The sequence below is a fragment of the Pristiophorus japonicus genome, chromosome 12, assembly GCF_044704955.1.
Source record: "Pristiophorus japonicus isolate sPriJap1 chromosome 12, sPriJap1.hap1, whole genome shotgun sequence".
NCBI classification, from domain to species: Eukaryota; Metazoa; Chordata; class Chondrichthyes; family Pristiophoridae; genus Pristiophorus; species Pristiophorus japonicus.
This window is the reverse complement of record NC_091988.1, coordinates 70,196,877-70,468,740: the sequence shown is the minus strand read 5'-3', so window position 1 is coordinate 70,468,740 and position 271,864 is coordinate 70,196,877. Positions and strand designations below refer to the sequence as shown.

The 271,864-nt window shown below is 49.8% G+C and overlaps 4 protein-coding genes across 7 annotated transcripts; 3 read left to right on the top strand and 1 right to left on the bottom strand.

Moving 5' to 3' along the window:
- Positions 1–26,710: 26,710 nt before the first annotated feature.
- On the top strand, positions 26,711–52,974 carry LOC139277324 (zinc finger protein ZXDC). Its single transcript, XM_070895641.1, has 10 exons — positions 26,711–27,898; positions 28,987–29,139; positions 30,433–30,511; positions 32,103–32,233; positions 33,964–34,134; positions 36,983–37,653; positions 39,083–39,167; positions 40,086–40,255; positions 44,263–44,364; positions 51,660–52,974. Exons 1-10 carry the CDS (start codon positions 26,875–26,877, stop codon positions 51,741–51,743), a joined length of 2,670 nt encoding a protein of 889 aa, XP_070751742.1. The 5' UTR covers positions 26,711–26,874; the 3' UTR covers positions 51,744–52,974.
- Positions 52,975–63,631: 10,657 nt separating this feature from the next.
- On the bottom strand, positions 63,632–107,632 carry cfap100 (cilia and flagella associated protein 100). The gene is made up of 16 exons (XM_070895639.1): positions 107,362–107,632; positions 102,545–102,639; positions 101,785–101,850; positions 98,769–98,869; positions 95,915–96,107; positions 90,687–90,754; positions 89,213–89,376; positions 87,352–87,432; positions 86,588–86,775; positions 83,426–83,510; positions 69,945–70,005; positions 68,601–68,752; positions 68,214–68,349; positions 67,038–67,240; positions 65,046–65,139; positions 63,632–64,499 (listed from the first exon to the last, which is right to left on the bottom strand). The coding sequence occupies exons 2-16, from the start codon at positions 102,609–102,611 to the stop codon at positions 64,383–64,385; spliced, it is 1,776 nt and encodes a 591-aa protein (XP_070751740.1). The 5' UTR covers positions 102,612–102,639; positions 107,362–107,632; the 3' UTR covers positions 63,632–64,382.
- A 41-nt stretch (positions 107,633–107,673) lies between these two features.
- Positions 107,674–205,672, top strand: LOC139277322 (uncharacterized). 4 transcript variants are annotated; one of them, XM_070895637.1, is made up of 14 exons: positions 107,685–107,833; positions 108,762–108,925; positions 113,871–114,109; positions 118,651–118,718; positions 155,211–155,337; positions 176,362–176,463; positions 178,443–179,218; positions 183,449–183,525; positions 188,359–188,466; positions 191,095–191,312; positions 191,400–191,468; positions 200,761–200,856; positions 201,260–201,484; positions 203,722–205,671. In XM_070895637.1, exons 3-13 carry the CDS (start codon positions 113,892–113,894, stop codon positions 201,450–201,452), a joined length of 2,052 nt encoding a protein of 683 aa, XP_070751738.1. In that variant the 5' UTR covers positions 107,685–107,833; positions 108,762–108,925; positions 113,871–113,891; the 3' UTR covers positions 201,453–201,484; positions 203,722–205,671. The 4 variants fall into 4 exon arrangements, with proteins under 4 accessions (XP_070751737.1, XP_070751738.1, XP_070751736.1 ...); XM_070895636.1 differs by having other exon boundaries at positions 107,674–107,719; positions 201,260–205,672; XM_070895635.1 differs by having other exon boundaries at positions 201,260–205,672.
- Positions 205,673–241,147: 35,475 nt separating this feature from the next.
- Positions 241,148–269,599, top strand: klf15 (Kruppel like factor 15). The gene is made up of 3 exons (XM_070895634.1): positions 241,148–241,216; positions 247,419–248,556; positions 265,073–269,599. The coding sequence occupies exons 2-3, from the start codon at positions 247,529–247,531 to the stop codon at positions 265,239–265,241; spliced, it is 1,197 nt and encodes a 398-aa protein (XP_070751735.1). The 5' UTR covers positions 241,148–241,216; positions 247,419–247,528; the 3' UTR covers positions 265,242–269,599.
- Positions 269,600–271,864: the final 2,265 nt, after the last annotated feature.

Sequence of the window (271,864 nt, the reverse complement as noted above, 5' to 3'; positions counted from 1 at the left end):
GTTGAGTTTATTCAAGGCTGAGATCAATAGATTTTTGGATATTAAGGGAATCAAGGGATATGGGGATCAGGCGGGAAAGTGGAGTTGAGGTAGAAGATCAGCCATGATCTCATTGAATGGTGGAGCAGGCTCGAGGGGCCGAATGGCCGACGCCTGCTCCTAATTCTTGTGTTCTTAAATGCTGTTGAATGGTCGCTGCACAGTGCGGGGCAGCATTATTATTGTTCTAGCATAGATTTAAAGTAATTGGGAGAAGGATTAGCGATGAGATGGGGAAACATTTCTTTACCCAGAGGGTGGTGGGGGTCTGGAACTCGCTGCCTGAAAGGGTGGTAGAGACAGAAACCCTCGTTATGTATTAAAAGTACTTGGATGTGCATTTGAAGTGTTGTAATCTACAGGGCTACGGACCAAGAGCTGGAAGGTGGGATTAGCCTGGGTAGCTCTTTTTCAACCGGCACGGACACGATGGGCTGAACGGCCTCCTTCTGTGCTGTAAATTTCTATGCTTCCATGAACTGTACGAGTCTGCCTTGTTTCAATGCTTTGCACCGCGCACACCTCAAGCCGACTGTTTCCCATCAGTGAGATGGATGTCTTAGTGATGGGGTGTTTAAATGTGCATAACACACACACTGAGTCCCCCGAGGGGAATCAGACACAGCTCCGGCTCGAAAGGTAACTAATGGTTTTGTCTGTTAACAAATTGCTCGGCGATATTTTCCACATCTGTTTTGACCCAGGAAGCATTTGTTTTGAGTTAGGATGTGACTCGGGCTGATCGTATGTTTCGTGTGCCTCCATCAGGGTAACAGACGCGTGAAAGAGCTTGCGCCCTTCGCAGTGTTCACCTTTAACCCGCACTGCCCAACGGGGGGAGGGGGGGGGGGGTCCAGGAAGCCTGCCCATAAACGCCAGTGTCCTTTAAATTGGCAGATTAGGGGTCCGTTGGAACATCAGGCTCAAATCCAACTTTCACCAACGGGACTAAGTGAGAAAATGTGGTTTTACCGCCAGGGACAGAAGAAAGAAAGTGAAAGAATATAGGAACATCAGAATTAGGAGTCGGCCATTTGGCCCCTCGAGCCTGCTCCGCCATTCAATAAGACCATAGATAATCTGATCATGGACTCAGCTCCACTTCCCTTCCCTTTACTCCCTTATCGCTCAAAACTCTGTCTATCACCGCCTTGAATATATTCGAAGACTTGCATTTCTACAGTTCCTTTCACAACCTCAGAACCTCCCAAAGCTCTTTTACAGCCAATGCAGTACTTTTGATGTGTCATCGCTGTGGTAATGTAGGAAACAATTTGTTCGCATTCATTGTCGGGATGCGGGCATCGCTGGCAAGGCTGGCATTTATTGCCCATCCCTAGTTGCCCTGAAAAGGTGTGATGGTGGGGCGTCTGTAGTGGATTTGATACGACTGCGTATCTCGCTCGTCCACTTCAGAGGGCAGTTAAGAGCCACCTACTTTGGTGTGGGACTGGAGTCACCTATAGGCCCAGACCGGGTAAGGGCGGCAGGTTTCCTTCCCTAAAGGGACATCGGTGAACCCATTGGGTTTTGAGGACATTCCGACAGGGTGTCCCTGGATTGTGTTGCGGACAATAAATCAGCTGGGGTTCCCACTCCTGGGGCTAGAGTTTCCTCGTTTTTTGCATGTTTAATGCCCACTTAACCGCTGAAATGACAAATAACACCCATTTAGCCACAAAATGGAAACTGACGGGCATTTTTCGGAAACTTATCGCCACGCGTTACTTTCCCCATGTGCGTAACGCCGGAGAAAAATAATATCGCCCGTCCACTTTTTTGGGGCAGAATCATCAGAATGGACGAAATCAATGCCCATTATATCGCCCAGCGTTACTTCCCGCACGGAATTAACGTCGAGATTCAATAATACAGCCCGTCCACTTTTTTTTGTCGTAAAGATCACATTTGCTGAACTAGCGGCCATGAGATCGCTCAGCGTCACTTTCACAACCTTGCACACATATCGCCCAGAATATCGCTCGCCCAAAAAAACGCCCAGAAAAAGTGGAACTAATCAGAACTAATCACAGCATTATGGACGCCATGTTCTACATCACATGTCACATCCTTTAAAAGGCTGCTGTGCTTCAACCTCGGGAGGTCGTTGGAGTTGATGTGAACATCTGTACAAACATCTTGACCATACTGTGACCGATTTAATAGGTGTCTTCATCAGGACTTTCATTGTTTGTGATCAATCAGTGGAAAACAGAGACCTATTGCAATGGGACCTGTCCTTTCTCACCCTCTCTTGATGACCAATTACATGTTGCAGACTCGAGATTGCTGAAGGTACGCTCCACAGCAGTATGTGCCCAATGTAAGACGTGCCAGACTGATGAGGAGGTCCAGATGTTACACCGCCCGCAAGTACAGGGAGAAGAAGTCTTACCTCGACTTGCCCGACACCATCTGCCTTCGGAGACTGCACTTCCACAAAGAGGCTATCACTGAGGTATGCCAGCTCATAAGGGCAGATCTGCAGCCTGCCAGCACCATCAGTACCGCACTGTCCGTCGAGGTCAAAGTCACCACGGCCGTGTTGTTCTACATGTCAGGTTCCTTTCAGGCCTCAGCTGGCGACATTGGTGGTCTGTTTCAGAATGCCACACATTGCTGCATTAGACAGGTCACTGAAGCCCTGTACACACGCAGGAGGGACTTGATCAGCTTCCCTTTGACCAGGGAGGTACAGAGTGAGAGGGCTCTAGGATTCTCCAGAATTGCAAACTTCCCCAAGGTGCAGAGAGCAATAGACTGTACACACATCGCGATGCGGGCAACTTTTCAGAATGCAGTGGTTTTCAGGAACCGCAGGGGGTTCCATTCCCTGAATGTGCAACTCGTTGTCGACCATCAGCAAATTATATGGCAGTGAATGCTCAATTTCTTGGCATCATCCATGATGCTCACATTCTGCGTGAGAGCACTGTATCTGACTAGTTTAACAGTCAGCCACAAGGGCAGTGCTGGATGTTTGGTGACAAAGGATATGGCCTCGCCACATGGCTGATGACCCACCTGCGTGACACCCACAACGAAGCCGAGAGGCGATACAACGAGAGCCACAGAGCCACTTGCAAAATCATGGAGAAAACCATTGGAGTGCTTAAGCAGCGTTTTAGATGCCTGGACCACTCAGGAGGCGAGCTCCAATACCACCTTGAGCAGGTAGCTCAATTTGTGGTGGTGTGCTCCATGCTGCACAACTTGGCTATCAGGAGGGGACAAGAATTGCCTGATGAGTCTGACAGTCCACCTCACCAGAGAGAGGAAGAGGAGGACGAGGAGGCGGACGCTGACATCGGCCCACACGATAAGGCTGATGCTGAAGCCATGCCCCCGGCCCCCTGTAGACTGCATGAAAGGGCCCGTGGTGGCATGATAGCTGCAAGAGCCTTACATCAGGAGCTCATCAATGAGCGCTTTGCCCGAAAGAACGTTGGTGTTATTTACAAGGCTGACACACTGCTGGGTGTGCAGGTCATACATCAATGGTGGGCATCACCTTGGTGACAGTAAAAGTTTAAGTTGATTGAAGTTAAGTGAAATTATACCCTTTGATGTTAAGGAATCACCAGCGTGTAACGGTGCAGCTATCTGAGCCAATGCACAACAAGGCTTTCTTAAATAAAAAACATTTAAACTGAACAGTTGTCTGAAATCATAAGTATTTCTGTAAAAAGCAACCCTTTGCCCCCCTGCTTCTCCTCCCCACCTCTAACCCTTACCCTCCTGACTCCAAGCCACCTGGCCGAGGAGCTCCTCAGGCGATGTTTCATGGGGGGGGGGGGGATGATGGCTGACCCGCTGCTTGGACGGATACGGGAGAGGACAGTCCCGAGGTGGGAACATGCTCCGAGCCAGAAGCAAGATGTTGCTGCTGGCTCTCATGTGTGGTTGGCAATGGGGCTGCGGCACCTTGGGGTACAGTGCCACACTCCGGGACCACTGGGAGCCCTCTGCCACCAGTGTTCCTGCCTTCCAGCTCCAGGGCCTCCACCATCCCTTCCATGTTATATATTATTTGTTGGACAAAAACTCAGTGCCAACTATGTTCTTGGTGCTTAATAGGCTTTTTGCTGCTGGTGAATCTCCCTCATGCCTCCGACAACAGCCAAACAAGCACACACCACAGCCACACATGCCTTCAGTCCCTCTCAGCTCCCTCTCTCTCTGTCCCCTCTTCTGCGCATGTTATGATGACCCTTGACCTCCTGAATCATGGGAATCGAGCGTTGCCATGCCGTTGCTAAAGATGGCAGCACTTTACGACAGAAGGTCAGTGAGATTTAACATTACCGCCCATTTCACATCGCTCGTGGTAACACCCAATTTCAAAAATGGGCGAGAAGCCGGCGATCTGAAAACCCATTTTTACTGCCCACGTCGGAAATAACGCCCATTTTTGGGTGATAAGCTCAAAAGTGTAAAATCTAGCCCCTGATCACTATATGGGGTGGCCCAGCCCCCCCACTCTTCCCCCCCTTCCCCCCACCCCTGCAGCCCCCCGCCTCCGGGCCCCTCCCCGAGGGAAGTGTGAGCATTGTCTGGGATAAAGGTCAGCTGTGATGCCTTCCGCAGTGGAGTAGCCACTTGTGGACGAGGTGCTGTGAGGGAGGGGGGATCTACTGTGAACCAGACTGATTCCTGGGATGAGGGGATTGTCCTATGAGAAGACATTGAGTCGATCAGGCCTATATTCTCTAGAGCTTAGAAGAATGAGAGGTGATCTCATTGAAACATACAAAATTCTTATGGGGCTTGACAGGGTAGATGCAGGGAGGATGTTTTCTCTGGCTGGGAGTCTAGAACCAGGGGTCACAGCTTCAGGATAAGGGGTCAGCCATTTAGGACTGAGATGAGGAGGAATTTCCTCACTCAGAGGGTGGTGAATCTTTGGAATTCTCTGCCCCAGGGGGCTGTGGATGCTCAGGGCCCGAAATTCAGTGCTGTTAGAAAGCTGGTGCTCACCCCACCTTTTTGTGGCCATTAACGCCAACATTTTTTCATGGCCGGGCCACCCCATATTCAGCTCCAGAAGTGAACAAATGGGTTCCAGCGCTTAGGAACCCTTCCAAAGTGGATTTTTCAGCAGTGTGGCTGTCTTAAGTTGAACATTATCACCACTGAGAAATTCAACATGCAGGTAAGGGTTTCTAATGAGCCAGCTGCTCCCTGGCCTTTTTAAAGTCCAGTGTTTGCAGCAAGGCCCTGAGGGGGGAATGTTGGCTGGTGTAAGAGGTGCAAGGAGAGCCAACAGGTTCACTGATAGGGAGCTGGAGACACTGATGGACGGTGTGGAGGACAGAAGAAGAATACTGTTTCCTGACGTGGGGAGACCTGGCAGACAGACAGTACATAATGCATGGAGGGAGATTGCAGAGGAGGTGTCAGACACCTCCATATATGTGAGGACGCAGCCTCCCAGGAGGGTACTGGCCAGTCTGCACCCAGCCCTTCCAGGCCCAGAGGTGTTCCAGGGCATCCTCGAAGGACAGCTGTCGGTCCCAGACAACCACAGCAGCCTTCCTGGACCCACGATGCAGCCTCAGGGATGAGAGTTAGGTGTGGTGTTAGGGTAGTCACGCGTAACAGGTGTTATAGTGAGATGCACAGGGGTAAAAAATGATTCGAGTATTATTATATTATTCTTTATGTTCTGTTTTTGCAGTGATTCGGATAATTGGATAAATTTATTTCTGGAAGAGGGCAATTCTGTGTGAAGGCACTCGTTGCCATGGCCATTGAAAGTGGGAGCTGAAGGGTCATGTGAGGATGGGATTATCTGAAGCGAGCAGCTATGAGACACAGCTGCACCTCCCTTCCAGGGTGGCGATGGGACGCCACCTCCTCGCTCTGGGGCGACGGGGATCCTCCTCCTCCTGCGCCTCCTCTTCCTCCTCCTCCTCAGGTGGGACTGCTGGCTCGACCTCCAGCAGCTGGCCCCTCATGAGAGCCAGATTGTGCAGCATGCAGCATACCGTGACGATTATGGAGACCCATTGAGGAGAGTACTGCATGGTGCCACCAGAGCGGTTCAGGCATCGGAACCTCTGTGTAAGGATGCCTATGCACTGCTCGATGATGCACCTGGTGGCACAATGAGTGTCATTGTGTGCATGCTCTGGCGCTGAACTGGGGTTCCCCAGTGGAGTGAGCAGCCACGTGGACAGGAGATATCCCGTGTCCCCAAGCAGCCAACCGCAATCCTGATTTGGGCCGGTGAAGACGGCGGGCACACTGGTCTGGCGCAGAATGAACGAATCATGGCTGCTGCCTGGATACCTCGCATCAACGGCCAGTATCCGATGCTGGTGGTCACACACGGGCTGCACATTCAGAGAGTGGAAGCCTTTGCGGTTCACAAAGAGCTCGGGGTTATGAGGTGGTACCCTCAGCCCAACGTGTGTGCAGTCAATGGCACCCTGCACCCTCGGGAAGCCTGCCATCCAGACAAATCCGGCCTGCCGCTCCACCTGTTTGTCATCGGGAAGGAGATGTACTGGACCCTTCTCCTGTACCGTGCATCTGTGACCTGCCGGATGCTCCGATGTGCCGAGAATTGGGAGATGTTGCTAATGTCTGCAGTGGCAGGCTGGAAAGACCCCGTGGTGTAAAAGTTCAAGGCGATGGTGACCTTGGTCTCCACGGTGAGGGCGGTCCTGAGGCGTGTTTGAAGCTGCAGATCTTCTCGCAGGACAGTGCAGAGCTTCCTGAGTACTTCCGCCCGAAATCGTAGCCTTTGCAGGCATTGCTCATCAGTGAGCTGGAGGAAGAACTGAGGTCTGTAGACCCTTTGAGGGTATGGCCTCCTCCCCCCATGTCTGCACTGGCCACCTCCCCTGGCAGCTGCCTGCTGGCCATTTCCCTGGTCCTCCTCATTCTTGGGCTCCTGTGGAGGCTCTTGCTGGAAAGGCTCCTCTCCCAGTATTGGCGGGGAGGGGGGGGTCAGCATCTCTCACCCTCCTCCAGATGCCATCTCCCTTCTAGCCGCCCTCTCTAGCTGCACATCTGCACGTCCTTCTCTCAGTTGTGTAGCCATGGCTGCTGCCTCCCCCGCCCGCTGCCTCCCTCGCCCGCTGCCTCCCTCGCCCGCTGCCTCCCTCGCCCGCTGCCTCCCCCGCCCGCTGCCTCCCTCGCCCGCTGCCTCCCTCGCCCGCTGCCTCCCCTGCCCGCTGCCTCCCTCGCTCGCTGCCTCCCTCGCTCGCTGCCTCCCTCGTCCGCTGCCTCCCCCGCTCGCTGCCTCCCTCGCCCGCTGCCTCCCCCGCCCGCTGCCTCCCCCGCCCGCTGCCTCCCCCGCCCGCTGCCTCCCCCGCTCGCTGCCTCCCCCGCCCGCTGCCTCCCCCGCCCGCTGCCTCCCTCGCCCGCTGCCTCCCTCGCCCGCTGCCTCCCCCGCTCGCTGCCTCCCCTGCCCGCTGCCTCCCCCGCCCGCTGCCTCCCCCGCCCGCTGCCTCCCCCGCCCGCTGCCTCCTTCGCCCGCTGCCTCCCCCGCCCGCTGCCTCCTTCGCCCGCTGCCTCCCCTGCCCGCTGCCTCCCCCGCCCGCTGCCTCCCCTGCCCGCTGCCTCCCCCGCCCGCTGCCTCCCCTGCCCGCTGCCTCCCCCGCCCGCTGCCTCCCCCGCCCGCTGCCTCCCCCGCCCGCTGCCTCCTTCGCCCGCTGCCTCCCCTGCCCGCTGCCTCTCTGCACGGTGCCGACGGCGATGCCTTCTCCTGCGTGCCACCCTGCGTCTGACCGGGTGAACCAGGTGTTGCCCTCCCAGCACTCCTCCCATCCTCAGGGTGAACCCTGCCAAGCAGGTCTCTGCAGCCCACACTGAAACAGTTAGAACTGAAAGTCCTGCGAACGTCTGTGACAACCTCTGAGCAGCACTCAGCAGCCAAAACAATAACAAACTATTTACCACGCGAAACGGACCCGATCGCAGCAAAACTCCAGCGGTGTCGCATTCATGCACCGACTGGAAAACCTCGCTGGGGCACTGCCTGAAAAAATCCTCGATTTTTGTCCCTGAATATCATGGGCGTGGCCGTTTTTCAGTGGCCCGACTGCTGATGAGGTCACCGCGCCAATAATTCCTTTACCGCGGCTTCACCCCGCCGATTCCAGCGGAGGTACACACACCGCTGAAATCCCTGCCGAGCTGAATATGGGAACAACACCCGATCGCTTTCGATCGGCTGCCCCTTCAGGGACGCTGAATTTCAGCCCCTCAGTCTTTGAGTATATTCAACACCGAGATCGATAGATTTTTGGATATTAAGGGAATCCAGAGGATACGGGGAGCGTGCGGGAAAGTGTTGAGATAGAAGATCAGCCATGATCTTATTGAATGGCGGAGCGGGCTCGAGGGGCCGAATGGCCTACTCTTCATCACTCTCTCCGAACAACTGAAAGGCTTGTTGAATCTATTTTGATTTTCAAAAACTGCCCTGTCCTGCTCCAGCTGCATCTGCCCTGTGCCAGATTGTCAGGCTTGTGTCTGTCTGGGCTGTGTGTCTTGACCAGTGTCTGGAGACTTCCAGATATTGTTCTCAATTTATTACATTAGGAATGTGTTCATTCTGTTCTCGACAGATTGCGAAAAAACGTCAGCACTTTGGATCGCTGGTACTGTCTTTCAGAAGGGTGTCCTCGGGGAGTGTGTCTGTATTTACAGGGGGTCCCCGGGCCCCGGGAGTGTGTCAGTATTTACAGGGGGTCCCCGGGAGTGTGTCAGTATTTACAGGGGGTCCCCGGGAGTGTGTCAGTATTTACAGGGGGTCCTCAGGAGCGTGTCTGCATTTACAGGGGGTCCCCGATAGTGTGTCAGTATTTACAGGGGGTCCCCAGGAGTGTGTCAGTATTTACAGGGGGTCCTCAGGAGGGTGTCTGCATTTACAGGGGGTCCCCGATAGTGTGTCAGTATTTACAGGGAATGCCTGGCAGTGTTAGTATTCACAGGGGATCCCCGGGAATGTGTCAGTATTTTCAGGGAGACCCCGGGAGTGTGTCAATATTTACAGGGGGTCCATGGGATTGTGTCAATATTTACAGGGGGTCTCCGGGAGTGTGTCAATACTTACAGGGGGTCCTCACGTGTCCGTCAGTATTTACAGTGGGTTCCTGGGAGTGTGTCAGTGTTTACAGGGGTCCCCGGGAGTGTGTCAGTATTTACAGGGTGTGTCCAGGCGTGTGTCAATATTTACAGGGGGTCCCCGGGTGTGTGTCAATATTTACAGGGGGTCCCCAGGAGTGTGTCAGTATTTACAGGGGGTCCCCGGGAGTGTGTCAGTATTTACAGGGTGTGTCCAGATGTGTGTCAGTATTTACAGGGGGTCCCCGGGAGTGTGTCAATATTTACAGGGGTCCCTGGGAGTGTGTCAGTATTTACAGGGGGTCCCCGGGAGTGTGTCAGTATTTACAAGGAGACCCCGGGAGTGTGTCAGTATATACAGGGGGTCCATGGGAGTTTGTCAGTATTTACAGGGGGTCCCCAGGAGTGTTTCAGTATTTACAGGGGGTCCCTGGGAGTGTGTCAGTATTTACAGGGGGTCCCCGGGAGTGTGTCAGTATTTACAGGGGGTCCCCGGGAGTGTGTCAGTATTTACAGGGGGTCCCCGGGAGTGTGTCAGTATTTACAGGGGTCCCCGGGAGTGTGTCAGTATATACAGGGGGTCCCTGGGAGTTTGTCGGTATTTACAGGGGGTCCCCAGGAGTGTGTCATTATTTACAGAGGGTGCCCGGGAGTGTGTCAGTATTTACAGGGGGTCCCCGGGAGTGTGTCAGTATTACAGGGGGTCCCCAGGAATGTCTAACTATTTACAGAGGGTGCCTGGGAGTGTGTCAGTATTTACAGAGGATGCCCGGGAGTGTGTCAGTATTTACAGAGGGTGCCCGGGAGTGCGTCAGTATTTATGGGTCTCCGCTCTCCGTGTCAGTCTGCAATCGGGCTCGAACCCCTCACATTCTGACTCCGAGGGGGGAATAGAGCTACCAAGAAAATAGAAAGAACCTGCATTTACATAGCGTCGAAACATCAGCCTGGATTATGTCTTCAAATCTTTGGAGTGGGACTTGATCCCACAACCTTCTGACCCAGAGGTGAGTGCAATACACAGTGAGCCATGGCTGACACTTCAGGGACTGAACGTTTTTAAATTGCAGTTTATTGATTGTACAGAGTTGTCGAATTGCTCTGAAACCGATGCTCTAAAACGGGACCGTTCCATCAGTACCCGATACAGCTGCGACACAAGGTGGCAACAAAGGAAATCACCTCCGCTCGGCTTTTGCATCGCTGCAAAGATGAAGAGAGGTGGGAGGAGGCTCGTGTGGGGCATAATCACCGGCACGGACCTGTTGGGCCAAATGGCCCGTCTCTGCCATAAAATTCTGTGTAAACACGGCGGAAGGAATAGGCAACATGGAGTCTGGCAAAAATCTGACCAGTGTTTTAAAAGGTGACCTTCCCTTGCATTAGCACTGACAGGCAGATTTTCCAAAGATGTGTTCCTGGGGCAGACTCTCACCCGACAGGAGCACACCACAGTGAGAATGACAGTCGCACTACTCCCAATTTCCCACATTCGTGAATTTGGACTTTTGTTGTGCAAAGTGAATGCTCTGCTGCCACCTGTTGGTATAAAACGAGAAGTGATTCCACAACCCTCGTCCCTCCCTATCTCTGTAACTTCCTCCAGCCTTTCCTATCTCTGTAACCTCCTCCAGCTCTACTTCTCCCTATCTCTGTAACATCTTCCAGGTCCTACACCCCTCCCTATCTCTGTAACCTCCTCCAGCCCCGACACTCCTCCCTATCTCGGTAATCTCCTCCAGCTCTACTTCTCCCTATCTCTGTAACCTCCTCCAGCCCTGACACTCCTCCCTATCTCAGTAATCTCCTCCAGCCCCGACACTCCTCCTTATCTCAGTAACCTCCTCCAGCCCCGACACTCCTCCCTAGCTCTGTAATCTCCTCCAGTCCCTACACCCCTCCCTATCTCTGTAACCTTCTCCTGCCCTACACCCCTCCCTATCTCTGTAACCTTCTCCTCCCCTACACCCCTCCCTATCTCTGTAATCTCCTCTAGTCCCTACACCCCTCCCTATCTCTGTAACCATCTCCTGCCCTACACCCCTCCCTATCTCTGTAATCTCCTCCTGCCCTGCAACTCTCCAGGATCTCCGAGCTCCTCCAATTCTGACCTCTGGAACAGTCCCGATTTCCATCGTTCCACCATTGGTGTCCGTGCCTTCAGCTGCCTGGGCCCCAAGCTCTGGAACTCCCTCCCTAAACCTCTCTCCCTCTCTCTCCTCCTTTAAGACACTCCTTAAAATCCACCTCTTTGACCAAGCTTTTAGTCGCCTGCCCTAATAGTTTGTTATGTGTCTCGGTGTCACATTTTGTCTGATAATCGCTCCTGTGAAGCGCCTTGGAACGCTTTACTGTGTTAAATGCGCTATATAAATGCAAGTTGTTGTTGCTATAACCCACTCTGGAGACTTGGGCACAATATTTCGAGGCTGAAACTCCCAGTGCAGTACTGAGGGAATGCAGCACTGTCAGAGGTAGAAGGAAAGAACTTATCTTTCACAGCCTCAGGACATCCCAAAGCACTTTGCAATCATTGAAGCAATTTTATAAAGTTTAGTCACTGTTGGCGTACCATCTTGCTGTCCGGAGGAGGCGGGGATCCCCGATGGAGTGCACTCTACGCGGGAGTCCTCCCACTATTTATCGGGGACTTGGCCTGGAGGGTGGTGCACGGAGCAGTGCCTTACAATAAATTTTTAAGCCAGTTCATCGGCTCCCAGACCGCCTGCAATTTCTGCGGTCTGGAGGAGTCCGTGTTCCATGTTTTTATGGAGTGTGTGAGGTTGCAGCCCCTGTTCCATTATTTAAAGGGGCTGCTCCTCAATTTCTGGTTGCACTTCAGTCCCACACTCCTGATCTTTGGGCACCCTGTGCGGAGGGGAGCGGGTAGGTCCGAGGGCCTCCTCGTAGGACTGCTCCTGGGCACGGCCAAGGGAGCCATCAACCGGTCCAGGCAGCGGGCGGTCGAGGGGGTCGTTCAGCCTGACTGCCTGCCTCTCTTCCGCGATTACATCCGAGCCAGGGTGTTCTTGGAGATGGAGCACACGGTGTCCACCGGTACGCTCGCGGCCTTCCGCGAGAGGTGGGCGCCGGAGGGACTGGAGTGCATCATCACCCCCAGCAACCAAATTTTAATTTGATTTTATGTTTTAAAGTTTAATTTGTTTTATTGCCGGGTTTTAGTGTCCCCCTCCCCTTTTATAGGGGGCACTTGTATAATGTAGGGTTTTAGTGCCCAAAAAACCCCCAAAAAACACAAAAAAAAGGGCCTTGATAAGTGTTTGGAATGTCCCCCAGATCAGGGGGCACTTGAGTTAATGATTATTTTGTTTTGCAACAGAAAAGTTGTAGAGCTGTTGTTTGTACACAACAAAAGAGTTGTAAGGTAAGGAAACGCGGCAGCCAAGTTCTGCACAGCAAGCTCCCACGAACAGCGGTGTGATAATGACCAGATCCTGACCTACAGATCCAGTGCAAGTTTTCCTCACTGCCCTGTGTTAACCCCACCTACCATCCCAATCTGCAGCTCGGAAAATCCAACTCATATACTTCACTAGTTGAGTTTCCCCACTCTCCCAGTGATTCTGCACCCATTCCTCAGATAGCAAGATCCAGCCCCACGGTTTTGTCAATGCCATGTGGCTTTCCAGTATCCCCAGCTCTCTTTCCCCACACCCCGCCCGCCACCTTCCAGTAGTTCTGCTCCTGATCTGCAGAGACTATAATCCAGTCCAGACGTTCTCCTTTGTGTCTTAATGGCCAATTAGGATGGCACCTGTCCACAATAAAGTCTTGGACAAATGGCCAACTGCTGTGGGCCGAAGGTAGATCAGAGTATTGTCTAAATGGTGAGGAAGCTGGGACTGGTGGAGCAGTACCAATAGCAGAAGAGAAGGATTTAGGGTTCTGGCACAACAACAACAAAACAACAACAACAACAACAACTTGTATTTATATAGTGCCTTTAATGTAGTGAAACATCCGAAGGTGCCTCACAGAAGTATTATCCGATAACAATTTGACACCGAGCTGCAGAAGTAGAAATTAGGGCAGGTCAAAGAGGTAGGTTTTAAGGAGTGTCTTGAAGGAGGAAAGAGAGATAGAGAGGTTTAGGCAGGGAGTTCCAGAGCTTGGGGCCTTGGCAACAGGAGGTACAGCCACCAATAGTGGAGCGATTTATAATCAGGGATATTTGAGGGCAGAATTAGAGGAGACTAGAGATAGGGAGGGGTGAGGGCCATGGAGGGATTTGAAAATAAGGATGAGAATTTTGAAATAGCAATCACTCAAACCTAGTGGTCAGGTGCAACAAAATAATGGAATGTTAGCCTTTAACTCTGGGGGACTGGAGTATGAAGGGATAGATATTGTATTTCTGTTTTATAAAGCTCTAGTCAGACCCCTCATGAGCGACCCCTCATGAGCAACCCCTCAGGGAGGATATATTGGTCTTGGAGGGGGAGCAGTGCAAATTCACCAGAATGATACCGGGGCTAAAAGGACAGGTTGTACAGACTGGGCTTGTAGTCCATTGAGTTTAGATGATTAAGTGGTGATCTGATTGAGGTGTTTAAGATGATTAAAGGATTTGATTGTTTCTCTCTATCTCCTCTGGTGGGGAGGGTCCAGAACAAGGGGACAGAACCTTAAAATTAGAGCCAGGCCAGGAAGCACTTCACACAAAAGGATGCTGGGAGTCTGGGATCTCTGCTGATGCTGGGGGTCAATTGGAGCTTTCAAGGTTTGAGATTGATGGGTTTTTTATTGGGCAAGAGTATCAAGGGATGTGGAACAAAGGTGGGAAAATGCAATCAGGAATTTGGGAGAAACTTCTTTACCCAGAGAGTGGTGAGAATGTGGAGCTCGCTGCCACAGGGAGTGGTTGAGGTGAATAGTATAGATACATTTAAAGGGAAGTTGGATAAACACATGAGGGAGAAGGGCATAAAGTTAGATGAGGCTCGAGTGGAGCATTGACTAGTTGGGCCAAATGGCATGTTTCTGTAATATATTCTATGCAAAATGGACTTGAAATACAGATCATTGAATGGTGGAACAGGCTTGAGGGGCTGAATGGCCTCCTGTTGTTATGTTGGTGGAAAAAGATTCAATAAGTTTCAAAAGGAGGTGGAGGGGGGAACTGTGTAGGGTTACAGGTAAAGGCAGGGGGTTTAGGACTAATTGGATAGCTCTTTCTTTCAAAGATGTACATTGAAGTTTCCGATCGATAGATTCTGGGGCACTAGAGGAATCCAGGGATATGGGGATCGGGCGAGAAGGTGGAGTTGAGGTCGAAGATCAGCCATGATCTTATTGATTTAAGGGTGGACATGCTGCCCAAGCGCATGCAGCTTCCCGCCGGGGAAAGCTGTCGAGGGCACCAAGCGGCGGCCAATTACCCGCGGGCAATTTCCCACACTGGGTGGAAAGGGGGTTGCTGCCGTTCATTGGGGGTTCAGTGCCGGTGGAGGTCTCTGCCTGTTTGTGGGGGAGGGGGTTGCTGCCAGTTGGTTGGGGGGTTGGGGGGGTGGTGGTCAGCACGTATCCAACGGGGCAGTGTGATGAGGAGCACTGCTGGGGGGAAAAAAAAGGAGGCCAATCTATGAAATGTCGGTGACTTTGTGCCGACTAGGCCGTGAGTCCTTGGCTCTTTGAGGCGGATACGGCTCTTTGTGTCCTGACCCAAATTTCTCCCTCAGCCAACATCACTTTTTAAAAACCGATGACCTGGGTCGTTATCTCATTGCTGCCTGTGGGATCTTGCTGTGTGCAAATTAACTGCTGCATTTCCTACATTACAACAATGATCGCACTTCAAAAAAAAAGTACTTTATTGGCTGTAAAGCGCTTTGGGGCGTCTCATAAAAGTCGCTATAGAAATGCAACGCGGGGGAGTGGGACTGGCTGAGGTGCTCTTGCAGAGATCCGGCAGGGGCTCAACGGGCCGAATGGCCACCTTCTGTGCTGTAACCATTCTATAGCACCTTCCACAACTTCAGGACATCCCAAAATGCTATACAGCCAATTAAGTACTGTTGGCGTGTAGTCACTGCTGTAATGTAGTAAACACGGCAACCAATTTGCGCACAGCAAGCTCCCACAAACAGCAATTTGATAATGACCAGATAATCTGTTTGTGATGTTAGGTGAGGGATAAATATTGGCCCCAGCTGAAGTATTGTGTCCAATTCTGGGTGCCTCACTTAAGGGAGGATGGCAAGGCCTTGGAGAGGGTGCAGAGGAGATTTACAAGAATGGTTCCAGGGATGGAAAAACTGGGATTGTTCTCCTCGGAGCAGAAAAGGTTAAGGGGTGGTTTAATAGACCAGGTACAGTCCTTCCAGAAGGTCCAAACCCGGACGAGAGCAGGCCTGGGAGCAGACCTGGGCGAGAGCGGACCTGTGAACAACTCAACACAGGCAGAATTTGAAAGAGTGACGTCGCAGTAAAATACCTAAAGTGCCGTCAGCACAAGGGAAGGAGCTGATTGGTGAGTGTTTTTTTTTTTAAGTGTTAAGTTTATTTCTGTTAAGTTAATTAATAGTCTATTAACTGGAGGCCTGAAGAGCACCTCAGTCCTGCGGAATGCACATCTTGTGCCATGTGGAAAATCCAGGACATAGGTCGTTTCCCGTGTCCTGGACGTGTGCAGGAAGTGTTGTCAGCTGGAGGAGCTCGAGTTCTGGGTTTCGGAGCTCGAGCAGTGGCTGGTGTTTCTGCAGTGTATCCCTGAGGCTGAGAACTATGTGGATCGCACGTTGCAGGAGGTGATCACCCCACAGCTTAAGAGTGTGCAGGCAGAGAGGGAATGGGTGACTGCCAAATGGAAAAGGAGGACCAGGCAGGTAGTGCAGGAGTCCCCTGAGTGCATCTCGCTCTCTAACCAGTAATACTGGTGAGGGGGATGGTTCCTCTGGGGAGTACAGCCTGAGCCAAGTCCACAGCACCACGGGTGTCTCAACTGTACAGGGGGAGAGGAAGAAGAGTGGAAGAGCAATAATGATCGGGGATTCGATAGTCAGGGGAACAGTCAGGCGTTTCTGCGGCCGCAGATGTGACCCCAGGATGGTATGTTGCCTCCATGGTGCCAGGGTCAAAGAGATGTCACCGAGCAGCTGCAGGGCATTCTGGGGGGAGAGGGTGAACAGCCAGAGGTCGTGGTCCATATCTGGACCAATGACATAGGTAGGAAGAGGGATGAGGTCCTGCAGGAAAGTTTAGGGAGCTTGGAGAGAGATTAAAAAGCAGGACCTCGAAGGTAGTAATCTCTGGGTTACTGCTGGTGCCACGAGCTAGTGAGTACAGAAATAGGAGGATAGAACGGATGAATGCGTGGCTGGAGAGATGGTGCAGGAGGGAGGGCTTCAGATTCCTGGGGCATTGGGACCAGTTCTGGGGGAGGTGGGACCTGTACAGTGTGGACGGGTTGCACCTCAACAGAGCCAGAACCAATATCCTTGCGGGGGAGTTTGCTAGTGCTATTGGGGAGGGTTAAACTAATTTGGCAGGAGGATGGGCACCAGGATGTAGCACTAGAAAGGGGAAACGTGGTGCACAAAGGATTGGGAGAGACAGATAGCACTAGAGTAAGAGAGAGTCTGACCCCACCAAACACTGTACTAAGAGAATACAAGAAGGTCTACAGTAAGCTTACAGTGTATGTATGTTAACGCATGAAGCCTAGTAAACCAGCTGCAGGCTCAAGTAGCCATTTGGGAATATGATGTTGTGGTGATAACGCAGACCTGGTTCAAAAATGGGCAGGATTGGGTATTAAATATTCCTGGATATAAGATGGTTTTTACCGCAGCTGTGGTTCAGGTCGACTCTTTATCGAAATTCTGCTCTTTGTATCTTTTTGTTTTGATCCGGAAGTTGGTGTAAATGGGGGCAATGACTACACCGGAGGGGCAAAAATGCAGCGGTGACAGGAACTGAGGGGCGGAAGTTGGTGGCGGTGCGGAGTGACCACCACGATGACCCCATCATGGCGTCACGTCACTACAGCTCCCCCTTCACTTAAAGGGGAGAATCTCCGCGATTTTAAAACTTCGGCCCACTGAGCCACCAGGGAGGGTTTCGGCCGGGCCAACAAGAGGGGGGTTGGCGGCCCGGCCGAATCCGGGGGCATAATTGTCGGACCGACATGGCAGTTGGCCGACATCAAAAAACATGGCAGCAGCGGCAGTGCGCCCTCCCCTTTAAGGGAAGCCGCACCATCGCTGCAGAAGGCCAAGCCTCACTGGACCACCGGGGAAAAGCAGGTTTCCGAGGGGTGTTGCCATCGGGGAGTAGATCGGTGGTGCGCACAGCGATGACGCACTTACCACGAATCGGCAACAGCGGAGCGGTAAGGGGGAGGATCAGGGCACTGTGGTTAAAAACTCGGGGGACCATTCCACCAAAAGTCAGCGGCCACTCCACTCCGCAGCGCGGCCGTCGATTTGCGGTGGTAACAGGCCTTGAGGGGAGGGGCAATTTCGGCTCCAAGATGTTCAGGAAAGATAGGAGGTGGTGTGGCAGTATTGGTTAAGGAGAATGTTAGTGTTGGAGAGCAAGGATATCCTGGAGGGGGCAAGGACAGAATCTGTTTGGCTAGTGTTAAACAATAGAGGTGCCATGACACTACTAGGTGTATTGTATAGGCCACCGAGCAGTGGGAAGGATATAGAGGAGCAAACTTGCAAGGAAATTAGAGAGGTGCAAGAACTATATAGAAGAGATAATGGGGGATTTCAACTATCCTAATATAGACTGGGATAGTAATAAAAGGCAGAGAGAGGGAAGAATTTCTGAAGTGTGTTCAGGAAAATGTTCTTGATCAGTACATTTCCGGCCCAATGAGGAAGGAGGCATTGCTGGATCTGGCTCTGGGGAATGAGGTAGGTCAAGTGGAGCAAGTGTCAGTAGGGGAACATTTAGGGAATAGCGATCATAGTATCATAAGGTTTAGACTAGCTATGGAAAAAAACAAGGAGCAATCTAGAGTAAAAATACTTAATTGGAGGAAGGACAATTTCAGTGGGATGAGAACGGATCTGACACTGGAAAAGTGGAATGAAAGATTGATGGGTAAAACTGTAGTGGAACAATGGGCTGCCTTTAATGAGGAAATAGTGCAGGTACAGTCGATGTACATTCCCACTAGGGGGAAAGGTAGGGCAACTAAAGTCAGAGCTCCCTGGATGACGGAACAGATAGAGAATAAAATGAAGCAGAAAGATCGTGTATGACGGATGTCAGGTTGAGAATACTAGTGAGAACCAGGCTGAATATAGAAAGTTCAGAGGGGAAATGAAATAGGAAATAAGAGGGGCAATGAGAATAGAATGGCAGCTAACACAAAAGGGAATCTAAAAGTCTTTAGGCATATAAATAGTAAACGGGTAGTAAGAGGAGGGTGGTGACCAAAATGGAGACCTGCGCATGGAGGCAGAGGGCATGGCTGAGGTACTAAATGAGTACTTTGTATCTGTCTTCACCAAGGAAGAAGATGCTGCCAAAGTTCTAGTGAAAGAGATAGAGGAGATACTGGTGGGATAAGAGGAGGTACTAGAGAGGCTGACTGTACTTAAAGGAGATAAATCACCAGGACCGGATGGGCTGCCTCCTAGGATGCTGAGGGAAGTGAAGGTGGAAATTGCAGAGGTACTGGCCTTAATCTTCCAATCCTCCTCAGAGATACGGGGTGGTGCCAGAGGACTGGAGAATTGCAAATGTTATACCTTTGTTCAAGAAAGGGTGTTAAGGATAAACCCAGCAACTACAGGCCAGTCAGTTTAACCTCGATAGTGGGGAAGCTTTTAGAAACAATAATCAGGGACAAAAAATGAACGGTCACTTGGATAGGTGTGGATTAATTAAGGAAAGGCAGCACGGATTTGTTCAAGGCAAATCGTGTTTAACCAACTAGATCGAGATTTTTGCTGAGGTAACAGAGAGGGTTGATGAGTGTAATGCGGTTGCTGTGGTGTACATGGATTTCCGAAAGGCGTTTGACAAAGAGCCACATAATAGGCTTGCCAGCAAAGTTGAAGCCCATGGAATAAAAGGGACAGTGGCAGCCTTGATACGAAATTGGCTGAGTGACAGGAAAGAGAGAGGAGTGGCAGACCGGACCGTCACCCGTGAGGCTGGCACGGACATCGCTCGTGGTGGCCTCATGCAGCTCTGCCCAATTTCTGCTGCGGGGCGGAGAGGTGTCGTCGCGCATGCCAATGGCGTCATCGTTGCCAGTGCAGTGGCCCGGGATGCTATCTGTGGGGCGAGGAAAAATTACAAAGTGCTGCAGTACAGAGGGGCCTGGGGGTCCTTGCGCATGAAACACACAAAGTTAGTATGCAGGTACAGCCAGTGATCAGGAAGGCAAATGGAATGTTGGCCTTTATTGCAAGGGGGATAGAGTATAAAAGCAGGGAAGTCCTGCTACAACTGTACAGGGTATTGGTGAGGCCACACCGGGAGTACTGCGTGCAGATTTGGTCTCCGTATTTAAGGAAGGATATACTTGCATTGGAGGTTGTTCAGAGAAGGTTCACTCGGTTGATTCTGGAGATGAGGATTGACTTGTGAAGAAAGGTTAAGTAGGTTGGGCCTATACACATTGGAGTTTAGAAGAATGAGAGGTGATCTTATCGAAACATATAAGATAATGAGGAGGCTCGACAAAGTGGATGCAGAGAGGATATCTCCATTCATGGGGGGGAAAACTAAAACTAGGGGATGTAGTCTCAGAATAAGGGGCTGCCCATTTAAAACTGAGATGAGAAGGAATTTTTTCTCTCGGAGGGTTGTAAATCTATGGAATTCTCTGACTCAGAGCTGTGGAGGCTGGGTCATTGAATATATTTAAGGCGGAGATAAACAGATTTTTGAGCGATTTTTTTTTTTAAGAGACTAAAGGGTTATGGGGAGCGGGCAGGGAAGTGGAGCTGAGGCCAGGATATTTTTGAATGGCAGAGCAGGTGACCTACTCCTCCTATTTCTTATGAGACACTAATGGATTTGCTCTTCCGCTATCTGCCGCGTAATTCTGCGGGAGCCATTAGCGACCCCCTCCACCCCCCCTGGAAACTCTAACGGGAAGCATACAACAGGGGAATTTTGGCCACTATATCTTTATGTAAGTGGCTTCTTTTATAAAAAAGCCACTTTTGTAAAAAAAGTATTCACTGGATGTGGACGTCGCTGGCAAGGCCAGCATTTATTGCCCTCGAAGGTGGTGGTGAGCCGCCGGCTTGAGCCGCTGCAGATTTTCCGAGTGCTTTAATACATTGCGTGTCTCATTCGGCCATATCGGAGGGTAGTTAAGAGTCAACCACATTGCTGTGGGTCTGGAGTCACATAGGCCAGACCAGGTAAGGACAGCAGATTTTCTTTCCTAAGTCATGGCAGGAGAGCTCTGACATGTGTTATGCTCCTCCTGTACTATGTGGGAAATCAGGGATGCCTCCGGTGTCCCTGACGACTACGTGTGCGGGAAGCGTATCCGCCTCCAGCTCCTGACGGACCGCGTTGCAGAATTGGAGCTGAGGGTGGATTCACTCTGGAGCATCCACAATGCTGAGAATGATGTGAGTAGCACGTTTAGTGAGTTGGTCTTACCGCAAGTAAACGGTCCACAGCCAGATAGGGAATGGAAGACCAGCAGGAAGAGCAGTGCAAGGAAGGTAATGCAAGGGTCCCTTGCGGTCATCCCCCTGAAAAACAGATACATCGCTTTGGGTACTGTTGAGGGGGATGACTCATCAGGGGAGGGCAGCAGCAGCCAGGTTCATGGCACCGTGGCTGGCTCTGCTGCACAGGAGGGCAGGAAAAAGAGTGGGAGAGTGATAGGGGATTCAATTGTAAGGGAAAAGATAGGCATTTCTGCAGTCGCAACCGAGACTCCAGGATGGTATGTTGCCTCCCTGGTGCAAGGGTCAAGGATGTCTCGGAGCGGGTGCAGGACATTCTGAGAAGGAAGGGTGAACAGCCAGTTGTCATGGTGCACATTGGTACCAACGATATAGGTAAAAAACGGGATGAGGTCTTACGAGACGAATTTTAGGAGCTAAATTTAAAAAGTAGGACCTCAAAAGTAGTAATCTCGGGATTGCTACCAGTGCCACGTGCTAGTCAGAGTAGGAATCGCAGGATAGCTCAGATGAATACGTGGCTTGAGCAGTGGTGCAGCAGGGAGGGATTCAAATTCCTGGGGCATTGGAACTAGTTCTGGGGGAGGTGGGACCAGTACAAACCGGACGTCTACACCTGGGCAGGACTGGAACCAATGTCCTAGGGGGAGTGTTTGCTAGTGCTGTTGGGGAGGAGTTAAACTAATATGGCAGGGGGATGGGAACCAATGCAGGGAGACAGGGAAACAAAATGGAGACAGAAGCAAAAGACAGAAAGGAGATGAGTAAAAGTGGAGGGCAGAGAAACCCAAGGCAAAAAACAAAAAGAGCCACTTTGCAGCAAAATTCTAAAGGGTCAAAAGTGTGTTTAAAAAGGCAAGCCTGAAGGCTCTGTGCCTCAATGCAAGGAGTATTCGGAATAAGATGGAAGAATTAACTTTGCAGATTGCAGTTAACGGATACGATGTGGTTGGCATCACGGAGACATGGCTCCAGGGTGACCAAGGCTGGGAACTCAACATTCAAGGGTATTCAGCATTTAGGAAGGATAGACAGAAAGGAAAAGGAGGCAGGGTGGCGTTGCTGATTAAAGAGGTAATTAATGCAATTGTAAGGAAAGACATTAGCTTGGATGATGTGGAATTGGTATGGGTGGAGCTACAGAATACCAAAGGGCAGAAAACGTTAGTGGGAGTTTTGTACAGACCTCCAAACAGTAGTAGTGATGTTGGGAAAGGCATCAAACAGGAAATTAGGGGTGCATGCAATAACAGTGCAGCAGTTATCATGGGTGACTTTAATATGCATATAGATTGGGCTAACCAAACTGTAAGCAATACAGTGGAGGAGGATTTCCTGGAGTGCATAAGGGGTGGTTTTCTAGACCACTATGTCGAGGAACCAACTAGGGGGGAGGCCATCTTAGACTGGGTGTTGTGTAATGAGAGAGGATTAATTAGCAATCTCATTGTGAGAGGAACCTTGGGGAAGAGTGACCATAATATGGTGGAATTCTACATTAGGATTCAGAATGAAACAGTTAAGTCAGAGACCATGGTCCAGAACTTAAAGAAGGGTAACGTTGAAGGTCTGAGGTGTGAATTGGCGAATGATACTTAAGGGGTTGATACTGGATGGGCAATGGCAGACATTTAGAGACCGCATGGATGATTGGCCTTCATTGCGAGAGGGATGGAGTACAAAAGCAGGGAGGTCCTGCTGCAACTGTACAGGGTATTGGTGAGGCCGCACCTGGAGTACTGCGTGCAGTTTTGGTCACCTTACTTAAGGAAGGATATACTAGCTTTCAAAGGGATACAGAGACGATTCACTAGGCTGATTCCGGAGATGAGGGGGTTACCTTTATGATAGATTGAGTAGACTGGGTCTTTACTCGTTGGAGTTCAGAAGGATGAGGGGTGATCTTATAGAAACATTTAAAATAATGAAGGGGATAGACAGGATAGAGGCAGAGAGGTTGTTTCCACTGGTCGGGGAGACTAGAACTAGGGGGCACAGCCTCAAAATACGGGGGAGCCAATTTAAAACCGAGTTGAGAAGGAATTTCTTCTCCCAGAGGGTTGTGAATCTGTGGAATTCTCTGCCCAAGGAAGCAGTTGAGGCTAGCTCATTGAATATATTCAAATCACAGATAGATTTTTAACCAATAAGGGAATTAAGGGTTATGGGGAGCGGGCGGGTAAGTGGAGCTGAGTCCACGGCTAAATCAGCCGTGATCTTGGGTGACGGAGCAGGCTCGAGGGGCTAGATGGCCTACTCCTGTTCCCCAACATTCATAAGAACATAAGAATTAAGAAGTCCAGAACCAGGGGTCACAGTCTAAGGATAAGGGGTAAGCCATTTAGGACCGAGATGAGGAGAAACTTCTTCACCCAGAGAGTGGTGAACCTGTGGAATTCTCTACCACAGAAAGTTGTTGAGGCCAATTCAATAAATATATTCAAATAAAGGAATTGGATGTAGTCCTCACTACTAGGGGGATCAAGGGGTATGGCGAGAAAGCAGGAATGGGGTACTGAAGTTTCATGTTCAGCCATGAACTCATTGAATGGCGGTGCAGGCTCGAAGGGCCGATTGGCCTACTCCTGCATCTATTTTCTATGTTTCTATGAAATACAACAATTGTACATTCCTGTCTGGCGTAAAAATAAAAAAGGGAAGGTGGCTCAACCGTGGCTATCAAGGGAAATCGGGGATAGTATTAAAGCCAAGGAAGTGGCATACAAATTGGCCAGAAATAGCAGCGAACCCAGGGACAAGGAGAAATTTAGACCTCAGCAGAGGAGGACAAAGGGGTTGATTAGGGCAGGGAAAATAGAGTACAAGAGGAAGCTTGCAGGGAACATTAAAATGGACTGCAAAAGTTTCCATAGATATGTAAAGAGAAAAATGTTAGCAAAGACAAATGTACGTCCCCTGCAGTCAGAATCAGGGGAAGTCATAACTGGGAACAAAGAAATGGCAATTGAACAAGTACTTTGGTTCGGTATTCACTAAGGAGGACACAAACAACCTTCCAGATATAAAAGGGGTCAGAGGGTCTAGTAAGGAGGAGGAACTGAGGGAAATCCTTTAGTCGGGAAATTGTGTTGGGGAAATTGATGGGATTGAAGGCTGATAAATCCCCAGGGCTTGATGGTCTGCATCCCAGAGTACTTAAGGAGGTGGCCTTGGAAATAGCGGATGTATTGACTGTCATTTTCCAACAATCCATAGACTCTGGATCAGTTCCTATGGAGTGGAGGGTAGCCAATGTAACCCCACTTTTTAAAAAAAGGAGGGAGAGAGAAAACAGGGAATTATAGACCGGTCAGCCTGACATCGGTAGTGGGTAAAATGATTGAATCAATTATTAAGGATGTCATAGCAGCGCATTTGGAAAGAGGTGACATGATAGGTCCAAGTCAGCATGGATTTGTGAAAGGGAAATCATGCTTGACAAATCTTCTGGAATTTTTTGAGGATGTTTCCAGTAGCGGGGACAAGGGAGAACCAGTTGATGTGGTGTGTTTGGACTTTCAGAGGCTTTCGACAAGGTCCCACACAAGAGATTAATGTGCAAAGTTAAAGCACGTGGGATTGGGGGTAGTGTGCTGACGTGGATTGAGAACTGGTTGGCAGACAGGAAGCAAAGAGTAGGAGTAAATGGGTACTTTTCAGAATGGCAGGCAATGACTAGTGGGGTACCACAAGGTTCTGTGCTGGGGCCCCAGCTGTTTACATTGTACATTAATGATTTAGACGAGGGGATTAAATGTAATATCTCCAAATTTGCAGATGACACTAAGTTGGGTGGCAGTGTGAGCTGGGAGGAGGATGCTTTGAGGCTGCAGAGTGACTTGGATAGGTTAGGTGAGTGGGCAAATGCATGGCAGATGAAGTATAATGTGGATAAATGTGAGGTTATCCACTTTGGTGGTAAAAACAGAGAGAGAGAGAGAGAGAGACTTTTATCTGAATGGTGACAGTTTAGGAAAAGGGGAGATGCAACGAGACCTGGGTGTCATGGTACATCAGTCATTGAAGGTTGGCATGCAGGTACAGCAGTCGGTTAAGAAAGCAAATGGCGCATTGGCCTTCATAGTGAGGGGATTTGAGTACAGGGGCAGGGAGGTGTTACTACAGTTGTACAGGGCCTTGGTGAGGCCACACCTGGAATATTGTGTACAGTTTTGGTCTCCTAACTTGAGGAAGGACATTCTTGCTATTGAGGGAGTGCAGCGAAGGTTCACCAGACTGATTCCAGAGATGGCGGGATTGACATATCAAGAAAGACTGGACCAACTGGGCTTGTATTCACTGGAGTTCAGAAGAATGAGAGAGGATCTCATAAAAACGTTTAAAATTCTGACGTGTTTAGACACGTTAGATGCAGGAAGAATGTTCCCAATGTTGGGGAAGTCCAGAACCAGGGGTCACAATCTAAGGATAAGGGGAAAGCCAATTAGGACCGAGATGAGGAGAAACTTCTTCACCCAGAGAGTGGTGAACCTGTGGAATTTTCTCCCACAGAAGGTTGTTGAGGCCAATTCACTAAATATATTCAAAAAGGAGTTGAATGTAGTCCTTACTACTATGGGGATCAAGGGGTATAGCGAGAAAGCAGTAATGGGGTACTGAAGTTGCATGTTCAGCCATGAACTCATTGAATGGTGGTGCAGGCTCGAAGGGCCGAATGGTCTACTCCTGCAGCTATTTTCTATGTTTCTAAGGCCATTGGCAAACCAGATGGGTTTTTACAGCAATCTGTTAGTTTCATGGTCACCATTACTGATGCTAGCTTTTTTACTCCAGATTGAATTTAAATTCCCCAGCTGCTGTGATGTGATTTGAACTCATATCTCCAGATCATGCGTTCGGGCCTCTGGATTACTACTCCAGTAACATAACCACTACGCTGCTGTTCTTGTCTGGGTTTTATCCTCCAGCAGTGTGCTCCGCGGTATCCGCTCCAGACTTTGTTTTCCTCAGCACTCCTGCTCTGAGCCATGGATTCATCCCAGGTTTACTCCCCTACCACTTCTCTGCTCCAGTCTGGGTTTTCTCGCTCCTCTCTGGCTCCACTGGCCGTGGCACCAGTCCGGATTTTCTCCCGCACCGGGCCGTGGATCCAGTCCGGGTTTTCTACCGCAGCAGTCCTGCTCCGTGTCCGTAATCCAGTCCGGGTTTTGCCACCCCAGTTCTGCTGGCCGCTAATCCAGTCCGCGTTTTCTCTCCCAGCACTCTCGCTCTGGGCCCGGAATCCAGTCCGGGTGTTGTCGCACCCGCTCTATGCCCTGAATCAAAATCCGGGTTTTGCTGCTTCGTTTCCGCGGTATCCACTCTGGGCGTTGTTTTCCCAGTACTGCTGCTCCGGGCCCTAAATCCAATCCGGGTTTTCTCTCCCAGCAATCCCGCTCCTGCCGCGGATCCAGTCTGGGTTTTGCCGACCTGTAAATCCAGTCCCGGTGTTCTTCCCCCAACACTCCTGCTCCATGCACGGAATCCTGACTGGGTGTTTCCGATCCGGCTCCGGGCCGCTAATCCAGTCCAGGTTTTCTCTCCCAGCACACTCATTCCATGCCCATAATTTATCCGTGTTTTGCCATTCCGCGCTTTGTTTTTCCCCAGCACACTCGCTCCGAGCCCTGAATCCAGTCAGGGTATTGTCGCTCCCGCTCTGTGCCCGTAAACCAGTCCAGGTGTTACCGATCCCGCTCTGTGCCCGAAATCCAGTCCGGGTGTTGCCGCTTTGGCTCTGTGGTATCCACTCCTGGCTTTGTTTTCTCCAACATTCCCGCTCCGGGACTTGAATCCAGTCCAGGTTTTCTCCCCCAGCACTCCCGCTCCATGTGCTGAAACCAGTCCAGATGTTGCCGCTCCAGCTCCGTGCTTTGGATCCAGTCCAGGTATTCTCCCGCAGTACTCCCGCTCCGGACCCTGAATCCAGTCCGGGTGTTGTCACTCCCGCGCTGTGACCGGACTCCAGTTTGGGTGTTGCTGCTCCGGCTCCGCGGTATCCGCTCCGGGCTTTGTTTTCCCCAGCGCTCTCGCCCCGGAATCCAGTCCGGGTGCTGCCACTCCTACTCCGGGGTTCCGGGCCGGGTTTTGTGGCGGGCTGGGAGTGGCGGCGATCCCGGGGATGGAAAGCCAGGGTCCGCGGCCTAGCCCGGCCCGGAGCCTGAGCCTGGGGCAGCGGCCGAAGCCGGAGCCCAGCCCCGAGCAGCAGCGCCTCCCCCACTCCCCGTCCGCCGGCGGCGAGCCGCCCGCCCAATATTCGCTGGTGCTGGGCGCTGCCGCCGCCGAGCCGCCGGCCGACATTTTCGTCCTTTTCAACCTGACGGCGGCGGAGGCCGGGCCGGGGCTGGAGTTGGAGCCGGAGCCGGGCCCGGGGCGCCGGCCCTCGGCCTCTCCTCCCCCGCCAGCCCCCGAGGCCGCCGCCAAGATCTTTTACCTGAGCCCGGGCCCGGCGCGGCCTGGGTTTGGCGAGGCGGCGGGAGGAGAGGCCGACTACCCGGGCCTGCTGCTCGACCACCAGCCGCCCGGGGCCGTGTCCTCTGCCGCCGGGGGGCCCGGCAACCTGATCGTCCACATCGAGAACGGCCTGCTGATCGTGGCCGAGGAGGAAGCGCCGAGCCCGGCCTCGCAAACCCAGACGCAACCCGGCCCCGGCCTAACTTGCCCGGGAAGCCTGGGCCTCGAGTGCGGATCTGGGCCGCCTTCTGGCGCTCCTTCGTCGGCCGCTGCGCTACTCGAGGCCGGGGATGTGGGGGTCGCGCTAGGCCCGGCCCCTTTCCCCTGCCCCGAGCTGGGCTGCCGCCAGGCCTTCGACAAGAAGCAGCGGCTGCGGCTCCACCTGCTGTCCCACGGCCAGCGGCCCTTCCGCTGCACGGCGGCCGGCTGCGAGTGGGCCTTCGCCACGGCCTACAAGCTCAAGCGGCACCTGCTGTCGCACGGCAAGCTGCGGCCCTTCGGCTGCCCGGCCGAGCGCTGCGGCAAGCGCTTCACCACCGTCTACAACCTGCGGGCCCACATCAAGGCACACGCCCGCCAGCCTGCCTTCGCCTGCGACCTGTGCTCGCAGCCCTTCGCCACCGCCCTCAAGCTCAGCGGCCACCGCCGGGCCCACTGCCAACCCCAGCGGCCCTTCCACTGCGACTTCCCCGGTGAGAGAGTGGGGGGATAGGACGGGCCGAGCGGCCTCCTGCACTGAGGGGGAAAAGGCTGGGGGGGCTAAAATTGGGCTAGCACAGGCATGGCGGGCCAACAGGCCTCCTGGGATAAGAGACTGGGAGCTGTCCTAGAGGTTACCGGGACAGAGACTAAATTGGGACAGCGGAGAGGTAGCACGGCCACGATGGGCCGAGCAGTCTCCTGTGCTGAGGATGGTTAGAGGGAGTGGGAGTAGAATAGGGACAGGACGGGCCCAGTGGCTTCCTCCTGTGCTGTGGGGGAAAAGGCTGTGGGGCTAAATTTGGGCTAGCACAGGCAACTGGCCTCCTCCTCTGCTGAGGAGGGTTTAAAGGGAGTGGATCTAGAATTGTGACAGCAAAAGTGCTAGCAGGGTCAGGACGGGTCGAGTGGTCTCCTGTGCTGAGGAGGGGGGTGGGGGGTGTGGGGGGGGGGGGAAGAAGGCTGGAGCTGTGGGACATCAAGGAAAAGACTACACAAATTGGGGTTGTATTCCCTGTAATTTAAAAGATTAAGAGGTAATCTGATCGAAGTTTTCAAGATATTAAGGTGAACAGATAGAACAGGGTTGGGTGAAGTGGGACTAAATGGGACAGGAAAGGTTTAGCATGGGCACAATGGGCCGAGCGGTCTCCTCCTGTGCTGAGGATGGTTAGAAGGGCGGTGGAAGCAGATTCAATAGTAAATTACAGAAAGAAATTGATACATTTACAGGGCTGTAGGGAAAGAGCAGAGGAGTGGGACTAGTTGGATAGCTCTTTTGAAAAAGCCGGTCAAAGCTTGGTCAAAGAGGTAGGGTTTAAGGGAGCACCTTAAAGGAGAGAGAGAGACTAACATCAGTGGCGTGCTCCAGACACGAGTCGGCCCACAGATGGTGCTAAGGGAGTTCCCACACAGATGCATGCGTGTGGGATTTTATTGCAATTTGGAGATCACACTTTGACAACTTCAAATGGGCACGGCTCTCGGATGTATTTATAAATGTAGAGCTGCAGATCACGGGGTGGGAATGGTGGCTCGTGTGCTTTGTTCTGCAGGTGGTGAAACTTCTTCTCTGTTGCAGGGTGCGAGAAGACGTTCATTACCATCAGTGCCCTCGGGTCTCACAACCGTTCCCATTTCCGGGATCAGGAGCTCTTCACCTGCTCTTTCCCGGGCTGCGACAAGCGTTACGACAAAGCCTGCCGCTTGAAGATCCACCTGAGAAGCCACACCGGTATGGTTATAACTAACGGAGCTGTCTCCTTCAGCTCTGGCTTGTAATTTCCAAGCTTCACCAAAGCTCTCGCTGGGTAACGCTGCCGGGATTGGAGAATTTTAGCTATGAGGAAAGATTGGATAAGCTGTGGTTGTTTTCTTTGGAATAGATGAGGCTGAGGGGAAACCTTGAGGTGTATAAAATTATGAGGGCCCTGGATAGAATGGATAGCCAGAGGGGTCAACAACCAGGGGACGTAGATTTAAAGTAATTGGCTTAGAGGGGATTTGAGGAGAACTTTTTTCACCCAGAGGGTGGTGGGGCTCTGGAACTCATTGCCTGAAAGGGTGGTAGAGGCAGAAACCCTCAGCACATTTAAAAATTACTTGGATATGCACTTCAAGTGCTGTAACCTACAGGACTACAGACCAAGAGGTGGAAAGTGGGATTAGGCTGGATAGCTCTTGTTCGGCCGGTGCGGACACGATGGGCCGAAATAGTTTCCTGCTGTGCCGTAAATGTCAGATTCTATAATTGTTGGTGGTAGGAATGTTTAAAATTGGCTATTAAACTATAACTATACTGGAATCACTGTCTCCTGTCAAAATAACTTGCTTTCAGAAGCACAAAGCCCTTGTGTGGACACTAACATCACTTTTTAGAAAAGCCAAACACTGCAGATGCTGGGAATCTGAAATAAAAGCAGAAAATGCTGGAAACACTCAGCGGGTCAGGCAGCATCTGTAGAAAGAGAAACAGAGTTAATGTTTCAGGTCGATTACCTTTTGTCAGAACGGGGAAAAGTTAGAGATGTAACAAGTAGGGGCAGAGAAAGGAGGGGAAGAAAGAACAAAAGGGAAGGTCTCTGACTGGGTGGAAGGTAGGAGAGATTAAATGACACCAGGGATGATGGTGCGAAGTGAAAGGAGATGGTAATGGGACAAGTGAAGAAACAAAAGATGGGTCTAGAGGTGTAAATGGCAACAGCAGAATTGTCAGCAACAGTTACGGTCTTGAGAAATGCGGGCAGTGATTATGATCTGAATTTGTTGAATGTAACTTTTAGACCTTTGTTAGATTTGAACGTACTTGTCCTGTTCCTCTACTACAGGCTCCGTGCAATAGTCATTGACAGACACAATGCATACAGTTCCCAAATATCAGGCATTTAGCACTTTGCGACTGTTTGTCAGTGTCACATCGAATCCACCACACGCAGCCTGTTGTGTTTTAGTTTGGCCGTAAGATTTCTTAGTTCAACTGTAGTAAATGTCAGTACAGATTTTTAAAAGGTCAATCTATCTTGTGCAGGTGAAAGGCCCTTTATCTGTGACTTCGATGGCTGTGGCTGGTCGTTCACCTGCATGTCAAAGTTACTACGACACAAAAGGTAAAAACCAAAAAGCCCAAAATCGATCTTTGTTTTCGTAGGGTTCTGTACGTAGTTACATCAGGGCGGGCGTGGATTGAGAGGGAGTGGGGAAAAAAGTCAGACATGGTTCCTTCTCTCAGCCCAGCGACTCCCGAGAAATGTCAATGTCTGGACATAGGGTTGGGGGCAGGATTAGGCTGGGCTGTGCTGCCCTTCTTTGCCAAATAGCAAGTATTCTCCGTCTAGGCTCACAAAGGAAAGAAAAACTTGCAATTTCATCGCGCCTTTCACTACCTCAGGACGTCCCAAACGCTTACCAGCCAATGAAGTACTTTTTGAAGTGTAGTCACTTGTAATTAAGAAATGCGGTAGCCAATTTGCACACAGCAAGCTTCCACAAACAGCAGTGTATAATGAATGACCTGATAATCTGTTTTGGTGATGATTCAAGGGATAAATATTGGCCAGGACAGCGGGGAGAACTCCCCTGCTCTTCTTTGAAATAGTGGCCGTGGGATCTTTTACATCCACCTGAGAGGGCAGATGGGGCCTCGGTACAACGTCTCGTGCGAAAGACTGCCCCTCCGACAGTGCAGCGCACTCCCTCAGTACTGCCCCTCCGACAGTGCAGCGCACTCCCTCAGTACTGCCCCTCCGACAGTGCAGCGCACTCCCTCAGTACTGCCCCTCCGACAGTGCAGCGCACTCCCTCAGTACTGCCCCTCCGACAGTGCAGCGCACTCCCTCAGTACTGCCCCTCCGACAGTGCAGCGCACTCCCTCAGTACTGCCCCTCCGACAGTGCAGCGCACTCCCTCAGTACTGCTCCGGGACTGTTGGCCTGGATTTTTATGGTCAGGTCTCTGGGTGTCGCTGGCAAGACCAGCCTTTATTGCTCACCACTAATTGCCCTTGAGAAGGTGGTGGTGAGCTGTCGCCTTGACAACTGAGTGGGCAGTTAAGAGTGAACCACATTTCTGAGAGTCTGGTGTCACGTGTAGACCAGACCAGTGAACCAGATGGGTTTTTGTGACAATCCGATAGTTTCATTACTGACACTAGGTTTTTATTCCAGATTTATTTAATGAATGAATTTAAATTCCGCAGCTGCCATGGTGAGATTTGAACTTGTGTCTCTGGATCATTAGTCTGGGCCTCTGGATTACTGGTCCCATAACATAACCACTGTGCTACCGTACCTGCAACCCACAACCTTCTGACTCAAATGGGCCGAATGGCTGCCTGTGCTGTAACCCTCCCATTTCATTCTCAGCATCAAAACCATGAACTCCACAACTCCCTCAGTATTTCCTTCTCTCAATCTACAGGCTTTTCAAACGTTGCACCGATCAGCCATGATCCAATGGGATGGCAGGACAGGTTCGAGGGGCTGAATGGCCTCCTCTTGTTCCTGATAATAGAGCCTGACGTTGACTAGTCGCCATCTCCCATCTTCTCTCGTAACCTTTACACCCTTAGTGCTTTCCTCCTGCCCGGCCCTCAGTCCTTCACCTAGCTCTTAAAATAAATAGGACAAAGTTTCTAGTGCAATCATTTCACAGCCTGAAGCTGCAACACATCAGATTCTGAAGTTTCTTTTCTCTCCATAGGACCCATGAGGATGACCGAAGGTTCGTCTGTCCTGTGGACGGCTGTGGAAAATCGTTCACCAGGGCGGAGCACCTGAAAGGCCACAGCATCACTCACCTTGGCACCAGGCCATTTGTGTGTCCTGTCGAAGGTATGCCCGAGCTCGCAGTGTGGACACGGGAGCCGTACTTGGTCAGAGCTGCTTGAAGTTGGAAGAGCACCGAGTGCTCAATAGACCCAAGGGAAAGTCCCACCAGTCACACTGGTATAGGTGACAGACTTTAAGCATTTCCTCCACTTGCCTAGATGGGTGCAACTGTTGAGGGATAAATGCTGACCAGGACCCCGGGGAGAACTCTCCTGCAGGTGCTATTACATCCGCCTGAGAAGGCTTAATGTCACATCCGAAAGACCGCCCCTCTGACAGTGCGGCGCTCCCTCGGTGCCGCCCCTCTGACAGTGCGGCGCTCCCTCGGTGCCGCCCCTCTGACAGTGCGGCGCTCCCTCGGTGCCGCCCCTCTGACAGTGCGGCGCTCCCTCGGTGCCGCCCCTCTGACAGTGCGGCGCTCCCTCGGTGCCGCCCCTCTGACAGTGCGGCGCTCCCTCGGTACTGCACCGAGACGTTGGCCTGGATTATGTGCTCAAGTCTCTGGAGTGGGGCTTGGACCCATAACCTTCTGACTGGTGTGAGAAGGGCCACGACTGGCACCCAATGCCTGACATGTTTGCCTGAGTACCAGTCACTCGACTGTTTGTATGTGAAACACTGGCACTTGTTAAGCTAATCTATAAATACAGCTTTCCCACTATTCCCTACTTTATTTGTTTTTTGAGGTTCAAGTTCTAGCTGTGTCCAATTGATTGGGGTATTGTAGTGCAACACATTGGGGGTACAGTAATGTCCCCATCTGTCTCCCCACCACCACCATAATATGTTAGAAATAATATTGTCAATTCTAATCACTTGAGTCAGATTACAAAAATGATACAGAAGCACGGGAGAAAAGATTTGTAAGGATGATACCAGTTCTGTGAGGGTATAAGGAAAGACTGAACTGGCTGGGGCTCTTTACTCTAGAAAAGAGAAAGCTGAGGGGTGACCCGAGAGAGGGATATGATATGGAAGATGTTTCCACTTGTGAGACAGACCATTTAGGGCTGAGATAAGGAAAAATTTCTTCAGAGGGTGGTGAATCTTTGGAATTCACTGCCCCAGAGGGCTGTGGATGCTCAAGTCGTTGAGTATATTCAAAGCTGAGATCGATTAGATTTTTGGGCACAAAGGGAATCGAGGGATATAGGCATAGGGTGGAGTTGAGGTCGAAGATCAGCCTGCTCCTGATTGTTGTGTTAAAATTAGCAACCATAAATATAAGATACTCAATGTTCCCTGTAATTTTGTTTGGTGCGGGGGACCATTTACTGGCTGAGTGGCCCATTCAGCTTTTTGCGCGTGCACGGTTATTGGCATTGAATTGCCCATGAGCGGACTGAGCGGGAACTCCAGACTGCTCCGTGGCTTAGTGGGATCGTTGAAAGTAGTCACTAATAAATCAATTCAGGAGAAACTTCTTTACCCAGAGAGCGGTGAGAATGTGGAACTTGCTGCCACAGGGAGTGGTTGAGGCGAATAGCAGAGATGCATTTAAAAGGAAGCTGGATAAACACATGAGGGAGAAAGGAATAGAAGGATATGCTGAGCTGTGGGAGGAGGCTGGTGGGGGGCATAAACACCGGCACAGAGCAGTTGGGCTGAATGGCCTGTTTCTGTGCTGTACATTCTGTGTATTTTCATTTGTTCAGATTAAGGTATTGGGGTCTGGGGGAGGGCGTTTATAAGTAAATTTCTTTACATAATGCAAGATTTCCCCGTGTACACAGATTGCGAAGCTCGATTCTCGGCACGTAGCAGCCTGTACATCCATTCCAAGAAGCACCTGGAAGATGCGGACAAGGTGAAATCACGCTGCCCCCTCCCCAATTGCAGCAAACTCTTCAACTCGAAGCACAGCATCAAGACTCACATGATGAAGCAGCACAATATCAGCCCTGGTACGCTCACCCCCGCTCGGCAAACCTCTACTGAGAAAGACTTGCATTTCTACAGCGCCTTTTATGACCACCGGATGTCTCGGAGCGCTTTACAGCCAATGAAGTACTTTTTGGGGTGTAGTCACTGTTGTAATGTGACAGTCAATTTGCGCACAGCAAGATCCCATAAACAGCAATGTGATAATGACCAGATAATCTGTTGTGGTAATGTTGATTGAGGGATAAAATATAGGCCAGGACACCGGGGATAACTCCCCTGCTCATCTTCGAAATAGTGCCGTGGGATCTTTTATGTCCACTTGAGAGAGCAGACGGGGCCTGGTTTTAACATCTCATCTGAAAGACGGTACCTCTGACAGTGCAGCGCTCCCTCAGTCCTAACCCTCTGACAGTGCGGCACTCCCTCAGTACTTCCCCTCTGACAGTGCGGCACTCACTCGGTACTGCACTGGGAGTGTCAGTCTAGATTTTTGTGCTCAAGTCTCTGGAGTGGGACTTGAACCCACAACTTCTGACTCCGAGGCAAGGGTGCTGCCCACTGAGCCACAGCTGTCCACAGTGATATTCCCTGGCATTGGCGGGGTAGTGCGGGGCTCCAGGGGCTGTACCTCTTCTAACGTGTATCCTAACGCTAAACGGTGATCAGCTGATTTTCAGGTGCTGCAGAGGATTGGACCCCCACACCTCTCGTTCCCTGGCGAGCTATGTCAGCAATGCCGTCTGCCCTGAGAACAGGGTCCACAAGCAACGTTTCTGTGGTCGCTGGAGAGTTCGCGTCCCCTGCGCTCGTTGACCTACATCGGCTCCTGGTCCACCAACTCCTCCTCGGTTTTAAAATTCTCATCTTTGTTTTCCAATCTCTCCATGGCCTTTGCCCTTCCCTATCTCTAACCTCCTCCAGCCCGACAACCCTCAAATCTCTGCATTCTTCTAATTCTGGCCTCTTGAGTATCTCTGTTCTTAATTGCCCCACCATTGGTAGCTGTGCCTTCAGCTGCCTCGACCCCAAGCTCTGGAATTCTCTCCCTAAACCCCTCCACCTCCCTCTCCTCCTTTTATGTCGCCCCTTCAAACCTACCTCTTTGACCAAGTTTTTGGACACCTGACTATTAACGCTGCTGTGAAGCGCCTTGAGACGTTTTTACTACGTTAAAGGTGCTATATAAATGCAAATTGTTTAAGACACATCATTAGCTGGACTTGATTAAGCCACACAAGCCTGATACCTGGAAATGTCCTTGTGCAATCTTCATTCCTTTAAAGACCTGTAACATGCTGTACTTGCTACATACACCAGTAGGTAACCTTTAGCACTGGAATTACCACAAGGTGGCTAGAGTCTGAACCAAGATTGAGACTAGGGGGGAAAGTAGGTTAAACATGAGTGTTTTATTATTGCATGGAACCTCCCGGTATGTTTTGAATTTGGGGTTTGATATTTTAATTTGAGGGTGGGGATGCTTCGTATGGCCATGGCTTTTCTCTCTCGTCGCCTTGGAGAGGGTGCGGAGGCGATTTACTAGAATGGCACCAGGGATGAGGGACTTCAGTGAAGTGGAGAGACTGGAGAAGTTGGGAAATGTTCTTAGAGCAGAGATGGTTAAGAGGAGATTTGATAGAGGTGTTCAAAACCATGAGGGATTTCGATAGAGTAAATAAGGAGACACTCTTTCCCGTGGCAGGAGGGTCGGTAACCAGAGGACACCGATTTAAGGTAATTGGCAAAAGAACCAGAGGAGGAGAATGTTTTTATGCAGCGAGTTGTTGTGATCTGGAACGCGCTGCCTGAAAGGGCAGTGGGAGCAGATTCAATAGTAACTTTCAAACGGGAATTGGATATATACTTGCAAAGGAGAAATTTGCAGGGCTGTGGGGAAAGAGCAGGGGGAGTGAGATTAATTGAATAGCTCACTCAAACATTTTACGAACTTTCAACTGAGATTATATTAGACCCTTTGTGGACATCAGCTGTTTCTGAGCCATGGTTTTGCCACTGTCTACTAACCAGCATTAGTGGCCTTACATAATGCAATTCACATTCACTGTCTTGTAACATTGCCGGGCAGGTGAGTGATTTTTTTAAATAGAATTTTCAAGGAGGGTGGGCCGAAAAGCTTCTTTGCCTGCTGTGATTTGAAGTAGCATTGGCAGGGAGTGCTGTGAATTGATTGGTTTTTTGACTCCGTAACGTTGCCCACCTCCCCTGCCTCAGCTCTTCTGCTGCTGAAACCCTCATCCATGCCTTTGTTACCTCTAGACTGCACTACTCCAATGCACACCTGGCTGGCCTCCCACATTCTACACTATGTAAACTTGAGGTCATCCAAAACTTGGCAACCCTTGTCCTAACTTACACCAAGTCCCCAAGTCCCGCTCACCCATCACCCCCTGTGGTCACTGACCTACATTGGCTTCCGGTTAAGCAACATCTCGATTTATAAAAAAAAAAAATTCTCCTCCGTGTTTACAAATCCCTCCATGGTCTCGCCCCTCCCTATCTCTAATCTCCTTCAGCCTCGCAACCCCACGAGATGTCTGCGTTCCTCAAATTCTGCCCTCCCTGAGCATCTGATTATAATCGCTCAACCATCGGCGGCCGTGCCTTCAGCTGCCTGGGCCCTAAGCTCCGGAGCTCCCTCCCTAAACCTCTCTGCCGCTCTTTCCTCCTTTAAGACGCTCCTTAAAACCTACCTCTTTGACCAAGTTTTGGTCAGCCGCCGTAATTTTGTCTTCTGTGGCTCGGTGTCCGATCTATCTGTTTTGTCTTGTAACACTGCTGTGAAGCGCCTTGGGATGTTTTACTACGTTAAAGACGCGATATAAATAAAAGTTGTTGTTGTTGTTTCAGATCTGTTCTCCCAGTTGGAGATGACGGGCTCCTTGACCCCGAGCAGCGAGCTGACCAGTCCGAGCCAGGGCGACCTCAGCAGCGTGGACATCGCCTCGCTTTTCACCGCCGTTCCCGTCCATCCGGCCGGCATCTCGCCGGACATGTCGCTCGTAAGCTCGGGAATCCTGACCATCGACGCCGCCTCCGTGGGCTCCACGCTGGGCGGGGCGGTCTCCGTCAGCAGCGCCGCCATGGCGCAGCCGGCCGACCCTCTGGTCGTGGCCGCGGTGGACATGTCTCATGCCATGGACGGCGCACTGGGCCTCGCTGCCGGCGTCCTGCAGCCGAGCGCTCTGAGCCTGGAGGGCGTGCAGGCGGTGAGCGCGGAGGCGCTGGGTGCCCTGAGCTCCCTGTCCATGCGGGCCGCTGGCGGCTGCCAGGAGCTGCCGTGCCTGGCCTCCAGTGGAGCCCTGACCCCTTCCAGCAGCCTGGGTGGCAGCCACGTGCCCGAACTGCTGACCCCAACCAAGATGGAGCAGCATGTGCTGAGCGTGTCCGACGTGATGAGCCAGCAGGAGGGCGGCAAGGTGGTCACTCAGTTTGTCTTCTCCAGTTTGAACTCCCCGACTGCCACCTTCAGCACACAGAAAGAGCTGGAGTTAAACATGGTGTCCGGCTGCACCTTTCTGGTAGGTATCGGAGGCATTGCAGACTCCCGGTCATTTACAAAGTTGTTACATTTTTAAAAATTATTGTTCTTGGGATGTGGGCGTCGCTGGCAAGGCCCAACATTTATTGCTCATCCCTAATTGCCCTTGAGAAAGTAGTGGTGAGCCACCGCCTTGAACCGCTGCAGTCCGTGTGGTGAAGGTGCTCCCATAATGCTGTTGGGAAGGGAGTTCCAGAATTTTGACCCAGCGACAATAAAGGAACAGCGATATATTTCCAAGTCCGGATGGTGTGTGACTTGGAGAGGAACGTGGAGGTGGTGGTATTCCCATGCGCCTGCTGCCCTTGTCCTTCTAGGTGGTAGAGGTCGCGGGTTTGGGAGGTGCTGTCGAAGAAGCCTTGGCGAGTTGCTGCAGTGCATCTTGTAGATGGTGCACACTGCAGCCACGGTGCGCCGGTGGTGGAGGGAGTGAATGTTTAAGGTTGTTCTTAAAGCAGAGGAGATTTAACAGAGATGGTCAAAATCGTGAAGGGTTTTGATGGAGTAAATAAGGAGAAACTGTTTCCAGTGGCAGGAGGGTCGGTAACCAGAGGGCACGGATTTACGATAATTGGCAAAAGAACCAGATTTGGGGGGGAATTACGCAGCGAGTTGTTGTGATCTGGAACGCACTGCCTGAAAGGGCGGTGGAAGCAGATTCAATAGTAACTTTCAAAAGGGAATTGGATAACTACTGGGTGAGGAGAATTTTGCAGGGCTATTGGGGGGGGGGGGACTAATTGGATAGCTCTTTCAAGGAGCCAGCACAGGCACGATGGGTCAGAATAAACTCCCGTGCTGTAAGATTCTGTGGGCTAAAAATTCAGTTGGGTAGCGCCCCAGCAGGACACTAAGCATCTCCTGTCAGTGCCTGCCGCAAACTTCCGTGAAGGTTTACAGGCGGTGCTGACCGATTGCGCTGCAGTCGCTAGCACCCCTAATTGCCCTTGAGAAGGTGGTGGTGAGCCGGTGTCTTGAACCGCTGCAGTCCGTGTGGTGAAGGTGCTGTTAGGGAGGGAGTTCCAGGATTGTGACCACTGTTCCCCATAATTCTCTTTGGTGCGTGGCCCATCTACAGACTTTAACGTTGCATAAGCCGGTCCTGGGCTGTGCGGAAATGGCAGGGAGGTGCACTGCTTGTGGGGAACATTGATTTAGATCCAGCGACGGTGAAGGAATGGCGGAAAGGCGATATATTTTCAAATTTGGAGGTGGATCTTGGAGGTGGTGGTGTTCCCGTGCGCCTGCTGCCCTTGTCCTTCTAGGAGGTGGAGGTCGCGGGTTCGGGAGGGGCTGTTATTCAGCGTGACATTTGCCTTTGCTGGATTTGAGCATTTTGTTTTGACACCATCCTGTGTGTTGCACTGTTTGTTTTATACGGCGTTACTAATGGATAAAATGTTCTGTAGGAAAGCGGGGGATCGGCAAGGACGGATTACAGGGCGATACAGCTTGCTAAGAAGAGGAAACAAAAAGGAGTTGGGGGAAACCCAGGTAGGGGCTGTTCCTTCCCAGCTGACAGGGAGGGGGGGGAGGCGATGCTGTCTCTCCACTCTAGATTTATATCCCGCTATCTGCTGAGATTGTATCCCAGCTCGGTGAAGCTGCAGCTTTTTATTTTTAAAATTTCTCCTTTCCATTTGACATATCCTCGTGTCGCACCCATCACCGGGTGGGAAGGTAGTCTGCTGTTCAGATCCTTACCCGCATCACCCAGCTGCGTGGGGTGAGCCGAGTATCACCATTGGAAAGAAAGACTTGCATTTCCACAGCGCCTTTCACAGCCTCGGGACATCCCAAAATCTTTCACAGCCATTGAAGTACCCTATACTTTTGAAGTGTAGTCACTGTTGTAGGAATCGCAGCAGCCAATTTGTGCACAGCAAACAGCAATGAGACAATGACATTTAGTGATGTTGGTTGAGGGTTAAATATTGGCCCAGGACACCGGGGATAACTCCCCTGCTCTTCAAAATAGTGCTGAGAGATCTATCACATCCACCGGAGAGAGCAGACGTTTCATTCAAACGACTGCCCCTTCGACAGTGCGGCGCTCCCTCGGCGCTGCCCCTTTGACAGTGCGGCGCTCCCTCGGCGCTGGGAATGTCGGCCTGGATTATGTGCTCAAGTCTCTGCAGTGGGAATTGAATCCATGACCTTCTGACTCGAGAGAGAGAGTGCTACCCATTGATCCACGGCTGACCTGTTGTGGAAGTGCGCTGGCCATCAGAGGCCCGCTGGGTGGGGAGTCGTGAGTGAGCGAACGGCCGACGGTTCTGTGACCAGTGTGCAAGGTCTCCAACACACAGTACATTTTCCTTTCTCTTTTCCCCGTGCCCCCCTCAGCTTTCACTTCTCCACTCCCTAGGTGCTAACCCGTGATGGATAATTATTTTTCCCCCTTGCCTTAAGAGAGTTCCAATTGTGCTGGCCAACGGAAGAAAGCCAGCAGAAGTCAGTCCACGACATCGGCCTCTGTGAGCCAGAACAGTCGGTTCGGAAATGTTGGAATGCCTGCTGGTGGCCTGTCTATCCGCGACCCAACTACAGGGGCTCACTACGTCCAGACACAGCTGTTGCAGGTAGGTTTCCCTGTCGCTGAAAGCTGGAGTTTGTACTGAAAAGTACAACAGACACCTGGTGCCTTGCCGTGATCCAAAGGTGTATTCTCAGCGATGTCCACAAAAGGCTATTGTGTGACCCCAAACATGACTGTTGTATGTTACTTTAAAATAACATTTCCCTCTGACTGTAGCTATCCAACAATAGGAAGAATGGGAGGCTGTTCTGTTCCGCCATTCTATTGGATTAGGGCTGATCTGTATCTCAACAACAGCAAGAACAACTACTTGGATTTATATAGCGCCTGTATTTATATAGCGCAAGAGTGTTTTAAGACAAAACCAATAAATTTGACACCGAGCCGCATAAGAAGAAATTTCATCAGATTACCAATAGCTTGCTCAGAAGTAGATTTTAAGGAGCGTCTTAAAGGAGGAAAGAGAGGTAGAGAGGCGGAGATGTTTAGGGAGGGAGTTTCAGACTTTAAGGCCCGGGTAGCTGAAGGCACGGCCACCGATGGTTGAGCGATTATAATCGGATGCTCAAGAGAGCAGAATTAGTGGAGTGCAGACCTCTCTGGGTGGGGGAGGGGGTTAGAGATGGGGAGGGGTGAGGCCATGGGGGGGATTTGTAAACAAAGCTGAGAATTTTGAAATTGAGGCGTTGCTTAACTGGGAGCCAACCCCATTTACCCACTTTTGCTCCATATCCCATGATACCCAACAAAAGTCTATTGGTCTCAGTTAGCACCCTGTCTTTTGGGGAAGAGAATTCCAGATTTCCACTACCTTTATGTGTGAAGAAGCGTTTCTTGATTTCACTCCTGAACGGCCTGGGTCTAATTTTCAGATTGTGCTCTCTTGTTCTTGATTCCCCCGACCAGAGGAAATAATGTTATCTGCCCTATCAAACCCCTTTATCATTTTAAAAAAAACCTCAATCTGCTGAACTTGAGGGAACACAAGCCCAGTCTGTGCAACCTGTCCTCGTAATTTAACCCTTTTATCCATGGTATCATTCTGGTGAATCTGTGCTGCTCCCCCTCCGAGGCCGATATATCCTCCCTGAGGGGCGGGGCCCAGAACTGAACCCAGGGGGGTCTGACCAGAGCTTTGTACAGCTGAAGCATCACTTCCTCACTTAATATTCTAGCCTCCTCGAGATAAAAGCCAGCATTCCATTAGCCTTTTTGATTTTTTTTTGTATCTGCACTAGCTTGTGGTGATTTGTGTATCTGGACACCTAACTCCCTTTGCTGCTCCACATACCCTAGCTTCTCATTCAGACAATATTTCGATTTGTCTTTCTCTGATTCAGAGTGGGCGATACCCGCTGCCCCCTCCCGCCACATACAACTCCCACCGTTCTGCCCACTCGCTAATCCTGTCCATCGGTACCTGCCTGTAGGGACTTTTTTTAATATGCGACCTTGGATAGTAAGCGTGAAAGGTTATTCATTTGCAGGGCGGGAAGAATTGTAGCTATGCCGAACCGTTCCCGAACACAACATCCACCTGCAGGCACATCCAGGCGGGACTGCTGGCTGGCAGACTGGAGTGAGAACTCTGCCTGCTCCACCTCCCTGGAGGCTGAGGACAATTGCACTCTAGTAAGGAGGAGGAACTGAGGGAAATCCTTATTTAGTCGGGAAATTGTGTTGAGGAAATTGATGGGATTGAAGGCCGATAAATCCCCAGGTCCTGTTGGTCTGCATCCCAGAGTACTTAAGGAGGTGGCCTTGGAAATAGCGGATGCATTGACAGTCATTTTCCAACATTCCATAGACTCTGGATCAGTTCCTATGGCTACCCTCCACTCCAATGTAACCCCACTTTTTAAAAAAGGAGGGAGAGAAAACGGGGAATTATAGACCGGTCAGCCTGACATCGGTAGTGGGTAAAATGATGGAATCAATTATTAAGGATGTCATAGCGCATTTGGAAAGAGGTGACATGATAGGTCCAAGTCAGCATGGATTTGTGAAAGGGAAATCATGCTTGACAAATCTTCTGGAATTTTTTGAGGATGTTTCCAGTAGAGTGGACAAGGGAGAACCAGTTGATGAGGTGTATTTGGACTTTCAGAAGGCTTTTGACAAGGCCCCACACAAGAGATTAATATGCAAAGTTAAAGCATATGGGATTGGGGTAGTGTGCTGACGTGGATTGAGAACTGGTTGGCAGACAGGAAGCAAAGAGTAGGAGTAAATGGGTACTTTTCAGAGTGGCAGGCGGTGACTAGTGGGGTACCGCAAGGTTCTGTGCTGGGGCCCCAGCTGTTTACATTGTACATTAATGATTTAAACGAGGGGATTAAATGTAGTATCTCCAAATTTGCGGATGACACTAAGTTGGGCGGCAGTGTGAGCTGCGAGGAGGATGCTATGAGGCTGCAGAGTGACTTGGATAGGTTAGGTGAGTGGGCAAATGCATGGCAGATGAAGTATAATGTGGATAAATGTGAGGTTATCCACTTTGGTGGTAAAAACAGAGAGACAGACTATTATCTGAATGGTGACAGATTAGGAAAAGGGGAGGTGCAAAGAGACCTGGGTGTCATGGTACATCAGTCATTGAAGGTTGGCATGCAGGTACAGCAGGCAGTTAAGAAAGCAAATGGCATGTTGGCCTTCATAGCGAGGGGATTTGAGTACAGGGGCAGGAAGATGTTACTACAGTTGTACAGGGCCTTGGTGAGGCCACACCTGGAGTATTGTGTACAGTTTTGGTCTCCTAACTTGAGGAAGGACATTCTTGCTATTGAAGGGAGTGCAGCGAAGGTTCACCAGACTGATTCCCGGGATGGCGGGACTGACATATCAAGAAAGACTGGACCAACTGGGCTTTTATTCACTGGAGTTCAGAAGAATGAGAGGGGATCTCATCGAAACATTTAAAATTCTGACGGGTTTAGACAGGTTAGATGCAGGAAGAATGTTCCCGATGTTGGGGAAGTCCAGAACCAGGGGTCACAGTCTAAGGATAAGGAGTAAACCATTTAGGACTGAGATGAGAGAAACTTCTTCACCCAGAGAGTGGTGAACCTGTGGCATTCTCTACCACAGAAAGTTGTTGAGGCCAATTCACTAAATATATTCAAAAAGGAGTTAGATGTAGTCCTTACTACTAGGGGGATCAAGGGGTATGGCGAGAAAGCAGGAATGGGGTACTGAAGTTGCATGTTCAGCCATGAACTCATTGAATGGCGGTGCAGGCTAGAAGGGCCGAATGGCCTACTCCTGCACCTATTTTCTATGTTTCTATGTTACGACCTTCCTGAGGACGGTTAACTCGACATAGATTAGGATCTGTCTCTCCGATTATTTTTCTTTCCCTGAAGGTCCAGCAGTTGCATCACTCCTGATTTTGGCAGGTGCTTTAGTGCTTGGTCCCCGCACCTTCCAGTTAAGGGTTGCACCTCATTCTTGACCATCATGGGCTTCCTGTGACTTCCCCATGTTACGGCAGAGACCTGACCCCTGCTGCTGTGTGTCTGATGACTGTCCGTGGATGCTCTGTTCTGCACTGTGGCTGCGTCGCGCTGAACAGCTTGTGGTTGGGTGGCTAATTCACAGATTGGCTGACCAGCCCTTCGAAGCGTCTCGTCCACAGAGGGTCCTGCTCCCCTCTGGGGGGTTCATCTGCCCCGAGCCGTTGGGATGTTCCAGAGACGGGCTGGTTACTCAAAAAAAAAAAAAAACCCTGCCTCCCTGCCCAGTACTCTGGGTGACCAGTCATGGGCAGCCCCGTCTACTCTCCTCACCGTTTGTGTTTTAACACCGGACTAGACGCATTCTTCACCATGAAAAAGATCTAATTGTAAGGATTGGCTGTCCTCCTGCACATCTCTGGCCGGTGTCTGGGAAGTTCGACCGTCCATGGTGTGGCCATGTCGGGTTGTGGAGGCAGGAAGCCTGTGATCATTTCCGAAGTGGTTGGCTACTGTGATGGGGACTGCAGGGGTTGTTTTTGATTGGGCCCAATGGTTTCCACCTTCTGATTGACTTTATTGAAACGTTTGCTTTCAGGATGAACCATCGGGGGATGGGGAACTGGCCTTCCAGCTCACGGCGCAATCTTCAACGTCCCATTCTCAGCTCACTGTTGATCTTCCCGTCAACATCCTGCAGGTACTGTCCCGAGATATTGGCTTCATACGACATCCTCTGGGATTTCTTTCATTGTTCGATCTGGGATGCGCGCGTCACTGGCAAGGCCAGCATTTATTGCCCATCCCTAATTGCCCTTGAGAAGGTGGTGGTGAGCTGCCTTCTTGAACTGCTGCAGTCCGTGTGGTGAAGGTGCTTCCACAGTGCTGTTAGGGAGGGAGTTCCAGAATTTTGACCCGCTGACGATGAAGGAATGGCCGATATATTCCCAAGTCCGATGGTGTGTGACTTGGAGGGGAACGTGGAGGTGGTGGTAGTCCCATGCGCCTGCTGCCCTTGTCCTTCGAGGTAAAGGTCGCAGGTTTGGGAGGTGCTGCCGAAGAAGCCTTGGCGAGTTGCTGCAGTGCATCTTGTAGATGGTGCACACTGCAGCCACAGTGTGCTGGTGGTGGAGGGAGTGGGCGTTTAAGGTTGTTCTCCTTGGAGCAGAGAAGGTTATGGGGAGATTTAATAGAGGTGTTCAAGATCATGGGGAGTTTTGACAAAGTAAATAAGGAGACACTGCTTCCAGTGGCAGGAGGGTCGGTAACCAGATTTAAGATAATTAGCCAAAGAACGAAAGGGGAAATGTGGAGGAATTTTTTCACAAGGCGAGTTGTTGTGATCGGGAAGGCGCTGCCTGAAAGGGCAGTGGAAGCAGATTCAAGAGTAACTTTCAAAAGGGAATTGGATATATACTGGAAGGGGAAAATTTACAGAACTGTGGGGAAAGAGCAGAGGCTTTCATAACATAAGAAATAGGACCAGGAGTAGGCCATACGGCCCCTTGAGCCTGCTCCGCCATTCAATAAGATCTTGGCTGATCTGATCATGGACTCAGCTCCACTTCCCTGCCTGCTCCCCTTATACCCTTATCATTTAAGAAATTGTGTCTCTTTATTAAATTTATTCAATGTCCCAGCTTCCACAGCTTGCTGAGGCAGTGAATTCCACAGATTTACAACCCTCAGAAGAAATTTCTCCTCATCTGTTTTAAATGGGCAGCCCCTTATTCTAAGATCATGCCCTCTAGTTCTAGTCTCCCCCATCAGTGGAAACATCCTCTCTGCATCCACCTTGTCAAGCCCCCTCATAATCTTATACGTTTCAATAAGATCATCTCTCATTCTTCTGAATTCCAATGAGTAGAGGCCCAACCTATTCAACCTCTCCTCATAAGTCAATCCCTGGAATCAACCTAGTGAACCTTCTCTGAACAGCCTCCAAAGCAAGTATATCCTTTCGTAAATATGCAAACCAAAACTGCACACAGTGTTCCAGCCGTGGCCTCACCAAGACCTTAGATAGCTGTATGAGAACATCACCGCAGGTCGGGGCTATAAATAGAGCTGGAGCGCCGGGCCTTGGAACATCGTGGCCGAGAGCACGGGCCAGCCCACACTGTGATGTATGCGTGCACTAGGTCCATGTAGCAGAGCAGATCTCCAGTCGTCCTGCTTAATCCTTGCCACTGGATAAAGGCCTTGCTCTGTGCAACGGTCACCACATGTTTTTTTTAAATCCACGCAAAGGGATCTTCCACACCCTCAACTGGAGTTCAGGACTGGAATATCGGGTCCATTATTGAAACATTTGTGAACTCTTGTGGAAGCAAGTTATCCTTGTTCGAGGGACCACCTAATGATATAGCTGTAGTAAGACTTCCCTGCTTTTATATGCCATCCCCTTTGCAATAAAGGCCAAGATACCATTGGCCTTCCTGATCACTTGCTGTACCTGCATACTATCCTTTTGTGTACCCCCAGGTCCTGCTGTACTGCGACACTTTGCAACCTTTCTCCATTTAAATAATAACTCGCTCTTTGATTTTTTTTCGGCCAAAGTGCATGACGTCACACTTTCCAACATTATAGTCCATCTGCCAAATTTTTGCCCACTCACTTAGCCTTTCTATGTCCTTTTGCAGATTTTTTGTGTCCTCCTCTCACATTGCTTTTCCTCCCAGCTTTGTATTGTCAGCAAACTTGGCTACGTTACACTCAGTCCCTTCTTCCAAGTCGTTAATATAGATTGTAAATAGTTGGGGTCCCAGCACTGATCCCTGTGGCACCCCACTAGTTACTGGTTGCCAACCAGAGAATGAACCATTTATCCCGACTCTGTTAGTTAGCCAATCCTCTATCATGCTAATGTATTACCCCCAACCCCGTGAACTTTTATCTTGTGCGGTAACCTTTTATGTGGCACCTTGTCAAATGCCTTCTGGAAGTCCAAATATACACATCCACTGGTTCCCCTTTATCCACCGGTTCCCCTTTATCCACCCTGTTCGTTACATCCTTAAAGAACTCCAGCAAATTTGTCAAACATGACTTCCCCTTCAGAAATCCGTGCCAACTCTGCCTGACCGAATAGGGGCGTTACATTTGCAATTTTCCAATCTGCTGGGACCTCCCCAGAATCCAGGGGATTTTGGTAAATTACAATCCCTGCCACTACTTCTCTTAAGACCCTAGGATGCAAGTCATCAGGTCCAGGGGATTTATTTGCCTTTAGTCCCATTATCTTACTGAGTACCATCTCCTTAGTGATTGTGTTAAGTTCCTCCCACCCCCCCCCCCCCCCCCCCCATAGCCCCAAGACTATCCACTGTCGGAATATCTAAAGACCGATACAAAATATTTGTTCAGAGTTTCTGCCATCTCCATGTTCCCCATTATTAATTCACTGGTCTTGTCCTCTAAGGGACCAACATTTACTTTAGCCACCCTTTTCCTTTTTATATACCTGTAGAAACTCTTGCTATCTTTTTATATTTTGTGCTAGTTTACTTTCATAGTCTATCTTCCCTTTCTTAATCATTTTTTTAATTCGTTCTTTGCTGGCTTTTAAAAGCTTCCCAGTCTTCTGTCCTCCCACTAGTTTTGGCCACTTTGTATGCCCTTGTTTTTAATCCTTTATTTCTTTAGTTAGCCACAGATGGCTATCTTTTCTCTTACACGCTTTCCTCCTCACTAGAATATATTTTTCTTGAGAGTTGTGAAATATCTCCTTAGATATACACCACTGTTCATCAACCATCCTACATTTTAATCTATTTTCCCAGTCCATTTTACCCAACTCTGCCCTCATACCTTCATACTCTCCTTTATTTAAGCTTAGTACACTGGTTAGAGATCCAACTTTCTCACCCTCCCTCTGAATTTCAAATTCAATCAAACTATGATCACTCATTCCGAGGGGATCCTTTACTAGGAGATTGTTTATTAATCCTGTCTCATTACACAGGACCAGATCTAAGATAGACTGCCCCCTGGTTGGTTCTGTTATGTACTGCTCAAGGAACCCGTCCCTTACGCACTCTATGAACTCCTCCTCAAGGCTACCCTGACCAATTTGATTTGTCCAATCAATATGGAGGTTAAAATCACCCATGATTATTGCTGTTCCCTTTTTACAAGCCCCCACTGTTTCCTGGTTTATGCTGCGACCAACTGTTAGGGGGCCTATAGACTACACCCACCAGTGACCTTTTCCTCTTATTGTTCCTTATCTCCACCCAAACTGTTTCAACACCCTTATTATTTGAGCCAATATCATTTCTTACTATTGCAGTGATTCCATCCTTTATCAGTAGAGCTACCTCACCTTTTCCTTTCTGTCTGTCCTTCCGGATTGTCAAGTACCCCTGAATATTTAATTCCCAGTCCTGGTTGTTGTAAATGGCTGTATTGCTCTTTTCGCTTCGTTGCTTTAAACGTCGAATTACACACACACTCAGTTGTAGTAAAGGCAGGATCGGGTCTTTTATTTAAACATTCATACGAAACAAACCCAGTATGAAAGATACTTAGTTACTTCACAAAGGCAGCTTGCTTCGATTTCCGTGGCTGCTTGTGACACATCTTCCGAGATTCCAGTGTGTAGTGTGTAGTGTCTAATGTCAAACTCAGCTTTATACTGAAAAAGCCTTTGAACTCTTATTTCTTTGCATAGTACATTTAGACAATTAACATGCAGACAATGTGAATTACTGTACACAAACCAGGTGATCGGCATGTATAGATAGTATCGATGATGCATACAAATAATTAACATACAGATGTCATCAAATCTTAACATTGTTTAGTCATGAATTACTATTATTCCCACTGTAACAAGGTACTCAAATACTTAACATCGCTTAGTTCCAAGGTACTTGAATATTTAACATCCAGACCATGACCAGTTACTCATTTCAATGGCTGAAAGGCACCACATTGTCGAACGGTCCCTTTTCGATCCAAACTTCAAACTTCAATCTTCCTGTTTTCTTAATCCAAACTTCAGACCGCGTGCTGAAGTAGAGTTCAAAAATGCGGGACTGTGCTCCCACACCGGTCACCTTGCAACCACGTCTCTGTAATGGCTATCAGATCATACCCATTTGTCTCAATTTGTGCTGTCAACTCATCTATCTTGTTACAAATGCTACGTGCATTTAAACAAAGTGCCTTTAAGTTTGTTTTTTACCCTTTTTTCCTGCTTGTTTCCCCTCTCCTTCAAACTCACTTTCTTTATTTTTACTTTCTAATTCTAGCTTTACTCCCCTCCCTACTGAATCTAGTTTCAGGTTCCCATCCCCCTGCCAAGCTAGTTTAACAGCACAAGCAAATGCTTCGCCCCCCCCACCCCTGCCGTGAGCATATTGGTCCCGGCTCTTTTGGGGTGCAACCGACTGGCTTCTACAGGTCCCACCTCCCCCAGAAGTGGTCCCAATGCCTCAGGAAACTAAAGCCCTCCCGCCTGCACCATCTCTCCAGCCACGTATCCATCTGCTCTATCCTCTGCACTCAGTAGCTTGTGGCACTGGGAGTAATTCAGAGATACTACCTTTTGAGGTCCTGCTTTTTAATCTCCTAGCTCCCTAAACTCTGCCTACAGGACCTCATTCCTCTTCCTACCTATGTCATTGGTACTGATGTGGACCACAACCTTTGGCTGTTCACCCTCTTTCCCCACCCACCCCCCCCAGAATGCCCTGCAGCTGTTAAGTGACATCCTTGACCCTGGCACCAGGGAGGCAACATACCATCCTGGAGTCATGTCTGCAGCCACAGAAACGCCTGCCTGCTCCCCAGACTATTGAATCCTCTACCACTATAGCTCTTCTGTGCAGCTGAACCACCCATGGTGCCATGGACTTGGCTCTGGTTGCACTCCTCAGAGCCACCATCGTCCCCACCGGTACTCCGAACAGAGTATTGGTTGGAGAGCGAGGTGGACTCGGAAGACTGCTGCACTACCTGCCTAGTCCTCCTCTTCGGTCAGGCGGTCACCCACTCCCTCTCTGCCTGCACACTCTAACTGTGGGGTGACCGCCTCTAGAAACATGCTATCCACGTTGCTCTGTCTCGGCGGATGCACCGCAGTGACCCCAGCTGCCGCTCAAGCTCCAAAACACGGAGATCGAGTTGGTGCAGCCGGAGACACATCCCGCACACGTGGTCGCCCCGGCTGCGCGAAGCACCCGGGACTTCCCACATGCCACAGGATGTGTAATCCACGGGACTGAGCTGCCCTGCCATCCCTCTAGTTACACTCGCAACTATCGAGTAGAACTAATTTCTAAACCTTAGCACAACACACCCAGTCACTACTCAGCAAACAGCCGATTTAATTAACTGGCTCTCCTTAGATAATAAAGATCACATATATTTACTGGCAGATGCTACTTACAACAATGCCAAAGGTTTCCTACCGAAAGGAAAAAGAAAAATACTCACCAATCCACCAGCCAGTCACTTACCCGCTTGGCTGTGATGTCACACTTCGATTTTGATTTTTTTAAAAAACTTTGTCCCTGCACCAACTGGCTCCTCCGACTCTCGGGCCCCTTTTATGGGCCTCTCGATCCTCAAAGCGCTTTACAGCCAATGAAGTACTTTTTGAAGTGTAGTCACTGTTGTAATGTAGGAAACGTGGCAGCCAATTTGTGCACAGCAAGCTCCCACAAACAGCAGTGTGATAATGGCCAGATATTCTGTTTGTGATGTTGGTTTGAGGGATAAATATTGGCCCCAGGATACCAGAGAAAACTAACCTGCTCCTCTTCGATATAGTGACCGTGGGATCTTTTATGTCCCATCCCACAGAGGTGTCAGGTGGGGCCTCGCTTTAAAATCTCAACCAAATGAGGGCCCCTCCGGCGGTGCAGGGCTGCCCCTCCGGCAGTCGCTCCATAGGGCTGCACTTGCGTGTCGGCCTGGGTTATGGGCTCAAGTCTCTGGAGTGGGACTATGTTGTCCAATTTAGACTGCTGTTAATGAGTAACCTCGTTGCCTATTAACCAGTCAGTTTATTGTCCAAATTACAACTTTGCCCTTCCTCTCCAGAGCCGAGATTGGCCATTTGAAGCTATCAGTTGGTGATGATTTTATGGTTCCTGCTGATTAAAGGTTCCAGATTCACCAGGGCTTGGTACAGAGCACACTCACCTCTAGGGCAGAAGGTTGTGGATTTGAATTCCACTGCAAGGGTTTAGCTGGCAATCTCGGCTAACGCTGTTTGAGTCTCCATGCTTTGGCTGAGATTTGAAAGCCGCTGATTGCTAATGTGATCTTCACGGAGCCCTTGGCATATGGTTCAAAGAAGACAAGGAAGTTCTTGCAATTGTGTGTCCAGCATTCGTCCTTCAACCAACAGCCCCCAAAATGCAGATTAACTTTTAATTTCTCGTAATAGGATGTTGTTTCCCTCTATAAGTGACTGCATTTGATTGTGGGGAACAATTTGAAATGTTTGGATGGTAGAATTACATCGAGTGTACCGCACAGAAACAGTTGATTCAGCCAAACTGGTCCGTGCCGGTGTTTATGCTGCACACCAGCCTCCTCCCACCCCTCTTCATCTCCCTCCCCCCCCCCCCCCCCACCCCCACCATATCCTTCTATTCCTTTCCCCCTCATGTGTTTATCCAGCTTCACCTTAAATGCATCTCTCTTTGCCTCAACCCCTCCCTGTGGCAGCGAGTTCCACATTCTCACCGCTCTCTGGGTAAAGATGTTTCTCCTGAATTCCCTGTTGCATTTATTGGTGACTGTTTGTTTTATATTGATGGCCCCTAGTTCTGGTCTACCCCACAAGTGGAAACATCTTCTCTACATCTATCCTATTGAACCTCTTCATAATTTTAAAGGCTTCTATCAGGTCACCTCTCGACCTTCTCTTTTCTAGAGAAAAGCCCCCCAGCCCGTTCAGTATGGGATGTTGTAGAAATGTGCGTCTTTAGATGTGGGGTTAGTGTGAGTAACTGATGCTGCATTTGATCGTTCCAGGAGCCTCACCCGTCGGCAGATGATGACAGCACGAGCAATTCCCAGTTTACAGGGAGCACTATAAATCTGCAGGACTTGGAGTAGCATGGACAACGGGATTGGGCACCCACCAATGAAACTTGCACTTTCCAGGGAGCCAGGCGCAGTGCAGGAACCGGGAGGTTTGGCCTGTGGATCTGGAGTGGGTTGGGCGGTCTGATGTTGGGAATGACTGAATTGGACCTGATGCGTTTAACTGCGACTGAGGTACAATTTCCTCACGGGCTGCGATTCCGCCCCCAGAATTGCGGGCGGTTGGACTGAACCGTGAGCCGAGGCGTTTTAGGCTGCTGGGATTGGCAGCACGAGCAACGGCTGGAGGGACGGGAGAAACCTGGCACGCGGTGTGACTCGAGGTTTAAGCCTCTGGTTTTGCTGTGGCATCTTCGGAGAAAAGACTGCCGTTTTAAGGTTAGTACGAGGGAGAGAGGGTACTTCTGTAAATCGTTACTGCCTATCACCTACAATTGTTTCCTCTCCCTTTTTCAAACACGGGCAGTTTTTTCTCAACGTACGCAACTATCGAGACAACAAGGAATCTGTTGAGCCTCCTCCGATTTACGTTGAGCCCAGTGTGGAATTCTAGAAATGGGGCAGAAAGTTGCTGAAGCTCGTGTGTCTGCGTCTCGAGCTCTCGGAAGGTCAGCACTGCACCTTAACTGGCCTCCCAGAGTCGGTGAGCGTGGGATTGTACCAACCACTGCGGCGTCGTTCACTTGGCCTTTCTCGGGGGCGGCGGGGGGGAAGCAAACCTTTTGCTGTGCTGCCTCAGTCATCCTCCTTAATGGAGATTTAAATATGTATATTTAAAAAAAAAAGTTTTATATTGTACAGTATGTATATTTATTTATTCTTTTGTACATTTCTAATGTTGGGATTTTGAGTGAGCAGAAATGGTTGAATTTGCACACATTCCTACTGCCTTTGCGTAAATTACACAACGGGGGGGTGGGGGGGCGGTGACATTTTGGGGAGTGTTTTTTAAACGTATTGTACATTTACTGACCATTAAATCTCGGTGAGAATAGAAATGGCCTCGAGAGATTTTAATTTTCACAATTTAAACTGTTGAGGGAGGGGAAAAGACGCAGCCACCTCTCGCTGCGTCTGGTCTGAGTGCTGCACCTGTGCATTGTGTGCAACTGCCTACTGGAACTTTTCAAATCAATGGCCTGCTGAATGCTCGAGATTCTGAAACTGGTTTGTGTGTGTGTTAAGGGTTGAATCCGCGAGTCCTGACCTCGTGCAAGGCGGCGGATTTATATTAAAATATAAATGGAGATTTGGTATTTGTCTCCAGTTATTGACTTTTCCTTGGCAGTTTGAGCGTTTGAATTCAGTGTTTAGGGGTTGGCCCTTTTAACACGAGATGGGGGAGATTTTTCTTCACTGCGGGTTGTGAATCTTTGGAATTCTCTACCCCAGAGAGCTGTGGATGCTCAGTCGTTGAACATATTCAAGGCTGAGATCGATAGATTTTTCAGTATTAAGGAAATCGAGCGGGATGGTAGAGTTGAGGTATATCAGGCATGATCTTATTGAATGGCAGAGTAGACTCCTGGGGCCTAATCAAATAGTTACAGTACAGAAGGAGGCTATTCTGCCTGTCGAGCCTGTGCTGGCTCTCTGCAAGAGTACTTCAGCTCGTCCCACCCCCAGCTCTCCATAGCACTACAATTTCTGTTTCTTCAGGTATTTATCCAACTCCCCTTTTGAAAGCCACGATTGAATCTGCCCTTTCAGGCAGTGAATTCCAGATCATAATCACTCGCTGCATAAAAATGTTTTCTCTGTCTAGACCTCATGATTTTGAATACCTCCTGCTCCTATTTATGATATGACAATTTAAAAAGCTGGTGTCAGTAAAAGTGAGAAACTGCCAGATTTTCATAAAAACCTGACTGGGTCACTAATGTTTTTAGTAATGAGCCAGACTTTGTTAATCATTTATCTAACAGGATCATATGATCAAATTCAATGTTAGGTTTGAAAAGACAAAGTTGGAGAAGTACTGGAAATCCACTTTTTTTTGCAGGGCTACAGGGAAAGGGCCTAGCTGAAGTGCTGTTGCAGAGCACCAGCAAGGCCCGAATGGCCGCCTATGCTGTAATCATTATATGATTGTCATCAATGTTCCCGTTAAGCTTTGCGGCAGCGGTCTCTACCCCAGAGGGCTGTGGATGCCCAGTCGGTGAGCATATTCAAGGCTGAGATCGATAGATTTTTCGATATTAAGGGAATTGAGAAAGATGAGGATTGGGCTGTGCAGCCTGTTAAAGGGGCCATGGACCCCCCCGTTACTAAGATTCTAGATTGTGGTGTGGCTAACTTTTTAGTGGGATGAGACAGAGACTGACAGCAGAAAACTGGGTAAAACTATAGATGAACAGTGGGAGGAGTTTGAAAAATAATTCAGCTTAATACAAGACCAATGTGTAGCTCCATGGGGAAAGTGTTCTACACTCCAATAAAACAGCTACGGTCGACAAAAGAGGTGAGCGATAAACTTAAAAAGTGCAAAGAATAGTAGATCCAGGGGACTGGGAGCGAGAAAGAACTGCAAAGGAAGACAAAAAAAATAAGAGTTGTAAAAGGGGAATATGAAAAGGAACTTGAGGGATATCAAGATTACCCTTTTGTCTTTGAATATAATTGTTAAAGGCAGATAGGGTAATATTGCAAGTGAAAATAAGGAAATGGCAGACATTTCTGGGTGTCAGTCTTCACAATAGAGGAAGAGGATAATATACCTGACATTCAGGGGAAACTAATAATGAATCAAGGACTAGAACTCACTATCTTATCGTAAACAAGAAAAGAGCATCAGACAGCAAAATAATGTCACTGAAGACTGACAAATTCCCAGGACCTGATGGTTAGCAAACTACTGTCTGGGAGGAAAGGAGTGTGTGAATATTAATATATTCTAAAGGCGAGGACACTACTGAGCCTCTCCACCGCTCTCTGCTCCTTAAGACACTCACCTGTTCTAATATTTCATGTGGTTGTGTCAAATTTTGTTTGATTTACACTCTTGTGAAGCGCCTCAGGATGTTCCACTACGTTAAAGGTGCTATATAAATGCAAGTTACTGTATCACTGGTAATTTGTTCGAACAGAAGAAATAGCAGGAGTAGGCCATTTGGCCCCCTTGAGCCTGCTCCACCATTCAACAAGATCATGGCTCAGCTCCACTTACCCGTCCGTTCCCCATAACCCTTAATTCCCTTATTGGTTAAAAATCTATCTATCTGTGATTTGAATTCATTCAATGAGCTAGCCTCAACTGCTTCCTTGGGCAGAGAATTCCACATATTCACAACCCTCTGGGAGAAGAAATTCCTTCTCGACTCTCTTTTAAATTGGCTCCTCCGTATTTTGAGACAGTGCCCCCTAGTTCTAGTCTCCCTGACCAGTGGAAACAACCTCTCTGCCTCTATCTTGTCTATCCCGTTCATTATTTTAAATGTTTCTATAAGATCACCCCTCATTCTTCTGAACTCCAACGAGTAAAGACCCAGTCTACTCAATCTATCATAAGGTAACCCCCTCATCTCTGGAATCAGCCTAGTGAATCGTCTCTGTACCCCCTCCAAAGCTAGTATATCCTTCCTTAAGTAAGGTGACCAAAACTGCACGCAGTACTCCAGGTGCGGCCTCACCAATACCCTGTACAGTTGCTGCAGGACCTCCCTGCTTTTGTACTCCATCCCTCTCGCAATGAAGGCCAACATTCCATTTGCCTTTCTGATTACCTGCTACACCTGCAAACTAACTTTTTGGGATTCCATGCACAAGGAAGTCTACCTTAGCCCCGACGAGGGAGCCTGGCCGGCGAACTGGCAGGAGCTGGAGGCCAAGGTCGCCGCTCGCCTAGGGCGCTGGACAGGACTGCTCCGAGTGCTGTCCTACAGGGGTCGAGCGCTCTTCATAAACCAGCTGGTGGCCGCAATGTTGTGGTACCGGCTGGTCACTTTGACCCCTCCCCCTGCGTTTGTCGCCAAGATACAGAAGAAGCTGGTGGACTTCTTCTGGAACAACAGGAAGCACTGGGTCTCTGCCGCGGTCTTGAGTCTCCCGCTTGAGGAGGGCGGTCAGTCGTTGGTGTGCGTCAGCGCCCAGCTCGCGACTTTCCGTCTTCAGACCCTGCAGAGATACCTTTACGTCGAGCCCCCTCCTAGGTGGTGTGCTCTGGCGACGTATTTCTTCCGCCAGCAGTGCGACCTCAATTACGACACGCAGCTCCTGTTTGTGAACTTGGGGGGTGTCAGGACCGCCCTCCGGGAGCTGCCTGTCTTTTACAAGGAACTCATCAGGGTCTGGAACAAAGTCTCCACCAAGCGCAGCTCTCCGCCGGCTGGAGTGGCGGCCGTCCTGCAGGAGCCGCTGCTCGGGAATCCGTACCTCCACGACCGAGGTTTTATGTGGCGGTCTGAAGAGGGCTGTGGCTGGTGAGGTGACCGGGGTCAGGGACCTGCTCGATGGCGGAGGAGCGGGCTGGATGGCGCCAGACACGCTGGCGCGGCGCCTAAATTCAGCCGACGTCCGCCGCGCGGCCGAAGCCATAGAGTCACTAAAAACAGCTTTGGGCCCTGACTCCGTTAGGTGCATCGAGGAGGCTCAAGCACGTGGGGAGATCCCGTCCGAACTGACCCCCGTCCGGACGGAATTCCTCATCGGCGCCAAACCCCGGAACCTCCCTCGGGGGCCGGCGTCTCACAACTTGAGCCGCCTCGGGGAAATCCCCTCCGTGCCTTTCAGTTCCGCGCGGAGGGGTTTCCTGTATGGGCTGCTCCTGCACACTCTCAACTTTGCCATCCTTGCCTGCCGTCCGGACACGCCATGGCGTACCATCCTGCCGTCCGGAGGAGGCGGGGGTCCCCGATGGAGGGCACTCTACGCAGGGGTCCTCCCACTATTCATCGGGGACTTGGCCTGGAGGGTGGTGCACGGAGCAGTGCCGTGCAACAAATTTTTAAGCCGGTTCACGGACTCCCAGGCCGCCTGCAATTTCTGCGGTCTGGAAGAGTCCGTGTTCCGTGTTTTTATGGAATGCACGAGGTTGCAGCCCCTGTTCCATTATTTGAAGGGGCTGCTCCTGAAATTCTGGCTGCACTTCAGTCCCACTCTCCTGATCTTTGGGCACCCTGTGCGGAGGGGAGCGGGTAGGTCCGAAGGCCTCCTCGTAGGACTGCTCCTGGGCACGGCCAAGGGTGCCATCAGCCGGTCCAGGCAGCGGGCGGTCGAGGGGGTCGTTCAACCTGACTGCCTGCCTCTCTTCCGCTCTTACATCCGGTCCAGGGTGTCCTTCGAGATGGAGCACGCGGTGTCCACCGGTACGCTCGCGGCCTTCCACGAGAGGTGGGCACCGGAGGGACTGGAGTGCATCATCACGCCCGGCAACCAAATTTTAATTTGATTTTACGTTTTAAAGTTTAATTTGTTTTAATTGCTGGTGCTTTTAGTGTCCCCCTCTCCTTTTATAGGGGGCACTGGAGGAGAAAAAAAAAATTGATTTTAGTGCCCAAAAAAAAAGAAAAACACAAAAAAGAAAAAATGGGCCTTGTAAATATCTGGTGTGTCATCCAGGTTGGGTGGCACCATTTAATGTTTGTGTTACAGGTAAACTCTAAAAGAGTTTCCATGCACAAGGACCAATGGTGGAGCTTTGGAGGCGTGGCCTATTCAGTTGGAGCCTTTCTGCTGAGAGAGAAGGAACTCCCTGCTTTAGCTCCTGTCTGGGAGGCCTGGAGTGAGCCCTGAGACCAGCTCAGGAAGAGGAGGAGAGGGCATTCTACAATCCTAATCCATCTAGAGGGAGAGGAGGAGGAGGAGGAGGAGGAGGAGAGCTGCAAATTCAACCACTTTATTACTGCTACAGAGAATTGGAGAGAGGGAAAAGAACACCATCCAGTAAGGAAAAAAACACCATCCAGTGTGGAAGGAGGGAAACTTCAACAACCAAAGGTGGGTGTGTTTTGGTGCATTCCCCCTAAAAGACTTTGTTGTATTGGTGGGGGGAGGAAAGAAGACCACTCGAGGGCCGAAACATCGCGGGGGGGTCTTGCTTACAGCTAGGCCCCACACACCACTGAAGCACCCCTCCCCCATTGCCTAGCCTGGGATAGCTGGAGCTACCTGGCTGAAGAGTATTTAAGTACCCTATTTAACATCGTTGGGAGTGTGTGCCTGGGTGGCTCCAGCTACCCCAGGTGAAGACATCTTCTCCCCCCACCCGAAGACCATCCGCAAAGACTGTTTGTTTGTTTTCTGTTTTCCATCATCTGGGGAGTGCGCCCCAGAAAAACACCCACCCATCGCTGTGAGGGGAGACCTGCCCTCACAGCTTCCCTCTTTCCCACCCCCTCTCGCTCTCTCTCTCTGTCACTCGCTCTGTCTCTCCCCTCTCTGAGCCCCTTTCCTCCTTAAAATTAAAATTACATTAAGACAACTGAGCAGAGGGAGCAAGGCCCCTCCCCATTCGTTAATTAGGGGAGAGGTGTGCCCCATTAAGAGCTCCGCCCCATTAAGAGCTCCCTCTGCTCAAAACACAAATGAGGCCATTTAAAGACCATTAAGGCCTGTGACTTTGGGGTGGGTGTAGCCCTTAAAGGGACCCCGTGATGGCGACTCCATCCACGCCGGTGGCAGGGTCAGCAAAGACATATGCGCAGGCGGCGTCAACATCCATGGCGCGTCCTGCGCCTCCTGCTGTCCTGCCACCTTTCAGATTGATTACTAAAAAACACGGTCAAGAGCTACACTCACCCCACAATGAGCATCGAGGAGTGCGTGCGGGCGATGGCTGGGGTAGTCGGCCCCTTGGCCATTGTCGCGGCCTCCAAGATGTCTGGGAAGGCTGTGTTCTTCCTGGGGTCGGAGCGGGCGGTGTCCCTGGCCCTTGAAAGGGTGGGCGATGTCACGGTGGGCGGGATGTTCCTGCCGGTGGACCCTCTCGAGGCCACCGCGCAGAGGGTCATCATATCTAACGTCCCGCCCTTTGTTCCCGCTGAGCTCCTCCTCCCTCACCTACACCAAGTGGGGAAGGTAAGGTCGGGGATTAACCCCATACCACTTGGCCTCAGGAAGAGCAGCCTGCGCCATGTGTTCTCCTTCCGCCGCCAGCTTTTTGTCCGGCTGGCGTGGGAGGAGACAACAGAGGGATCATTTAATGTGGTGCACGAGGGGACTGCCTACCGCGTCTTCTGGACGTCGGACGGTGCCATGCCTGTAGGGAGGTGGGGCATGTTCGTAAGAACTGCCCCGCCTCCAAGGCCGCCAAACCACCGAGGGCGGCCAAGGTTGGCGCCGCCGCCACCCCTCCCCCTAGTAGCGTCCGCGTGCCGACCCCTTCCGCTGTCGCTTCCTGACCCAGCACCACTTTTAAAAGAGCCCAGTGGGGACTCCTCTGCCGACGATCCTGGGGGTGGGATCAGGGCAGAGCCAGGGCCGGATGGAGCGGCCGGGCCGTTTGCCGTACCTCGTGCGGTCGATGGGCCAGCTGCTGGCGGCGACCTCCCGGGGGAGGACGGGGACTCGGTGGGGGACGCGGGAGAAGATCTAGAGTCCACCGCCAGTGAGGCGGTGGATCTGCTCGCGTCCGCCGCTGAGGCCCTCCTCATTCCTGCAAAGGAACTCCGGGACTTTTTGGTCCAGAGCCAGGGTTGCTGTGACCGAGCCCGTCTGGCCCTGGAAAGATGGTCTGAGCCAGTGTTGCTCATCGCTTCCATCCGCGCCGCCGCTAAAACCATGGCCGCGGGCGGGCCCTTATCAAAGGCGCAAGGCCTTGAGTTGCGCCGGCTCAAAAAGTTCCTCGCTGGGCTGCTGAAGGAGTGGAGGTCAACAAACGACTCCACTCCCACCACTCCCCCCATAGGTTAGGTAGAGGTTGCACTATGCTCTAGTCATGAAGATAACCATAGCCAGCCTCAACATCAACGGCGGCAGAGAGGCACGCCGTAGATTTAACAATTTTTCGCTCCTGCGGGAGGGGAAATATGCGGCGTGCTTCCTGCAAGAAACCCACACCGTTCCGGGAGACGAAGCCACGTGGCTCCTGGAATGGCAAGGAGAGGTCCGCATGAGCCACCTCACCGCCACTTCTAGTGGGGTGGCCATCTTGTTGGCCCCGCATTTTCAGCCGGAGATCTTGGGGGTCGAGGAGCCCGTGCCAGGCCGCTTGCTGCACGTAACGGTTCGCCTGGGGGACGTGCCGCTCCATCTCGTGAACGTGTACGCCCCTCAGCCCGGCCCGCAGCAAACGCGCTTCTTCGAAGAGGTGTCCGCTCTTCTTGGCTCCGTCGACGTCGGTGACTGCATTGTCCTCGGAGGGGGGATTTTAATTGCACCCTTGAGGCGAGGGACCGCTCCGGTGCACCGCAGAGCATGACGGCGATGGAGAAGTTGAGGGACCTGGTCAGGTCCTTCGACTTGGTGGACGTCTGGCGAAATCTCCATCCCGACTCCAGCGCCTTTACTTGGGTGAGGCCTGGAGTAGGATGGTCCAGAGTTGACTGCCTTTACGTGTCTCGGGCGTACGTTTCCTGCGTCCCGGCGGCCTCCATGCGGCCGGTGCCGTGTTCGGACCACCACCCGGTGTGGGCGGAGCTCGCTTCGCTCCGCGCGAGGACGGTGTCCGCGTACTGGCATTTTAACAACCAGCTGCTGGAGGACGTGCGGTTCCAGGACTCGTTCCGTCGTTTCTGGGCCGACTGGAGAAGGAAGCAGGGGAGCTTCCCCTCCTTGAGGCTATGGTGGGATGTGGGCAAGGCTCACGTCCGCGTCTTCTGTCAAGAGTACGCGAGGGGGTCGACCAAGAGGCGGGCGGCCAGGGTCGGGCTCCTAGAAAAAGAGGTGCTCGACCTGGAGTCCCGTCTCGGTCAAGTCGTCGGGGACCCGGCCCTGCGGACGGTATACGAAGCGAAGAAGGCGGCGCTGAAGGACCTGCAGCTCGTCGGGTCCCGAGGCGCGTTCGTGAGGTCGCGGATCCGGTTCCTGCGGGATCTGGACCGCGGCTCCCCCTTCTTCTACTCGCTGAAAAAAAGACAGGGTGTCCGTAAGCAGCGCTTGGCGCTGCTGGCCGACGACTGCTCTCGTCTCAGATGCGGAGGGCGTCAACAACAGGGCCCGTGAATATTACGGGGCTCTGTTCTCTCCGGAGCCGTCCAGCGAGGAAGCGCGTAGAGTTTTGTGGGAGGACCTGTCGAAGGTCAGCCCGGAGGGCGCCGAAAATCTGGAAGCTCCGCCAAGCCTGGCGGAGCTGACCGGCTCTCGAGGGGAAAAGCCCCGGGGTTGGACGGGCTGACTGTGGAGTTCGACAGGGCGTTCTGGGACGTCCTGGGGGGCGACTACGCGCGGGTCCTGGGGGAAAGTCTGGCGACCGGGGAGATGCCCTTCTCTTGGCGCAGGGCAGTCATCGTCCTGCTGCTGAAGAAGGGCGATCTCCGCCTCAAGAACTGGCGCCCGGTCTCCCTCCTCAGCACGGACTACAAAATCTTCGCCAGGGCGATGTCTGCTCGCCTTGGCGCCGTGCTGGACCACATGATCCACCCCGACCAGTCCTACACGGTTCTGGGCCGGACAATCCACGATAACATCCATGTGGTCCGGGACCTCATCCATTACTCCCAGGAGGCTGGTCTGTCGGTCGCCTTTCTATCCCTTGACCAAGAGAAGGCGTTTGACAGAGTGGATCACGACTATCTGCTCGGAACTCTGCGCGCTTTCGTGTTCGGGACGCATTTCGTCACCCGGATCCGACTTTTGTACGCCGCCGCGGAGTGTCTGATTAAGGTTAACGGGTCCTTGACAGCGCCCCTTCGCTTTGGGAGAGGGGTGCGCCAGGGATGCTCCATGTCCGGCCAGTTATATGCCGTCTGCGTGGAGCCTTTCCTGCGCCTCCTGCGGTCGAGGTTGATGGGACTGGCTCTGCAAGGGCCGGGCGTGGAGGTCGTCCTCTCGGCTTACGCCGATGACGTGCTCCTCGCGGTAGAGGATCCCGCTGACCTGCGGAGTATGCGTGAGTGCCAGGAGATTTACTCGGCCGCGTCCTCCGCCAGGATCAACTGGAAGAAATGTTCCGGACTCCTGGTGGGTCAGTGGCGGGTGGACTCCCTGCCGGAGGAGCTCAGGCCTTTTGCCTGGAGCACGACCCATCTTCTCTATCTGGGAGTCTACCTTGGCCCCGACGAGGAAGCCTGGCCGGTGAACTGGCAGGAGCTGGAGGCCAAGGTCGCCGCTCGCCTAGGGCGCTGGACAGGACTGCTCTGAGTGATGTCCTACAGGGGTCGAGTGCTAGTCATAAACCAGCTGGTGGCCGCCATGTTGTGGTACCGGCTGGTCACTTTGACCCCTCCCCCTGCGTTTGTCGCCAAGATACAGAAGAAGCTGGTGGACTTCTTCTGGAACAACAGGAAGCACTGGATCTCTGCCGCGGTCTTGAGTCTCCCGCTTGAGGAGGGCGGTCAGTCGTTGGTGTGCGTCAGCGCCCAGCTCGCGACTTTCCGTCTTCAGACCCTGCAGAGATACCTTTACGTTGAGCCCCCTCCTAGGTGGCGTGCTCTGGCGACGTATTTCTTCCGCCAGCAGCACGGCTTCAACTACGCAGCTCCTGTTTGTGAGTGTGGGGGGCGTCAGGACCGCCCTCCGGGAGCTGCCTGTCTTTTACAAGGAACTCATCAGGGTCTGGAACAAAGTCTCCACCAAGCGCAGCTCTCCACGGGCTGGAGTGGCGGCCGTCCTGCAGGAGCCGCTGCTCGGGAATCCGTACCTCCACGACCGAGGTTTTTGGTGGCGGTCGGACGAGAGGGCTGTGGCTGTTGAGGTGACCAGGGTCAGGGACCTGCTCGATGGTGGAGGAGCGGACTGGATGGCGCCAGACACGCTGGCGCGGCGCCTAAATTCTGCCAACGTCCGCCACGTGGCCAATGCCATCGAGTCGCTAAAAAGAGCTTTGGGCCCCGACTCCGTTAGGTGCATCGAGGAGGCTCAAGCACGTGGGGAGATCCCGTCCGAACTGACCCCCGGACGGAATTCCTCATCGGTGCCAAACCCTGGAATCTCCCTTGGGGGCCGGCGCCTCACGGAAATCCCCTCCGTGCCTTTCAGTTACGCGCGGAGTGGTTTCCTGTACGGGCTGCTCCTGCACACTCTCAACTTTGCCATCCTCGCCTGCCGTCTGGACACGCCATGGCGTACCATCCTGCCGTCCGGAGGAGGCGGGGGTCCCCGATGGAGGGCATTCTACGCAGGGGTCCTCCCAGTATTTGTCGGGGACTTGGCCTGGAGGGTGGTGCACGGAGCAGTGCCGTGCAATAAATTTTTAAGCCGGTTCACGGGCTCCCAGGCCGCCTGCAATTTCTGCGGTCTGGAAGAGTCCGTGTTCCATGTTTTTATTGAGTGCACAAGGTTGCAGCCCGTTTTGTTATTTAAAGGGGTTGCTCCTGAAATTCTGTGTGCACTTCAGTCCCACACTCCTGATCTTCGGGAACCCTGTGCGGAGGGGAGCGGGTAGGTCTGAGGGCCTCCTCGTAGGACTGCTCCTGGGCACGGCCAAGGGGGCCATCAGCCGGTCAGACTGCCTGCCTCTCTTCCGCGCATACATCCGGTCCAGGGTGTCCTTGGAGATGGAGCACGCGGTGTCCACCGGTACGCTCGCGGCCTTCCGCGAGAGGTGGGCACCAGAGGGACTGGAGTGCATCATCACGCCCGGCAACCAAATTTTAATTTGATTTTATGTTTAAGTTAATTTGTTTTAATTGCCGGTGCTTTGTGTCCCCCTCCCCTTTTATAGGGGGCACTTGGAGGAGGAAAAAAAAAGCCTTGTAAATGGTTGGTGTTTCCCCCAGATCGGGCGGGGGGGGGGGGCGGGGGGGGGGGGGGGGTGGCACGGTTTAATGTTTTTTGTTTACTCCCAAAAAGAGTTTCATGCACAAGGACCCCAGGTCCCGCTGCACCGCAGCATGTTGTAATTTCTCCCCATTCAAATAATAATCCCTTTTACTGTTTTTTTTTTTCCCCCCCCCCCAAGGTGGATGACCTCACATTTTCAGACATTGTATTCCATCTGCCAAACCTTAGCCCATTCGCTTAACCTATCTAAATCTCTTTGCAGCCTCTCTCTGTCCTCTACACAACCCGCTTTCCCACTAATCTTTGTGTCATCTGCAAATTTTGTTACACTTCAGCTCCCCATAACCCTTGACTCCCTTATCGTTCAGAAATCTGTCTATCTCCACCTTAAATATAGTCAATGATCCAGCCTCCACAGCTCTCTGGGGCAGAGAATGCCACAATCCTCAAGAAATTCCTCTGCATTTCTGTTATAAATGGGCGACCCCTTATTCTGAAGCTATGCCCCCTAGTGAAGTGAAGGTTGTTTGCCCGTTGCTACAAAACCCACCCACATCACTTCATGAAAAAGGAGGACAACTAGTCACATTTATTTCAATAATTCATGCCATTTCTGTGAATACAAACTTGCACTTACATATAGGGGACAATTAAAGCTACTGAGACTCTGACGCTTACAGCAGCATATTGTGTCGAAAGGGTTGGTGTAGTTTGAAAGGCAGCGGCTGCTTGAAATAAAACGTCGTCTGTTTGCAGACTGCGGAGATCGAAGCGGGACATTTCAACATAATTACACGTGTGCAGACCGCAATCATTCCTTCATAGGCTATACATTTAAAAACTAAAGTAATACTCGTTCTCCTCCTTCTCCTTGTCGGTGGTGACTTGGTCCTTCGGCACCATCTCCTTCATCAAAGGTGGGTTCGATCGAAATACGAGCCTCCTCCCGGTCTGAAGGCAAGTACAAATTAGTGTTCGACTTGACCCAGCCCCAAAATACCATGCAATGCATGACTCGCACCTGAGGTCTGCAGCAATACCTGCACCTCTGAATCAGCAGGTCGTGGGGTCAAGTCCCACTCGAGAGATGTGAGCACCAAATCCAGGCTGCCACTCCCAGTGCAGTACTGAGGGAGCGCCGCACTGTCGGAGGGGCAGTACTGAGGGAGTGCCGCACTGTCGGAGGGGCAGTACTGAGGGAGCGCCGCACTGTCGAAGGGGCCGCACTGTCGGAGGGGCAGTACTGAGGGAGTGCCGCACTGTCGAAGGGGCCGCACTGTCGGAGGGGCAGTACTGAGGGAGTGCCGCACTGTCGAAGGGGCCGCACCGTCGGAGGGGCAGTACTGAGGGAGCACCGCACTGTCGGAGGGGCAGTACTGAGGGAGCGCCGCACTGTCGGAGGGGGCCGTCTTTCGGATTAGACGTTAAACGGGCAGCAGGGTTTCGGGTGAGCTCAGTACAGTGAGCAGGGAGAGGAGATTGGTGACTGAGCCGTACCTTTTTCTGGTGCTCAGCCTGAGATCTGATCATTGCTCTTTGGATTCGCTCCTCCTGATGAAGCTTCTCCTCCCTCAGTCTCTCCTCTCGCACCCTGTGGAATAAAGTGTAGAACAGCGTCACAGTGAGATATGCACGCGCTTCGACGATAGCGGTTCCTGTTGAGCAAAGGACTGTTCCACCCGTCCGTGCCCGTATGGCTGGTGACAACAGTCCCAGCTTCACGTCCTGGCCGATCGTCTCCTGGAGAGGCGAGTGCTGCTATGGCCCAACCTGGCAGAGATCGGTCAAGACAATGATTGACCAGAGGATCCTCACTGTGCCAGCTCTGGATTCCACATGCAGAGCAGTCACACATTGGCCTGCCTCCTCATCTATCCATAGCTGCCTTTGCTTTGTGGCCCTTGTGTCTCCTGGTTGAAATCCCTGTAGGAAGAATTGGCAGCACGAGCACGAACCTCATAAGAACATTAGAATTAGGAGCAGGCTTATCGAGCCTGCTCCGCCATTCAATAAGTTCATGGCTGATCTTCGACCTCTACTCCACTTTCCCGCTCGATCCCCATATTCCTTGATCCCCCTCGAGCCCAAAAATCTAACGATCTCAGCCTTGAACATAATCAACGACTGAGCCTCCACACCCCTCTGGATTAGAGATTTCCAGATTCTCCTCATCAGTCCTAAAAGGCTGACCCCTTATCCTGAGACTGTGTCCCCTGGTTCTAGACTCCCCAGCCAGGGGAAACAACCTCTCAGCATCTACCCTGTCAATCCCCCTCAGAATTTAATATTTTTTAATGAGATCACACCTCATTCTTCTAAACTCCAGAGATTATAAGGCCCAATCCACTCAATTTCTCATCCCAGGGATCAGTCTGGTGAATCTTTGTTGCACTCCCTCTGTGGCAAGTATATCCTTCCTTAGGTAAGGAGAGCAAAACTGCACAGTGCTCCAGGTGTGGTCTCACCAAGGCCCTGTACAATTGTAGCAAGACTTCTTTACTCTTTTATTCCAACCCCCTTGCAATAAAGGCCAACATACCATCTACCTTCCTAATTGTTTGCTGTACCTGCATGTTAACGTTGTGATTAGTGCATACGGACACCCAAATCCCTCTGCAAACCAACATTTCCGAGGGGGAGAAATTGGCCTCCTTTGTGCCTCCTGGGGGCGATAACGGGACACTACTGGCTCTGCGACTGGGAGATCCGACGCCCGCGAGCATGCCGTGGAGATTTGCGGCAGCGGTAAACCCCTAGCGCCACTATCTCCTGCGCCCCAGAGATGGTGGTGTCAACCGGTGCGTAACCCCCGGATGCGAACTTCGGTACCGCCCCCCCTGCAGCATCGCCAGGCGTCAACACCAGCAGCTGCAGGAGGCGTTGTAAGGTCGATCGGCTGCGTGGGGAGCGGTATTTAAAGGTATTGCTGCTTGGGGAAAGCGTAAAATCTATATTGCTCCCTTGGGTCAATGTTTCACTATTTTGTTGTGCGGCGATTGATCAGCCCTTTTTAAGGAAGGGTGGGAGGGAGCCTCCGATCCCGGCAGCGCGTCACTGGACATAGCGGTACAACGTTGCACTACCACCCCTCCTGCCTGTTTAATGCTCCAAGGGAAGTGGTTGCGTTTGATTTAGCGATCCACTTCCCTCCTGGAGTGCTAAACCGGAAGTTTGCATTTGCTGGAATTAGGTAGCGCCCGGTGATATTTTTGCACTCCCCCTATGCAATTTCTAGCCCCTAGTCTCTCACCTTTTAAAAAATATTCTGCTTTTCCATTCTTCCTACCAAAGTGGATAATTACACAATTCTCCAACATTAGACTCCATCTACCACCTTCTTGCCCACTCGCTTAACCAGTCTATACCATTTTGCGTCCTCCTCACAGCTTACTCTCCCACCGGGCTTTGTAAGGTTAGTGCTAAATGTCAGGTGTTTCAGCATGCAGCATGCAGAGGGCAATCTCAGCCACCTTGCGGCACCATCTCTACCTCATCCTCCTCTCCTTCTCTTTGTTCCTCTCGGCCAATTCCACTTTATCCCGAGGCAGCTTCTCCAGGCCCTCGAACAGGTCCTCCAGGTAGTTCTCGATACTGGTCAGCATCTGCAGCGTGCTCATGTTGGCCTCGTTCTCCCCGATACAGGCTCGGTAAACCTCTCCCACCTTCTGATCCAGGGCCTCCAGCATCTTATCCTGGGAAAGAAAGAAAAAGACTTGCATTTATATAGCGCCTTTCACGACCACCAGGCGTCTCAAAGCGATTTACAGCCAATGAAGTACTTTTGGAGTGCAGTCACTGTTGTAATGTGGGAAATGCGGCAGCCAATTTGCGCACAGCAAGCTTCCACAAACAGCAATGTGATAATGACCAGATCATCTGTTTTTTTTTGTTATGTTGATTGAGGGATAAATATTGGTCCCAGGACACCAGGGAGAATGCCCCTGCTCTTGTTCGAAATAATGCCATGGGATATTTTATATCCACCTGCGAGGGCAGACGAGGCCTCGGTTTAACGTTGCATCTGAAAGACGGCACTTCCAACAGTGCAGCGCTCCCTCTGGCGTGTCAGCCTAGATTTATGTGCACAAGTCCCTGGAGTGGGATTGGGGGGGGGGGAAATAAACAGCAAGAGTTGCTTTCTGTTCCGGTGAGTGGTATCCATCAGCGTGCGAGAGACACCGGAGCAGCGTCCACAACAACCCAGCTTCTCCAGTCTCTCCACCCAACTGAAGTCCCTAGTCCCTGGAACCATCTCCTCTCAAGGCCTTGACATCCTTGCAAACTGCCAATTTCCTCTGACCCCCCCAGAGAAGTTGGGATTGTTCTCCTTAGAGCAGAGAAGGTTAAGAGGAGATTTAACAGAGGCGTTCAAAACCATGAGGGGTTTTGATAGAATGGATAGGGAGAAACTGTTTCCAGTGGCAGGAGAGTCGGTAACCAGAGGACACAGATTTAAGATAATTGGCAAATGAACCAGAGGGAGATGAGAATTGTATTTGTGCAACAAGCTGTTATGATCTGGAATGCGCTGCCTGGAAGTAGATTCAGCAACAACATTCGGAAGGGAATTGGAAGGGGAAGAATTTGCAGGGCGGAGGGGTTGCGGACCACCCCACCGCCCCCCCCGAATGTGACAGGACCTGACCTCGGGGAAGCTGCCAGTACCTGATCCTCGATTGTGCTCTGGCTGAAGGAGAACATCTTGGCTTTGAGTTCCAGCTCCGCGGCCCGGCTCTCCTCCTTGGCCACGGCCTCGTTCAGCAAGTTCAGCTGCTGCTTCAGGAAGTCCATCTCACAGACCCTGCCAAACACACCGGCAAAATTATCCGCTTACAATTGCAAAAAGAAATGTGGAATTCTTTACCATTCAGTCCCTCGAGCCTGTTACACAGGAACAGGAGGAGGCCATGCAGCCCCTTGAGCCTGTTACACAGGAGTGAGCCATTCAGGGGCCGGCGAGGGGCGCGTGGCGGCGAAGGGCCAGGGAGCAGGCAGTGAGGGGTGGTGGGGGCATCAAGCGATTGGTACCTGCCGACCACATGCTCTGCCTACATTTTATGGTGTGCGTTGGACATGGCCTGTTTGATTTCCTCCACGGCCTCCTCGGTCTCCTGCGAGTTGAGGATGAGCGACAGGTTCTGTTCCTCCAGCTCAGTGTAGAGGTCCAGGAGCTCCTTGGGATCCTTGAAGTAAAGTTCAGGCTCCTGCAGAACATCAAACATTTAGGAAACTCACTGAGTCAAATCCAGCTCAGGCTAACACAGGACAGCACATCGCTCTGCTCTCTAACCCTTCTCTCTCTCTCTCCCCCCGTGTGCCCCTCCCTCCCTCTCTCTCTCTCTCCCCCCCCCCCCCCCTCCCTCTCTGCCCCTCCCTCTCCCCCTGTCTGCCCTTCCTCCATCCCTCCCCGTCTGCCCCTCTCTCCCTCCTCCCTCCCTCCCTCCTCCCTCTCTCCCTCCTCCCTCCTCCCTCCCCCCTCCTCCTCCCTCTCTGCCCCTCCCTCTCCCCCCCTTCACTGTCTGCCCCGCCTCTTCCTCTCTCTCCCTCCCTGTCTGCCCCTCCCTTTGCCTCTCACCCTCCCTTCCTCCCCTCCCTCTGCCTCTCTCCCTCCCCTCCCTTTCTCTCTTTACCACTCTCTTCTCATCCCTCTGCCCCTCCCTCCCTGCTGCTTTCTCTCTGCCCCTCTCATGCTCTCTTTCTAACCCCTCCTCTTTCTGTCTCGCTGAAACCCGTACCCCAATGAGAGTCAGTGTCTGTGGAACAGTAATTATGAGAGTTTATGATAGAGTTAATAAGGAGACACTGTTTCCAGTGGCAGGAGGGTGGATAACCAGAGGACACAGATTGAAGATAATTGGCAAAAGAACCAGAGGGGGAGAGGAGGAGAATGTTTTTACGCAGTGAGTTGTTGTGATCGGGAACGCGCTGCCTGAAAGGGCACTGGAAGCAGATTCAAGAGTAACTTTCAAAAGGTAATTGGGTAAATACTTGAAGGGAAAAAATTGCAGGGCTGTGGGGAAAGAGCGGGGAGTGGGACTAATTGGATCGCTCTTTCACAGAGCCGGCACAGGCTCGATGGGCCGAATGGCCTCCTGTGCTGTGTAATTCTATGAATTGGCCTCAGAGACTTGGGTTGGAGAGCAGGGTTTCTGCCGCCAATTGCAAATCGTGTGACCCCACTGGGAAGAGTAGAGGTCGAGCGAGAGCAGGAATGGGCTTGGCCGCGAGGCCCCCAGGGTAGAGCAGCCCATCGACTCTTTCAGCACAAGGAGCCAAAGGAGCGAGGCAACAGAGGGGCAGCCAGATTGCGGCAGTGGGTGGGTGGAAGAACATACGCCGCGTGGGTAAAAGAGCCTCTCAAAGGCAGCCGGAACCCCCCCCACAAGTGTGACAAACCTCATCGCTATCGGAAGATTCCTGATCCGTGTCTGTTGATGAGATGCTATAAGCGGTACTCCTTCTCAGCAAGGAGAAAACAAAGAATTAATAGAGAAACTAATAGCAGGGGCAGAACCTGCTCACTGTTTGCATTCCCCACTCCTCCCTCCAAACACCCTACCTTACGTTACCCTGGGCAAATATTAGCAAAGTGCACTTCACAACTCAAAGTTAAACGCCTTGAACTTTGATGTCAGCCGTGGCTCAGTGGATAGCACTCTCTCACCTTCGAGTCTGAAGATTCTGGGTTCCAGTTACTTAAATAAATGTGGAATAAAAAGGCTAGTATCAGTAATGGTGACCATCAAACTACAAGAATGTTGTAAAAACCCATCTGGTTCACTAATGCCCTTTAGAGAAGGAAATCTGCCGTCCTTACCCGATCTGGCCTATATGTGACTCCAGACCCACAATAATGTGGTTGACTCTTAAACTGAAATGACCCAACAATCCATTCAAGTGCAATAAGGCAAGAATTGGTGGCCTTGCCAGCGACAATCATATACCGTGAATGAATTTTGAAAAAGATCCAGAGACTGGAGCACATAATCCAGGCTGACTGCAATGATGAGGGAGTCAGACTTTCAGATGAGACATGAACCGACACCCAGTCTGCTCTCTCAGTTCGATGTAAAAGATCCCATGGTACTCTTCGAAGAAGAGCAGGGATCAGATCCAAAGTAAAGCTTCTTCTACACTGTCCCATCAAACATTCCCAGGGCAGGTACAGCACGGGTTAAATACAGAGTAAAGCTCCCTCTACACTGTCCCATCAAACACTCCCAGGGCAGGTACAGCACGGGTTAGATACAGAGTAAAGCTCCCTCTACACTGTCCCATCAAACACTCCCAGGGCAGGTACAGCACGGGTTAGATACAGAGTAAAGCTCCCTCTACACTGTCCCATCAAACACTCCCAGGGCAGGTACAGCACGGGTTAGATACAGAGTAAAGCTCCCTCTACACTGTCGCAACAATGTGCCACCTATTGCATTTCCTCACCAGTGATAACTTTATGGGCATCATAAGGTTTCTTCTGGGTGAAAGGCTAGTTTCAGACAGACAGTCACACATTGACTGACCTACTGCACATTGACCAGTGAGCAAGTGCTCTGCACAGAATGCCTGAACTGGAGTGGGCTTAACCAGAGTGTTTTATTTGGGAATTTGAAAAGAGTGGGAATTGGAGAAGCTATCAGCGGCGGCAGAACCTTCGTCGATTTCCAACAAAATCAAGGACAGCAGGTAGGCGACTGGTTGGTGAGTATCAAGGGTTTTTTCTCACTAACCTAGGACTGCGGTTTAAAGGGTGCGAGAAACTATAAAGTACTGTAGCAAACCTACAGATTAACTAGTTAAACTAATTAATGTAACTATAAATAATCATTGAATAAAGGCTTTAACTAATTAAATAAATAAGGCTAGACTAAGATATGGCAGGACAGGTTGTAACCGATAAGGGATTAAGGGGTTATGGGGAGCGGGCAGGGAAGTGGACCTGAGTCCATGATCAGATCAGCCATGATCGTCTTAAATGACAGAGCAGGCTCGAGGGGCCGTATGGCCTACTCCTCCTATTTCTTATGTTCTTATGTTGTGTGAGTGGAATGATTTAGACGAGGGGATTAAATGCAGTATCTCCAAATTTGCGGATGATACTAAGTTGGGTGGCAGTGTGAGCTGCGAGGAGGATGCTATTAGGCTGCAGAGTGACTTGGATAGGTTAGGTGAGTGGGCAAATGCATGGCAGATGAAGTATAATGTGGATAAATGTGAGGTTATCCACTTTGGTGGTAAAAACAGAGAGACAGACTATTATCTGAATGGTGACAGATTAGGAAAAGGGAAGGTGCAACGAGACCTGGGTGTCATGGTACATCAGTCATTGAAGGTTGGCATGCAGGTACAGCAGGCGGTTAAGAAAGCAAATGGCATGTTGGCCTTCATAGCGAGGGGATTTGAATACAGGGGCAGGGAGGTGTTGCTACAGTTGTACAGGGCCTTGGTGAGGCCACACCTGGAGTATTGTGTACAGTTTTGGTCTCCTAACTTGAGGAAGGACATTCTTGCTATTGAGGGAGTGCAGCGAAGGTTCACCAGACTGATTCCCGGGATGGCGGGACTGACCTATCAAGAAAGATTGGATCAATTGGGCTTGTATTCACTGGAGTTCAGAAGAATGAGAGGGGACCTCATAGAAACGTTTAAAATTCTGACGGGTTTAGACAGGTTAGATGCAGAAAGAATGTTCCCAATGTTGGGGAGGTCCAGAACCAGGGGTCACAGTCTGAGGATAAGGGGTAAGCCATTTAGGACCGAGATGAGGAGAAACTTCTTCACCCAGAGAGTGGTGAACCTGTGGAATTCTCTACCACAGAAAGTAGTTGAGGCCAATTCACTAAATATATTCAAAAGGGAGTTAGATGAAGTCCTTACTACTCGGGGGATCAAGGGTTATGGCGAGAAAGCAGGAAGGGGGTACTGAAGTTTCATGTTCAGCCATGAACTCATTGAATGGCGGTGCAGGCTAGAAGGGCTGAATGGCCTGCTCCTGCACCTATTTTCTATGTTTCTATGTTTCTATGCAGTATGTGGGAGTTTGTGGACAGCGAAACTGTCCCGAGCAAACACATCTGCAGGAGATGTCTCCATCCTGAATCTCTCCGGCTCAGAGTGATTGAGCTGGAGTGAGAGTTGGAGACACCCCGACATATAAGGGAGGGGGAGGCATTTCTAGACAGTGTAATCCAGAGTACAGTCACACGCCAGAGGAAAGCACAGGTTCAGGAAGGGGAGGGTGTGATTGTTAGGGAGCTGGGTAGTGGGGATTTAGGAGAGGTGGAGAAGGAGGTCCTGTAGACACTGGTCCTGTCCAACAGGTACGATGTATTCGCTACCTGTGAGGACAAGGAGAAGGACTGCGAGGAAGACAGTCACAATACAGGCCAGGCAGCGTGGCTCAGGAGGCTGTTGGGGATGGGGAGAGAGCAGAATAGAAATGTGGGGGTGATAGGAGACTCTATAATTAGGGAGATAGATAGCATCCTCTGCAGCCAAGAACGAGAATCCTGAAGGGTGTGTTGCCTATCCGGTGCCAGGATAAGGGAATCTCACGGTGGCTGGAGAGGAACTTGGAAAGGGAGCGGGTAAATCCAGTTGTTGTGGTCCACGTTGGAACAAATGACATAGGTAGGAACAGGGAGGAGGTCCTGCTGAAAGAGTATCAAGAGTTAGGCTCAATTAAAAAGCAGGACCTAGAGGGTAATAATCTCTAGATTATTGCCCGAGCCATGGCAAATTGGTATAGAAGCAGACAGATCAGGAGAATTAACACGCGGATAAAGGGTTGGTGTGGGAAGGAGGTTCCTTTTCATGGGACACTGGCACCAGTTCTGGGACAGGTAGGAGCTGTAGCGATGGGACGGGCTCCACCTGAACCGGGATGGGACCCATGTCCTAGCAGAAAGGGTAAATTGGGAGCTGGCAAAGGCTTTAAACTAGTAAGAGGGGGGGGGGATGGGGGGGGATCTACAAGAAACGTAACCAGCCTAAATATAAACAAAACAGGAAATGAGAACATAGGAAAGAATAAAGTAAGGGGGGGACATTGATGGCAAGGGAATAAATAGAGTTACAGAACAAGAGTCTTAAAAGATGGTTAAACATGAAGTAAGAGGAAATGCTATTAACAATGAGTTACACTGTCTGTATAGCAATGCACACAGTGTCAGTAATAAAACAGGGGAGCTGGAGGCACTCGTGCGTTGTGAGGAACTAGACATAGTAAGGATTACTGAAACATGGTCAAACAAAAATCAGGACTGGGAATTAAACATTGCAGGGTATAACATATTTAGAAAAGATAGAGGGGAGGAAAAAGGGAGGTGGAGTAGCTGTACTTATTAGGGATAACATAATGGCAGTAGAAAAAAGTGACACAGCTATCAGCAAGACAAAAATAAAATCCATACAGATAGAGATAAAAAATAATAAAGGATCAATCACACAGACTGCAGACCATCTAATAGTGGAGGGGGGGGGGGGGGAGGGTGGTGGAAGAAGAAATATGCAGGCAAATTAGGGAAATGAGTAAAAAAACATAAAATAATAATCATGGGGGATTTCAACTACCCCGATATTAATTGGACAGAAGAGGATAAGGGAGTGGAGTTCCTACAATATGTACAGGACTCCTTTCTAAGCCACTATGTAAAAAGCCCACAAGGGAGAATTCACTATTGGATCTAGTAATGGGGAATGAACCAAGAGCAGCAAAAGTAGGGGAACATCTAGGCAATAGTGACCATAATATAATACGCTTTAAGATCATAACTGAGGACACAAATATGACAAAAACCAGGGTAATAGATTGGAGAAAAGATGATTTTGAAGGACTGAGAATAGAACTTGGGAAAATAAAATGGGCAACAATATTGGCAAAAACATGTAGGTGTAGAACAGCAATGGGAAACATTTAACGCAGTGTTGAACAGGGTGCAGGAACAATATATTCCACAAAAGGAAAGAACAAACTAAACACTAATGAGACTCCATGGATTAATAAAGCCATTAGGGAAGAATTGAGGGTAAGGAAAGAGGCATACATTAAGTACAGAGACAGCAGGGGAGTGCATGATAAGGGAGAACACGAAAAGATTAGGAGAGAAGTTTAAAAAAAAACAACTGGGAAGGCAAAGAAGAATTATGAAACTAAATGATCAAGGAACATAAAACAAAATAGTTAAATATTTTACAGGCACATCAATTTAAAAAAATGAAGGTTAGGATGGGTATAGGGCCATTAAGGGATAGACAAGATAATACTACAGGCAACGATAGAGAGATGGCAGAAATATTAAATAATTATTTTGCTTCAGTATTTACCAGGGAGATAGAACAGGTGGACATGACATTGGATGATGAGATTAGTAATGAAATGAGTACATTTAAAATAAAAAGAGGGGATATATTAAATTAAATAAACTAATCAAACTCAAAGAGGATAAAACCCCTGGTCCGGATTGCACCCACGCATTTTAAAAGAATCCAGGGAAGAGATAGCAGAGGCCTTACTACACACATTTAATAATTCATTAGAAAAAGGTGTAGTGCCAGAGGACTGACTGAGCTAACAGAATACCTATATTTAAGAAGGGGGATAGAACATGTCCAGGGAATTTATAGACCAGTCAGCTTCACATCGGTGATGGGAAAAATAATGGAATCCCTACTAAAGGAGAAAATAGAAGAATACCTAGAAACTAAAAATATAATATCAAATAGTCAGCATGGATTTCAAAAGAGAAAGTCTTGCTTGACCAATCTCATTAAATATTTTGAAGAGTTAATCGCGAGAGTAGACAATGGTAATGCAGTAGAAGTAATTTATCTAGATTTTCAGAAGGTCTGCGATAAGGTACCCCATAATGGACTGTTGAACAAGGTCAGAGAATGCGGAGTCAGGGAACAAGTAACAAGAATGGATAGCTAGCTGGCTTCAAGACAGAAAGCAGAGAGTAGGGGTAAAAGGTAGCTATTCACAGTGGCAGAAGGTGGGTAGTGGTGTTCCAAAAGGATTAGTGCTGGGACCACTGTTGTTCACAATTTATATTAACAATTTAGACTTTGGAATCAAAAACACAATTTCTAAATTTGTGGATGACACTATATTGGGGGGGTATAGTCAATACTGAGGAGGACTGCAACAAATTGCGAGAAGAATGGGCATATAATTGGCAAATGAAGTTAAACACAGATAAACATGAGGTATTACATAAGAACGTAAGAAATAGGAGCAGGAGTAGGCCATTTGGTCCCTCAAGCCTGTTCCGCCATTCAATAAGATCAAGGACTCAGCTCCACATCCCTGCCCGCTCCCCATAACCCTTTAATCCCTTATCGCTCAAAAATCTGTCTATCTCCTCATTAAATATATTCAATGACCCAGCCTCCACAGCTCTCTGGGCAGAGAATGCCATAGAATTACAACCCTCAGAAGAAATTTCTCCTCATCTCAGTTTAAAATGGGCGGCCTCTTATTCTAAGATTATGTCCCCTAGTTTTAGTCTCCCCCATCAGTGGAAATATCCACTCTACATCCACCTTGGGTCGAGCCCCCTCATTATCTTATATGTTTCAATAAGATCACCTCTCATTCTTCTGAATTCCAATGTGTATAGGCCCAACCTATCCTCATAAGTCAACCCCCTCATCTCTGGAATCAACCTAGTGAACCTTCTCTGAACAGCCTCCAATGCAAGTATATCCTTCCTTAAATAGAGACCAAAACTGTGCGCAGTACTGCAGGTGTGGCCTCACTAACACCCTGTACAACTATAGCAGGACTTCTCTGCTTTTATACCCTATCCCCCTTGCAATAAAAGCCAACATTCCATTTGCCTTCCTGATTATTTGCTGCACCTTTTGTGTTTCATGCACAAGGACCCCCAGGTCCCTCTGTACTGCAGCACTTTGCAATTTTTCTCCATTTAAATTATAATTTGCTTTTCTATTTTTACTGCCAAAGTGGATAATCTCACATTTTCCCACATTATACTCCATCTGCCAAATTTTTGCCCACTCACTTAGCCTGTCTATATCCCTTTGCAGAATCTTTGTGTCCTCACAATTTGTTTTCCCACCCATCTTTGTATCATTAGCAAACTTGGCTACATTACACTCGGTCCCTTCATCCAAGTCATTAATATAGATTGTAAATAGTTGAGGACCCAGCACCGATCCCTGCGGCACCCCACTAGTCACTATTTGCAACCGGAAAATGACCCATTTATCCCGACTCTGTTTTCTGTTAGTTAACCAATCCTCTATCCATGCTAATATATTACCCCCAACCGCATGAGCTTTTAACTTGTGCAGTAATCTCTTATGTGGCACCTTATCAAATGCCTTCTGGAAATCCAAATACACCATATCCACTGGTTCCCCCTTATCCACCCTGCTCATTACATCCTTAAAGAACTCCAGCAAACTTGTCAAACATAATTTCCCTTTCATAAAACCATGCTGACTCTGCTTGATTGAATTATGCTTTTCTAAATGTCCCGTTACTGCTTCTTTAATAACAGACTCCAGCATTTTTCCAATGACAGGAACAAGTTACATCTTGGTAGGAAGAATAGGGAGGTCACTTATTATTTGGAGGGTGAGAGTCTGGGTGGGATAGAGGAACAAAGGAGTACAAATACATAAATCGCTAAAAGTTGCGGCACAGATTAGCAAGGCCATAAAAAAAGCAAATCAAAGGGTTTATTTCCAGGGGTCTAGAACTGAAAAATAGGGACGTTATGCTAAACTTTGATTAGACCACACTTGGAGCACTGCGTACAGTTCTGGTCGCCATATTATAAAAAGGATAGAGGCACTGGAGAGGGTGCAGAGCAGATTTATAAGGTGATACCAGAAATACGAGGGCATACATATCAAGAAAGGATGAACAGACTGGGTCTCTTTTCTCTTGAAAAAAGGCTGAGGGGTGACCTAATAGAGGTCTTTAAAATTATGAAAGGTTTTGACAGAGTGGATAGAGGGAGAATGTTTCCACTTGTGGGGAAGAGCATAACTAGAGGCCATCAATATAAGATGTTTACCAAGAAATCCAATAGGGAATTCACAAGAAAATTCTTTACCTAAAACGAGTGGTGAGAATGTGGAACTCGCTGCCACAGTGAGTGGTTGAAGCGAATAGTACCGATACATTTACGGGAAGGCTAGACAAGCATATGAGGGAGAAGGGAATAGAGGGTTATGTTGATAGATTTAGATGAGGAAAGATAGGTGGTGGCTTGAGTGGAGCATAAACGCCGGCATGGACTGGTTGGGCCTGTATCTGTGCCATATATCCTATATAATCCTTGGGACCCACATTTCAGGATCTTCAGGAGAGAGAAGGGAGTAATTGCTAAATTTGAATCATTGCCGCCTGACTGTCTGGCTCAGGCTGACTGCCAATCCCTCGAACTTTGCCCCATCGTCAAATTTTAAGATTTCTATATACCGGTGGACGCAGCACTGGGCACCCCTCTGCCAATCTCAGCAACGCCCATTATCCTTTGTTACCCTTGTGTCAGCTGTGGCTCAGTGAGTAGTGCACTTGCCTCTAAGTCAGAAGGTTGTGGGTTCAAGTCCCACTCCAGAAACTTGAGCACAATAATCTAGGCTGACAATTCAGTGCATTACTGATAAGATGTTAAACCGAGGCCCCGTCTTCTCTGTCAAGTGGACGTAAAAGATCCCATGACACTATTTCAAAGAAGGGCAAGGGAATTATCCCCGGTGTCCTGGTTAATATTTATCCCTCAATCAACATAACAAAAAAAAAACAGATTGTTATTTGTGTGAACTTGCTTGTGCGCAAATTGGCTGCCGAGCTTCCTATATTACAAGAGGAACTACACTCCAAAAAGTACTTCATTGGCTGTAAAGCGCTTTGAGACGTCAGGTGGTCGTGAAAGGCGCTGGATTTTCCGGTCCTTTGCGTTCCCAGTTTCGCCCCAGAGTGGCGGAAAAGGCAATGATCCTCAGGTTGGGATTTGCAGCACCGCCGGGCGGAGCTACGCCAGCTGTGCAAGGCCTCTCGTTGCGACACTGGCAATAATTTAGACTTTTGCCGGAAGTGCGCCCGCAACAACCGCCTGGGAAACCAGAGTGGTCCAGCTATGCCATCAGCGGTGAGGAACGTAAAGTACTCCGAAGGTAAGTGCGAGTGTTTGTTCTTTTAATTTTTTTAGCGATTTGTGTTGTGGCATGGGCAATGTTTTGGGAATTTATTTTTTTTTTTAAATAAAAAGGTCTCTACTCCCCCCCACCCCCCCCACCCCAACCCCCGGCCTCTCTCGGAGCGCACTCGGCTCGGCTCTTTAGTTCACAAGTTTCCCATCCTTGTGCCACGAAAAGTGTACAACGCCTCCCTTCGCGCTGTGCCCCCTGACGCAGGGCCCAGATGCCCAAACTTTCTTACCAAAGCGCAAACTATTCCCGGGCAGTAACTTTACCGCCTCGCCTCAGTTTTCGCTCCGAAAACAGAAAACCATAAAATCCAGCCCCAAGTCTTTCTTTCCTGCTTCATAGAAACATAGAAAATAGGTGCAGGAGTAGGCCATTGGGCCCTTCGAGCCTGCACTACCATTCAATAGGATCATGGCTGATCATTCCCTCAGCACCCTTTTTCTGTTTTCTCTCCATACCCCTTGATCCCTTTAGCCATAAGGGCCATATCTAACACTCTCTTGACTATATCCAATGAACTGGCATCAACAACTCTCTGCGGTAGAGAATTCCACAGGTTAAAAACTCTGAGTGAAGAAGTTTTTCCTCATCTCAGTCCTAAATGGCTTACCCATTTATAGAATTCATAGAATGCATACGGGATTGTTTCTTAGAACAGTATGTAACAGAGCCTACAAGGGAGCAAGCTATCTTAGATCTGGTCTTGTGTAACGAGACAGGAAAAATAAACGATCTCCTCGTAAAAGATCCTCTCGGAATGAGTGATCACAAGATGGTTGAATTTGTAATACAGACTGAGGATGAGGAAGTTGTGTCAGAAACGAGCGTACTATGCTTAAACAAAGGGGACTACAGTGGGATGAGGGCAGAGTTGGCTAAAGTAGACTGGAAACAAGGACTAAACGGTGGCACAATTGAGGAACAGTGGAGGACTTTTAAGGACTTTCATAATGCTCAACAAAAATATATTCCAGTGAAAAAGAAGGGCGGCAAGAGAAGAGATAACCAGCCGTGGATAACCAAGGAAATAAAGGAAAGTATCAAATCAAAGACCAATGCGTATAAGGTGGCCAAGGTTAGTGGGAAACTAGAGAATTGGGAAGATTTTAAGCAACAGCAAAGAATGACTAAAAAAGCAATAAAGAAAGGGAAGATAGATTACGAAGGTAAACTTGCGCAAAACATAAAAACAGATAGTAAAAGCTTTTACAGATATATAAAACGGAAAAGAGTGACTAAAGTAAATGTTGGTCCCTTAGAAGATGAAAAGGGGGATTTAATAATGGGAAATGTGGAAATGGCTGAGACCTTAAACAATTATTTTGCTTCCGTCTTCACAGTGGAAGACACAAAAATCATGCCAAAAATTGCTGGTCATAGGAATGTGGGAAGGGAGGACCTTGAGATGATCACTATCACTAGGGAGGTAGTGCTGGACAGACTAATGGGACTGAAGGTAGACAAGTCCCCTGGTCCTGATGAAATGCATCCCAGGGTATTAAAAGAGATGGTGGAAGTTATAGCAGATGCATTTGTTATAATCTACCAAAATTCTCTGGACTCTGGGGAGGTACCAGCGGATTGGAGAGCAGCTAATGTAACGCCTCTGTTTAAAAAAGGGGGCAGACAAAAGACAGGTAACTATAGGCCGGTTAGCTTAACATCTGTAGTGGGGAAAATGCTTGAAACTATTAAGGAAGAAATAGCGGGACATCTGGATAGGAATAGTGCAATCAAGCAGACGCAGCATGGATTCATGAAAGGGAAATCATGTTTAACTAACTTACTGGAATTCTTTGAGGATATAACGAGCATGGTGGATAGAGGTGTACCGATGGATGCGGTGTATTTAGATTTCCAAAAGGCATTCGATAAGGTGCCACACAAAAGGTTACTGCAGAAGATAAAGGTACGCAGAGTCAGAGGAAATGCATTAGCATGGATAGAGAATTGGCTGGCGAACAGAAAGCAGAGAGTCGGGATAAATGGGTCCTTTTCCGGTTGGAAATCAGTGGTTAGTGGTCTGCCACAGGGATCAGTGCTGGGACCACAACTGTTTACAATATACATAGATGACCTAGAGGAGGGGACAGAGTGTAGTGCAACAAAATTTGCAGATGACACCAAGATTAGTGGGAAAGCGGGTTGTGTAGAGGACTCAGAGAGGCTGCAAGGAGATTTGGATAGGTTAAGCGAATGGGCTAAGGTTTGGCAGATGGAATACAATGTCGGAAAGTGTGAGGTCATCCACCTTGGGGAAAAAAAAAAACAGTAAAAGGGAATATTATTTGAATGGGGAGAAATTACAACATGCTGTGGTGCAGAGGGACCTGGGGGTCCTTGTGCATGAATCCCAAAAAGTTAGTTTGCAGGTAATCAGGAAGGCAAATGGAATGTTGGTCTTCATTGCGAAAGGGATGGAGTACAAAAGCAGGGAGGTCTTGCTGCAACTGTATAAGGTATTGGTAAGGCCGCACCTGGAGTACTGCGTGCAGTTTTGGTCACCTTACTTAAGGAAGGATATACTAGCTTTGGAAGGGGTACAGAGACGATTCACTAGGCTGATTCGAGAAATGAGGGGGTTACCTTATGATGATAGATTGAGTAGACTGGGTCTTTACTCCTTGGAGTTCAGAAGGATGAGGGGTGATCTTATAGAAACATTTAAAATCATGAAAGGGATAGACAAGATAGAGGCAAAGAGGCTGTTTCCATTGGTGGGGGAGACTAGAACTAGGGGGCACAGCCTCAAAATACGGAGGAGCCAATTTAAAACCAAGTTGAGAAAGAATTTCTTCTCCCAGAGGGTTGTGAATCTGTGGAATTCTCTGCCCAAGGAAGCAGTTGAGGCTGGCTCATTGAATGTTTTCAAGTCAAAGATAGATAGATTTTTAAGCAATAAGGGAATTAAGGGTTACGGGGAGAGGGCGGGTAAGTGGAGCTGAGTCCACGACCAGATCAGCCATGATCTTATTGAATGGCGGAGCAGGCTCGAGGGGCTAGATGGCCTACTCCTGTTCCTAATTCTTATGTTCTTATGTTCTTACCCCTTATCCTTAGACTGTGTCCCCTGGTTCTGGACTTCCCCAACATCAGAAACATTCTTCCCGCATCTAACCTGTCCAGTCCCGTCAGAATTTTATATGTTTCTATGAGATCCCCTCTCATCCTTCTAAACTCCAGTGAATAAAGGCCCAGTCAATCCAGTCTCTCCTCATATGTCAGTCCAGCCACCCCGGGAATCAGTCTGGTGAACCTTCGCTGCACTCCCTCAATAGCAAGAACGTCCTTCCTCAGATTAGGAGACCAAAACTGAACACAATATTCCAGGTGAGGCTTCACCAAGGCTCTGTACAACTGCAGCAAGACCTCCCTGCTCCGATACTCAAATCCCCTAGCTATGAAGGCCAACATACTATTTGCCTTCTTCACCGCCTGCTGTACCTGCATGCCAACTTTCAATGACTGATGCACCAATGACACCCATGTCTCGTTGCACCTCCCCTTTTCCTAATCTGCCGCCATTCAGATAATATTCTGCCTTCGTGTTTTTGCCCCCAAAGTGGATAACCTCACATTTATTCACATTATACTGCATCTGCCATGCAGTTGCCCACTCACCTAACCTGTCCAAGTCACCCTGCAGCCTCTTAGCGTCCTCCTCACAGCTCACACCACCACCCAGTTTAGTGTCATCTGCAAACTTGGAGATATTACACTCAATTCCTTCATCTAAATCATTAATGTATATTGTAACTAGCTGAGGCCCTGTGGCACCCCACTAGTCACTGCCTGCCATTCTGAAAAGGACCCATTTATCCCGACTCTCTGCTTCCTGTCTGCCAACCAGTTCTCTATCCACGTCAGTACATTATCCACAATACCGTGTGCTTTAATTTTGCACACCAATCTCTTGTGTGGGACCTTGTCAAAAGCCTTTTGAAAGTCCAAATACACCACATCCACTAGCTCCCCCTTATCCACTCTACTAGTTACATCCTCAAAAAATTCCAGAAGATTTGGCAAGCATGATCTCCCTTTCATAAATCCATGCTGACTTGGACTGATCCTGTCACTGCTTTCCAAATGCGCTGCTATTTCATCTTTAATAACTGATTGCAACATTTTCCCCGCTACTGATGTCAGGCTAACCGGTCTATAATTACCTGTTTTCTCTCCCTCCTTTTTTAAAAAGTGGTGTTACATTAGCTACCCTCCAGTCCATAGGAACTGATCCAGAGTCGATAGACTGTTGGAAAATGATCACCAATGCATCCACTATTTCTAAGGCCACTTCCTTAAGTACTCAGGGATTCAGACTATCAGGCCCCGGGGACTTATCGGCCTTCAATCTCATCAATTTCCCTAACACAATTTCCCGCCTAATAAGGATTTCCTTCAGTTCCTCCTTCTCACTAGACCCTCGGTCCCCAAGTATTTCCCGAAGGTTATTTGTGTCTTCCTTAATGAAGGGTATTTGTGTTTTCCTTAGTGAAGACAGAACCAAAGTATTTGTTCAATTGGTCTGCCATTTCTTTGTTCCCCATTATAAATTCACCTGTCCATTAACGAACATGCTATGCCTGCAGTTACATTTCCTCTGGTAATACACGGTTAAGTTCCTGCAATCTTCCCTCCGAGCCTCCCTCTCTGCGTCACGGGCATCGGTGCTGTGGACTCGATGCGTCACCTACCTTTTTCTGTCAACCGCGGTCTTTGTGGCCGTCTTTACCACTCGGATGTCTGCGAGAGGTTGGACACCAGCCTTGCTGACGTTTCCTAGATGGGAGGAGAAGAACGTCTTAAATGCGTTGGAAACTTTCTATACGGCACAAGAGGAGGCCATTCGGTCCATCGTACATATCCACACACACAACTAAAAAATTTGCCCTCTCTCACTTGCTAGGGTATGGTGTCCCAGGTAGCCTGAGCCAAGTGACCATTCCCCGCAGGTCATGGTAGGCTATTTGACTGTAGAGACCAGTGCAACGGGCTCCGAATGATGAACAGAGGCAGGACAGCTGGCTAAATGTTTTTTCTCCTTTCCTTGCTCAGGGGAACCAACTATCTGTTCATTTCATCAGCCTCCCCTGAAGCGTCGGGATAAACGGGTCATTTTCAGGTTGGCAAACAGTAACTAGTGGGGTGCCGTAGGGATCGGTGCTGGGGCCTCAACTATTTACAATCTATATTAATGACTTGGATGAAGGGACCAAGTGTAATGTTGCAAAGTTTGCTGATGATACAAAGATGGGTGGGAAAGCAAATTGTGAGGACACAAAAAATCTGTAAAGGAATATAGACAGGCTAAGTGAATGGGCAAAAATTTGGCAGATAGAGTATAATAATGCAGAAAAATGTGAGGTTATTCACTTTTGCAGAAAAAATAGAAAAGCAAATTATAATTTAAAGAGAGAAAAATTACAAAGTTTTGCAGTACAGAGGGACTTGAGGTCCTTGTGCATGAAACACAACAAGTTAGTATGCAGATACAGCAAGTAATCAGGAAGGCAAATGGAATGTTGGCCTTTATTGCAAGGGGGATAGAGTATAAAAGTAGAGAAGTCCTGCTACAACTGTACAGGTTATTGGTGAGGCCATACCTGGAGACTGCGTACAGTTTGGTCTCCATATTTAAGGAAGGATATACTTGCATTGGAGGCTGTTCAGAGAAGGTTCACTAGGTTGATTCCGGAGATGTGGGGGTTGACTTATGAAGATAGATTGAGTAGGTTGGGCCTGTACACATTGGAGTTCAGAAGAATGAGCGATGATCTTATTGAAACATATAAGATAATGAGAGGGCTCGACAAGTTGGATACAGAGAGGATATTTCCACTCATAGGGGAAACTAAAACTAGGGGAAATTGTCTCAGAATAAGGGATGCCCATTTAAAACTGAGATGAGGAGGAATTTTTTCTCTGAGGATTGTAAATCTATGGAATTCTCTGCCCCTGAGAGCTGTGGAGGCTGGGCCATTGAACATATTTAAGAGACAGATTATTGAGCGATAAGGGAAAAAAGGGTAATGGGGAGCAGGCAGGGAAGTGGATCTGAGTGGATCAGATCAGCCATGATCTTACTGAATACTGAATACCGAAAAAGGCTCGACGGGCCAGGTGACCTAACCCTGCTCCTATTTCTTATGCTCTTATGTAAGCCTTTTACTAGTCCAGTAACGCAAGGATACGGCGCTGTAACTGGACTAATAATCCGGAGAACGCGAGTTCAAATCCCATCCTGGGCAGATTAAGAATTTGAATTCAGTTTAAAATAAATCTGGAAATAAAAGACTGGTGTCAGTAAAAGTGACCATGCTGTCGGATTGTCATAAAAACCCAACAGGTTCACTGATGTCCCTTTCGGGAAAGAAACCTGCCTGGGCCAGTCTGGGCCTATAGGTGACTCCAGACGCGCACACCCACCGTGGTTGTCTGTTAACTGCCCCCTGAAACTGGCCTAGTAAGACTCAGTTGTATTAAACAGAAGAATTCTCAGCACCATCTTCTCAGGGCAACTAGGGATGGGCAATAAATGCCAGCCTTGCCAACGACGCCCACATCCTGAGAATGAATGATTAAAAAAAACATGATCGCTCATTCTTTACTGAATCACCGACTTTTGTGTTCATTGCAATATTGTGTCCTAATCATCTACATAAATCCCTAGATTAAAAGCACTAACCCCTGGGACACCCCACTTCCAAAACCTTCTCCAATCTCAACAGCACCAATTGACCCTTTCTTTCCTGTCCATTAACCCAACATTCTTATATATCTTCTTCATACCATAGCAAACCTCCTGCAAGATATCTTATCGACTTCCTTATGAGAAATTATATAGCCCACCATCTACATTCCCCATGACTCAGTGGATAACACTCTCATCTCTGAGTCAGCAGGTTGTGGATTCAAGCCTCACTCCAGGGACTTGAGCACAAAAGTCTAGGCTGACACTCCCAGTGCAGTACTGAGGGAATGTTGCGCTGTTGGAGGTGCTGTCTTTTGGATGAAATGTTGAACTGAGGATCCATCTGCCCTCAGGTGGATATAAAAGATCCCACGGAAATATTTCAAAGAAGAGCTGAGGAATTGTCCTTGGTGCCCTGGACTAATATTTATCCCTCAATCAACATCATTAAAAAACAGATTATCTGGTCATTATCTCATTGCTGCTTGGGAGAGCCTGTTGAGCGCAAATTGGTCGCCATGTTTCCTACATTACAACAGTGACTACACTCCAAAAGTAATTGAGTTTTGGGATATCCTGAGGTGGTGAAGGATGCTATATAAATGCAAGTTATAGAATTTTTTTTAATTATTGGTTCCTGTGATGTGTCACTGGCGAGGCCAGCATTTATTGCCCATCCCTAATTGCCCTAGAGAAGGTGGTGGTGAGCCGCCTTCTTGAACCGCTGCAGTCCGTGTGGTGAAGGTACTCCCACAGTGCTGTTACGGAGAGAGTTGCAGGATTTTGACCCAGTGATGATGAAGGAACAGTGATATATTTCCAAGAATCATGGAATGATGCAGCACAGGAGGCAGCCATTTGGTCCATCGTGCCTGTGCCGGCTCTTTGAAACAGCGATGCAATTAGTCCCACTCCCAGAGCCCTGCAAATTTTTCCCCTTCAGATATTTTTGAAAGTTCCAATTAAATCTGCTTCCACCACCCTTTTCAAGCAGCGCATTCCAGATCTCAGCAACTCGCTGTTCTCCTCATCTCGCCCTCTGGTTCTTTTGCCAATTATCTTTCTTTTACCTTATCGATCCCATCAGCCAACTTCTCAATGAAAAAAAAACTCTGGCAAATAAAGACCCGCTGCTATGCTTGGCAGTTCTGGTGCTGATACCCACGTTTTAAGGCAGATAGAGGTGGTTTGGTGTCTATTTCTCCGGCTCTCTCCCTCGACGAGTCTTTTGACAGTTTTGTTAACAGTTTCTTCTTCTCCCTCATTTCTCTCCATTCCTTGGGAGACAGTTTGAGCAGAAAGTCCCTGTACAGCTGATAATCCTTCAATGTCTCTTCAAACTTGACAATATCACTGTCAGGTTAAGCAAGGGCAAAACAAAAACAAAGTTAATGCTTTTATAGCGAGGGCCACTCCCTCCCTCTCAGAAGGGGAAAGTCGGAGATGCTGTCGTTCGGATTAGACGTTAAACCGAGGCCCCGTCCGCCCTCTCAGGTGGTCGTAAAAGATCCCATGGCACTATTTTGAAGAACAGCAGGGGAGTTATCCCCGGTGACCTGGCCAATATTTATCCCTCAATCAACATAACAAAAACAGATTATCCAGTCATTATCACATTGCTGTTTGTGGGATCTTGCTGTGCACAACTTGGCTGCCCCATTTCCTACATTACAACAGTGACTACACTTCAAAAAGTACTCCATTGGCTGTGAAGTGCTTTGGGATGTCCTGAGGTTGTGAAAAGCACTGCTGAAATGCAAGTCTTTCATTCCAAGGAGAATAACTTGCGGAAACTAAATTCTCCTCATCTCCCTCTAAGTTTTGTTGCCAATTATCTAAAATCTGTTCCCTCTGGTTACCGACTGCCCACCCCTGCCAGTGGAAACACTTTCTCCTGATAATTTCCATCAACACCCCTCAAAATCTCACTTTTTCACTGTCATCATTTGAGTTGTCACTTTCTTCATTTCTGCAACTTTCTCCAGTTTTAGTTTAGTCTCATGCTCCGCTCTGTAAACACAAACACAATCAGCTTAAAACTTCGGCGGCAGAAACTTAGCGGGCAGCAGAGAGCGATCTGTCACATTTCTAGGTATACAGCAATCCAGAGAACATGAATTCAAATCCCACCCAGGCAGTTTAGGAATAATTAATTTAAAAAAATAAATTAGTGTGAGTAAAAGTGACCATGAAGCTGTCGGATTGTCGTAAAACCCAACGGGTTCACTGATGATCCTTTAGGGAAGGAAACCTGCCGTCCTTACCCGGTCTGGGCCTATAGGTGACTCCAGTCCAACACCAACCTGATTGACTCTTAACTGCCCTCCGAAGTGGCCGAGTGAGGCACTCAGTTTGTATCAAACCCGCTCCCAGCCGTTCAAGAAGGTCCATCACCTTCTCAAGGTAACTAGGGATGGGCAATAAATATCGGCCTTGCCAGAGACACCCACATCCCAAGAATAAATTTAAAAAAAATATTCTGACATGGAGAATAATGGGACTCAGTCCTGAGTAAAACCACCCCACGAGTTAGAATGTAGATTAAAAAGGATAGGACTCAGATCACCAGCAACAACATGCATTTATATAGTACCTTTAATGTATTAATACGTCCCAAGGCACCTCACAGGAGCGATTATCAAACAAAATGTGACACCGAGCCACATAAGGAGATATTAGGACAGGTGACCAAGCGCTTGGTCAAAGAGATCGGTTTTAAGGAAGGTCTTAAAGACGGAGAGAGGTTTAGTGAGGGAGTTCCAGAGTTTGGGGCCCAGGCAGCTGAAGGCACGGCCGCCAATGGTGGAACAATTAAAATCAGCAATGCTCAAGAGTCCAGAATTGGAGGAGCACAGAGATCATGGCAGCGGGGGCTGGCGGCGGGGGGTGGGGCGGGAGAGGAGGATTACAAGGCTGGAAGAGGTTACAGAGATAGGGAGGGGCAAGGCTATGGAGGGACTTGAAAAAAAGATGAGAATTTTTAAAACGAGGCATTGCCGGACCGGGAACCAATGTAGGTCAGCGAGCACAGGGGGTGATGGGTGGGCAGGACTTGGTGTAAGTTAAGACATGGGTCACAGCATGATGGCCAGAGCACCAGGATTTTAGTCACTCCACCATTGGCGGCCGTGCCTCCAACTGCCTGGGCCCCAGGCTCTGGAATTCCCTCCCTAAACCTCTCCGGCTCTCTCTCCTCCTTTAAGATGTTCCTTAAAACCTACCTCATCTGTTCCAATATCTCCTTATGTGGCTCGGTGTCAAATTTTGTTTTATAACGCTCCTGTGAAGCGACTTGGGACGTTTTACTGCATTAAAGGCGCTATATAAATATATGTTGTTGTTGTTGTTGTTCCTACTCTCCTCTGAATCGTTTCCAAGGCCTCTAGATCACCGACCATGTGAGGGGATCAAAACTGGGCACCGTACTCAGGGTGCGGTCTGACCAGCGGCCTGGATAGTGATGGAATGGTGCTCTGCTGATTTACACTGAATGGTAGAGGCAGAAACCCTCATCACATTTAAAAAGTATTTGGATGTGCTCTTAAAAGAGCCTTAACCTACAGGGTTACGGACCTAGTGCTGGAAAGTGGGATTAGGCTGGGTAACACTTTTTCGACCGGCACGGACACGATGGACCAAATGACCTCTTTCCGTGTCATAATATTTCTATGATTCTACGGTTCCGTTACTACAACCTAATACCCTTTCGCTTTTGCTACAATTTCTCTGCATTAATTATGAACCTTCAGTCTCTGGTCAGGTAATAAAAAAAAAAGAGTTCTGTTTTTACATTTGCATCGCTTCCACGGAATTCTTGTCGTTCTCTTTCAGGAATTCGTCGAACATGGCGGCATCCTCCTCCAGGTACTGCTCGGCCTTCTCCAGCTTCATCTCCTCCGCAGCAGCCACTTCATCCAGCTTCCGCATCTCGTCCTTCTTCATGGTCAGCGAGTACTGAACACAAACAGCCGCCCCAGAGGCATTATGAAAGCAGTATGACATTTTCTCTGTCTCCCGCTCTCTCCCCGCACCCCTCTCCCAGCTTTTCTTTGATCTATTCCACTTTTTCCATGCGTGGCTCAATAGGTGTCACTCTATCTCTCTCTCTTAGTCAGAAGGTCATGGGTTCGAGCCTCAACTCGAGACCAGAGCCCTGTAATCCAGGCTGACACTCCCCAGTGCAGTACTGAGGGAGTGCTGCACTGTCGGAGGGGCAGTACTGAGGGAGCGCTACACTGTCGGAGGGGCAGTACTGAGGGAGTGCTGCACTGTCGGAGGGGCAGTACTGAGGGAGCGCTGCACTGTCAGAGGGGCAGTACTGAGGGAGCGCTGCACTGTCAGAGGGGCCGTCTTTTGAATGAGATGATAAACCGAGGTCCCGTCTGGGTTCCTGGATTTATAAGTGACTGGATTCCCTTTTGACTAACTATATAGAGCCTTTCACGGACACCAGATGTCTCAAAGCATTTTATAGCCAATGAAGTACACATTGAAGTGTAGTCACTGTTGTAATGTGGGAAACTCGGTAGCCAATTTGCGCTCAGCAAGCTCCCACACACAGCAATGTGATAATGACCAGATTATCTGTTTTTGTTATGTTGATTGAGGAATAAATATTGGCCCCAGGACACCGGAGAGAACTGCCCTACTCGTCTTCGAAATAGTGCCATGATATCTTTTACGTCCACTTGAGCAAGCCAACGGGACTTCGGTTTAACGTCACATCGGAAAGATGGCACCTCTGACAGTGTAGCGCTCCCTCAGTATTGCCCCTCCGACAGCGCGGCGCTCCCTCATTACTGCCCCTCCGACAGTGCGGCGCTCCCTCAGTACTGCCCCTCCAACAGCGCGGCGCTCCCTCAGTACTGCCCCTCCGACAGCGCGGCGCTCCCTCAGTACTGCCCCTCCGACAGTGCGGCACTCCCTCAGTACTGCTCCCTCAGTACTGCACGGCAGTCAGCCTAGATTTATGTGATCAAGTCCCTGGAGTGGGATTTGAACCCACAACATTCTGACAGAGGTGAGGGTGCTGCCTACTGGGCTGCGGCTGACAGCAAAGAGCAAAGGAGGATGGATTAAATAGACTGCAACGAGGGAAAGTGAGGTCAGAAGCAAGAGATGGGAGCGGAGAAACTGTCACAACTGGTAGACGAAGGCAAGGGAGCCAAGGGTGAGAGTGGGAATCGAAATAAACGCAAAATGGAGACAGAACAGGAATCCTTTAACCAAGATAAATATTATTTCTATAATAATTAGAACGTTACCTGCAGGATAAACATCTCTCTTTTCTTGTTGATGTATTCATTCAATGTTTCCTTTTCAATATGGCGATCTGAAATGATGCAAAATTATATACTGATCTACAGAGAGAACGCGAGAGGGAGTGGCCAATTTATAATCGCACTCCTATTTTGATTGACCTCACATTTCTCGCTGCCTCTCCTGAATACATAACATTAACTACACTTAGAATACCAGAATTTTTCAGCACTGTGCCGGCTCTTTGATAGAGCTATCCAATTAGTCCCACACACTCCTGCTCCTTCCCCCATTGCCTGCAAAAACCAATTCATTGGATGAAAAGCCCGTTGTGATGACGAAAGGACATGTTAAGGTGCTGTGTACATGCAAGCTCTCTCATTGAATAAACGGACTTCCTCACGTGGTCAACAGACACCTTTCATGTCTGTTGGGAGAATCTAGAACTAGGGGACATAGTTTCAGAATAAGGGGTCGCCCATTTAAAACTGAGGGGAGGAGGAATTTCTCTCTGAGGGTCGTGAATCTGTTGAATTCTCTGCCCCAGAGCTGTGGAGGCTGGGTCACTGAATAGGTTTAAGGTGGAGATAGACAGACTTTTCAGCGATAAAGGAGTAAAGGGTTATGGGGAGATGGCAGGGAAGTGGAGTTCAGGCCAAGATCAGATCAGCCATGATCTTATTATATGGTGGAGCAGGCTCGAGGGGCCAAATGGCCTACTCCTGCTCCTATTTCTTATGTTCTTTCATAACTTGCACAAGTAGCCTCTACTCATTAAGATCATCTTCAAATCCATTCATGCCTACCGCAGTGATCGCCACCAACGCCACTCCTCCAGTATTGGATTGTTCCTTCGCCCCATTCTCTCCGTTTCACCATCAGCGTCCTCTGAACCCAAGCCCCATCTAATTCCCTCCACCATCCCACCTGAGAGTGTCTGATGGGCGGTGTATCTAACCCGCACTGTACCTGCCCTGGGAGTGTTGGATGGGACAGTGTAGAGGGAGCTTTACTCTGTATCTAACCCGTGCTGTACCTGTCCTGGGAGTGTTTGATGGGACAGTGTAGAGGGAGCTTTACTCTGTATCTAACCCGTGCTGTACCTGTCCTGGGAGTGTTTGATGGGATAGTGTAGAGGGAGCTTTACTCTGTATCTAACCCGTGCTGTACCTGTCCTGGGAGTGTTTGATGGGACAGTGTAGAGGGAGCTTTACTCTGTATCTAACCCACACTGTACCTGCCCTGGGAGTGTTGGATGGGACAGTGTATAGGGAGCTTTACTCTGTGTATCTAACCCGTGCTGTACCTGCCCTGGGAATGTTTGATGGGACAGTGTAGAGGGAGCTTTACTCTGTATCTAACCCGTGCTGTACCTGTCCTGGGAGTGTTTGATGGGACAGTGTAGAGGGAGCTTTACTCTGTATCTAACCCGTGCTGTACCTGTCCTGGGAGTGTTTGATGGGACAGTGTAGAGGGAGCTTTACTCTGTATCTAACCCATATTGTACCAGCCGTGGGAGTGTTTGATGGGACAGTGTAGCGGGAGCTTTGCTCTGTCACAACCAGGAAAGGAGCTGATTGTGGGAGCAGTGGGGGTATAAGGAGCTGGGGAGCCCCGAGAATGAGCAAAAAAACCACAAAAAATAATAAAGGAGGGACGTCCCAGGACAGCAGGTAGGTGGTTGGTTGGTTGGTTAGTATCACTGTTGTCTTTTCTTCTCTCTAAGTTAGGGTAGAGGGGTATACTAAAAACTTTAGTTAATAATCTAATAAATAGAGGCATGGCAGGGCAGCTCAGTCCCACAGAATGCACATCCTATGCCATTTGGGAAGTCCTGGATGACCACGTGTGCGGGGAGTGTTGCCAGCTACAGCAACTTGAGCTCCGGGTTTCGGAGCTTGAGTGGCAGCTGATGTCACTGCAGTGCATCCGTGAGGCTGAGAACTTCTGCAGATTAAGAGTGTGCAGGCAGAGAGAGAATTGGTGACCATCAGACAGTCAAGGAGTACCAGGCAGGTAGGGCAGGAGTTCCCCGAGTCCATCTCGCTCACTCACTGATTTTACTCTGGGGAGTGCAGCCAGAGCCAAGTTCACAGCACCACGGGTGGTTCAGCTGTACAGGGCGGGGGGGGGGAGGGGGGAAAAGAGTGGAAGAGCAATAGTGGAATTCGATAGTTAGGGGAACAGACAGGCGTTTCTGCGGCCACAGATGTGATTCGAGGATGGGATGTTGCCTCCCTGGTGCCAGGGTCAAGGATGTCACTGAACGGCTGCAGGACATTCTGAGGGGGAAGGGTGAACAGCCAGAGGTCGTGGTCAATATCGGTACCAATGATGTACGTAGAAAGAGGGATGAACTCCTACAGGCAGATTTTAGAGCACTAGGAAAGAGATTAAAAAGCAGGTAATAATTTCCGGATTATTCTCGGTGTCACGTGCTAGTGAGTACAGAAATAGGAGGATAGAGCAGATGAATGCATGGCTGGAGAGATGGTGCAGGAGGGAGGGATTTAGATTCCTGTGCCATTGGGACCATTTCTGGGGGAGGTGGGACCTGTACAAGGCGGACAGGTTGCACCTCAACAGGGTCGAGACCAATATCCTTGCGGGGAGGGGAAATTTGCTAGTGCTGTTAGAGAGAGTTTAAATTAGCTTGGAGGGGGATGGGAACCTGGGAGTAGATTCAGGAGAGAGAAAAAAAAAGCTGGAAATGGAAGGCAGAAAATTAGTAAGTGAGTTTGGAAGGCAGAGGAAACAAAGGCTAGAAAATAGACAAGGGAGTGTGGCAGTGCGAAAGGGTATATACTTCAATGCAAGGAATCTAGGGAATAATAGACATGTGGGAGTAATATATTGTAGCTATTACTGAAAGGGCAGGAAAGGCAGCTCAACATTCCTGGTTACAGATGTTTTCACACGCGATGGAGAGGGGGATTAAAAAAATGATTGGGGGGGGGTCGCAGTATTGATTAAAGAAAATATTACAGCTGTGAGGAGGGTAAAGATGATATGTTAAAAGGATCATAAATGAGGGCATATGGGTTAAACCGAACAACAAAAAAGGGGCAATCACACTGCTGGGAGTGTACTACAATCCCCCAATCTTACCGTCAGAGGAGGATAGAACAGCAAGTATGTAGACTAATTTCTGAGAAGTGCAGAAACTATAGGGCAGTAATAGTCGGGGATTTCAACTACCCTACTATTAACTGGGATAGAATTAATGTGAAAGGTATAGAAGGAGCAGAATTCTTAATATGCATTCAAGAGAACTTTTTTAGCCAATACGTAGCAAGCCCAACAAGAGAGGGGGTGGTTCTGGACTTAGTTTTAGGGAATGAAGCTGGGCAGGTGGAAGGGGTATCAGTGGGAGAGCATTTTGGTGCTAGTGATCATAATTCAGTTAGATTTAGGGTAGTTATGGAAAAGGACAAAGACAGACCAGGAAAAAAAGTTCTCAATTGGGGAAAAGATAATTTTACTGAGCTGAGATGTGATTTAGCCAAAGTGGACTGGAAACAGCTACTTAAAGATAAATCAATGTCAGAGCAACGGGAGGCATTCAATGAGGAGATAGTGAGGGTTCAGACCAAGTATGTTTCCTTAAAGAAAAAGGGTGGGACTTTCAAATCGAGAGCTCCCTGGATGTCAAGGGACATACAGGGTAGGATAAAGAAAAAAAGGGAAGCTTATGACAGATACCAAGGGCTCAATACTGCAGAATCTCTAGAGGTGTGCAGAAAATGCAGGAGTGAAATTAAAAAGGAAATTAGGAAAGCAAAGAGAGGGCATGAGAAAATATTAACAAGTAAAATCAAGGGAAACCCAAAGATGTTTATAAATACATTAAGAGCAAGAGGATAACGAAAGAAAGAGTAGAGACTATTAGGGGCCATAAAGGTTACGTGTGTGTGAAGGTAGAAAACGTGGGTATGGTTCTTAATGAATACTTTGCGTCTGTTTTCACAAAAGAGAGGGACAATGCAGACATTGCAATCAGGGAGGAGTGTGAAATATTAGATGAAATAAACAGTGAGGGAGAAAGTATTAACGGGTTTAGCAGCTTTGACAGTGGATAAATCACCAGATGAAATGTATCCCAGGCTGTTAAGAGAACTAAGAGAGGAAATAGCAGAGGCTCTGAACATCATTTTCCAGTCCTCTCTGGCTACAGGAGTGATGCCGGAGGACTGCTAACGTTGTGCCGTTGTTTAAAAAGGGAGAAAGGGGTAGACTGAGTAATTACAGGCCAGTCAGCCTAACCTCAGTGGTGGGATAATTGTTGGAAAAAATTCTGAGGGACAGGATAAATCTTCATTTAGGATGACATGGATTAATCAAGGACAGTCAGCATGGATTTGTTAAGGGAAAGTCATGTCTGACTAATTTTTTGAGGAGGTAACGAGGAGGGTAGTGCATTTGATGTCATCAACCTAGATTTTAGCAAGGCTTTGGATAAGATCTCACATGGCAGACTGGTCACGAAAGTAAAAAATCCATGGGATCCAAGGCAAAGTAGCAGGCTGGATCCAAAATTTCCTCAAAGGCAGGAAGCAAATGGTAATGGTCGATGGGTATTTTTGTGACTGGAAGACTTTATCCATTGGAGTTCTGCAGGGCTCAGTACTAGGTCCCTTGCTTTTCGTGGTATATATATCAATGATTTAGACTTGAATGTAGGGGGTATGATTAAAGAAGTTTGCAGATGATACAAAAATCGGCTGTGTGGTTGATAATAAAGAGGAAGCTGCAGAAGACTGCAGGAAGATATCAATGTACTGGTCAGGTGGGCAGAACAGTGACAAATGGAATTCAATCCGGAGAAGTGTTAGGTAATGCATTTGGGGAGGGCTAACAAGGCAAGGGAATTCACATTAAATGGTAGGACACTGAAAATTGTAGAGGAACATTGGAGTGCATATCCACAGATCCTTGACGATAACAGGACAGGTAGATAAGGTGGTTAAAATGGCATATGGGATACTTGGTTGAGGCATAGAATACAAGAGCAGGGAGGTTATGTTTGAACTGTATAAAACATTAGTTAGGCCACAGCTAGAATACTGCGTGCAGTTCTGGTCACCACATTACAGGAAGGATGTGATAGCACTAGAGAGGGTAGAGAGGAAATTTATGAGGATGTTGCCTGGACTGGAGAATTTTAGCTATGAGGAAAGATTGGATAGGCTAGGGTTGGAACATAATTCATACAATTGGAAAGAAACGGTAGCACCTCTGGTGACTTTGACCTTCCACGACGGGTCACTTTTGAGCGCGGAGAGTTTTTTAACGTTGGCATGGTGCTCTGCCTCCCTGTCCTCCTCTGGTTCTTCCACCATGTTTTGCGGGCTGGCGTACCTGGCGGTCACACGCGCCGTGTAAGTGCCCTTCTCGTGAATCTTGAGTTTCTTTTGTTCTTCTTGTTCCTGGATGCCCGAAGAAAGGAAGGAAAAGGCGGGGAGGGGAGTTAATGACTTAATTCATGACTATTGTACAACAACTTGTACTTATATAGCGCCTTTAACGTAGTGAAACATACCAAGATGCTTCACAGGAGTGATATGCGATAATAATGTGACACCGAGCCGCATAAGTAGAAATTAGCGCAGGTGACCAAAAGCTTGGCCAAAGAGGTAGGTTTTAAGGAGGAAAGATAGGCGAAGAGGTTTAGGCAGGGAGTTCCAGAACTTGGGGCCTAGGCAACAGAAGGCACGGCCACCAATGGTTGAGCGATTATAATCAGGAGATGCTCAAGAGGGCAGAATTAGAGGATCACAAACATCTCGGGGAGGTGGGGGGGTTGGGGAGTTGTGGGGCTGAAGGAGATTACAGAGATATGGAGGGGCGAAGCCATGGAGGGATTTGAAAATAAGGATGAGAATTTTGAAATTGAGGCATTGCTTAACCAGAAGCCAATGTCGGTCAGTGAGCACAGGGGTGATGGGTGAACGAGACTTGGTGCGAGTTAGGACACGGGCCGTCGAGTTTTATATCACCTCTAGATTACGTAGGGTAGAATGTGGGAGGCCAGCCAGAAGTGCGTTGGAATAATCAAGTCCAGAGGTAACAAAGGCATGGATGAGGGCCCCACAAGCCAAGTCATTTGATGTGCATAGAATTATAGAATGATACTGCACAGTAGTAGATTCGGCCTATAATCTCTGGGGTTTAGAAGAATGAGAGGGGATCTCATTGATACGCATAAAATTCTGAGGGGGATTGACAGGGTAGATTCTGAAGTTGTTTTCCCCTGGCTGGAGAGTCAAAATCTAGGGGTCACATTCTCAGGATAAGGGTCGGCCATTTAGCACTGAAATGAGTGGAAATTTCTTCACTCAGAGGGTTGGGAATCTTAGGAATTCTCTACCCCAGAGGGCTGTGGATGCTGAATTGTTGAGTATATTCAAGACTGAGATCGATAGATTTTTGTACTCTCGGTGAATGAAGGGATATGGGGAACGGGTGGGAAAGTGGATTGAGGTCTATGATCAGCCATGATCTCAGTGAATGGAGGAGCAGGCTTGAGGAGCCATATGGCCTACTCCTGCTTCTAATTCTTATGTTCTTATGAGACCATTCGATCCATCGTGCCTGTGCCGGCCCTTTGGTAGAGCTATCCAATTAGTCACTGGTGAACATCCACATAAGAGCCTGGTCTTGCCAGGTATCTGGCTCTGTGGTAGAGTCACTGATCGAGATTGATTGCTATGGTTGGTCAACAATTCCATTATCGTTGCATCATTGCCGATGAGGGGGTGCGGGGGATGAGGAAGGGAGGAAAGTTGGGGGGAGTTAGAGGGTGGAGGGTTAGAAGGGAACAATAGATCTTACTGGCACCCCCTCCCCCCATCACCATCACTATTTCCTCTGATTGAGAGATCAGGAGCAAGGGATCATTTATTTAAAATTGTCATGGAAAGCGAGGAGGGGGATTTGGAGAAATTTCTTTACACAACGGGTCATTGGGAGCATGGGATGATTTATCACTTGGAATGGTTGAGACACAGACCAGTGCATCCTTTAAGGGAAAATTGGATCAATATTTGAAGCAGAGGAAGATACTCAGGAGTAGGCCATTCGGACTTTCTCCACCTCGCGAGGTCTGCAGCCAGGATCTCCCAGGTGTCAGTGGTGATGTCGCACTTTACCAGGGAGGCTTTGAGGATGTCTTTATAACGTTTCCGCTGTCCTCCTTTGGCTCGTTTACCATGAAGAAGCTCCGCATAAAGCATTTGCTTCGGGAGTCTGGTATCTAGCATGCGTACTATGTGGCCTGCCCAGCGAAGCTGATCAACTGTGGTCAGTGCTTCAATACTGGGGATGTTATCCTGGTCAAGGACACCGATGTTGGTGCGCCTGTCCTCCCAGATTTGCAGGATCTTGCGAAGACATCGTTGTGATATATCTCCAGCGACTTGAAGTGCCTTCTATACATCGTCCATGCCTCAGACTCATACAGGAGGGCGGGTATTACTACAGCCCTGTAGACCATGAGTTTGGTGGTAGATTTGAGGGCCTGGTCTTCAAACACTCTTTTCCGCAGGTGGCCAAAGGCTGCGATGGCGCACTGGAGGCGATGCTGAATCTCCGCATCAATGTCTGCCTTTGTTGATAAGAGGCTCCCGAGATATGGGAAATGGTCCACGTTGTCCAGGGCCGCACCGTGGATATTGATGATTAGAGGGCAGTGCTGTGTGGCGGTGACAGGGCTATGGAGAGAGAGCAGGGTAGTGGGATTAGTTTGGGATTTATACAGGGCTATGGGGAGAGCACGGGGCAGTGGAATTAGTTTGGGGATTGATATAGGGCTATGGGGAGAGAGCGGGGCAGTGGGATTAGTTGGGGATTGATACAGGGCTATGGGGAGAGAGCGGGGCCGTGGAATTAGTTTGGGGATTGATTGATCCAATAAAGAGCCAGCACAGACATGATGGGCCGAATGGCCTACTTCTGCACTTTGGTACTGAAGCCTACACTTGTCTGTTCGAGTGTTGAGTGATCCGCCGTGTATCTCCAGCATTACTGGATTTTAACCTTTCCGAAATTGTTTAGCAAAAGTTGTCTTGCAGAAGGGACTAAAATATTACCTTTTTCTTCTGCTCCCTCTCAATATCTCGAAGAACGAAGATATCACAATCACGAGGCACTTTGAAAGGGTTGCGTCTCATGTTCTGCAATTGACTGCATGCTGTGGAGCAGAACAGAAAGAGTTTTGTTTTCTGCAGTACTTTATTCACGTTCCTTTCTTTTCTATCCCTTGCTCTAGCCCACGAAAGAAATAACTTGCGCCTTTGAAGTACTTTTTGAAGTCCAGTTAATTTAGGAAACGTGGCAGCCAATGGCGCACAGCAAGCTCCCACCAGACAGCAATGAGATGATGACCAGATAATCTGTTTTCGTGATATTGCTTGAGGGATAAATATTGGGCAGGACACGAGGGAGAACTCCGCTGCTCTTCTCCGAAATAGTGGCCATGGGAATCTTTTACGTTCGCCTGAGAGCAGACGGGACCTCGATTTTACTTCTCATGCAAGAGACAGCACCTCAGACGGTGCAGCAATCTCTCAGCACTGCAGCGCTCCCTCAGTACTGCCCCTCCGACAGTGTGGCGCTCCCTCAGTACTGCCCCTCCGACAGTGCAGCGCTCCCTCAGTACTGCCCCTCCGACAGTGCGGCGCTCCCTCAGTACTGCCCCTCCGACAGTGCGGCGCTCCCTCAGTACTGCCCCTCCGACAGTGCAGCACTCCCTCAGTACTGCCCCTCCGACAGTGCAGCGCTCCCTCAGTACTGCCCCTCCGACAGTGCAGCGCTCCCTCAGTACTGCCCCTCCGACAGTGCAGCGCTCCCTCAGTACTGCCCCTCCGACAGTGCAGCGCTCCCTCAGTACTGCCCCTCCGACACTGTCAGTACCTCCCACATTCTACCCTACGTAAACGAGGGGTGATCCAAACCTCGGCTGCCCGTGTCCTAACTCACACCAAGTCCCGCTCACTCATCACCCCCTGTGCTCGCTGACCTACATTGGCTCCCAGTTAAGCAACGCCTCGATTTCTAAATTGTCCTCCTTGTTTTCAAATTCCTCCATGGCCTCGCCCCTCCCTAATCTCCTCCAGCCCTACAACGCCACCACCCCACCCCCCCCCCCCCCCCCCGGAGATGTCTGCGCTCCTCTAATTCTGTCATCTTGAGCATCCTTAATTAGAATTGCTCAACCATTGGTGGCCGTGCCTTTTGTTGTCTTGGCCCCAAGCTCTGGAACTCCCTGCCAAAACCTCCCTGCCTCTCTTTCCTCCGATAAGACGCTCCTTAAAACCTACCTCTTTGACCAAGCTTTAGCCACCTGCCCTAATTTCCCCTTATGTGGCTCAATGTTAATTTATTTGTATCATAATACTCCTGTGATGTGCCTTGGGACATTACACTACGTTAAAGGCGCTATATAAATACACGTTGTTGTTGTTTACTGTGGGGTTTAGGGTAGACAACGCACAGCATTTAGGACCCCTTCTGGGACCAGAGTTCAATCTAGCTAATTGATGTGATGAAAGGGTGTGCTATCTGCTTGGAATGAAGGCCTATATGAGGATGGCAGTCTCAGTCTAGTTTCTTGGTCCCAGATCAGATCAGATAGACCCCAGAATGGGTTTTCTGGGAATTGGAAAAGTGTAGTAAGGGTACTTTTCAGAGGCTGGGATAATGTAGAGGGAGCTCACCTGTCTCTAACAGTGATGAGAGTTTGATGGAACAGTGTATAACCTAACATAAGAAATAGGAGCAGTAGTCATCCATACGGCCTCTCGAGCCGGCTCCGCCATTCAATAAGATCATGGCTGATCTGATCGTGGACTCAGCTCCACTTCCCCGCCCGTTCCCCATAACCCATTATCGTTTAAGAAACTGTCTATTTCTGTCTTAAATTTATTCAGTGTCCCAGCTTCCTCAGCTCTCTGAGGCAGCGAATTCCACAGATTTACAACCCTCAGAGGAATTTTCTCCTCATCTCAGTTTTAAGTGGACGGCCCCTTATTCTAAGATTGTGCCCTCTAGTTCTAGTCTCCCCCATCAGTAGAAACATCCTCTCTGCATCCACCTTGTCAAGCCCCCTCAATCTTATACGTTTCAATAAGATCACCTCTCATTCTTCTGAATTCCAATGAGTCGAGGCCCAACCTACTCAACCTCTCCTCATAAGTCAACCCCCTCATCCCCGAAATCAACCTAGTGCACCTTCTCTGAACTGCCTCCAAAACAAGTATATCCTTTCGTAAATATGGAAACAAAACTGCACTCAGTATTCCAGATGTGGCCTCACCAATACTTTATATGGCTGTAGTAAGACTTCCCTGCTTTTATACTCCATCCCCTTTGCAATAAAGGCCAAGATACCATTGGCCTTCCTGATCACTTGCTGTACCTGCATACTATCCTTTTGTGTTTCATGCACAAGTACCCCCTGGTCATGCTGTACTGCAGCACTTTGCAATCTTTCTCCATTTAAATAATAATTTGCTCTTTGATTTTTTTTTTGCCAAAGTGCATGACCTCACACTTTCCAACATTATACTCCATCTGCCAAATTTTGGGAGGAAGCTTTACTCTGTATCTAACCCGTGCTGTACCTGCCCTAGGGGTGTTTGATGGGACAGTGTAGAGGGAGCTTTACTCTCTCTATATCCACTCTATCAAAATCTTTCATAATTTAAAAAACCTCAGCCTGCTTTCCCCCCCGCCAAGAGAAGAGAGATCCAGCCTGTTCATCTTTTCCCGATATGTATACCCTCATATTTCTGGTATCATCCTTTGCAAATTTCCTCTGCAGCCTCTCCAGTGCCTCTATATCCTTTTACTAATATGGCGACTAGAACCGCACGCAGTACTCCAAGTGTGGTCTAACTATGGTTCGATGCAGGTTTAACATAACCTCCCGACTTTTCAATTCTATACCTAGAAATAAACCCTAGTGCTTAGTTTGCTTTTTTATACTAACCTGTGCCGCAACTTTTAGTCCCACTCCCCTGCTCTTTCTCCATTGCTCTGCAAATTTTTCATTTCTGATGAAATCACAGGTATCAAACATAACTTCTTCATAACACTTTTAATTACCTGAGATTAGAGACTTTTCTGCTTCGCCAGATGGTTTCTCCGAATGCGCTGAGCTCATCTGTGACGCTGAATAAGTGGGAAAGGAAAAGACTAAGATAAAAAGTGCTGGAAATACAGACCAGATTCATCAGCATCTCAAAGAAAAAATCGTACCTTTAAAAAAAAAAAGCCAGAGGGAAAAAGAGTTTACGCAGACACAGCCCAGATCTTGGTGAGAAAATTGGCAGAGACCACACAAGACCAGTGATCTAATAGCCCGGGTACAATGGGACAGTGCAATTGGAGCTTTACTCTGTATCTAACCCGTGCTCTACGTGCCCTGGGAGTGTTTGATGGGACAGTGTAGAGAGAGCTTTACACTGTATCTAAACCCGTGCTGTACCGCCCTGGGAGTGTTTTATGGGACAGTGTTGCGGGAGCTTTACTCTATATTGAACCCCGTGCTGTACCGCCCTGGGAGTTGTTGATGGGACAGTGTAGAGAGAGCTTTACACTGTATCTAACCCCGTGCTGTACTGCCCTGGGAGTGTTTTATGGGACAGTGTTGCAGAAGCTTTACTCTGTATCTAACCCCGTGCTGTACCTGCCCTGGGAGTGTTTGATGGGACAGTGTAGAGGGAGCTTTACTCTGTATCTAACCCGTGCTGTACCGCCCTGGGAGTGTTTAATGGGGACAGATGGGATGTCCACTAATCACATTGATTAGCACGAAAAAGCAAAAAAGTTTAAATAAGAATTAAAAATATATTCATATTCTTACCCGAGACTTTTGGTGTGGTTGCTGCCTCAGGAGAATGCAAAGATGGAGCCTGTGTTTCAGATGCCATGTTTTGTGAAGTTTCCACCAGAATTTATCTGAATAAAACCAACAGAAAATTAATCCTACGACAATATTAGAAGAACAATGCAGGCAGCGGAATGATATTAAAGATGTTGCTCAGCTTGTTAATAGCAGTTCTGCCTCCTTATGGGCCCAAATTTCCCCAGCCGCCTAGAGCGGCATAGTTAGCTGTGGTACGCCGACTTCGTGGGGCAAAAAACACGCCAAAAATTTACCTTTTAATTTGGCCACTCCTTCATCAGTCTGGTCCCGTGGCATGGTGCTGCAGAGACTGCGGGGGGGGGGGGGGGGGGGGGCGGAGCTTCGGCCGTGCTTGCTCAGCGCATCCGGCAGGGGGACGGGGCTTGGGCCCAGCGTCCCCTTGAGTGATAGCAGGGGGATGCAGATCCGTTTCAGCATGCGCAATGCGTGTTTCAGCGCATGCGCACTGGAGCAGAAAGCTTGGCAATCGGCCAATTAAAGGGAGAGCGTCCTCAGTGCCTCAGCAGCATTGGCACTGGACCATATATAAAGGTACGGTGTGAATAGTGATTTTTGGGTGGCTGAGGGACTGGAAAGGAGTGCTGCATAGATGGAAGAAAGATGAGAACTGATTTTTCGAGATAACCTGAGTGTTAGTCCAATACACCAGTGACGCAAGAGCGTGAGCAAGAACAAAGAATTTCCTCCTCGAGGAAGTGGAGAAACTAGTCACTGACAGTGAGGACAAATGGCTGGAGCTGGATTTCAGTAAGAGTGATCCCACAAAAGTTCCACCCAAAGAAATGAGATGATGATGCAACCTAGTTGCAGAAGAATACAATTGCAATTGTTAATGTGACCATCTATATATGTCCCACCCATCAGAAGCGCACCGTGAAAAGTTATATTTTCATCTTTGCAGAAGAAATTGGCCCACAACAAAAGGGAAAGACTTAGAACAGAAGGAGGGCCGCGAAATCTGCACCAACGATCACCCCTGGAAGAGAGGGTTGCTGCCTTGCTGAATCGCACCAGCAGAAAAAGAATCAGCTCTGCACAAGCTGGACCCACACGCAAGGGTGAGGGAGAGTCATTAAAATGCATTGTCGTCCTTCAAATCAACCTGCTGACTGGCCTGCTACGCGTGAGACTACTCATGCCACCATCCTGCCCCCTCCTGTGCTGCTAACCATTTGACTGTTCTGTTGTATTTTGCAGAAGACGACGACAATCCTGACGATCCACCAGAAGATCCAGATGCGTGTGCTCCAGACCAAGGCGGGTGGGGGGAGGAGGGGTCCATGGAAATGTGTTCACGGGAGAATGCTGATCGTAATATGGATCAGTCCACAGGGCATCACACTGCCAGAAACCTCCACGAGCTCCGCGGCGACATTCCATGGTTTCACACCTTCCGAGGTTGCGGGTCCCAGTGGCGGTGATGAAATGCATGTTGGAACACCCAGCGTCCCACCATCCCAGCCTGCGCCTCATACTGGAGGCAGACCCATGGCGAGGGGAAGGAGAAGCCGACCAGTCTCTCCTGAGATGCAGCCTTCATCAGATGTTAATCAGGTTATGTCATTGGGTGAAGAGACCAATGCCCTTACAAGATCACTCGTGGCGACCGTCAGTGGGGTGCGTGATGAGGTAGCGACACTGTCGGGAGAAATAGCAGCACTGAGACAGGAACTGAGGGCGGGCATTTCAGAAGGTGTGCAAACGATGGCAGATACCATGAGGGAGCTAGCTGCTGCAATTAGTGCACAAAGGCCGGATACGCAAATGCCACTCCCACTTCAATCCACGCACCAGCCACCGGTGAGATCCAAGCCAGGCCCCCCCCCCCCCACCACCATCACCGACACTATGAGGAAGTGCACTTTTCCCGAGATATGGGTGAGGGATGGGTGCAGCCTTTCTTTGCTGTTGCTGCTGTTGTTGAAGTGCACTGTAAACTTTCCAATAAAATATATTTTGCATTAAGACTGAATCATGTTCCATTATCACCACACATTTAGGAACTGTAAAAAAAAAATCATCCCTCACCCCTACAGTCATGTGTGCCTGCCGCCCCTAGCCCTAGCCGAAGGGCTAGCCAATGCGTTCTGCAGTCGGCAAGGCAGGACTGCTCTATTTTCAGTAGCTGATTTCTCCTTCCTTTATTTTTGATGATGTTGTGCTGAAGATGTTGTGCTGATGCTGTGAAGGTGTTTAGTGCTTTAGAATTCTCTAATTCACCTTCTCCCACCCCTATCTCTGGCTACCTGCGCTGATTTCTTAAATGTAGGTAAGGTTTTTCTGTGCCTACAAAAGTGGCCACATACACTGGCCTAAGTTAGTTTGGAGTAACTTTTAGCTGGCCAAAATTTGCTTCTATGGCCAAAACAGGCATAAGTGGCTGGTCACGCCCCCTTTTGGAGAAAAAAAAAACCTGACTTACACTGGAGCAAGTTAAATGGGGAAATTTGCGATTTTTAAGTTACTCCAAAAAAAGCTACTTGCTCCAAAAAAAGTGAGGCAGCTCCTGGAGAAATTTGAGCCCATTGTGTGGTACTCAGCCTCACAGACCCTGCAAGACCAGGCCAGAGGCTGGGTATTCTGAGGCAAGTGTCTCACCTCCTGACTCCTCAAAGCCTTTCCACCATCTACAAGGCACAAGTCACGAGTGTGATGGAATACTCTCCACTTGCCTGGATGAGAGCAGCTCCAACAACACTCAAGAAGCTCGACACTATCCAGGACAAAATAGCCCGCTTGATCGGCACCCCATCCACCACCTTAAACATCCACTGGCGCACCATAGCTACAGTGTGTATTATCTATAAGATGCACTGCAGCACTAGCCAAGGCTTCTTCGGCAGAACCTCCCAAACCCACGGCCTCTACCACCTAGAAGGACAAGGGCAGCAGGGGCATTGGAACACCATCACCTCCACGTTCCCCTCCAAGTCACTCACCATCCTGACTTGGAAATATAAATCGCCGTTCCTTCATCGTCGCTGGGTCAAAATCCCAGAACTCCCTCCCTAATAGCACTGTGGGAGCACCTTCACCACACAGATTGCAGTTGTTCAAGGCGGCAGCTTACTATCATCGTGTCAAGGGCAATTAGGGATGAGCAATAAATGCCGGCCTTGCCAGCGACGCCCACATCCCGTGAATGAATAAAAAACAAGATTGTCAGTCGGGTGACAATATCATGAGCTGCAGCGCATTCGACCATGGAAGACCAATCCAATCCACACAAAACATATTTGAGCTAGACTTACTGGATACATGCAAATAAGAACAATTTGCATTTAGGGTTACGACAAATATTGCTGGAAAGGTTATGGTCAAAAAAAAGATTAAAGGCAAATACACCATGATACTATGGGGCAGAGAGCTCAGTGTGAGTGCCTGCCCCGCTCCTGCCCTCTCTCTCTCTCTCTCTCTCTCTCTCTCTCCCGGTTACCTGTCTCCCTCCCTCTCCCAGTTACCCATCCGCCCCCCGCCCCTCCCAGTTAGCTGTCCCTTTCTCTCTTCGGGTTACCCGTCCACCTCCCTCTTCCGGTTACCCGTTTCCCTCTCTCCTCCCTCTCCCGGTTACCCGGCCCCCCTCCCTCTCCCGGTTACCCACCCCCTTCCCTCCCTCTCCCAGTTGCCCACCCCACCTCCCTCCCTCGGTTACCCATCCCCATCCCCCTCCCTATTACCCATCCTACTCCCTCCCTCTCCCGGTTACCCGCCCCCTTCCTCCCTCCCTCCCTCCCTCCCTCCCTCTCCCGGTTACCCGCCCCCTTCCTCCCTCCCTCCCTCTCCCAGTTACCCGCCCCCTTCCTCCCTCCCTCCCTCTCCCGGTTACCCACCCCCTTCCCTCCCTCTCCTGGTTACCCGCCCCCTTCCCTCCCTCTCCCGGTTACCCGTCCCCCTTCCCTCCCTCTCCCGGTTACCCGTCCCCCTTCCCTCCCTCTCCCGGTTGCTGAATCATCTTTCCATACCAAAGGAGCCTATTATCAGCAAGGGCAGACATCGACGACGAGGTTCAACAACTCCAGTGCGCCAGCGCAGCCTACGGCCACCTGAGGAAAAGAGTGCCCTCAAATGTGGCACCAAGCTTATGGTCTACAGGGCTGTAGTGATACCCACCCTCCTGTATGGCTCAGAGAAATGGACCATATACAGTAGACACTGGAGAAATACCACCAAAGATGTCTCCGCAAGATCCTGCAAATCCCCTGGGAGGACAGACGCACCAACGTTAGTGTCCTCGACCAGGTCAACATCTCCAGCATCGAAGCACTGACCACACTCGATCAGCCTGACACAAGACTCCCAATGCAAGAGACCTACTCGGAACTCCTACACGGCAAGCAAGCCCCAGGTGGGCAGAAGAAACGTTTCACGGACACACCTCAAAGCCTCCTTGATAAAATGCAACATTCCCACCGACACCTGGGAGTCCCTGGCCAAAGACCGCCTTAAGTGGAGGAAGAGCATCCGGGAGGGCGCTGAGCACCTCGTCTCATCGCCAAGAGCATGCAGAAAACAAGCGCAGGCAGCGAAAGGAGCGTGAGGCAAACCAGACTCCCCACCCACCCTTTCCTTCAAGAACTGTCTGTCCCACCCATATTGGACTGTTCAGTCACCTGAGAACAACTTTTGGAGTGGAAGCAAGTCGATTTCGAGGGACTACCTATGATGCTGCTGATGAGTTATCCGTCCTCCAGTTACCCGACCCTCTCCCAATTTCCCGTGCCTCTCTCCCGGTTACCCGTCCCTCTCACATTTACCTGTTTGGCCTCCCTGAAGCAGCAGGCTGCTCACGCGCCGCCGTTCCCGGGCCTGTGTTTGATTACCACAGCAACCGAGGATTGTCGCGTCGCCTAGCAACAGCCGGGCCCGCCCACCCACACAACACAAACGCTTATATTTTAAGATATTCCCCCTCCAGCGGCTCTGCGGACTGAAAATAAAAGGCGAACATGGACTGAAAACATATAATTATACAGGGAGCAAGAGGTAAACCCCGCCCCCTGGCACAACATGTCAGCCCCGCGCGCAGCCTAAGCCATCATCGGCGAGCGGGCGAATGACGCATCACGCGTGACGTCACGAGCCCATTGCGTCACGGCGAGCGAGGTCAAAGATGTGCGTGGGCGGTTTAACGGTTTTCGGCCACCTCAGTCAAACATAGTTAACTTTAGTTGGAAGGGAAATTACAATTTACCAAGCATTCAGTGCGAAGAAAGTGTGGAATTTGGGGTGACTGCACTTTGACATTTTAAACTTGGTTATTCCTCGCCACCCTCAATCCAGGTGCCTGCGCTGTTGGGCCTCAGGGCATTTACCAGCCAGTGAGTGAGCCCCTCCATCGCAAGCCACCAGTCCGGGGGCAGCACCCTCGTACCCGGCTCATGGAGCTGTGTGTTCGAGTCCCTCGCCACAGATTCGAGCACAAAATCCAAACCGACACTCCCAGTGCAGTACTGAGGGAGCGCCGTACTGTCGGAGGGGCAGTACTGAGAGAGTGCCGTACTGTCGGAGGGGCAGTACTGAGGGAGTGCCGTACTGTCGGAGGGGCAGTACTGAGGGAGCGCCGCACTGTCGGAGGGGCAGTACTGAGGGAGCGCCGCACTGTCGGAGGGACAGTACTGAGGGAGTGGCGCACTGTCGGAGGGGCAGTACTGAGGGAGCGCCGTACTGTCGGAGGGGCAGTACTGAGGGAGCGCCGCACTGTCGGAGGGGCAGTACTGAGGGAGCGCCGTACTGTCGGAGGGGCAATACTGAGGGAGTGCCGTACTGTCGGAGGGGCAGTACTGAGGGAGTGCCGTACTGTCGGAGGGGCCGTACTGAGGGAGCGCCGCACTGTCGGAGGGGCCGTCTTTCGATGAAATGTTAAACCATCTGCTCTGTCAGGTGGACGTCATCGATCCCATGGCCACTATTTCGAAGAAGTGCAGGGGAGTTATCCTGGTCAATATTTATCCCTCAAACAACACTAAAACAGATGATCTGGATCATTCGTCACTTTGCTGTTTGTGGGAGCTTGCTGTGCGTAAATTAACTGCCGTGTTTCCTACATTGAAACAGTGACGACACATCAAAAAGTACTTCATTGGCTGTAAAGCGCTTTGGGACATCCTGAGGTCGTGGAAGACATGATAGAAATGCAAGTTCTTTTCTTTTCCAGTGTTGGCACCGTACCCAGGCCCCAGTCTGGAAGGATAACTGCAAATGGGTCTGTATCGAATGTTTTGCACACAAAGGGCTGCATTTTGGGCTTTTTGGATTTCGGGGCGTTAATCGTGGTGTGCCTGAAAATAGTTTGCACCTCCGACTACAAGTTTCGAAAATGTAAGTTGGAGGAGCGTTGGAGTTAAGTCAGACATTGCACAATAGACTCTGTGCACCCGAGCCGAAACTTGCAGCGGTAAAGATGTTTCATTGTTGTTTAGTGCCCTGCAACATTATATTGTACAATGTATGGTTTTATTTTAGTGGGGGGCATTTTTGTGACTTTGTTGCAGTACAATTTATGACTCATCATTTGCCATTGGTGTCTTGTGCATCATTCCAATGCTCACTGGCGATGTGCCTTTATAGGGGCAGATAGCATGTCCAGTATTAGCTCCATCCCTCAGTTTACTCCATCTAGGAGAGCCGGTCCATTACGAGCTGGCGACAAGCAAGTTTTTGTCAGGCAGCATCTCCACGCTGCCTCCCCCATGGATGGGGTAGCTATCCAATGGGGGCCTCGCCAGGCTCCTCTTCATCGTCCTCCTGAGGTGGGCCTGCAATCCCCACTGGCAATGCCTAGCCGCTTATAATGACCGAATGTTCCATCCGGGGAGCTAGCGCAGCATTGCACAATGATTGACATCATTATCACACTAAAAAAGGAGGGCGGGGCGATAAATTTTTGCATCGGCGCAACTTAATAACCGAATCTTCCGGCCGGGTGGTATATCCTGGACGCCCGGCATAACGCCCAAAAACAGCATTTAACACCCCGTCGGGCTGTTAACCGAGGTGCAAATGAGCCGAAAACAAGAACAAACTACAACTATCAAACCACAAAATAGAACAAATAGGGGCGGTTCTGGACTTAGTTTTAGTGAATGATGCTGGGCAGGTGGGAAAGCATTTGGGTGCTAGTGATCATAATTCAGTTAGATTTAGACAAAGATAGACCAGGAATAAAGGTTCTTAGTTGGTGGAAAGCCAATTTTACTAAGCTAAAATGTGATTTAGCCAAGGTGGACTGGAAACAGCTACTGGAAAGTAAATCAGTGACAAAGCAGTGGGAGGTATTCAAAGAGGAGATCCTGAGGATTCAGAGCAAATATGTTCCCTTAAAGAAAAAGGTTGGGACCAACAAATCTAGAGCCCCTGGATGTGAGGGGCATCCAGGGTAGGATAAAGAAAAAAAAGGGAGGCTTATGACAGATACCGAAGGTTCAATACTGGAGAAACCCGAGAGGAGTATAAAAAGTGCAGGGGTAAAATTAAAAAAGAAATTAGGAAAGCAAAGAGAGAGCATGAAAATATTTTGGCAAGTAAAATCAAGGAAAACCCAAAAATGTTTCATAAATGCATTAGGAGCAAGAAGATAATTAAAGACAGGCTAGGGCTTATTAGAGACCTTAAAAATAATCTGTGTGGAGGTGGAAGATGTGGGTATGGTTCTCAATGAATACTTTGTGTTTGTTTTCACAAAGGAGAGGGACGATGCAGACATTGCAATCAGGGAGGAGGAGTGTGAAATATTAGATGAAATGAGAGAGGAAGTATTAAGGTTTGGCAGCTTTGAAAGTGGATAAATCCCCAGGTCCAGATGAAATGTATCCCAGGCAGTTAAGAGAAGCAAAAGAGGAAATAGCTGAGGTTCTAACCATCATTTTCCAATCCTTTCTGGCTACAGGTGTGGTGCCAGAGGACTGGAGGACTGCTAACATTGTACCTTTGTTTAAAAAGGGAGAAAGGATAGACCGAGTAATATAAGGGATAGGCCAGTCAGCCCAACCTCGTAAGTGGGAAAATTATTGGAGAAAATTCTGAGGGACTGAATAAATCTTCATTTAGAAAGACACGGATTAATCAAGGACAGTCAGCATGGATTTGTTAAGGGAAGGACATGTCTCACTAACTTGATTGAATTTTTTGAGGATGTAACAAGGAGGGTCGATGAGGGTAATGCGTTTGATGTAATGTATATGGATTTTAGCAAGGCTTTTGATAAGATCCCACATGATAGACTGGTCACGAAAGTAAAAGCCCATGGGATCCAAGGCAAAGTGGCAAGTTGGATCCAAAATTGACACAGGCAGGAAGCAAAGGGTAATGGTTGATGGGTATTTTTGTGACTGGAAGGCTGTATCCAGTGCGGTTCCGCAGGGTTCAGTACTAGGTCCCTTGCTTTTTGTGGTATATATCAATGATTTAGACTTCAATGTAGGGGGTATGATTAAGAAGTTTTTAAGATGATACAAAAATTGGCTGTGTGGTTGATAATGAAGAAGAAGCTGTAGACTGCAGGAAGATATCAGTGTACTGGTCAGGTGGGCAGAACAGTGACAAATGGAATTCAATCCGGAGAAGTGTTAGGTAATGCATTTGGGGAGGGCTAATAAGGCAAGGGAATTCACATTAAATGGTAGGACACTGAAAACTGTAGAGGAACATAGGGACCTTGGAGTGCATATCCACAGATCCTTGACGATAACAGGACAGGTAGATAAGGTGGTTAAGATGGCGTACGGGATACTTGGTTGAGGCATAGAATACAAGAGCAGGGAGGTTATGTTTGAACTGTATAAAACATTAGTTAGGCACAGCTAGAGTACTGCATGCAGTTCTGGTCACCACATTACAGGAGGGATGTGATAGCACTAGAGAGGGTACAGAGGAGATTTATGAGGATATTGCCTGGACTGGAGAATTTTAGCTATGAGGAAAGATTGAATAGGCTAGAGTTGGAACATAATTCATACAATTGGAAAGAAACGGTAGCACCTCTGGTGACTTTGACCTTCCAGGACGGGTCACTTTTGAGCGCGGCGTTTCTTAACGTTGGCATGGTGCTCTGCCTCCCTGCCCTCCTCTGCTTCTTCCGCCATGTTTTGCGGGCTGGCGTACCTGGCGGTCACACGCGCCGAGTAAGTGCCCTTCTTGTGAATCTTGAGTTTCTTTTGTTCTTCTTGTTCCTGGATGCCCGAAGAAAGAAAGGAAAAGGCGGGCAGGGGAGTTAATGACTTAATTCATGACTATTGTACAACAACTTGTATTTATATAGCGCCTTTAACGTAGTGAAACATCCCAAGATGCTTCACAGGAGTGTTATGCGATAATAATTTGACACCGAGCCGCATAAGTAGAAATTAGTGCAGGTGACCAAAAGCTTGGCCATAGAGGTAGGTTTTAAGGAGCGTCTTGAAGGAGGAAAGATAGGCAAAGAGGTTTAGGCAGGGAGTTCCAGAGCTTGGGGCCGAAGTAACAGAAGGCACGGCCACCAATGATTGAGAGATTATAATCAGGAATGCTCAAGAGGGCAGAATTAGAGGAGCACAGACATCTCAGGAGGTGGGGTGGGAGGGGGTGCTGGAGGAGATTACAGAGATGGGGAAGGGCGAAGCCATGGAGGGATTTGAAAATAAGGATGAGAATTTTGAAATCGAGGCGTTGCTTAACCAGAAGCCAATGTCGGTTAGCGAGCACAGGGGTGATGGGTGAGTGAGACTTAGTGCGAGTTAGGACACGGGCAGCTGGATTTTATATCATCTCTAGATTACATAGCGTAGAATGTGGGAGGCCAGCCAGGAATGCGTTGGAATAGTCAAGTCCAGAGGTAACAAAGGCATGGCTGAGGGCTCAACTAGCCAAGTCATTTGATGCGCATCATCATCATTATAGGCAGTCCCTTGGAATCGAGGAAGACTTGCTATCACTCCTAAAGTGAGTCCATTGGTGGCTGAACTGTCCAATGTGAGAGCCACAGACCCTGTCACAGGTGGGACAGACATTCGTTGGGGGAAGGGGTGGTGAGACTGATTTGCCGCACGCTCCTTCCGCTGCCTGCGCCTGACCTCTTCACGCTCACGGCGTTAAGATTTGAAGAGCTCGACGCCCTCCCGGATGCACCTAGGACGGTCTTCGGCCAAGGACTCCCAGGCGTCAGTGGTGATGTCGCGCTTTACCAGGGAGGCTTTAAGGGTGTCCTTGTAACGTTTCTGCTGCCCACCTTTGGCTCGTTTGCCATGAAGGAGCTCTGTAGGAAGACCTTATTGAGGTGTATAAAATTACGAGTCTGGAGGTAAATGCCCTTGCATTTTCAAGATTTGCCTATCAGAACATCCAAAAGCTCGTCACAAAGCATCAATTGTTTTGAGCTGCAGTGACTGGTCTAAACTTAAATTTATATAGCACGTTTCAGGACCTCAGGACGTCCCAATGCATTTTACTGCCAATAAACTAGTCACTGTTGTAATGTAAGGAAACATGGCAGCTAAGTTATGCACAACAAGATCCCAGAAACAGCAATGAGATAAATGATCAGTGGATCTTTCTTTTTTGGTGCTGTTGATTAAGGGATAAATATAGCCGTGACAAATTCCCATTCTTTGAATAGTACCACGGGATCTTTGGCATCCACCTAAACTGGTAGCTGAACCCTCAGTTTAATTCAGATGGCACCTCCAGCATTGCTGAACTGCCACAGAACCGCACTGAAGTGTAGCAAATGCACAGTCATTTAGCATACAGCAAGATCCCAAGAGGAGCTAGTGTCACACTTGCATTGGAATGGTTCAAATATCACATTCCTCGAGCACCATTTCAACCTATTGGTGATTCCCCTCTTTCGGATGAGACGTTAAACCGAGACTCTGTCTGCTCTCTCAGGTGGATGCAAAAGATCCCTATGTGTAGAGCGAGCTTTACTCTGTATCTAACCCGTGCTGTACCTGCCCTGGGAGTGTTTGATGAGACAGTGTAGAGGGAGATTTACTCTGTATCTAACCCGTGCTGTACCTGCCCTGGGAGTGTTTGATGAGACAGTGTAGAGGGAGATTTACTCTGTATCTAACCCGTGCTGTACCTGCCCTGGGAGTGTTTGATGGGACAGTGTAGAGAGCGCTTTTCTCTGCATATAACCCTTACCTCATCTTCATTAGAACTGTATTTCTATATTTTTTTTTTAAAGTTAGTACCGTCAGCAGAGTAAGAAGGTACAAGAGGAAACATCTAACAAAATATTACTTCAGCTGTCCCTGTGCATTCATGCTTTCATTCTGTTATTTTTCAGTTCACATTCAGAGAAGCTTAAATGGACAGTACAGTAACGTTTAAATCCTCGTCCAAACGTGGCCGCCATCCGTACTTGACACCACAAGAGGCGAAAAAACGGCGTTTGGAGCGCTACCGTATGCGGAGAAAGCGGATGGTACATATCGGCGAGGCGGCCGAAAGCTGGCAGCATCTGAGGTTGGAGCTGGATTTCGAGAACGACGCATCTCTCGCCGAATTCCTCATTGATTATTACAGGTCTGCTATCCTCGTACACATTGGCCCGAAAATTGCGGCCTCTCCGGGTGGGTATGACATGCGCACGCACCCGAAGGGGCCTCACAAATGCTGGTTCTCGGCGCGCAAGGCGCATGTGCCGAGAAGCGGCTTGTGCGCTGTGTCACAATGTCTTTTGACAGATCGCACGCATCCGCGGGAGAAGGGCATTCGCAGGCGGAGACTTGGGCTATTTGCCCAACTCGTGCCTTTAGCCTGTTTTTACCAGCATAAGAGTTTTAAAACATTGAAAAATTAAATGTTACTACAGGTTGAACCTCCCTTATCCGGAACACTCGGGACCTGGCCTGTTGTGGATAAGGGATTTTTATGGACGAGGGGTGGTCACGTTAAATTGGATGGTTCAGGTACTGAGCAAGGGGATATCGGGGCTGGCTGGCTTGGGGCTGGGAGTACGGCAGAGAGATTACGACGGAGGGGTGGGGGGTGGCAAGCAAGCGATTGCGGGAGTCGGCAGCGAGGAAGGACTTCAATTTGTTCATGTCGGAGTTCTGCACATGCGCCACCCGGTGGCCAGGAATGGTTCTGGACATGGGGTGGTTCCAGATAAGCGAATTCTGGATAAGGGAGGTTCAACCTGTACTTATTTTTATATTAAAAATCCTGTCTATGAAGGTAATTTTATTTTTAACACTATTAAAACTTTTTTTTACATTTCAAAAAAAAATTGTCTCTAAAACATTTAATGAATGCAATTTCTATTAATTTTTAAAAAGTGAAGTGTTTTTTTATTTATGTTTGTGTTTTATTTGATTTTGGGGTCATCATCATAGGCAGTCCTTCAGATTCGAGGAAGACTTGCTTCCACTCCTAAAGTGAGTTCTTTGATGGCTGAACAGTCCAACACGAGAGCCACAGACCCTGTCACAGGTCAGGGGAAGGCGAGGGTGGCACCGATTTACCACACTCACCTTCCGCTGCCTGCGCCTGATCTCTTCACGCTTGCAGCATTGAGATTCGAAGAGCTCAACGCCCCCCCGGATGCACTTTCCCCACCTAGGGCGGTCTTCGGCCAGGGTCTCCCAGGCGTCAGTGGTGATGTCGCACTTCACCAGGGAGGCTTTGAGGATGTCCTTGTAACGTTTCCGCTGCCCATCTTTGGCTCATTTGCCATGAAGGAGCTCCGCATATAGCAGTTGCTTAGGGAGTCTCGTGTCTGGCATGCAAACTAAGTGACCTGCCCAGCTGATCGTGTGTGGTTAGTGCTTCAATGCTGGGGATGTTAGCCTGGGCAAGAACACTGATGTTGGTGTTTCTGACCTCCTAGGGGATTTGCAGGATCTTGCGGAGACATCGTTGGTGATATATCTCCAGCGACTTGAGGTGTCTTCTGTAAGTCGTCCATGCCTCTGATCCATACAGGAGGGCGGGAATTACTACAGCCCTGTAGACCATGAGCTTGGTGTTAGGTTTGAGGGCCTTGTCTTCGAACACTCTTTTCCTCAGGCGGCCGAAGGCTGCATTGGCGCACTGGAGGCGATGTTGAATCTCCACATTAATGTCTGCCTTTGTTGTCAAGAGGCTCCCGAGGTATGGGAAGTGATCCACATTGTCTAGGGCTGTGCTGTGAATTTTGATGACTGGGGGGCAGTGCTGTGCGGCGATGTTAAGCGTAAGACCCATGCTTTCATATGCCTAGGTGAATACATCGACTATATCCTGGAGTTCAGCCTCAAAATGTGCGCAGATGCAGGCGTCGTCCGCATACTACAGTTCAACGACAGGTTTGGGTGGCCTTGGACCTGGTCTGGAGGCGGCGTAGGTTAAGCAGCTTCCCACTGGTTCTGTAGTTTAGTTCCACTGCAGCAGGGAGCTTGTTGACAGTGAGGTGGAGCATGGCAGCGAGGAAGATTGAGAAGAGTGTTGGAGCGATGACGCAGCCCTGTTTGACCCCGGTTCGGACGTGGAATGGGTCTGTAACAGATCACGGCCTGCATGTCATCGTGGAGCAGGTGAAGGATGTTGACAAACTTTTGGGGGCACCCAAAACGGAGGAGGACGCTCCATAAGCACTCACGGTCGATAGTGTCAAAGGCCTTTGTAAGATCGAAAAAGACCATGTATAAGGGCTGCGCTGCTCCCTGCAATTTTTCTGCAGTTGTCATGCTGCAAAGATCATGTCCATTGTTCCCCGTAGGGGACGAAATACACACTGTGACTCCGGGAGGAGCTCCTCGGCCACAGGGAGAAGACGGTTGAGGAGGACTCTAGCGACAACCTTCCCAGTGGTTGATAGCAGGGAGATTTCTCTGTAGTTGACGCAATCGGATTTGTTCCCCTTTTTAAAAATGGACACGATCACTGCATCTCTGAGATCATCCGGCATGCTCTCCTCCCTCCAAATGAGAGAGATGAGGTCATGCATCCGCACCACTGCGCTTCTCCACCATATTTTAGCGCCTCAGCAGGAATTCCATCCGCACCCATAGCCTTGTTATTCTTGAGCCTTTTTATGGCTTTGCCTACCTCGTGCAGCGTTGGAGTTTCACTGAGGTGTTGGCGGGTTGTATGCTGCGGGATCGAATTGAGAACACTCGAGTCAAAGGCAGAGTCTCAATTGAGGAGATCTTCAAAGTGCTCCTTCCAGCGGGCCCTGACAGCCTCGATGTCGTTGATGAGTGTTTCTCCGTTCTTTGCCAAGAGTGGGGTGGGGCCTTGGGAGTTTGGACCGTAGGTGGCCTTGACTGCAGTGAAGAATTCTCGTATTTAGTAGCTGTCGGCTAGTTGTTGTATCACCTGCGCTTTCTCCATCCACCACCTGTTCTTTAGGTCCTGGGTTTTTTGTTGGACCTCAGCCTTGAGCCATCTGTAACATTGCTTTGTAGCTCCCGAGTTTGGTTGTTGCTTGAGGCTCAAAAATGCTCTGTGCTTACGATCTATTAGCTCTTGGATCTCCTGCTCGTTTTCATCAAACCAGTCCTGGTGTTTTCTAGTTGAGTAACCAAGTGTCTTTTCACAGGCACTGGTTACGGAGGCCTGGAGGGCAGACCAAGTGCTGTGGGAATTGAGCATCTCAGGATCATCAAGGCACACCAGATTGGCTGTGAGGCGCTGGCTGTATAGGGCTCTCTGAGCTGGTTCTTTAAGTGCCCCGACATTAATTTTTTTACGGCACTGCTTCTGCTGTCCCCTCTGCTTTGGGGCTATGTTAATATTGATGATGGATTGGATTAGGTGATGGTCCGTCCAGCAGTCATAGAAACATAGAAAATAGGTGCAGGAGAAGGCCATTCGGCCCTTCGAGCCTGCACCACCATTCAATAAGATCATGGCTGATCATTCACCTCAGAACCCCTTTCCTGCTTTCTCTCCATACCTCTTGATCCCTTTAGCCATAAAGGTCAGCTCCCGTCATGGCGCAGGTGGTGCGCACATCCTTGTGATCCTTGGCTCGGACGATGACATAGTCCAGCAGGTGCCAGTGTTTGGAGCGAGGATGTTGCCGTGATGCCTTGTATTTGTACCTCTGGTGGAATAGGGTGCTGGTGATGAGGAGTTTGTGTTCTAGACATTTTGTCAGGAGTAGAGTGCCGTTGGAGTTGGATTTCCCTGCCCCCTCTCTGCCAATCATGCCTCCCCAGAGGACTGTGTATTTGCCGACCCTGGCATTAAAGTCTTCTAGGAGGATCAATTTGTTGTCCTTGGGGACACGGGACAGGGGTGTCTCGAGGTTGGAATAAAAACCCTCTTTACCCTCATCCGTTGCATCGAGTGTTGGGGCGCACGCTCTGAAGACTGTGGCGCATTGGTTCCGGGATAGGGTAAGGCGAGGGTCATCAGGCGTTCGTTAACCCCACAGGGGGAGTCTTTGAGGCGGCCGAACAGTTCATTTTTGACAGCGAAGCCGACTCCATGAAGGCGGCATTCTTCCTCTGGTTTTCCTTTCCAGAAAAAGGTGTAACCTCCACCATGTTCCTTGAGCTGGCCTTCCCCTGCCCACCGGGTCTCACTTAGGGCGGCGATGTCGATGTCAAAGCGTCTAAGTTCCCGGGCAACGATGGCGGTGCGGCGCTCCGGCCTGTCGCTGTTGGAGTTGTCCATTAGGGTTCTGACGTTCCAGGTCCGAACTTCATATTAAATGAGTGGAGATGCCTGTACGTGAGTTCAGTAGTATTCCCATTGATAATAATGGGAACTCGGAGCTCCCATTACTATGAATGGGAATACTACATTATGATTGGTGGTCCAGGCCCACGGGATTCCAAGATACACATACACTCCTGGAAGACATGTTCGCGTAAAATGGACTGCGCAACGAGGCCTCGGAGCGCAATCCTACGTACCTCCGGGACCACTAGGGATTTTCGTAAGGAAAATTTCGGTCGGAGGCCTCCGCCCACCGGAAGCTTCCCACCGCAATTTCCCCCCCCCCAATGTTTCACGTCGCCTATAACACATTCATTTTTTCATGCAGCAAGTGTAATTTCATTAGTAAAAATGAGCTAATAATGAAAAGAGGCAATGCTATTTTTAGTGTGAACTCTTCTTTTTCCAATCTGTAGGTCGCATAGTGTCTCCATGATGATGGATTCAAATCCAAAAGCAAGGAGTGGAGCTGTTGACCGTAAAAGTTAGTATTTTTAAAAAATATATTACTTGACATGTGCAAATCCCCTGTCCCAGATGCTGTTTTCCTCTCCCTGCTTCCTTCACTGTCTCCAGCTCGATCTCGCCCTTTCCCAGGAGCTCATGTCTGTCAACTCCTTCCCTCCCTCACTCCATTCTTATTCCTACAGTCCACAGGCATTTGAAACCTACGCTTGTTGAGTTACCTCACCTTCTCCAGCTTTTCTCAAACTCAGTGGCGTGCCCTTGCACAGGTCCCAGACTCTTCAACTTGGCTCTCAGTTTGAAAATCAAAAGCCATAGGATTGGAGTGGACAACCAGGCTGTGACACACTGCGACGGTAATTTGCAACTATCATCTGAGTGCCTGAAAGTGTTATCGAAACACAGGGTCAACCTTAGAACCATAGGGCCAAAGATTCGGTGGTTTAACGCCACGAGTTACAGGCAAACAATGGTGAAAGAGCGGCTGCTACCAATCTTTCACCAGCTGGTGGCAGGTCCCACGGCGCCCTCCATTTTGGTCCTCTCCGTAGCGCTACCGGTAAATATTAGCACCAGGCAAAAAAAAATGGCGGATTGGTGACGTCATTCGGCGTGCAATGGCGAATTAATGTCACTTCAGCCAACATCAACCCTAACGCTGAGTTCATCGCTGGGTCATAACCACGCCAGGGAAACTCAACGTGTAACGAGGCTAAGGGCTAGAAATTCAGCTCAATTGCAGCCTCCCGTTTGCGACCGGATGCGGTGCTGTTATCGACTCCCGCCATATTGGGCGGGAGTTTAGCGGCTTTGCATCCCGAACTTCTGCGCTCGAAGATCGTGATGTCATCGCCGTGTGTATCGCCCCCGGCCCCGAAATTCATTGTCACCCCCTGCGTCAGCGCCTGGCGAAAACACCGGCATCTGTAGGAGGCACGGATCGGGCAGCCAGCCGCTACCGGGACGATGATTAAAGGCAAGGTGGCCGAGTCAAAATTTTTTAAAAACTTACCGTTGTCTTCCTGCTCCTGATCCATTTTCTTCACGGGATCCTGGCCGCGATCGCTCCGCCTTGCACTCTGCTGATAGCGCGGCACCCCAGCTCCCTGGTGGTCCAGGTAGGACCCTTTTTCCTACACAGAGTTGGCAGCGTGAGCCCTTCCCTTTAAGTGAGAGAAGGGCCCCTTGGACACGGCAGTGTGTAGTGCTGCTGATGCGTCCGCCCCCTTCAGGAAGGAAGTGGTGCGCTTGATTTAGCACTCCACTTCTTTCCGTGGGCGGTAACCCGAATTTCTGGAGAGCAGCGACACTTCAGTGCCTGACGCGAAGGTTCACACCTCCCGACTGTTACCACCCCCAAACTGAGCGATACTGAATCTTTCCCCCTAAGCACATAAATGGGAGCAGGAGTAGACCATCGGGCCTTTTGAGCCTGCTCCGCAATTCAATAAGATCATGGCTGATCTTCAAGCTCAACTCCACTTTCGCGCCTGATCTCCATATCCCTTGATTCCCCTAGAGTCAGCACCTCTTAAAGAGACACACAAACTTTTCAGGTAAGTTTACATTTAGGCTTGTTGGCTGTTTTTAAAAAAAAAAAAAAAATTGTTGAAGTAGTGGCTTGCTGTAATAGATGTTAAAAAAATATTAAGTGTGTAGTGAGTGCTGCTGGACGCTTTTAAGGCCTCGGATGGTTAAGAACATAAAAATATGAGCAGGAGTAGGCTATTTGCCCCCTCGAGCCTGCTCCGCCATTCAATAAGATCATGGTTGATCTGATCTTGAGCTCAACTCCGCTTCTCTGCCCACTCCCCATAATCCTCGACTCCCTCATCGTTCAGAAATCTGTCTATCTCCACCTTAAATATATTCAATGACCCAGCTTCCACAGCTCTCTGGGCAGAGAATTCCAAAGATTCACGACCCTCTGAGAGAAGAAGTTCCTCCTCATCTCCGTTTTAAATGGGCGACCCCTTATTCTGAAACTATGCCCCCTAGTTCTAGATTCCCCCACGAGGGGAAACATCCTCTCTGCATCTACCCTGTCAATCCCCCTCAGTATCTTATATGTTTCAATAAGATCACCTCTCACCCTTCTAAACTCCAATGAGTATAGGCTCAACCTTCCCTCATAAATTAACCCTTTCATCTCAGGAATCAATCTAGTGAACCTTCTCTGAGCTGCCTTCAATGCAAGTACAGATGTGACGTACGAAATCCGGAAACGTCGGGACCGAGGCCGTTCCGGATTCCGGGTGTTTCCGGATTTCAGAATGTCTTTGCCTGAACAGTGGGAGGTAGGTAGGGGGGGTCGGTCGGGCCGCTGGAGGTTGGGGGTGTCGGTCGGGCCACCGGAGTCCAAGGGTGTGAGTCGGGTCGAGGCCGGGGGGGGTCGGTTAGGCTGAGGCCGGAGGAGATCGGTCAGGCCGCAGGACGTCGGGGGATGGCCGGAGGTCGAGCAGCTGGAGGTTGAGCCGGAGGACGGGGAAGGTCGGAGGAGGTTGGGGCAGGTCGGGCGGCCGGAGGCCAGTTCCAAGGCCTGGGGAGGTTGGGCAGCCAGAAGATGGAGGAGGTCGGGCCGGAGGTCGGGGAAGGTCGGGCGGCCAAGGCGTGGAAGTCCGGATTTCGGAACATTTTCTGGTTTCCGGACGATCCCGCTATGGCCCGGTGTCCGGATTCCGGAACTCTGGATTTTGGACGTCGCACCTGTTTATCCTTCCTTAAATAAGGAGACCAAAACTGTAAGCAGTACTCCAAGTGTGGCCTCACCAATACCTTGTACAGTTGTAGCAGGAATTCTCTGCTTTTATACTCCATCCCCCTTGCAATAAGGCCAACATTCCATTTGCCTTCCTGATTACTTGCTGTACCTGCATCCTAACTTTTTGTGTTTCATGTACACTGACCCCCAGATCCGTCTGTACTGCAGCATTTTGTAATTTATCTCCATTTAAATAATAGTTTGCTTTTTTATTTTTCCTGCCAAAGTGGATAACCTCACACTTTCCCACATCATATTCCAGCTGCCAAATGTCTGCCCACTCACTTAGTCTGTCTATATCACTTTGAAGATTTTTTGTGTCCTCACAATTTGCTTTCCCACCCATCTTTGTATCATCAGCAAACTTGGCTACATTACACTCGGTCCCTTCATCCAAGTCATCAATATAGATTGTAAATAGTTGAGGTTCCAGCACCGATCCCTGTGGCACACCACTAGTTACTGTTTGCCAACCAGAAAATGACCCATTTATCCCGACTCTCTGTTTTCTGTGAGTTAGCCAATCTGCTATCCATGCTAATATATTACCCCCAAACCCATGAGCTTTTATTTTGTGCAGTAACCTTTTATGTGGCGCCTTATCAAATGCCTTCTAGAAATCCAATGCACCACATCCACTGATTCCCCTTTATCCACCTTGCTCGTTACATCCTCTAAAGAACTCCAGCAAATTTGTCAAACATGATTTCCCTTTCATAAAACCATGCTGACTCTGCTTGATTGAATTATGCTTTTCCAAATGTCCAGCTACTGCTTCCTTAATAATGGACTCCAGCATTTTCCCAACGACAGATGTCAGCCTAACTGGTCTATAGTTGCCTGCTTTCTGTCTGCCTCCTTTTTTAAATAGGGGCATTATATTTGCGGTTTTCCAATCCGCTGGGACCTCCCCAGAATCCAGGGAATTTTGGTAGATTACAACCAATGCATCTATCTCTGCAGCCACTTCTTTTAAGACCCTAGAATGCAAGCCATTAGGTCCAGGAGACTTGTCCATCTTTAATCCTATTATTTTACTGAGTTCTTTTTCTTAAGTGATAGTGATGGTTTTAAGCCACTATTGGGATGTTTTTAGTGTCTTCTATCATGAAGACTGATACAAAATATTTGTTCAACGTTTCTGCCATTTCCCTATTCCTCATTATTAAATCCCCAGTCCCATCCTCTAAGGGACTAACATTTACTTTCGCCACTCTTTTCTTTTTTATATACCTGTAGAAACTCTTACTATCTGTTTTTATATTTTTTATAGTTTACTCTCATAATCTATCTTCCATCTCTTTATTTTTTTTTGGTCGTCCTTTGCTGTTTTTTTTTAAAGTTTCCCAATCCTCTGGCCTCCCACTATTCTTGGCCATTTTGTATGCCATTATTTTCAATTTGATCCCATCCTTTATTTCCTTAGTTAGCCACGGATGCTTCTCCCTTCTCATAAAGTTCTTTCCTTCTCATTGGAATATATTTTTGTTGGAAGTTATGAAATATCTCTTTAAATGTCTGCCACTGCTCATCAACCAACTTATACAAGGAAGGCCTCTGTGAAAACAGAAAATGTTGCACATACCTAACATCCGTTGAGAAAGAAACATAGACCGCGTCTCAGGTCGAGGTGCTGCCTGAGTTGAAGAATATTTCCAGCATTTTATGCTGGCATTACAGATTGACAGCATCCACTCGCAGAGAGAAGGGTAAGATGCAGAAGAAGAGGAAGAAGCAGATGGAAGGATGCATCCCAGACAACCCCTTTGTGCCGGGATATTCCGGATGGAATCATCTGCCTTGGGGTCCCAGTGACCACAATTCCAATTCCCCTTTCAACATTAGTCCCAAACCTTGCGTTCCCTCTGTCACTGACCATTACAGTGTCCTTGTGGCCACAATGCTGAAATAAAAGCCACCACAAAGCAAACTTTCCAGTCCAACTTTATATATCTATCCATCCAATATGACATCAAGAAATCAACTCATCACCCTTATGCATTCTCTTAGTGACTGTCTTGTGTGTGCCTCTGCCTATCCTGCTGATGTCACGCAGTGCCACTCCACTCACTGCAGCATGGGGGATACTGCAAATGGTCTTGCTGATTGACCTTGAGGAGCTGGTGGCTGGGTGTGTCAAATCAAACTTCTTCTTGTTCTTCTTCAGTCTACGCTCCCTCTTCTTAGTTATTCATAGAATGCATACGGGATTGTTTCTTAGAAGAGTATGTTACAGAACCTACAAGGGAGCAAGCTATCTTAGATCTGGTCCTGTGTAATGAGACAGGAATAATAAACGATCTCCTAGTAAAAGATCCTCTCGGAATGAGTGATCACAGTATGGTTGAATTTGTAACACAGATTGAGGGTGAGGAAGTAGTGTCTCAAACGAGCGTACTATGCTTAAACAAAGGAGACTACAGTGGGATGAGGGCAGAGTTGGCTAAAGTAGACTGGAAACACAGACTAAACGGTGGCACAATTGAGGAACAGTGGAGGACTTTTAAGGAGCTCTTTCATAGTGCTCAACAAAAATATATTCCAGTGAAAAAGAAGGGCGGTAAGAGAAGGGATAACCAAGGAAATAAAGGAGAGTATCAAATTCAAAACCAATGCATTTAAGGTGGCCAAGGTTAGTGGGAAACTAGAAGATTGGGAAAATTTTAAACGACAGCAAAGAATGACTAAGAAAGCAATAAAGAAAGGAAAGATAGATTACGAAAGTAAACTTGCGCAAAACATAAAAACAGATAGTAAAAGCTTTTACCGATATATAAAACGGAAAAGAGTGACTAAAGTAAATGTTGGTCCCTTAGAAGATGAGAAGGGGGATTTAATAATAGGAAATTTGGAAATGGCTGAGACCTTAAACAATTATTTTGCTTCGGTCTTCACAGTGGAAGACACAAAAACCCTGCCAAAAATTGCTGGTCACGGGAATGTGGGAAGGGAGGACCTTGAGACAATTACTATCACTAGGGGGGTAGTGCTGGACAGGCTAATGGATCTCAAGGTAGACAAGTCCCCTGGTCCTGGTGAAATGCATCCCAGGGTATTAAAAGAGATGGCGGAAGTTATAGCAGATGCGTTCGTTATAATCTACCAAAATTCTCTGGACTCTGGGGAGGTACCATCGGATTGGAAAGCAACTAATATAACGCCTGTTTAAAAAAGGGGGCAGACAAAAGGCAGGTAACTATAGGCTGGTTAGTTTAACATCTGTAGTGTGGAAAATGCTTGAAGCTATCATTAAGGAAGAAATAGCGGGACATCTAGATAGGAATAGTGCAATCAAGCAGACGCAGCATGGATTCATGAAGGGGAAATCATGTTTAACTAACTTACTGTAATTCTTTGAGGATATAACGAGCATGGTGGATAGAGGTGTACCGATGGATGTGGTGTATTTGGATTTCCAAAAAACATTCGATAAGGTGCCACACAAAAGGTTACTGCAGAAGATAAAGGTACGCAGAGTCAGAGGAAATGTATTAGCATGGATAGAGAATTGGCTGGCTAACAGAAAGCAGAGAGTCAGGATAAATGGGTCCTTTTCGGGTTGGAAATCGGTGGTTAGTGGTGTGTCACAGGGATTGGTGCTGGGACCACAACTGCTTACAATATACATAGATGACCTGGAAGAGGGGACAGAGTATAGTGTAATAAAATTTGCAGATGACACAAAGATTAGTGGGAAAGCGGGTTGTGTAGAGGACACAGAGAGGCTGCAAAGAGATTTAGATAGGTTAAGCGAATGGACTAAGGTTTGGCAGATGGAATACAATTTTGGAAAATGTGAGGTCATCCACCTTGGAAAAAAAACAGTAAAAGGGAATATTATTTGAATGGGTTGAAATTACAACATGCTGCGGTGCAGAGGTACCTGCGGGTCCTTGTGCATGAAACTCTTTTTGAGTTTATCTGTGAACATAAAAAGACATTAAACCGTGCAACCCGCCCTGGATGACACAGCAGACATTTACAAGGCCCCTTTTTTTCTTCTTTTTTTTTTGTTTTTTTTTGGGGCGCTAAAATCAAATTTTTTCCAGTGCCCCCTATAAAAGGGGAGGGGGACACTAAAAGCACCGGCAATTAAAACAAATTAAACTTTAAAACATAAAATCAAATTAAAATTTGGTTGCCGGGCGTGATGATGCACTCCAGTCCCTCCGGTGCCCACCTCTCGCGGAAGGCCGCGAGCGTACCGGTGGACACCGCGTGCTCCATCTCCAAGGACACCCTGGACCGGATGTAAGAGCGGAAGAGAGGCAGGCAGTCAGGTTGAACGACCCCCTCGACCGCCCGCTGCCTGGACCGGCTGATGGCACCCTTGGCCGTGCCCAGGAGCAGTCCTACGAGGAGGCCTTCGGACCTACCCGCTCCCCTCCGCACAGGGTGCCCAAAGATCAGGAGAGTGGGACTGAAGTGCAGCCAGAATTTCAGGAGCAGCCCCTTCAAATAATGGAACAGGGGCTGCAACCTTGTGCACTCAATAAAAACATGGAACACGGACTCCTCCAGACCGCAGAAATGGCAGGCGGCCTGGGAGTCCGTGAACCGGCTTAAAAATTTATTGCACGGCACTGCTCCGTGCACCACCCTCCAGGCCAAGTCCCCGATGAATAGTGGGAGGACCCCTGCATAGAGTGCCCTCCATCGGGGACCCCCGCCTCCTCCGGACGGCAGGATGGTACGCCATGGCGTGTCCGGACGGCAGGCGAGGATGGCAAAGTTGGGAGTGTGCAGGAGCAGCCCGTACAGGAAACCCCTCCGCGCGGAACTGAAAGGCACGGAGGGGATTTCCCCGAGGCGGCTCAAGTTGTGAGGCGCCGGCCCCGAGGGAGGTTCCGGGGTTTGGCGCCAATGAGGAATTCCGTCCGGACGGGGGTCAGTTCGGACGGGATCTCCCCACGTGCTTGAGCCTCCTCGATGCATCTAACAGAGTCAGGGCCCAAAGCTGTTTTTAGCGACTCGATGGCTTCGGCCGCGCGGCGGACGTCGGCTGAATTTAGGCGCCGCGCCAGCGTGTCTGGCGCCATCCAGCCCGCTCCTCCACCATCGAGCAGGTCCCTGACCCTGGTCACCTCACCAGCCACAGCCCTCTCTTCCGACCGCCACATAAAACCTCGGTCGTGGAGGTACGGATTCCCGAGCAGCGGCTCCTGCAGGACGGCCACCACTCCAGCCGGCGGAGAGCTGCGCTTGGTGGAGACTTTGTTCCAGACCCTGATGAGTTCCTTGTAAAAGACAGGCAGCTCCCGGAGGGCGGTCCTGACAGCCCCCAAGTTCACAAACAGGAGCTGCGTATCGTAATTGAGGTCGCGCTGCTGGCGGAAGAAATACGTCGCCAGAGCACACCACCTAGGAGGGGGCTCGACGTAAAGGTATCTCTGCAGGGTCTGAAGACGGAAAGTCGCGAGCTGGGCGCTGACGCACACCAACGACTGACCGCCCTCCTCAAGCGGGAGACTCAAGACCACAGCAGAGACCCAGTGCTTCCTGTTGTTCCAGAAGAAGTCCACCAGCTTCTTCTGTATCTTGGCGACAAACGCAGGGGGAGGGGTCAAAGTGACCAGCCGGTACCACAACATTGCGGCCACCAGCTGGTTTATGACTAGCGCTCGACCCCTGTAGGACAGCACTCGGAGCAGTCCTGTCCAGCGCCCTAGGCGAGCGGCGACCTTGGCCTCCAGCTCCTGCCAGTTCGCCGGCCAGGCTCCCTCGTCGGGGCTAAGGTAGACTCCCAGATAGAGGAGATGGGTCGTGCTCCAGGAAAAAGGCCTGAGCTCCTCCGGCAGGGAGTCCACCCGCCACTGAACCACCAGGAGTCCGGAACATTTCTCCCAGTTGATCCTGGCGGAGGACGCGGCCGAGTAAATCTCATGGCACTCGCGCATCCTCCGCAGGTCAGCGGGATCCTCTACCGCGAGGAGCACGTCATCGGCATAAGCCAGTCCCGTCAACCTCGTCCGCAAGAGGCGCAGGAAAGGCTCCGCGCAAACGGCGTATAACTGGCCGGACATGGGGCATCCCTGGCACATCCCTCTCCTAAAGCGAAGGGGCGCCGTCAAGGACCCGTTAACCTTAATCAGACACTCCGTGGCGGCGTACAAAAGTCGGATCCGGGCGACGAAATGCGTCCCGAACCCGAAAGCGCGCAGAGTTCCGAGCAGATAGTCGTGATCCACCCTGTCGAACGCTTTCTCTTGGTCGAGGGATAGGAAGGCGACCGACAGACCAGCCTCCTGGGAACAATGGATGAGGTCCCGGACCAGATGGATGTTATCGTGGATTGTCCGGCCCGGGACCGTGTAGGACTGGTCGGGGTGGATCATGTGGTCCAGCACGGCACCAAGGCGAGCAGACATCGCCCTGGCGAAGATTTTGTAGTCCGTGCTGAGGAGGGAGACCGGGCGCCAGTTCTTAAGGAGGCGGAGATCGCCCTTCTTAGGCAGCAGGACGATGACTGCCCTGCGCCAAGAGAGGGGCATCTCCCCGATCGCCAGACTTTCCCCCAGGACCCGCGCGTAGTCGCTCCCCAGGACGTCCCAGAACGCCCTGTGGAACTCCACGGTCAGCCCGTCCAGCCCCGGGGATTTTCCCCTCGAGAGCCGGTCGAGGGCACCGGTCAGCTCCGCCAGGCTTAGCGGAGCTTCCAGATTTTCGGCGCCCTCCGGGCTGACCTTCGGCAAGTCCTCCCACAAAACTCTACGTGCTTCCTCGCTGGACGGATCCGGAGAGAACAGAGCCCCGTAATATTCACGGGCCCTGTTGTTGACGCCCTCCGGATCCGAGACGAGAGAGCCGTCGTCGGCCAGCAGCGTCAAGAGCTGCTTACGGACACTCTGCCTTTTTTCCAGCGAGTAGAAGAAGGGGGAGCCGCGGTCCAGATCCCGCAGGAACCGGATCCGCGACCTCACGAACGCGCCTCGGGACCCGACGAGCTGCAGGTCCTTCAGCGCGGCCTTCTTCGCTTCGTACACCGTCCGCAGGGCCGGGTCCTGGACGACTTGACCGAGACGGGCTTCCAGGTCGAGCACCTCTTTTTCTAGGCGCCCGACTCTGGCCGCCCGCCTCTTGGTCGACCCCCTCGCGTACTCTTGACAGAAGACGCGGACGTGAGCCTTGCCCACGTCCCACCATAGCCTCAAGGAGGGGAAGCCCCCCTGCTTCCTTCTCCAGTCGGACCAGAATCGACGGAACGAGTCCTGGAACCGCACGTCCTCCAGCAGCCGGTTGTTAAAGTGCCAGTACGCGGACCCCGTCCTCGCGCGGAGCGAAGCGAGCTCCGCCCACACCAGGTGGTGGTCCGAACACGGCACCGGCCGCATGGAGGCCGCCGGGACGCAGGAAACGTACGCCCGAGACACGTAAAGGCGGTCGACTCTGGACCATCCTACTCCAGGCCTCACCCAATTAAAGGCGCTGGAGTCGGGGTGGAGATTTCGCCAGACGTCCACCAAGTCGAAGGACCCGACCAGGTCCCTCAACTTCTCCATCGCCGTCATGCATTGCGGGGCACCGGAGCGGTCCCTCGCCTCGAGGGTGCAGTTAAAATCCCCCCCCGAGGACAATGCAGTCGCCGACGTCGACGGAGCCAAGAAGAGCGGACACCTCTTCAAAGAAGCGCGTTTGCTGCGGGCCGGGCTGAGGGGCGTACACGTTCACGAGATGGAGCGGCACGTCCCCCAGGCGAACCGTTACGTGCAGCAAGCGGCCTGGCACGGGCTCCTCGACCCCCAAGATCTCCGGCTGAAAATGCGGGCCCAGCAAGATGGCCACCCCACCAGAAATGGCGGTGAGGTGGCTCATGCGGACCTCTCCTTGCCATTCCAGGAGCCACGTGGCTTCGTCTCCCGGAACGGTGTGGGTTTCTTGCAGGAACCACACCGCATATTTCCCCTCCCGCAGGAGCGAAAAATTGTCAAATCTACGGCGTGCCCCTCTGCCGCCGTTGATGTTGAGGCTGGCTATGGTTATCTTCATGGCAAAAGCATAGAGCAACCTCTACCTTAACCTATTGTGGGGGAGGGAGCGGAGTCTTTTGTTGAACTCCACTCCCTCCGCAGCCCAGCGAGGAGTCCCTCGAGCTTGCGCAGCTCGAGGTGTTGCGCCTTTGTCAAGGGCCCGCCCGCGGCCAAGGTTTTAGCGGCGGCGCGGACGGACCCCTTGATCAGCTCTGGCTCGGACCATTTTTCCAGGGCCAGTCGGGCTTGGTTGCAGCGACCCCGGCTCTGGGCCAAAAAGTCCCAGAGTTCCTTTGCAGGAATGAGGATGGTCTCGGCGGCGGCCGCGAGCAGATCCACCGCCTTGCTGGCGGTGGTCTCTAGATTTTCTCCCGCGTCCCCCACCGAGTCCCCGTCCTCCTCCGGGAGGTGGCCGCCAGCAGCCGGCCCATCGACCGCACAAGGTACGGCAAATGAACCGGCTGCTCCAACCGGCCCTGGCTCTGCCCCGATCCCACCCCCAGGATCGTCGGCAGAGGAGTCCCCACTGGGCTCTTTTAAAAATGGTGCTGGGTCGGGAAATGACAGCGGAAGGGGTTCCCCCTCCGCCCCAGGAACCGGGGAACAAGGAGAGACCCGGCCATAGGAAATCCCCAGGCTCCCCAAGTGCTCCAGCTCCAAAGTAGGGGGCGAGGGTGGGTGTTCCTCCCCCTCCCCGCTGCCACCCCCCGGCCCAGCATCTACAGTGTCATAAAAATCATTCATTTCATTTTCTGCCGGGTCGAGCGACTCCCGGGGGAAATTGGGTATTGGCTGGGCGGGCTCAGGTTCGGCCTTTTCGGCCCCGCCCGCCTCAGTCCCCGGGACGCCCGGCCCGGCGGCAATGCATTCCTCCGCGGTCCCCACGCCCCCCACGACAGGCAGATCCTCCACGCCATCCCCGGGAGGCAGAGGCTGGGCAGCCTCGACTGTGTCACCCTCCCCGGGGACAGACTCCTCCCGCCTACGGCGCTGCTTGGGGGCGCTGGTGGGGGACGCGGGACACGCGGCGGGCACCGACTCCTCCGCGGAGGCATGTTGTTCCCCCTCCGCCTCATCGGAGCGGCGCCTTTTGTTGCTGGGGGTGCGCTGAGGCAGGGAGACCTCCATGTCTGCCGAGGCCTCCCGCTCCGCCCCTCCCTTTTCCTTTTCTTGCCCTCGCCCGAGCCCCTATGCGGTATTGGTCAAGGGCTCGGGCACGGGCTCAGGGCACCCCGCGCTCGCCGGTGACTGGGTTGGGCTGAGCGCGGTGGTCAATCTTTCCGGCGCACTGAGGGGACCCGCCTCTAGATGTTTCACCTTATTCCGCGCCTTCTTTCCGGTCGGACGCTCTCCCTCCCCCCCGCCGGAGGCCGTGAAAACAAAGGCCCCCGACGATGCCCGCGCACCTACGGCTCCCGGCACGCGGATGCAACTAGGGGGAGGGGTGGCGGCGGCGCCAGCCTTGGCCGCCTTCGGTGGTTTGGCGGCCTCGGAGTCGGGGCAGTTCTTGCGAACGTGCCCCACCTCTCTGCAGGCATGGCACCGCACGCCGTCCGACGTCCAGAAGACGCGGTAGGCAGTCCCCTCGTGCACCACATTAAAACTACCCTCCGTCGTCTCCTCCCGCGCCAGCCGGACAAAGAGCTGGCGGCGGAAGGAGAACACGTGGCGCAGGCTGTTCTCCCTGAGGCCGAGCGGTATGGGGTTGATCCCCGACCTTACCTCCCCCAGTTGTTGTAGGTGAGGGAGGAGGAGCTCAGCGGGAACAAAGGGCGGGACGTTCGACACGATGACCCTCTGCGCGGTGGCCTCGAGAGGATCCACCGGCAGGAACGTCCCGCCCACCATGAGCCCCTTTTCGAGGGCCAGGGACACCGCTCGCTCCGACCCCAGGAAGAACACAGCCTTCCCAGACATCTTGGAGGCTGCGACAATGGCCGAGGGGCTGACTACCCCAGCCATCGCCCGCACGCACTCCTCAATGCTCATTGTGGGGTGAGTGTAGCTCTTGACCCCGTGTTTCCTGGTTATAAGTCTGAATGGTGGCAGGGCAGCGGGTGGCGCAGGAGGTGCCGTGGAAGCGGTTGCCACCTGCACATATGTCTTCACTGGCCCTGCCACCGGCGTGGATGGGGTCGCCATCACGGGGTCCCTTTAAGGGCTACACCCACCCCAAAGTCACAGGCCTTAATGGTCTTGATTGGCCTCGTTTGATTAGACTGAGCAGAGGAGCTCTTAACGAGGCACACCTCTCCCCTAGTTGGCAATTGGGGAGGGGCCTTGCTCCCTCTGCTCAGTTGTCTCAATTGTTTTATATTTAAAAAAAAAATTAATTTGGGAGGAAGGGGTCTCAGAGAGAGGGGAGAAACAGAGTAACAGAGAAAGAGAGAGGGGGGTGGGAAGGGGGGGGGGAACTGCGAGGGCAGATCTCCCCTCGCAGCTGTGGGTGGGTGCAATCCCCAGATGGTAAAACACAAAATAGTCTTTGGGATGGTCTTCGGGTGAGGAGAGAAGATGTCTTCACCTGGGGCAGCTAGAGCCACCAGGCACACACTCCTAATGATGTTAAATAAGTGGTAAATAAAATCTTCAGCCTGGTAGCTCCAGCTATCCCAGGCTAGGCAATTGGGGGAGGGGGGGTTCAATTGTGGGGGGGGCCTAGTTGTAAGCAAGGCCCCCACACACACTTCCACACACACACACCCCCCGCGATGTTCCGGCCCTCAGTGGTCTTCTTTCCTCCCCCCACCGATATAACAAAGTCTTTTTGGGAAATGCACCCACACCCACCTGTAGAAGATGTAGAGTCACCCTCCTTCCACACTGGATGTTGTTTTGGTCTTTCCCCCTCTCTCCAACTCCTTGTAGAAATGGTAAAGTGAGTAAAAGTTTTCTGCTTTTTCCTCCTCTCCCTCTGGGTGAAAGTTGGTGGTGAAGCCCCTTCCTTCCTTCTTTTCCTGGGCTGTTCTCAGGGCTCTCCAGGCCTTCCAGGCAAGAGCAAAAGTTGATAGCTGCTCTCCTCACTGCAGCTCAGCTCCAACTGATCAGGACACGCCTCCACTGCTCCTCAATTGGTCCTTGTGCATGAAACTCTTTTTGGAGTTTATCTGCAAAACAAAAAACATTAAACCGTGCCACCTCCTTGTGCATGAAACTCTTTTGAGTTTATCTGCAAAACAAAAAACATTAAACCGTGCCACCTCCTTGTGCATGAAACTCTTTTTGGAGTTTATCTGCAAAACAAAAAAACATTAAACCGTGCCACCCGACCTGGGTGACACACCAGACATTTACAAGGCCCTTTTTTTTTTTTCTCCTTTTTTTTTTGTGTTTTTCTTTTTTTCTTTTTTTTTGGGCGCTAAAATCAAATTTTTTCCAGTGCCCCCTATAAAAGGGGAGGGGGACACTAAAAGCACCGGCAATTAAAACAAATTAAACTTTAAAACGTAAAATCAAATTAAAATTTGGTTGCCGGGCGTGATGATGCACTCCAGTCCCTCCGGTGCCCACCTCTCGCGGAAGGCCGCGAGTCCTTGTGCATGAAACTCTTTTGAGTTTACCTGCGAAAACATAAAACATGTATCCGTGCCACCCGACCTGGATGACACACACAAGACATTTACAAGGCCCTTTTTTTTTTTTTTTGGTGGTTTTTTTTTTTGGGCACTAAAATCAAATTTTTCCTTTTTTCCAGTGCCCCCTATAAAAGGAGAGGGGGACACTAAAAGCACCGGCAATTAAAACAAATTAAACTTAAAAAACGTAAAATCAAATTAAAATTTGGTTGCCGGGCGTGATGATGCACTCCAGTCCCTCCGGTGCCCACCTCTCGCGGAAGGCCGCGAGCGTACCGGTGGACACCGCGTGCTCCATCTCCAAGGACACCCTGGACCGGATGTAAGAGCGGAAGAGAGGCAGGCAGTCAGGTTGAACGACCCCCTCGACCGCCCGCTGCCTGGACCGGCTGATGGCACCCTTGGCCGTGCCCAGGAGCAGTCCTACGAGGAGGCCTTCGGACCTACCCGCTCCCCTCCGCACAGGGTGCCCAAAGATCAGGAGAGTGGGACTGAAGTGCAGCCAGAATTTCAGGAGCAGCCCCTTCAAATAGTGGAACAGGGGCTGCAACCTTGTGCATTCAAGAAAAACATGGAACACGGACTCCTCCAGACCGCAGAAATTGCAGGCGGCCTGGGAGTCCGTGAACCGGCTTAAAAATTTATTGCACGGCACTGCTCCGTGCACCACCCTCCAGGCCAAGTCCCCGATGAATAGTGGGAGGACCCCTGCGTAGAGTGCCCTCCATCGGGGACCCCCGCCTCCTCCGGACGGCAAGATGGTACGCCATGGCGTGTCCGGACGGCCGGCGAGGATGGCAAAGTTGAGGGTGTGCAGGAGCAGCCCGTACAGGAAACCCCTCCGCGCGGAACTGAAAGGCACGGAGGGGATTTCCCCGAGGCGGCTCAAGTTGTGAGGCGCCGGCCCCCGAGGGAGGTTCCGGGGTTTGGCGCCGATGAGGAATTCCGTCCGGATGGGGGTCAGTTCGGACGGGATCTCCCCACGTGCCTGAGCCTCCTCGATGCACCTAACGGAGTCAGGGCCCAGAGCTGTTTTTAGCGACTCGATGGCATCGGCCGCGTGGCGGACGTTGGCAGAATTTAGGCGCCGCGCCAGCGTGTCTGGCGCCATCCAGCCCGCTCCTCCGCCATCGAGCAGGTCCCTGACCCTGGTCACCTCACCAGCCACAGCCCTCTCTTCCGACCGCCACATAAAGCCTCGGCCGTGGAGGTACGGATTCCCGAGCAGCGGTTCCTGCAGGACGGCCGCCACTCCAGCCGGCGGAGAGCTGCGCTTGGTGGAGACTTTGTTCCAGACCCTGATGAGTTCCCTGTAAAAGACAGGCAGCTCCCAGAGGGCGGTCCTGGCACCCCCCAAGTTCACAAACAGGAGCTGCGTGTCATAATTGAGGTCGAGCTGCTGGCGGAAGAAATACCTCGCCAGAGCGCACCACCTAGGAGGGGGCTCGACGTAAAGGTATCTCTGCAGGGTCTGAAGACGGAAAGTCGCAAGCTGGGCGCTGACGCACACCAACGACTGACCGCCCTCCTCAAGCGGGAGACTCAAAACCGCAGCAGAGACCCAGTGCTTCCTGTTGTTCCAGAAGAAGTCCACCAGCTTCTTCTGTATCTTGGCGACAAACGCAGGGGGAGGGGTCAAAGTGACCAGCCGGTACCACAACATTGCGGCCACCAGCTGGTTTATGACGAGCGCTCGACCCCTGTAGGACAGCACTCGGAGCAGTCCTGTCCAGCGCCCTAGGCGAGCGGCGACCTTGGCCTCCAGCTCCTGCCAGTTCGCCGGCCAGGCTCCCTCGTCGGGGCTAAGGTAGACTCCCAGATAGAGGAGATGGGTCGTGCTCCAGGCAAAAAGCCTGAGCTCCTCCGGCAGGGAGTCCACCCGCCACTGACCCACCAGGAGTCCGGAACATTTCTCCCAGTTGATCCTGGCGGAGGACGCGGCCGAGTAAATCTCCTGGCACTCACGCATCCTCCGCAGGTCAGCGGGATCCTCTACCGCGAGGAGCACGTCATCGGCGTAAGCCGAGAGGACGACCTCCACGCCCGGCCCTTGCAGAGCCAGTCTCGTCAACCTCGTCCGCAAGAGGCGCAGGAAAGGCTCCACGCAAACGGCGTATAACTGGCCGGACATGGGGTATCCCTGGCGCACCCCTCTCCTAAAGCGAAGGGGCGCCGTCAAGGACCCGTTAACTTTAATCAGACACTCCGCGGCGGCGTACAAAAGTCGGATCCGGGCGACGAAATGCGTCCCGAACCCGAAAGCGCGCAGAGTTCCGAGCAGATAGTCGTGATCCACCCTGTCGAACGCCTTCTCTTGGTCGAGGGATAGGAAGGCGACCGACAGACCAGCCTCCTGGGAACAATGGATGAGGTCCCGGACCAGATGGATGTTATCGTGGATTGTCCGGCCCGGGACCGTGTAGGACTGGTCGGGGTGGATCATGTGGTCCAGCACGGCACCAAGGCGAGCAGACATCACCCTGGCGAAGATTTTGTAGTCCGTGCTGAGGAGGGCGACCGGGCGCCAGTTCTTAAGGAGGCGGAGATCGCCCTTCTTAGGCAGCAGGACGATGACTGCCCTGCGCCAAGAGAGGGGCATCTCCCCGGTCGCCAGACTTTCCCCCAGGACCCGCGCGTAGTCGCTCCCCAGGACGTCCCAGAACGCCCTGTGGAACTCCACGGTCAGCCCGTCCAGCCCCGGGGATTTTCCCCTCGAGAGCCGGGCGAGGGCACCGGTCAGCTCCGCCAGGCTTAGCGGAGCTTCCAGATTTTCGGCGCCCTCCGGGCTGACCTTCGGCAGGTCCTCCCACAAAACTCTACGCGCTTCCTTGCTGGACGGATCCGGAGAGAACAGAGCCCCGTAATATTCACGGACCCTGTTGTTGACGCCCTCCGGATCCGAGACGAGAGAGCCGTCGTCGGCCAGCAGCGTCAAGAGCTGCTTACGGACACTCTGCCTTTTTTCCAGCGAGTAGAAGAAGGGGGAGCCGCGGTCCAGATCCCGCAGGAACCGGATCCGCGACCTCACGAACGCGCCTCGGGACCCGACGAGCTGCAGGTCCTTCAGCGCGGCCTTCTTCGCTTCGTACACCGTCCGCAGGGCCGGGTCCTGGACGACTTGACCGAGACGGGCTTCCAGGTCGAGCACCTCTTTTTCTAGGCGCCCGACTCTGGCCGCCCGCCTCTTGGTCGACCCCCTCGCGTACTCTTGACAGAAGACGCGGACGTGAGCCTTGCCCACGTCCCACCATAGCCTCAAGGAGGGGAAGCCCCCCTGCTTCCTTCTCCAGTCGGACCAGAATCGACGGAACGAGTCCTGGAAACGCACGTCCTCCAGCAGCCGGTTGTTAAAGTGCCAGTACGCGGACCCCGTCCTCGCGCGGAGCGAAGCGAGCTCCGCCCACACCAGGTGGTGGTCCGAACACGGCACCGGCCGCATGGAAACGTACGCCCGAGACACGTAAAGGCGGTCGACTCTAGACCATCCAACTCCAGGCCTCACCCAAGTAAAGGCGCTGGAGTCGGGGTGGAGATTTCGCCAGACGTCCACCAAGTCGAAGGACCCGACCAGGTCCCTCAACTTCTCCATCGCCGTCATGCACTGCGGGGCACCGGAGCGGTCCCTCGCCTCGAGGGTGCAGTTAAAATCCCCCCCGAGGACAATGCAGTCGCCGACGTCGACGGAGCCAAGAAGAGCGGACACCTCTTCAAAGAAGCGCGTTTGCTGCGGGCCGGGATGAGGGGCGTACACGTTCACGAGATGGAGCGGCACGTCCCCCAGGCGAACCGTTACGTGCAGCAAGCGGCCTGGCACGGGCTCCTCGACCCCCAAGATCTCCGGCTGAAAATGCGGGCCCAGCAAGATGGCCACCCCACTAGAAATGGCGGTGAGGTGGCTCATGCGGACCTCTCCTTGCCATTCCAGGAGCCACGTGGCTTCGTCTCCCGGAACGGTGTGGGTTTCTTGCAGGAAGCACACCGCATATTTCCCCTCCCGCAGGAGCGAAAAATTGTCAAATCTACGGCGTGCCCCTCTGCTGCCGTTGATGTTGAGGCTGGCTATGGTTATCTTCATGGCAAAAGCATAGTGCAACCTCTACCTTAACCTATTGTGGGGGAGGGAGCGGAGTCTTTTGTTGAACTCCGCTCCTTCAGCAGCCCAGCGAGGAACTTTTTGAGCCGGCGCAGCTCAAGGCCTTGAGCCTTTAATAAGGGCCCGCCCGCGGCCATGGTTTTAGCGGCGGCGCGGACGGACGCGACGAGCAGCCCCGGCTCGGACCATCTTTCCAGGGCCAGACGGGCTTGGTCGCGGCGACCCCGGCACTGGACCAAAAAGTCCCGGAGTTCCTCTGCGGGAATGAGGAGGGTCTCAGTGGCGGCCGCGAGCAGATCCACAGCCTCACTGGCGATGGACTCGAGATCTTCACCCGCGTCCTCCACCGAGTCCCCGTCCCCCTCCGGGAGGTCGCCGCTAGCAGCCGGCCCGTCGACCGCACGAGGTACGGCAAACGGCCCGGCCGCTCCATCTGGCCCTGGCTCTGCCCCGATCCCACCCCCAGGATCGTCGGCAGAGGAGTCCCCACTGGGCTCTTTTAAAATTGGTGCTGGGTCGGGAAGCGACAGCGGAAGGGGTTCCTCCTCCGCCCCAGGAGCCGGGGAACACGGAGAGACCTGGTTTAGAAAATTCTCCAGGTCCACCAAGTCCCTCAGCTCCAAAGTAGGGGGCGAGGGTTGTTGTTCTTCCCCCCCCTCCCCGCCGCCTCCCCCCAGCCCAGCGTGTGCGGATTGATTAAACTTTTCCATTTTTTCAGTTTCTACCGAGTCGAGCAAATCCCGGGGGAAGTTGGGTATTGGCTGGGCGGGCTCAGGTTCGGCCTTTTCGGCCTCGCCCGCCTCGGTCCCCGGGACGCTCGACCCGGCGGCTACGCATTCTTCCTCTGGCCCCACGCCCCCCACGACAGGCAGATCTTCCACGCCCTCCCCAGGAGGCAGCGGCTGGGCAGCCTCGACTGCCTCACCCTCCCCGGGGAAAGACTCCTCGCGCCTGCAGCGCAATTTGGGGGCGCTGGTGGGGGACGCGGGACACGCGGCGGGCACCGCCTCCTCCACGGAGGGATGTTGTTCCCCCTCCGCCTCATTGGGGCGGTGCCTCTTTTTGTTCCTGGGGGCGCGCGGAGTCAGGGAGACCTCCATGTCTGCCGAGGCCTCCCGCTCCGCCCCCCCCTTTTCCTTTTCTTGCCCGCGCCCGGGCCCCTCTGTGGTGTTGTTCAAGGGCTCGGGCACGGGCTCAGGGCACCCCGCGCTCGCCGGTGGCTGGGTTGGGCCGAGCGCGGTGGTCAATCTTTCTGGCGCACTGAGGGGACCCGCCTCTAGATGTTTCTTCTTGTTCCGCGCCTTCTTTCCGCTCGGACGCTCTCCCTCCCCCCCGCCGGAGGCCCTGAAAACAAAGGCCTCCGACGATGCCCGCGCACCTACGGCTCCCGGCACGCGGACGCAACTAGGGGGAGGGGTGGCGGCGGCGCCAGCCTTGGCCGCCTTCGGTGGTTTGGCGGCCTTGGAGGCGGGGCAGTTCTTGCGAACGTGCCCCACCTCCTTGCAGGCATGGCACCGCACGCCGTCCGACGTCCAGAAGACGCGGTAGGCAGTCCCCTCGTGCACCACATTAAAATTTCCCTCCGTCGTGTCCTCTCGCGCCAGCCGGACAAAGAGCTGGCGGCGGAAGGAGAACACGTGGCGCAGGCTGTTCTCCCTGAGGCCGAGCGGTATGGGGTTGATCCCTGACCTTACCTCCCCCAGTTGTTGTAGGTGAGGGAGGAGGAGCTCAGCGGGAACAAAGGGCGGGACGTTCGACACGATGACCCTCTGCGCGGTGGCCTCGAGAGGATCCACCGGCAAGAACGTCCCGCCCACCGTGAGCCCCCTTTCGAGGGCCAGGGACACCGCCCGCTCCGACCCCAGGAAGAAAACAGCCTTCCCAGACATCTTGGAGGCTGCGACAATGGCCGAGGGGCCGACTACCCCAGCCATCGCCCGCACGCACTCCTCGATGCTCATTGTGGGGTGAGTGTAGCTCTTGACCCCGTGTTTTTTTGTAATGAATCTGAATGGTGGCAGGGCAGCGGGTGGCGCAGGAGGTGCCGTGGAAGCGGTTGCCACCTGCGCATACGTCTTCGCTGGCCCTGCCACCGGCGTGGATGGGGTCGCCATCACGGGGTCCCTTTAAGGGCTACACCCACCCCAAAGTCACAGGCCTTAATGGTCTTTAATGGCCTCGTATATTAACTGAGCAGAGGAGCCCTTAACGAGGCACCTCTCCCCTCGTTGACAATTGGGGAGAGGCCTTGCTCCCTCTGCTCAGTTGTCTTAATTGTTTTTTTTTATTAATTTGGAAGAAAGAGGCCTCAGAGAGAGAGGGGAGAAACAGAGTAACAGGAGAAAGAGAGAGGGGGGTGGAAAGGGATTGCGAGGTCAGGTCTCCCCTCGCAGCTGTGGGTGGGTGCACTCCCCAGATGGCAAAAAACACAAACACAGTCTTTGGGATGGTCTTCAGGTGTGGGGAGAAGATGTCTTCACCTGGGGCAGCTAGAGCCACCAGGCACACACTCCTAATGATGTTAAATAAGTGGTAAATAAAATCTTCAGCCTGGTAGCTCCAGCTATCCCAGGCTAGGCAATTGGGGGAGGGGGGGGGTTCAATTGTGGGGGGGGCCTAGTTGTAAGCAAGGCCCCCACACACACTTCCACACACACACACCCCCCGCGATGTTCCGGCCCTCAGTGGTCTTCTTTCCTCCCCCCACCGATATAACAAAGTCTTTTTGGGAAATGCACCCACACCCACCTGTAGAAGATGTAGAGTCACCCTCCTTCCACACTGGATGTTGTTTTGGTCTTTCCCCCTCTCTCCAACTCCTTGTAGAAATGGTAAAGTGAGTAAAAGTTTTCTGCTTTTTCCTCCTCTCCCTCTGGGTGAAAGTTGGTGGTGAAGCCCCTTCCTTCCTTCTTTTCCTGGGCTGTTCTCAGGGCTCTCCAGGCCTTCCAGGCAAGAGCAAAAGTTGATAGCTGCTCTCCTCACTGCAGCTCAGCTCCAACTGATCAGGACACGCCTCCACTGCTCCTCAATTGGTCCTTGTGCATGAAACTCTTTTTGGAGTTTATCTGCAAAACAAAAAACATTAAACCGTGCCACCTCCTTGTGCATGAAACTCTTTTGAGTTTATCTGCAAAACAAAAAACATTAAACCGTGCCACCTCCTTGTGCATGAAACTCTTTTTGGAGTTTATCTGCAAAACAAAAAAACATTAAACCGTGCCACCCGACCTGGGTGACACACCAGACATTTACAAGGCCCTTTTTTTTTTTCTCCTTTTTTTTTTGTGTTTTTCTTTTTTTCTTTTTTTTTGGGCGCTAAAATCAAATTTTTTCCAGTGCCCCCTATAAAAGGGGAGGGGGACACTAAAAGCACCGGCAATTAAAACAAATTAAACTTTAAAACGTAAAATCAAATTAAAATTTGGTTGCCGGGCGTGATGATGCACTCCAGTCCCTCCGGTGCCCACCTCTCGCGGAAGGCCGCGAGTCCTTGTGCATGAAACTCTTTTGAGTTTACCTGCGAAAACATAAAACATGTATCCGTGCCACCCGACCTGGATGACACACACAAGACATTTACAAGGCCCTTTTTTTTTTTTTTTGGTGGTTTTTTTTTTTGGGCACTAAAATCAAATTTTTCCTTTTTTCCAGTGCCCCCTATAAAAGGAGAGGGGGACACTAAAAGCACCGGCAATTAAAACAAATTAAACTTAAAAAACGTAAAATCAAATTAAAATTTGGTTGCCGGGCGTGATGATGCACTCCAGTCCCTCCGGTGCCCACCTCTCGCGGAAGGCCGCGAGCGTACCGGTGGACACCGCGTGCTCCATCTCCAAGGACACCCTGGACCGGATGTAAGAGCGGAAGAGAGGCAGGCAGTCAGGTTGAACGACCCCCTCGACCGCCCGCTGCCTGGACCGGCTGATGGCACCCTTGGCCGTGCCCAGGAGCAGTCCTACGAGGAGGCCTTCGGACCTACCCGCTCCCCTCCGCACAGGGTGCCCAAAGATCAGGAGAGTGGGACTGAAGTGCAGCCAGAATTTCAGGAGCAGCCCCTTCAAATAGTGGAACAGGGGCTGCAACCTTGTGCATTCAAGAAAAACATGGAACACGGACTCCTCCAGACCGCAGAAATTGCAGGCGGCCTGGGAGTCCGTGAACCGGCTTAAAAATTTATTGCACGGCACTGCTCCGTGCACCACCCTCCAGGCCAAGTCCCCGATGAATAGTGGGAGGACCCCTGCGTAGAGTGCCCTCCATCGGGGACCCCCGCCTCCTCCGGACGGCAAGATGGTACGCCATGGCGTGTCCGGACGGCCGGCGAGGATGGCAAAGTTGAGGGTGTGCAGGAGCAGCCCGTACAGGAAACCCCTCCGCGCGGAACTGAAAGGCACGGAGAGGATTTCCCCGAGGCGGCTCAAGTTGTGAGGCGCCGGCCCCCGAGGGAGGTTCCGGGGTTTGGCGCCGATGAGGAATTCCGTCCGGATGGGGGTCAGTTCGGACGGGATCTCCCCACGTGCCTGAGCCTCCTCGATGCACCTAACGGAGTCAGGGCCCAGAGCTGTTTTTAGCGACTCGATGGCATCGGCCGCGTGGCGGACGTTGGCAGAATTTAGGCGCCGCGCCAGCGTGTCTGGCGCCATCCAGCCCGCTCCTCCGCCATCGAGCAGGTCCCTGACCCTGGTCACCTCACCAGCCACAGCCCTCTCTTCCGACCGCCACATAAAGCCTCGGCCGTGGAGGTACGGATTCCCGAGCAGCGGTTCCTGCAGGACGGCCGCCACTCCAGCCGGCGGAGAGCTGCGCTTGGTGGAGACTTTGTTCCAGACCCTGATGAGTTCCCTGTAAAAGACAGGCAGCTCCCGGAGGGCGGTCCTGGCACCCCCCAAGTTCACAAACAGGAGCTGCGTGTCATAATTGAGGTCGAGCTGCTGGCGGAAGAAATACCTCGCCAGAGCGCACCACCTAGGAGGGGGCTCGACGTAAAGGTATCTCTGCAGGGTCTGAAGACGGAAAGTCGCAAGCTGGGCGCTGACGCACACCAACGACTGACCGCCCTCCTCAAGCGGGAGACTCAAAACCGCAGCAGAGACCCAGTGCTTCCTGTTGTTCCAGAAGAAGTCCACCAGCTTCTTCTGTATCTTGGCGACAAACGCAGGGGGAGGGGTCAAAGTGACCAGCCGGTACCACAACATTGCGGCCACCAGCTGGTTTATGACGAGCGCTCGACCCCTGTAGGACAGCACTCGGAGCAGTCCTGTCCAGCGCCCTAGGCGAGCGGCGACCTTGGCCTCCAGCTCCTGCCAGTTCGCCGGCCAGGCTCCCTCGTCGGGGCTAAGGTAGACTCCCAGATAGAGGAGATGGGTCGTGCTCCAGGCAAAAAGCCTGAGCTCCTCCGGCAGGGAGTCCACCCGCCACTGACCCACCAGGAGTCCGGAACATTTCTCCCAGTTGATCCTGGCGGAGGACGCGGCCGAGTAAATCTCCTGGCACTCACGCATCCTCCGCAGGTCAGCGGGATCCTCTACCGCGAGGAGCACGTCATCGGCGTAAGCCGAGAGGACGACCTCCACGCCCGGCCCTTGCAGAGCCAGTCTCGTCAACCTCGTCCGCAAGAGGCGCAGGAAAGGCTCCACGCAAACGGCGTATAACTGGCCGGACATGGGGCATCCCTGGCGCACCCCTCTCCTAAAGCGAAGGGGCGCCGTCAAGGACCCGTTAACTTTAATCAGACACTCCGCGGCGGCGTACAAAAGTCGGATCCGGGCGACGAAATGCGTCCCGAACCCGAAAGCGCGCAGAGTTCCGAGCAGATAGTCGTGATCCACCCTGTCGAACGCCTTCTCTTGGTCGAGGGATAGGAAGGCGACCGACAGACCAGCCTCCTGGGAACAATGGATGAGGTCCCGGACCAGATGGATGTTATCGTGGATTGTCCGGCCCGGGACCGTGTAGGACTGGTCGGGGTGGATCATGTGGTCCAGCACGGCACCAAGGCGAGCAGACATCACCCTGGCGAAGATTTTGTAGTCCGTGCTGAGGAGGGCGACCGGGCGCCAGTTCTTAAGGAGGCGGAGATCGCCCTTCTTAGGCAGCAGGACGATGACTGCCCTGCGCCAAGAGAGGGGCATCTCCCCGGTCGCCAGACTTTCCCCCAGGACCCGCGCGTAGTCGCTCCCCAGGACGTCCCAGAACGCCCTGTGGAACTCCACGGTCAGCCCGTCCAGCCCCGGGGATTTTCCCCTCGAGAGCCGGGCGAGGGCACCGGTCAGCTCCGCCAGGCTTAGCGGAGCTTCCAGATTTTCGGCGCCCTCCGGGCTGACCTTCGGCAGGTCCTCCCACAAAACTCTACGCGCTTCCTTGCTGGACGGATCCGGAGAGAACAGAGCCCCGTAATATTCACGGACCCTGTTGTTGACGCCCTCCGGATCCGAGACGAGAGAGCCGTCGTCGGCCAGCAGCGTCAAGAGCTGCTTACGGACACTCTGCCTTTTTTCCAGCGAGTAGAAGAAGGGGGAGCCGCGGTCCAGATCCCGCAGGAACCGGATCCGCGACCTCACGAACGCGCCTCGGGACCCGACGAGCTGCAGGTCCTTCAGCGCGGCCTTCTTCGCTTCGTACACCGTCCGCAGGGCCGGGTCCTGGACGACTTGACCGAGACGGGCTTCCAGGTCGAGCACCTCTTTTTCTAGGCGCCCGACTCTGGCCGCCCGCCTCTTGGTCGACCCCCTCGCGTACTCTTGACAGAAGACGCGGACGTGAGCCTTGCCCACGTCCCACCATAGCCTCAAGGAGGGGAAGCCCCCCTGCTTCCTTCTCCAGTCGGACCAGAATCGACGGAACGAGTCCTGGAAACGCACGTCCTCCAGCAGCCGGTTGTTAAAGTGCCAGTACGCGGACCCCGTCCTCGCGCGGAGCGAAGCGAGCTCCGCCCACACCAGGTGGTGGTCCGAACACGGCACCGGCCGCATGGAAACGTACGCCCGAGACACGTAAAGGCGGTCGACTCTAGACCATCCAACTCCAGGCCTCACCCAAGTAAAGGCGCTGGAGTCGGGGTGGAGATTTCGCCAGACGTCCACCAAGTCGAAGGACCCGACCAGGTCCCTCAACTTCTCCATCGCCGTCATGCACTGCGGGGCACCGGAGCGGTCCCTCGCCTCGAGGGTGCAGTTAAAATCCCCCCCGAGGACAATGCAGTCGCCGACGTCGACGGAGCCAAGAAGAGCGGACACCTCTTCAAAGAAGCGCGTTTGCTGCGGGCCGGGATGAGGGGCGTACACGTTCACGAGATGGAGCGGCACGTCCCCCAGGCGAACCGTTACGTGCAGCAAGCAGCCTGGCACGGGCTCCTCGACCCCCAAGATCTCCGGCTGAAAATGCGGGCCCAGCAAGATGGCCACCCCACTAGAAATGGCGGTGAGGTGGCTCATGCGGACCTCTCCTTGCCATTCCAGGAGCCACGTGGCTTCGTCTCTCGGAACGGTGTGGGTTTCTTGCAGGAAGCACACCGCATATTTCCCCTCCCGCAGGAGCGAAAAATTGTCAAATCTACGGCGTGCCCCTCTGCTGCCGTTGATGTTGAGGCTGGCTATGGTTATCTTCATGGCAAAAGCATAGTGCAACCTCTACCTTAACCTATTGTGGGGGAGGGAGCGGAGTCTTTTGTTGAACTCCGCTCCTTCAGCAGCCCAGCGAGGAACTTTTTGAGCCGGCGCAGCTCAAGGCCTTGAGCCTTTAATAAGGGCCCGCCCGCGGCCATGGTTTTAGCGGCGGCGCGGACGGACGCGACGAGCAGCCCCGGCTCGGACCATCTTTCCAGGGCCAGACGGGCTTGGTCGCGGCGACCCCGGCACTGGACCAAAAAGTCCCGGAGTTCCTCTGCGGGAATGAGGAGGGTCTCAGTGGCGGCCGCGAGCAGATCCACAGCCTCACTGGCGATGGACTCGAGATCTTCACCCGCGTCCTCCACCGAGTCCCCGTCCCCCTCCGGGAGGTCGCCGCTAGCAGCCGGCCCGTCGACCGCACGAGGTACGGCAAACGGCCCGGCCGCTCCATCTGGCCCTGGCTCTGCCCCGATCCCACCCCCAGGATCGTCGGCAGAGGAGTCCCCACTGGGCTCTTTTAAAATTGGTGCTGGGTCGGGAAGCGACAGCGGAAGGGGTTCCTCCTCCGCCCCAGGAGCCGGGGAACACGGAGAGACCTGGTTTAGAAAATTCTCCAGGTCCACCAAGTCCCTCAGCTCCAAAGTAGGGGGCGAGGGTTGTTGTTCTTCCCCCCCCTCCCCGCCGCCTCCCCCCAGCCCAGCGTGTGCGGATTGATTAAACTTTTCCATTTTTTCAGTTTCTACCGAGTCGAGCAAATCCCGGGGGAAGTTGGGTATTGGCTGGGCGGGCTCAGGTTCGGCCTTTTCGGCCTCGCCCGCCTCGGTCCCCGGGACGCTCGACCCGGCGGCTACGCATTCTTCCTCTGGCCCCACGCCCCCCACGACAGGCAGATCTTCCACGCCCTCCCCAGGAGGCAGCGGCTGGGCAGCCTCGACTGCCTCACCCTCCCCGGGGAAAGACTCCTCGCGCCTGCAGCGCAATTTGGGGGCGCTGGTGGGGGACGCGGGACACGCGGCGGGCACCGCCTCCTCCACGGAGGGATGTTGTTCCCCCTCCGCCTCATTGGGGCGGTGCCTCTTTTTGTTCCTGGGGGCGCGCGGAGTCAGGGAGACCTCCATGTCTGCCGAGGCCTCCCGCTCCGCCCCCCCCTTTTCCTTTTCTTGCCCGCGCCCGGGCCCCTCTGTGGTGTTGTTCAAGGGCTCGGGCACGGGCTCAGGGCACCCCGCGCTCGCCGGTGGCTGGGTTGGGCCGAGCGCGGTGGTCAATCTTTCTGGCGCACTGAGGGGACCCGCCTCTAGATGTTTCTTCTTGTTCCGCGCCTTCTTTCCGCTCGGACGCTCTCCCTCCCCCCCGCCGGAGGCCCTGAAAACAAAGGCCTCCGACGATGCCCGCGCACCTACGGCTCCCGGCACGCGGACGCAACTAGGGGGAGGGGTGGCGGCGGCGCCAGCCTTGGCCGCCTTCGGTGGTTTGGCGGCCTTGGAGGCGGGGCAGTTCTTGCGAACGTGCCCCACCTCCTTGCAGGCATGGCACCGCACGCCGTCCGACGTCCAGAAGACGCGGTAGGCAGTCCCCTCGTGCACCACATTAAAATTTCCCTCCGTCGTGTCCTCTCGCGCCAGCCGGACAAAGAGCTGGCGGCGGAAGGAGAACACGTGGCGCAGGCTGTTCTCCCTGAGGCCGAGCGGTATGGGGTTGATCCCTGACCTTACCTCCCCCAGTTGTTGTAGGTGAGGGAGGAGGAGCTCAGCGGGAACAAAGGGCGGGACGTTCGACACGATGACCCTCTGCGCGGTGGCCTCGAGAGGATCCACCGGCAGGAACGTCCCGCCCACCGTGAGCCCCCTTTCGAGGGCCAGGGACACCGCCCGCTCCGACCCCAGGAAGAAAACAGCCTTCCCAGACATCTTGGAGGCTGCGACAATGGCCGAGGGGCCGACTACCCCAGCCATCGCCCGCACGCACTCCTCGATGCTCATTGTGGGGTGAGTGTAGCTCTTGACCCCGTGTTTTTTTGTAATGAATCTGAATGGTGGCAGGGCAGCGGGTGGCGCAGGAGGTGCCGTGGAAGCGGTTACCACCTGCGCATACGTCTTCGCTGGCCCTGCCACCGGCGTGGATGGGGTCGCCATCACGGGGTCCCTTTAAGGGCTACACCCACCCCAAAGTCACAGGCCTTAATGGTCTTTAATGGCCTCGTATATTAACTGAGCAGAGGAGCCCTTAACGAGGCACCTCTCCCCTCGTTGACAATTGGGGAGAGGCCTTGCTCCCTCTGCTCAGTTGTCTTAATTGTTTTTTTTTATTAATTTGGAAGAAAGAGGCCTCAGAGAGAGAGGGGAGAAACAGAGTAACAGGAGAAAGAGAGAGGGGGGTGGAAAGGGATTGCGAGGTCAGGTCTCCCCTCGCAGCTGTGGGTGGGTGCACTCCCCAGATGGCAAAAAACACAAACACAGTCTTTGGGATGGTCTTCAGGTGTGGGGAGAAGATGTCTTCACCTGGGGCAGCTAGAGCCACCAGGCACACACTCCTAATGATGTTAAATAAGTGGTAAATAAAATCTTCAGCCTGGTAGCTCCAGCTATCCCAGGCTAGGCAATTGGGGGAGGGGGGGGGTTCAATTGTGGGGGGGGCCTAGTTGTAAGCAAGGCCCCCACACACACTTCCACACACACACACCCCCCGCGATGTTCCGGCCCTCAGTGGTCTTCTTTCCTCCCCCCACCGATATAACAAAGTCTTTTTGGGAAATGCACCCACACCCACCTGTAGAAGATGTAGAGTCACCCTCCTTCCACACTGGATGTTGTTTTGGTCTTTCCCCCTCTCTCCAACTCCTTGTAGAAATGGTAAAGTGAGTAAAAGTTTTCTGCTTTTTCCTCCTCTCCCTCTGGGTGAAAGTTGGTGGTGAAGCCCCTTCCTTCCTTCTTTTCCTGGGCTGTTCTCAGGGCTCTCCAGGCCTTCCAGGCAAGAGCAAAAGTTGATAGCTGCTCTCCTCACTGCAGCTCAGCTCCAACTGATCAGGACACGCCTCCACTGCTCCTCAATTGGTCCTTGTGCATGAAACTCTTTTTGGAGTTTATCTGCAAAACAAAAAACATTAAACCGTGCCACCTCCTTGTGCATGAAACTCTTTTGAGTTTATCTGCAAAACAAAAAACATTAAACCGTGCCACCTCCTTGTGCATGAAACTCTTTTTGGAGTTTATCTGCAAAACAAAAAAACATTAAACCGTGCCACCCGACCTGGGTGACACACCAGACATTTACAAGGCCCTTTTTTTTTTTCTCCTTTTTTTTTTGTGTTTTTCTTTTTTTCTTTTTTTTTGGGCGCTAAAATCAAATTTTTTCCAGTGCCCCCTATAAAAGGGGAGGGGGACACTAAAAGCACCGGCAATTAAAACAAATTAAACTTTAAAACGTAAAATCAAATTAAAATTTGGTTGCCGGGCGTGATGATGCACTCCAGTCCCTCCGGTGCCCACCTCTCGCGGAAGGCCGCGAGTCCTTGTGCATGAATCCCAAAAAGTTAGTTTGCAGGTGCAGCAGGTAATCAGGAAGGCGAATGGAATGTTGGCCTTCATTGCGAGAGGGATGGAGTACAAAAGCAGGGAGGTCCTGCTGCAACTGTATAGGGTATTGGTGAGGCCGCACCTGGAGTACTGAGTGCAGTTTTGGTCACCTTACTTAAGGAAGGATATACTAGCTTTGGAGGGGGTACAGAAACGATTCACTAGGCTGATTCAGGAGATGAGGGGGTTACCTTATGATGATAGATTGAGTAGACTGGGTCTTTACTCGTTGGAGTTCAGAAGGATGAGGGGTGATCTTATAGAAACATTTAAAATAATGAAAGGGATAGACAAGATAGAGGCAGAGAGGTTGTTTCCACTGGTCGGGGAGACTAGAACTAGGGGGCACCGCCTCAAAATACAGGGGAGCCAATTTAAAACCGAGTTGAGAAGGAATTTCTTCTCTGAGGGTTGTGAATCTGTGGAATTCTCTGCCCAAGGAAGCAGTTGAGGCTAGCTCATTGAATGTATTCAAATCACAGATTGATAGATTTTTAACCAATAAGGGAATTAAGGGTTATGGGGAGCGGGCGGGTAAGTGGAGCCGAGTCCACGGCCAGATCAGCCATGATCTTGTTGAATGGCGGAGCAGGCTCGAGGGGCTAGATGGCCTACTCCTGTTCCTAATTCTTATGTTCTTATTATGTTCAGGCTGCATTTCTTGGATGTGTGAAATGAGATACAATGGATGTGGAGGTCGATAATAATGGACAGTGTCATTCTGTGATTGAATCGTGATAGGAACTGAATTGATAGCAGTTTTATTTCCCTGCTGTAATATAGTGGACTGGAATTTTGGTAGCAGATAGGACAGAATGGGCTGCTACAAAGTATTTAGAAAGGATAGGGGAGGACGAAGGGGTGGTGGGCTAGCTGTGACAATCAGAAATAAAAATGGCAGATGCAAAAAAAGGCATACCTAACAGAGATAGAAACAGAATCCATATGGATTGAGATATAGGATAGGAAGGAACCCGTCACACTATGAGGGGTACAGTCCAGACCACCAAATTCCGTAAAGGAATATTTGTATTGGAAGCTGTTCAGAGAAGGTTCACTAGGTTGATTCCAGAGATGAGGGGGTTGACTTATGAAGATAGGTTGAGTAGGTTAGGCCAATACACATTGGAGTTCAGAAGAATGAGAGGTGATCTTATCGAAACATATAAGATAATGAGGGGGCTCGACAAGGTGGATAGAGAGAAGATATTTCCACTCATAGGGGAAACTAAAACTAGGGGACATAGTTTCAGAATAATGGGCCGCCCATTTAAAACTGAGATGAGGAGGAATTTCTTCTCAGAGGGTTGTAAATCTATGGAATTCTCTGCCCCAGAGTGCTGTGGAGACTTGGCCATTGAATATATTTAAGGCGGAGATAGACAGATTTTTGAGTTATAAGGGAGTAAAGGATTATGGGGAAGCGGGCAGGGAAGTGGAGCTGAGTCCATGGTCAGATCAGTCATGATCTTATTGAATGGCGGAGCAGATGCAAGGGGCCAAATGGCCGACTCCTGCTCCTATTTCTTATGTTCTAAGTAGAGGGAGGAAAATGTAGGCAAATTTATGAAAGTAGTTTTAAAAAAAACACACAGGGCTAGACTTTCCACTTTTGTGCAGATCACCCCCACCCCCCATGCTATTTCTCTCTCTTCCCCCAATGTGGGTAAATATGGGTTTTAAGATCGGCGAATTATCACCCATTTTCAAAATCCTATTTTTCAAATTTTTTAAAATGGGCGATACCACAAGCGATCTGAAATGGGCGTTAGTGTTACATTTTTTTGACCTTCTGCCGTAAAGTATCGCCGTCCATAGCAACAACATGGCAACGCTCGTTTCCCGTGTTTCAGGAGGTCGGGTCATCATTACATATGCATTAGAGGATACCGAGAGAGAGGAACTGAAAGCATGTGTGGGTGTGTTGTATAGGTGTTTGGCTGTTGTGGGAGGCAAGAGGGAGATTCACCAGCAGCAAAAAGCCTACTGAACACCGAGGTTTTCTCGAAAAAATAATATTTAAAATGGAAGGGACAGAGGAGGCGACACAGCACACTGTGGAGACTGACGCTGGCAAAAGCAGTGAACTGGGAGAGGAACAATTAGGAGGACGAAAAAGAGCGAGAAAGTTCTCGGACGAGGCAAATGCCTCCCTCATGCGGAAGGTCGAGTCACGCTGGGGTCAATTGACCCAGGGAAGGCGTGGGAAGCCCACCCCAAAGGCCTACCAGAAGATGTGGGCCGACATAGCCGAGGTGATCTCGTCGGCGACCAACGAGGTGCGTGAGGGCAACCAGTGGCACAAGCGCTGGAACGACCTTGTCGGATCTGCCAGAGTAAGTATTACATTTATTTACATGTACTTATATATTTATATAATTTGAATTGTAAGTGTAATGAGTGATTAAAATCAGATGTGATGTCTTGCACTTATACGGGAATGTTGTACTCAAAGCCTGCGTTCACGGTGTACGTCTTTAGGTAAAGAATGATAAGTTTCATAATAAGCATGATTACATCTGTCAGTTACGTGTTGTATCAGTCTCTGTGACAGTACCATCAGTCTCTGACAGTACCTAGCAATGATATCACGCAATGATCTCATGCCATGTCGTAGTGTTGTTACCTTTTACAGAAGAAGCTTTCCAAGAATAGGGCCGAGCAGGGGCCACCAGTCATCATGGACATCACCGACATCGAGGAGCGGGTGCTGGTACTAGTGGGGAGCCACCCCCGGTCGGCCACGCATGCAGCTGCAGAACCTGATGTGATGCCACATGAGTAAAGTATACAGTGATATAAATTCAATAGATGCCACACTCACTCATCCGACCAATAATATGTGATAGATGAATTATAAAAGTGTTCTCTAAATAATGGTGGCCTCATGAGAATCATTGCAATGCAGAATTTGGTGATGGTCATGAAATGTGATGTCTGTGATGATCTTGATAGCGGTGATGCTTTTCTCGTGCATATGCTGTGTGTAGTGCTGGAATCACCTTGTGACCCTAGCACCCCCTTCTCCTCTAATAACCTAATTCATGTTTTGCAGCTCGGCCAGCCACATGGCCCCATGCAAGAACACTGAGCCCAGAAGGTGGGGATGCAGGGACGGACGTGCCGGACGATCCTCTATCTGGTGCCGAGGAGTCCTGATTCTCGCCCGTGGGTCTACTGGGTCCCTTCTCCACGGATGACAGTGCCAACTTTGACCAGCCTGCATTGCCAAGTTCCATAATCCATTCGACACCAATGATATCTAGTGCTCCTGTGGCTATTCCTACCTCCACCGTGGAGGTACCAGGCCCAAGCACAGGGCACCCCAGGTGTCTCCAGGACGGCGCCGACCAAGCGGAGGTTGGTTCGATGCGGCAGGTCTGCTCCACGAGCGGCAGATCTGAGCGGGACATGATACACTTATCCAGGAGGAGTGTTGACATAGGTCAGCAGATCCTCCAGACAATGGGGGGCATATCACACCAGCTGGCCAGCATGTCCGTCACCTTGACGGAGTTCGTACCGCGGATGGCGGAGGCCCTGGAGCTGATAGCCAGGAACACTGGTGGCAGAGGCCTCCCAGTGATCCCGGAGCGCGGCACTGCACTCCAAGGTGCCGCACCCCCATTGACAACAACACATGAGAGCCAGGAGGAAGATCTTGCTTCTGGCTCGTAGCACATTCTGGACTGTCCTCTCCCGTATCCGTCCAAGCAGCAGTTCTGCCATCATCCCGCCCCCAATGAAGCAACGCCTGAAGAGCTCCTCGGCCAGGCGGCTTGGAGTCAGGAGGAGAAGGGGTAGAGGTGGGGAGGAGAAACGGTGGGGGGGGGAGGGGTGGGTGCGGGGGAAGGAAAGTTAGGTGCCTGGCCCTGTTGTTGTTGGTTTGGGCATATTTTTATATTGGTGCTATTTTGTTGGGAGGGTTGGGGGAAGGAGCGAGGGAGGCTACCTTGTTGGTTTGCATTTGTGTTCTGTGTTGCTGGAAATGCTGACCATTTGAATGATATAAATGTAATCAACTTGTGGGGTGGGATGAGGTGTTTTTTACAGTTATAATTATGATTTCACACAAATATTCGGATTAAATGTTTTTTATTTAACATAATCTTGTTGCGCATTGTCTCAGCTGCACCGTTACACACTGGTGATTCCTTAACATGAAAGGGTATAATTAAACTTAACTAGAATCAACTTAAACTTTAACTGTCACCAAGGTGATGCACACCATTGATGTATGAGCTGGACACCCAGCAGTGTTGCTGCTTTGTAAATAACAACAATGTTCTTTCAAGCAAAGCGCTCATTTATGAACTGCTGACGTAAGAGTCTTGCAGCTATGGAGCCACCACGGGCCCTTTCCTGCGGTCTAGAGGGGGTGGGGGGGGGGGCGGGGGAATGGTTTCAGCATCAGCCTGATTGTCTAGCCTGAGGTCAGCGTCCACCTCCTCGTCCTCCTCTTCCTCTCTCTCCTGAGGTAGACTGGCAGTCCCTTCTGGCAATTCTTGTCCCCTCCTGATAGCCAAGTTGTGCAGCAATTATTTGCTGGTGGTCGACAACGAGTTGCACATTCAGGGAGTGGAATCCCTTGAGGTTCCGAAAAACCTCTGCATCCTGAAAAGGTGCCCGCATGGCGATGTGCGTACAGTCTATTGCTCCCTGCACCTTGGGGAAGTTAGCTATTCAGATGAATTCTAAAGCCCTCTCAGTCTGAGCCTCCCTGGTCATAGGGAAGTTGATAAAGTCCATCCTGCATGCATAAACGGCTTCAGTGACCTGTCGAATGCAGCAATGTGTGGCATGCTGAGATATGGCACAAATGTCGCCAGCTGAGGCCTGAAAGGAACCCGACGCGTAGAACGAAAGTGCCGCGGTGACCTTGACCTCGATGGACTGTGCAGTCCTGATGGTGCTGGCAGGCTGCAGATCTCGTCTGATGAGCTGGCATATCTCACTGATAACCTCTTTATGGAAGCGCAGTCTCCTAAGGCAGGTGTTATCGGACAAGTTGAGGTAAGACCACTTCTCCCTGTAAGTGTGGGGGGGGTGTAAGGTCTCGTCTTCCGCATCAGTCTGACACATCTTAGATTGGGCACATAATGCTGTTGAATATACCTTCTGCCATCTCTAGTCTGCAGCATGTGCTAACTCATCAAGACAGTCTGAGAAATGACAGGCCCCATTCCAATAAGTATCAGTATTACACTTATTGTTCACAAACAATAAATGTCCTCACTAAGACACCTAAACTAAATTCCAATCGTCCACAGTATGATAAGATGTTTGTTCAGATGTTCACATCACCTTAAAAGAACTCCAGAGTACATCCAAACTCCCCCGAAGTTAAAGCAACCTTTTAAATGAAGCGACCTGCAATTTAGAAAATGGCGTCTATACCGCTGTGATTAGTTCAGGTGAGAGCAAATTTTTCACAGCGGTTTTTTTGGTGAGTGATATTGTCAGCAATGTGTGTTCGAGGTGCCGAAAGTAACGCTCGGCAATTTTATGGCCATTAGTTTCGGCAAATGTGATTTTTACGACAAAAAAAGTGGGTGAGCGGTATTATTAAATCTTGGCGTTAATTACATGTCGAAAGTAAAGCCAGGCAATATAATGGGCGTTGGTTTTTCCCATTCTGATCTTTCTGCCCAAAGAAAGTGAGCGGGCGGTATTATTTTTTATTAATGTTCATGCCAAAAGTAACGTTCGGCGATAAGTGACCGAGAAATGGGCAATAGTTCCCATTTTGTGGCTAAATGGGCGATATATGGGCGCTATATCTCATTTCAGCGTTAAAATGGATGTTAAGTGGGCGGGATGCATGCAAAAATAATGGAAAGTCTAGCTCACAGTATCATATTCATGGGAGATTTTAACTAACCCCAAATAAACTGGCAGAGAGAGGGAGTGAAAAGAGTGGATAGTGTGTACAAGATTCCTTTTTGACCCAATATGTAAGAAGGCGAACAAGGGAGGAAGCATAGCTCGTAATGGGAAATGAACCAGAGCAGCAGTAGTGGATAAAGGAGTCATGATCACAATATAATAAGGTTGAAATTGACTCTTTCACTGGAAAAAGGAAGACTTACGGGGGATCTGATTGAGGTCTTTAAAATTATGAAGGGGTTCGATAGGGTAGGCGTAGAGAAGATGCTTCCACTTGTGGAGGCGTCCAAACCTAGAGGCCATAAATAAAAGATAGTCCCTAATAAATCCAATAAGGATTTCAGGAGAAACTTCTTTACTTCGAAGTGTTGAGAATGTGGAACTCGCTACCACAGGGAGTGGTTGAGATGAAGAGCACATAAGAACATAAGAAATAGGAGCAGGAGTAGGCCATTTGGCCCCTCGAGCCTGCTCCACCATTCAATAAGATCATGGCTGATCTGATCTTGGCCTCAACTTCACTTCCCTGCCTGCTTGCCATAACCCTTGACTCCCTTAACGTTTAAAAATCTGTTTATCTCCACCTTAAATATGTTCAATGACCCAACCTCCGCAGCTCTCTGGGGTAGAGAATTCCACAGATTCACGACCCTCTGAGAGAAGAAATTCCTCCTCATCTCCGTTTTAAATGGGCCACCCCTTATTCTGAAACTATGCCCCCACAGATGCATTTTAGGGGAATCTAGGTAAGTACATGTGGAAGAAAGGAATAGAAGGATCTGCTGATGGGGTGAGATGAAGAGAGGCACGAGGAGTTTCGTGTGGATCATAAACACCAGCTTAGACCAGTTGGGCGTACTATAGGGGACGGTAGGCCCTTGTTGTTTAATAGGGGACAGTAGGCCCTGTATATTGTGGTGGGACTTTTAACTAATTATCCACACAGCAATAGGAGCTGTTTCTTTGAATAGATTGTTTATGAAAATCAGTATATACATTCTCTATATACATATATGCTCAGAAAGGATATGTGATGTTTTATCTTGCTAGGGAGAGATGATAGCAGTAATGCATCACCAACATCCTCCTCAGGAAAGCAAAGTGAACAGCCTATCCGATCCTCACTGATAGTGAACTTTTCTCGAAGCCCTACTCCACAATTATTGTCAGCTGTCGGGTATGTTAATCTGTAAATCGCAGTGGACCTTAATATTGTAAAAATACCCGATAATGATTTACAAAAGCTCATTTTATGGTTGCCGCCCATACACGTGTGTGTTGGAACATGGTTGCTTATATTTGAATGTTCACTGTTGTCTTTTTGTTTCTCTTCCAAGAGTTTTTCTCCCTCCTCTCCTCAAGGTTCTGACTTCCCCTGGGATGCATTCACATCTCATCAGCTGTGGCTCAGTTGTAGCAATCTTTCTCACCGCTGAGTCAGAAGGTTGTGGGTTCAAGTCCCACTCCAGAGACTTGAGCACAAAATCTACGCTGATGTCAGTACTGAGAGAGCCCTGCACTGTCGGAAGTGCTGTCTCTCGGATGAGACGTTAAACTGCCCTCGTTTGCCCCCTCAGGTGGATGTAAAAGATCTGATGGCAATATTTCGAATAAGAGCAGGGGAGTTATCCCTGGTGTCCTGACCAATATTTATCCCTCAACCAACATCACTAAAACATGTTATAAGAACATAAGAAATAGGAGCAGGAATAGGCCATATGGTTCCTCGAGCCTGCTCTGCCATTCAATACGATCATGGCCAATCTGATCATGGACTCAGGTCCACTTCCCTGCCTGCTCTCCATAATCCCTTATTCCCTTATCGTTTAAGAAACTGTCTATTTCTGTCTTAAATTTATTCAATATCCCAGCTTCAATTGCTCTCTGAGGCAGCGAATTCCACAGATCCACAACCCTCAGAGAGAAGAAATTTCTCCTTATCTTAGTTTTAAATGGGTGGCCCCTTATTCTAAGATTATGCCCCCTAGTTCTAGTCTCCCCTATTAGTGGAAACATCCTCTCTGCATCCACCTTGTCAAGCCCCCTCATAATCTTAAACGTTTCGCTAAGATCACCTCTCATTCATCTGATTTCCAATGAGTAGAGGCCCAACCTACACAACCTTTCCTCATAAGTCAACCCCTCCTCTCCGGAATCAACCTAGTGAACCTTCTCTGAACTGCCTCCAAAGCAAGTATATCCTTTCATAAATATGGAAACCAAAACTGCACGCAGTATTCCAGGTGTGGCCTCACCAATACCCTGTGGTATGTGGTCATTTATTTCATTGGTGTTTGTGGGAGCTTGCTGTGCGCAAATTGGCTGCTGCGTTTCCTACATTACAATAGTGACTACACTTCAAAAGTACTTAATTGGCTGAAAAGCGCTCTGGGACGTCCTGAGGTTGGGAAAGGCACTATATAAATGCAAGTTTGTGCTTTCTTTCCTTCGAGTCACTCAGATGGATGTTCTTTATGGGAGTATAGGCTTTTGCGTGATGGCGAGCTATTCCACCATGAGAGGGGATCACAGCTGAGTTTGACCCTGAAATTCAGATATCATGCACGCGCACAGCAGAGGACGCTGGATAGGGGTCAGAAGCACAATACCTGTCTGATTTTTCCCATCCCAAGCCCGAGGGTATTGAGGCTATTTGCAGAGTCAGCTGTTAGTTAGCCTTGCTCACTTGATTCAGCAGTGGATAGGGACTTCAACCGTCAGCTCTGTATGGCTTGGCAGTAAGGGACAGGCTCTTTACCCACTAGACCTGGGGGAATCACTTCTCCCTCCAAAGTAAAAAAAAAACCTTTTTGTTACGATTACTCGATTTCACAGGACTGGGGTTACACTGGCAGGGCAATGTTCGTGTTTGAAGCAGTTTATTGCGATTATAGTGACTGTTGCAGCATGTGTTTTGCTCGGATAAAAGCAAACCAACTCACCAACTCATGAATGAGAATTTCCTCCCAGTATGGAATGTGCTGGGATGGTCATCTTAACCTTGACGGTGGAACCATGATGTAGATGTTAATTCATGACAGACAGACTTGTTCACAAACTACATACTTGTTAACAATTTTAATTTAATTAATTTTAAGCTCCTGCAAGTGCGGGAAGTCTGTGCTGTGGAATGGACTAGATATATACAGAGGAAAGCCCCCTCTACACTGTCCCATCAAACACTCCCAGGGCAGGAACAGCACAGGTCAGATACAGAGTAAAGCTCCCCCTACACTGTCCCATCAAACACTCCCAGGGCAGGTACAGCACGGGTTAGATACAGAGGAAAGCTCCCTCTATACTGTCCCATCAAACACTCCCAGGGCAGGTACAACACGGGGTTAGATACAGAGTAAAGCTTCCTCTACACTGGCCCATCAAACACTCCCACGGCAGGTACAGCGCAGGTTAAGTTATGTATGCAGCACCTTGTAACCAGCGTTCAACCGCCACCAGAGGGCACACCTGTTGGAGTCCCAAGGGATCCCAGCATCCCTTGGGAGCACTGCATATAAGCAGGCCTCCCATGCTGTGCCAGCACTCTGGAGTGATAAGGTCACACTTACTCAAGTCTACAGTACTCAGTCACGTTGCTTTATTTGAGACTTAACAACTGGCGACGATTAATAGATAACGAACCATCACATGAAAACGCAGAGAACTGTTGGTATCCTGGAGAAATTCTCAGAAGGTGATGATTGGGAAGCCTTCGTGGAGCGACTCGACCAATACTTCGTGGCCAACGAGCTGGAAGAGAATGAGAATACTGACAAACGAAGGTCGATCCTCCTCACCGTCTGCGGGGCAACAACCTATGGCCTCATGAAGAACCTTCTTGCTCTGATCAAACATACAACCAAATCGTATGAAAACTGTGTACGCTGGTCGGGAGCACCTAATTCCGAAGGAGAGCGTTCTGATGGCAAGGTATCGATTTTATACATGTCAACAGTCTGAAGGCCTGGAAGTGGCGAGCTAAGGCGCCTTGCAGGACATTGCGAATTCGGTGGATTCCTGGCGCAAATGCGAGACTTTTTTGTGCTTGGCATTGGCCATGAGGTTATCCTTTGCAAACTATTGACTGTTGAAAGGCTCTGAGTCTCAATGCGAGGAGCATTCGTAATAAGGTGGATGAATTGAATGCGCAGATAGCTCTTAATGGATATGATGTAATTGGGATTACGGAGACATGGCTCCAACGTAACCAAGGCTGGGAACTCAACATCCAGGGTTATTCAATATTCAGGAAGGACAGACAGGAAGGAAAAGGAGGTGGGGTAGCGTTACTGGTTAAAAAGATTAACGCAATAATAAGGAAGGACATTAGCGTGGATGATGTGGAATCTATATGGGTAGAGCTGCGAAACACCAAAGGGCAGAAAACGTTAGTAGGAGTTGTGTACAGACCAGCAAACAGTAGTAGGGAGGTTGTGGATTGCATCAAACAAGAAATTAGGGACGCATGCAATAAGGGTACAGCAGTTATCATGGGTGACTTTAATCTGCATATTGATTGGGCTAACCAAACTGGTAGCACTACAGTGGAGGAGGATTTCCTGGAGTGTATAAGGGATGGTTTTCTAGACCAATATGCCGAGGAACCAACTAGAGAGCAGGCCATCCTAGACTAGGTCTTGTGTAATGAAAGAGGATTAATTAGCAATCTGGTCGTGCGGGGCCCCTTGGAGAAGAGTCACCATAATATGGTAGAATTCTTCGTTAAGATGGTGAGTGACACAGTTAATTCAGAGACTATGGTCCTGAACTTAAAGAAGGGAAACTTCACGGTATGAGACGTGAATTGTCTAGGATAGACTGGAGAATGATACTTAAAGGGTTAATAGTGGATAGGCAATGGCAGATATTTAAATATCACATGGATGAATTACAACAATTGTACATCCCTGTGTAGCGTAAGAATAAAAAAGGGAAGGTGGCTCAATCGTGGCTATCAAGGAAAATTAGGGAAAGTGTTAAATCTAAGGAAGAGGCATAAAAATTGGCCAGAAAAAACAAACCTGAAGACTGGGAGAAATTTAGAATTCAGCAGAGGAGGGCTAAGGGTTTAATTAGGAGGGGGAAAATAGAGTATGAAAGTAAGCTTCCAGGGAACATAAAAACTGACTGCAAAAGCTTCTATAGATATGTGAAGAGAAAAAGATTAGTGTAGGTCCCTTGCAGACAAAATCAGGGGAATTCAACATGGGGAACAAGGGAATGGCAGACCAATTGAACAAATACTTTGGTTCTGTCTTCACGAAGGAAGGCATGAATAACCTCTCGAAAATACCAGGGGACTGAGGATCTAGCGAGAGGGGGAACTGAGGGAAATCCTTATTAGTCAGGAAATTGTGTTAGGGAAATTGAAGGAACTGAAGGCCGATAAATCCCTAGGGTCTGATAGTCTGCATCCCAGAGTACTTAAGGAAGTGGCCCTAGAAATAGTAGATGCATTGGTGGTCATTTTCCAACATTCCATGGACTCTGGTTCGGTTCCTATGGATTGGAGGGTAGCTAATGTAACCACACTTTTTAAAAAAGGAGGGAGAAAGAAAATAGGGAATTATAGACCGCTTAGCCTGACATCGGTGGTGGGGAAAATGCTGGAATCAATTATTAAAGATGTAATAGCAGCGCGTTTGGAAAGCAGTGACAGGATTGGACCAAGTCAGCATAGATTTATGTAAGGGAAATCATGCTTGACAAATCTTCTAGAGTTTTTTGAGGATGTAACTAGTAGAGTAGATAAGGAAGAACCAGTGGGCGTGGTGTATTTGGACTTTCAAAAGGCTTTTGACAAGGTCCCACACAAGAGATTAGTGTGCAAAATTAAGGGACATGGTATTGGGGGTATTGTATTGACGTGGATAGAGAACTGGTTGGCAGACAGGAAGCACAGAGTGGGAATAAACGGGTCCTTTTCAGAATGGCAGGCAGTGACTAGTGGGGTGCCGCAGGGTTCAATGCTGGGACCCCAGCTATTTACAATATACATTAATGATTTGGACAAAGGAATTGAATGTAATATCTCCAAGTTTGCAGATGACACTAGGCTTGGTGGCAGTGCGAGCTGCAAGGAGGATGCTAGGAGGCTGCAGGGGGACTTGGACACGTTAGGTAAATGGGCAAATGCATGGCAGATGCAGTATAATGTGGATAAGTGTGAGGTTATCCACTTTGGTGGCAAAAACAGGAAGGCAGATTATTATCTGAATAGTGACAGATTAGTGAAAGGGAAGGTGCAACGAGACCTGGGTGTCATGGTACATCAGTCATTGAAGGTAGGCATGCAGGTACAGCAGGCAGTAAAGAAAGCAAATGGCATGCTGGCTTTCATAGCGAGGGGATTTGAGTATAGGAGCAGGGAGGTCTTACTGCAGTTGTACAGGACCTTGGTGACTTAAACAAAGGGGACTACAGTGGGATGAGGGCAGAGTTGGCTAAAGTAGACTGGAAAAACAGACTAAACGGTGGCACAATTGAGGAACAGTGGAGGACTTTTAAGGAGCTCTTTCATAATGCTCAACAAAAATATATTCCAGTGAAAAAGAAGGGCGGTAAGAGAAGGGATAACCAGCCGTGGATAACCAAGGAAATAAAGGAGAGTATCAAATTAAAAACCAATGCGTATAAGGTGGCCAAGGTTAGTGGGAAACTAGAAAATTGGGAAAATTTTAAACGACAGCAAAGAATGACCAAAAAAGCAATAAAGAAAGGAAAGATAGATTACGAAAGTAAACTTGCGCAAAACATAGAAACAGATAGTAAAAGCTTTTACCGATATATAAAACGGAAAAGAGTGACTAAAGTAAATGTTGGTCCCTTAGAAGATGAGAAGGGGGATTTAATAATGGGAAATGTGGAAATGGCTGAGACCTTAAACAATTATTTTGCTTCGGTCTTCACAGTGGAAGACACAAAAACCCTGCCAAAAATTGCTGGTCACGGGAATGTGGGAAGGGAGGACCTTGAGATAATCACTATCACGAGGGGGGTAGTGCTGGACAGGCTAATGGGACTCAAGGTAGACAAGTCCCCTGGTCCTGATGAAATGCATCCCAGGGTATTAAAAGAGATGGTGGAATTTATAGCAGATGCATTCGTTATAATCTACCGTTATAATCTCTGGGGAGGTACCAGCAGATTGGAAAGCTGCTAATGTAACGCCTCTGTTTAAAAAAGGGGGCAGACAAAAGGCAGGTAACTGTAGGCCGGTTAGTTTAACATCTGTAGTGTGGAAAATGCTTGAAGCTATCATTAAGGCTATCAGCGGGACATCTAGAAAGGAATAGTGCAATCAAGCAGACGCAACATGGATTCATGAAAGGGAAATCATGTTTAACTAATTTACTGGAATTCTTTGAGGATATAACGAGCATGGTGGATATAGGTGTACCAATGGATGTGGTGTATTTAGATTTCCAAAAGGCATTCGATAAGGTGCCACACAAAAGGTTACTGTAGAAGATAAAGGTACGCGGAGTCAGAGGAAATGTATTAGCATGGATAGAGAATTGGCTAGCTAACAGAAAGCAGAGTCAGGATAAATGGGCTCTTTTCGGGTTGGAAATCGGTGATTAGTGGTGTGCCACAGGGATCGGTGCTGGGACCACAACTGTTTACAATATACATAGATGACCTGGAGGAGGGGACAGAGTGTGGTGTAACAAAATTTGCAGATGACACAAAGATTAGTGGGAAAGCAGGTTGTGCAGAGGACACAGAGAGGCTGCAAAGAGATTTAGATAGGTTAAGCGAATGGGCGAAGGTTTGGCAGATGGAATACAATGTCGGAAAATGTGAGGTCATCCACTTTGGAAAAAAAAACAGTAAAAGGGAATATTATTTGAATGGGGAGAAATTACAACATGCTGCGGTGCAGAGGGACCTGCGGGTCCTTGTGCATGAAACTCTTTTTGGAGGTGCAGCAGGTAATCAGGAAGGCGAATGGAATGTTGGCCTTCATTGCAAGAGGGATGGAGTACAAAAGCAGGGAAGTCCTGCTGCAACTGTACAGGGTATTGGTGAGGCTGCACCTGGAGTACTGCGTGCTGTTTTGGTCACCTTACTTAAGGAAGGATATACTAGCTTTGGATGGGGTACAGAGAAGATTCACTAGGCTGATTCCGGAGATGAGGGGGTTACCTTATGATGATAGATTGAGTAGACTGGGTCTTTACTCGTTGGAGTTCAGAAGGATGAGGGGTGATCTTATAGAAACATTTAAAATAATGAAAGGGATAGACAAGATAGAGGCAGAGAGGTTGTTTCCACTGGTCGGGGAGACTAGAACTATGGGGCACAGCCTCAAAATACAGGGGAGCCAATTTAAAACCGAGTTGAGAAGGAATTTCTTCTCCCAGAGGGTTGTGAACCTGTGGAATTCTCTACCGCAGATAGTTGTTGAGGCCAGTTTGTTAGATAGATTCAAAAGGGAGTTCGATGTAGCCCTTACGGCTAAAGGAATCAAGGCGTATGGAGAGAAAACAGGAATGGGGTACTGAAGTGGCATGATCAGCCATGATCATATTGTTCCACAACCTCGAATGGCCTACTCCTGCCCCTACTTTCTATGTTTCTATGAAACACTGAACCTGAGCAAAGCCATACCGGTAGCCCAGGCATTTATGTCCACCAGCGATAACACCAAACAAATTTTGCAGCATAAAGATGCAACGGCAAGTACTGTACACAAAGTAATGTCGTTTTCAGGCAGGAATGCATGAGGCAGAACGTGCACGTGCAGCTGCATGACCTCAGATGATTCAGAGTCCGCCATCAAGAGTGAATGCGAAGCAATTAACACCTTGTTGGCGCTGCGGAGTTGATCATCGAGCGTGCAAAGGCTGTGGAACAATGGGACACCTCCAGCGAATGTGCAGACGAGCTGCAAACACTACAAACCAACACGTATCAGATGGCGGATCTAACTGAACTAGAGACTCGTACCGAAGAGGCAGAAGTGTATGGGATACACACCTTCACCACGAAATGTCCACCGATCATGTTAAAAGTTGAACTGAATGGAATTCCAGTATCCATGGAATTGGACACGGGTGCGAGTCAGTCTATCATGAGCAAAAAGGCCTTCGAGAGGCTGTGGTGCAACAAGGCACAAAGGCTCAAGCTGAGCCCTATTCATACCAAGCTGAGAACTTACACTAAAGAGCTGATCCCTGTAATTGGTAGTGCAGCAGTAAAAGGCTCCTATGATGGAGCGGTGCATGAACTACCACTATGGATTGTGCCAGGAGATGGCCCCACACTGTTCGGCAGAAGCTGAATGGGAAAAATCCACTGGAACTGTGATGACATCCGAGCGCTTTCATCTGTCAATGACGCCTCGCGTGCCCAGGTTTTGAGCAAGTTCCCATCGTTGTTTGAGCCAGACATCGGAAATTTTTCTGGGACGAAGGAGCAGATACATTTGGTTCCCGGTACACGACCCATCCACCACAAGGCACATGCGGTGCCATACATGATGCGAGAGAAAGTGGAGATCGAGCTGGACAGGCTGCAACGAGAGGGCATCATCGCGTCGGTTGAGTTCAACGAGTGGGCCAGTCCGATTGTTCCGGTTCTGAAGGGCGATGGCACGGTCATAATTTGTTGGGACTATAAAGTAACAATTAACCATTTTTCGCTGCAGGACCAATACCCGCTACCCAAGGCAGACGACATATTTGCGATGCTGGCAGGAGGGAAGACGTTCACCAAGTTGAACCTGACCTCGGCCTACATGACGCAGGTGCTGGCGGAACCTTTGAAAGGCCTCATCAGCATCAAAACGCACAAAGGTCTGTTCATCACAATGGATGCCCGTTTGGGATTCGATCGGCCACGGCTATTTTCCAAAGGAACGTGGAGAGCCTGCTAAAGTTGGTTCCGTGCACCGTGGTTATCCAGTTTGGCATATTGATCACAGATCGGGACACCATCGAACACTTGCAGAACCTGGAAGAGGTTCTAAGTCGGCTAGATCATGTGGGACTCAGGTTAAAACGCTCAAAGTGTGTTTTCCTGGCGCCAGAGGTCAAGTTCTTAGGGAGAAGAATCGCAGCAGACGGCATCAGACCCACCGACGCCAAGACGGAGGCCATCAAGAACGCGCCGAGATCACAGAACGTGACGGAGCTGCGGTCGTTCCTGGGACTCCTCAATTATTTTGGCAATTTCCTACCCGTGTTAAGCACCTTGCTAGAACCTCTACATGTGTTGCTACGCAAGGGAGATGACTGGGTATGGGGGAAATCACAAGAGACTTTTGAGAAAGCCAGAAATCTGTTACGTTTCAACAAACTGCTTGTCCTGTATGACCCATGTAAACGTTTAGTGCTAGTTTGCAATGCGTCGTCGTACTGGGTCGGGTGTGTGTTACAACAAGCCAACGAATCGGGAACATTGCAACCGGTCGCTTATGCGTCCAGGAGTTTGTCCAAGGCCTAAAGGGCCTATAACATGATTGAAAAAGAAGCTCTGGCATGCGTTTACGGGTGAAAAAAATGCTCCAGTATCTGTTTGGGCTTAAGTTCAAGTTAGAAACTGACCATAAGCCGCTCATATCGCTATTCTCAGAGAGCAAAGATATTAATACCAATGCCTCTGCTCACATCCAAAAATGGGCACTCACGCTGTCTGCATATAACTATATAATTCTCTACAGGCCAGGCACAGGGAACAGCGCTGATGCTCTCAGTCGGCTACCGTTGCCCACCACCAGGGTGGAAATGGCACAGCCTGCAGACTTGCTCTTAGTGATGGATGCATTTCAAAATGAAAAGTCACCTGTTACAGCCCACCAGATCAGGACCTAGACCAGCCAGGATCCTTTACTGTCCCTTGTAAAAAAAACTGTCCTCCATGGGAGCTGGTCCAGCGTCCCAGCGGAGATGCATGAAGAGATCAAGCCGTTCCAGCGGCGCAAAGACGAAATGTCCATACAGACGGACTGTCTTTTGTGGGGCAATCGCGTGGTTTTGCCGAAGAAAGGCAGGGAAACGTTCATACACGACCTACACAGTACCCACCCAGGCATAGTAATGATGAAAGCTAAAGCCAGATCCCATGTATGGTGGCTCGGCATCGACTCAGATTTTGGCGTCTTGCGTGCGCCAATGCAACACTTGCTTTCAACTGAGCAATGCACCCAGGGAGGCACCGCTAAGTTTGTGGTCATGGCCCTCCAAACTGTGGACTAGGGTCCATGTTGACTTCGCTGGCCTGTTTCAAGGCAAAATGTTTTTGGTTGTTGTGGATGCTTATTCAAAACAGATGGCGTGTGTAATAATGTCTGTAAGCACGTCCACTGCCACCATCGAAAGCCTACGAACCATGTTTGCCACACATGGCCTGCCTGATGTCCTTGTCAGCGACAATGGGCCATGCTTCACCAGCGCTGAATTCAAGGAATTCATGACCCGCAATGGGATCAAGAACATCACATCTGTCCCGTTCAATCCCGCATCTAACGGTCAGGCAGAACGGGCAGTCCAAACCATCAAGTAAAGCGTGTCGGAAGGCTCCCTGCAGACCCGCCTGTCCGGAGTCCTGCTCAGCTACTGCACAAGACCCCACTCGCTCACCGGAGTTCCCCCTGCTGAACTGCTCATGAAAAGGGCACTCAAAACAAGGCTCTCTCTAGTCCACCCTGATCTCCATGATCATGTCGAGGACAGGCGGCATTAACAAAGCATGTACATGATCACGCAAATTTTCACATGATATTGAAGTCAATGACCCTGTATTTGTACTCCACTATGGACATGGTCCCAACTGGCCTGCTGGCACTGTCGTAGCCAAAGAAGGGAGTAGGATGTTTGAGGTCAAACTTGCAAATGGACTACATTGCAGAAAGCATTTGGACCAAACCAAACTGCAATTCACAGACACCCACGAGCAACCTGAACAGGACACCAACAACTTCGATCCTCCGATATACACGCAGGTGACAACCGACATCACGGTTGACTACAAAGCTGAACTCATCATCCCCAGCAGCCCAGCAAGGCCAGCTGTGCAGCAGCCCAGCGAAGGCCCAACCAACTCACCTGCACTTGTGTTTGTACCGAGACGATCGACTAGGGAGCAGAAAGCCCCAGATCGTCTCACTCTGTAAATAAGTGTACTATTGACTTTGGGGCCGAGTGATGTTATGTATGCAACAACTTATGTGTGCAATCCCTTGGGAGCACTGCATATAATCAGGCCTACCATGCTGTGCCAGCACTCCGGAGTCAGAATAAAGAGACTAAGGTCACACTTACTCAAATCTACAGTACTCAGTCACATTGCTTTATTTGAGACTTAACAGGTTAGATACAGAGTAAAGCTCCCTCTACACTGTCCCATCAAACACTCCCAGGGCAGGTACAGCACCGGTTAGATACAGAGTAAAACTCCCTCTACACTATCCCTGTTATATATGCAGACTATAGATATTCTCTCTGTGTAGTCACTATAGTTGCATAAGATGGAGACTTATAGCCTGATGTACTTTCAATAAGGTTTACACTGTGTATGTACTATGCTGGCACCACTAAAGGGTGCAACTGGTGGAGACCGGGGTTTCCTGCCCCTGTGGCAGAGGCTGTCCACCAGAGGGCACTGCGGTGGGAGACCTGAGGGACACCTGCATAGATGTGCAGGGCCCAGTATAAAAGGCTGCTCACCATGCTTGTGCCTCACTTTCGAGTTACGAATAAAGGACCAAGGTCACTACAGTTTGAGTACAGCACATTGCCTTGTGGAGTCATTCATAAGTACATTGCAGACATAACAACTGGCGACGAGAATACGGACTTTCATGCGATCATGGCTACCTTTGGCTCACTAAAAGACTTCACAGAGGGTGATGATTGGGATGCCTTCATGGAAAGACTCGAGCTATATTTCGTGGCAAACGACCTGGCAGGGGAGATGGACGCATCGGCGGAGAAGCGCAAGGCTATACTGCTGACCAGTTGTGGGCCTGAGGTCGACCGCCTCGTCAGGAACTTGCTGGCACCCACGAAGGCCAAGGATAAGTCATACAATGAGCTGACTGAACTAATTCGCGACCAACTAAAACCAAAAGAGAGCATCCTCACGGCCAGGCACAGATTCTACACTCACCACAGACCTGAGGGCCAGGAGATTGCAAAATATGCTGCCGACCTCAGGAGACTTGCGGCACCATGTGATTTTGGCACGCACCCCAACGAAGCATTGCGAGACATCTTCGTTATGGGAATTGGCCACGAGGGCCTCCTTCACAAGCTATTATCTGTGAAACCATGGTCAACCTGCAGAAGGCCATCAGCATCAGTCAGGTGTTCATGACCGTGACCTGCAGCACCAAGCAAATTATTCATCCTGTGGACTCAAACCCGACAAGTACTGTACACAGAATGGTGCCTTTCACAGGCAAGATTGTAGAATGTGGCTCTGCCCAGGGCAGAGAGCACAGACCTCAGGGTCCCAGAACTCAGAGTCCACTGAGGGGTGCTAATTGAGTAGCACCATGCTGGCGTTGCGGAGGAAACCATAGGGCTCACCAGTGTCGGTTTGCTGAGTACGTATGCAAAGCCTGTAACACGAAGGGCCACCTCCAGCGTATGTGTAAAAGAAATACGACTCACCGTCTAGCAGAGGAGTCGGTAGATGACTTTGAATCCAGCGGGGAGTATGATGATTTGGCCAGAGAGGCAGCTCAGCCCCAAGAAAAAGTGTATGGAGTGTATACCTGCACCACCGATTGTCCTCCAGTGAAGATGGAAGTCGAGATAAATGGTGTTCCAGTCTTCATGGAAGTGGACACTGGAGCGAGCCAGACAGTGATGAGCCAGGATGCCTTTGAGAGGCTATGGAATGGAAAACGACCCGAGCTGGTTCCAGTACAGGAAAAGTTGCGCACTTACACCAAGGCGCTGAACCCAGTCCTTAGTAGTGCGGATGTAAGAGTAATCTATAATGGCGTGATGTACAAGTTACCTCTGTGGATTGTTGCAGGTAATGGTCCAACGCTACTCAGAAGAAGGTAGATGGGGAAGAGCCAGTGGAAATGGGAAGACCTCTTCACTCCAGCAATCGATGTTCCCCGTGCTCAGAGGCAGAGCAAAACCTCACTTTTGCTTGGGCCAGGCACCAGAGAACAGACCAGCGCAGCACCTGAGGCACAGACCATCATGACTGCGTGGCAATGATCCAACTGGAATGACCTAAAAGTACCTTCCCAGCTCCAGTGGCAGGACTCCTGGGGAGGAAGATCGAACTCACAGGCACTCTTCTAGCTTTTGTTTCAGAATCGCGGGAGAGAAGGATCAAGGCAGTCGACCTCGATGACAGAGGCAAGATGGCACCCCTGCTGCAGCGAGGTGCAGCGTGGCTGAAAAAAAAGATGGCCTCGGCAATACCACGAGGTGCAACACTGAGCGACCAACACGTGGTGTCTAACAAAAGATTTGATTGAGGTAAAGCCAGCAGGGTTCTCTTAAAGGAGACCTGCAACCAACTGAACTTAGAGACATTGTATGCATGGCAATCAATGTAACGAACCGATTAAGATTGTGAACAAAATGTTGTTGCGAGATATCGGTACCATTCCTCATGTAAAGAACAAAATGTTGTTGCGAGATGTCGGGAATAGAGTGTCCCCAAAAGTAGCAAGTGAGCGAATTCGGGAGGGTAAAGGCACTGATCCTGATGCCCTGCCCCAGGTGTCCCCACAAGTTATAGGCCAGCGACCTCCGGAGGATGAAGGCACTGATCCTAACACCCTGCCCCACATCTATCCCACGCTGCAGACACCCGATGGCACTATTCGTCACGGACCTGGAAACGAAAACGGCACCAATACGCGCAGTCGGCCGCCGTTGCCCACCACCCGGGTGGAGACGGTGCAGCCCCCAGACCCAGTCACTACCTCGGGCATGTCCGGGAGTGAAAGGTCAGAACCAACGAGTTCCCCAAATGGGATCTGGAACAGCCAGGTTCCCAACACCGTTAGAGAGCAGGCAAAAGATTCTGCAGCCCTCAAAGGAGGACAGGGAGGCCACGCACATCTGTGGCTCTGTCCACCACTAGGCAATGGCAAAGGCCCTGAGTCCTGTCTAGGTGAGCGAACCAAGCCCACCCCGCTTGCAGGGGTTGCAGCGCCGCTATCAGAGAACTAGGACCCCGTCCAGTTGCTCTGGAACCTGCATCCTCGCATACCTATACTGCTACCTCAGTACTTACCATGACTGAACCATGAATGCAATCTACCCAATCCTGGCATACGACTGCAAAACGTAACGAATGTAAGTCACTGAACCAAGATGTCACGATACAAACTGTAACTTCCTTTCTATGTAATTGCACTGTGTCTGATCCTGTATGTTAAAGTAAAGGGCCTGCAGCATGATCTCGCTTTGGGGGAGTGGGGGGGGGGGGGTGAAATGGATGTGTGTAGCCATGGACACACACATGGATCACACCCAGAACCCACTGAAACCTCCACTACATCATCGAACCATCCAAACTGGTAACCACTACCCAAGATTGTGGCAAAAGGAGAAAGCCAAGCCAAAGCACAGCCAAGGTGCAATGGCTATTGGCACTTAAGTCTGGGGAGAGCTAAGCCAGAGCACATAGTGCAAAGGTAATCGGCACAAAGGACTTGGGGGAGAGTGATGTTATATATGCAGACCATAGATATACTCTCTGTGTAGTCACTGTATAGTTGCATAAGATGGAGACTTGTTACCTGATGTGCTATCAATAAGATTTACACTGTGTATATACTATGCTGGCACCACTGGAGAGTGCAACTGGTGGAGACCGGGGTTTCCTGCCCCTGTGGCAGATGCTGTCCACCAGAGGGCACTGCGGTGGGAGACCTGAGGGACACCTGCATAGATGTGCAGGGCCCAGTATAAAAGGATGCTCACCATGCTTGTGCCTCACTCTCGAGTTACGAATAAAGGACCAAGGTCACTACAGTTTGAGTACAACACATTGCCTTGTGGAGTCATTCATAAGTACATTACAGACATAACAGTCCCATCAAACACTCCCAGGGCAGGTACAGCACGGGTTAGATACAGAGTAAAGCTCCCTCTACACTGTGCCATCAAACACTCCTGGGGCAGGTACTATGGTGTATGTAGGCACCTTTGGTAATGACTCCATGAGGCAGGGTATGATACTTAAACTATGTAAACCTGTAGTCCTTTATTTGCAGCTCCTGAGTGCAGACACCAAGCTGTGTGTTCCATTTTATACTGGGTTACCTGCAGTGCGCAGGTAACCCTATAGGTCTCCAGCAGCAGCACCCTCTGGTGTACCGGCAAGGTGTGTACAGTGTAAGGGTACATTCAGTGTTGCATCACAGTGTTACAGACATCACACAGTAAACAGGCGTGCATACACAACAACATTTCCCCCCTAAGTATTTTTCATATCCTTATTGTCATGACCTGGGGAGGTGATCAGTGGTGGGCTATGGGAGGTTGTGGTGAGGGTTGTGTGGTTGCCAGGTGTGACCCCTGTGCTTGAGGCTGGCCTCGTACGTTTCCCCTCCCTCACACACAAACCAAGTGGGTGTCACTGTTGTGGGATCCCTCGGGGAGGTAGCCACGGCAGCAGTGGGTGGTGTGTATGCACTGTGATGTGGGTAGTTGTGGGGTGGTGGGCAGGACCAGAAGGCTGGGTGGGCTCCTTGTCCACCAATTGGGATGAGGGTCAGGTCATCCCAGGATTTGCCAGGGAAGCTGGAGGGTATTGGCCTCATGCTCCTGGTGTTGGCCCTGGTGGGCAGGGGCTGTAGGGCTTGTCTGGTGCAGGTTGCCATCGGTGGTGGCTGGGCTGCCCATTGACCACTGTCCTTGTAGTGGGTCTGCTCCCGCTGCCTGTGTGTGTGTCCTGCAAGGGGCATCACATTTGTTCCAAAGGTCCAGGCTACATGGTCAGGTAGCCTGCTGGACCTGGGGGTCTCCCACAGGGGTTTCCATTGGCATCAGCATGGTCCCTGTAGGGCCCAATGTCCTTTGGCAGTGTCCTACCGATATACATGACACCTTGGCTCTGATCACACATAGTCGAGCCTGCATTATACATTCTAGCATTTGCATCACTTTTGGGTGTCCTGGTTTCAACAGACATGGTACCATTAGGTATTTCACAATTTCTCTCATTACTGCTCAGCATAATAAACTTGCTCTTAACCTTACTGACACCTGCATTCATATCATTAGTCACATTAGTTGAACCAGCATCACAATTCATTGTTACATTGCATAGATTTTTATACTTGCGCCCTTTAATCGCATCTTTAGCTTTAAAGTCCGTGTACTCAAATAGTTGAAACTTCCCCATTAAATTTCTTTGGTTACCGGTCTCCTTTAAGGGAGCCTTCAAATCCGATTGGCCGCTCGGTGTCACGTGATGCTCCTCCATGCTCACTGGTGGCATGGCGGTGGCCATTTTGATTACAAGTGTTTCTGCTTGTGCTGCTGGTGCTACTGCCATTTCCTGGCTTTCCTGCAGGAGGGCTGTGGTGGTCGTTTCATCCACAGGGCCACTTCGCCCGGTTCATCCAATTCCTGCCCAGCAGCGTGGGACTGTACCCGGCTACAATCCACAAGGGGAGTTTGTTCAACCCGCCGCCCTGGGAGATCTGGACATCTACACTGCCAACGATTTGGATTTTTCCTTTGGTATAGGTGAGCAGCTTTGCCTGGACAGGAGACAGTTTTGGTTGAGTGGCAGGATTCATCCAAATTTTTTCAAAGATCATTTGGCTCATCACAGACTGGCTCACCCCTATGTTGATCTCCATGGAGACTGGGATCCCATCGATGTCCACTTCCATCATCCACGGAGAACTTCTGGTGGAGCAGGTAAAGCTTCCATACTCTTCTTCCAGGGTGTGAGCAGCTTCATCTTCATCTGTGCCGGAGCCCCGGTGATCAGCCAACTCATCAGAGATGTGGTGAGTACAGCCTTTTCTGCACATTCTCTGAAGATGCCCTTTCTCTTTGCAGCCTTTGCATACATAGTCTTTGTAGCGGCCCTGTGGTTTCCTCCATAGCACCAGCACGGGGCCATCCAGTATGCCCCATGTAGCGGACTCAGGGTTGCGGGACTCGGGGCAGCATTTCTGGCTTTAGAAGTGTCCATGCGGTGCACTGCGCGCGCCGGTTTAGAGTCCTGGGTCAGTATTCGCCTGGAGTCGCTGGCCAAAACCATGTAGGCCTGGCTCACTTGAATTGCTTTCTGCAGGGTGACCGTGATGTCAGCCGAGAGCAATTTGTGTAGGAGGCCTTCATGGTCAATTCCGATGACAAATATGTCCCTTAGTGCTTCATTATGGTGGTCGCCAAAATGACACGGTGCAGCTAGTCTTCTTAAGTGTGCAGCATACTTGGCAATTTCTTGGCCCTCAGGTCGCCGGTAAGTGTAGAACCGATGCCTGGCTGTGAGGATGCTTTCTTTCGGTTTTAGTTGTTCCTGTATGATTGTTACAAGTTGCTCATAGCTCTTGGTGGTTGTCTTCTCCAGGGCTAGTAAGTCCCTGACGAGACCGTAGATGGTGGGCCCATAACTGCTAAGCAGGATGGCCCTGCGTTTGTTCGGTAGTGTAGCCGGTGTATCCCCGTCCAGGTCGTTGGCTGTAAAGAAGTGTTCCAAACTTTCCACAGAAGCGTCCCAATCTTCCCCCTCCATAAATTGCTGGAAGTTGCTGAGGTTAGACATGTTGAGCGTGTAGTCCGTGACCTCGTCTTCCCATCGCCAGTTATGGTGTATGTAGGCACCTTTAGTAATGACTCCACGAGGCAGCATATGATACTTAAACTGTGTCGACCTGTAGTCCTTCATTTGCAGCTCCTGAGTGCAGACAACAAACTGTGTGTTCCTTTTTATACTGGGTTACCTGCAGTGTGCAGGTAACCCTATAGGTCTCCAGCAGCAGCACCCTCTGATGTACAGGCAAGGTGTGTACAGTGTAAGGGTACATTCAGTGTTGCATAACAGTGTTACAGACATCACACAGTAACAGGCATGCATACACAACAGATACAGCACCGGTTAGATACAGAGTAAGGCTCCTACTACACTGTCCTATCAAACACTCCCAGGGCAGGTATAACACAGGTTAGATACAGAGTAAAGCTCCCTCTGCACTGTCCCATCAAACACTCCCAGGGCAGGCACAGCACGGGTTAGATACAGAGTAAAGCTCCCTCTACACTGTCCCATCAAACACTCCCAGGGCAGGTACAGCACGGGTGAGATCATCATCATAGGCAGGAATCAAGGAAGACTTGCTTCCAATCTTAAAAATGAGTCCCTAGGTGGCTGAACAGTCCAATACGAGAGCCACCGTCTCTGTCACGGGTGGGACAGATAGTCGTTGAGGGTAAGGGAGGGTGGGACAGGTTTGCCACACGTTCTTTCCGCTGCCTGCGCTTGATTTCTCCATACTCTCGGCGATGAGACTCGAGGTGCTCAGCGCCCTCCCGGATGCACTTCCTCCACTTACGGCGGTCTTTGGCCAGAGACTCCCAGGTGTCAGTGGGGATGTTGCACTTTATCAGGGAGGCTTTGAGTGTGTCCTTGTAACGTTTCCTCCGCTCACCTTTGGCTCATTTGCCGTGAAGGAATTCCGAGTAGAGCGCTTGCGTTGGGAGTCTCGCGTCTGACATGCGGCCAATGTGGCCTGCCCAGCGGAGCTGATCAAGTATGGTCAGTGCTTCAATGCTGGGTATGTTGGCCTGGTCGAGGACGCTAATGTTGGTGCGTCTGTCTTCCCAGAATCTTGCGGCGACATCGTTGATGGTTAGATACAGAGTAAAGCTCCCTCTACACTTTCCCATCAAATATACCCAGGGCAGGTACAGCACGGGTTAGATACAGAGTAAAGCTCCCTCAGTACTGTCCCATCAAGCAGTCCCTGGGCAGGTACAGCGTGGGTTAGATACAGAGTAAAGCTCCTTCTACACTGTCCCATCAAACACTCCCAGGGCAGGCGGAGAGTACAACTGCCTTTTGCCTACTCCAACAACATGCCATAACTCCCAAGCTCAGAAGAGCATTCCCTACTGCACCACTGCAATGTTTCCATTTCCTGTAAAGACTGTTTCACGACATCCTTGAACAAGATCGTCACTTTGTGCTGAACAGTGGGCAGTTTTACGCGTTGGGTCCCAAGGAACACACTTGAACAAGATCGTCACTTTGTGCTGAAGAGTGGGCAGTTTTACGTGTTGGGTCCCAAGGAACATAGTTTACACTCTCCAAACTTACCTTATGTAGTTCTTGGCACAGAGCAGAGAAAGGAGGTGTTCACCTGATCACTCAGGATTGGATTCAAAACTTGCGCCCAAAGGGAGAAACAGCGTGTTGATCCAGATCCCCAGAGTTTATTAGTTATAATTACCGAAGCCAGACCCAGTCCTCACCCAATTCCCACAAACTCAAACAATTCACCGGATTGTGATGAGGAGCAGGAACCTTGCCGATATTCTTTTGACCCTAAGCTGGGATGATGAGGGCAATTGCACCTCCCCCCCCCCGCCCCCCCCCCCCACTCCGCTCCCATAACCTCACTGGCCCATCTAAAACCTCTGCAAGGTATCGCCCCAAGGATTGTAGCCGTTCCTCCACCACCAGCTTTACTCAGGGCAACTAAGGGATGGGCAAGAAATACCGTCACGCCCACATCTCGAGAAAGAATAACAATTAAAAATTTCAGTCAGCTCACCGCAGACCAGGAATTGAACTGGGACATTCCTGCTCTATAACATTAGCAAACAATGCAGTATATTTACTCACTGTGTTACAATACTCACTGTGTTACAATATTCACTTCTTTGAACTTTAGAAGCCTCAGGCAATTAGTTTGTGACAACAATTTGCATTTATATAGCACCTATAACATGGTCCAGGTTGTACCTCTTCAGTCCGGGACTCTTTAGTCCAGAAACATCCCTGGTCCGGCATCAGTCCCGACGTGGGTGGAATCCATTGAAAAAAAAAATTGTGGCTCTACGTGCTAAACGTACACGTGATGCATTTTGAATGACAAATCTTGACAGCCTCGCCCTGGCCAGCTGGAGGTTTTACAACTGGCTGATGCTGTGGTTTGACACGCGCTCCTCGCTGCCGAGGCCACCTCTCCTTGCCCGATTGGCGGTGGGCGTGCATGTCTGAAGGCTGCAGTTGCAGCGCCGGACTGAGCCGACATTTTCACCTTCCCCCCATTCTCAGGGGGTTGTTTTGTGTGTATGTGTCTCGGTGCGAGGAGGCTGCCGCTTCCACCAGTCAAACTCTGCTCACGGCTTACACACGGACTAGCGTCGGGAGTAGGATCGTGGGTAAGGGTCGGTGTCTCTCCTTGACTTTACCCTCCACTTTATCTCCAGTCTCTCTTTTTTTGTGTGTATGTAGGTGGTTTTTTATGGTGTTGGTGTTGGTGTTCCTTGAGGTTAGCAGGCCGGGCAAGGAAAGGGAAGGGACAGCCAGGCGGCTGACTGAGGCAGTGAAGCTGGGCCTGAGGATTTAAATAAACGGTGTGATTCTGGACGACTAAATGCTGCGCAGAATGCGTCCGGGTCATTGTCAGCAGCGTTGTCACCAGTTGACCTCCTGTGGTTCGGAAAATTCTCTGGTCCGGCACCGGTCAAATCCCAAGGATGCTGGATCAGAGAGGTCCAACTGTAAAACGTCTCGAGGCACTTCACAGGAGCGATTATCAAATATAATTTGACACCAAACTACATAATGAGGTATTAGGTCAGTTGAGAGGTAGGTTTTCAGGAGCATCTTAAAGGAGGAGAGCGGTAGAGAAGCAGAGAGGTTTAGGGAAGGAATTTCAGAGCTTGGGGCCGAGGCAGCTAAAGGCAAGGCCACCGATGATGGGATGAAGAATATCGGGAATGCGCAAGAGGCCAGAATTGGGGGAGTGCAGAGATCTTGGAGGTTTATCGAGTTGGAGGTGATTACAGAGATAGGGAGGAGCGAAAAGGCCATGGAAGGATGTGAAAACCAGGATGAAAATGTTTAAATCGAGGCGTTGCCGGACCGGGAGCCAATGTACGCCAGTGAGTACAGGGGTGATGGGTGAACGGGACTTGTGCGAGTGTAGATTGAATGTTGTTGTCATGCCAGAGTTCAAGCTGATACTGCAGCGGTGGAAATTTCTTGCATCTCTTCAGTGCACTACAAGGTGTATCTGTCATTGCAGATTATACACCATTGATCGTGACACGGACACAGACTGCGATAAAGACAGTACAGAGGTTGTGGAAGATTCTGTAGATGTGACTGAATATCTTCTCCCAGACAAGTAAGTTTATTTAGCCTCAATAATATTCCAGGTGGACAGCAGCATTATTGTTAACTTCTAATGTCCTTTTCTAAAGGTGCTTTGCTGGGGCTCCGATTGACAAACACCGGTCTGTCGCCAGTAGCTCCCCCTCACCTCCCCCAGTGGCCAATGTCCCAGACAGCCGGCTGCTTGACCTTGGAGGGGGGGGGGGACAACTGAGCATAGTCTCGTCTTCACCTGATGTCCAGACATGCACACCTTTCAGCAGCGAACACCAGATAGCAACCAGTTCCCCCCTCCATAACACTGAGGATTATGAATTAATCTCCTGTGATAGTTCACTGCTAATATGGTGCTGCATTTACATAATAACATAAGAAATAGGAGCAGTAGTAGGCCATTTGGCCCAATGAGCCTGCTCCTCCAGTCATTAAGATCATGGCTGATCTGATCTTGGCCTCAACTCCACTTTCATGCCCAGTTCCCATAATCCTTGACTTCCTTTATCGTTCAAGAATCTGTCTATCTCCACCTTAAATACATTCAATGATCTATCCTCCACAGCTCTCTGGGGTAGAGCAAACCACAGATTCATGACCCTCAGAGAGGAAATTCCTCCTCATTTCCATTTTAAATGGGCGATCACTTATTCTGAAACTATGCCCCCTAGTTCTAGATTCCCTCATGAGGGGAAACATCCTCTCTGCATCTACCCCGTCAAGCCCTCTCAGAATCTTATATGTTTCAATAAGATCATCTCTCAATCTTCTAAACTCCAATGAGTATAGGCCCAACATACTCAACCTTTCTTCATAAGGCAACCCCTTCATCTCACCTTTCCCTTTAAAGACACTGCTTCAGGTATTGCCTGTGGGCCCCTGGTCTAAATAGGCACAGCACACCCTGAGTTCAGTGAGACACTAATTGAGGGGCGTTTCCATAGATTGATAGCTGCTTGTAAATTCCTGGCCCCCGGCCTCATGGACAGGCCAGGTTCTCGAGGTTAGAGAAACCAGCAGGAAACGATTGGCTTTCTATTTTTTTAATCATATACTTTTGGCACCTTGCAGCGTGAAGCCTAAAGTATGACAGACCTGTGCTGACTGCAAGACTTTGATATAGAAACTATCAAACCTCCTGTGGCATTGTCCAAGTTAAGTTTGAGTTTTATAAGGAATGTCATGTAATCCAGAATGTCTTATATCGCTGCTAAGATGAAGCAGTTGCCAAGGATGTAAAATGTAATTGATGTTAATTGAACAGTGGCTGAGTTCAGACTTCAGTTTCTGTTGAGAGCTTAAAGTCACAACTCTTGGCTTTCTTTAAAATTTAAATTGGTAAATTACACAGAATGTACAGCCCAACTGATCCGTGCTGGTGTTTATGCCCCACACCAGCCTCCTCTCAAACCACTTCATTTCACCCCATCACCATATCCTTCTATTCTTTTCTCCCTCATGTGTTCATCCAGCTTCCCCTTAAATACATCTCTGCTATTCGCCTCAACCACTCCCTGTGGCAGTGGGTTCCACATTCTCACCACTCTCTGGGTAAAGAAGTTTCTCCTGAAGTTTTTAAAAATCTCATAATACGCTATATAAATACAAGATGTTGTTGTTTAATTCCCTGTTGGATTTATTAGTGACGATCTTATATTGATGGCCCCTAGTTTTGGTCTCCCCTACAAGTGGAAACATATTCTCTATGTCTAGCCTGTCAAACCTTTTCATAATCGCTCAAACCCACTCAAGAGTTACTGATGTTCTGCCTCCTGTGTCAGCCTTTGTTTCTGCTTTGTTCTGAGGTGGGTCACAGAAGTTTGTGTGATTCTGGAAGTGTGCCAGACAGGAAGGAAGTGTGGTGGACTTCTCCACTTATAGTTTTTCTAACATTAATATGATATAGACTGGTGTGACAATTGCTAGAAAACCCTTCCAGTTGATACCTAACTGGCATGTGAATTACAAATGCAAATATTATTTATGATTTCTGAACAGCTTCACAGACACTGGGCTGAGGGACTACACAATCGAAGAGGAAGTTTTAAACATCATCAATGATGAAGTAGCATCTGGAGAAGAGGAATCTGTCCCGGTTTCACTCGCTTCGACACAAGACGAGAACATACATAGCTTGCGGACCGGTATTGTCTTTGACACGTGCCTCATGTCCCTGGCCAAAAAAGCTTTTTCAAGGTGTGAGTGTCACAACTGCAATGGCGAAATAGTTTTGGAGCTGCACGTTGTAGCGACAGCAATGAAAGTCGTCAGCCATTGCTGCCATGGACACAAGTCGACCTGGTGGTCTCAACCGCTGATCGAAGGAATCCCTGCCGGCAACATTCAGCTGGTGTCCAGCATAGTTTTATCGGGGAATAATTATCGGAAAATTGCGCTCATGTTGAAGTTCCTGAACATGCTTCCAGTCGATCATCAGTTATTCCTCAAGATCCAAAAGTCGCACGTTCAACCGTCAGTGACAAGCTACTGGAAAAAGATGCAAGGGGAACATTTCCTGGAGCTTACACATCCCATCGTGGTGTTGGGGGATCGGTGTAACAACAGCCAAAAGAACTACCTCACCTACACGATGATGGACAATTCCACTCACAAGGTCCTTGATATTCAAGTCATCGATGCCCGAAAGAAGGCCAGGAGGCTGAGAAATTCTGAGAGCTCTGGATTCCAACGTGCCTTCCAGTGCTTGGTGCAGAATGGTCTCGATGTTTCCGAGATAGTTACTGATGCAGATCCACAGCTCTTGTCGATGATGAGTAAGTGTCAGTGATGATGAAAGACAGTTAAGAACATAAGAAATAGGAGCAGGAGTAAGCCATTTGGCCCCTCGAGCCTGCTCCGCCATTTAATAAGATTATGGCTGATCTGATCTTGGGCTCAGCTCCACTTCCCTGCCTACTCCCCATAACCCTTTATTCCCTTACCGCTCAAAAATCTGTCTATTTCCGCCTTAAATATATTCAATGACCCAGCCTCCACAGCTCTCTGGGGTAGAGAATTCCATAGATTTACGACCTTCTGAGAGAAGAAACTCCTCTTCATCTCAGTTCTAAATGGGTGACCCCTTATTCTTAAACTATGCCCCCTAGTTCTAGATTCCCACACGAGTGGAAACATCCTCTCTGCATCTACCTTGCCGAGTCTCCTCAGTATCTTATATGTTTCAATAAGATCATCTCTCATTCTTCGAAACTTCATGAGTATAGGCCCAACCTGCTCCACCATTCTTCATAAGTCACCCCCTTCATCTTAGGAATCAACCTCGTGAACCTTCTCTAAATTGCCTCCAGTGCAAGTATATCCTTCCTTAAATAAGTAGACCAAAAAATGTACACAGTACTTCAGGTGTGTTCTCACCAACGCCTTGTACAGTTGTAGTAGGACTTCCCTATTTTTATACTCCATCTTTTATACTCCATCAAAGAACCATCTTTTCACCTGCTTCCTCTTCCCCTGATCTACCAAGCCACACACCCGCCACCACCCCGCCCCCCCCACCCCAAGCCTTCCCCATGCCCTAGCCCTCAACCTGAAGCTTTCTCCAGTTATTCTCCTATCTCCCCTCATGCCTATTTTGATCTCACTTGTCCATGAGACCCGCCTCCTGCTCCCTTAATCCTATTCCCACCAAGCTGCTGACCACCCAATTCCCTTCCTAGCCCCCATGCTAGCTGACATTGTGAATGGTTTCCACTCCCCCTGTACTGTCCCGCTCTCTTTCAAAACTACCGTCATCATCCACTCCTTAAAAAAAAATATATTTTCGGCCCCTCTGTCCTCGCAACTACCGCCCCATCTCCAACTTCCCTTTCCTCTCCAAAGTCTTTGAATATGCGGTTGCCTCCCAAACCGTGCCCATCTATCCCACAACTCCATGTTTGAACCTCGCCAATCAGGTTTCCGTCCCTGCCACAGCACTGAAATGGCCCTAATCAAAGTCACAAATCACATTCTCTGTGACTGTGACCATGCTGCATTATCCCTTCTTGTCCTCCTCGACATCTCTGCAACCTTTGACACATTCGACTATATTATCTTTCGGATGAGACGTTAAACCGAGGCTCTGTCTGCTCCCGCAGGTGGATGTAAAAGATCCCTTGGCATTATTCCGAAAGTGAGCCGGGGAGTTCTCCCCGGTGTCCTGGGTCAATATTTATCCCTCACTCAACATCACTAAAACAGATTATCTGGTCATTATCACATTGTTTGTGGGAGCTTGCTGTGTGCAAATTGGCTGCCGCGTTTCCTACATTACAACAGTGACTACACTCCAACGGTACTTCATTGGCTGTAAAACAATTTGGGACATCCAGTGGTCATGAAAGGCGCTATATAAATGCAAGTCTCTTCTTTTTACTTCATTGGCTGTAAAGTGCAATGGAACGTTTGAGGTCATGAAAAGCAGTATTTAAATTCATTCCTTCCTCCCTCCCTCCCGCACTGTTACCTATGGAGCCCCCCAAGAATCTGTCTTTGGCCCCCTCCCCTTGCTGATTTCCATGCTGCTCCTTGATAACATCGTCCGCAGACATGGACTCAGCTTCCACATGTACGCTGACACCCAGCTCTACCTCGCCACCACCTACCTCAATCCGTTCAATGTCACTGTGTTGTCAGTCTGCTTGTCCGGTATCCTGTCTTGGCATAGCTGCAATTTCCTCCAGTTAACCACCATTTCAAACTCCCTCTCCCCACCACTGATTCTATTCCCTTCCCTGGGCCATTGTCTCAAGTTTCCCCAAACTGTTCACAATGTCAGTGCCTCTTCGACCCTGAGTTGAGCTTCCAACCCCATGTCCTCTCCATCACCGACTACTTCCATCTCGCTAATATTGCCTGTCTCCGCTCCTTCCTCATCCATGACTTCCTCACCTCCAGACACAACATCCCATTCCCTACCCTCCATAAACTTCAGTTCATTCAAAGCCCTGCCCGTATACTATCCCACACCCATCATCCCTGTCCTTGTTTGGGCTCCTGGTCGCCCAATGTCTCAATTTTAAAATTCTGATCTTCGTGGTTAAATCCCTCCATGGCCTTGCCCCTCAGTATCACTGAACCCTCCTCCAGCCCTACAACTCCATCACACAACTCTCTGTTCCTCCAACTCTGGCCACGTGCATCCTCCCCCTCCCTTTGCCCTACTATTGGTGGCCGCGCCTTCAGCCGTCTAGGTCCCACACTCTGGAATTTCCTCCCTAATCTCCTCCGGCTTTCTTTTCTCCTTTAAGACCCTCCTTAAAACCAACCTCTTTGTCCAACCTTTTGGTCACCTCTCCTTATATCTCCTTTGTTTTAGTGTCAGTTTTTGACAAATTATGTCTCTGTGAAATGTCTGTGAACATTATTCTACATTAATGGCGCTATATAAATGCAAGTTGTTGTTGAATTAACAAAAATGATTGGTGTCAGCCATGGCTCAGTGGGTAGCACACTCTCTCGCCTCTGAGTCAGATGAACATGGTTTCATAGTCCCACTCCAGAGACTTGAGCATAAAATCTAAGCAATATTCCAGTGCAGTGCTGAGGGAATGCGGCACTGTCAGAGGTGCTGTCTTTCGGATGAGACCTTAAACTGTGGCCCAGTCTGCTCGCACAGGTGGACGTAAATGATCCCATGGCACAATTTTGAAGAAGAGCAGGGGAATTACCCCCGATGGTCCAGCCAATATTTATCCTTCAACCAGCATCACTAAAACAGATTATCTGGTCATTATTCACATTGCTGTTTGTGGGAGCTTGCTGTGTGCAAATTGACTGCTGCGTTTCCTACATTACAACAGTGATTACACTTCGAAAAAGAACTTCATTGGCTGTAAAGCTCTCTGGGACTTCTTGAAGCTGTGAAAAGCACTATAGAAATGCAAGTCCGTCTTCTTTCTAAACTCCTCAGTGTGAAATTGCTGGGGACGGTAGCAGAGTGGTTATATTACTGGACTAGTAATCCAGAGACCTGGACTAATGATCTAGAGACATGTGTTCAAATCCCATCAAGGCAGCTAGGGAATTTAAATTCAGTTCATTAAATTAATCTGGAATAAAAAGCTAGTATCAGCAATGTCCTTTAGGGAAGGAAATCTGCTGCCCTTACCCGGTATGGCCTAAATGTGACTCCAGACCTACAGCAATGTGGTTGACTCTTAGCTGCCTTCTGAAGTGGCCGAATGAGACACTCAGTTGTACCAAACTACTACAAAGGACAGCGGTTCAGGAAGGCGGCTCACCACCACCTTCTCAAGGGCAATTAGGGATGGGCAATAAATGCTGGCCTCGCCAGTGATGCCCACATTCCAAGAACGAATAAATAAAGAAATACTGTCCTGTCATCCATTTATTTCTTTGCTTTTACTGTGTTAGCTCGTCAGTCAGGTATTCTGACTCCCTGGCTGGCTCTGCACATTTATTTAGTGAGTGGGTCCGAGATTCATTCCCTGGTCTGCGCGGATTTCTGGCCTCAGCATCGCTGGATTAGGGAGGGCAGAACCAGCCAGGGCTATGACCACTATCCAGTGACACTTGATGGAAGGTGTACATGTGTCAACGTTAGGTCAGAGCCAGGATTGGGCTTGTGTGTGATGCTGCCCATGGTCAAATAGCACCACCGACGCTGGAAGAATGGTTATTGGGTAAGGTACTGGAGGGCGGGCCCCCGTGAAGCGCACCCCACCGGGGGCGGGGGTGGGGGGGTGGGGCGGAGGTAGAAAGGGTTGTTCAGCCTGCCATCTCTCGCAGATGTTAGCCCCTTGCTGAAGAACTGTTCACAAGTGCTGCTCATCCTCCAATGCTTTGCCCAAGTGATCTTTCTTCAACAACAACTAGTATTTATACAGTGCCTTTAACATAATAAAACGTCTCAAGGCGCTTCACAGGGGCGTTATTGACACCAAACTGCATAAAGAGATATTAGGACCAATGACCAAAATCTTGGTAGGTTTTTGTGATGCAGTCCTATATTTGTGGTTGATGATTTTTCTGTTTCTATTTAGAGTTGAAATACCCAAGCGTTCTTCACCAGATCGATCTCTGGCACGGGATCAAAACTGTTCATGAGAGGTTAGCCAAGGTATTCCGGAGTCAAATCACTTTACATCGCTTCACTAATGCAGGAAGACAGGGACAGGGCCCTTGACCCTGCTCCGCCATTCTATCAGATCATAGCTGATCTGTACCTCAACCCCATTTACCTCCCTTTGCTCCATATCCCTCGATACCCTGACCCAACAAAAATCTATCGAACTTGTTACGTCTTTAATATTCTTATGAATGACTCCACGAGATCTAGTATTGTACTTGAGCTGTTGTGACTTTAGTCCCATTTATTGTAAGTCCAGAGTGAGCCACAAGCATGGTGGGCAGTCTTTTATACTGGGCCCTGCACACCTCTGCAGGTGACCCTCAGGTCTCCCACCGCAGTGCCCTCTGGTGGCACGCCTTATGTGACTATACAGTTAGTATACATGGTCTACATACATGTCGTCACTTCCCCCCAAGTCTTTAATGCAAATTGACTCATACATTGATGGTGACCTGGGCTTTGCTCTTCCTGGTTGACCATTGGAGGGTTGCTTCTAGCTTGGATGGGTTGGTAGTGAGATTTGTTGCCAGTGTAGGTCCCAGTGGTTTCTGGTTGTGAGTCCATGACTACTCCATTCTCCCCCCCCCCCCCCCACACAGAGATCAGGCTAATGGCCCGTTACATGCAAGTTGCATTCAAGTTCATCACATGGGTTTTATATTTACATCTTGGTACATTTGTTGGGTGGATTACAGTTGTGTTTCTTTTTGTGTGGTACATTTACATGATCAGTACAGGTATATCAGTACAGGTACACAAGGACAGTCTAGTTCCAGCACGGCCGGATGAGATCCGGGTCGTCTGGTGGCAGCACAGCGCCCCATGCTAGTGGGTCTGTGGGCGAGGTGAGCTCATTTTGCTCGAGTTGCTGGAGCTCAGGGCTCTTGCCATTATTCCTAGTGTCGGGCAGGCCCACAGACAGCTGATGTGTCTGTGACCTCCCTGTCCTTTTCGTTTGCACAGTGTCGCTGCTGCTCCCTGGGAAGCGGTCTGAGCGAGTGAGCGTTTCGTCTAAGTGACGGTGGGGCTACCTCGTCTTGTCTAGCAATTCGCAGGGGACTGCTGACTCGCTTTCCTTGAGGGCACCGTTGTGAGCACTCTCTAGTTTGGGATCCTGGCTGGTCCAGGTCCCGTTCGGAGGAGCCGTTGCGGCTGACCCTTTGCTCTTGGGCATTGCCGTGGTGGCGAGTGGGTTTGTGGGCTGCGCCTTTTCCACCCGGGTGGTGGGCGACAGTAGCGGACTGCGAGCATAGGCGCAGTTTACTGTTTCTGGCCCGTGGCGGTTCATGCCATCGGGTGCCTGCACTGTTAAACCGATCTGAGGCAGGGTATCGCTACCAGTGCCTCTGCTCTCCGGGGATCGTTTATTCTGTGGCTTGTCTACTTTTGTTATCTGTGGGGCCACTTTATGATACATCGTTCTGGTCCCGAGGATGCAGGCTACAGCATTGGGTAGCCCACTGGATCTGTATACGACCGTTAGGTGTTCGCCTGCCACATTGGCTGATTGCAATTTGCACCCGACATCGCTCAACAATATTTTTCTTGTTACAGCTGGACTTTTACATTGGTTACCAATTTCAAGCAGTTCATTTAAAAATGGTGGGTTGCTGGCCTCCTTTAAAATGACCTTACTGCTTTTCACCAATCATCTTCCTTGCGTGGAACCATTTGTCGTTGCTCCATTAGCGTTGCACCTCGTTGTTTGGATGCCATCTTTTCCCTGTCCATGATGTCGACTGCCGTGATCTCTTTTACCAGGGATTCTGCCACTGAAGCTGGGAAGGCGCCCTCAGATCCAATCTTCCTCCCCAGGAGTCCTGCCACTGAAACCGGGAAGGTGCGTTTGGGTCGACTCAGCTGGATCATCGCCACGCAGTCGTGATGAGTGGTCTGTGCTTCGGGGGCTGCGCGGATCTGCTCTCTGGTGCCTGATCCAACCGAAGGTGGGGGCTTGCTCTGTCTCTGAGCAAGGGGGACGTCGATCGCTGGAGGGATGAATTCTTCCCAGTTCCAGTGAATCTTCCCCATCCATCTGCTTCCAAGTAGCATTGGTCCATTACCTGAAACAATCCACAATGGTAAATTGTGCACCGCGCCATCATGGGATACACTTACATCCGCACTACCAACAACTGATATCTGTTCCTTGGTGTAGGTGCGCAGCTTTGCCTGAACCGGGACCAGCTTGGATCGTTCAGCTTGATCGTTCTATAGCCTCTCAAAGGCTTACTGGCTCATTACTGACTGACTCACCCCCGTGTCCACTTCCATGAAGACTGGAATGCCATTTATCTCAACTTCCATTATCACTGGAGGGCAATCTGTGGTGCAGGTATATACTCCATACACTTCGTCCTGGCACTGAGCTGCCTCTCTAGCCATCTCCTCGTAATCTGCGCTGGATTCACAGCCACCTGCTGACTCTTCTTCCACGTGGTGAGTCACAGCTCTTTTGCACCTTCGCTGGAGGTGACCCTTTGTGATGCAGCCTTTGCACACATAGTCTCTGAACCGAGCCCTATGAGTACCTTAACTCTGAGTTAAAGGACTCGGGGGCCTGTACGCTCTGCCCTGGGCAGATTCACGTTCAACAGTTCTGCCTGTGAAAGGCGCCGTTCTATTTACAGTACTTGCCGGGTTTGAGTCCTGAGAGTGAGTCATCATCTGCTTGGAGCTGCAGTTTGATGAACGCCTGGCTGATGCTGATAGCCTTCTGCAGAGTGACGATGGTTTCGGCAGACAGTAGCCTGTGAAGAAGGGCCTCATGACCGATGCCAATTACGAAGACATCCCGCAACGCATCGGTGAGGGATGCGCCGAATTCACACGGTCCTGCCAGCCTCCCGTAGTCGGCAGTGTACTTTGCGATTTCTTGGCCCTCGGTGCGGCGGTGTGTATAAAATCGATGCCTGGCCGTGAGGATGCTCTCCTTCAGTTTGAGTTGGTCCCGAAATTAGCACTTTCAGCTCCTCATATGTCTTGGTCGTTGCTTTCTCTGTTGCAAGCAAGTCCCTGACGAAGCCGTAGACCGCTGGCCCACAACTGGTCAACAGGATAGCTCTGCGCTTATCTGCCAGCGTGGCCGGATCATCGCCTACCAGGTCATTTGCTACAAAATATTGGTCGAGCCGCTCCGTAAAGACTTCGCAATCATCATCCTCAGAACTTTCCCAATGCACCAACGTTAGTCATTTTTGTGTGAAAGTTCGTAATCTCGTCGCCAGTTATGATGTCTTTAATACTTTTATGAATGACTCCACGAGGTCTAGTATTGTACTTGAGCTGTTGTGACCTTAGTCCCATTTATTGTAACTCCAGAGTGAGGCACAAGCATGGTGGGCAGCCTTTTATACTAGGCCCTGCACATCTATGCAGGTGACCCTCAGGTCTCCCACCGCAGTGCCCTCTGGTGGCACACCTTATGTGACTATACAGTTAGTATACATGGTCTGCATACATGACAGAAGTCATCCTTGAAAGCTCCAGTTGACCCCAGTATCCACCACCTTTTGGGGGAGAGAGTTCCAGATTTCCACTGCACTTTGAGTGAAGAAGTGTTTCCTGACATCACCCCTGAATGGCCCAGCGTTATTTTTAAGATTACGCCCTCTTGTTCTAGTTTCTCCATATCTACACTATCGAATCCCTGCATCATCTTAAACACATCGATTAGATCACCCCTCTACCGTCTAAGCTCTGGAACTCACTCCCTAAACCTCTCCGCCTCTCTACCTTTCTTTCCTCCTTTAAGATGCTCCTTAAAACCTACCTCTTTAACCAAGCTTTTGGTCACTTGAGGGTCAGCGCTTGGGGGCAGATGGAGAACCTCAGACTTGATTACTTTCTCCTCTCTGTAATGTATCTGTTTCATGGGTTATTTGTTTAAGAATTCGTAGCAACACATTGCTATTAAGAACTAATTTGTTAAAACCTTTTGCTAATAAACTATCACACTACACATTACCAGTTCATCCAACAGGCTCACAACCACCTGCCTCATCGTGGATCCCCCGAACCCAACTGGCTGGGGTTTTATTGAGTCTTGTGAACATCATGTGACTGGCTTAATAACTCATAACTCAACTCAACAGCTCTACAACTATTTTAGCAAAACCTTATTAAAGGGGCACTAGAACCAACACATTATCAAATGAAAACTTTTACGGTAACTTAAATCAAATTAAAGTTTGGTTGCAACAGGTCTACAAAGCTGTGAGCATACTCTCAGGTGCATACATTACAGAAGGGACTGGATAATGTTGAACGAGAGGAGCTGTCTCACCTTGTCCACTACACCAGAACCAGAGGACATGGCCTGCGCTCGAAGGGTGGGGTAAATTCAAAACTAATCAGTGGAAACATTCAGTGAGCGAGTGGTCAGTCTATGAACCAGGCTCCCTCAGGAGACGGTGAGAGCAGTTAGTGCTGATTCACTCAAATGCAAATTAAATAGATTTCTTTCTTGTGCTGCAATATCTGAGTAATGTGATACGTGCTGTGTGGGGAGTGCAGCGAGCTCGGGAGGAACAGGGGACTTTGGACGTCTGCTTCCCGAAGCTCTCCCCCCATTGGGGGTTTTCCTCGCCTCGTGTCTGGGTCTGTTGTAAACTCATTGATAAAAATTGATTGCTGTGATTGGTCAACAACTCCATTATCGTCGGATGATGTGACTACTAGGATGGGAGAAGGTGAACTGGATGGACCTGGGTCTATTTTCGGCCATTAACTGCTATGTTCCTATTACACCAGCGGAGGCACCAGGGAGCTTGGCTGCTACTTTTTGTGTATCCTTACAACATTTCTTATTCAACTTTCCAGGTAACGGCTTCCGGTAACAATAAAGATCTGAAACCGTGGATTAGAGACATCATAAGACACTTCGTGTATTGTTGTCAACATAGTCATGGTGATGCAAGCACCTTGATGGTGAGTGTCATCTGTGTATGGGCTCAGAAAGATAGTAGGGCAATGTACTGTAACACTCAGGGGGCAAAATTGCCCTGCGCTGGGTTTGGGGCACATAATTTGTATTAATTGAAAACTTAGCGTCGACTAAGATGGGCGGGAGGAAGTTTGTAAATTCGGCACTTTCTTTCTCAAATCAGAGAGCTGCTTTGTTGGAGCGCTAAATGGCCTCCGCAGGGCACGAGAGGGGAAGAAGCACATGATGTCACTCACTGTTGTGCTGACGCGTCACAGCGTCCCTCCCCTTCTCTTAAAGGGGAGGGCCATTGTGAACTCTGTAGCTGCTTCGGTGGCGCCCAGTGGGCCACCTGGGAGGGTTTTGGCTGACCCAGTGGCCCGGCACCCCTTCTTGTTGGCGGCCCGGTCAAATGAGTGGCCGCCATTTTCGTGCCGACTGCACAGATGGCAGCGGCAGCGCAAGGCCCTGCCCTTTAAGGGCGGACGGGACGCCCCAGCCCCCACAACTTTGCGACCCTCAAAGCTGTCGGTGGCATCGTCCCGCGTCAACCACATTTCCACGGGGCAATTTCCCCCACGCGGCGTAAAGAGGTCGACGCAGGACGATAAAGGGACGTGTGTGCTGTCGCCCAGGGCGAAACCTGCAGGGCGTGGCACAATGCTATTTTCGCCGCCGCTATCCCGGGGGCACTAACAGGCACGTTGCTTCCGCCACCTGACCGCTGGCGGAAAGTCCTTACCGCCCGTTAGCCCCTCCCGGAGGCACTAACTGGACTTTTGGAAAGGGGCAATTTTGGCCCCCCAGTGTTTCGCCATCTTGGTCCCTATCAGGTGAAACCCTGTGAGTACAGCTGATCCACCTGCGTAATTTGGAATTTTTAACAGCTTGCTAGCGTAAAAACACACAGGCGCGACTGCACCCTGACTTTTAGAGTCAGTTTTTAGTGGTGCAGACATTGAAGATCACTAATAGCCATCAAACAAGCTTTCCTTGCATCTGTTGTTGCCATTCATGTATAATGGTTAGACAATTTAACTTTATAGGGCAGAAGTTGCCTCACCAGATGAGGCTGCAGGAGCAGGGAGTAGGGTGTTATCATCCCTGTTACAGTCCTGAACCAAACTCATTCCCAGTGAGACTCCGTGCCAGCACCTCACAACATCCAAATTTATTTATACAAGAATTAGGAGCAGGAGTAGGCCATACAACTCCTCGAGCCTGCTCCGCCATTCAATAAGATTACGGCTGATCATCGACCTCAACTCCACTTTCCCGGCCGATCCCCATATCCCTCAATTCCTCTAGTGTCCAAATATCTATCGATCTCAGCCTTGAATATACTCAATGACTCAGTGTCCACAGCTCTCTGGGGCAGAAAATTCCAAAGAATCATTAATAATAGTGATTAAAATTGAGGGGTTTAGGTGAAAGCATCTGAATCCCAAGACAAGATTGTTTCCTTTGTACATACTATTTTTATTATAGATATATATATATATATATATAGTAGTGTTTCCCATTCCAGTTTTCTCCCCCTTCACCTGAAGTTGTTGGCCAGAGCAGACCCTGCAAGTCCCAGCTGCTCTCCGACATCACGCCCATGAATGCTGGCAGGCCACCTGACTGTGAGTTGCGGGGAGGGGGGCGGCGGGGGTCGTCACTCTCAAGTCTGGTCCTGTTCTCAATGGACCCGAAGTTTGCAGGTTTGATTCTCGCCCCGAGCGGGGTCAGCTGACCTGAGCTTAGGGTCTGGCCTCAAACCCCCTGGGCCGAAGCGGGCTTGCTGCACTCAATTGCCGCAAAGTGGCCATTAGTTGTGGGGAGAATCGGGCTCAGCTGTCCTGCTGGCTCCAGGATCACGCATGGATTCCAGGCACTTACATAGGATTACATAGTGTATACAGCACAGAAACAGGCCATTTGGCCCAACTGCTCTGTGCCGCTGCTTATACTCCACTCGAGCCTCCTCCCACCCCTCTTCATCTCCCCCTATCAACATATCCTTCTATTTCTTTCTCCTTCATGTGTTTATCCAGCTTCCCTTTAAATGCATCTCTGCTATTTGCCTCAATCACCCCCTGTGGCAACGAGTTCCACATTCTCACCACTCTCTGGGTAAAGTGGTTTCTCCCGAATTCCTGATTGGATTTATTAATGACTGTCTTATATTGATGGACCCTAGTTCTGGACTCGATCACAAGTCGAAACATCTTCTCTACGTCTACCCTATCAAACCCTTTCATAATCTTAATCTTTGTTGAATGATAAGGGAATCAAGGGTTATGGGAAGTGGGCGGGGAAGTGGAGTTGAGGCCAGGATCAGATCAGCCATGTTCTTATTGAATGGCGAAGCAGACTCAAAGGGCCGTATGGCTTACTCCTGCTCCTATTTTTTATGTTCTTGTGTAATACCTCTCCCAGGTCACCCCTGAGTCGAGCTCGAGGAGTGGAGTGGATTCGGGGATCGGTACTTCACAAATGGGGAGGAGAGGTGAGGAGAGGAGAGGGATGGGGAGGAGAGGTGAGGGGGGGGGGAGGAGAGGGGAGGGGAGGGGAGTGGAGGAAGTTGTGGGGAAACAAAATCCATCATGGTGTCGTCAGAGATCTAAAATGAATGCTTGTCATTACAGTCTCGCTGGCGTAGCATCCTGCATCACACCGTCAACATGCATGAGTGGCAGCTTGGCGACGGCTCCACTGCCGCATCCTGCGAACACAGCCCTCTCGCCGACAAGGATGTGAAGGATCAGAAGTGGCTAACAGTGGGTTCCCCCGCCCACCATGCCCTGCGGGAGGTGGTTTATGACAAATGGCTCACTTCCCACCTCAGCTACTTCGTCCAAGCCAGGTTTGCTTCTTTACTTTTTAACTGAAGTGCTGAATCTGCGATTTGCTAGTTCGCCATTGTAAGACCAAGTTTTAATAACTATTGCAGGGTAACCAATGAACGGGAGTTATTTCATGATCACATCCAAATGTATGCAGCAGAAAACTTCACATACGAGTAAGTAAAGATCAACAAAATGTTCCTAACTTTATATTTATTGATGAATTTATGTGGCGAGACTGCAGAAGCTGGGAATGTTCTCCTTGGAGTAGATAAGCTTAAAGGGGGTGTTCAGAATTGTGAAGGGTAATTGATAGGGGAGAAAATTGCAGGGCTATGGGGACAAAGAGCAGGGGGAGTGGGACTAATTATACAGCTCTTTCAGAGAACCGGCACAAGCACGATGGGCCGAATGGCCTCATTCTGTGCTGTAAGATTCTTTGATTTTATGAACTTGTCATATCCTTGTGCATCATTCAGTGACAGTATAATTAGGAGACTGGTGACTGAAGTGTATTTACTGAATTGCCGCACAATGCTGAATGTTATGAAGGCGATACATGTATATCTGCCAATACCTGTTAACAGGGAGAGAGCTACATTTACGACATTTCAAAAGTGCTTCACTTATAACAAATCACTTTGAAATGCAGATGTAAGCGGATGCGCCAAGTATTTTTCTCACTGTAAGATTGCACAAACAATAATGAGGTGAGTGACCCCTTGTAAGCGGTTTTGATCCTAGCCCAATTGCTAGACGGAAGGTTCGAATTGCCCCCGCCTTACGAAAGTTCTAGACCCGGGAATTATTATTCAGAGTGTAAATGAAATGAGTCACGGACAGGAATGCTTCGGTGAAAAATCGTACTTATATTTATTTGGTCCAACATACACTGGCTAAAACATGCACTATTAAACAAAACCACTGTCTCTGTGGAGAATAAAATTCAGGTTACAAACAGCATACATACAGTACAGAAATGAGGCCTAGTAACATGCAGTAATTACCCCACCCCTACCAACGAATTACCCTCCCCAGAATAGCCCTGAAAAGCTTCACTTCTGAGAAAGCCCTGATCCCTTACTCAGCTCGCCTGGGATATCTGGTTACTGGCTTGGGACACTCGCGATCATGCTCACCACCGCACCCACAGTTGGTTTCCTTGCTCAGCTCAGCTGTGGGAAGTCACTGTCACTGCCGGACTCCAGTCTCGGTGGCTTCTTCTGCGGTACTGCGGCCCCTTCCTCGATCTTATACATTGATCTTGGTGGAGCGAGAGGGAGAGGGGGCTCTCTCTAGATACAAGCTGCAAGCTTCAAGCTTCACTCCAAACTCCAAGCTTCAAGCTAAAAATAAAATGGAAAAGACCCTGTCTTTATGGGAGTTTTGCTACCCCTATCTTTCCCGCCAATCTTTAAAGCCCCTTTGTTTCTAATTACGGGTACTTAGTCAGTGATGGGCCATCCAATCCATATGCATTGTGCTGATGGCCCTTAATCTGGGCATCTCACTGAGCCTTTGTGTTGGGAAAAGTTCGGCTCCCATTTGGTTGGCCAGGCTAGTGGGTTCATTGTTCTATTTTCCTTCTGAGGTGGAGGTAAGAAGTGCTTTTGCATATTAGAGTGGCTTTGTCAATGGCCCTCCTTCCTGGCCGACAGCTCTTTTGTCAATATTCATGGCCCCTTTCCTTTCGCTGTGACTGGTGAGCAAACACGTTCTGGATGACTGACAGTTCTTTTATCACAGCTAACTGCCATGCGGTCTCTGGAGTTTTAACAAAACCATTTTTTTCACTTATCTGCACAGGGTGATCCCATTCACAGGGAAAATACCCTCAAAAAACCCCATAAAGTCCATGAAATATTCTCGACTGAGTCCATTCTTTAAACAGCAACTTTGCGATCTCTTCACCCTGCACCGTGTGACCCCAATGCAATATGCTGTTAATACAGAGCCATGTGCAGCCCAGTCTGCCTCTTTAAGAGCGCATGGTCTCATTGCTGCAAACAAGTACATCAAAGGTCAACAGCACTGATAATTATTGTGTTCCTAACACAGATGAGACTGCACACAGGGAGGTTAAATAACAGTGACCTCAGTCTTTATTACGACACTCCAGAGTGAGGAACAGGCCTTAGGGGCTGGCTTATATACACTGCTCCCAAGAGATGCTGGGATCCCTTGGGACTTCAGGGGATGCGCTCCTTGGTGGCGGAACATGGGAGTGCATGCTTTACAGATACACAACATCACTTTCCCCCCCCCCCCGCGCCCCCCCCCCCCCCCCCGCAAAGTCAAAGTGAAAACTATTTATAAGGTGAGGCGGTCGGGAACCTTTCTTTCCCTGGTAGACTGCCTCGGTACAAATGTCTGTTCTGGTGTGTTGGCTGTGCCCTCGCTGGGCTGGCTTGTTGTTGGCCCTGCAGGGCTGCTAGGTGAGCCTGGCCTTGCTGGGCTGTTGGGCGTGATGGGTTTGATTTCCTGGTCTGAGGTGGTGTCGTTGATCCTTTGGATGTATGTTGTAGGCTCGAAAAAGGTGGTGTCTGCTGTGGGTTGTTCAGGGCAGTCTGTGAACCGCAGCCTCGTTTAGTCCAGGTGCTTTCTGCAAATTTGCCCATTGTCTAGTTTGACTACAAACACCGTATTCCCTTCTTTAGCTATCACCGTGCCCGCGATCCACTTGGGACCATGTCCATAGTTTAGCACATATACAGGGTCATTCGGATCAATTTCCCGTGACACAGTGGCGTGACCATCATTTACATTTTGTTGCTGCCGCCTGCTCTCTACCTGAGCATGCAGGTTGGGGTGAACCAGCGAGAGTCTGGTTTTAAGTGTCCTTTTCATGAGTAGCTCAGCCAGGGGCACCCCTGTGAGCGAGTGGGGTCTCGTGCGGTAGCTGAGCAGTACTCGGGACAGGCAGGTTTGGAGTGAGCCTTCTGTGACTCGTTTGAGGCTTTGTTTGATGGTTTGTACTGCCCGCTCTGCCTGCCCATTGGAGGCTGGTTTAAACGGGGCCAGATGATATGTTTGATCCCATTGCGGGTCATGAATTTTTAAAATTCGGCACTAGTGAAACATGGCCCGTTGTCACTGACCAGTATGTCATGCAGGCCGTGGGTGGCAAACATGGCCCTCAGGCTTTCAATGGTGGCGGTGGCGGTGCTTCCCGACATTATTTCACATTCAATCCATTTTGAAAAAGCATCCACCACCACCAGGAACATTTTACCGAGAAATGGGCCCGCATAGTCGGCTTGGATACTCGACCATGGTCTGGAGGGCCAGGACCACAAACTTAGTGATGCCTCTCTGGGCACGTTGCTCAACTGAGCACACACGCTACATTGCTGTACGCAGGACTCTAAGTCAGAGTTGATACCGGGCCACCACACTGGGATCTGGCTATCGCTTTCATCATTACTATACCCGGGTGTGCGCTGTGGAGATCCGAGATGAACATCTCCCTGCCCTTTTTGGGTAGCTCTACGCGGTTACCCCACAACAGACAGTCTGCCTGAATGGACAGCTCGTCCTTTCGCCGCTGGAATGGCTTGATTAGCTCTTGCATTTCAACGGGGATGCTGGCCCAGCTCCCATGCAGTACACAGTTTTTTTTTTACTTGAGACAGCAGAGGATCTTGGCTGGTCTAAGTCCTAATCTGGCGGGCCGTGACAGGTGATTTATCATTTTCAAACGCTTCCATGACCATCAACAAGTCTGCGGGCTGCGCCACGATCAACAAGCTTGCAGGCTGCGCCATTTCCACCCCCGTGATGGGCATTGGTAGCCGACTGAGAGCATCCGCACAGTTCCAGGTGTCTGGCCTGTGGCGGATGGTACAGTTATATGCTGATAGCGCGAGTGCCCACCTTTGTATGCGGGCTGAGGCATTAGTATTTATCCCCTTGTTTTTAGCGAACAGGGATATGAGGGGCTTGTGATCGGTTTCCAGCTCAAATTTGAGGCCAAACAGGTACTGATGCATTTTCTTTACCCCGAATACACACGCTAATGCCTCTTTCTCAATCATGCTGTAGGCCCTCTCGGCCTTAGACAAGCTCCTGGAGGCATAGGCGACAGGTTGCAACTTCCCCGCAAAGTTAGCTTATTGTAATACACACCGACTCCAACGATGCATCACATGCTAGCACAAGTCTTTTACACGGGTTATACAATACAAGCAGCTTGTTGGAGCATAAAATGTTTCTGGCTTTCTCAAAAGCAATTACTTGTTTTTTTTCCCATACCCAGTTCTTACCTTTACGCAATAACACATGTAGGGGCTCGAAGATGGTGCTTAACCCCAGTAGGATAATACACAAATAGTTTAGGAGTCCCAGGAACGACCGCAGTTCCTGGACGTTCTGTGGCCTGGGCGCGTTCCTGATGGCCTCTGTCTTGACGGCTGTGGGCCGAATGCCACCCGCCGCGATCTTTCTCCCCAAAAACTCCACTTCTGTTGCCATGAAGACGCATTTCGACCTCTTCAGCTGCAGCCCTACGTGATCCAGTCGCTGGAGGACCTCCTCCAGGTTTTGTAGGTGCTCGACGGTGTCCTGACCCGTGACTAATATGTCGTCCTGAAAAACCACTGACTTGAGTAGGCTTTCCATGTTTCTCTGGAAGATCGCTGCAGCCGCCCGAATTCCAAACGGGCATCTGTTGTAGATGAACAGTCCCTTGTGCGTGTTGATGCAGGTGAGGCCCTCCAGCTCCTACGTCATGTAGGCCGAAGTCAGGTCGAGCTTGGTGAACGTCTTGCCTCCTGCCAGCGTCGCAAATAGGTCGTCTGCCTTAGGTAGCGGGTATTGGTCCTTTGGCGAGAAACGATTAATAGTTACTTTATAATCGCCACAAATCCTGACCGTGCCATCACTTTTAAGTACTGGAACAATCGGCTCACCCACTCGCTGAATTCCACTGGGGAGATGATGCCCTCGCGTTGCAGCCTGTCCAGCTCAATTTCCACTCTCTCCCTCATCATGTGAGGTACCGCTCGCAGCCTTGTGGTGAATGGGTCGTGCCTCTGGGACCAAGTGGATCTTCGCCCCGGAAAAGTTTCCAATTCCTGGCTCAAAAAGGGAAGGAAATTTGTTAAGAACCTGGGTACATGAGGCCACATTGATACGTGATAGCGCTCGGATGTCATCCCAGTTCCAGCGGATTTTGCCCACTCAGTTCCTTCCAAGCAGTGTGGGGCCATCACCCGGGACAATCCAGAGTGGCAGTTCGTGCACCGTGCCCTCGTAGGTGACCTTGACCATGGCACTGCCCAGGACAGTAAGCTCTTTGGTGTACGTTCTCAGTTTCATGTCGATGGGGCTCAGGGCTGGTCTGAGTGCTTTATTGCACCACAGTCTCTCAAACATCTTTTTAGTCATGATGGATTGGCTAGCGCTAGTGTCCAATTCCATGGCTACGGGTAAGCCATTCAATTTTACATTTAGCATTATGGGTGGACATTTCGTCGAAAATGTGGGCACCCCGTGTACTTCAGCATCTGCCTCCTCTCTCTGAGGCTCAAAATTGCTTTGATCCACCATGGACTGATCTTCCTCTGCCACGTGGTGGTTAGCAGGTTTTGCAGAGCTTGCAGCTTGTCTGCAAGCTCGTTGGAGGTGCCCCATTGTTCCACAGCTCTTGCCAACATACCCTTTGAAGCGGCATGGATAGGCTGAATGGAAGCCTCCACAATGCCAACAAGGTGTGAATTGCTTTGCATTTATCCTTTGTTGGGGACTCTGAGTCATCTGGGTCACCTGAGGCCTACTGGCAGTTGCAGACTCCTGGTTTCTGCCCTGTACATTTCTGCTCGCAAACACAGTTCCAATTAATTTATGAACATTGCTAGCACTTGTGTGCTGAGAGATTTGTTTGGTGTTATCACTGCTGGACATCGCAATGGCCTTACTGAGGGTCGGTGTCTCTACAGTCAAAAGTTTTCGTAGGATGGTCTCGTGGCCAATGCCCAGTACAAAAAAGTCTCTGAGCATTTGCTCCAGGTAGCCACCAAACTCACATTGTCCTGCAAGTCGCCTCAGCTCGGCGACTTAGCTCGCCACATCCTGACCTTCAGATCGCTGGCACGTGTAGAACTGATTCCTCTCCATCAGCACGCTCTCCCTCGGGTTAAGATGCTCCCAAACCAGTGTACACAGCTCCTCATCCGACTTATCTGTGGGTTTCACTGGAGCCAGAAGATTCTTCATGAGACTGTAGGTCGGTGCCCCGCAGGCTGTGAGGAGGACCGCTCTCCTTTTTGCAGCGCTTCCTTCTCCGTCCAGCTCATTGGCTACAAAGTACTGGTCTAGCCGTTCGACATAGGCTTCCCAGTCCTCACCCTCCGAGAACTTCTCCAGGATGCCCACAGCTTGCTGCATCTCTGCGTTGGATTCGTATACTCGTCGCCAGTTACTGTGTTCCTAACACAGATGAGACTGCACACAGGGAGGTTAAAGTAACAGTCACCTCAGTCTTTATTAAGACACTCCAGAGTGAGGAACAGGCCTTAGGGGCCGGCTTATATACAATGCTCCCAAGGGATGCTGGGATCCCTTCGGACTTCAGGGGATGCACTCCCTGGTGGCGGAACATGGGATAGCATTCTTTCCAGATACACAACAGTTTTGTTGAGTGTTATGGGAGATGTGAAGCATTTGTGGTGGACATGAGGCTTTTTTATTTCTTAGTTTTTCTAAAGGCAGTTTTTTGGGTACTGAGCTTGAGTGATGTCAGTGCTGGGAATTTCTTCTGGTTACCCAGTGTTCACACCAAGTACTGACAGCTCAGGTACAGCATGGGTTACATGTGGAGTAAAGAAAGAACTTGGAGTTATCATCATAGAATTATACACCTCATTTAAATCTCCCCTCAGCCCTCTCTGTTCCAAAGAAAATACCCCAGTCTATCCAATCCTTCCTCCTCATAGCTAAAATTTTCCAGTCCTGGCAACATCCTCATAATCTCCTTTGCACCCTTTCTAGCGCAGTTACAGCTTTCCTGAAATGTGACCAGAACTGCACGCAGTACTCTAGCTGTGGCCTAACTAGTGTTGTATACAGTTCTAGCATAACCTCCCTGCTTTTATATTCTATGCCTCAACTAATAAAGGAAAGCATTCCATATGCCTTTTTAACTACCTTATTGACCTGTTCCCCCACACAGCTCAGTATCCTCCTATTTATTGTGTATTCCCTTACCTTGTTGCCCCTCTCCAAATGCATTACCTCACACTTTTCCGGACTGTATTCCATTTTCCACTTTTCTGCTTAACTGGCCAGTTCATCGATATCTTCCTGCAGTCTAAAGCTTTCCTCCTCACTGTCAACCACACGGCCAATTTTTGTATCATCTGCAAATTTCTTTATCATGCCCCCTACATTTAAGTCTAAATCATTAATATATACAGATTGAACCTCCCTTATCCAGAACTGGAACCACCCCTCGTCCGGAACCTATCCCAGCCCCCGGGTGGCGCATGTGCAGAACTCCGACATGAACAAATTAAACAAATCGAGGTCCTTCCTTGCTGCCGACTCCCGCAATCGCTGGCCTGACCTCGCGATCCACCTCCCGCCACCCCACCCCCCATGATCTCTCTGCCGCATTCCCAGCCAAGCCACCCAGCCCCGATATTCCCTTGCTCAGTACCTGTACCATCCAATTTAACGCGACCACCCCTTGTCCGGAAAAATCCCTTATCTAGAACAGGCCAGGTCCTGAGGGTTCCAGATAAGGGAGGTTCAATCTGGTACTACAAAAAGCAAGGGGCCGAGTACTGATCCCTGTGGAACCCCATTTGAAACAGCCTTCCATTGCAAAAACACCCATCGATCATTATCCTTTGCTTACTGCCACAGAGCCCATTTTTGATCCAATTTGCCATTCTCCCATGGATAAGCCTGCCATGTAAACTACATCAAACACACTGCCTTCGTTGGCCCTCCTTGTGACCTTCTCAAAAAATTCAATCAAGTTAGTCAAACACGACCTCCCCTTAACAAATCCACGCTGACTGACCTTGATTAATCTGTGTCTTTCTAAAGGAAGGTTTATACTGTCCCTCAGAATTGATTCCAATAATTTGCCCACCACCGAGGTTAAACTAACTGGCTGCCAATTACTCAGTTTATCCCTTCCTCCCTTTTTAAACAACGGTACAACGTTAGCAGTTCTCCAATCCTCCGGCACCACTCCTGTCGCCAGGGAGGATTGGAAAATTATGGTCAGAGCCTCCACAATTTCTTCCCTTGCTTCTTTTAATAGCCTTGAATATATTTCATCCGGTCCTGGTAATTTATCTACTTTGAAAGATGCTAAACCCCTTAATACTTCCTCTCTTACTATGTTTATCCCATCCAATATTTTACTCTCTATGTAGCGCCCTTCACGACTTCAGGGTATCCCAAAGCGCTTAACAGCCAATGAAGGAGATTAAATAAATGGGGTAGAGTCCATGAAAGGGGAGAATGTACATGGGCTGTGGGAGGTCATTAATTGGGTGGGTAAAGTCCGTGATTGATGAGAATGTACATGGGCTATGGGAGGAGATTAAATGGATGGGTAGAGTCCATGATAGGGCTATGGGTTTGATGAACCTTATCTTATTCCTTACCTATGTTTTGTGCTGTGGAATTGGATCAAATCTGTTCCAACCCATTTCCACCAGCAAACCTTCTGGGCTTTGAGCCCATCAGGTCTGAACTAGATTAAAGATTCCAGGAGTGAAAGGACCCACTGTCTCCCAGAAATTTCAATCTTAACTAGCTCAAATTATTTTGATAACAATGGGGAAAGGGCATGGGAGTGGGACTAGCAGAGAGTCAGCTCGGGCTCGACGAGCCGAATGGCCTTCTGTGTTGTAACCATTCTATGATTCTAGTCTATAATTTTGTTTCGTTTTTAAGTGACTTTCTTTGCCTTCCTTCTCCTCCCAATTTGATTTGTGCACATCACACATGTTCCCCGTCTGATATGGGAGTGTTGTAAAGAGGGTTTAAATGCAAAGATATACCTTAAGGAGCAGGAGTAGGCCACTCTGCCCCTCGAGCCTGCTCTGCCATTCAATAAGATCAAGGCTGTTCGTCTACCTCAACTCCACTTTCCTGCACTATCCCCATATCCCTTGATTTCCTTAATATTCAAATATCTATCGATCTCTGCCTTGAATATAACTCAACGACTGAGCCTCCACAGCCCTCTAGGGTAGAGAATTCCAGAGTGAAGAAATTTCTCCTCATCTCAGTTCTAAATGGCCAACCCCTTATTCTGAAACTGTGACCCCCTAGCTCTAGACTCCCAGCCAGAGGAAACATCCTCCCTGCATCTACCCTGTCAATCCCTGTGAGTGTTTTGTATGTTTCAAATGTGACTAACTGTGGTACATAACCAGTAGTGTTTAGTGCCCGCTTGCCTCCTCTATTCTAAGTGTGCTGGTTCATTGCTTCATTGATCTTTCCCTGTAGGTACGAAGATTACCAAATACGTACCTTGCTTGCAGCAATTGATTATAATTCGCACGTTGCCCGTGAATACCAGCGTAATGCTAATGGTGAAATGATGTAAGTAGGTGATAAATACAGGAGGAGAGAAAATACAGAAGGAGAGAGACAGGGTGCACAGTGGGATCTCACTGGATACAGCTGTTGGTGTATGATCTTTCTCCCCAGCTGTTACTGAAGCCACTGATTCATGGTGGGCTACAGTCCCGTGGGCATCAGCGTTCCTCCAATACTTTGCCCCAGTCCTCACATATGAGCCCAGACGGTTAACATTGGCTGTTCAACTGGAGGGGCATCCCCTGACGGCCCTGGCAGTCACTGGACCGTGGTCAGTGCCCCCATTAGTCAGTGCCTTTAGCAACTGGGTCATCAGGGGTTCCTTCCCATCCAAGGGGGCAGTGTTCAGCTCGGAGGTTTCTATTGGGCTACTCCTGTCGGCCAATCACCTATTACTTTATCTCAGTTACCACAGGATGTTCTCAGAGAGCAGCAAGCACTGGAGAGCCGTTCCCTCGAGGGTGGAGAAACAGTACCAGTATTTCAAGTGGCTGAGAGCGGACATTATGAAAGCGACACTACCAACGTACACCCTCCGTTCCGGAGCCAAAGTCAAGCGGGTTCCAGCCTCGCTTAGCAAGGCAAAAATTGCCCAATGACGAAAATGGACATTGGCAAGAAAAAGCGTAACGTAAGGAAAGGCAAGCGGCTGTACTGTCCTGTCAATTACCGAGCATTGACCAGCACGTTGGGTTTTTACACGAGGGAGAGTGGGCTTGATGTGGGGCCGGTTGCCATGATACATGATGGCTGTCCTCGGGCGCAGTATTGTTTGGGTAGGGCTGGATATTGTTGTTTGAGAGGTGTCATGCCTTGTTCCGGGGAGAACAGGGCACGGAGTCAGACTGCCAGCAGCCTGCTTAGAGCGGAAGGGAAACTCATGATCAGCACCTGCTTATCGAAGACAATCCTCCCTTTTTTTTCCTTCACCATTTCAGTTGTGTTTTCTTGTCACTTTTGATTTGAGCCGTGAGTACAGCCAGCAGTGGGGAGTTACTGGGCCAGTGGCACAGACCTTTGCTGAGTTGAAGTGCAGTCATTTTATTGACTGCGTAGGGCAACATTCCCTGTGAGCTGCACTTTGTTCTGCGCGGCGTGTTTCTTTTAATGCGCGGTCCCTTTAAAATTCCACGCACGCGCGTAATTGACGACGGAGAAGCCGGTGATCGGCCTGCGCAGGACCTTCCCCATTTCTGAGCGGCCCTTAGAGGGAGCATTGTTGTGGGAGTAATTGAGACTTTGGGCGATAGGGGATCAGCCGCACGTTTATACATCTCTCGCATGGAATGGAAACGGAAATCGTCGGTGTACTGTAATGTATTTGCTTCATGGATTCTTTGTTTAAGAATTCATAGCAACACATTGCTATTAAGAACTAGTTGGTTTATTAGCATAAGGTTTAACAATCACACTACACCAGGCTCATCCACCAGGCTCACAACCACCTGCCTCATCGTGGATCCCCTGAACCCAACTGGCTGCGGTTTTATTGTGTGTTGTGAACGTCACGTGACTGGCTAAGCCGCTCCCAACTCAACAGCTCCACAACTATTTTAAAGTTGAAACAATAATCTAGTGCCCCCTTACTAAAGGGGCACTAAAACCGACACATTAAACAAATTAAACTTTGGACATAAAACAAATCAAATTAAAATTTGTTTGCCGGGTTTGATGATAAACTTGAGTCCCTCTGGTGCCCACCTCTCGCAGAAGGCCGCGAGCGTACCGGTGGACACCACGTGCTCCTTCTCCAGGGACACCCTGGCTCGGCTGTAACCGCGGAAGAACGTCAGGCTGAATGATCCCCTCGACCGCCCGCTGCCTTGGTCATGCCCAGGAGCAGGCCCATGAGGAGACCCTCCGACCTGCCCGCTCCCCTCTGCACAGGGTGCCCAAAGATCTGGAGTGTGGGACTGAAGTGCAACCAGAATTTGAGGAGCAGCCCCTTCAAATATTGAAAGATCAACAGCTCTACAACTATTTTTGGTGTATCTGTAAATCAATAAATCATTAAATCAAGTGCCTCCTGATTTAAAGGGGGGGGCACTAAAACCAACAATGAAACAAATTAGACTTTAAACATTAAACGGTCAAATTAAAATTTGGTCGGTGGGGGTGATAATGCACTCCAGTCCCTCCGGCACCCACTCTCGTGGAAGGGCTCGAGCGTACCGGTGGACACCCTGACTCGGATGTAACCGCAGAAGAGCGGCAGGCAGTTGGGCTGAACGACCCCCTCGACCGCCTGCTGCCTGGACTGGCCGTGCCCAGGAGCAGTCTTACGAAGAGGCCTTCCGATCTTCCCCGCTCCTCTCCGCACAGGGTGCCCAAAGATCAGGCGTGTGGGACTGAAGTGCAACCAGAATTTGAGGAGCACCTCCTTCAAATAATGTGTTTATCCGCCGCACTCGCAAAGTCCGGCACAGTGACTCCTCCCAGTAAACTCTACCATAGTTGCACATTGCCTCTCTACCGCTGTCGACCCCACTCAACTGGGGCGCGACTCCTGGGAGCCCATTTCCATGTCGGAAAGTTGCAGCCTGCAGACACGGGCTGGGAACCTTCATTGCATGGCCTGGGCTGCCGCCCACTGTCCGCCTCCTGTCTCTTTCCAGGCTATCTCCCTGCTACACCCACCACTGCCCGTTCTCCCAGGCAGTGCTTCGGACCCCTCAGTTACACTGTTTCTTCATTACATCGACTAATTCTCTGAGGATTTATTTTGTAGACTGGTCTAGCAGTGTCAGAGCTGCGAATATATTCATCATTTCTCTTTGTAATTATAATGGAGGTTTTATATTTTTGCACTATTAATAATGAATGTTTTTATTTGTTATAATTTAACGTTCATTTTGCTTGGCGATACAGGAGCACAAAAACTCTGCGGCCGGCAGGAGCTCGCAAACACCTTTGTCGGAGGTTCTCAACAGTTTGACTAAACGTTTCCCAGCATGGGAGGAGTGAGGGCCGGGAATTATAAAGTGTGGTGTTCCGAGAGCCCGATGCTGGTACGGAGACACGGACGCAGGTTGGCGCGGCAGTGCGCTGTCCCGTTGCTGGCGTTTCCAGTGTCTCTGCACCAGCCGCGGTCCCAGCGCAATCTCCCGCCCTCACCCTGTGCTTCACTTGCGCTATTTGCACACCGCTTTGAAGTTCCCTCACACGATGCAGGATGCAACTGTGTCGTACAGACTAGCAACATCCCAGCTTCCTTCCTTGGCCTGTGCCTGTGTTAACGGAGCGCAGTGCAACATAAAGATAGCGACGCTGCAAATAGAATCAGCCCATTGCCCTGCTCCTTATCACTCCAGACCAGTGACCACCCCACACACACACACACTGGAAATCGCACACTTGTGAATGGGTTTGGGCTCTGCTGTGGTGCCTCTACAGTCAAATAGCTTGCCAGCAGTCGCTGTCGACCACATGCAAAGAGTGGTCACTAGGTCCAAGTGCCAGAGGAGGATTGACTGCCGCGGATCAGTGAAAGCCTTTGCCTTGGGGTGGAGAAAATAAATGTTTAGTAGCAATCACCCTGTTACCGATTATGATTCCAATTCATAGTATCATAGAAATTTACAGCATGGAAGGAGGCCATTCCGCTCATCGTGTCCGCGCCGGCTGACCAAGAGCTATCCAGCCTAATCCCACTTTCCAGCTCTTGGTCCGTAGCCCTATAGGTTACAGCACTTAAGTGCACATCCAAGTACTTTTAAAATGTGGTGAGGGTTTCCGCCTCTACCACCCTTTCAGGCAGTGAGTTCCAGACCCCCACCACTTTCTGGGTGAAGAAATTTCCCCTCAAATCCTCTTTAAACCTCCTACCAATTACTTTAAATCTCTGCCCCCTGGTTGTTGACCCCTCTGCTAAGGGAAACGGATTCTTCCTATCCACTCTATCCAGGCCCCTCATAATTTTATACACCTCAATAAGGTCTCCCCTCAGCCTCCTCTGTTCCAAAGAAAACAACCCCAGCCTATCCAATTTTCCTCATAGCTAAAATTCTCCAGTCCCGGCAACATCCTCGTAAATCTCCTCTGATGTTTTAAATAGAGGACACGTGACGGGAGTTGTGGGTCCAGGAGAGAAAGAAGTGTGGAACCAGATCAGGTAGATAGAGAACGGACCTCAAGCTGTACTGGTGCGACTGACTGGTACCTTACAGCGGGCAGCTCATTCCCACTGCATGACGAGAGAATTTATAAAGCTATTCAACGGGGCGGGGTGGGGGGGTGGTGTCGATTCCACCCTGCCAGCAGGGAAGCGGCACCGGGAGGGAGTGTGGATACAACAGGGCACTCCTGATTCTCCCACCCATTCTCCCTGTGAGCTAGAACCCCTGGTGAGACCACAGAATGACACCCGACGCCATCATTCTGTGAGGATTCTGTCCACGTGCCGTGAGATTCCACATTGCATTACTGAGACGCAGTCTTGTGCCCGTTTCACAGTTCAGCGTAGAGTAGTGCTGGCGAAAGAAGCAATTAAAATAAATACATTTTATGATAATCTTTAGAAGAGCTGAAGTAATTTATAATCAGCAGAAATGATGTGAGGGTGAGCGGTGTAAAAAGTTTTTCCCAACTGGATTGTACATCTTGCAATTTTAAGAGAAAAGTTGGGGGTTGAAAATAATCTCGCTCAAATAGCCCGGCACTATTCAGCCACAGCGTGCGGCATGAGTTAGCGGCTTGCTAGTCTTGTGAAATACGGAGCAAATACCTGGTATTCTGTGACAATGTTCGATACCCAACCTTGTATTGACTTTTTAACCATGATAATAAATGCATTTAAAACTCTGTTACCTTATCGTGATCTTCTCAAATTTGTTATCGAGGCAAAACCATCACATGGGTTTCTTTTCCTGTGTGACAATTTTGTACCCCTCAAGATGAGGGATGCTCGTGCTGGGAAATAGAACACGGGTTAAGTCAGGAATCTCACAGTTACATGCTGAGTAAAACTCCCTCTACACTACCCTAACAATGTGCCTCAGCCCCCAACCTCAGAAGACTAGACTCCACTGCACCATGGAAATACAACACAGAGACAGGCCATTTGGTCCATCCAGTCCATGTCGGTCTTTTCCTCCATACAAGCACATAGTACCATGTTCCCATCTCCTTTCACCCCCTCTCCCTTCCTCCCCCTCTCCTATCCAACCCTCAATGTTCACACAGCTTGTGCCTCAACCACTGACCGTGGCAGTGAATCCCACAGCCTCACCACTCTCTGTGTGAAAAGGTGAAAAGGTTTCTCCTCCCCACCCCCCACCCCTGCTGCTCTAAATCTCTCACGTTTAATCCTGTGTCTGTAACCCTAACCCTAAATGCAGACTGGGAACAGTCTGCTTCTGTCCACCCTGTCCCGTGCCTTTCATAATCTGAAACATTTGTATCATAGTACCCTGTGATCTGCGGTCTAACAAATAAAGACCGAATTTTTCAAGTCTGTCTTCGAATTTGGGACCACACTTGACCAGCTCCGTTGGGCGAGCCACATTGTCCGCATGTATGACACAAGACTCCCAAAGCAAGCACTCTACTCGGAACTCCTACATGGAAAGCGAGCCCCAGGTGGGCAGAGGAAACGTTTCAAGAACACCCTCAAAGCCTCCTTGATAAAATGCAACATCCCCACCGACACCTGTGAGTCCCTGGCTAAATGGAGGAAGAGCATCCGGAAGGGTGTTGAGCACCTCAAGTCTCGTCACCGAGGGGCAGTACTGAGGGAGCGCTGCACTGTCGGAGGGGCTGTACTGTGGGAGCGCTGCACTGTTGGAGGGGCAGTACTGAGAACATAAGAACATAAGAATTAGGAACAGGAGTAGGCCATCTAGCCCCTCGAGCCTGCTCCGCCATTCAACAAGATCATGGCTGATCTGGCTGTGGACTCAGCTCCACTTACCCGCCCACTCCCCATAACCCTTAATTCCCTTATTGGTTAAAAATCTATCTATCTGTGATTTGAATACATTCAATGAGCTAGCCTCAACTGCTTCCTTGGGCAGAAAATTCCACAGATTCACAACCCTCTGGGTGAAGAAATTCCTTCTCAACTCGTTTTTAAATTGGCTCCCCCGTATTTTGAGGCTGTGCCCCCTAGTTCTAGTCTCCCAACCTCTCTGCCTCTATCTTGTCTATCCCTTTCATTATTTTAAATGTTTCTATAAGTTCCCCCCTCATCCTTCTGAACTCCAACGAGTAAAGACCCAGACTACTCAATCTATCATCATAAGGTAATCCCCTCTTCTCCGGAATCAGCCTAGTGAATCCTCTCTGTACTCCCTCCAAAGCTAGTATATTCTTCCTTAAGTAAGGTGACCAAAACTGCATGCAGTACTCCAGGTGCGGCCTCACCAATACCCTATACAGTTGCAGCAAGACCTCCCTGCTTTTGTACTCCATCCCTCTCACAATGAAGGCCAACATTCCATTCGCCTTCCTGATTACCTGCAAACTAACTTTTTGGGATTCATGCACAAGGATCCCCAGGTCCCTCTGCACCGCAGCATGTTGTAATTTCTCCCCATTCAAATAATATTCCCTTTTACTGTTTTTCTTCCAAGGTGGATGACCTCACACTTTCCGACATTGTATTCCATCTGCCAAACCTTAGCCCATTCGCTTAACCTATCTAAATCTCTTTGCAGCCTCTCTGTGTCCGCTACACAACCCGCTTTCCCACTAATCTTTGTGTCATCTGCAAATTTTGTTACACCACACTCTGTCCCCTCCTCCAGGTCATCTATGTATATTGTAAACAGTTGTGGTCCCAGCACCGATCCCTGTGGCACACCACTAACAGCGGCAGTTGGCGAGAGGTGGGAGCAGCGTCGGAGCGGCCTATAAAAGGCCCAGCGGGAGCTCGAGTACCAGCGGCAGTTGGCGAGAGGTGGGAGCAGCGTCGGAGCGGCCTATAAAAGGCCCAGCGGGAGCTCGAGTACCAGCGGCAGTTGGCGAGAGGTGGGAGCAGCGTCGGAGCGGCCTATAAAAGGCCCAGCGGGAGCTCGAGTACCAGCGGCAGTTGGCGAGAGGTGGAAGCAGCGTCGGAGCGGCCTATAAAAGGCCCAGCGGGAGCTCGAGTACCAGCGGCAGTTGGCGAGAGGTGGGAGCAGCGTCGGAGCGGCCTATAAAAGGCCCAGCGGGAGCTCGAGTACCAGCGGCAGTTGGCGAGAGGTGGGAGCAGCGTCGGAGCGGCCTATAAAAGGCCCAGCGGGAGCTCGAGTACCAGCAGCAGTTGGTGAGAGGTGGGAGCAGCGTCGGAGCGGCCTATAAAAGGCCCAGCGGGAGCTCGAGTACCAGCAGCAGTTGGTGAGAGGTGGGAGCAGCGTCGGAGCGGCCTATAACAGGCCCAGCGGGAGCTCGAGTAGCAGCGGCAGTTGGCGGAGTACCAGCAGCAGTTGGTGAGAGGTGGGAGCAGCGTCGGAGCGGCCTATAAAAGGCCCAGCGGGAGCTCGAGTACCAGCAGCAGTTGGTGAGAGGTGGGAGCAGCGTCGGAGCGGCCTATAACAGGCCCAGCGGGAGCTCGAGTAGCAGCGGCAGTTGGTGAGAGGTGGGAGCAGTGTCGGAGCAGCCTATAAAAGGCCCAGCGGGAGCTCGAGTACCAGCGGCAGTTGGCGAGAGGTGGGAGCAGCGTCGGAGCGGCCTATAAAAGGCCCAGCGGGAGCTCGAGTACCAGCGGCAGTTGGCGAGAGGTGGGAGCAGTGTCGGAGCGGCCTATAAAAGGCCCAGCGGGAGCTCGAGTACCAGCGGCAGTTGGTGAGAGGTGGGAGCAGTGTCGGAGCAGCCTATAAAAGGCCCAGCGGGAGCTCGAGTACCAGCGGCAGTTGGTGAGAGGTGGGAGCAGTGTCGGAGCAGCCTATAAAAGGCGTACCAGTGCAGCTACAGCGGGAGAGAAAGCAAAATAGAAGTAGAAAGGAATCAAAAGGTGACGTCACAGCCAATGGGGTAAGTGATTGGCTGGTGATTGGTGAGTAGCTTTTCTTTTTATTTTTTATATCAGTAAGTGAACTGTAACATTGTTATTACCAATTTAAGGGTATCTAAGGGTTAAGGCATGGCAGGAGAGCTCGGTCACGTGATATGCTCCTCCTGTACCATGTGGGAACTCAGGGACACTTCCGGTGTCCCTGACGACTACGTGTGTGAGAAGTGTATCTGCCTCGAGCTCCTGACGGTCCGCATTGCGGAATTGAAGCTGAGGGTGGATTCACTCTGGAGCATCCACGATGCTGAGAATGACGTGAGTATCACGTGTAGTGAGTTGGTCTTACCGCAAGAGAAGGGTCCACAGCCAGATAGGGAATGGAAGACCAGCAGGAAGAGCAGTGCAAGGAAGGTAGTGCAGGGGTCCCCTGTGGTCATCCTCCTGCAAAACAGATACACCGTTTTGAGTACTGTTGGGGGGGATGACTCATCAGGGGAGGGCAGCAGCAGCCAAGTTCATGGCACCATGGCTGGCTCTGCTGCACAGGAGGGCAGGAAAAAGAGTGGGAGCGCTTAGTGATAGGGGATTCAATGGTGAGGGGAATAGATAGGCGTTTCTGTGGCCGCAACCGAGACTCCAGGATGGTATGTTGCCTCCCTGGTGCAAGGGTCAAGGATGTCTCGGAGCGGGTGCAGGACATTCTGAAATGGGAGGGAGAACAGCCAGTTGTCGTGGTGCACATTGGTACCAACGACATAGGTAAAAAAAGGGATGAGGTCCTACGAAACGAATTTAAGGAGCTAGGAGCTAAATTAAAAAGTGGGACCTCAAAAGTAGTAATCTCGGGGTTGCTACCAGTGCCACGTGCTAGTCAGAGTAGAAATCGCAGGATAGCGCAGATGAATACGTGGCTTGAGCAGTGGTGCAGCAGGGAGGGATTCAAATTCCTGGGGCATTGGAACCGGTTCTGGGGGAGGTGGGACCAGTACAAACCGGACGGTCTGCACCTGGGCAGGACCGGAGCCAATGTCCAAGGGGGAGTGTTTGCTAGTGCTGTTGGGGAGGAGTTAAACTAATATGGCAGGGGGATGGGAACCAATGCAGGGAGACAGAGGGAGACAAAAAGGAGGCAAAAGCAAAAGACAGAAAGGAGATGAGGAAAAGTGGAGGGCAGAGAAACCCAAGGCAAAGAACAAAAAGGGCCACTGTACAGCAAAATTCTAAAAGGACAAAGGGTGTCAAAAAAACAAGCCTGAAGGCTTTGTGTCTTAATGCAAGGAGTATCCGCAATAAAGTGGATGAATTAACTGTGCAAATAGATATTAACAAATATGATGTGATTGGGATTACGGAGACGTGGCTCCAGGATGATCAGGGCTGGGAACTCAACATCCAGGGGTATTCAACATTCAGGAAGGATAGAATAAAAGGAAAAGGAGGTGGGGTAGCATTGCTGGTTAAAGAGGAGATTAATGCAATAGTTAGGAAAGACATTAGCTTGGATGATGTGGAATCTATATGGGTAGAGCTGCAGAACACCAAAGGGCAAAAAACGTTAGTAGGAGTTGTGTACAGACCTCCAAACAGTAGTAGTGATGTTGGGGAGGGCATCAAACAGGAAATTGGGGTGCATGCAATAAAGGTGCAGCAGTTATAATGGGTGACTTTAATATGCACATAGATTGGGCTAGCCAAACTGGAAGCAATACGGTGGAGGAGGATTTCCTGGAGTGCATAAGGGATGGTTTTCTAGACCAATATGTCGAGGAACCAACTAGGGGGGAGGCCATCTTAGACTGGGTGTTGTGTAATGAGAGAGGACTAATTAGCAATCTCATTGTGCGAGGCCCCTTGGGGAAGAGTGACCATAATATGGTGGAATTCTGCATTAGGATGGAGAATGAAACAGTTAATTCAGAGACCATGGTCCAGAACTTAAAGAAGGGTAACTTTGAAGGTATGAGGCGTGAATTGGCTAGGATAGATTGGCGAATGATACTTAAGGGGTTGACTGTGGATGGGCAATGGCAGACATTTAGAGACCGCATGGATGAATTACAACAATTGTACATTCCTGTCTGGCGTAAAAATAAAAAAGGGAAGGTGGCTCAACCGTGGCTATCTAGGGAAATCAGGGATAGTATTAAAGCCAAGGAAGTAGCATACAAATTGGCCAGAAATAGCAGCGAACCTGGGGACTGGGAGAAATTTAGAACTCAGCAGAGGAGGACAAAGGGTTTGATTAGGGCAGGGAAAATGGAGTACGAGAAGAAGCTTGCAGGGAACATTAAGGCGGATTGCAAAAGTTTCTATAGGTCTGTAAAGAGAAAAAGGTTAGTAAAGACAAACATAGGTCCCCTGCAGTCAGAATCAAGGGAAGTCATAACGGGGAACAAAGAAATGGCAGACCAATTGAACAAGTACTTTGGTTCAGTATTCACTAAGGAGGACACAAACAACCTTCCCGATATAAAAGGGGTCAGAGGGTCTAGTAAGGAGGAGGAACTGAGGGAAATCTTTATTAGTCGGGAAATTGTGTTGGGGAAATTGATGGGATTGAAGGCCGATAAATCTCCAGGGCCTGATGGACTGCATCCCAGAGTACTTAAGGAGGTGGCCTTGGAAATAGCGGATGCATTGACAGTCATTTTCCAACATTCCATTGACTCTGGATCAGTTCCTATCGAGTGGAGGGTAGCCAATGTAACCCTACTTTTTAAAAAAGGAGGGAGAGAGAAAACGGAATTATAGACCGGTCAGCCTGACCTCAGTAGTGGGTAAAATGATGGAATCAATTATTAAGGATGTCATAGCAGCGCATTTGGAAAATGGTGACATGATAGGTCCAAGTCAGCATGGATTTGTGAAGGGGAAATCATGCTTGACAAATCTTCTGGAATTTTTTGAGGATGTTTCCAGTAAAGTGGACAAAGGAGAACCAGTTGATGTGGTATATTTGGACTTTCAGAAGGCTTTCGACAAGGTCCCACACAAGAGATTAATGTGCAAAGTTAAAGCACATGGGATTGGGGGTAGTGTGCTGACGTGGATTGAGAACTGGTTGTCAGACAGGAAGCAAAGAGTAGGAGTAAATGGGTACTTTTCAGAATGGCAGGCAGTGACTAGTGGGGTACCGCAAGGTTCTGTGCTGGGGCCCCAGCTGTTTACATTGTACATTAATGATTTAGACGAAGGGATTAAATGTAGTATCTCCAAATTTGCGGATGACACTAAGTTGGGTGGCAATGTGAGCTGCGAGGAGGATGCTATGAGGCTGCAGAGTGACTTGGATAGGTTAGGTGAGTGGGCAAATGCATGGCAGATGAAGTATAATGTGGATAAATGTGAGGTTATCCACTTTGGTGGTAAAAACAGAGAGACAGACTATTATCTGAATGGTGACAGATTAGGAAAAGGGAAGGTGCAACGAGACCTGGGTGTCATGGTACATCAGTCATTGAAGGTTGGCATGCAGGTACAGCAGGCGGTTAAGAAAGCAAATGGCATGTTGGCCTTCATAGCGAGGGGATTTGAGTACAGAGGCAGGGAGGTGTTGCTACAGTTGTACAGGGCCTTGGTGAGGCCACACCTGGAGTATTGTGTACAGTTTTGGTCGCCTAACTTGAGGAAGGACATTCTTGCTATTGAGGGAGTGCAGCGAAGATTCACCAGACTGATTCCCGGGATGGTGGGACTGACCTATCAAGAAAGACTGGATCAACTGGGCTTGTATTCATTGGAGTTCAGAAGAATGAGAGGGACCTCATAGAAACGTTTAAAATTCTGACGGGTTTCGACAGGTTAGATGCAGGAAGAATGTTCCCAATGTTGATGAAGTCCAGAACCAGGGGTCACAGTCGAAGGATAAGGGGTAAGCCATTTAGGACCGAGATGAGGAGAGACTTCTTCACCCAGAGAGTGGTGAACCTGTGGAATTCTCTGCCACAGAAAGTGGTTGGGGCCAATTCACTAAATATATTCAAAAGGGAGTTAGATGAAGTCCTTACTACTTGGGGGATCAAGGGGTATGGCGAGAAAGCAGGAAGGGGGTACTGAAGTTTCATGTTCAGCCATGAACTCATTGAATGGCGGTGCAGGCTGGAAGGGCTGAATGGCCTGCTCCTGCACCTATTTTCTATGTTTCAAACCACCGATTTCCAACCCGAAAAAGACCCATTTATCCCAACTCTCTGCTTTCTGTTAGCCAGCCAATTCTCTATCCATGCTAATACATTTCCTCTGACTCCGCATACCTTTATCTTCTGCAGTAACCTTTTATGTGGCACCTTATCGAATGCCTTTTGGAAATCTAAATACACCACATCCATCGGTACACCTCTATCCACCATGCTCATTATATCCTCAAAGAATTCCAGTAAATTAGTTAAACATGATTTCCCCTTTATGAATCCATGTTGCGTCTGCTTGATTGCACTATTCCTATCTAGATGTCCTGCTATTTCTTCCTTAATGATAGTTTCAAGCATTTTCCCCACTACAGATGTTAAACTAACCGGCCTATAGTTACCGGCCTTTTGTCTGCCCCCTTTTTTAAACAGAGGCGTTACATTAGCTGCTTTCCAATCCGCTGGTACCTCCCCAGAGTCCAGAGAATTTTGGTAGATTATAACGAATGCATCTGCTACAACTTCCGCCATCTCTTTTAATACCCTGGGATGCATTTCATCAGGACCAGGGGACTTGTCTACCTTGAGTCCCATTAGCCTGTCCAGCACTACCCCCCTCGTGATAGTGATTGTCTCAAGGTCCTCCCTTCCCACATTCCTGTGACCAGCAATTTTTGGCATGGTTTTTGTGTCTTCCACTGTGAAGACCGAAGCAATATAATTGTTTAAGGTCTCAGCGATTTCCACATTTCCCATTATTAAATCCCCCTTCTCATCTTCTAAGGGACCAACATTTACTTTAGTCACTCTTTTCCGTTTTATATATCTGTAAAAGCTTTTACTCTCTGTTTTTATGTTTTGCGCAAGTTTTCTTTCGTAATCAAGCTTTCCTTTCTTTATTGCTTTCTTAGTCATTCTTTGCTGTCGTTTAAAATTCTCCCAATCTTCTAGTTTCCCACTAACCTTGGCCACCTTATACGCATTGGTTTTTAATTTGATACTCTCCTTTATTTCCTTGGTTATCCATGGCTGGTTATCCCTTCTCTTACCGCCCTTCTTTTTCATTGGAATATATTTTTGTTGAGCACTATGAAAGAGCTCCTTAAAAGTCCTCCACTGTTCCTCAATTGTCCCACCGTTTAGTCTATGTTCCAATCTACTTTAGCCAACTCTGCCCTCATCCCACTGTAGTCCCCTTTGTTTAAGCATAGTACGCTCGTTTGAGATACTACTTCCTCACCCTCAATCTGCATTACAAATTCAACCATACTGTGATCACTCATTCCGAGAGGATCTTTTACTAGGAGATCGTTTATTATTCCTGTCTCATTACACAGGACCAGATCTAAGATAGCTTGCTCCCTTGTTGGTTCTAAGAAACAATCCCGTATGCATTTTTTGAATTCCTCCTCCAGGCTACCCCGTGCGATTTGATTTGACCAATCGATATGTAGGTTAAAATCCCCCATGATTACTGCCGTTCCTTTTTCACATGCCTCCATTATTCCCTTGATTATTGCCCGCCCCACTGTGACATTATTATTTGGGGGCCTATAAACTACGCCCACCAGTGACTTTTTCCCCTTACTATCTCTAATCTCCACCCACAATGATTCAACATTTTGTTCATTAGCGCCAATATCGTCTCTCACAACTGCCCTGATATCATCCTTTATTAACAGAGCTACCCCACCTCCTTTCCCTTCTTGTCTATCCGAATTGTCAGATACCCCTGTATGTTTAATTCCCAGTCTTGGCCACCCTGCAACCACGTTTCTGTAATGGCCACCAAATCATACCCATTTGTAATGATTTGTGCCATCAACTCATTTACTTTATTTCGAATGCTGCGTGCGTTTAGACAGAGTGTTTTAATACTAGTTTTTAAACCATGATTTTTAGTTTTGACCCCTCCTGCAGCCCCTTTATATTCATACATATTGTCCCTTCCTATCACCTTGTGGTTTACACTTACCCCAGTGCTACTCTGCTCTGTTGCCTCCTGCCTTTTGCATTCTTTCTTGAGATCCTGTTCATCTGAGCTCTCACCCATTCTAACTAGCTCAGAGCCCTCTCCTGTGTTCCGAATACTCCTTGCATTGAGGCACCGAGCTTTCATGCTTGCCTTTTTATTACACTTTGACCCTTTAGAATTTTGCTGTACAGTGGCCCTTTTTGTTTTTTGCCTTGGGTTCCTCTGCCCTCCACTTTTACTCATCTCCTTTCTGTCCTTTGCTTTTGTCTCCTTTTTGTTTCCCTCTGTATCCCTGCATTGGTTCCCATCCCCCTGCTATATTAGTTTAACTCCTCCCCAACAGCACTAGCAAACACTCCCCCTAGGACATTGGTTCCGGTCCTGCCTAGGTGCAGACTGTCCAGTTTGTACCTCCCCCAGAACCAGTTCCAATGCCCCAGGAATTTGAATCCCTCCCTGCTGCACCACTGCTCAAGCCACGTATTCATCTGAGCTATCCTGTGATTCCGACTCTGACTAGCACGTGGCACTGGTAGCAATCCCGAGATTACTACTTTTGATCCTGTACTGTTGGAGGGGCAGTACTGAGAGAGTGCTGCACTGTCGAAGGGGCAGTACTGAAGGACGCCGCATTGTTGGAGGGTCAGTACTAAGGGAGGGCTGCACTGTTGGAGGAGCAGTATTGAGGGAGGGCTGCACTGTCGGAGGGGCAGTACAGAGGGAAGGCTGCACTGTTGGAGTGGCTGTCTTTCGTTAAACCCAGGCTCCGTCTGCTATCAGATGGATGAAAAAGATTCCATGACATTATTGGAAGAAGAGCAGGTTTGTTCTCCCCGGTGTCCTGCCAATATTTATCCCTCAACCAACATCACTAAAACAGATGATCCGGTCATTTATCATTTGCTGTGTGTGGGAGCTTGCTGTGCGTAAATTGGTTGCCGAGTTTGCCACATTACAACAGTGACTACATTTCAAAAGTACCTCACTGGCTGTAAAGCACTCTGGGACGTCCTGAGGCGCTATAGAAATACAACTCGTTCTCTTTTCCCTGCTCATGTGACTAATGGATGTCGTATTCAAGACAGAGATCGATAGATTTTTGGATATTAAGGGAATCGAGGGATATGGGAATTGGGAGGGAAAGTGGAGTTGAGGTCAAAGATCAACCATGAATGGTGGAGCAGGTTCGCGGGGCCGAATGGCCGACTCCTGCTCCTGATTCTTATATTCTTATATGAGCCAGTAGGTGTCGCCATTGGACAATGTAAAATTTCAACAAACTCCCAATTAAATCTTTAAATTAAACACTCCCCTCTGCTCCTGAACCCAGTGAAAGACCAGCCAGGCAGCCCCTGCTTAGCTCGAGGAAAGGAGTGGGATCTGAGAATCCCCCGATTGTCGCTGTGCAAGGAGATTTTGCAGGACTCCGACAGCAAGCTGGCCGCACTTTTACTTTTCAGTCAGAAAGTTGCTAAAGCCGAGGATTTGAGCATGTGAAATTAGCTGATGTGCACAATGCAGAGGTGATACATTGTCAGAGGGAGTGATGCACTGTCGGGCAGAGTGATGCGCTGGCGGGTGGAGTGTACTCTGGGTGGGGGACTTCAATGTCCATCATCAAGAGTGGCTCGGTAGTACAACTACTGACAGTGCTGGCCGAGTCCTGAAGGACATAGCTATCAGACTGGGCTCATGGCAGGTGTTGGGAAAAAAAACCTACTTGATCTCGCCCTCAGCAATTTACCTGTCACAGATGCATCCGTCCATGACAGTATTGGTAGCAGTGACCCATGACGAAGTCCCGTCTTCACACTGAAGACATCCTCCTTCGTGTTGTGTGGCACTACCACCGCGCGAAATAGGATAGCTTCAGAGCAGATCTAGCGGCTCAAAACTGGGCATCCATGAGGCACTGTGAGCCAGCAGCAGTACCAGAATTGTATTCCACCTCAATCTGTAATCTCATGGCCTGGCATATCCCTCACTCACCATTACCATCAAACCAGGGGACCAACCCTGGTTCAATGAGGAGTGTGGAAGAGCATGCCAGGAGCAGCATCAAGCATAACAACGAAAATGAGGTGGCAGCCTGGGGAAGCTACAACACAGGACAAGAATGCTCAACAGCGTGCTATAAACAGCTAAGCGATCCTACAATCAACAGGTCAGATCAAAGCTCTGTAGTCCTGCCCCATCCAGTCGTCATGGTGGTGGACAATTAAACAAATAACGGGAGGAGGAAGCTCCATGAATATCCCCATTCTCAATGATGCGGAGCCCAGCACGCAAGTGCAAAAGTCATGGCTGAAGCGTTTACAACCATCTTCAGCCAGAAGTGCCGAGTGGATGATCCATATCGGCCCCACCATCACAGAAGCCAGTCTTCAGCCAATTCGATTCACTCCACGTGATATCAAGAAACAGCTGAGCGGACTGGATACAGCAAAGACTATGGACCCTGACAAGATCCTGGCTGCAGTGCTAAAGCCTTGTGCTCCAGAACTAGCCGTGACTCTAACCAAGTTGTTCCAGTACAGCTACAACACTGGTATCAATCCGACAAAGTTGAAAATTGCCCAGGTATGCCTTGTCCACGAAAAGCAGGACATATCCAATCCGGCCAATCACCGCCCCATCAGTCAACTCTTAATCATCAGCAAAGTGATGGAAGGTGTCGTCGACAGCACTATCAAGCAGCACTTGCTCACCAATAACCTGCTCACCGATGTCCAGTTTGGGTTCTGCCACAACCACTTAGCTCCAGACCTCATTACAGCCTTGGTCCAAGCATGGACAAAAGACCTGAATTCCAGAGGTGAGGTGAGAGTGACCGCTCTTGACATCAAGACAGCGTTTGATCGAGTGGATGATGTTTGGGGTTGTCGGAGGCCAAACACCTCAGCCTCAACCTCAGGACATCGCTGCAGGAGTTCCTCAGGGCAGTGTCCTAGGTCCAACCATCTTCCGCTGCTTCATCAATGACCTTCCCTCCATCATGAGCTCAGAAGTGGGGATGTTCGCTGATGACTGCACAGTGTTCAGTGCCATTCGCAACTCCTCAGGTAATGAAGCAGTCCATGGCCATTTGCAGCAAAACCTGGACCACATTCAGTCTTGGGCTGATAAGTGGCAAGTAACATTCACGCCACACAAGTGCCAGACAATGACCATCTCCAACAAGTGAGAGTCTAACCAACTCTCTTTGATATTCAATGGCATTACCGAATCCCCCACCACCAACATCCTGGGGGTCACCATTGACCAAAAACTTAACTGGACCAGCCACATAAATACTGTGGTTATAAGAACAGGAGGCTGGGTATTCTGCAGCGAGTGTCTCACCTCCTGACTATTCAAAGCCTTTCCACCATCTACAAGGCACAAGTCAGGAGTGTGATGGAATACTCTCCACTTGCCTGGATGAGTGCAACTCAAACACACTCAAGAAGCTCAACACCATCCAGAGCAAAGCAGCCCGTTTGATTGGCACCTCAACCACCACCTTAAACATCCATTTCCTCCACCATCAAAGCGCACCCTGGCTGCAGTGTCATACTTTTGTTAAAAGTAGAGTACCAGCAGCAAATCCTACATCAGATGTACTGGAAACAAGTCCAAGAGAAAGTCAGGCAGTCAAACAGTCTGAAGTTGTAGAGAGTTCAAATGTAGATCAAGGGCATCCCTTGGAGAAAAACTCTCCTCAGGCTCAGCCTAGGATGAGTCTAAGTTCGACACCAAGTTTGGGGAGTTCTGTTCGAGAGCAAACAGAAAACCATTGGTTAAGTTTGATTTATAAATATGACAAAATAAGTCCATATCTTTTTTTGTGTATAACCATGCAAGTTATGTATGATGATTAATTAGTTATAATTACTTCTTCATTCAGGAGGGAGAAGTGTAATAGATCTCCACTTAGTGGATTACTGTGGTAATGCAACTGCTGCTGTAAATACAATAATGGTCACATGATGTGTTGGAGCCATCTTGTAGTGTGTGTTGTTAGTGATGTTGTAAAGAATATATCACATGTACCATCTACAAGATGCACTGTAGCATCTCCCAAACCTGTGACCTCTACCTCTACCACCATCACCTCCACCTTCCCCTCCAAGTCACACGTCATCCTGATTAGAAGTATATCGACCATTCCTTCATCGTCGCAGGGTAAAAATCCTGGATCTCCCTCCCTGACAGCACTGTGGGAGCACCTTCAGCACACGGACTGCAGCGGTTCAAGAAGGCGGCTCACCACCACCTTCTCAAGGACGATTAGGGGGAAAAAAAGAAAGAACTGCATTTCTATAAGTGCCTTTCACGACCACTGGACGTCCCAAAGCACTTTACAGCCAATGAAGTACTTTTGAATTGTAGTGACTGTTGTAATATAGGAATGGAATGGACAATAAATGCTGACTTTGCGAGTGACACCCACATCCCGAAAATTTATACTTAAAAAAAAACGGTTGGAGGTGAGACATTGTTGGAAGTATCATGATTACTGTGTGTAACTTGTGTAATGTGTGGGGATAACAGGGATATGTAATGTGTGTGGGGCCAATACGAGAATCACAGTCTCTGTCACAGGTGGGACAGATAGTCGTTGAGCGAAGGGGTAGATGGGACTGGGACTGGTTTGTCGCACGCTCTTTCTGGTGCCTGCGCTTGATTTCCGCACGCTCTCTGTGACGAGACTCGAAATACTCAGCGCCCTCCCGGATGCACTTCCTCCACTTAAGGAGGTCTTTGGCTAGGGACTCCCAGGTGTCAGTGGGATGTTGCACTTTATCAGGGAGGCTTTGAGGGTGTCCTTGTAACATTTCCTCTGACCACTGTTGGCACGTTTGCCGTGAAGGAGCTCCGAGTAGAGCGCATGCTTTGGGAGTCTCGTGTCTAGCATGCGGACAATGTGGCCTGCCAGAGGAGCTGATCAAGTGTGGTCAGTGCTTCAATGCTGGGGATGTTGGCCTGGTCAAGGACGCTAACGTTGGTACATTTATTCTCCCAGGGGATTTGTAGGATCTTGCGGAGACATCGTTGGTGATATTTCTCCAGCGACTTGAGGTGTCGACTGTACATAGTCCATGTTTCTGAGCCATACAGGAGGGTGGGTATTACTACAGCCCTGTAGACCATGAGCTTGGTGGCAGTTTTGAGGGCCTGGTCTTCAAACACTTTTCCTCAGGCAGCCGAAGGCTGCACTGGCGCACTGGAGGTGGTGTTGTATCTCATCGTTGATGCCTGCTCTTGTTGATGAGACATGTAATGTGTGTGGGGATTACAGCGATATGTAATGTGGGGATTATAGGGATAATGTAATGTGTGGGGATTACAGGGATATGTAATGTGTGTGGGGATTACAGGGATAATGTGTAATATTTTCACCAGAGAAAAGAACAATTCGAGAATAAAAAGTTTGTGAACGGTGTGTTCCCCTTGCTGTGGTTCAATTCATCAATCACGGCCTACATCCAGTATCTCAAACAGCTGCCGCTTCCTCACTTGTGAACGTTGATATAACCATGGGAGACTTCACAGGCAATACGGGCCTGGCCCAATGACTACACCAGTGCACATTGTAGCAGGAGTACATGTCTACAGATCCCTGAAGGTAGCAGGACAGGTAGATAAGGTGGTTAAGAAGGCACACGGAATGCTTTCCTTTATTAGCCGAGAGCAATGAGGTTGATAAGAGCTTGAACTGTAAAAAAACACTAGTTAGGCCACAGCTGGAGTATTGTGTGCAGTTCTGGTCACCACATTACAGGAAAGATGTGATTGCACTAGAGAGGATACAGAGGAGATTTACCAGGATGTTGTCAGGACTGGAGAATTTTAGCAATAAGGAAAGAGTGGATAGGCTGGGGTTGTTTTCTTTGGCACAGAGGAGGCTGAGTGGAGACCTTATTGAGGTGTATAAAATTATGAGGGGCCCAGATAGAGTGGATAGGAAGGACCTATTTCCCTTAGCAGAGGGGTCAACAACCAGGGGGCATGGATTTAAAGTAATTGGTAGAAGGATTAGAGGGAATTTGAGGGAAAATTTATTCACCCAGAGGGTGGTGGGGGTCTAGAACTCAATGTCTGAAAGGGTGGTAGAGGCAGAAACCCTCATCACATTTAAAAAGTACTTGGATGTGCACTTGAAGTGCTGTAACCTGCAGGGCTACAGACCATTAGCTGGAAAGTGGGATTAGGCTGGATAGCTCTTGGTCGGCCGGCATGGACATGATAGGCCAAAATGGCCTCCTTCTGTGCTGTAAATTTCTATGATTCTATGATGATGAGTCACCCGATAGCGACCTGGTTCTGCTTTGGGAAATTTCCAGACAGGTGCCCAGAATTCAAAGGTACAACGGCCTCGATCATTGGCTGGAACCATGTCAATCTGCGAGACATCTGCAACCCGAGTCATGCTGCGAAGGGACTACACAGAGGTGAAAAGACAAGTAAAATTAAAGACTTGCATACAGCGCCTTTCACCACCTCAGGGCATCCCAAATCGCTTCCCACCCAATGAAATACTTTTGAAGTGTAGTCACTGTTGTAATGTGGCAGCCAATTACTGCACAGCAAGCTTCTACAGGCATCAATGCGAAAAATGAACAGATAATTGGCCAGGACTCCAGCAGAACTATCTTCCTCTTCGAAATAGTGCCGTGGGATCTTTAGCATCCACCTTAGAGGGCAGATGTGGCCTCGATTTAAAATGCAGCGCTCCCTCAGTACTGCCCTCCGACAGTGCGGTGCTCTCTCAGTACTGCCCCTCCGACAATGCAGCGCTCCCTCAGTACTGCCCCTCCGACAGTGCAGCTCTCCCTCAGTACTGCCCTCCGACAGTGTGGTGCTCCCTCAGTACTGCCCCTCCGACAATGCTGCGCACCCTCAGTACTGCCCCTCCGACAGTGCGGCCTCAGTACTGCCCCTCCGACAGTGCAGCATTCCCTCAGTACTGCCCCTCCAACAGTGTGGCACTGCCTCAGTATTGCCCCTCCGACAGTGCGGCGCTCCCTCAGTACTGCTCTCCGACAGTGCGGCGCTCCCTCAATACTGTCCCTCCGACAGTGTGGTGCTCCCTCAGTACTACCCCTCCGACAGTGCAGCACTCCCTCAATACTGCCCCTCCGACGATGCAGCACTCCCTCAGTACTGCCCCTCCGACAGTGCTGCACTCCCTCAGTACTGCCCCTCCGACAATGCAGCACTCCCTCAGTACTGCCCCTCCCACAATGCAGCACTCCCTCAGTACTGCCCCTCTGACAGTGCAGCACTCCCTCAGTACTGCCCCTCCGATAGTGCGGCGCTCCCTCAGTACTACCCCTCAGACGATGCGGCGCTCCCTCAGTACTGCCCCTCTGACAGTACAGCGCTCCCTCAGTACTCGAGTGTCAGCCTGGATTATGCATCTGCAGTATTTTGCTTTAGTTTACACTTAACACTAATTTGACTCTCAGGTGAAACATTTTGCAGTCAATCCTACCTTGTAGATTTTGGTAAGAGATTAACAGTATTCACTTGAGGAAGTTGTTAGTCAGACTGTGACTGTGGATTTAAACTGATATCAAAGTGATGTGCAATGTGAGCAGGAATGGCCTTTGAAAAATGTACAAAGAATGTTTGATGAATGACACCAATCGAGTGAGCACAGTAGTATCGTGTGTTATGTTACTGGACCAATAATCCACAGAACATCAGTCCAAATTCCACCACGGCACGTTGAGAATTTGAACTCTGTTGAAAAATCCTTTAAAAGTGATCATGAAGCTGTCGGATTGTCGTAAAAGCCCAATGGGCTCACTGATGTCCCTTTGGGGAAGGAAACCTGCCGTCCTTACTCGGTCTGGGCCTACATGTGACCCCAGTCCCACACCAACAGGCCCATACAGCAGAGCCTGGTCTCCCGTTGTCTTGCCACTGGACAAAGACTTTGTTATGTCAAGCCCGTGTGGTAGCTGGTGTGCAACGGCCACCCGACATTAAAGAACTCATGCACAGGTATCTTCCACATTTTAAGATGAACTTCTGGACGTGTAACATCAGGACTCTCATGGACAATTCTAACAGCGACAGACCGGAACTCCGCACTGCTATTGTTGCCCGGGAACTCAGACACTTCGACATAGGCATCGCCGCCCTAAGCGAGACCCGCTGGGCAGGGGAAGGCCAGCTCGAAGATCAAGGTGGTGGTTACACCTTTTTCTGGAAAGGCAAACCAGGAGAGGAATGCCGCCTCCATGCGGTTGGTTTCACCGTAAAAAATGAGCTACTTGGCCGTTGCAGAAACTCCCTCTGCAGGATAAATGAACGTCTCGTGACTCTTCGGCTTACCCTAGCCCGGAACCAGTGCACCATGGTCATCAGTGCGTACGCCCCAAAACTGGAAGCTACAGACAAAACCATAGAGAAATTCTACTCCAGCCTCGAACATGCCCTGTCCCGAGTCCCAATAAGCTGATCATCCTTGGCGACTTTAATGCCAGAGTTGGAAAGGACACAGACCTCTGGGGAGGTGTGATCGGCAGAGAGGAGGTAGGGAAAGCCAACTCTAATGGTACCCTCCTCCTTAGAACACGGCCTCGTCATAACCAATACCCTGTTCCATCAGAAGGACAATATAAAGACTAATGGTAACACCCTCGCTCCAAGCATTGGCATCTGCTAGACTACGTCATCGTCCGAGCGAGGAACCGCAAAGACGTGCGCATCACCCGCACCATGACGGGAGCTGAGACTGCTGGACGAACCATCGCTATTTCGCCATCAACATTGCCCCAAAACAGCGACGGCAACAGAAACAATGCTGCAGGAAAATAAATGCCGGAGCACTCTAAGATCCCGCTAAGAAAGCCCTATTCAGCCAGATGCAGACTGTCCACAGTGCCTGGTCTGCCCTCAAGGCTTCCATAATTAGCAGCTGCAAAGAGATGCTCGGTCACTCGACCAGGAAATACCAAGACTGGTTTAACGCGAACGACCAGGAGATCCAGGAGCTAATAAGCCGCAAGTGCAAGTCATTCTTGGACTGGAAGCAGCAACACAACTCGAGAGCAAGAAAGCAGCTCTACAGACGTCTGAAGGCCGAGGTCCAACAGAAAACCCGCGACCTAAAGAACAGATGGTGGGTGGAGAAAGCTCAAGAAATCCAGCAGCTAGCCGACAACCACGACGTGTGAGGATGCTTCAGCACAGTCAAGATGACCTACGGCCCAAGCACCCAAGGCCCTACCCCACTGCTGGCCAAGAACGGAGAGGTGCTCATCAAGGACAGACAGGCAGTCAGTGCCTGCTGGAAGGAGCACTTCGAAGATCTCCTCAACCGAGACTCTGTCTTCGACGTGAGTGTCCTCGACTCCATCCCGCAGCATGCTACCCGTCACCATCTCGGCACAATCCCAGCCCGGCACAAGGTAGAAAAGGCCATTCGATAACTGAAGAACAACAAGGCATCAGGAGCAGATGGAATCCCCGCCGAAGCAAAAAAACATGGCGGAATAGCACTATTGGCCCGAATCCATGAATTCTTTTATCTGGAATGGAAGGAAGAGAGCATGCCAGGAGATCTCAGAGACACGGTAATCGTGACCATCTCCAAGAAAGGCGACCAGTCCGATTGCGGTAACTAAAGAGGAATCTCCCTGCTGTCGGCCACTGGGAAAGTCATCGCAAGAATCCTCCTCAGTCGCCTTCTCCCTGTGGCTGAAGAGCTCCTCCCAGAGTTGCATTGCGGATTCCTCCCACTTAGGGGCACAATGGACATGATCTTCATTGCGCGGCAAATACAAGGGAAATGCAGGGAACAGCACCAACCCCTGTACATGGCCTTCTTTGACCTCACAAAAGCCTTCGACACTGTCAACCGTGAGGGATTATGGAGCGTCCTCCTTAGATTCGGCCGCCCTCAAATGTTTGTCACCGTCCTCTGCATGCTCCATGATGACATGCAAGCCGTGATCCTGGCCAACAGATCCACCACAGACCCAATTCACGTAGGGACCTGGGTCAAGCAGGGCTGTGTCATCGCACCAATGCTCTTCTCAATCTACCTTGTTGCAATGCTCCATTTCACCCTTGGCAAGCTCCCCACTGGATTAGAGCTAAATTATAGGACAAACGGGAATCTGTTCAGCCTCTGCCACATCCAAGCCAGATCCAAGGTCATCCCATCCTCCATCATCGAATTACAGTACGCAGACGACACTTGTGTCTGTGCACACTCGGAGGCCAAGCTCCAAGTCATCGGCAACACCTTCACTGAGGCATACGGGAGCATGGGCCTTCCAGTAAACATCTGTAAGACAAAGGTCCTCTACCAACCTGACCCCACCACACAGTACTGCCTCCCCGGTTTTCAAAATCCACAATGAGGCCTTGGACAATATGGGCCATTTTCCATACCTCGGGAGCCTACTGTCAACCAGGGCAGACATTGACGACGAGGTCCAACACCGCCTTCAGTGTGCTAGTGCAGCCTTCCGCCTGGGGAAGAGAGTGTTTGAAGACCAGGACCTCAAACCCGGCACCAAGCAGTGGTGATACCCGACTTCCTATATGGATCAGAGACATGGACTATATTCATCAAAGCATTGGAGAAGTACCACCAACGCTGCCTCCGCAAGATCCTGCAAATCCATTGGCAGGATAGGCGCACCAATGTCAGTGTTCTCGCTCAGGCCAACATCCCCAACATCGAAGCATTGACCACGCTCGATCAGCTCCACTGGACAGGCCACATTGTCCGCATGCCCAACACAAGACACCAAAAACAAGCGCGCTGCTCGGAGCTCCGACATGCCAATCGAGCCCCAGGTAGGCAGAGGAAACGTTTCAAGGACACCCTCAAAGTTTCCTTAAAAAAATGTAACTTCCCCATCGACACCTGGGAATCCCTGACCCAAGAACGCCCAAAGTGGAGGAAAAGCATCTCAGAAGGCGCTGAGCACCTTGAGTCTCTTTGCCGAGAGCAAGCTGAAGCCAAGCATAGACAGCGGAAGGAGCGTGCGTTAACCCAGGCACCCCACCCACCCTTTCCTTCAACCACTGCCTGCCCCACCTGTGACAGAGATTGTAGGTCCCGCATTGAACTCCTCAGTCACCTGAGAACTCACTTTTAGTGTGGAAGCAAGTCATCCTCGACTCCGAGGGACTGCCTATGATGATGATGATGACTCATCACGGCTCTCTGGAGAGACCCAGCAAGACACTCGGAGCAAAACCACTACAAAGTTTACAACCAGGATTGTAAGGGCCCATTCGTCATGTGTAGTGGTTCAAGTTAAAGGCCCAGCCACACCTTCTCAAGGCAGCTATGGATGAGCAATAAATGCCGGCCTTGCCAGCAACGCTCACAACCTGAATTAACAATATACACATGTCCAGGAGATGATTTTAGATTTCAAGGAGTTCCGAGTTTCTGTGTGAAAGTTGCACCTGCCTCAGAGGCTTTTAGGAATGTGCACACAGGCTATTCAGCCCCTCGAGTCTGTTCCACCATTCAATGAGATCATCGAAACATAGAAAATAGGTGCAGGAGTAGGCCATTCGGCCCTTCGAGCCTGCACCACCATTCAATAAGATCATGGCTGATCATTCACCTCAGTACCCCTTTCCTGCTTTCTCTCCATACCCCTGGATCCCTTTAGCTGTAAGGGCCATATCTAACTCTCTTGAACATATCCAATGAACTGGCATCAACAACTCTCTGCGGTAGGGAATTCCACAGGTTAACTACTCTCTGAGTGAAGAAGTTTCTCCTTATTTCAGTCCTAAATGGCTTAGCCCTTATCCTTAGACTGTGTCCCCTGGTTCTGGACTTCCCCAACATTGGGAACATTCTTCCTGCATCTAACATGTCCAGTCCCGTCAGAATTTTATAAGTTTCTATGAGATCCCCTCTCATCCTTCTAAACTCTAGTGAATAAAGGCCCAGTTGATCCAGTCTCTCCTCATATGTCAGTCCAGCCATCCCGGGAATCAGTCTGGTGAACCTTCGCTGCACTCTTTCAATAGCAAGAAATTCCTTCCTCAGATTAGGAGACCAAAACTGAACACAGTATTCATGGCTTTTTCTGTGACCTAACTCCATATACCTGCCTTTGGCCCATATCCCTTAATACCTTTGTTTGACAAAAATCTATTAATCTCAGATTTAAAATTAACCATTCACCCAGCATCAATTGCCATTTGCAGAAGAGAGTTCCAAACTTCTGCCACCCTTTGTGTGTAGAAGTGCTTCCTAACTTCATTTCTGAAAGGTCTGGCTCTAATGTTTAGACTATGCTCTCCTAGTCCTAGAATCCTCAACCAGCAGAAATAGTTTCTGTCTATCTACCCTATCTGTTCCCCTTAGTATCTTGAAAACTACGATGAACTCAACTTTAACATTCTAAATTCCAGGGAATACAACCCTAATTTGTGTAATCTCTTCTTGTAACTTAACCCTTGGAGTCTGGGTATCATTCTGGTAAACCTACGCTGCACTCCCTCCAAGGCCAATATATCCTTGCTAAGGTGTGGTGCCCTGAACTGCTCACAGTGCTCCAGGTGTGGTCTAACCAGGGCTTTGTACAGCTGTAGCATAACTTCTACCCTCTTGTACTCTAGTCCTCTCGATATAAAGGCCAGCATCCCTTTAGCCTTTTTGATTATTTTCTGTACCTTTTCATAACATTTTAATGATCGATGTATCTGGACCCCCCCTGTTTTTAGACTTTCACCATTTGGAAAGTACCCTGTTCTATCCTTTTTATGTCCAAAGTGGATGACCTCACACTTACCTTCATTGAAACCCATTTGCCAGTTTTGCCCATTCACTTAATGTGTCGATAATCCGGTGTAATTTTATGCTTTCGTCTACACTGCCTGCAATCCGCCTATCTTTGTGTCATTGGCAAATTTGGATATTATGACTTTTTATGCCATCATCTAAGTCATTAATAAATACTGTGAATAATTGAGGCCCCAACACAGATCCCTGCGGGACCCCATTAGTCACATCCTGCCAATGTGAGTACCTACTCTCTGTCTCCTGCCGCTCAGACAATTTCCTAACCAGGTCAATAATTTGCCCTCAATTTCATGGGCTTCTACCTTAGTTAACAAGCTCTTATGAGGGACTTTATCAAATGTCTTCTGGAAGTTGATATAAATAACATCCATAGACATTCCCTGTCCACTACTTTCATCACCTCCTCAAAAAATTCAATCAGGTTTGTCGGACATGACCAACCTTTCACAAATCCCTGCTACTCTCTCTGATCAGCTGAACATTTTTGAGGTGTTCAGTCACCGTATCCTTAATGATAGACTCCAGTAATGTTCCCACAACAGATGTTAGGCCAACTGGTCGATAATTCCCTGGTTTCCCTCTCACCATTCTTAAATAGCGGAGAGACATGCGCAATATTCCCATCTAAAGGGACGGTTCCTGAATCGAGAGAACTTTGGAAGATTATAGTTAGGGTATCTGCAATGTGCTTAAAATCCTGGGATGGAAACCGTCTGGTTCTGGGGATTTGTCACTCTTTGGTGCCATTATTACAAAAATCCATCGATCTCAGTCTTGAAAGCTCCAATTGTCCCCCGGCCTCAACAGCATTTTGGGGGAGAGAGTTCCAGATTTCCACCACCCTTTGTGTGAAGAAGTGCTTCCTGACATCACCCCTGAACGACCTGGCTCTAATTTTAAGGTTAAGTCCCCTTGTTCTGGACTCCCCCACAAGAGGAAACAGTTTCTCTCTATCTCCCTATCAACTCCTTTAATCATTTTAAACACCTCGATTAGATCACCCCTTAGTAAGAACATAAGAAATAGGAGCAGGAGTTGGCCATTTGGCCTCTCGAGCCTGCTCCACCATTCAATAAGATCATGGCTGATCTGATCTTGGGCTCAGCTCCACTTCCCTGCTCGATCCCCATAACCCTTGACTCCCTTATCGCTCAAAAATCTATCTCCACCTTAATCTTCTAAACTGTCTGTGCAACCTGTCCTTATAATAGCCCCCGGGTGTCATTGTGGTGAATCTGCGCTGCTCCCCCTCCAAGGCCAATATGTCCTCCCTGAGGGGCGGGGCTCAGGACTGAACATAGTGCTCTAATCTCGAGCCATGCAGAGCGATAACACTTTAAATGTTGGACATTCCCAAGGTGAGAAACATGGGGACAGAATCTGAGGTACATCAGGGAGCAGTGAAGCCAAGCTTGAAATTGAATGTATGTAGATTGCTGGAGGAAAGGATCGCAGAGGGAGGGGAGGAGATCCCGAGAGAGAATAAGTGAGAATAGAAGACGGTGCAAGTTCATTATAACACGGACTTGGGTTTATCACCAATGTTTAAAGGGACCCATTCCTGATAGTGTTGGCTAGTCAAATCTCAAAACCAGGAAAGTCTTGTGATTCCTGTCATGTATTCAACTGTCATTGTAACCCATGTATAAACTGACCTGTTGTACACCATGAGAACATTGACCACAAGATGGTGAACTTGTGGGAGACACTCCTAACCTGGACTTTCAGGTATAAAAGGGGAAGCTCCACCCACCTTCTTCACTTCAGTGCTGGAATAAAGGTTACTGGTCACAGAGTGACCTTCTCTCTAGTATGGGCCTTGTGTGTATTTATACTGTATATTAAGGACTTATCATTGGCGATGAGAAACTGGGATTTAAACCACGCAAGCATGGCCACAAGCAGCACAGATGCGAGGTACTGTGTTGGTGATGATTGGGACGATTTTATTGAGAGACTACAGCAAAGTTTTGTTATATTAAGGAATGGCTGGGACAGGATTCGGCCGACAAATGCAGGGCTCACCACCTGACAATTTGTGGATCCAGGACGTACTCCCTGATGAAGGACCTTCTAACACCAGAGAAGCTGGCGGACAAGACTTTTGAAGAGCTCAGTAAGTTGATCGGGGAACACTTTAAACCGGCGAGCAGCACGCACATGGCAAGACACTGGTTTTACATGCACCGGCGGCGAGAAGGGCAAAGCGTTCCAGACTTCGTGGCAGACCTCCGGCGACTGGCGAGCCTATGTAAATTCCCAGATGCATGCAGAGCGGAGATGCTGCGAGACTTTTTTATTGAGGGCATCGGGCACGCTGGGGTTTTCAGGAAATTGATTGAGACCAAAGACTTGACCCTGGAAACGGCGGCTTTGATGGCCCAGACATTTATCTCAGGGGAGGAAGAGACCAGAATGATGTTTGACAAAAATCTTGGTTTAAATGCAGCAAATGGACAGGGAGTCAACATTGTTAACGCGGCACACAGTTCTCCAGGCAGACAGGGGCAATCGGAATGCCCGAACATGTAGTCGAACCCAAAGGGGAAATTCAACAGAGACAATGGCTAGCTGAACGGCGATTCATGCCATCGCAAGGGACAATATGGCCAGTAATGGGGCCATCAACACCTGTCAATGGTGCGCTTAAGGACAGTTACAGAGACAGTCAGAGACGATCGACTGGTAATGGACCTTTTGTTTCCAACAACGGCTTATTTTGGAGGTGTGGAGGCAAACACACAGCCAGAGCTTGCAGGTACCAGCAATATAACTGCAGAAATTGCAACGTCAGCGCTCACTTGGCGCGTATGTGCAGGAAGCCTGCAGCCAGGTTGATGTACGAGGAGGATGGGCCCGATGTAACCCTACGAGGCCAAATGGACACTGGGGGAAATCGCTGGAAGCTGAAGTTCAGCATGTTCATGTGGAGCACATATACAGTTCATATACCAGGACGCCACCGATAATGATGAAAGTGCTCCTCAATGGCATCCCAGTATCAATAGAGCGAGACAGGGGGGCCAGCCAGTCACTGATGAGTATCAAAAAGTTCGACAAGTTGTGGGCGTCCAAGGCCAGGAGGCCAAAATTGTTGCCGATTGATGCACAGCTACGGACATATAGAAAGGAGATCATTCTGGTGCTAGGCAGCGCCACGGTAGTCGTGACCCACAAAGATTCGGAGAACAGGTTGCCACTCTGGATTGTCCTGGGGGACGGTCCCGCACTGCTGGGGAGGAGTTGGCTTGCTGTCATGAACTGGAAATGGGGCGATGTCAATGCAATTTCTTTTGCGGAGCGAATATCATGCTCACAGGTCCTGGACAAATTTGACTCACTATTTCAACCCGGCATTGGCACTTTCATGGGGACCAAGGTAGTGATTCACATAAACCCGGCGCCAGGCCAGTACACCACAAGGCCAGAGCGGTGCCGTACATGATGCGGGAAAAGATAGAAGGCGAATTGGACCGCCTGCTGAGGGAAGGCATCATCTCGCCAGTCAAATTCAGTGACTGGGCGAGCCCGATTGTGCCGGTGCTCAAGGCAGATGGGTTGGTCAGGATATGAGGTGATTACAAGGCCACCATCAATCGGATGTCACTCCAAAACCAGTACCTGCTACCGAGAGCGGAGGACCTCTTTGCGACGCTATCCGGTGGAAATTTTTTTCAAAATTGGACCTGAGCTCAGTTTACATGACCCAGGAGCTGGCGAGTGAGTCGAAGAAGCTGACCACTATCACGACACACAAGGGGTTGTTTGAGTACAACAGATGTCCATTTGGGATTCGCTCGGCCGCCATGATCTTTCAACGAAATATGGAAAACCTCCTTAAGTCGATTCCAAGGACAGTGATTTTTCAAGACGACATCCTCATCACGGGTTGTGATACTGAAGAACGCCTCCGCAAATTGGAAGAGGTGCTACGCAGACTGGACCGGGTAAGTCTGCGACTGAAAAAGGCGAAGTAGCTCCAGAGGTAGAATTCCTGGGGAGGAGGGTAGCAGCAGACGGGATCAGACCTACTGCGTCCAAAACAGAAGTGATCCAGAGAGCACTCAGACCCTGTAACACGACAGAGCTGCGTTCGTTCCTGGGGCTCCTGAACTATTTTGGTAACTTTCTTCCCAAATTGAGCACGCTGTTAGGAGCACCTGTAACGGCTCTATGCAAAGATCGCAAATGGGTCTGGGGGGACAGCCAGGAAAGGGCTTTTGATGGAGCATAACAAATTTCGTGCTCTAACAATCTGTTAACACTATATGACCCATGTAATAAACTTGTTTTAACGTGTGATGTGTCGTCCTATGGGGTCGGGTGTGTGTTGCAGCATGTTAATGCCAAGGGTCAGTTACAGCCGGTAGCTTATGCCTCCAGAAGTCTGTCCCAGGCAGAACGGGGCTATGGGATGGTAGCAAAGGAAGCGCTTGCATGTGTATATGCTGTAAAAAAAATGCACCAGTGCTTGTTTGGCAGAAAATCTGAGCCGGAGACAGATCACAAACCCCTAACGTCCCTTTTGGCCGACAACAAGGCCATAAATGCAAATGCATCGGCCCGCATACAGAGGTGGCAGTCACGTTAGCCGCCTATGACTATACAATTCGGCACAGACCGGGCACTGAAAACTGCGCCGATGCACTCAGCAGGCTCCCACTAGCCACCACCGAGGGGGCTACCGAGCATGGTGCTGAGATGGTCATGGCTGTTGAAGCTTTCGAAATTGAAGGCTCACCCGTGACATCCCGTCAGATCAAAGTCTGGACAAATAGAGACCCGCTACTGTCTTTAGTCAAGAAATGTGTCCTGAATAGGGACTGGGCAGCCCTGAGGAATTCAAACCATTTCACAGGCGCAAGGATGAACTACTGTGGGGAAACCGAGTAGTCATGCCCTAGATGGGCAGAGAGATGTTCATCAGATAACTCCACAATGAGTACCCGGGCATTGTCATGATGAAGGCAATTGCCAGGTCACACGTTTGGTGGCCAGGGATAGATACAGACCTGGAACTTTGTGTTCGCAGGTGCAACACGTATGCCTAAGCTCCCCTTAGCCCCTGGTCCTGGCCCACCAAGCCATGGTCACACATCCATGTGGACTATGCAGGTCCTTTCATGGGAATAATGTTTTTGGTTGTAGTAGACGCCTACTCCAAATGGATCGAGTGTGACATTCTCAATTCAAGCACATCCTCTGCTGCGGTAGAAAGTCTACAGGCAATGTTCGCTGCCCATGGTCTACCGGACGTCTTGGTCAGCGACAATGGCCGTGCTTTACAAGCATTGAATTCCAGGACTTCATGGCAGGAAATGGTATCAACCATGTCAGAACGGCCAAGCGGAACGAGCAGTGCAGATAATCAAACAGGGGATGCTCAGAATCCAAGGGGGTTCCCTACAAAGCCGCTTATCACGCCTCCTGTTGGCTAATAGATCCTGACCACACTCGCTCACAGGGGTTCCACCCGCAGAGCTGCTAATGAAAAGAACGCTCAAAACCAAGTTTTCCCTTACACACCCCACCATGAAAGAAATTGTTGCGAGCAGACGCCAGTCACAATGTGACTACCATAATGGAAATGCGAGGGCGCGATGTATTGATGTCAATGACCCTGTCTTTGTCCTCAACTACGCTGCAGGGCCTAAATGGCTCGCAGGCACTGTGATTGCCAAAGAGGGGAATAGGATTCTGGTAGTTAAACATATAGCAACCCCATAGAAGAAGCAGAGGAAGAACACGATGTAGAGTTCACTCCACCACAGGTGACCGAACACCGGAACCAAGTGAAGGAGAGCCCAGTCACTGTGAGCAGTCCGGACAGGCCTGAGGCACTGCAAACAGCAGCCCAACAACTGGAGCTCCAACTTAGGCGCTCTACAAGGGAGCGTAAACCACCAGAGAGACTTAACCTGTGATTCCAATAAGACTTTGGGGGGGAGGTGATGTCATGTATTCCACTGTCATTGTAACCTACATATCAACTGACGTAAGTTGTGCACCATGAGAACATTGACCACTAGGTGGTGAACTTGTGGGAGCCACTCCCAACCTGGACTTTCAGGTATAAAAGGGGAAGCTCCACCCACCTTCTTCACTTCAGTGCTGGAATAAAGGTTACTGGTCACAGAGTGACCTTCTCTCTAGTATGGGCCTCGTGTGCATTTATACTGTATAGTAAGGACATATCAATTCCCACAGACAGGCAGTGGTTGATAAGAGGGACAGTTTAGAGGGCACCTGTTGGCAGTAATTTATTTTTGATTGCCCTCCCTTTGCTTGTGGGGAACACGAACAATCTACTGTCTGAACAAGATGCACAACCTGCTCCCTTGCCTAAGAAAGAACAAAAAAAGACTTCCATTTATAGAGCGCATTTCACAGACATCTCAAAGCACTTTACAGCCAATGAAGTACTTTTGGAGTATTGTAATGCAGGAATCGCAGCAGCCAATTTGTGCACAGCAAGCTCCCACAAGTAACAATGTGATAGTGACCAGGTAAACAGTTTTCTTTTGTTATGTTGATTGAGGGATAAATATTGTCCAGGACATGAGGGTTAACTCCCCTGCTTTTCCTCGAAATAGTGCCAAGGGGTCTTTTACATCCACTTGAGAGAGCAGATGGGACCTCGGTTTACCGTCTCATCCGAAAGACGGCACCTCCGACAGCGCTCCCTCAGTATTACCCCTCCACCAGTGCGGCGTTCCCTCAGTACTGCTCCTCCGACAGTGCAGAGCACCCTCAGTACTGCCCCTCCGACAGTGTAGCACTCCCTCACTACTGCACTGGAGTATCAGCCTAGATTTTTTTTGTGCTCCAGTCCCTGGAGTGGGACTTGAACCCATAACTCTGACTCAGAGGCGAGTGTGCTACCTACTGAGCCACAGCTGACTCACATACACGGAGTAAACTGGCCACTTATGTCTCCACCCAGCCGCCTCCCACCCCCCAGTGCAATTTCCACTTGCCCTTTTGTGTGCATGTGTCCTTCTCCCCCCTCCCCCTTCAATCCATGATGCCCGATCTGGAACCGGCCCCAAACACCACGTTCCCTGCTGAGCCGCCGGCTACTGAGCCCTGAGTCCCCCGCTGGGCCACCCAGCCCTGAGCCCTGAGCCCCCCCGCTGGGCCACCCAGCCCTGAGCCCTGAGACCCCTACTGGGCCACCGATCTGTGAGCCACCCGCTGGGCCACCGATCCCTGAGCCAGGGGGGAGAGCGGCAGTGACGGACAGAGAGAGCTGGTGGATAACGGGGGGTGGGGGGAGAGAGAAAGAGTCTGGTTGTTGGGGGGGGTAGGGGGGAAGAGAGCCTGGGAGGGACGGGAGAGAGACACAGGGTGGGTGGATGGGTCGGGGGTAGGGGGGAGGGGTGGGGATGACAGGAAAGTCAGGGAACACAAATCACGTTCTTCCAACCCCCATCGTTGGGGTGGATGAAATCCAGAAGTGATGGCACTGTCACTATTCACTTCATACCCAATAAACCTGGTTAATAATTTGCGCACAATGCCCCATCTATGGTGGAGTTGGGGGGGGGGGGGCAGGGTTAAAGTCATGCACTTGCGCTGGGGTAAGGGACTTCGGCTGAGGGAGGGATGCACTTGCGCTGGGGTAAGGGACTTCGGCTGAGGGAGGGATGCACTTGCGCTGGGGTAAGGGACTTCGGCTGTGGGAGGGATGTATCCTTTCTGATTTCTGAAGTCCAAATGGATCATATTACAATGTGCAAAGTTCGGCAATCCATTCACATATTCCAGAAAAACTTCAGGGTGTGGCTTATCCTCCAAGGGAACCAATCAGCAATAGGCCATGTAATAATGGAGAGCCAATCAGAGAAACGGCTGCAATTCAATTAGTAGAAAGAAACGCATCCAATATTTATCCCTCAATCAACATAACACAAACAGATGATCTGGTCATTATCACATTGCTGTGTGTGGGAGCTTGCTGTGCGCAAATTGGCTGCCACATTCTCTACATTACTATACAGTATAAATGCACACGCGGCCCATACTTGAGAGAAGGTCACTCTGTGACCAGTTACCTTTATTACCAAGACCTCAAGTGATGAAGGTGGGTAGAGCTTCCCCTTTTATACCTGAAAGTCCAGGTTAGGAGTGTCTCCCACAAGTTCACCCCTTGTGGTCAATGTTCTCGAGGTGTACAACTTAGGTCAGCTTATACATGGGTTACAATGATAGTTGAATACATGACATCACCTCCCCCCAAAGTCTTATTGGGATCACAGGTTAAGTCTCTCTGGTGGTTTACGCTCCCTTGTAGACTGCCTGAGTTGGGGCTCCGGTTGTTGGGCACTGGCCTGAGTGTCTGCTGTTTGCGGTGCTTTAGGCCTGTCCGGACTGCCCACAGTGACTGGGCTCTCCTCCACTTGGTTCCGGTGTTCAGTCACCTGTGTGGAGTAAACTCTACGTCGTGTTCTTCCTCTGCTTCTTCTATGGGGTTGCTGAACCTCCTTTTAGTTTGATCCACGTGTTTGTGGCAGATTTGTCCATTGGTAAGTTTAACTACCAAAACCCTATTCCCCTCTTTGGCAATCACAGTGCCTGCGAGCCAATTGGGCCCTGCAGCGTAATTAAGGACAAAAACAGGGTCATTGACATCAATACATCGTACCCTCGCATTCCTGTCATGGTAATCACATTGTGACTGACGCCTGCTCTCAACAATTTCTTTCATAGTAGGGTGTATAAGGGATAACCTGGTTTTGAGAGTCCTTTTCATTAGCAGCTCTGCGGGTGGAACCCCTGTGAGCGAGTGTGGTCGGGATCTATTGGTCAACAGGAGGCGTGATAAGCGGCTTTGTAGAGAACTCCCTTGGATTCTGAGCATCCCCTGTTTGATTATCTGCACTGCTCGTTCCGCCTGGCCGTTTGAGGTCGGCTTGAACGGTGCCGTTCTGACATGGTTGATTCCATTGCCTGCCATGAAGTCCTGGAATTCAGTGCTTGTGAAGCACGGGCCATTGTCGCTGACCAAGACACCCGGTAGACCATGGGCGGCAAACATTGCCCGTAGACTTTCTACCATGGCAGAGGATGTGCTTGAATTTAAAATGGCACATTCAATCCATTTGGAGTAGGCATCTACTACAACCAAAAACATTTTTCCCATGAAATGACCTGCGTAGTCCACATGGATGCGTGACCATGGCTTGGCGGGCCAGGACCAGGGGCTACAGGTCGCTTTCCTGGGTGCGTTGCCCAGCTGAGCACACGTGTTGCACCTGCGAACACAAAGCTCCAGGTCTGCATCTATCCCTGGCCACCAAACGTGTGATCTGGCAATTGCCTTCGTCATGACAATGCCCGGGTGCTCATTGTGAAGTTCTCTGATAAACACCTCTCTGCCCCTCTGGGGCATAACTACTCGGTTTCCCCACAGTAGGTAATCGGCCTGAATTGAGAGTTCATCCTTGCGCCTATGAAACGGTTTAAATTCCTCAGGGCATGCCCCGTATGTGGCTGCCCAGTCCCCATTCAGGACACATTTCTTAACTAAAGACAGTAGCGGGTCTTTATTTGTCCAGACTTTAATCTGACAGGCTGTCACAGGTGAGCCTTCGCTTTCGAAAGCTTCAACAGCCATGACCATCTCAGCATCGTGCTCAGTTGCCCCCTCAGTGGTGGCTAGTGGGAACCTGCTGAGTGCATCAGCACATTTTCAGTGCCCGGTCTGTGCCGAATTGTGTAGTCATAGGTGGCTAACGTGAGTGTCCACCTCTGTATGCGGGCCGATGCATTCGCATTTATGGCCTTGTTGTCGGCCAAAAGGGACGTTAGGGGTTTGTGATCTGTCTCCAGCTCAAATTTCCTGCCAAACAGGTAGTGGTGCATTTTTTTTTACTGCATGTACACATGCTAGCGCTTCCTTTTCTACCATTCCGTAGCACCTTTCTGCCTGGGACAGACTTCTGGAGGCATAACCTACCGGCTGTAACTGACCATTGGCATTCACATGCTGCAACACACACCCGACCCCATAGGACGACGCATCGCACGTTCGAACAAGTTTCTTACACGGGTCATATAGCGTTAACAGTTTGTTGGAGCATAACAATTTTTGTGCTCTATCAAAAGCCCTTTCCTGGCTGTCCCCGCAGACCCAATCGCGATCTTTGCATAGGAGCACGTGTAGTGGCTCTAACAGCATGCTCAATTTGGGAAGAAAGTTACCAACATAGTTCAGGAGCCCCAGGAACGAACGCAGCTCCGTCGTGTTACGGGGTCTAGGTGCTCTCTGGATCGCTTCTGTTTTGGACGCAGTGGGTCTGATCCCGTCTGCTGCTACCCTCATCCCCAGGAATTCTACCTCTGGAGCTGAGAAGACGCACTTCGCCTTTTTCAGTCATAGCCCTACCCGGTCCAGTCTGCGTAGCACCTCCTCCAGGTTGTGGAGGTGTTCTTCAGTATTGCGACCCGTGATGAGGATGTCGTCTTGAAAAACCACTGTCCTTGGAATCGACTTGAGGAGGCTTTCCATGTTTCGCTGAAAGATCGCGGCGGCCGAACGAATCCCGAATGGACATCTGTGATACTCAAACAACCCCTTGTGTGTCGTGATGGTGGTCAGCTTCTTTGACTCACTCGCCAGCTCCTGGGTCATGTAAGCTGAGGTCAGGTCCAATTTTGAAAAACGTTTGCCACCGGATAGCGTCGCAAAGAGGTCCTCTGCTCTCGGTAGCGGGTACTGGTCTTGGAATGACACCCGATTGATGGTGGCCTTGTAATCGCCACATATCCTGACCGACCCATCTGCCTTGAGCACCGGCATGATCGTACTCGCCCAGTCACTGAATTCGACTGGCGAGATGATGCCTTCCCTCAGCAGGCAGTCCAATTCGCATTCTTTCTTTTCCCGCATCATGTACGGCACCGCTCTGGCCTTGTGGTGTACTGGCCTGGCGTCCCGGTTTATGTGAATCATTACCTTGGCCCCCATGAAAGTGCCAGTGCCGGGTTGAAATAATGAGTCAAATTTGTCCAGGACCTGTGAGCATGATACTCGCTCCACAGAAGAAATTGCATTGACATCGCCCCATTTCCAGTTCATGACAGCAAGCCAACTCCTCCCCAGTAGTGCGGGACTGTCCCCCGGGACAATCCAGAGTGGCAACCTGTTCTCCGAATCTTTGTGGGTCACGACTACCATGGTGCTGCCTAGCACCGGAATGATCTCCTTTGTATATGTCCGTAGCTCTGCGACAATAATTTTGGCCTCCGGGCCTTGGACACCCACAACCTTTCGAACTGCTTGATACTCATCAGGGACTGGCTGGCCCCCGTGTCCAGTTCCATTAATACTGGGATGCCATTGAGGAGCACTTTCATCATTATCGGTGGCATCCTGGTATATGAACTGTATATGTGCTCCACATGAACTTGCTGAACTTCAGCTTCCAGCGATTTCCCCCAGTATTCATTTGGCCTCGTAGGGCTTACATCGGGCCTGTCCTCCTCGTACATCAACCTGGCTGCAGGCTTCCTGCACATACGCGCCAAGTGACCGCTGACGTTGCAGTTGCTGCAGGTATATTGCTGATAACTGGAAGCTCTGGCTGGATGTTTGCCTCCACATCTCCAGCATGAGCTGGAGGCCCCATTGTTGGAAACAAAAGGTCCATTACCAGTCGATCATCTCTGACTGTCTCTGTAACTGTCCTTAAGCGCACCATTAACAGGTGTTGGTGGCCCCATTACTGGCCGCATTGTCCATTGCGATGGCATGAATCGCCATTCAGCCAGCCATTGTCTCTGTTGAATTCCCCCTTTGGGTTCGACTACATGCTGGGGCATGTCCGATTGCCCTTGTCTGCCTAGAGAACTGTGTGCCGCGTTAACAATGTTGACTCCCTGGTTGTTTGCCGCATTTGAGCCAAGATTTTTGTCATACATCATTCTGGTCTCTTCCTCCCTTGAGATAAATGTCTGGGCTATCAGAGCCGCCGCTTCCAAGGTCAAGTCTTTGGTCTCAATCAGTTTCCTGAAAACCCCAGCGTGCCCGATGCCCTCAATAAAAAAGTCTCGCAGCATCTCCGCGCTGCATGCATCTGGGAACTTACATAGGCTCGCCAGTCGCCAGAGATCTGCCACGAAGTCTGGAACGCTTTGCCCTTCTCACCGCCGGTGCGTGTAAAACCGGTGTCTCGCCATGTGCATGCTGCTCACCGGTTTAAGGTGTTCCCCGATCAACTTACTGAGCTCTTCGAACGTCTTGTCTGCCGGCTTCTCTGGCCCTAGAAGGTCCTTCATCAGGGAGTACGTTCTGGATCCACAAACCGTCAGGAGATGAGCCCTGCGTTTGTCGGCCGAATCCTGTCCCCACCATTCCTTAGTGACAAAACTTTGCTGTAGTCTCTCAATAAAGTCGTCCCAGTCATCACCAACACAGTCCCTCTCTTCTGTGCTGCTAGTGACCATTTTGCTTGGTTTAAATCCCAATTTCTCGTCACCAATGATATGTCCTTACTATACAGTATAAATGCACTCGAGGCACATACTTGAGAGAAGGTTACTCTGTGACCAGTTATCTTTAATTCCAAGACCTTAAGTGATGAAGGTGGGTGTCCAGGTTAGGAGTGTCTCTCACAAGTTCACCCCCTTGTGGTCAATGTTCTCAAGATGTACAACTTAGGTCAGTTTATACATGGGTTACAATGCTCGTTGAATGCATGATAATTACAACAGTGACTACACTCCAAAAGTACTTCATTGGCTGTAAAGTGCTTTGAGACGTCCAGTGGTCGTGATAGGCGCTATAAAAAATGCAAGTCTTTCTTTCTCAGTATCAATCCCCACAGCCAGGGTTCCTAATGTAAAGACCCACCCCCCTGGCCCTGTGCAACTTCTGTAGGACTTGTAATCTACACAGGATCATGTGCAGGAGGTGGTGAAAGGTGCTTTATAAACACGTTAGTTAGCAGTAAATGCCGGCCTTGTCAGTGACGCCCACAACAATGAATTAAAAAGTGCCGTCTCAACAAACGATTTCCTCATTCCCTCCATTTCACCCCCCACCCCCTTGTAAAAATAAGTGTGTGTATGGTGGGGGAGAGCGACTACACACACATAACACAGACACACAAACCCCTGCAATGTCAGAAATTCCCTTTAAAAAAGAGGCTTTAAATGGCAGCTTGCCGAGCACCAGCAAGGAATGGGAAGCGCTGGATGGTCACCTCTGTCTGGGGGAGTTGGAGGACTGGATATTCTTGTGCTGTGCACTCACACTGAATTCCTGAAAGTTAATCACAAGCCTCGTGGAAGCGGCCCAATATATTTATTTTTATGCAAAATAAATATTTTGTAAAAATGTTTTGAGTGGTTCTGGGGACCGCCCCCTTGGAGTGTTGAGCCAATGGGAGACAGAGAAGAGGACGAGCCTTCTTACTCCCGTCCCTCTGCATGTTATTCACACACAGATCCCTCATGTCATGTGAGCGCTGGATTGAACACTCTCCCAGCAAGGAGACACACAGCCTGCCATTACAGCCGGCTTCAAGGGCGCATTTCTCCTCTGGCAGGTAGGTCAGTCGATGCATTTAATAAAACTTTTTACAAAGTTCAACAAGTTGGTTTAAGTTGTGAGTGGAATTTGTGCAGAGTTGGGGTAAGATCACCCTGTCAGTGTCCCGGGCCAGAGTGCCGACTGGATCCAGTGTCCCTGGGGGGGTGGTCTGGTCTTCTGCAATTTGCAAACTTGGTATTTTTTCAATTTTCTCTTCCCTCTCGGGTTCGCTGGTGAATTGGACGAGTGTGATGTGCGCAAAGGAGACGGGGTTTTCAGGCACTCCGACTCTAGGAGCGCAGCCAAATATTGACATGCTGCTGCCGGAGGGTTACTGTCGGTCAAAGGGAACTGGGGCCTGTTTAGGGGAGAGGGAAAGGGGAGGAAGGAGAATGGGAGGGGGTGGGAGAAGGAAAAGGGGAGGGAGAGAGAGGTGATAGAAAGGGGGGAGAGAGAGAGAGAGAGAGGGGAGAGAGAGAGAGTGGATTGAGAGGAGAGATCATCCAATCTGTGCAGCTCCAGGAGTCTGAGCCCCGTTTACTGCCTGTCCCATGCGACTGTACAAATATTGACTAGGATTATAGCTTGAGACTAACCGAACACCTCAAAGTATTGGTCCCATTTCTTTAAACAAAAATCTTGTATTTAATTTTGGGGGGAAAATGTGGCATTTTATAAGCAATCCTTTGCCCTCACTGCAAATACCAGAATTCCTGTGAACCCCTCCCACGTTTAAATCAGGCGTCACAATCTCTCCACGCAGTTATTACAAATAGTTTTAACATCTGGTATTGGAAGCAGAGGTTGTGGAGTCGAAGTACAGGCGGAGAAGTTGTCAAGGTTTCAATGGGATGGGGTTGTGAACTGATTTATGTTTTCTCGCCCGCGTGCATTTCATGTTAAACAATGTTTCCACTTGGGGGGAGACCAGAACTAGGGGCCATCAATATAAGGCAATCACTGATGCATCCTATGGGGAGTTCAGGAGAAATGTCTTTGCCCGGAGAGTGGCGAGAATGTGGAACTCGCTACCACACGATAAATGAAAGAACTTGCATTTCTATAGCGCCTTTCACGACCTCAGGACGTCCCAAAGCGCTTTACAGCCAATGAAGTACTTTTTGAAGTGCGGTCACGGTTGTAATGTAGGAAACGCAGCAGCCAATTTGTGCACAGCAAGATCCCACAAACAGCAATGTGATAATGGCCAGAAAATCTGTTTTTGTGATGTTGATTGAGGGATAAGTATTGGCACCTGGACACCGGGGATAATTTACGTCCACCTGACAGGGCAGACAGGGCCTCATTTAAAGACTTGCCTGAACGACGCCACCTCCAAAAGTGCAGCGCCCCCTCAGCACGGCCCCTCCGACAGTGTGGCGGGGCTCAGTACTGCACTGAGTGTGTCAGCCTGGAGTGGGACTTGAACATATAACCTTCTGACTCAGAGGTGAGGGTGCTACCCAATGAGCCCTGGCTGACAGTAACTAAGGCGAATAATAAAGATACATTTAAGGGGAAGCTCGATAAGCACGAGGGGGAAAGGAATAGAAGGATATATATCAAGTTACATCGGATCCACATCTCGGAAACAGGCCTTTCGGCCCATCAGGTCTGTGCCGGTGTTTATGCTCCACACCAGTCTCCTCCCACCCCTCATCATCTCCGCCCCCCCCACCACCATATCCTTCTATTCCTTTCCCCCTCATGTGTTTATCCAGTTTCCCCTTAAATCCATCTCTGCTATTCGCCTCAACCCCTCCCTGTGGCAGCGAGTTCCACATTCTCACCACTCTCTGGGTAAAGAAGTTTCTCCTGAATTCCCTGTTGGATTTATTAGTGACTGCCTTATATTGATGGCCTCTAGTTCTGGTCTCTCCCACAACGGGAAACATCTTTCCTTCATCTACCCTATCGAACCCTTTCATTATCTACCTTTAAAGATCCCTTCAAGTTGAAAGGATGAGATGAAATCGGTGGGAGGAGGCTGGTGTGGAGCATAAACCCTGGCACGGAGCCGTTGGGTCGAATGGCCTGTTTCTGTGCTGTACACTCGATGGAATCCTACCCCGTGTTGGACTCGGGTTAGCGATCCCATGACACGTCGAGCCCACCCAATGCCTGTGCACTGGCTAAACTATGGAAGGTGGGGTTGAGATCAGTGACATGAAAGTTCTCCACCCCCCCCCCCCCCCCCCCCAACCCCAACCAAACATTGGCTGTGGGACTGACCCAGCAGACCGCCGGGTTAGATTGTGCTGCTCCCACTTATCTCAGTCAGTTGAGGCCAGTCAATCCCGGCTGGAACACCAAATGTGTGCATGTTGGATGAGGACATATGTGATGCCACCTGCAGGTGAATAGCCTGCTGATACTCAAGGTGAGACACGTGAAAATATGAGAAACGTGAGTAAAGAGGAGGCCTAGTTCTCGCGGAACAAGAGTCAGCAACTTCACGAGGGGAGTAGGGGGGCGGGTGATGTGAGCATTTATGCTCCTGATTCACTATCCAGATCTGAATATGTTTCCAGTGTTGTTTGTAAATGGAGCGTGTAATTCCTAAACTTTGATTCTTTGTGTGTTCAATCTCTGGGTTCCGCAGATAACCATGTGTCTGTAAACAAGTGAATGTTCCTCAGCTCCACTCCACCCACAGCCCATGTACACTCTCCCCTATCATGGACTTCATCCACCCATTTAATCTCCTGAGGGATAGTTCGAGATGAAAACTCTCCAATCACCAAAGCTTCGGCTGTCCACTATTTAACTCTGACCTGCGATCCTCCACACGCTTTATTCCTTTCCACCATCCCCTGGCCAGAATCACAGCAATCATCAGGTCAGAGAATCTCACAGCACAGAAGGCCATTCGGCCCACTGTGCCTGTGCCCGCTATTTGCAAATCTCTTTCCCCACAGCCCTGCAAATTTTTCCGTTTTAAATATTGATCAAATTCCCTTTTGAAAGTTACTATTGAATCTGCTCCCACCGCCCTTTCAGACAGCGCGTTCCAGATCACAACAACTCACTGCGTAAAAAAAAATTCTCCTCATCTTCTCCCATGGCTTTTTTGCTGATTATTTTAAATCTGTGTCCTCTGGTTACTGATCCTCCCACCTGTGGAAACAGTTTCTCCTTATCTATATCAAAACCCCATGTAATTTTGAACTCGCGATCCTATCGAATATTTCACCGTCTTAGTCTATACTTGTCGGAGCTATCTTTGTTTCTGGCTCAGAAAGTCTTGGGTTTGTGACCCTGTCCAGGGCTTGTGCACCTAGTCCGCACTGTCGGAGGGGCAGTACTGAGGGAGCGCCGCACTGTCGGAGGGGCAGTACTGAGGGAGCGCCGCACTGTCGGAGGGGCAGTACTGAGGGAGCGCCGTACTGAGGGAGCGCTGCACTGTTGGAGGGCAGTACTGAGGGAGCGCCGCACTGTCGGAGGGGCAGTACTGAGGGAGTGCCGCACTGTCGGAGGGGCAGTACTGAGGGAGTGCCGCACTGTCGGAGGGGCAGTACTGAGGGAGTGCCGCACTGTCGGAGGGGCAGTACTGAGGGAGTGCCGCACTGTCGGAGGGGCAGTACTGAGGGAGAGCCGCACTGTCGGAGGGGCAGTACTGAGGGAGCGCCGCACTGTCGGAGGGGCAGTACTGATGGAGCGCCGCACTGTCGGAGGGGCAGTACTGAGGGAGCGCCGCACTGTCGGAGGGGCAGTACTGAGGGAGCGCCGCACTGTCGGAGGGGCAGTACTGAGGGAGTGCCGCATTGTCGGAGGGGCAGTACTGAGGGAGTGCCGCACTGTCGGAGGGGCAGTACTGAGGGAGTGCCGCACTGTCGGAGGGGCAGTACTGAGGGAGTGCCGCACTGTCGGAGGGGCAGTACTGAGGGAGCGCCGCACTGTCGGAGGGGCGGCCCTTTGGATGTAATGTTAAACAGAAGCCCTGTCTGCCTGTTCAGGTGGTTGATAAAGATCCCACAGTGTTATTTGAAGAGCAGGGTGGTTCTCCCAATACTCTGGTCTAAATTCCTCTCTAACTAGCCATTTATCTCGCTGCTGTTATTGGGATTTTGCTGTGCGAAGAATAGCCTACATAACAACAGTCACTGCACGCCAAAGTAATTCACAGTCAGTTGGATTAAGGTGGTTCGGAGTCTTTGTTTCTTATTTGATTGACTTGGAACACCTTCCAGTCCCCATGTGAGTTTCCTATATTTCTGATTAAATAAATTTGTAGCTCTTCTGATGCCTCTAAGAAAATGTGCCGCCCAGCGAGTAACGGAGCAACCCAGAACGGCTCAGATCCCCAGTCTGTGCCAGGTTAGCCCACTTAGGGTTCACCACTTGGCAACAACCAGCAAGGGCTCCTGCAGATCCATCAATCTGGAACTCCCTCCCCCAAAAAGCTGTTGAAGTTGGGAGAGGGATGGGGGGCTGGCAATTGAAAATTCCCCAACTGAGATTGCTCGATTTTTGTTGGGTAAGTATTATGGAACCAAGGTGGGTGGACAGAGTTAAGATGCAGATCAGCCGTAATCTAATTGAATGGCGGAACCGGCTCGAGGGGCTGAATGACTTCTTCCTGTTCCTGTGTAACAGGCTCGAGGGGCTGAATGGGCTCCTCTTGTTCCTGTGACCCTTTCTGCGTGGTACATGTGTGAATGTTGGGTGAGGGTAGGTTTGTGCTTGGCCTGTGATTCCCTTCGTGGCCAAATATGCTACTGGCGGTCACTGATTCAGCTTAGCCAGAGAGCTTGGAGAAGGAAGGATTTCCTGAATTGCAACACAATGAAACAGTGAGAAGAGCTGGGGAGATTGTACAACAACAACAACAACTTGTATTTATATAGCGCCTTTTAATGTAGTAATACATCCCAGGAGTGTTAGCAAATAAAATTTGACACCGAGCCACGTAAGGAGATATTAGGACAGGTGACCAAAAGCTTGGTCAAAGAGGCAGGTTTTAAGGAAGGTCTTAAAGGAGGAAAGATAGAGAGGCGGAGAGGTTTATGGAGGGAATTCCAGAGCTTGTGGCCCAGGCAGCTGAAGGCACGGCCACCAATGGTGGAACGATTACAAATCAGGGATGCTCAGGAGGGCAGAATTAGAGGAGCGCAGACATGGGGGCGGGTGGGGAAGAGAGAGAGAGAGAGAGAGAGAGAGAGAGATTAGAGATATGGAGGGGCAAGGGCCATGGAGGGATTTTAAAAATCGAGGTGTTGCTTAACCGGGAGCCAATGTAGGTCAGCGAGCACAGGGGGTGATGGGTGATCGGGACTTGGGACCCGGGCAGCCGAGTTTTGGATCACCTCCAGTTTACGTAGGGTAGAATGTGGGAGGCCAAAAATATGGAATGAACAATATATACCACGAGAAATGGTATGATAGGAAAAATAACTGCGGATCAAGTTGACTCTGCTCGCATGATTTTGTCACTCGTGAGTTTTGAAGGTGGGCTGCATCTGTGCCGTCATTTATCAACTGCCGCTGAACCATGGCCTGCTGCTTTTATTTATGGTGCTGTCAAACTGAATGGAAAATTCTCCTCTCTCAGTCAGCTGATGCAGACCAGATCAAATCCAGACAGATTATAGATCTGTGCAACTGTTCAAGCACTCAAAGCACTTCAGTTAAACAGCTACCTGCCCTGGGACTGTTTGATGGGACAGTGTAGAGGGAGCTTTACTCTGTATCTAACCCGTGCTGTACCTGCCCTGGGACTGTTTGATGGGACAGTGTAGAGGGAGCTTTACTCTGTATCTAACCCGTGCTGTACCTGCCCTGGGAGTGTTTAATGGGACAGTGTAGAGGGAGCTTTACTCTGTATCTAACCCGTGCTGTACCTGCCCTGGGAGTGTTTGATGGGACAGTGTAGAGGGAGCTTTACTCTGTATCTAACCCGTGCTGTACCTGCCCTGGGAATGTTTAATGGGACAGTGAAGAGGGAGCTTTACTCTGTATCTAACCCGTGCTGTACCTGCTCTGGGAGTGTTTAATGGGACAATGTAGAGGGAGCTTTATTCTGTATCTAACCCGTGCTGTACCTGCCCTGGGAGTGTTTGATGGGACACTGGTGTCAAATTGAAAGTGTCCCATTTCCCAGTGCAGAGATCACTCACCTTAATGAACATTAACAATTTGAAAACGTTAGCGTATTTCAGAGGTGACTGCACTGTGTATTTTGTAACTGTAAATATGAATGTCCGTTTGTGTTTTATTAGGTGCCGTGTCGACTTGGCGTACTGTAGATTTGGAGCCAGATCGCAGGAGATCTGAGGTAGTCGCCCATTGGCCCTCGTCAGTCTTCAAACCAGTTGAAGAACAAACTGCGATGGTGGACCATCTGCGTGCTACTGGAGAAAGCTTCGTGTCAATGAGCCCCCCGGTGGGCTACCTGCGAGACATGGTGATGGACAGCAGGGGCTATCAGATGCTGGCGTCGCCCCTCTCCGAGGACGATAGCGACTGTTCCAGCTCCCGCTCCTGCTCCAGCCCTGACTCCTTGGTGCTAAGTTCCAGCTACAAGAGCACCTCGAGTGGGGAGAGCATCATTGATTTCCTGCTTTCCCAGGCTTCCATCGGGAGTTTCCCAACTCCGTGCTGGGGCAGGAAGGATCGCCGCTCAGTCGTCAAGGAGGAGGCTGTGGAATTTCCCGATTTTGGGCCGGAGGTGGAGGACTTGGGGTTGTTCCAGCCCACGCTGGAAGAAATTGAGGAATTCCTCGAGGAGAACATGGACATGGAGTGGAAAGGTGAGCCCAAAAGCGAGGCTGAAGAATTGACCCATGGGGAACGGAGGTCAACCAGCCTTGCGCAGGAGAAAGACCAAATAAAAACAGGCCCCGTGCAACCAAAGTCTGAACCGACTGGCAAAACAAGAAGTGCGAGGAGCGCGGAAGAGGCTTTGAAGGTGGAAGGAGGTGTCCCGCTTATTTTTCAGCTGCAACCGGTCGAGGTGAAGCAGGAGGACGGCAGTGTGACTGGCCTACAGCCTCCGGCAGACCTGAAGATCGCGCAGCTGGTGGTCAACATTCAGGGGCAGACCTTCACCCTCGTGCCCCAGTTGGTGCAGTCGTCCAGCCTGAGCTGCTCGCGCCAGTTCGTCCGAATCGCGCCGGTCCCCATCGCGGCCAAACCTGTGGTCGGGCCCGCCGATAGTTCCCAGGGCCAAGGCGGGCTGGTCCTGGGCCAGGGCCAGAGGTTCCAGAAGGGGAGCCCGGCGGAACTGATGAAGATGCACAAGTGCACATTTCCAGGCTGTGCCAAGATGTACACCAAGAGCAGCCACCTGAAAGCTCACCTGAGGAGACACACTGGGGAAAAGCCCTTCGCCTGCACGTGGCCAGGATGTGGCTGGAGGTCAGTTTGAGAATTCTCTTGTAATCGCCGGGTTTAGGTCCAAAGGGGTGAGATGTTAAACCGAGGTGGACGTTAAAGATCCTTCGGCCACTATTCCGAGGAAGAATGGGAGGGGAGGAAAGGGGAGTTCTCCCCGGTGTCTTAGGGCCAACATTCATTTCTCAACCAACATCACAAACCGATTACCTGGTCGTTTATCTCATTGCTGTCTGTGGGAGCTTGCTGTGCGCAGATTGGCTGCCGCGTTTCCTACATTGGAACAGTGACTGCACCACAACAACACTCCATTGGCTGTAAAGCGCTTTGGGATGTCCTGAGGTGGTGACAGGTGCTACATAAATGCAAGTTCTTTCTTTTTATAGAGGGATATTTTGCACTTTGGCCCTCCCAACACACACCGGGTACAAGTGTTGGGAAAATTGCACATCCCCAGCTGGTGATTTTCACTAACTGGCAGAAAATCAGAGGCTGAGGGCAGTGAGAAATGGACAAGTGTCACTCCGGGTTCACTAGAATGCTGCACAGTGCGAGAAATTACAAATACAAAGAAAGACTTCAATAGTTTGGGTCTTTATTTGTTAGACTGCAGATCACAGGGTGATATGATGAAATGTTGGGACACAAGCAGACTGTTCCCAGTGGTCGAGGGGTCAGGAACGAGGGGCCAGGAACGAGGGGCCACAGACACAAGATTAAATGTGAGAGTTTTAGAGCAGAGGGAAGGAGAAACCTCTTCACACAGCAGTGAGGCTGTGAGGTTCACTGCCAGGGTCAGTGGTTGAGGCACAAACTGTGTGAACGTTGAAGATTGGATTGGAGAGGGGGAGGAAGGGAGATGGGAACAGGGCAGGTAAATGCGATTAGAACTGTTTGCAAGTCTTTTTTTTTAAGAAGCAATTCGTGGAACATATTCCAGATTGAGGCCACTTGATATTTCTCCATTTTATGACACAGTTCTCTCTTTATTTGGAATTCAGTAGTTGGTCCACAGTGCGGCCTAGAAGGCCTCTGAAGTCTCCTGTGGTGTTGAAATGCTCCATGGGACATGAGGCTCCTGGGGTGGGGAGCAGGCCAGGGAGGAACAGTGGAGATGGAAAGATGGATTAACATTCGATGGTTTTAATTGATTACCGCTCGAGGATCAGTGAATAGCCTCCACAATAGGGAGAGTGTTCATGAGGAGATTCAATGGTTGGGTAGAGTCCGTGATAGGGGAGAGTGTACCTTTGGAACCCTCAGAGATCTCTAGGCTCCTCCAATTCTAGTGTCTTCTGCATCCCCGATTACTTTCGCCCCACCATTGGCGGCCGTGCCTTCAGCTGCCTGACCCCTAAACTCTGGAATTTCCCTCCCTAACCCTCTCCACCTCCATTAAAATGCTCATTAAAATCGACCTCTTTGACCAAGCTTTTGGTCACCTAATGTCTCCTTGTGTGGCTCGGTGTCACATTTTGTCAGATGATGCTCCTGTGAAGCGCCTTGGGACGTTTTACTACATTAAAGGCACTATATAAATGCAGGTTGATGAATGGGAAAAGGAGATACAACACTCAGTACACTCGAGAAAGCTCAATCCATGTTTTGGCGTGAGTTCCCGTGCCTTGTTGCTGGAATATATTGTCTCCCTATAATGGGTTTAGCAGGTCAGTACAAGGTTCTCCACTAGCAGTGAAAGAAAGAGCAAAAGACTTGCATTTCTATAGCGCCTTTCCCCACCCCAGGATGTCCCAAAGCACTTTACGGCCAATGAAGTACTTTTTGGAGTGTATTCACTGCTGTAATGTGGGAAACGTGGGAATGAATTTGCGCACAGTATGCTCCCACAAACAGCAATGAGATAAATGACCCGATCATCTGTTTTTAGTGATGTTGATTAAGGGATAAATATTGGCCCAAGACACCGGGAGAAATAGTGCCATGGGACCTGTTACGTCCACCTGAGAGGGTAGACGGGGCCTCAGCACTGCCCCTCCGACAGTGCGGCCCTCCCTCAGCACTGCCCCTCCGACAGTGCGGCCCTCCCTCAGCACTGCCCCTCCGACAGTGCGGCCCTCCCTCAGCACTGCCCCTCCGACAGTGCGGCCCTCCCTCAGCACTGCCCCTCCGACAGTGCGGCCCTCCCTCAGCACTGCCCCTCCGACAGTGCGGCCCTCCCTCAGCACTGCCCCTCCGACAGTGCGGCCCTCCCTCAGCACTGCCCCTCCGACAGTGCGGCCCTCCCTCAGCACTGCCCCTCCGACAGTGCGGCCCTCCCTCAGCACTGCCCCTCCGACAGTGCGGCCCTCCCTCAGCACTGCCCCTCCGACAGTGCGGCCCTCCCTCAGCACTGCCCCTCCGACAGTGCGGCCCTCCCTCAACACTGCCCCTCCGACAGTGCGGCCCTCCTTCAGCACTGCCCTTCCGACAGCGCGGCCCTCCCTCAGCACTGCCCCTCCGACAGCGCGGCCCTCCCTCAGCACTGCCCCTCCGACAGCGCGGCCCTCCCTCAGCACTGCCCCTCCGACAACGCGGCCCTCCCTCAGCACTGCCCCTCCGACAACGCGGCCCTCCCTCAGCACTGCCCCTCCGACAGTGCGGCCCTCCCTCAGCACTGCCCCTCCGACAGTGCGGCCCTCCCTCAGCACTGCCCCTCCGACAGTGCGGCCCTCCCTCAGCACTGCCCCTCCGACAGTGCGGCCCTCCCTCAGCACTGCCCCTCCGACAGTGCGGCCCTCCCTCAGTTTGTGCACAAGTCAATGTTGGTAGTGAAACGATTGGCACATTTATTCTCCTCCCGTTGTGATTTTGCTACATGTAGCCCCAGGGGAAATGTTGACCCTTCCCTACCTGAGGGAGACTTTCAGAATGTACAATATTGACTGACCGTGAGCAGGGAGGGTCACTATCCTTGGACTGGTTCAAAGTACTGATTGGTTCGATTGTGATTGGAGCTGAATTGTCTGTCACCAGTACAGAAATGGTGAGAGTGAGTGAGCAATTGATCCAATCAATGAATTTCTATCTTAGAATCATAGAAGTTTACAGCACAGAGTGAGGCCGCCAAAGAGCTATCCAGCCTAATCCCACTTTCCAGCTCTCAGTTCGTAGCTCTGTGCACTTCAAGTGCACATCCAAGTATTTTTTAAATGTGAGGGTTTCTGCCTGTACCTCCCTTTCAGGCAGTGAGTTCCAGACCCCACCACCCTCTGGGTGAAGACATTTCTCCTCAACTTCCCTCTAATCCTTCTACCAATTACTTTAAATCTATGCCCTCTGGTGACCCCTCTGCTAAGGGAAATAGATTTTTCCTAAACACTCTATCCAGGCTCATCATAATTAAATCTCCCCTCAGCCTCCTCTGTTCCAATGAAAGCATCCCCAGCCTATCCATTCTTTCCTCATGGCTAAAATTCTCCAGTCCAGGCAACATCCTCATAAATCTCCTCTGTACTCTCTCTAGTGCAATCACATCTTTCCTGTAATGTGGTGATCAGAACTGCACCCAGTACTCTAGCTGTTGCCTAATTAGTGTTTTCTACAGTTCAAGCATAACATCCTTGCTCTTGCCTTTATTACCCGAGGCATAGAATACAAGTATTCCGTATGCCTTCTTAACATAGAAGCATAGAAAATAGGTGCAGGAGTAGGCCATTCGGCCCTTCGAGTTTGCACCACCATTCAATAAGATCATGGCTGATCATTCCCTCAGTACCCCTTTCCTGCTTTCTCTCCATACCCCTTGATCCCTTTAGCCATAAGAGCCATATCTAACTCCCTCTTGAATATACCGAATGAACTGGCATCAACAACTCTCTGCAGCAGGGAATTCCACAGGTTAACAACTCTCCTCATCTCAGTCCTAAATGGCCTACCCCTTATCCTTAGACTGTGTCCCCTGGTTCTGGACTTCCCCAACATCGGGAACATTTTTCCTGCATCTAACCTGTCCAGTCCCGTCAGAATCTTGTATGTTTCTATGAGATACCCTCTCATCCTTCTAAACTCCAGTGTATAAAGGCCCAGTTGATCCAGTCTCTCCTCATATGTCAGTCCAGCCATCCCGGGAATCAGTCTGGTGAACCTTCGCTGCACTCCCTCAATAGCATGAACGTCCTTCCTGAGATTAGGAGACCAAAACTGAACACAATATTCCAAGTGAGGCCTCACCAAGGCTCTGTACAGTTGCAGTAAGACTTCCCTGCTCCTATACTCTCATCCCCTAGCTATGAAGGCTAACATACCATTTGCCGCCTTCACTGCCTGATGTACCTGCATGCCAACTTTCAATGACTGATGAACCATGACACCCAGGCCTCGTTGCACCTCCTCTTTTCCTAATCTGCCGCCATTCAGATAATCTGCCTTCGTGTTTTTGCCCCCAAAGTGAATAACCTCACATTTATCCACATTATACTTCATCTGCCATGCATTTTCCCATTCATCTGCCATGCATTTTCCCACTCACCTAACCTATCCAAGTCACTCTGCAGCCTCATAGCATCCTCCTCGCAGCTTACACTGCCACCCAACTTAGTGTCATCCACAAATTTGGCGATACTACATTTAATCCCCTCGTCTAAATCATTAATGTACAATGTAAACAGCTGGGGCCCCAGCACAGAACCTTGCGGTACCCCACTAGTCACTACCTGCCATTCTTAAAAGTACCCATTTACTCCTACTCTTTGCTTCCTGTCTGCCAACCAGTTCTCAATCCACGTCAGCACACTACCCCCAATCTCATGTGCTTTAACTTTGCACATTAATCTCTTGTGTGGGACCTTGTCGAAAGCCTTCTGAAAGTCCAAATACACCACATCAACTGGTTCTCCCTTGTCCACTCTACTGGAAACATCCTCAAAAAATTCCAGAAGATTTGTCGAGCATGATTTCCTTTTCACAAATCCATGCTGACTTGGAGCGATCCTGTCACTGCTTTTGAAATGCGCTGCTATTTTATCTTTAATAATTGATTCTAACATTTTCCCCACTACTGTTGTCAGGCTAACCAGTCTATAATTACCCGTTTTCTCTCTCCCTTTTTTTAAAAAGTGGTGTTACATTAGCTACCCACCAGTCCATAGGAACTGATCCAGAGTCGATAGATTGTTGGAAAATGATCACCAATGCATCCACTATTTCTATGGCCACTTCCTTAAGTACTCTGGGATGCAGACTATCAGGCCCCGGGGACATATTGGCCTTTAATCCCATCAATTTCCCTAACACTATTTCCAACCTAATAAGGATATCCTTCAGTTCCTCCTTCTCACTAGACCCTCGGTCCCCTAGTACTTCCGGAAGGTTATTTGTGTCTTCCTTCATGAAGACAGAACCAAAGTATTTGTCAGATTGGTCTGCCATTTCTTTGTTCCCCATTATACATTCACCTGAATCTGACTGCAAAGGACCTACGTTTGTCTTCACTAATCTTTTTCTCTTCATTTATCTATAGAAGCTTTTGCAGTCAGTTTTTAAGTTCCCGGCAAGCTTACTCTCATACTCTATTTTCCCCCTCCTAATTAAACCCTTTGTCCTCCTCTGCTGAATTCTAAATTTCTCCCAGTCCTCAGGTTTGCTGCTTTTTCTGGCCAATTTATATGCCTCTTCCTTGGATTTAACACTATCCTTAATTTCCCCTGTTAGCCACGGTTGAGCCACCTTCCCCGTTTTATTTTTACTCCAGACAGGGATGTACACTTGTTGAAGTTCATTCATGTGATCTTTAAAGTTTGCCATTACCTATCCACTGTCAACCCTTTAAGTATATTTGCCAGTCTATTCTAGCCAATTCACGCCTTATCTACCTGTCCTGCTACCTTCAGGGATCTGTGGACATACACTCCAAGGTCCCTCTGTTCCTCTACACTTCTAAGTGTTCTACTATTTAATGTGTGTTACCATTCCTTGTTAGCCCTCCACAAATGCATTACCTCACTTGCGACTTTTCTGCCCACCTGACCAGTTCATCGATACTGTCCTGCATTCTACAGCTTTCTTCCTCACTGTCAACTACACAGCCAATCTTTGTATCATCTGCAAACTTCTTAATCATTATTTTTTTTTATTCATTCATGAGATGTGGCCATTGCTGGCAAGGCCAGCATTTATTGCCCATCCCTAATTGCCCTTAAGAAGGTGGTGGTAAGCTGCCTTCTTGAACCGCTGCAGTCCGTGTGGTGAAGGTGCTCCCACAGTGCTGTTAGAGAGGGAGTTCCAGGATTCTGACCCAGCGACGATGAAGGAACAGCCGATATATTTCCAAGATAGGATGGAGTGTCACTTGGAGGGGAACGTGGAGGTGGTGGTGTTCCCATGTGCCTGCTGCCCTTATCCTTCTAGGCGGTAGAGGTCGCGGGTTTGGGAGGTGCTGCCAAAGAACTGACAGCACCATGGTACGGGGGCCATTCAAGTGGGGGGAGTAGTAGGGGACTGTATACTGTTCTCTGCAGCCGATAGCGTGAGTCCTGAAGGCTGTGTTGCCTGCCTGGTGCTAGGGTTAAGGACATCTCCTCTAGGCTGGAGTGGGAGGGGAAAGATCCAGTTGTCGTGGTCCACGTGGGTACCAATGACATAGATAGGACAAAGAAAGAAGTTCTGTTGAGGGAGTATGAGCAGCTAGGGACTAAATTTAAAAAGCAGAACTACAGGGTAATAATCTCTGGATTACTACCTGAGCCATGAGCAAATTTTCATAGGGTAAATAGGATCAGAGAGATGAACGTGTGGCTCAAAGACTGGTGTAGGAGAAATGGGTTTCGGGTCATGGGGCACTGGCACAAGTACTGGCATAAGAGAGAGATGTCCGTTGGGATGGACTTTACTTGAATCATGCTGGGACTAGTGAATCGGCGAATCGAGTAACTAGGGCTGTAGATAGGGCTTTAAACTAAATAGTGGGGAGATCCAGTGAGTGGAAATTTGAAAAGTCAAAGAGAAAGGAGAAGGCAAAAGTGCAGGGTAGCGATGTAGGTAATGATAACCAGAGTGCGACAGGAAGGGGCATAGCGTATACATGTAAAACAAAATGAAAAGCATGAAGCATTCTTAACCAGATAGATGAGTTGACAGCACAAATAGAAATAAATTGGTATGATCTGATAGCCATTGCAGAGACGTGGTTGCAAGGTGATCAAGGCTGGGAACTAAAAATTCAGAGGTAGTTGCCATTTTTTAAGGATAGGCAGAAAGGAAAAGGAGGTGGGGTAGCTCTGTTGATAAAGGATGTGATCAGTGCAGTAGTAAGAAATGATATTGCTTCAAAAGATCAAGATGTAGAATCTGTTTGGCTGGAGATAAGAAATAATAAGGGAAAGAAGTCACTGGTGGGAGTGGTCTACAGGCCCCCAAACAGTAGCCACTCTGGCACAGAGTATAAATCAAGAAATAATGGAGGCTTGTAGGAAAGGTACAACAATAATCATGGGCGATTTTAATCTTCATATTGATTGGACAAATCAAATTGGCAAAGGTAACCTTGAGGAAGAGTTCATAGAGTGTATGCGGGATGGTTTCTTGGAACAATACATTGTGGAACCAACTAGGGAGCAAACTATGTTTTAAATCTGGTAATGTGTAATGAGTCTGGATTAATTCATGATCAAGTGAAAGAACCTCTTGGGACGAGTGATCATAACATGTAGAATTTCAAATTTAGTTTGAGGGTGAGAAAGTTAGGTCTCGAACTAGTGTCCTGAACTTAAATAAAGGTAATTACAAAGGTATGAAGGCAAAGTGGACTGGGAAAATATATTAAAGGGTAAGACTGTAGAATCGCTGTGGCAAACATTTAAGGAGATATTTTATAACTCTCAGCAAAGATTTATTCCAGTGAGAAATAAAGATGCTAAGGGAAGGATGAACCATCCGTGGCTAACTCAGGAAGTAAAGGATGGTATCAAATTGAAAACAAAGGTATACAATGTTGGGAAGGACAGTGGAGGGCCAGAGGATTGGGACATTTTTAGAAACCAGCAAAGGACGACTTTAAAAAAAATGATAAAGACAGAGAAGATAGCATATGAGAGTAAACTAGCAAGAAATATAAAAATAGACAGTAAGAGCTTCTACAGGTATATAAAGAGGAAGAGAGTAGCGAAAGTAAATGTTGGTCCCTTAGAGGATGCGACTGAGGAATTAATAATGGGGAACACTGAAATGGCAGAGACTTTGATCAAATATTTTGCATCAGTCTTCACGGTAGAGGACACTAAAAACATCCCAATAATTGATATCAAGGAGCTATTGGGGAGTGGGGGGGGGGGGACTTAAAACTATCACTAGAAATAAAGTACTAGGCAAACTAATGAGACTAAAGGCAGACAAGTCCCCTGGACCTGATGGTCTGCATCCTAGGGTCTTAAAAGAAGTGGCTGCAGAGATAGTGGATGCATTGGTTGTAATCTACCAAAATTCCCTGAATTCTGGAGAGGTCCCAGCGGACTGGAAAACCGCGGATGTAACGCCCCTATTTAAAAAAGGAGTGAGATAGAAAGCAGGAAAGTTTAGACCAGTTAGCTTAAAATCTGTCATTGAGAAAATGTTGGAATCCATCATTAAGGAAGTAGTAGCAGGACATTTAGAAAATCATAATGCAGTCAAGCAGAGTCAGCATGGTTTTATGAAAGGGAAACCATGTTTGACAAATTTGCTGGAGTTCTTTGAGGATGTTGCAAGCAGAGTGGATAAAGGAGAACCAGTAGATGTTGTACATTTGGATTTCCAGAAAGCATTCGATAAGGTACCACACACAAGGTTACTGCACAAGATAAGAGCTCACGGGGTTGAGGGTAATATATCAGCATGGATAAAGGATTGGCTAACTAACAGAAAACAGAGTCGGGATAAATGGGTCATTTTCAGGTTGGCAAACAGTGACTAGTGGGGTGCCACAGGGATCAGTGCTGGGGCCTCAACTATTTACAATTTATATTAATGACTTGGATGAAGGGACCGAGTGTAATGTAGCCAAATTTGCTGCTGATACAAAGATGGGTGGGAAAGCAAATTGTGAGGAGGACGCAAAGAGTCTACAAATGGATATAGACAGGCTAAGTGAGTGGGCAGACATTTGGCAGATGGAGTATAATGTGGGAAAATGTGAGGTTATCCACTTTGGTAAGATAAATAAAAAAGCAAATTATTATTTAAATGGGGAGCGATTACAAAGTGCTGCAGTACAGAGGGACCTGGGGGTCCTTGTGCATGAAACACAAAGTTAGTATGCAGGTACAGCATGTAATCAGGAAGGCAAATGGAATGTTGGCTTTTATTGCAAGGGGGATAGAGTATAAAAGCAGAGAAGTCCTGCTACAACTGTACAGGGTATTGGTGAGCCCACACCTGGAGTACTGCGTACAGTTTTGGTCTCCTTATTTAAGGAAGGCTATATTTGCATTGAAGGTAGTTCACAGAAGGTTCATGAGGTTGATTCCTGAGATGAAGGGATTGTCATATGAAGAAAGGTTGGGTCTATACTAATGGAGTTTAGAAGAATGAGAGGTGATCTTATTGAAACATATAAGATTCTGAGGGAGCTTGACAAGGTAGATGCAGAGAAGATGTTTCCCCTCATGGGGGAATGGAGAACTGGGGGGCATAGTTTTAGAATAAGAGGTCGCCCATTTAAAACAGAGATGAGGAGGAATTTCTTCTCTGAGGGTTGTGAATCTGTGGAATTCTCTACCCCAGAGCTGTAGAGGCTGGGTCTTTGAATATATTTAAGGTGCAGATCGACAGATTTTTGTATAAGGGAGGGTTATGGGTAGTGGGCAGGGAAGTGGAGTTGCGGCCAGGATCAGATCAGCCATGATATTGAATGGCGGAGCAGGCTCGAGGGGCCAAATGGCCGACTCCTGTTCCTATTTCTTATGTATGTTCTTATGTAAGCCTTGGCAAGTTGCTGCAGTGCATCTTGTAGATAGTGCACACTGCAGCTACGATGCGCCGGTGGCGGAGGGAGTGAATGTTTAATGTGGTGGATGGGGTGCCGATCAAACTGGCTGCTTTGTCCTGGATGGTGTTGAACAGCTTGTGTTGTTGGAGCTGCACCCATCCAGGCAAGTGGAGAGTGTTCCATCACACTCCTAACTTGTGAAATGTAGATGGTGGAAAAGCTTTGGAGAGTCAGGAGGTGAGACACTTGCCGCAGAATACCCAGCCTCTGATCTGCCCTTGCAAAAGCAAAATACCGCGGATGGTGGAATCTGAAATAAAAACAGAAAATGCTGGAAATCTCAGCGGGCCAGGCAGCATCTGTGGAGAGACAGAGTTAACATTTCGGGTTGATGACCCTTTGTCAGAATTGGCGAATGTTCGAAATGAACAGATTCTTAAGGAGCACTGAAGAGGGGAGGAAAGAACAAAAGGGAAGGTCTGTGATAGGGTGGCAGGCAGGAGAGATTACAGAGACTTGAAATGGTAATGGCAGGTGTTAGAAAACAAATAGTATAGACAGGATGTGAATGGCAGTACAATTACTAGCTGCCATGGGGAAAAAATACATATGATCGGCAGGGTGGTGGTTAAAAGAAAGGGAGCAAAATATGGACAGAGGTTAAGGTTTGAAATTGTTGAACTCCACGTTGAGTCCAGAAAGCTGTAAAATGCCTAAATGAAAGCTGAGCTGCTGTTCCACATTATGAGCAGCGAATACTAAATTGAAAGAAGTACAAGTCCAGGTAGCTGTGGGAGTCAGTGGTCTTATAATGAATGTTTGTCAATAGTCTATTTCCAGCGATGGAGACAGAGAAGTTGTGGAAGGGAAGGGAAGGGAAGAGTTGGAGATGGACCATGTGAAGGTGAGGGAAGGGTGGAAATTGAATGCACAGTGAATGTCTGATCATCCTCTGCCATTTCCACCACTTCCAGCATGATCTCACCACCAAACGCATCTTCTCCCCTCCCCTCCTCTCTCAGCATTCTGAAGGGACTGCTCCCTCCGCGACACCCTGGTCCATTCCGCAGTCACCCCCAGCAACCCCTTCCCCTTCCCACCTTCCCGTGCGAGCGCAGGAGATGCAACGCCTACCCTTTTCCCTCCTTCCTTCCCACTATCCAGGGACCCAAACAGTCCTTCCAGACGAAACAGCGATTTACTTGCACTTCTTACAATTTAGTATACTGTATTCGCTGCTCACGATGTGGTCTCCTCTATATTGGGGAGATTGGGTGACTGCTTTGCGGAGCACCTCCGTTCAGTCTGCAAGTGTGACCCTGAGCTTCCAGTCGCCTGTAACTTTAATTCTCCACTGCATTCCCACTCTGACCTCTGTGTCCTCGGTCTCCTACACTGGAATAGCACGTCATCTTTCGTTTAGGCACTTTACGGACTTTCGGTCTCATAGAAACATAGAAAATAGGTGCAGGAGTAGGCCATTCGGCCCTTCGAGCCTGCACCGCCATTCAATGAGTTCATGGCTGAACATGCAACTTCAGTACCCCATTCCTGCTTTCTCGCCATACCCCTTGATCCCCCTAGTAGTAAGGACTACATCTAACTCCTTTTTGAATATATTAAGTGAATTGGCCTCAACAACTTTCTGTGGTAGAGAATTCCACAGGTTCACCACTCTCTGGGTGAAGAAGTTTCTCCTCATCTCGGTCCTAAATGGCTTACCCCTTATCCTCAGACTGTGACCCCTGGTTCTGGACTTCCCCAACATTGGGAACATTCTTCCTGCATCTAACCTGTCTAAAGCCGTCAGAATTTTAAACGTTTCTATGAGATCCCCTCTCATTCTTCTGAACTCCAGTGAATACAAGCCCAGTTGATCCAGTCTTTCTTGGTATGTCAGTCCCGCCATCCTGGGAATCAGTCTGGTGAACCTTCGCTGCACTCCCTCAATAGCAAGAATGTCCTTCCTCAAGTTAGGAGACCAAAACTGCACACAATACTCCAGGTGTGGCCTCACCAAGGCCCTGTACAACTGTAGTAACACCTCCCTGCCCCTGTACTCAAATCCCCTCGCTATGAAGGCCAACATGCCATTTGCTTTCTTAACCGCCTGCTGTACCTGCATGCCAACCTTCAATGACTGATGTACCATGACACCCAGGTCTCGTTGCACCTCCCCTTTTCCTAATCTGTCACCATTCAGATAATAGTCTCTCTCTCTCTCTGTTTTTACCACCAAAGTGGATAACCTCACATTTATTCACATTATACTTCATCTGCCATGCATTTGCCCACTCACCTAACCTATCCAAGTCACTCTGCAGCCTCATAGCATCATCCTTGTAGCTCACACTGCCACCCAACTTAATGTCATCCGCAAATTTGGAGATACTACATTTAATCCCCTCGTCTAAATCATTAATGTACAGTGTAAACAGCTGGGGCCCCAGCACAGAACCTTGCGGTACGCCACTAGTCACTGCCTGCCATTCTGAAAAGTACCCATTTACTCCTACTCTTTGCTTCCTGTCTGACAACCAGTTCTCAATCCACGTCAGCACACTACCCCCAATCCCATGTGCTTTAACTTTGCACATTAATCTCTTGTGTGGGACCTTGTCGAAAGCCTTCTGAAAGTCCAAATACACCACATCAACTGGTTCTCCCTTGTCCACTCTACTGGAAACATCCTCAAAAAATTCCAGAAGATTTGTTAAGCATGATTTCCCTTTCACAAATCCATGCTGACTTGGACCTATCATGTCACCTCTTTCCAAATGCGCTGCTATGACATCCTTAATAATTGATTCCATCATTTTACCCACTATCGATGTCAGGCTGACCGGTCTATAATTCCCTGTTTTCTCGCTCCCTCCTTTTTTTAAAAAGTAGGGTTACATTGGCTACCCTCCACTCCATAGGAGCTGATCCAGAGTCTATGGAATGTTGTAAAATGACTGTCAATGCATCCACTATTTCCAAGGCCACCTCCTTAAGTACTCTGGCATGCATTCCATTAGGCCCTGTTGATTTATTGGCCTTCAATCCCATCAATTTCCCCAACACAATTTCCCGACTAATAAGGATTTCCCTCAGTTCCTCCTTCTTACTCGACCCCCTGACCCCTTTTATATCCGGAAGGTTGTTTGTGTCCTCCTTAGTGAATACCGAACCAAAGTACTTGTTCAATTGGTCTGCCATTTCTTTGTTCCCCGTTATGACTTCCCTGATTCTGACTGCAGGGGAAGTTGACCTCAACTCCACTTTCCCGCCCGATCTCTATATCCCTTCGTTCCCCTAGAGTCCAAAAATCTATTGCTCTCGGCCTTGCATATACTCAACGACTGAGCCTCCACAGCCCTCTGGGATCGAGAATTCCAAAAATTCACAGCCCTCTAGTCAAGAAATTTCTCCTCATCTCAGTCTGCGTCATATTTGACCTTGAATTGAGCTTCTGGCCACATATCTGCAACATACCTAAAACCGCCTATTTCCACCTCCGTAACATCGACCATCTCCGCCCCTGCCTCAGCTCATCTGCTGCTGAAACCCTCATCCATGCCTTTGTTACCTCTAGACTTGACTATTCCAATGCACTCCTGGCTGGCCTCCCACATTCTACCCTACGTAAACCAGAGGTGATCCAAAACTCGCAGCCCGTGTCCTAACTCGCACCAAGTCCAGATCACCCATCACCCTCTGTGCTCACTGACCTACATTCGCTCCCGGTTAAGCAGTGGCTCGATTTCAAAATTCTCATCCTTGTTTACAAATCCCTCCATGGCCTTGTCCCTCCCTATCTCTGTAATCTCTTTGAGCCTCTCAACCCCTGCCCCCCCGTGCCCCGAGATGTCTGCGCTCCTCTAATTCTGCCCTTCTGAGCATCCCTGATTCATAACCGCTCAACCATCGGTGGCCGTGCCCTCAGCTATCTGGGCACCAAGCTCTGGAACTCCCTGCCTAAACCTCTCCCCATCTCTAACTCTCTCTCCTCCTTCAAAGACGCACCTTAAAACCAACCACTTTGACCAAACCTCTGGTCACCTGCTGTAATTTCTTGTGTGGCTCGTTGTCCAATTTACTTTTTTTGTCTTGTAGCACTGCTGTGAAGCGCCTTGGGACGTTTTACTGTGTTAAAGGCGCTATATAAATAAAAGTTGTTGTTGTTGTAAATGGCCGTCCCCTTACCGTGAGACTGTGCCCCCTAGTTCTAGATTCTCCAGCCAGGGGGGAAACAGCCTCTCAGCATCTATCCTGTCAACCCCCGCAGAATTTTGTATGTTTCAGTGAGATCACCTCTACCTAATTATATTATGATTTTCTAAGTGCCCTGTTACCACTTCCTTAATAATGGATTCCAGCATTTTCCCGACGACTGATGTCGGGCTCACTGGCCTTTAGTTCCCAGTTTTCTCTCTCCCTCCTTTCTTGAACAGCGGGTTTATAGTTACTACCTTCCAATCTGCTGGGACCGTTCTAGAATCTATGGAATTTTGGAAGATCACAACCAATGCATCCACTGTCTACTAGTACATGATGAAAGGGGGAATGGGTGCAAATTCAAAGAGGGGTTTGGGGATTGGGACAAATAGAGAAACACAAGATGGGTGTAGAGGAGGTGTAAACGGTGACTGGGTGTTTCAAGAGACAGTTGAAGTGGTGAAGATTTACAGAAAGATGTATTGTTTAAACTCTCTAACCCTTCCCCCCTTTTTTTTTTAATCAATGCCACTCCAGTCAGAGCTGTCCTCTCTCCAGTCTCCTAACTGTTCCATCCCACACACACCTTGCATCTTCACCGTGTTGAAATTCAGACTCATTGCACCGTAGGAACAGGAGGAGGTCATGAAGCCACTCGGGATGTATCATAGAATCATAGAAAATTACGACACAGAAGGAGGGCTTTCAGCTCATTGTGTCCGCGCCGGCAGCCTAATCCCACTTTCCAGTTCTTGGTCCGTTGCCCTGCAGGTTACAACACTTCAAGTGCACATCCAAGTACTTTTTAAATGTGGTGAGGGTTTCTGCCTCTACCAACCTTTCAGGCAGTGAGTTCCAGACCCCCACCACCCTCTGCGTGAAGTAATGTTTCCTCATCTCCCCTCTAATCCTTTTACCAATTACTTTAAATCTATGCCCCCCTGGTTATTGACCCCTCTGCTAAGGGAAACAGGTCCTTCCTATCCACTCTATCCAAGACTCTCATAATTTTATACACCTCAATTAAATCTCCCCTCAGCCAAGGAGAACAACTCCAGCCTATCCAATTTTTCCTCATAGCTAAAGTTTTCCAGTCCTGGCAACATCTTCGTAAATCTCCTCTCTACCCTCTCTAGTGCAATCACATCTTTTCTGTAATGTGGTGACCAGAACTGCACGCAAAACTCTAGCTGCAGCCTAACTAGTGTTGTATACATTTCAAGCATAACCCCCCCCCCCCCCGCCCCCCCCTGCTCTTGTATTCTATGCCTCAGCTAATAAAGGCAAGTATTCCGTATACCTTTTTTAATGATCTTATCGACCTGTCCTGCTACCTTTAAGGATCTGTGGTCATACATTCCACTCCAAGATCCCTCTGTTCCTCCAAACCTCTGTACCTCACATGAAGCACGAGGATGTCCTCAAACCCTTGCTGTTTCTACCCACCGGGCCACAACCAATTTGGACTTCCAGATGCAGCAATATGTCTACAAGAGGAAGAGCGATGGTATTTATATCATCAATCTGACAAGATCGCAGCTGATCTGTATCTTAACTCCATCTACCCACCTTGGTTCCTTAACCCTAAATACCCTTACCCAACAAAAATCTATCAATCTCCATTTTGATATTTTCAATTCCCTCAGCAGCGTTTTTGGGAGAGAGAGTCCCAGATTCCCAGCACTCTTTGTGTGAAGAAGTGCTTCCTGACATCATTCCCGAACGGCCTGGCTCTAATTTTAAGGTTACGCCCCCTTGTTCTGGACTCCCCCCACCAGAGGAAATGGTTTCTCTCTATCGACCCTATCAACCTCTTTAATCATCTTAAACACCTCGATTAGATCAACCCTCAACCTTCCACACTCGAGGGAACACAAGCCTAGGCTGTGCAACCTGTCCTCATAATGTAACCCTCTCGGTACGATACGCACTTGCATATCTCAGGGTGGGTCTGGAGGAGATTATAGAGATGGGGAGGGACGAGGCCATGGAGAGATTTGTAAACAAGGATGAGAATTTAGAAATCGAGGCGTTGCTTAACCGAAAGCTGATGTAGGTCAGCGAGCACAGTGGGTGATGGGTGATCGGGACTTGGTGCGAGTTAGGACACGGGCAGCCGAGTTTTGGATGAGCTGAACTTTACATAGGGTAGAATGTGGGAGGCCAGTCAGGAGTGCGTTGGGATAGTTGGAAGAAGAGCTCCTATCAAATCCTTTAATCATCTTAAAACACCTCGGTTAGGTCAGCGCTTAATCGTCTAAACTCCAGGGAATACAAGCCCAGTCTGCCCTCACAATTTATCCCTTGGAGCCTGAACCCAGCAAGAGTCGCCACCTTCGAGTGAGGAGGGGCTAAAATTGGACATGGGAAGAAGAGATGATTGGCCATGGGCGAACCGATGGTGGCGGATGACCGGCTAACCTATGTGCTGCTTTATTTCAGGTTCTCGAGGTCCGATGAGCTGTCCAGACACAGGCGCTCACACTCTGGAGTCAAACCGTACCAGTGTCCAGTTTGTGAAAAGAAATTTGCCCGCAGTGACCACCTGTCCAAACACGTCAAGGTGCATCGGTTCCCCAGAAGCGGTCGGACAGTCCGACCCGTCAACTGACCATCGCAAACACTGACCGAGCAGCAGCCAAGAACTGCACTGGATTTCGAACCGATAGGCGGTGTGGGGGCTGGGGGAACCTTCTAAGTCATCGTTGTGTGGCGGACATGCACAGTTTTATTGAAGTCCACAACAAGGCTGCTGCACTTTGACCTCTTCCGAGACCAGACTGGCCAGCGTGAGCAGGATTAACCCTTTGATTTCAATGCTGCAATGCGGTGATGGAACCAAGATGGCCACCACCAGCTGCCGAGGTAATTCTTCGACCTTGGGCCTGTCTCCTAGCAACTCTACTTCAACTAACGCAGCACAGGCCGAGTCTCCGGTGGAAGAATGTCCGCCGATTGGGATCTTCAGTAAAGCTTCTTTCGTTATCCTGCACAGAAGAATTGGGCCTTTTTATAAAGCTCATCGTTCAACCCTGAGGCCTCCAGCAAGGCCTCGTTTACTGCCTGGACTGTGGATTGTGAGCAGCTCTGCATAAAGCACACCTGAGGTTACTGGCTTGGTTATTTGAGCACGTTGTCTAGAAAATATGGGAATATTACACCAAAAGTCCATATTGTTCCCCTCAAATTTGAACATTCGGCCTGTTTTCTTTAAACATAGAGGCACATCTCAAATGTGCAGGGCTACGGGGAGAGAGCAGGGGGAGTGTGGGCCTAATTGGATGGCACTTTCACCGAGCCGGTACAGGCACGATGAAGCCGAATGGCCTTCTCCCGTGCTGTATGATTCGATGATCTCATTATCGTCATGTAGTCATTCTGATACTGGGCTCACAACCGAGAGGTCGCGAGTTCAAATCCTAACTGGCAAGTTGTGAAAATGAATTCAAGAAATTTGTGGGCTGACACCAGACCATGGAAGCTGCCAGAATGTTGCAAAAACCCAACTAATGCACTTCAGGGAACCAATCGGCCTCATCCCATCTGACCTGCATGTAATTCCAGTGCAAACTTACATGGGTGACTTTTAAAAAGCAGAAAGTGTTGCATTTCTATAGCGCCTTTCATAACCTCAGGACGTCCCAAAGTGCTTTCCAGCCAATGAAGTATTTTTTGAAGTGTCGTCACTGTTTTAGGAAGTCCTGCTACAATTCTACAGGGCCTTGGTGAGACCACATCTGGAGTACTGTGCACAGTTTTGGTCTCCTTATCTCAGGAAGGATATACTTGCCTTGGAGGCGGTGCAATGGAGGTTCATCAGACTGATCCCTGGGATGGGAGGGTTGTCCTATGATGAGAGATTGTGTAGAATGACCGTATACTCTCTGGAGTTTAGAAGGAAAGGTGATCTCAGTGACACATACAAGATTCTGAGGGGGATTGACAGGGTAGATGCAGGGAGGATGTTTTCCCCGGGCTGGAGTGTCTAGAACCAGGGGTCACAGTCTCAGGATAAGGGGTCGGCCATCTAGGACTGAGATGAGGAGCAATTTCTTCTCTCGGAAGGTGTGAATCTTTGGCATTCTCTACCCCAGAGGGCTGTGGATGCTCAGTCGTTGATTATATTCAAGGCTGAGATCGATAGATGTTTGGACTCTAGGGGAATCAAGGGATATGGAGATCGGGAGGGAAAGTGGAGTTGAGGTCGATGATCAGCCATGATCTTATTGAACGGCGGAGCAGGCTCGAGGGGCCGAATGGCCGACTCCTGCTCCTAATTCTTATGTTCTTTATGTAATGTAGGAAACACGGCAGCCAATTTGCACACAGCAAGCTCCCACAAACAGCAATGTGATAATGACCAGATAATCTGTTTTAGTGATATTCATTGAGGGATAAGTATTGGCCAGGACACTGGGGGAGAACTCCCCTGCTCTTCTTTGAAATAGTGCCGTGGGATCTTTTACGTCCACCTGAGAGAGCAGACGGGACCTTGGTTTAACGTCTCATCTGAAAGACGGCGCCTCTGACAGTGTAGCACTCCCTCAGCCCTGGAGTGTCAACCTAGATTTTTTGTGCTCAATTACCTGGAATGGGACTTGAATCCACAACCTTCTGACCCAAAGGGCAAGAGTGCTTCCTACTGAGCCAACACTGACACTAGATAGGAGAACTAGATGGACCTGGGTCTAGTTCCATTCAGTAATTCCAATGTTCCTGAGGTTGGAAGTTCTGTAATGTGTTTAGTTGGATATTTTCCTTAATATGAAGAAGTGGGATGTGCTGAATAATATCGCACGGCCTTTGAATTCCAGCCCGCTCCTTAGATTTTTGAAGCGTTCTTCCTGCGATGTTTTGACTTTCGACAGAAATAGATAAACCCTTGCAAACCTGCCCTGACTAGATTGATTCTTGGGATGAGAAGGCTGTCCTGTGAGGAGAGATTGAGTAGATTGGGCCTATACTCTCTGGAGTTTAGAAGAATGAGAGGTGATCTCATTGAAACATATATAAGATTTTGAGGGGGATTGACAGGGTAGATGCTAAGAGGTTGTTTCCCCCGGCTGGAGAGTCTAGAACCAGGGGTCACAGTCTCAAGATAAGGGGCTCTCTCTATGTCAAGTATATCCTTCCTTGGGTAAGGAGACCAAAACTTTACACAATACTCCAGGTGTGGTCTCACCCAGGGCTCTATATAATTGCAGTAAGACGCCTTTACTCTTATACTCAAATCCTCTCGTAATAAAGGCCAACATACCATTTGCTTTCTTAATTGCTTGCTGTACCTGCATGTTAACTTTCAGTGATTTGTGTACAAGGACACCCAGGTCCCCCTTAACACCAACATTTCCCAATCTCTCACCATTTAAAAAAAAAAAATACTCTACTTTTTTTTTCCTACCAAAGTGGATAACTTCACATTTCTCCACATTATATTCCATTTGCCATTTACTTGCCCACTCACTTAGTCTGTCTATATCCCCTTGAAGTCTCTTTGCATCCTCCTCACAACTTACATTCCCACCTAGCTTTGTATCATCAGCAAACTTGGATATATTACATTTGGTCCCCTCTTCCAAATCATTGATTTGGAAACGTAAAATCTTTTAGAATACTACCCCAGGTGAGGATTTCAGTTGCCTGGTTGGGAAACCATGATGCCTGGACATCAATTCAGTCGTGTGTTTAGTGAGTGGCTGGAACTGAAAGTGGTTGCAGTTTGAGAAACACAGGTTATCGCACCAGCTGTGCAGGTCACCCAGTTAAACTCCTAGTCCAGGGCTCTGTTTCTGTTGACCTGCGTGTGGAATTGCAAGCACCGAGGACTGCTCCTTGTCGGGCCGGCACTGCAGCGAGGGAAACTGCCTCATGAACTTTCAACCCGAATGGTTTTTGTGTTGCTTGTCTGGGGAGGAGTTTTTAAATCCAGTAGCAGGCCCACAAGGGTCAGTTTTGTAACACAGAATGCAGTTTTTCCTTAAAAGAAAGGCCCGTGTCTTTCACCACCTCAAGACATCCCAAAGCGCTTTACAGCCAATTAAGTGCTTCTTGAAATGTAGTCACTGTTGTAATGTAGGCAACGCGGCCACCAGTTTGCGCACAGCAAGCTCCCACAAACAGCAATGCGATAATGACCAGATAATCTGTTTTTGATGTTGGTTGAGGGATACATATTGGCCCCAGGACACCGGGGAGAACTCCACTGCTCTTCTTCGAAATAGTGGCCATGGGATCTTTTACATCTACTGGAGGGAGCAGAAGGGGCCTCGCTTTAACATCTCATCCGAAAGATGGCACCTCTGACAGTGCAGCGCTCCCTCCGTACTGCATTGGTTGCGTCGGCCTGGATTATGGGACTTGAACCCACGAAGATTTGACCGTGAGACGAGAGAGACCATCAGAGCAAAACCATGCCCCCTTATCTGCCGCGCCTCGACTCTACCCTGGCCCCGCCTCGATCCCAGCCCTGCCTTGACCCTGGCCCCTCCCCTCTTCCTATCCCCTGTCCTTAGATAGCAGCACTCTGATGAAATTATGTTAGCCAGTCCTGGTAATGCCCCCCTCTCCCCTCCCCCCAAGCCCATGGGAATCCCCGTAACTTTCACCGCACAAGAATTAAAATGAATTGTTAATTCCGCTAGAGACCAGTCCAGGGCCTTTCTGACATTTCAGCCTGATTGGTATCCCTATAATAGGTGGAATCGAGTTTTTAATTTAGTAACTTATACACATGTATGGAAGCAGTGTATATATAATATATATATATATATATATGTGACAGTGCATTGATTCTGACACAGTACATTATTTTGAATGTAACCAGTCCAGTCTGCATCCTATGAATGTATGTACAGAGTCCATATGGAGTTAGCCTATAATATCATTAACCTATTTGAGATGCCTCACTGATTATGTAAATTTTGTGAATTACACTGTAAAACATGTACATACAAAGCAATTCTGTATATTTTCTTTGTCGTATAAAATAAAATATATATGTACTTTTGAACGAAATATTAAATTCAGAGTATGAGAGAATTTCTGCATAATTGTGCCTGTTTTATTGATAAAATTAGACTTGCCAATTGCATCGTCGATGTCCCACAACACTGTCGGCAAAATGCTGCGATGTGGTTAGGACTCACCGTAACCCCATCACTCCACACTTTCCCACGTTCCACGTTCCATCCTCCATGTACAGGAGCTCATCCAAATCCTAAATCCTTCACCCATCACCTTCTGCACTCGCTGACCTACACTGGGCAGGATTAAAGGCCGGATGGCCCTGGGGTAAACTGATCCCAATGGGCCGATAGTTATGTTTGCTCATGTTCATTACATCACGTGTATGATTCTGAGTATGAAAACATAGGTCGATATATTCTGTGTCAAGTAGGTATATATTGTGCTTCTTGTAACAGTGCAATACTACGGGGCCGAAATGCTGAACTTGCTGCCGCTGCCGACATTCCTCTGCTCGAACTGCCCAGTGCCACTTTCGACATGGCCTGGACGGGTGGGACGGAGGGGGAGAGCCGCCGGGAAGTGCCCGCCGACGTCGGCGGCACGTAAGTAGACTCCCACCCGTAGAGATTGGTGCAGGCGGGGAACGACAGTGGACTGCTGTCCTGAATAGTGAGTGTCAAGATTCTGTGAAAAAAGGTAAGTGGAATGTTTTAAAATTATTTCTTTACAGGTACTTACCTGGATGGGCTCTCCTGAAGGTCCTCGGATCATTTTTTTAGCTGTTCGACCCTCCGTGGGCCTGACTCCATCCTCGATGGCACTTAGGCAGTAAGCGCCTCTGCCGCCGAGAATGAGAGCTACCGCCCAGGTTGGTGGTGTATATCGTGGATTTGCCGCCCCCCCGACATTCAAGGGACCTCGGCGATGAAAACCCTGCCATTGGTGGAACTTGGGCGCGCGGAGACCTTGACCAAATTCGGCCTCGAGATTCCGATACGTATGTACAAATAGCAAAGATCTTTTCTCTGCAAAAATAGTTATGTGCATGTTAGGCCAATAAACAATATTTCCCTTGGTTTGTTTTTCCTCTCTTATTGACTATTCTATTCAAGCTATTTGGGAGGTCTTTTTTTTCCCTACATTTATGTGGTGGGCCTGGGGCTGCAGCCCCATTACCCCATGGTTAGCCTGACCCCGGTCCGGCAATGCATCGATTTTAAAATTCTCCTCAGTAATGTATTTGCTTCATGGGTTCTTTGCTTAAGAATTCTTAGCAACACATTGCTATTAAGAGCGAGTTGGTTTATTCACAAAGGTTTAACAATCACACTACACATTACCAGTTCATCCACTAGGCTCACAATTGCATACCTCATCGTGGATGACCTAGACCCAACTGACTGGGTTTTATTGAGTCTTGTAAACAAAGGTGCCTGAAAGGGTGGTGAAGGCAGAAACCCTCATCACATTTAAAAATTACTTGGATGTGCACTTGAAGTGCCGTAACCTGCAGGACTACAGACCAAGAGCTGGAAATTAGGCTGGACAGCCTCTTTGGCAGCCGATGGGACACGATGGGCCGAAATGGCCTCCTTCCGTGCTGTAAATTTCTATGATTTTATGATCACGTGACTGGCTAAGCCACCCACAGTGCAACAGCTCCCCAAACCTGTGAGCATACCCCCAGGTGCATATATTACATCATCATTACATCAAATCCCTCCATGGCCTTGCCCCTCCCTATCTCTCTAACCTTCACTAGCCCCACAACCCCCCCCAGACATGAGATCTCTGCGCTTCTCCAATTCTGCCCTCACATGTATCTGCGATGTTAATCGCTCCCCCATTGGCAGCCGAGCCTTCAGCTGCCTGGGCCCTAAGCTCCGGAATTCCTTCCCTAACCTCTCCTCCTTTAAGATGCTCCTTAAAACCGACTGCCACCTGTCCCAATATCGCCATCTTTGGCTCGTTGTCAATTGTAGTTTGATAACACTTCTGTGAAGCACCTAGAGACATTTGACTACATTAAAGGCGCTTTAGAAATGTAAGTTTAGTGGGAAGTTAGAGGTACAGAGTGGGCATAAGCATGAAAGGGAAGAACAAAATAGGAACCAAAAAAAATAGAGACCGAGACAGAGGGATCTGTTAAAATAAAATCAAAGTGGAGGAGAAGCATCCGGGAAGGCGCCGAAGACCTCGAGTCTTTTCACCGGGAGCACGCGGAAGGCAAGCGTCGACAGCGGAAGGAGCGCACGACAACCCAAGTAC

What these genes read in the sequence shown, in the direction of transcription:
- LOC139277324 (XM_070895641.1), top strand. Translation starts at nt 26,875, where the DNA reads ATGGAAAGCCAGGGTCCGCGGCCTAGCCCGGCCCGGAGCCTGAGCCTG. An exon ending in GCAGCACAATATCAGCCCTG is followed by an intron (nt 34,135 to 36,982) that starts GTACGCTCACCC and finishes TTGTTGTTTCAG; the next exon opens with ATCTGTTCTCCCAGTTGGAG. An exon ending in TGTCCGGCTGCACCTTTCTG is followed by an intron (nt 37,654 to 39,082) that starts GTAGGTATCGGA and finishes AATGTTCTGTAG; the next exon opens with GAAAGCGGGGGATCGGCAAG.
- cfap100 (XM_070895639.1), bottom strand. Translation starts at nt 102,611, where the DNA reads ATGGCATCTGAAACACAGGCTCCATCTTTGCATTCTCCTGAGGCAGCA. An exon ending in AGAGGGAGCAGAAGAAAAAG is followed by an intron (nt 96,108 to 98,768) that starts GTAATATTTTAG and finishes TCGGGCATCCAG; the next exon opens with GAACAAGAAGAACAAAAGAA. An exon ending in CAAATGATGACAGTGAAAAA is followed by an intron (nt 86,776 to 87,351) that starts GTGAGATTTTGA and finishes TTAACCTGACAG; the next exon opens with TGATATTGTCAAGTTTGAAG.
- LOC139277322 (XM_070895636.1), top strand. Translation starts at nt 113,892, where the DNA reads ATGGACAGTACAGTAACGTTTAAATCCTCGTCCAAACGTGGCCGCCAT. An exon ending in GTGATGCAAGCACCTTGATG is followed by an intron (nt 188,467 to 191,094) that starts GTGAGTGTCATC and finishes TTGTCATTACAG; the next exon opens with TCTCGCTGGCGTAGCATCCT. An exon ending in AGCTACTTCGTCCAAGCCAG is followed by an intron (nt 191,313 to 191,399) that starts GTTTGCTTCTTT and finishes TAACTATTGCAG; the next exon opens with GGTAACCAATGAACGGGAGT.
- klf15 (XM_070895634.1), top strand. Translation starts at nt 247,529, where the DNA reads ATGGTGGACCATCTGCGTGCTACTGGAGAAAGCTTCGTGTCAATGAGC. An exon ending in TGGCCAGGATGTGGCTGGAG is followed by an intron (nt 248,557 to 265,072) that starts GTCAGTTTGAGA and finishes GCTTTATTTCAG; the next exon opens with GTTCTCGAGGTCCGATGAGC.